This window comes from Netta rufina, assembly GCF_964035555.1.
Source record: "Netta rufina genome assembly, chromosome: 2".
NCBI lineage: Eukaryota > Metazoa > Chordata > Aves > Anseriformes > Anatidae > Netta > Netta rufina.
Window position 1 is genome coordinate 45,974,099 of NC_140124.1, and position 277,004 is coordinate 46,251,102.

Sequence of the window (277,004 nt, forward strand, 5' to 3'; positions counted from 1 at the left end):
CAAATCTTCTTGCCAAATTTCTGACGACTCTGCTCCCTGTTCACATCCTTGCTTACTGCCATCCACAGGTAATTAGCTCCAAACCAAACCTTGTGATTTCCCTCCAGCTCACATCGTTATGAAATTGGGCAAGCACCCCTGCTTTCCTCACAAACATATCACGCTCATGCTTGTCAGAAGAACTCGGAAGTGTTGATTTTTTTTTTCATTTGTTTAATGTACGTGGGAAAAATAAAAAACATTAGCATTTCTTATGTCTTCTTTCAAACCCCAGGGCATTTAATTTAAGGCGCAGCTTGGTAGAGATGTTTTAAACTCCTGATCCAGTCTGCATTCTAGTGGCAGAGATGCGCTCAGCCTGATGCACTGATCAGGTGCTGGAAAGATTTTGCAGAAATGGAACAAAGCTTGGGGTTACACCCTCTTCTGAGGCTGACCTCGAGGTTTCATTTTTCACAGAGAAAACTGTACTGCACTTACACTAAATCTGACTTAAAATGCAACCCCCTCTCCAGAAAAAAATACTGATTTTCCCCTCCCCAAGTAAGAGGGGAACATTTGCCTGCGAGCGAACAACCTTTTAGATTTAATAGAGCCTAATCTGATGACCTGCTTATGCAGGCTGTGCACTAAGGCATGGCCCTGCTCAAGGACTCTAATCCTAGGCTTTAGTTCTCTCACCCAAGTCCGTAATGAACTCAATGCATTAATTACGCCAAGAGAAAGCAAGAGGAAAAGAGATCTATGGGCATTGCATCATATCAAGAGCTTGTAGGCCTGGACTCTGTGCTCTTTGCTGTGTCTCTCACCTCCCATGCAATCTCTTTGCTTCTCCCTGCCTCAGTTTCCCCCGTCCCCACAGCACCGGCAGCGTGCCCCTGTTTGTGCCCCGCTCCTCACTCGTTGCAGCCACTCTCCAAATGCTGAGCTGGGGCTTGCTGCGGTTCCCCACGCTGAGCAAACAAGAGTGTTGTTATTGCCATTCAGAGCGGCTGTACGGAGTAATTAAAGTCATCAAAACCGTTTGCGAGTTCGGATGTAAATTTTGACATGTTTGTGACCTGCTTGGTTTGTTTTCTTTTGAGGCTACACCATGTTTTCACGACTTCCCTCTACTGACCCAGTTGCAGGTGGAAGCGCGGGCCGCATTGCTGTCAGCCTGGTCCCACACACGAGGCCCTGGGACCCCACAAAACAAGGTACATGCAGCCAGAAACCCCCTGCCCCATCCCTCGGGTGCACCCAGCTAGCAGCCTTGTCACGGGGAACCAAACAGGGCATCTCACTCACCTTCGGTCTGACCTCAGCCAGAGCCTTTATTTGACATAAAGCTGAGGACGGGACGTGGAAAGCCTTTCCCAAGAGCCACTTGCAGAAATACCCAAAAGAAAAGCTTTGATTGCTCTCTTTAATCGCTCTTCCCATCCTCAGACCAGCCGAGCTGTGTGGAAATAATGTCTGGGCTGTGGCTCTCAAGGACTGCTGTCATCACCAGCCTTCAATGCTGTCTCCAGAAAATGACCTTTACCATGTCCTGAAAGTCTCTGCCTTCTTTATATTTGCTTTTTAGTGTGAAAATGTGGGTCTCTGAGAACTGAGTTCAAAAATTTGCTTGATGAGTCACTTCAGTTGCCACCACTTTCGTAGCACTTACTCAGATCTGCACTCCTCTGCCTTGGCCTAAACTTTTGACCCCTGAGAAGTATTTCATAGTAGTTTGGGCCGCTGTTATGTCAACAAGGAACTAGACAACCTTCAAATATAAACATTTTGCACAATAACGCACGATTTGGTGCATTGCTAGGTTGCCAGAACTCTCTTCTTTGAGCAAAAATAAATAAATTTCTTTTTGGGTGAGGCCCCAAGAAAGGGTCTGGGGGTAAGTCAGGGGAGATCTGTTCCTCCATCATTCTGGCCTTTAAGTGGTTGTGCCCCCATGAAGAGAAAGTGCCCCAGGAGAGAAAGTCTTCAGCCTGTAAGTGAGAGCCTCCACCAGCAAAGCAGGGACCACGGCTGCCAACACACCTTGCCACACGACGCTGTAGGTCACAGCACGTCGGCGATCAGAACAACCAGACTCATGAGGTGGTTTCTTGTTCACACCCATGTCTGTTTAAAGTCTCACGTCAGGGAGGAAGGCACATCAAAATACTGATCTGGGCTTTTTTCTGCCCTCTTCCTTAGAGAACTACTTTCACTGGGAGAGAGCACAGGCCTCTGGCTTCCCTCCGTGCTACACCATATCATTTAGCCTTCAAGCAGGACTCTGGGAAGGTGTAGCAGTAGGGGTGTACTTGAAGGAAGGGGCCTTATCCTAAGTTTGATGGCCCTCTTACTCTACGAGGTACTCACTTGCTGAGGCACCTCGTGTGTCTTGGCACATCAATGCTCAGACTGCATGGTTCTGGAACAGCAGGAGCTCACCGAGTCCTCTGAGAAAATTTATCTCCTGGACTGGAAAATATGCTGAAACACAGCCACAAGCCTTTGAACCCCAAAGATCAAAAAAAAAAGGCAACCACCAGAAAATGCTATTAGTGTGTCTAATATTGTGAATGTGAGGAACAGCAGCATGTTGGGCTGGATGATCTTTAAACGTCCCCTCCGACCCAAACCATTCTGCTCGTCTATCTTTATGTCAGCTGAAACTAGGTGGAGATACCTGCTGGGGGCAGCCCACGCTTTTCCCACAGCCGGCTGCTTGTTCCCAACACCACACGATGGCTGTCCACTCATTCTTTTTCAGAGCCAGATGCTATAACCCAGACAACCAAAATAGTCCATTGTTTTCCTTTTTGCAATGTTACTTTTAAGAGAGATCATCACCTTCTCTCCTACCCACAGAAAGAAGCAGCTGAAGCACTTGGGAACTCCCAGATAAAAGGAGCGAGCCCTGCTGAGAGTAAAGTTACATCTGTGGCTGCACTGGCTGTAGGGCCAGCTCATTCTGCAATTCATCGTAGGTTCTCCTACATCCTCCACCCGCTCAGTAAGCCACACTGTGGTTATGAGACACAGAGCTTGTGAAACTCCCTGTGTTGGAGGAGGGCGAGCGTGGAGGAAGAGCCATGTTAACAGACGAAGTGCTGGTTGCTCTGTTCACACCACCCAGCAGATCCCCAGCATATAAAATGGGCATTTTGCTTCCCAACATAGAAAAATTCCCAAAATTTTCTCCCCCAGCAGCCCCTTGAAAGGTGTCACTAACAACTAGGTGTCACTAACAACTAGGTGTGGGCTAACAGAAGAGCCAGGTGAGACCGGACCAAGATGTGAGCTCTTCTTAGGGCGTACATGTAGACTCACTGCCACTCTTTGTCAACATATTTTATATATATATATGTATAGAGAGAGAGAGAGAGAATCTTACTGAATGTTTCCATCTGGGATTGGGACCAAATTTGGCATCCTGTGTCATCCCACCAAATTTACAGTCTGCCCTGTACATCACAGGTGGCTGTGAAGCAGTTCCCACTGGAAATTCTCAGAGGAAACAAGCAACATGCTCACCGTGCTAGAGAGAGGTTGTACCGCTTTCACTGCAACCTCTTAGCAAGCGAGACTTTCACAAAAGGCAATGATAGTTTGAGCTTTAAAGTGAAAAGCCTACCAAAGGAGCAGAGGTCTCAACAGGGCATCCTATGGATGAGATGGGAAGCACCACCCCACCCCAGGGACCAGTGAAGTCTGGACAGAGGATGACCCAGACTGCATAAAGCTCCACAGTGCCCAAGATTTCTCAGTGGCATTCAAGAGATAGCCAGAGAGCTCAGTAATTACCACCCACATTTACTGCTGGAAGCTGTTCTCACAGCACCTTGTCATTGTAGTCCCAAAGCTGGGACTTTATCATCTTGATATCTTTTTATAGCAATGAGATCAGTGGGACATTTTATATAGGAAAAGTTTTTATTTACCAGCTTTAGTTTTCCTTTCTCTGATTATATACAGTGTTCCCATAGTTCTAGAGTGTGCACATTTGACTAATATTCCTCTACCCTTTTCCACTTACATATTCCTCTAATATATTTTGTTTCTGACTCACTTACTTCTCTACTGAGTACTCTTTTTAAACCTCTCTTCATACGGAAGCAGCACCAAGGATATGATCATTTTTATTCCTGTGCCTATAATTCCAGCGTGCCTTACATGAGATGGGCTGACTTAATCTGCATTAGATAGCCTAAGGAAGGATGCATTAATGTTCTAGACAGCAGAATTGTAGTACTGTCCCTGATGCTATTCCTTTTACATAGCATATATGTGATTTTGTTTTGTCTTGTCTTTTGTTGCCTTTTTGGTTTTTGTTCGTCTGTTTTTATTTTTGCTTTGCATTTGCTCCACTTTGACAAGATGCTTCACTGATTTCAGAAGGTCCAGATCTTTTTCTGGAATCTGTAAAGTTGCTGTAGAAGTGTGCATTTTACACTTTCTCTTCTGCTCTTCATTCTCTTCGTTGTCTGTAATTGAAAACTCAAAACTTAAATACAGTAATTGAAAACTCAAAGACAGTAAAAAAAAATAAAAAATTAGTTTGTGGCCAGCATTAGAAGAAATATCCAGCAAATAAACACAGTGGGACAAGGTACTTAGATGAGAAAAAGAGACAGTGAGGTACCAATATCTTATAAATTTATTATTGGTTGCATATGGCAGGTTTTGTCCACCCTCAGAAGCAACATTACCAAAAATGTAAATTTCACATAAATTTCAGTGTAGCACCACACCTATCCATACATCCTAAAGGCGTGCTGGGAGATTCTCTGCCCTAATCTCAACCCATATATAACAGGCACAGGCTGTGACTATGCTACACAGCCCTATAGTTTGGCAATGTCCTGATTGTAGTGATTGCCACCTCCAAGGTTCAGGCTGCCTGGATAACTCTTTGCCTCCTGTTTCCAAGCTATAGGCACACATTGCAGCAGTTTGCTTTCTGCTCTCCCTCCGTTAGCTCCTCTTCATCTAACCAAGAGCCCAACACATCTGCCCAGACAGAGCCTGCAGGCTTGGTGCAGAATCATTAATAGTGGAAGCAAAAATGATAATAAGAAAATAATGCAGCTGCTACACGCATCTTTTCGTCACTGCAAACCAACTTTGAAGGAAAAAATAAAAACGAAGAAAACACACAGAAGTTGAGAAACAGAGTTTTAAATTGTGTTTATACGAAACTTCCCAAATACATTAATCAGCATAGCCATGCTTTGTGTCATGCTGAGATACTGGGATCAGACAGCTGCTTTTGATGCCCTCTCTGAGGACAGCATGGCTAAAATAAGCCTGCCATTTCAGCCCCAAAACGTTACAGGAATATAAACATTAGCACCACAGAAAGGAGGCAAACATCCTGATTACACTGAAATTGTAATGTACAAGTGCAGAAACCTCAATGGTAGCACTTACTACTGACAAATCGTAAGATGCTTTGCACATACAAGGTGCTTTTGATGCGGGAATCTCAAAGTATTTTTATAAATTCAGTATACTTCCAAACACCACCTCTGCAGGGTGCTGGAGCAGAGTCATTCCTGTTTTATGGAGAGAAAACTGGAGCACAGCAATTTGTTCTGGCTGACCCAGTAGACAACTGACAGATCCAAGCCTGTGAGTAATGATTCCCCACTGTCTTGGGGAGGTGCACAGAGAGCACAAGTGAACAGAACTTGTAAAGTAAACCCCAACTCCTTGGGGTTTACTTTATGTAGTCTTGGACATTCATTTAATCTGTAGGCATCTTCATTTCTTCATCATCAAATTAAAAAAGACTGAAAGTGCAACTGTGTCAGTGGAGTAATGTATTCATTATTTCAATGGGTTTTGAAGACAAAAACATTTTAAAAACTGTAAAGAACACAGACAAATCTGGTGCATTTCATATGAACTAAAAGGTGTTCGTAATAATTGTTACAAACAGACCGGACTACTTAATACCTAATTTCTACAAACTTTACAAAAACAAACAAACAAACAAACAAACAAACAAAACCAATAAAAATCATAGGACTTGCATTGTTTTTTTTAAAGCCGCTGTGCAAAGATACTGAGAAAAAAAAATGCTGTGTGTTAACAGACTATCACCCATAAATAAAGCCCACTAAAAGTGATTTTTAAAGCCTGCACATGAATAAGACTGATCCTTTCATGTCTTCTAAAATGTTTCAAAGTCTTTATATCTGAATCCACATACATATTATTGTTGCTGGGAAAAAAAAAAAAAAAAATTAATTTCATCATTGTATCTTTTATCTGGTTTTAAAGATAATTATCATTGTGATTTCTGTTTGCTGCTTTGGCTTTGTTTGTTTGCGTCGTGGAGCACAAGCAAAACTAAACTAAGGAGTGTCCAGGTTTCAGTTTTAGTGAGTGCTAACCATCACGTATACATCTGTCCAACACCACAACATTATAAACAAAGTTCCTTAACAGTTTCAGGTTCTTTCGTATAAGAGCTATTAATTTATATTTAAGATCTAATAATCTTGTTTGAGGCAAGAATTTACTGTGGCTCTGTAAGAAGAGACTTCAGCAGATGACTGGATCTCAGTCTGTGTCACATCGGAGTGGTATCAGTGTTACCTAGGTAGAGAATCAGATGAATTAATTTTCAGCAGGATTACTTCAGCAACATGAGCCAAATGAAACAAAATTTGCAACATGCCATGCAGTAACACTGAATGCAAAAATGACAGTGCAGAATGGGGCATTTAGAACTGTTTACCAGCTGGGATGCTTACAAATTCATGCCCACTTAACTTTTTTGTTATAACCTCCCATTCGGTTTGCTCATCTCCACCCAAATGCCAGGATTTCTGTCCCTCGCGTGCTCATACAAGCAGGTGATGTGGCAGTCAGCAAAGCAAGTTAGGAGACAGAGGATGAGCAGGACACACTGTGGTGCATGGCAAAATCAGTCTGCTGCAGCCAGGAGAGAAACCTGGCGACAGGTCAACCTTCTTTCTAGCTTCAGTCTCCTGTAGCCTGATGGCTTGGCTTTCCTTAGCCATATGATTTAACTGGACGTTTGTCCATCCCCTACCAAGGCAGCAGGACCGTGCAGCTGCTGGCTGAGCCAAATTTAGGGCGTGACCGACTATAACCAAGGGACAGAGAGGTGCCAGAGGCTTTGATGTAAAACGGTATTCCTGCTCACTGCTACTGGTCTCGGTATTTCAGACCCTAATTTCGGGCAGCATTTCTCACACCTTCAGGGCACCTGACACAGCAGAAGGCACGCATAACGCCATTTGCGTGCTTAACCTCTCCTGTGCTCATTAGCGAGCGGGCTGGGTGCTATTTTGAAACAGAGAGAAGCCAACAACTCCAAAGCCAGAACTTCTTTTATTTCCAGATGGCATTAAAGAACACAAAACAATAAAACAGAAACAGCACCACAGGGAACACGCGCCCCCCTCCGCCTGCGGAGCGCCCCCCTCAGGGCGCACCAAGATGGCGCCGGGCTGGCCGGGCGGTTGCCCGGGGAAACGGCCGCAGGCGGCTGCGCAGTGCAGGGGCAGGGAGGAGAAGCGGGCGCCGCGAGTGACGTCAACGAACCGCAGCCAATAGGAGCGCGGCGCGGGCGCCGTCCGGGCTCCGTTGCCATGGCAACGGGCAGGCAGCGCGGCCCGCCCAACGGCCGCCCCGCAGCGGCGAAGGCGTCGCCATGGTGAGTAGCGGGGCCCGGCCCGCAGGGTGTCGGGCACCGGGGGAGCGCCCGGGCGTGCGGGGGTCACACAGGGAAATGTAGTCAGTTTTTAACATAACCAATACGATAACGATACAATAATCCTTTGAAAGCGAGCGCAGGAACTATTTGGGAGGTAACTCTTGGCAAAACTTGTGTTCATTTTTACTTATTTAAGTGTCTGTTTATCGCTATGCTTGTATTGAAACTAGAATAAAACACAACATGCGCAACAAAATAAGCTGAAGGGGTTGCTGAAATTGTTAAATTGTATCGACCGTGCATGATAAGACTCAGCGCTAGCCACAAAATCAAGGCTCCAGTGTCCTTACCTGTGTGCTTATATCCCGTATCCTTTTCAATACCCTTCCTTACCTGTGTGCTTATGTCCCGTGTCCTTGTGTCTGCAGGCAGAGCTGGGCCTCAATGAGCACCACCAGAATGAAGCCATCAGCTATATACGCTTCGCGCGTTTCAAGCGTGGCCTGTGTCTCAAAACAGTGGACTCCTGCTTTCAGGACCTTAAGGACAGCAGGTACCGCAAAGGGGTTCTGGATTACGTTACAAGGTGGAGGGAGCAAGAACAGAGCAGGATATGTTGGAAACAACTGCAGGTTTAAATGCTTTATGGGTGACTTTGCACAGTTTACATTTGTGTATTCGTACGGAGGAAGAAAGACCCAATTTTTCCAAATGTCACAAGTCAGTTCTTTTTAATATTGAGTTGTTTGGATTCTGGGGAATTAACAGAGATAGACAGAATGACATTTCTTTATATCTTATTTCTGATGTGTAAATTTGATGCATGACTATAGTGGAAATAGTATGCGTGATTTTTACTGATAACAAGATAGAATTTAAATGCAACAACCATTTACTAATGTCATTGTTGTTTAATAACCACTGACAGGGGATGTTTTCAGGAGGACATTGCATTATATACGAGTGATACCTAGTGTAGTAGGGGTCTCACAACATCACAAAATTGTTATTTTGATCATATACAACCCACCTTGACTTCTGTGTTTAGACTTGTTGAGGAGACCTTCACAGTTGATGAGGTGACAGACATGCTGGATGGGCTGCAGACTGTTGTACACAGCGAAGTGGAGTCCGAGCTCATAAATACAACTTACACCAATGTTTTGCTTCTGCGCCAGCTCTTTGCACAGGCTGAGAAATGGTACCTTAAGTTACAGACAGACATCTCTGAACTGGAGAATCGGTAACTATATTAGGCTAAATAAAATGTCTTTCAGTAATAAGAAAACTCCCAAGTGTTGATTATTTGCATTCTTTTCCTAACCATAGAAACCTGCTCTTTCCCTATTTTATCAATGAGAGGTTAATTTAAAGACTTCTTATCTATAAATTAGTGAGATACACGATGCTTTCAAATTTGTCAGGAAGATGCTTTTATTGATAATGTTCCTACTTGATTAATTAATCGATTATGAGCAGCTAGTGGGATTTGACTAAAAAGCATATTGTCTAAGCAGGTTATATTTAAATCAAGGATGCCAAGTCTTGCAGTTCTAATGCATCTTCCCTACCGTTGCATGACATTATCTGTAGTATTTATTGCATTTGCTTGGGATTTCATCTTGTACTTCTAAGGGGAATCTGATAAGCAATAATGAGCATCAGCCTGGTAAAATGCGTTTCATAGCGTAGTTCATTTAGTAAATAAATGCCTCCTTTTTTTTTTGTTTTTGTTTCAAGAGAACTGTTGGAACAAGTTGCTGAATTTGAAAAGTCAGAGTTTACTTCTTCAAACAAAAAGGTAGAGTTTTATTTTAAACTATCATAATCAAATGCCATGTGGTGTCGTGACAGATGTTTGAAATATTTTAGTGCTGCATCTTGGGTGTGGCTCTGACTTACCTTGTGTGGTTAGCAATGCATCTTATTTGTTTTGTAGCATAAATGCATATTTAGTTAATACATATTTGAATACTTAAAGTAAGAATTAAAATTATTTTGACCTCTGTTTATATTTTTGACTCTTACAAACATCTAAGTATTTAGTGGTTTTTTTCTTAACTTTTTTGTCTTTTGGTTATTGCAGCATGGGTAGTCTTCTATAAACTCAAGTTCACAATCCTTTTCTGACTATATGTAGTATTTTTGTTTAGCTGGAAGTGGTGTTTGTAATTCAGGAGCCAAGGTATAAATAAAAAATTAACTAGACAGACATTTGTTTGTGTTGACTATTTGTTATTTTACAGACTAAATGAGTACTTTTGTTTCTCCTAGAATTCTGTGTAATGTAATTTTTTAACATTTATTATTTCTTTAGCCCAGTGCAGATCTCATTAAACCAAAACTGGCTCCAATAAATGAAGGTGGGTCAGAGCTGCTAAACAAGGTAAGGATTTGTCCCCTGACGCGGTTATAGTTGACTGTTCTGCTTATTCAATCGAACTGGAAATACTCTGGACATACTCTACAGTGGTGTGTCTGTAATGTCCCTGTCACTATTTTAATGTCAATGTAACATGCCACAGAATGTAAAGCAAAATGCTAGTAAATTAATTTTGTAAAGCATCATCTATTTATTGTGTAATTACAGCCTTTCATATGTATTGCAATATTGAACTTCCTTTTGCAAAGACATTTTGTAATTATATATTTTTCCATGAATGAGTTTAATTAGTAGAAACCAGCAAATAATTTGTTTTATGAGGCTGGCTTTCCAGCAAGGAAATAAATTAAAATTTTTATCTGGCTGTTAGGTTTTCGGACATGCTCTTTGTCACTGGAAGTCAGTCCTGTTACATGCAGTCTTTTTTGTTATTGTGTTTGTTGATAGCTTAAATTCCTCCTAAAATAATAGACACTTAAAGAATTTGGAATGTAATAATTCTGTAAATGTCTGATTTCCCACTTGTTAAATAATTTCAGAATACTAAGAAACTTTCTTATACTAATGTTTTCAATTGCTTTTATTATGTATTGAACTCATTTAGTACAATCAAGCTCTTTTTAAAATGCCCTACATTTCTTACAATACACTTTTAATATATGGGGAATACAGAAATTTTGTGAGGAGTTGTGTTTTCTGTCTTCTAACCTGCATTTCCAAATGATCTGTCAAGTACAATGTCTCAATCAAGTTGTTGTTTCCTTGTAAAATAGTTAAAACATTCATCTTAAATGTGTGTTATAACTCAGTGTAGTTATTCTTCAAAAATAAATTAAAAATCTGTCACACAACAGGTTTTTGTAGAGCACATACGTATGATGATTTTTTTTTTTTCCAAAAAGTGCAGTGAATTTATTCTGACTGACAAAATACACTTATTTTATATAACACCACGCTTAGGGACATGGTTTAGTGGGTGATGTTGGTTGTAGGGAGATGGTTGGACCAGATGATCTTGGAGGTCTTTTTCAACCGTAATGATTCTACAATTCTGTGATTTCATGTGACACAGAATATAATCTGAGGTAACCTGGCATTTGTCTCTCTGAAACAGGAACCATAAATAAATTCTTATCTGCCTGTTGATTGCAAATACAAGCAAGAAGCAGCAATGAGATTTTCATCTCTAAACATGCAATTTGGTTTATTGAGGATCTTGATACTCAAAAGATGCTGAACTGGCTAATCCCAATTCAGTAAAACACGTGCTAAATTTAAATGAGAGGTTCTGTAGATTACAGTAGATCTGGAGACTTTAATTTCTTGCTGACTGAGGCAGAAAACCCAATAATTTGCAAGATAGGCTTTAAGAGGTAATCAGGAGTCCTTATCAGCAAGGTCGTTTTTATGAGCATTTACAAGCCTGCTTGCTTTCAAGTAAGAAAATAGCCTAGGAAATATTTGGAAAATTCAAAATAGCACAAGCTTGTTCACAAACTTTCTTTTTTATTTGCTCAAAGGCGGTTGCTTGTCTCCAAGAAGAAAATGAAAAGCTGAAGACCAGACTGAGGACAATAGAAACACAGGTAAATTTTCTGTAAGTCTGGGTACTTAATGCTGTTCACGTATTAAAGAAATCAAAATAGGAGTTCCATGGCTATTATTTTTAATTTTTCAAAGTTTTCAATTAAAATATATTTATTTTTCAATGTATCACAGGCTACAGCTGCATTAGATGAGAAGTCCAAACTGGAGAAGTCACTGAAGGATTTACAGATGATCCAGGGAGATCAAAAGGTAAATATAACTAAGATTTGGGCCTCTCACTACAAGGATACTGAGGTGCTGAAGCATGTCCAAAGAAGGGCAGTAAAGCTGGTGAGGGGTCTAGAGAACACGTCCTAGGAGCAGTGGCTGAGTGAGCTGGGATTGTTTAGTCTGGAGAAGGGGAGGCTCAGGGAAACCTTATTGCTCTCTTACCTTAAAGGAGGCTATAGTGAGGTGGAGTTCAGGCGCTTCTCCCCAGCACCAAGTGATAAGACAAGAGGAAAAGGCATTAAGTTGTGGCAGGGGAGGTTTAGGTTGGTTATTAGGAAAAATGTCTTCACTGAAAAGGTTGTGAAGTACTGGAATAGGGGAAGTAGTTGAGTCACCATCCCAGCAGGTACCCAAAAAACATGTAGTAGACCTTCAGGACATGGTTCAATGGTGGATTTGGCAGTGTTGGGTTAAAGTTTGGGCTAGATTTTAGATGTTTTTTCCAACCTAAATGATTCTGTAATTTCCACCCCGCTCCCTGTGTTAAACAAACACAACTGTTGCCAGTACAGCTGAAAAGTAGGTCTGTATGCCATGTTTCTTTTATGGCAGATATAAAACTTCAGGTTAGTGTTGTCACATTTCTGCTGACATTGTCTTGTTCCTGCTGGTCTGTCAATTAGCAGATAATCCAGTATGTCAGATTATTTTATGATATATTTCATGTCACATAGACCATGATGAGTTATTATCAGAAGTATTATTCCAGATCCTGTCAGAGAATAGTATTCCAGAGTTCATATTCTTAAGAGCAGCATTTGCATTAACACTTTTTTTTTTTGTTGTTTTTCTTCCTATTTAATCTGGTTATTTGCTTGTTTGTTTGTGGGGCAAAAGAAAACACTAATTATTTCAAACATTGTCACACTTAACTGGATATAGACAAGCCAGACACTGTAATGTCATTGTTTTGAGAATTATTTTTTTTTAATTCCTGCCGTATTTACAGACTTGAAGCTAAGTTCAGTATCATAAAAATTTTCACTTTAATTTTCATATTTTAATCCTGTTTTCTTTTCATTTTGCTTTCTAATTGGTTTATGGTATGTACTTGGCTTTCTTAGTATGTTTTAGTTGTGTCTAGTAACTTCCAAAATCTGTATTCAATAATAGTATTTAATAGGGAACTTGATTTGTCATTCAGACAAATATTTTATCTGTTTTGTTAATCCTTAAATTATGAAAGGTTTAATATTAGAGGGTTTTATTAAATCCTGGATAATCGTGCTTGTAGTTTTAAAAGATTGGAAGCAAATCTCATCCTACTTTTCTGGTTAAATATGAATTGGCCTGAATGTCAGGGTGGTGACTGAGTTATCTACAGCTTTCATGTTCTAACTTGCTCTCTCTATAATCCGTCACCTTCTTCTCCAGCGCTTTGTCTCTCTCTGGGCATGTATATGTGGTTGAAACTAGCTAGTAGATACAGTGTAGATATATACAATGTAGATATATACAACTGTATTTAGTCAATGAATGTATTAGTTGTTTGGAGAACATGCTAAATTTTATCTGGTTTCTCTTCATATTTTTGTAAGATGGGTGTCAATAAAATCATATGAACCCAGTTGTACATTAAGCAGTAGTTCTCAAACTCTTCAGGCAAACATGTCTTGAGTGCCAAACAACATTTTTAAGGACTAGCTGTTAGCTCAGCAGACTTTGTTTAATTTATTTTCTATTTTTTTAATAGATTAATATAATTTCACAGACCAAGTGTGAACCACACTTGGGGAGCAACTACTCTGTTGTGTCAGTCTAGCATGAGGATTTAGAATTTTTGTGCAATTTTTTCAGTATTACAGTCAGAATAGATAGGGATCTATGCTATACATACTAATATACTCAGCATAGACAAAGGAGCAGAGCTGCCTTCGTTCTCAAGTTTTGTGCTTTTTAAGGTGCCAGTGGTTCAGCCTCATCCTGAGTCATTAGTCTTTTGAGAGTTTGAAGTTCAGTTTTTATTCCTGAGAGAGGGTTTTTTTTAATGGATATCCATAGAATAATTACATGAATATAATGTTTTGTGACCCAGGACCGATTGCTAGAAGAGTTTGGGTTGTTTCACCTCACAAGGAAAAAGTAAAGTTGCTTCACAAGCAACTGTGGAGGCTCTTCTTGTATTTCATCCGAGAACAGTGCAGTATTGGTACCTGGTTAATAATATGATCCTTAACATTTTCATCCATTCCTACAAAGCATTACCCTAATGGCTTTTAAAACAGCTGTGATATGTTACCCACTTTAAAAACACCTTAAAGATGCTGTTTTAATCTTACTATGTAACTTTCTGTATGCTGAAAACCTTCATGTGATGTGCTTCATCATGTGGTTTTGCTTAACGCCTATAGAAATAAAATGAGATCATGAAATCTCAGCAGGGCAGAGGAACTATCTTTAAAATGCATTTATTAACTTTTTTTTAAGTTAGAAATTCTCTAGTGCTTTAACTAACTTCATTAGTTAACTCACTTTGTTAAATAACTTTGTTAATTAAAGCACTTCTAGTTTAGGTTTTACAGAAAAAGAGTAAACATCATAAAAATTAAGATGTACCTATTTTATGTGGAATTTTGCTTTTGACATTTTTAATATTTCTTCTCTTGCATTTAACATATTTTAAATATTTCTTCTTTTGAAGACAAATGTAAACAAGGATATCACTGAACTCGAGAACAGAGTGGCAGCTTTGAAATGCCAGTTAGAGAAGACTTTGAATGATTCTACTGCAAACCAAAAATCCCTGGAAGAGAACTTGGTGACGACAAAGCATGACTTGCTTAAGCTTCAGGATCAGCTATCCACAGCTGAGAAGGTTGGCATTTCATTGTAATGTAAAGATGAGCTCCTTACTCACTTTTTACCTGATGAGTAAATTAAACACATGCTACAGGATACAGCATTTACTGGGTCACATTGGTGCTAGTGTATTTTTGTTAATTCTTTGGAAAACATGTTACGTGTAGAATAGCAAAGCCACAACTAACTGTGGTTGCAATGAAATGAATATTTTAAAATTGCCTCTTTGTCTGCATATTCATTTCTGAATGAAGATTGTGTTCCCCATCTTCAGAAAATTTTGGCCTGCTTTCCATAGAAAATGAAGCTTGTATTGCTCTGTCTGTCCCAGTAATATCATCTGAATCTATTAGCTGATTTCATCTAAATTTGAATAAGGAATAGAACTGCTATTCTGAAACTTGAGGGGGAAAAAAAGGTCGTATTTTAAGAAGTGTATTAGCATGGTTTTCATAATATTCAAATAATATGTTGGTGTTATTATCACGTAGGAGTTAGAGAAGAAATTTCAGCAAACAGCTGCTTACCGCAACATGAAAGAAATTCTTACTAAGAAGAATGAACAGATAAAGGATCTGCGTCGAAGGCTTTCCAAGTAAGTGGTGCTGTTCTATCTGTCCAAACAGGATCCATATTCTGCTCCTATTTTTTGTTGTTGTTCTGTCTCTAAAGCAGACTGCAAATTTTCTCTTAAAAAGAATTTCTAGTAGGCTATTCCCTGATTTTTGACAAGCCAGTCCTTTTAATGGATACGAGGTGAATGGGACTGAACTGTGGCTGCAACCTTAGCTATTGCCTAACAAGTAATGTAGTATGGAGGGGATACAAAACATTAGTGAGTGCAGTAGGAAAGCCCCCAGAACCTAGACGAAGAGATACAGAAGGGAGATGTAGCAGCTTTACCTTTTTTCTTCCACACTTCTTTATGGGAATGGGAAGTGAATAGTATGTAAGCATGGTTAGGCTCATATTGGATAAATAAGGATACACCTGTCCCTTATATTGGGTAGAAGACCCAAATAGGGTCATTCTGCAAGTGGCAAGTGAGCTTTGACAATGTTGATGCCTGGAGGAGGACAGAGGTGGAACTTTAAACTTCTGCCTGTATTTTGGGATTTGTGGGTGCATTCCAGTTCATTCTCTCATTCTACTATTTGGTAAACTGGCCAATATTAAAAGGAGAAGGTAGTCTGGAAAGTATACATGTTTGTCTGTGCCCTAAGTCATGTGGTGCACCTTGACAGGAATGCATCGCTAATGGGAGTAATTCATTGCTTGGGTTTTGTATGTTCTCTAGAGATAAAATGTCTCTTGACTATTTTCTATTCTGTTATTTATTTTTTCATCCTCAGATATGAGCCAGAAGACTGAGATATCAAAAACATCTGATCTATCAAAAGCTGCCATAGAAAGAAGATATAGACTGGCATTATTTTTTAACAATTTTTGTTTTGAATGGTTTATTCTATGTTTCTAGTGCTTAAAATAACTTCCTATTGATACTAAAAAGGATGCTGAAACCTCTACCTTACTTCCTTACAGATTTGCAATTTATAGCTATTAGCTTATGTAGTCATGTTTTTAATTAACCATTGACATTCCTTGAGAAATAGCAAACAGCAACTTATTGAAGAACTAAGACAATTCTTTGCAAAGAAAGGAGTTTATTTTTGTTAAGAAAAGAAAAATAAAAATAAGCACCAGGGTTTTTATATTGTTGTCCCTGAGGTGAAAACTTGAGATATGTTTGTATAGTTCACATAGCCATGCAGCGGCATTATATGTGAAAATTGCATCAGTAACAGTAAACAGTAGGAAAAAAAGAAAGAAACGTGCTGATTCCATAGCATTATTTCACACTGAATAGCTGAGCCCTTAACAAAATGTGACCAGTAACATTTGGCTAGACGGTACTCATTGGGTGAGGTAAATATGCTTTCAGGGGAAGCACTAGACCCTTTCAAATAAAACCTTTCCCTTTAAATTATTTGAAACAAATGTGAACATTGGAATGCCAGATCTGATTGTTCCAATGTTCTTAATGTTAAGATGAACATCTGAAAAAGCACGAGGAAGTTGCTAATGGAGCAGCTTTCTCAGCAAATACGTTACTTTAGGTATTTTCAGCTCCTTATTTGTAACCTCACCAGAAAACAGTTTACTTCTCACAAAGTCTTCTATTTGTAATCCTCTGCCTTGAATTTATCTGGCAGCCTCTTAATAGTGTGTTTTATTTGTCCGTCTTTCTCTGTTCATATGTATGTTGTATATTTCTCCAAATAAAACCAGTATGTTTTCAAACATCTCATATTTAAGGAGTTTTTCTGTTATTGTTGCTGTTGGTTTTGTGTTTGCTTTTTTCACATGAATGTCTTATATATCTTTTAAATATTTGTAGAAAGTACTGCCAGATCAGTAAAGGATCTTGCTGGAAATGCAGAGATGTAAATAACAGATTTGTGCCCAGAGCCACACCCATCAAACAGCTGTAAAAAAGTGTTTCAGTGGCAGGGCTGGGACCAGGTGCATGTCAGAGAAACTGACATATAACTGTACTTGTCTTGGGAGCTGCTTGAGCTGAAATGGATTATTTTTCCTCACTCTTTCTTGAACAGGCTGAGTTGTTAAAATGGCTATTGTAGTGATTCCACAGTCAAATCTGCTGCACATTTGTAGTCTGTTGGCTATTTCTCCCCACTGTTTTAGCAACTTCGGTTTGGAATGAAGTCCGGTGCTTGTAGTGTGATACTATTGATGTAATATGACAGCAGGGCTTTGTGGGATGATGTGCTCCACACGCAAGGTCAGTTAAATTCAAGAGAGATTATTTTGTTCTTTGTACAGTCACAAAAATGTTATGTTTTTAATAGGGATGTACCAAAGAGCTTCCTGGCTTGTGTTTCCTCACAGCTGTTGACACCAACACGAGGGCTTGTCTGGACGAATACTGTGTTTTGCTTTGTAATGAAAGTAATTCTAACAAGATCTGTTACTATTTCTAAAATGACAAGCAAAGGGTGGAGCAAGGTTGCTGCTCTTTTTTCTGGTGAATCCTTGACAGTTGACTTAGCTAGACTATTGAATCTCTGATATTCCTTCAGTATTTGGTTAAAAACCATTTCAACAAGCACGTATGCTCTCCATTTCAGTCTCAATAATTAACGAGATGGCCATATGCTAGCGCAGTTTCAGACCTTGTTATCTCTTCAAAGGAGTAAGGCAAATCTCATAGGGAGCTGTGCAGTGCAAAATCGAAACACTGACTTTGATTACCCTATCTTGCTGATTGCCAGTTTAGTGAGTATGAGATTAGTGTGATTGCTGTCATTTGTATCGCTAATGGTTAAGTGAAAGGTCTTGTTTGGAGCTCCAGATAAACATACATCATCTGTCGGGCTGTCAGAGACCTGGAGCATTATCCAACAGCGATTCTCCTTCTGTTGAGATAGGCATGGTGTTTTGAAGATGGAGATGACATCTGAACCTCTTCTGATTGTGTCTGACATGTCTAAAACTTCACTTATTTCCCCATAGTGTAAATTCTAATATTGCTTTTATTTGCTTTTGTTCTTGGAAGTTTATTATACAGCTCGAATAGGCATCCATTTTTTCCACTCCAGCTGTTAGTTACCAACTTATGCCTGAAGGGAATATTTAAAAAGAAATTTTCTCCATAAGCAGCTGATCTGCAGGAATGAACTCTTTTTCTTTGATTACTTTTGTTTGTTTGTTTTGTTTTCTGTGTTTTGTTTGCAAACTGAAGAGTATCTTCTACAGGAATTAAATGTAGGCAGCTCGGCTTTGCTGGTGTTGACCATGACAGACAACCAACAAACCTATGCTGCAGGCTGATGTCAGGGCAGCTGCAATTTGGATGCTTTGATTTTGGGAAAAGCACAATCCTCTACCATGCACATACTTTATTTTTATTTATTTATTTTTTTAATCCAGCCAAAAATTTCTTGAGATTCCTCAGTTTGATTTCCAACTTCTGGCATTCCCAAGGACAGCTCTTGTTTCCTGCATGGTAGCAAATGCTGTCAAAGCAGGCAAGTGGTTCCTTCTGCCCCAGGAAACGAACACGAATCATCTTGGGGTGTAAGGTGGCTGAATGGATCGAGATCAAAAAAAATGAAGCTGTGCAAGGAGTCCAAGCCTTTTAAAATGCACTAAAAGTGATTTAATGTCATTTCAGGTTAGGTTTGCATGTGAACAGGTAAGAAATTTTAAAAAGAAATTTAAAAAATAAAAAAAAGGCAATTTAGTTTTTCAGAGGATGGGTCTGAGGGCTGGGTGAACTAGATGCAATTCCCTGAAGCAGAACTGCATTGAGTACACTTTCTTGGAGGAAATATCCTAAAAATAAACTCAGTCAAGAGATGGATAGCTGTGGTGCTAGAAAAAAGCCATGAAAGTGAAAAGAAGGCCTCTTGTCAGGTGTATTTTCTTGGGTGTAAGGCCTCCATAAAGATGCTTTACATTATCGATCTCTGGAGACTGAGGTAGTGCAGAATGTTTTCAGGGTGATCAATGGGGTGGGTGTAAGTGTTCAGAGTACTGACCTCAAGGGCATCATCTACAGTTTGGAAGCAGGCAGCAAGAAGTAGTGATAAGCAGGAGGAACGATTGCAATCCAGCAATCCTAATCACTGCTTAGGGAAATAACCGTACTCTCCAGCTACACCTGGGGCAATCAGCCAGCCTACGGGCTGCCAGAGATCTGTAAATCCACCGGGATTCTTTTTCTCTCATGAAGTGAAGAAACAACAGCACGTGCTACCATAGATGGAGAGACAAAAGATGAGGATTTGCAGTTGGTGCCTTCAGCTAAGTAATTCCAGTTTTGCTTCAGTGAGAAATGGGATTCTCTGCTTCGTTTAGCACCTTCTGATTGGGTTTACATGGGGCAGTTCTCTTGCCATCCCTGACCTATTCTGGGGATGAACTCCTACTGTTTTTCAACCGTTCCCCCAGACCACACACTCTTTAATTTGTGATATACAGGGGGAAAAAAAGTTCTCACTAATCATCCTTTAACATGACCAATGAAATGATCAACGTTTCTTGCTTATCTATTAAAGACTTATCTCCGTTCCTCCAGATAAAGCAAAAGTCCTCACCCAACCTAAAGGAAGGAAACCTACAGACGATAAAATCTTGACTGGCATCAGAAATAGCATCTCGATTTCCTGAGGTATGTGTGGAAAATCCTACAGCAAGAACCCGAGCTGTTTGTGAGACTGGCATTTAAAAGAGGCAATGATTCATTTCATTGCATCTGAACTTCCTGATCTGGCCTGACCCGAGCTGAGGATGGCACACCTCTGTGCCTGCACAGCCTCCCACGTCCATTAGTAAACTAGCTTGAAATGTAATGGGAAGGAGGTACAGAGCCAAGGAAATCTTTAACTTGATTATGCTCATCAGTAGCCGTAATCTATTCACACAGAAGCATCTCAAGTGCTGGTGATGTGCTATTTTTAAGGCTCTCCTTCCTGTGTGCTATTGAAAGCTGTCAGTTATTTATAAGCATCGTCTGTAATAAATCCCACAGGTAGTGAGGGACATTTATTTTTTAATAAATTGCAACAGTTTTCTTGATGTGGGATAGTTAGCGATACCTGAAGCTTCTCAGTCTGTCCTTCAGTTTAGTAGCTTTTGGCCCTAAAATTGCCTCAGGATTTTCCTTCCAGCAGACTTCAGTGTTATCCATGTGATGTGTTTCCAGGGCTAGCTGGCACACTTTGTGACCTGGCTACCACCTGTGGCTGGTCAGCAAGTCACAGAGGCAGGCAACCATCTACACCGAGCCTGGTGGGCTGCGAGCTCTCATGGAGAACCTCTTGGGGAAGCTTCACCTGGACTTGGCCTGCTGTTTTCCGCATGTCCTGCAGTCTGGGCTTGTGTCCAGATGTCCTGTGGTTGGAGTCCTCCCCCATGTCCACAGCTGGGCACTCGTCTCAGCTCTGCCAGTGCCCGATGGGGTGCTGGAGCCACGTGAGCAAGTGGCTGGTGCTGGAGGAGGGATGCTGACACAGGCAAGTGGGTTTTATTTGTAAAAGGGACCTGGAAGGTGCCCAGTGCTGGCCTGGGAAAAAAAAAAAAAAAGAAAAAAAAAAGCCACATTTAGACAGGAGAAGGAAGCTGAGTCCTTGGACTTGTTCAGCCCCTTTTTATTGCTGGAGACGCTGCTGGTAGCCTCCTTTGCTGGCAGATCTGTCTGCGGTGCTTGAGCTCAAAGTGTACCTTGGCAGGAGCCCAAGCACACAGGGGTCACGTCCAGACCTGGCACCTCAGCGTGCCTGCAGACAGCCCAGGGGCCTCCTCGGTCCTTCTGCCTCCACAGTGGACCACGGGCTTTCTCCCAGTGGCCTGTGTATGTTTGAAGGCATTCTAAAACAGCAACCCCTCAGAAAACTTTGCAGGGTTTGAGCATGAAGGAAGTGAAGAGAGACTGGGCTATGGCTGAAGTGGTGATCTCAAAACTGCAGCGGGCTTACATGGGTGACAGGGACTGTTTCAAGGGCACTTCTGGAGCTGGGGAGCATGCTGGGCTGGCTGGGGTGAGCACCGGGGTGGGAGTGATGGAGGCCCAAGGATGGACCTGTTTAGGACAACAGACACTTCCAATAAAAGCCAGCTCCAACAACCACTAAAACCAGTCCCAAAGGTGCAGAAACATCTTCCCTGTGTTGTCAAATCCAGGCTGGTTTCCCACTCACTTCCCGGAGGAGGCAGCCTTGTGGGGAACAATTTTCCAGTATCACAAACCAAGCTACAGCCCCAGTGTTATTTCCTTCCAGTGACAAGCCGGCATGTGAGCCGATAAAAATCCCTGGGCTCACATCCTTCCCAGAAACACCAGTGAAAACCCAAGCAGCTATTCACCCAAAGCACCAATTTTATAGTGCCGTGTGTGTGTCTATAATCTATTTACCAGCATTCCTCCTTCAGTATGTGCCTGTTAATAAGATTAGTAATTAAAAAGCTTGATAGGAATTGGCAAGCGTGCCTCCACCTTTCCCTCCCCTCGGAGCCGGGTTGGCGTGGAGGCCGCGGGGCTGGCAGAGCACCTGCAGGAGGACGGCAGGACGGCGCTGCTGCAGTCTCTGCCCGCCAGCAGGAAATGGAGAAGTCCCGGCCACTATGGGACAACCCCGTGCAGTTTGTTTTCGCCTGCATTTCTTACGCCGTGGGGCTGGGAAACGTCTGGAGGTTTCCCTATTTATGCCAGATGTACGGAGGAGGTAAGGGCGGTTTATGGTTCTTGCTTTCTGCTTGTAGGAGAAGCTTGTAGGTAAGCTGAAACTCCAAGTGTGTGTTGTCCGTGTTGACCCCACCAGGATCCAGGGCAGAGCAGGAGGTCAGGTTGATCTGTCTGTGTGTTTCATGAGGAAAGTTCTTTGTACCATGCGGGCAGGAGACATAAAATACCTGGCTCTACCTATAAATCTGTGTTTTAGTTTGCATAAGACCTGCCAGCTGCTCCTAGACAGCGGCACTTGTTTCCTAGAAGTACAGTGAAGCAATGTGAAGGCTGTGTCTTTTAAAGGGGATGGAGGTAGAGATGTAGGTCCGTGTGATATTAATTTATTACTTTCTTGCCCCATTGAGCCGTGTGAAGGCATCAGAAGCTAGTTCAGTTCTTTGCAAGTTCACAGGTGGGTACTTGAATGTAGTGGAAAGGGGGAGCTGCTTTCACTGATTAGATTTATGGATCCGCTGTAGCATTTCAAGGTGCTGTCATTAATGTGTTGTCTTTCACACCAAGCCTTGCTTTAGGAGGTGATAACTTGGCTGCAAGTCTATCTTGAAACTGGCTAAAACTCCTTAATCAGCAGGAGTTCCTCTGCTAAAACCTCACAGGAAATTTTTAAAGTAGGAAATAAACTGGTATGGGCTAAGTAATAATAATAAAACACCTTTCAAAACTGGAGAAAGACAATGTCTATGTCATATGGCAGCCACAGATGTTCTTCCTTAGAAAACAAGAGTCAGTTAATTAGGTTAATTGAAAAACAACACTCTTCTAGTGTATAACTACCACTGGTTAACTACCATTTTCTGAAGAATCCTCTCTGTATGAACTTTATAGTCTTTTGCTGTCTTTATAAGACATCCCAGTTTTATACAACTTTTCTCATGCGGCATCCATTGTCATAGCATTGGACCCATCTCACTTGTGCATTAAGTGACTGCCTAATTTACTTCTGGTCTGTTTCTGACTTTTCTTCCTTTCAGGAAAGATATACACCAACACATTTAAGTGCTTTTTGCTTGTTTGGTGCAATGAACATTGGCTTGTAGCTTGCTTTTAAATGCGTAGGTGGTAGGATTTTGTTCATGCTGGTCGTTGAAAAGCCAGCTCAGTGCTGGGACCACAGAGCTGCCCCGCAGGATTGGGTCAGGAAAAAAAAAAAAAAAAAGATAATGCCATGGGCAAAATTACAGTAGAAGCTACATGCTGCTGTGTCTGAAGCTTTCTTAGACATTTCAGAGAGCAGAAGTGATGGAAGGGCTGCGATTCTGGGTATCCTTTTCTAAACAGAGAGCAATTAAACTGCATGTGATGAGTGCACCAACAGCCTCTCTTGGCAGACATCCTGAAGGACAGCAAAACTCAAAACTCTCTTCAGAATCAATAGCATAGTAGATGGTGAAAACTCTCTGAAATATAACCAAAACTGGAACAATTGATTAACCAAAGAAAAAGAAGAACTAAAACCAAATATTTTCTGAAAAACATGTTTTTGTAAGTGAAGTTTCTCCCGTAGTTTTGTCCCCCAGATACATATCCCAGTGGAGTGGCAGCTCTCCTTATTGTGAGTCTAAAACTCCTGACAGCAGGCTTTGCTTTTCCTAATTATTTGTCACTGCCCTCTTGGAAATTACTCAGAGGCTTTCCAGGGGTCTGCAAAACCCATGCAGACAAAACATTGTTCCAAGAACTTGAGAGCTGGCTATGCCAGGCACTGGGGGGATGCCAGCAACTGCTTATTTGGCATCTTCCTTGCGGGGAAGCAGGAGCCAGCCCCTGTATTGCCCAGCAGAGCAATAGAGCCCTTATCACCCATGATACTAAGACAAGATATCCGCAGGCTTTACGACCTCCAAAGGCTGATGCCGATCCCACACCAGGATGTCGCAAAACCCCCTTGGTCACCTCCCTTGCAGTTTGGGAAGTTATCTAACAGGCTAACAAAGGGCTTGTTAATAAAGACAGAGCTGGGAGGTAGGAAATTAATTCCCAGAATAAACCGGATTATTGCGCCGTGTTTATTTCCAGTTCTTTGCCTCGGCCACCGCCAGAGCCCATTCCTCTGTGTCACTGCGCCGAGCCCATTGCGAAGAATGTTAATGCCACAGATTAAATCCTAAATAAGAGATATTTACGTAAATATTTTTGGCTTGTTGTAAAAAGGGAACCAGGAAAGGCTTCATGAAAAAAAATCTGGGCTTTGACTCAGTCAGCAGCTCTTTTTTGAAGTCGAAGGGAAGGATTTTTTTTACTTCTCAGCAGAAATTCAAGCTGAGGTGCATCCTGCCTCTTCATCCTCTCTCCCTCACCTCCTGCCAGGCTTCAATAAGTTACTTAAAACTCCCCATTCCGCACGGATGTTCCTGTTGCTTTTCTGTCCGCTGCAGAGCACAGCACATGAAGTCCATCTCTCCCTTGCCCTCATTCTCTCATTACCTTTCAAAAGGCCGGGCTGGCGCTTCGTTACCCGTTAACAACTCCAACCTGTACATTGCTCCAGCTGCTGGTGACATGCAATTTAACAACAGAAGTCCCAGCCATGCCAAATGCCCATGGAAAATTCCCAGTCCCAAACAGGACACCGCTTGAAGACCCCTGAAATATCCCTCAGGGCTGTGCCAGTACGGGAGCCCTCCAGCCAGCCACCACCACCAAGGGCAATTTGGCCATTCAGTGGGCAATATGGTGTTTGCAGGCTGCTGGTTTGCTGCACACTGTCTGTTTTCCCTTGCAGGTGGCTTTTTGATCCCGTATTTCATCATGCTGATCGTGGAGGGGATGCCGCTGCTCTACCTGGAGCTGGCAGTGGGGCAGCGCATGCGCCAGGGGAGCATTGGTGCCTGGAAAATAATCAGCCCCTACCTCTGCGGGGTTGGTACGTTCTCTGTTTCTATCTCGTTTATTTTTTCTGTCAGTACGTGGGGAGCATGGGTGACTTTGTGTGGAGAGCTTTCTCTCTCAGAGAAGGAAGCAGGCAGGAGGTGGGGCTCCACCATGCTGTGCAAAGCGGCCGCCCAGGCACACAGTGCCAGAGAGGTGTTTTCCCTCTCCCTTGCCAGGCACTGGGACCAGACCCTGCTCGTGCATGGACGCCTGAGCCCCACTGGCTTGGGGCAGGCTGCCAAAATGGTGGCCTGAAGGGCAAGGCTGAACCCAGCCCCAGGCCACCCCTGCGGGGTGCTGGCCTCACTCACTGAGTAGCGGGACAGGGCCTTGGCTTCTCTGTCACGGCCTCCTCTTCAGCAGCACCTGGTCTTCATGGCTTTAATAGGTCATTAAAACATCCTGATGGCCCAAATTATCTTGCTTACACGCACCCTTTGTTGTACCAATAAAATTGAACGTTCACCCACCAGGGTGCCTAGAGGGTAAAGCTCAGTCCAGGCCAGCCCTGTCAGGAGGAGGATTTGCCATCGTGCCAGGGCTGGTTTCTGGGCTTTGCTGCTGACCCTGTGCTCCCTCCCACCCACAGGTGTTGCCAGCGTGGTCGTCTCCTTCTTCCTCTCCATGTACTACAACGTGATCAACGCCTGGGCCTTCTGGTACCTCTTCCACTCCTTCCAGGTGTGTGGGCGCCCAGCAGAGTGCCTCAGCCCCATGGAGGGACCCAGGGGGATTGTGTTGGTGCTAGACATTTTACAGAGCCATCATCAACCTGGGGGGGGCACAAGCTCCAGAAACCCTCCTGGGTCTTTTCTGAGGGAAAAAACGTGAGGCAGCTGAGTGCCCAGGGGCTTTGCAGCATCTTCTCCTCACCACAAAATGTGGGTTGAGGCCAGCCCCGCCATGCATTGCTTGCATGTGGCTCAGCAGCCGCTGTGGGCTGCTGCCTGGGGTGGGCTGGGTCTGTCCAAAGGCAGGGGAGAGGATCAGGCCTAGGGGAGAGGGTCGTCCCCTGGTGGAGAGGGTTGAGGCTAAACTCTAAGGGAGATGATTGTCCTGAAGGGATAGGGTTGGCTCCAGGACAGGGTGTCAGTCCTTGGGGAAAGGGTTGAACCTAGGAGATATGGTTGGCTCTAGTGGAGATGGACAGAGAGGGTTGTTCACAGGGAGAGGGTCGTCCCCAGAGGAAAGGGGCAGTCCTTGGAGAGTGAGATGTCCCCAGGAGGCACTACCAAGGGAGACAGTCAGCACAGGGCAATGTGGTGCAACATGGGGACAAGCCAGCCCCGGGGGAGAGCCTCCTTCACCTCCATTTCCCCCACCATCCTCCCTCCCTCCCTCACAGGACCCACTGCCATGGGCCACCTGCCCCCTGAACAGCAACCGCACGGGGTACGAGGAGGAGTGTGAGAAGACGTCGTCCACCCAGTACTTCTGGTACCGGCAGACCCTGAACATCTCCCCCTCGCTGGAGACCAGTGGGGCCGTGCAGTGGGAGCAGGCGCTGTGCCTGACGCTGGCCTGGCTGGTGGTCTACCTCTGCATCCTCCGCGGCACTGAGTCCACCGGCAAGGTGAGAAACAGGTGCAGATCCTGGTGACGCTGATCTTGTCAGGAGAAACCAATTCCTCGCGTTTTGCAAGAGGAAAAAAAGGACTACTGGGTAGTTTTGATTTCTTTTTATCCGCAACAGAAGTTATGAGGAGGGGGGGAAAGAAATGTCCCGGCTGAGCCTTCACTAAGAACAGAGCTGAGGGCTGTAATCCACAAATCGCATTAGGCAAACACAGAAACCCAAGAGACTGCAAACTAAGTCACCTTTTAAACCTGCTGCAGCTGGGTTTGTGGGCAAAGAAAAAATAAAATAGCCAAAGTGCACTGAAAGTGCATAGCAATAACAATTGTTATTCCACTTTGATTTGACATTTTATGAAATCTGCTGTCCTTCTTAGAGCAGATGTTGACCTTTGACTTGTCAAAGAACTGCAAACCAATGTCATTCCACTAAATGCAGCAGAACTGAGTTTGTAAAAGCTGCAAATATTTTATTTTTTTTTCCCAGTCAATTAGAAGACCCTCGGGACAGTAGCATGGGTCTTCATTAATAATAAATACCTATTTCCCTAAGACCTAATTCTTAAGTTAGATTTATCTGAAAATATTTGTTTAAAGGTTAGTACAAGATAACAAATACGATAATGATAATGCTTTATGTACATTAAGTGAGAAAGAGCTAATGTGTTACAGGCAGTCTTGTGTGCTCTTTAGACCAGTGTGTGTCCCCTCCTTCCTGCAGGTCGTCTATGTCACGGCCTCCTTGCCGTACTGCGTTCTCATCATATACCTCATCAGGGGATTAACACTTCACGGTGCTGTCAACGGGCTTATTTACATGTTTACACCAAAGGTATGGAAAAACTGCACTGAGTTTCCAACAAAATGTTATTAGTGACTGAGTGTGTAGGTTTTCTAGAGGTGGCAGTGCTTCTTCTCTTCCTGTTAAATTTTTGTGGCAGTAGCTTGGCTCAGACGGCTGAAAACCCCCAGCTGTGAGCTGCTGAAGTTCTGCCACATTCCCATGGGCTTCTTGCTTTCACCTGCAGTGCAGGACGTGCCCTCTAGCATATCTTGCAGTATGTTACTTCAAACTGAGCACTGACCCTGCCAAAAAAATGCCCCTGAGCTAAAATGGGTGTGCAAAGGGACCCAACCCATCTCCCTTCACCCCTGGGTGTGGGGGAACCTCATTGCCATCATTTTCCCTGTCCTTTTTCCTGCAGGCTAGGAGGGGCAGTACTGGGCACTGTGTGTACAGCTTCACAGCCCTGTCCTCCCTCTCTGGTTTTGCAGCTGGAGCAGCTGTCGAACCCCAAAGCCTGGATCAGTGCCGCCACGCAGATCTTCTTCTCGCTGGGCCTGGGCTTCGGCAGCCTCATCGCCTTTGCCAGCTACAACGAGCCGAGCAACAACTGCGAGCGCCACGCCATCATCGTCTCCCTCATCAACAGCGCCACGTCCATATTTGCCAGCATCGTGACCTTCTCCATCTACGGCTTCAAGGCGACGTTTAACTACGAAAGCTGCATAAACAGGTGAGGGCCGTGTATTTGGCTTGCTTGCTACTGCAAGCAATTCTTGGGGAAGTAAAAAGGGAGGTAAATAAATAACAGCATGCAGAGCTGGCCAGAGACCAGGCTTGATAGTGCTCTAATAAAGGTAATAGTGCTATTTAAAGCGATGAAGGAGGAGATGAAAGGTCAGAGCTGGATTGCCTTTTGACACCTGGGTGCTGGCTCAGGGCACAGGCTGGCTGAAGAGAGCGGGTTTCCCTGGGCAGGTCACAGCAGTGCTTTCCCGTGTGCCCTGCTCCGTGGGCTGCAGGATGCTGGAGGCGGTGGTTAGCAAAACGCAGCAATGCTCTGACAGCCCCTTCAAGGCCAATCCCTGCGCCAGGGGCTCAGCGTCCTCGCTGGGGACGTTCTGGAGGCGCTCAGCACCCTGCAGGGTCGTGCCCCCTGGCACAGGGCCTGCAGCAGTTACACTTTTACTCGTGTTTTTAGAGCTTTGCATCTATCTGCTGCTGGGAGAGGAAGCTGCTCGTCCCCGCTCTTTGCCAAAAGGCTTCTTAGGCTGGGGGTGCGTGTGGAAGTGGGACCGGAGCGCAAAGGGGAAGGGACACCAGCCAGCGCTGGCCCGTGCCCAGAATACCGGGTGCCCTGGCTGATGGCAATGGGGACAAGGGAATAAAACCAGCACAAGTGCTATGCCTCAGCCTCTGGGGTGGTCTGAACCCCTGGGTGAGGCTGGGCTTTCCCTGGGTAGTGCTTGCCCACCTGCTGCTTTCAGCACTGCCATCCTGCTCCCCTTTCCATCACTTGGCCCTGCTGGCTCCATCCAGCCGACAGAAACTAAATCCCCATCGTCCGCCCCAGGGTGATCCTGCTGCTGCTGAATGCGTTCGACCTGGAGGAAGGCTCCTTGACAGCAGACAACCTCAGCGAGATGAAAGACTACCTGATGGCCGCCCACCCGCAGGAATACGCCCAGTTACTGCCGCAGCTTAAAAACTGCAGCTTGGAAGCAGAGTTAGACACGGTAAGGGGCTGCTTTGCGCTGGTGCCTGGGCTCCCGTCCCCCTTAACGTGGCACATCCTGCACCCCTGGGTCCTGAAAAGGGACTGAAAGTGGCAGGAATTGAAACTGGAAGAGGAATTTTAATGCTCCCCATGTAAATGTTTCCTTCCTGTAAGCCCACAGGTGATGGGAGCTGACACCCCCAGCTCATTCAGTCTCGTTTTCTCACCATCAGGCTGTCCAGGGAACAGGCTTGGCGTTTATCGTCTACTCTGAAGCCATCAAAAACATGGAGGTGTCTCAGCTGTACTCCGTGCTCTACTTCGTCATGCTCCTGATGCTGGGCATCGGCAGCATGCTGGGAAACACCGCCGCCATCCTCACGCCCCTGACCGACAGCAAGCTCATCGCCAGCCGCTTCCCCAAGGAGGTCATCTCGGGTAGGTGCCCACCCCACAGCACCACAGGTCACGCAGGAGAGGGCGTGTGTGCAAAAGCTTTGGGGTCCTGCACCCTTTGAGGGTCCCGCTGTTCTTGAGGGGAGTAGGGAACAGCGAGTACGCTGCCAGAAGGAAATACTTGCACACCCCCAAGTACTGCATGTTTTCCCTCACAGTTTGATTCCCAGGTGTGCTCTGCTCTCTCCACGCAGGCGTCGTGTGTTTCATTAACTGCATCATCGGCCTGATATTCACCATGGAGGCTGGCAACTACTGGTTCGACATCTTCAACGACTACGCAGCCACCCTCTCGCTGCTGCTCATCGTGCTGGTAGAAACCATCGCTGTGTGTTACATCTACGGGCTGAGAAGGTAAAAAAAAAAAAAAGGTGGCCACAAACGGCCACCTGCACCGCTGTTACCTCTGATTGCTCTCCCGGTCAAGCATGCTCTCCCCTTCCTCTATGTGCACATCTAATTCTGTAGGTGTTTCTGAAGGAACCCAGATCAAGGTGCTTTTTTTTCTTTTTTTCTTTAAAACACAGGTTTGAGAAAGATCTTCACACGATGATTGGTCGCAAGCTCAACTGGTATTGGAAGGTGATGTGGGCCTTTGCTAGTCCTTTGCTAATTATAAGCCTATTTATATTTTACCTCACCGACTACATCCTCACGGGAACGCTTCAGTACCAAGCATGGGATGCCACGCAGGTAAAATAGTTGTTTTTTTGTTTTGTTTTTCTTAATTGCTTAAAGGATACAACTTTCCTTCCTAAAGCGTCCTCTGAAATGCCATTCCTTAGTCTTGCAGCTAGGTAGAACATGGAAAACTTGACCTAGTGTCAGCAATGCCATGGTTCTATAGAACAAATTTCCCTCTAAAGCTCCTATAAATTGACCCCTTCAACCAGTAACACTGTATTTGCGTTGACTGAAAACCAAAATACCATTCTAAGATACAGACATTAAACAGAAAAAAATACCTTCAAATTGTAGTATTTCAGTCAAAATTAATGGTTATTTTAACAAAACTGAGCTGCTGTTGGAATAAATGAATAGCTTTCACAAAGCAGTCCCCTGCTGAAAGTTACCACATCCATTTTTCTTCCTGGCCAAAACACATCTGTAGGAATGCTTAACTGTGTTTATCACAAAGGAATTACTCCTGGGTAAGTAATTGCTGGCTCCAACTGTTTTGTAGAAACAAATTAAGTAGCTTGTTCTCACGTCACCACTGATCTGGGAGCCCGCGGAGGGCCAGGCCTGGTGACCAGGTGTCAGCACGAGCCCAGGGGTTCCAGGAGCGGGATGAAAAGCCCTGGAAGGGGTCAGCGCGGAGCCATCTCATTAGGAGAAGCAAATTGAGCCAAAATTTGCTCTTTACCAAAGCTTGCAGAAGTTTTTCCCCTACTATTTTTCTCTTGTATAACACCTACAGCAGCTCCGTTCTTGTGATCAATTTTAAGCTGGTAAAATTGGGCAAAGAAAAGGGCCGAGGACACGGGTGAGCTCTGTAGCCCACGCAGCACGTGGTGCAGCTTTGTTTTGAGGGCAGGCTGACTTTGGGACACCAAAGCACAGCCCCAAGGCTGCTTCTCTCTCTTGCAGGGGCAGCTGGTGACAAAAGACTACCCCGGGTACGCCCTGGTGGTGATAGGGCTGCTGGTGGCATCGTCCACCATGTGCATTCCCCTGGGGGCACTCGTCACTTTCGTTCGGAAGAGGCTGAAGAGGGAAAGAGTCTCAACCGTCGCATGAACGCCAGCGGCTGGATTTGGGAAGACCTCACCTGCGCCGGGGCGCTTCTGGAAGACAGCAGCAACCCTTATCTGTAGCAGCTACTTAGAGATTTGAGAATTTTGGGTGCTATATTTACCGAAAAGCGCTCCCGGGAGGTCCCACAACGGTTCGGAAAAGCTCTTCTCTACCAGGATGAAGCTTTAACGCGGCCTCTGAAAGAGGGGGAAAAGCAGAACAGCAGCGCACAAGATGCGAGCCAGCAGGAACTAACCAGCAGCCCGACCCATTGCGTACCTTAGGCAATTCCTTTCCTCTCTGCTCTAGCACTGCCTATCTGGAAACAGGAGCAAGCAGCCGAGCACGTTCCTGGACCAATGTACTGGCAAATATCCTTACCAGTCCACACAGCAGGTGAAATTGTTTGTTGAAGTTTTCTAACGAGAATAATCCCTTTCCTGCAAGGGAGAAGACAGCGTAATGGTGTAACTGCAGCCAACGCGGCGTCTTTCGTATCTGTGGCCAGCAAAGCAGTTTATAAATAAGCTGCAGAAGTTCTCATCTCCAGAAGTAACCTTCCAGGATGCAATTCTGCCCTGTGCTGTACTTGGAATTTGCTAGGGATGCACAATAGGTACACTAAAAATCCCTTTACGAGCCCCACCCAAGCAGAAGTATGCCCTGTAATTAGCTCTGACAAAGTTCACATCCAAGTATACTTTAATTTTGATCGTGAGAAGCAGCAATGCAGCAGCTCCACAGAACTGTTCCATCTGCCTATGTGAACGTTTTATAAAGGAAGTACCATGTTTAAAATTTAAGCTTCATGTTGTAGAAAACAGTAAAAAGTTTATCTATGAACTTCTAAAGAGGTCACTGAAGAGCAACATAAGGAAAACACTCGCAGGAAACAGGTTGTCAATATAAAGTCTTAATTACATAACCATTAGGAGATGGCAAGAGCCTTATAAAAGAGGGATTCATTTCAAACATTTCCAAAGAACACCAACACAAGCATTTTTCTACGGGGCAAAGAGCAAGAGGTAATGTTACAGCCTTCAAGGGTGGATAAAATCTTGAAAATCATAACCAACACCACCAGGACACGCTTAACGTGCAACAGCCTCTACCAGTACACGCCTCCCCCCCCCAGGCTTAGCTAACACAGGGAAGACAACTTTTTCACTTTTCAGTTTATTAAAAACAGATACCATAAACAAGACCTGTACAAAAAAAAATCCAAAATTGCCCACAATTTGGTAACAGTTGTGTGGTGAGAAGTTATCGTCTCGGGCCCCCTCTTCCTCTTCCACGGCCCCGGCCTCTCCCACGTCCTCGGCCACGGCCTCTTCCAGCGACTTAGCAAATAAAACAGAAAGGATAAACCAAGTGAGACCTGGCAGTGCTTGAACGTAGATTAAAACATTCTGTAGATTTTCTTCTCCCTCAGCTCACATTGTGCTTTACTAAGTATGTTGCAAAAGGGAAATGCACGGTTTAACACACTGAGATCTCCAAGCTCTCTCTCAGGTGTTATGCGAAGTGGCAGCATTTTTTTAAGGATCCCACCACCAAACAGCTCCTACTGCTCTCAGTGGTGCCTGTGCCAATTTCAGACGTGATTCTCGGGCTGATTGCTTCCTCCTACTTTTAAATCCTACTATTTCATTGTACAGTAAGGGGAAGATACAATTACAGAGTAATTCAGGCTGAAGGAACTGCTGGAGGTCATATGGTCCACACGGTAACATCGCTTTACCCCCTTTCCCTGACTCCAAAATACTCTGAGGCATCAGCACACTCAAACCCACTGCACACCGACACCCACAGATCTCTCAGCAGCATCCAGCCTTCCACCACCGATGTAGTTTGCCAAGGAGAGGCCAGGTGGTAACAAGTTCTGCAGCCCAAGGGCATTTCCAGACCAAGGCAAAGCGCACTGCAGCACAGCCATGCTCTGAGACAGCTTCAGCACAGCGAGGGCACAGAGGGTACTGAATGCAGGCCCCGTCACAGCTCCTTCTGTTTCTTCAGGGTTAGAAAGAAACAGCCATGTTCTGGTTCACCTCACGTTGTGGGGTTCAGAAAAAAGGTAATCCGCCTGCACTGCACTTTCTCCATGTGGTCAGACTATTTTTAGTGGACATGAGAGGAACAGAACTGCTTCAGGAGCCTTGTCCTTATTCCCTAACAAAGCCGGCAGCCACAACACTGGCGCTTTGTGACACACACCCAAGGCTGCCTTATGCCATTTCAATAAGGTAAACAGATTAATTATGACCTAGTTTTAGAACGTACCATGGATCAAAGACTGCAGATCCAAATACTTAAACATGAATTACAGGGGAAATAGTAAGACATTATCTTAGAGCACAATTAACTTTCATTTTAACTTCTTTTAAAAACATACAGATTAACCATTGCGCAAATTTTTACTGCCTGAAGACTTACAGATTTTGTGGAGTTTACTGGATATTAATTTTTAAGTGCAGAATGAAATTGAAGTATTCCCTCTACTATTAGGCTTCCAAGGAACAGGGCTTTTTTTCTACAGAAAGCAGCTCATCAGAGTACAGCTTTGACTCCCTCCCAGTTCAGAAGTCTCTCCAATTCAGTTCTCCAGGAGTTTATTTTTATCCATTACCAAGCAGGATTTCAGTTCTGCCCTGTTCATGAGGCTGTTCTGCACTTTCTTATTAGGCTACATTTGAAGTATACAAACTGGGGAAGCAGAAAAGACAGTCTGAAAAGAGGAATTGTAAATCACTTTGCTGTCACCTCTGAGAATGTGACAGGTTAAGACTTACTCAAGCTTAAAAACATTTGCATTTTTAAAACAGAAGCTTAAGAAGTCATAAAAATAATTTCACATTAAAGAAAACTCTACAGAGGCCAAGAAGGTAGGCAAGGCAGAGCGAGGAAGGTCAGTATCAAACCCTTGAATGAATGTGAGAGAACAAGCTGCCCAATGCAGACACTAAACGTTTTCAGATCCCAAAGGCAGAACAAACAGACTGGGAAACCACAAACTAACCTGCTTCTCTCTTCTTGGACTTGACTTTTGGCTCAACATCCACTAGCAAAGTATCCAGCGGCAAACTGTCTGGCAGAATGAAGTAGCGGATGTTGTTCCCTCGAATGCTCAGCGTCTCCAGCTGTACGGGCTCTCTGTTCTTCAGCGTCATTTTGACTGCTTTGAGATGAGTATTCATGCTGACATCCACTCCTGGAACAACACAAGCCCCATTTTCACAGATGGAAGCACGTAAGAACACCCAAAAAGGGACCATGTGAAGCATGCACATGCTTCAAGTTTTATCCTGTTCATTAAAACACACTTCTGGCTCTATACCATTCATTAATTAAGCTTCTAACTGCAAGAAACTACATCTTTTTTCTCCCTTAAATCATGCTCAATAATGTATCAGCTGCTGCCCACAACACCTCAATGAAAATTTGTTGTTGGAAGAACCATTTGCTCCTAGCTGAACAGTATTGCCAGAGGTCTTCATCTAGATCCTAGACAGTCACAGCAATTCTGTGAACAATTTAAACAATTCCTTTGAGCGACAAATAAACTGCTGTTTTTACAGAAGTCTAGCATTAGCCTTTTTGCTCCTTCAAAAATGAAGCAAAACAAACCATTGAGCAGGGGGTAAGAACGATAATTTCCTCTTGCTATAAGCCTAAGAAAAAGCCCAACTACCAGGCATTTATTTTCTGATAAAATACATCTAATTCTAGTGTGATATCTTCTATAAAATAGAAAAATAAGAGCCAATCCAAATAAGAGTAATTTTTTAGATAAAAAATAGACAAAAGATGGAAATTCTAATTTACAAACATTAATTTTTGTTAACTCGGTGACCCATCTGAGCAAGATTTTAGTGTGCTCAAACTCCTGTACAGACAACCAACCCTTCATGGTCAAAACACTGTCTTGTTTCACAAATACGGACAAGCAAACTGTAAGACGTTTTACCGAGGCAAATAATGTGAGCAAGCAGCAGGCCAGAACCGGGAGAACTGCCGTCCTATTCTCATTTTCCTATCCTCTCCCCCATTTCTACATTTTGTGTGGTTCTGGCTCCCGTATTTCACCCGTCCTGTCCCCTCCTGTCAGCGTGAGCGTTACCCAAACCCGCTCCTTCAGCAGGGCTGCTCCGGCAGCGGAAGGAGGAAGAGGAAATGGCGCGAACCCGGGAGCTGTTACCGGGGTTTGTGCATCAACGTAAAGGGAAGCCCGTCCCTTTAGAAATACGAATTGCAGAGGTTTTTACAGATCCTTAGCAGAGCACGAGAGAGACTTTGCTCAATAATCAAGCCCAGAAGCAGCGAGGTCAGAAGGAGACATGCAGGCCGTGTGCCTCCTACCTAGCTGGGTTCATGGAGCACGCTGCACTCTGATACCGGGCGGTGCATTCAGGTGCTAATCAGCGCTGATGCATCTGGCTGCAAAATAATGCCAATTTTTTTTTAACTTTGCCAAATCTCAGCAGATTGCTACGGCCCAAAAAAGTGCCTAAACAATCCCCTGGCTTACAACTTTGCCAAGTTTGAACTGTTTTTTTGTTCTTCTTTTAGTCAGAGTAGAAAGAGCCTCCAAAAGCAAATTCAAGTGGGTGAAGGAAAGGAGATCAAGCATGGTCATTAGCTTAACCACAACGGGTTTGCTTTAAGAAATGCAACAGCCCCACCTACACACCTGAGTGTCTTTAAATAATTCTAATGTGATATTGTTCAGAGAACACAGTCTCTGATGCTACTCAAGCAAACAACAGTTCATACATTTTTCCACACACATGAAAATGAAATAATCACCTACACAGGCTCCCCCAGCAGCCTTCAGTTCAGTGATACAAAGGAGCACCTTCATTTTAGGGATCAGCACAGACACTAAGCGCTTCCCCAGATATTAACACTCACAAAATTATTGTGTGACAGACCTTGGGCAACAGCAGGATGCCACGTTCTTGGCACCGGGATTCCTTTTTGCCCTTAATCACTATGCTCGCATCTTCCCAAGCTACATGTCTTCAGAACAGTTTCACAAAACCAATGCAAGGCTATGCAAAGATGCAGATCCATGCAAGTTCACCACAAGCAGAGCAAAAACAGGCTTGAAGTAAGTAACTCACTTTTAGATTAATATTACTTACACATGAAGTTTAACCAATTTAAGGCTGCATCAACATTTAACTCTTGCTGCTGCTATGTACTACTATTTTAAGGAAAAAATCCCTCTGCTGGTGACTTGGGTGTAATGTTTTTATGTGACAAGCAAAGTCAGAAGTACTGAAGCATCTTATAAACGTTTAGGCTGTATCCACCATCAGTTTTATAAGGCAGCAAACCTACCTTACCGATATAACCATGCTGCTAGAGCTCTAAGCGAGTATTACAGCAGCTTTGCCCACAAAAGGACTGGGAATGTGGCGATCTTCCTTCACCCCCGATCCTACTCCTAAACAAAGCTCCGTTTACGAGCTCCGCGCCCTACCCGTGATGGTTCCGTGCACCTGCGTCCCGTTCTTCAGCTCGATGGTGACGGTCTCGTGGCTCAGCTTCATTAGGAACCTGCCAATTAGGAAGGCGCCGTTAATTCCCCAACCGTCACCGCCTGACGCGGGGCCGCTCCCGCCAAGCGCCACACGGGCGCCATGGCGGTTGGCGGCCGTTATGGCGGCCGTTGGTGATGGCGGGCGGGCGGGCGGCCATCCGCCGCCATCCGCTCACCTGACGAGCTTCATGGCGGCCGGAGCCCGGCGCCGCGGCCGGGGGGCTTCGTGCGGGCGGCGGGGAGCGGCGGGGCGGCTGCGGGGGGCTCCTGCCACAGGGCAGCAAGCGGCCGCCGCCCACAGCGCCAAGCGGCGGAAGCGGCGCGGCGGAAAGGGCCGGGCCCGGCCCCGCGACTGCGTCCTCGGCTGCCGGCAGGGGCGAAATTTAAGTCCTCAAGCAGCGAAATTCGCCTCAAAAAGACCCAAAATAGAGCCCCAGCTGCCGGCCTCCCACTAAGAAATAGTCCCCAAGGAACAAGGGGGAGGCGCGGCTGCCCCAAAGCACACACGGCACCAGACAGCAGCTAGAAAAGTTGGGCATTTATTGTCCTTCAGGAGCACACCGTTTGTGACTCTAGAATACAGACTGTGCAAAGCACTGAAATACAGATGCCTTCCGGCTTCAAAAACCTACATTAGGCTGTGTCTTACGATCCATTTTTAGTCTGTCTTACCATCCATTTAATCACATTTGGTCTTTGCCACAACAAGTTTTTCCACCACAGATGCCAAGGTTCAGTTCTAGCCTGCACGACAACCAAGTTCCAAATGGCACCTGCCCGTGAGCCATAAAAACCATTAAATAGTGAGATTATGATGTTTTGTACCTTGTGTCTGTTACAGAGTTCATGTTCAGAAACGTTAAGTTAGAGGATTTTCCAGTTAACCGCCAACTGGTACTTCCATTACAGCATCTAGAAGCTAACAGATACTTCGCAAGTACTAGTGTTTATGAGCAGGTTATGTTTACACAAAACCCAGAGAGGCCTCCAGAAACATTCAAGATTAAAATGAACAGTTAACAATTGCAAAAATCTGTACATATTTTCAGTCATAACACAGTGAAACACTGGATTATCAGTGTCTTATGTTCTAGCTTCAATGACAACTGTGCTAGTTCTAATATTCTACATATTTCTCCCTTCCCCCCATTTAAATTTTATAGTCGCAATCTGAATATACAGCTGTACTTACAGGAAATATTAAACAATGCACAGCGCCTTAAGCAAGTTTCATCTCTGGTTTCAAACAAACCATATAAAATAAGTGACAAAATAGTTTAAAATTGGTCCTTGATTAAGATTACTTTTTTTTTTTTACAGCTTGGAAGCACTAAATTTAAAGACACACATTTATTGTTAACCAACACAAATTACAGTGTAGCTTTTTTTAACTTTTTTTTTTTTTTTTTTAAAGTGTTATATCATCATGCACAAAAAGCAAGCTGCTGCTCCCAAGTGCAACCATGGTGTTAGGCCGACACTTTCTCCTCAGATTCTTACTCCTTTTTTTTTTTTTTTGTAAATTATTTCAACAAACAGAAAGTACAGAAGCAGCTGACTAGCAAAACAATATGAAGTTCACCTTTTACATTGTGACTGCTCTTAAAGTAACGGAATACTTTGGACCTTTAGCATAAAGAAGGTTCAATAAACACCGCAAATGATTTTTACATTCTTTGATTTCATTTACATATTTAGAAAAAAATCTTGACTTCAATGTGCTAACTAATGAATCATCATCTGGAGGCTGTAGTACTGAAACAGTGCAAGACATTTGCAACTTCAGGAGCATCCAATTACACCGTCCTTTCACCCAAACAATGATTAGTAGAATATTGCATCAGTCCCAGATAAAACACAGGACACAAAGCTCATTTTGGAAGAGCATTAGGATTCAATAGATCCTTTAAATTGGTGGGGAAAAGAAACACACACAAATGCACAAAAGACTTGTTAACATGGACTTTATCACAGCAAATGTAATCCAGCTATGAGTCTTGGAATGAGACTTTCTGTTCTTATGACGACTTATTTGTTCAAAGAAGCTCCGTTATTAGTGCTTCAACTCCTAGGTATTTTGAGATATGAACAGCATCAGAGCTCCCTCCTGTCAAGCCAGAACAGAGAACAAAATTCAGCTGAAATTGCGCATTTGGACTGTGAGCTAAAGCAGTCCACTTACACTCTACAACATGAAAGCCAGCTTTTTGGTGTCTGGAATCTTTGAATCATCTCAGTAAACTGAGTGGAGCCCCCTCCACAAATGCAATATTCCAAAAACCATTGCAACTAAGATTGCCAAGTCAGATCTCAGTTGAAAGCTACCACCAAAGGACACTATTTTCTCTCCCCACAAGGCTGCCAAGGAAGAATGTTCATTAGACCACAGTTTGGTGTGGAAAGCAGGTCAGTAGAGACTCCAGGCGTGGCTTGAGGAATCCTCAGTACCAAGCCGCTTTCCACACACACAAATTCAGTCCATCTTCTCTTTCTGGACCAACTTGGGTGCATCTACAAAATCCTTGCCGTTGTAAAGGATGATGGCAAAGGTTCCAAAGCTTGCACTTCCCCAGAAAAGCACATAGGCCAGCGTCTCAGTCCATGTATCACCTGTTAAGAGTCAGACACCGTAGTTTATTATTTCCAACTATCAGAAAGATTATCTAAATACAAAACCAAGATATTGCAAGCTCTCCACAGATATTAAATGAAGTTAAAAGTGCTTCAAAGGAACTAGGGTCTTCTCGTGTACCATTCTGCATTTCCTTACCTAGCAGTTGACTTGACAAAGTTGCTTGTTCATAAACTACTGTTCTGTTTGCCACATAGTTGTTAGAATGCTTTGACACTACTACAGAGGTCACAGAGTCAAGAACCCCACTGGCACTAACACTAGAAAGTCCAAGACAAAAGCAGAAAGCAAAGACTTCAATTCCCAGCACAAACGTAGGCTAGGGGAACATTGGTCAGGCTGAGTTTATGACTATATCTGGCTTGTCTGAATTGCCTTTGTGCCAAAAGTTAAGAGAGATTCTTCAGGAGATTCATCCAGGCTATAGTACAGCTATACATCTACTCAGGTAAGACTTAATTCAGGGATTCAGGGCCAATTAATTGCCCCCAAGTGACTTCTACAAAAGTTTTAGTACTGTTTTCTATATTACCACAGATTTTTCCACATTAATGGTATCGTGCTGACCCTCAGTCTCCAGAGCCTTGCTCAAAACACCTTTCAGTATGACTGAGAAGCACATTTAAACTGAATATTTTCTAAATAACCTTTTGAATGGAAAAAAAAAAAGTCCCCACAGAAGCAAGCTAATTTTGGGAAATTTAACACAGCAGCAACTTACCAGCCATTAGCAAACAAATAATGCACATGGAGAAAGCAACCACCATAATAATAGGCAACTAGGGAAAGAAAAAAAGAATAATTACATGATATAATAGCACATATATTTCTTAATTTCCTTTAAGCTAGAACGTATTGCAAAGCTATTTACTACCTTTACCATAAAATTGCTTCAACTGCTGATGTCAGGTACTACTGTAAAATTTCGGAGAGTTCCAAAATGTGGTGAAGTGTGCTCACTACTGAGGTTCAGAATTAAAACATATCTATTGGATAAGATTTAAAGTATTCAAAAAAAAAAAAAACCAAAACACTAGCTACCAATTAAACCCCTAATGTCCCCAAACACCATTTTGGTGCATAAAAGGTGAGGAGAACAAAAAAAGCTTTCTTCATGTTACAGTCTATGCTTCTGCATGAAATATAAGAGATCTTCACAAGCTTCTTCTGCAGAAGGAAACAGTCATTGATGGTGATTAGTAGAATTTCTCCCTTTCCAGGGGCTGAAGCACATCTAAAAAAAGCAAGCAGCATTTTTTTCAATACCTCAAGGACACTCCATTTTCTGTCAAGGAAATAGTCTGGGTTTAGTCCTATAAGCAGGTACTATAGGAACAGAACCATATTATAGAGACACTCCATTACTAAACAGATGATTGCCACTTTGTCTTACTGATGCAAGTGACTAAACAGGTTTCATGTGTTTCTCCAAACATGAGCAAAGTCCCCATACTCACAGCTAAGAACTTCCAATCTTTCTTGACGTGCAGAGGACTAGCAGGTTCTACTTCATCCACTGAGTAATTTCCAAGAAAGAGATCAATAGCGTCCTGGAAGAGAAACAGAGCAAGAGTTAAAACCCACAGCAAGTTTAATACAGATCAGCTACGTTTTCCCACAGTTAAAAGCCTAACTTACTTGTCTAAATCCATCAGAAAAGTTATTTTTGTAGTAACGTACTAAGGAGTTCCAGCCATCCATTATTAAGCCCCACTGAGTCCTCTTTCCAGTTCTGCAAGAAGTTTTGAAAAATATTTGTAATAAATGTATACATTCAGGAACAGAGTTGCAAATTTACAGTCCTTTCATTGTTCAAGTGTGTACTATGTTTAACAAATACCTACACATACATAAAATAGTCTAGTGCTACCTCTGCATTAACACCACACACACATTTGTAACAAAAATTTGAAAAACAGAATTTCCCTTCCACCCTTCTCTCCATCCCACGACACAAATGTACCTTGAAGAGGCTCATTTTCTTGTTTTTATTTCCAGCATTTCTTTATCTCCTTTCATACTAACACAGCAAAGAATAGTGTTCTTCTATAGATTCTAGTCTCACATTTTACCAATTGAACTAAATGATTGAAAAATTCAGTAATGTCTAAGCCCCAAATTAGCGATCTTTTCAGATATGAAAACCTAAAGAAAGCCCCAAATGTGCACAAAAACACCTTTACAAGAAAGGGTGACTTGCCTTGTGTAATCTGTCTTTAAGGCACCAGTTCCAGCATATTGTTTGGCACAAGCATTAGCATTATCAGCCCATGCTGTGAACAGGAAAACATTGAGAAAGATTAAGGAAGTTATTTACTTTGTTTGGAAAAGGGATTATTTTTTTGTTTTGGAACTCTATGAGCTGCATACCATTTTTGTAGATTTTCTCAAAGTCAGCCTGCTCCTCAATTCTCTGTCCAACATGCAAAACACCTAGCCTCTGAAACAAAAAGCATATTGAAGCTCACTAGCAGGTCATTAGAAACATTAGGATTTGCTTTTAGAAAAAACATAATTCATTAAACTAGAATCTGGCCAGAGCATTTCAAACAAATGCTACAGTAACTGAAGTATACAAGCTTTTATTGAAGTGTTAAATTACGTTACAGTTCCAAAACAAAGCCTTCCTGCTCTTAAGAGCTTGTTAAACAAAAATAAAACATTTACCTGAAGCTGGGCTTGAAGAGATCGGCGTGCTAACAAGCTCTGAATCACGTTTGTCCGATCAAGGCAGTCCATACAGTTACTGCGGAATATTCCTTCCTGCTGAGTCACGATTTTACCATCGGAATCAACTAGAAAATAACTAACACACACAATCCACCTAAGTATTTACAGATAAGTCTAGATAAAGTGCACATTTTCACAATATTCTAGCAGCCAAAACGGTTGTCTAGAGCATATGGAGAGTTGTTGGCCATGTCTTTGAACTGTGATACCTCCCTGAATGCTTCCCCTCCCACGATGAAAAGCAGCAATCAATACATGAACATTTGGTAATCTCTGAACAGTACTCACTAGTGTCTGCCACTGTGACGAACAATTTCTAGCACAACAGTGACTTCAGTTTTATGTTTGTGTGTGTTATTATAGTCCTAGTTCCACAGTTAGCAAAATCACTAGCAGAGCGTAAACGTCAAAGTAACCAGATTTGGACCTGGAGTTACCAGCTTCAGTCCAGTCACCACCACCATGGAGTAATATAAACTGTCAGGAACACTTCTTCCACAAAGGTATTCAAGTCTTTAAGGCCACTGCTGAAAGTCTCCTACCATCAGTTCTTCTCATCCTCTTCTCCATTATATGAAGATCTGAGGGACCCAGGTGTTCCCTCTTGTAACTACATATGCTAATCATGACCTCTTTTTTTTTTTTTTTTAAACCAACTAAACCAGTCACTTCTCCCTCAACTTCTCAGTAACTGGTATTAAACAGCTCATTTTAAACATTGAATTGCATGCAAATATTTTGATAACTGAGCTAGTGAAATAAATAGCAAATCAAATCATCCATTGGATACATGAATGGGACTTATCCTTCTGCTGCAGCATTAAGCTCCCAGTTGCTTAAAGATGTGCAGATCATACTCTGTAGATTAAGTTACTCCCTTAGGTAATTCTGAACTCCGAATTTGGACCAGTATACGATCCACTGCTACTGCACAGCATTTTAAGACTAAAAAAATGATACTAGAGTTATGTAGTACTAAAAATCAAGAACCCTACTTAGAAGCATATGCATTTACTTTGATCAGCCCTGTGTTAAGAAGATCTAGTTTTCTAATTCTTGAAGAACTAGTTTTATTAAACTGTTTTACATTGTTGAATGATTAAAGGAGTTTACACCCACGAAAACTTGGTTTTCCCCTCCTCCCTTAAGATTTGCCTAAAACTGGTATTAGGATAAGTAGCATAGCTGAAGAGTAGGCATTTCTGGTTCATGACAGATTAAGTAATGCATATCCTGTAACAGCTCTTTAAAAATCATTAAAACACAAGAGTAAACCTTCTACCGGATCTTTTGCAATCTGTAGAAGATGGAAGTGTTTGCCTCTCTCTGGGGTGCAGAATTATTTTTAAGAGCATCAGAATTCAGGTATTTCCTGTTACTATTTGAACAATGGTCACCCAAGATGAAATAAAACAAAGCAAGGTAGAAGCAACCTGATCTTGAGGAAGAGCTTTCATTTCTCTATCTTGTAACAGACACAACCTCCTTTTTCATTTCAAGACAGCTTGGTTCTTTTGTAAGCCTCCAGTGGCAGTTGACAGTAAACACGTGATATGATTCTCAGCATTCACTCTAATAAAGGATCCTTGCTGTGTAGAAAACCTACACTTATTTCTCCTTCTTTGAAGTGCTCTGAAACCAATTTATTCTGCTCTTCAGGAGGGTTAAGGGCCCATTTTTGGGGGTGGGGAAAACTGTATTCACTACCACACGATAAATTCATATTGTTCTGACAGTCTTCAATCGAAGCAATCTATCTCATCCATGCAACTCCTGTTCTATTCTGCACCTCACGCTTCTTTTTAGTTACTAGAACATTGTCATTTCTGTAGTGTGCCTAAAGCAGGAAGTAGATCAGCTAACACAGGACCTAACAGGAAGGAAGCAATCGGAGAAGCAGAACAAAGAATGCCATTGTCCTATCAAGCTACACATCTACAAGTAGGAAAGACAAAGAATTGCTTAATGCAATAAACTCAGAGCACAAGATACATACTTAAGTAAGGACGCTTAATCTGCTTTTATGTGACTTAAAAACAAAGTGAGGATTTAGTTTCTTGTGGATTTAGTTTCTACTTTTGTTACCACAGACCAACAATCAGCTAGTACCAAGGTCTGCTACAACAAACAGTGTGCATTAAAGATATAAAACACTTTCAAAAAACAACAAAAAGTGTGTACAGGGCTGGAGCCAAGGGAGCACTAACTTTTTAACATCACATAACAGAAAGTTTTGCTGTTAACACAAGGAATGACTCCTGGTTTAGAAACTACCAGGAAAGGAAATTTTTTTATTTTTTAAATATAACTTCAGTTGTATGCATGCTGGTTTCTTCATTAAATCATTTATCTAAAGGACAAAGGCAGTTCTTAAGGTACAACACAGGACTGCTGTGGTTCTCAAAGCCTTTTTATTAGGACATAAAAGAGGGCTCTGTATTTTACCTACTAACAGGTCTTTAACCTTGCACCAGGTATTAGCAAGAGATAAAAGATATGAAAGCATTGATGTATAGGAATACATCATCTTGACAGAAGATTACAGGTCTGTTTAGTATTCCTTAACTCAAGAAAACAGTCTTATTTTAACAGTACAGAAGTGAGAGAACCAGCCTTACCTAAACTCATCTTGCTGTTCTGCTAGCTGATCCACCAAAATCTGAAGTCGATCCCACCTCATCCGACTGCACTCTTTATGGAAGTCAAATGCTATGTATCTGTTCAGAGAAAGAAGCATCTTTCTAGATTAAATACATACTGCAGTGAAGGTATCAGAAAAATCCACAGGGAAGGGCTGATCTGTCAAACTGGCAGTGACAAAAGACTTGCTTTTCTTTTAAGAGAGCTTCCAGCATGCATCAGTCAGGATATTTGAGCACTGACAGGATTTCAGTGCCTGCCCAGAATTCCTCTGCCTTTTTGGATCCAAGCAAACACACTGAACTTGCTCACTTACAGAGATACAGGTGTTGAAACGTAACATTCTCCTCTGGCATGAGGCAAAATACCTCAATGGCTCTCTACAAACCTAGTTCTGTTTGAACAGCTTCTCTGCCATAACAAAAATTAAAATCTTGTTCCAAGTCAGATGTTTAACAGCCAATTCATTTCTGATAAAACAGTGCTTAAGGTTAATGGTGTTTGATTTAACATTTATACATATACATTTGCTGTGAACTGCAAGGCATTAAGATCTTCCCCTTAAGTTCTCGTAATCCAAAAGCTATTTGCCAATCTGTAAAGGCTATTGATGGGAAGAAAAATCACATACATGCACTGAAGACTCAAGTCATGTAAGTCTGGCAGGTAAATGCCAGTCAAAATTAAAAATAGAAAAAGGAATTTGGCAGTATTAAGAAAAAGTGAGAAATGTTTTTTTTTTTTTTAAAGACACATACAGAGCAGAAATCATCACTACAAACACCCTGACAAAGTTTTACGTATTGCTAGAGAGTCAGCTGGTGGAACTGAGAATAAAGATGCACAGAATTCCACAAACTTTGTACAGCAAAAATATCAATACCAGCCTAGTGCAAGTGTGAGAAGAGCACTCTTTCCAGCTTTATCTCCAATACTCTTTTGCTCACATTTAGCACTCCCCTACTAAGCTAGCAACATAACCAAGCCCTTCTACCAGAAGCTTGTTCTATAGGGTATGATTTTCCCCCCAAAAGCCAGAAGATCTCCAAACCACAGTTCTCATAGCATACCATTACTCCAATGCTGGCATTACCATGACCCTTGACCTCCCTTCTTTGCTTTGTCTCCCCTTTGTCCCATTTCCAGTCCCATGCCTGCTTAGCATGTAAGCTCTGAGGTAGGGGTACTGGTCACATGCAGGTGACTTCATAAAAATAAAACTAACAAACCAGCTATCTGGTGAAAGGATGAAGCATTAACCATTCAGCTCAGTTTTTAAACAGAGGAATGGATCATTTCACTTCTCACGTACTTGACCATTCCATTTGCCATGCTGTTCACCATTTTTGCAAACGTCTGCTCAAGAGGCTTCTCAGAACCCTTTTGGTTAACCTGGAAATAAAGGAAAAATGACAGCATTATTTGTAAGCCTGCCTGAAAGAACAGCCACTTTCTCAGGAAGAAGTGAAAACATACCAAGTTAACAATCATTTGCTTTCCATAGCTGATTATTTGTGAGTCAAAATGTCTTTGGAAGCCATCCATCTAGAAAAGAAAGGAAATGTGATGACAGATTTAAGATGTAGAGGAATTTCTTGTAAATCACAATCATCTTTTTGATGATACTGCATAGGCAATTCTATAACCAAAAAAATGTTGTTCTCTATTGTGTTAGTATATTCCTGCTTTCACCCCCCCCCCCCCCCAAGACCATGCAGCTCTCCTTAAAGCAGGCATGGATAATGAGCATTGTCCAACTACTAAAACTCTTGCAAACAAGAACCAAAGAGAAAACATTACCCTCACTATTGAACTTTTTTTTCAGGCTCTGAACTTCTCTCAGGTAATACAAGGGTTCTTACTGCTACTTGAAAACAATATTGCCTATTTTTATTCATCTGATTATAAGTCTGCCACCCTATCATATCTACGCAAGCCCAGAAATGCATTGAGACCCCAAGACACAACAAGCACTCACATACATGATTTACTGACTTGCTGATCTGTGGCTTTGGTTTATACTTGAGGTTTGGTCTTTGAGACCAGAAAAAAGGAATTGATCCACGGGTCTGAAAAAGAACACATAAATAACTTTAAACAACAAAACTTACAAACTTACTTGCCATTTTAAAATAAATCGGGCTGGTTTAGTTTGTGTGTGCGTGCACATATTTTTTAAATATTTAACCTACAGAAATACAGAAAGACTGACTTATCTATACATGCACATACCCCTTAAGCGAGTCAGCAGCTCATTACACTGACTTTACCTGAACAAATGATGCTTTGCTCCCCTTGTAATGCACAATTTGTTCTGTTTCAACAAAGTTAGCTGCATGTCCTTCTGAATCAATACCTAAGTAGGAGAAAGATCTTATTAACCACATCAGGCTAGCTGCAGAACAGCAACAACATAACAGCAAAAGGCTTCCTACCCTTCCCCTCTAAACACACAAAAAAGCATGAAAATACCAGGGCTGCCTGAATATGGTAAATTAAAAATGCCTTTAGCAGAAGTTTAACGTGATCTGTACCAAATTGAATTACTGAAGCACAGTTGTGCTTACTGCATTTTGATAATTCCAGTCCTAGAAATTGAATAGGTTAATAGAAAATAAAAACACAAGTGCTTTGACACTACAACATCCATAATTCAGTAGCAAAGGTACTGCATAAACTGACTTATTTCTTCGAAAGCATGGTTGTTGGGACTCACACAGAGCAAAGAAAATAATTTAAACCATTTCCTTGTTCACTTTTTAACCTGAAGCAATTAGAGAACATCACTATTCAGGGTTTCCCTGGCAGCACCAATGATGCTTTCAGTTTAGTTTACTGGTAGGCCAAAAGGGCTATCATGCATTTGCATTTAACCCCTATCAAGCCAGTAACCTCTGGGAGGCATAAAGAAGAGACAATTTAAAAAAATATATATCAGAACATGCCTCAGTTCCTCATACAGGTTCCTGTTTTTCTTTTGAAGCACTAAAGTCTTGATATCAACTATTTTTATTCAATCCATGGTACAGCAATTGGTCTTAGAGGAAGTAAGATGTTTAAAAAAGCAAATTCCATCTAAAGTAAGATAATTTATTTTACCTCTTACGTAGTAGCGTACACCAGCCCTGAAACAGCTTCTTCTGGATACAAGCAGCCAGTCAAAACACTTGCCATTAATAGAACAAGAGTGCATAGTGATAACTGACGAATATCAATAAGGAAAAAAAAATCCAAACTTTCCTTAGGGTATTTTTACATATCAAGAAATAGTCAACATCTAGGGACCAAGCAATCACATTCAAAGAAAACTGGAAACATTTCTCATATCAATAACAGGTAAACATTGAACTTGAGAGAATTTAACTTCTTAGTATCAGTAGGGGCTGCTCAAAATACAGCATAAAGGGCATATCACTGATGAACATACATTGAAACTGCTATAATTTTTAGGAAGTGGTACTTCCTAAAAGAAGATTAATCTGGTGTTATGGTCCTAAGTATATAATTAAATGGACTGACCTCTGAAGTTCTATTCCTTGCCAACTTATCCACTTTATTAAGCCATCTTAAGTTTGTTGTTCCTACTGCTTTTAACAAAAAAGACCACTTCAAAACTTTACATTAGAGAAGGAAATATCTTAAGACTATTAAACCTTGTACCTGTAAGGTACAATGTATATCACACTTAGAGATTTCAGAACCAGCAGTAAGGTAGACTGGCTTCCACACCAAGTCTTCAGTGTGAGCTTCTTAAGGAAGTATGCTTTCCTGCTCAGGCTACATACCCGAAGTGACAAATGCACCCTAAGACTAAGTTTAAGCAATGAACAAAGACAGGTCATTAACAACCAATTTCAGATTCTTGCTCTGTTCTGCTTACAATTGCCTTTATCAGATTTACAATAAGTTATTCAATAGAGACCAGCATTCCCCATGAAGTTTCTCCAGGTGAATACACAGGCTTTCATCCTTTGCCATTAATAAGTGAAATCTGTAGCTTTAAAATAAGCACAAGACTGAACCAGGCAATTTCTGCAGGCAGCAGTGTTAGTATACCATATCGGAAGCAATCAACAGAACCTCACACTAATATAAAATCTTTCTTGGAAGGAAAGAAAGGCTGCAAAGCCCAAACAACTTTAAGCAATCCAAAACATTTTTCTCTCCAGGAATGTAATGTAATATTCATCACTTTGTCTGTAGTCTGTCTCAACTTAAGTGTCAATTTGCTTATTAACTACATCCACTCTAAAAATGAAAAAAGACATAACAAGACATAACTTACTGTTTTTAGAGTTGCCTTTTTTTTGGGGGAGGGGGAGGGGGTGGGGAAGGGGAAGGGAGAGGGAGGAAGGAGAGAGAAGGGGGTAGCAACAAGGGAAATACTAGTGCCAGTTTAGGCTTCAGCTGATCAAAGTCTCAATTACTCAAGCACATTATTTCTCATCACTGCAAGACCAGAACCCTGGTCTGGATAGCTGAACAAAATATATATAGAAAGAGATCTTTGATTTGATTTTAATGAATTAGCTTGTAGTGGCACTATTACAGTTCCGCTTAAGGCTCTTCACAGCATTTCCAGCACTAAAAACAGTTTGAATTCTTGGGTTCTCTAACATGTTTGGTTAATACGAGCAGTACAGCCCCATGTATTACTCATGCTAATTATTTATATAGTGAAAGTAGGACAGAGGAAGGTGTTAATTGCAGTCTGCCAATTGCTAATTGCAATCCACCCAGACTCTTCCACCCAGGACCTGCAGAAGCAGGATACGGATTGGGTTGTTTTGACAGTTCCCTTTTGCTATCTTGCCTTGCCTCTCCAGCTACTCCCACAACATTTTTCATTAAATGAAGTCACAGGAAAGAAGGCCTGGAAGTTTGCCAGTTGCTAACAGCCCTACCAGAGCAACTGATGCAGCCTGGAAGCCATTCATTCCCTGCACACACCTGAGCTGCCTTTGCAGCAGAAGAGATAAGGAGAATGCTGCATAAATTATTGTCCTCTCCTTTTCACGCTGCCAAGTCAGAAGCAGGGACTTGCTGTTGATCATACGCTGCATGAAGAACGTTGCTTCCAAAGAACACTAGGCCTACTCGCAGGACTACACTCCCTCTCAGAAATAAACTCAAGACTGCTTCACTAAGAAGGCTGCTACCCGAAGTGTGGTGCAGGAAGAGCAGCCAGCTAGGAGAAGTGTTCCAGGAGCCTTCAGCACAACTACTCATCTTTTTATTCAACAGGAACATTCACAAGCATTCCTGAAGTCAACACTATTCTCCCTTATTTTAAATCCAGTGTAAATGCTAAGTGTAGGTATTCTTACAGCAAGATGAGAAACACTAAGGCTGATGTAGGAACACTTCTGATATTCATCTTAACCTTTACTTCCTTAAAAACAGTTATGCAAATTATGCCTGTAAAAATAAGTATATTAGATCTTAAAAGCAGAATATCCAGATGAGTTACCATGCAAATGAGCTCTCAAACTACATGTAGCGTTCATATCTGAACAGATTACAGCACAATTATGATATGATGTTGTTACATTGCCAACATCAAACTCCATAGCAAACAAAGCACCAAATTCAGCATTGAGCTTCACAGCATAAAAGGATACATCCATGCATCACTGGCGTAGCAAACCTGTGGATCTGAAACAAAGAAGAAAACCCCACACAATGTGTTTTAAAAACATTAAACAGCCAAAAAAGATTACTAACTAAGGTTTGTCTAAGAGTTTAAGATAAATCTACACGGCTGATACCCTTTACTTTCTATTTAGGAGGCAGTAATTCTTTCAGAGAAAAGTTTAAAGACAGAAATAAGCTGCTTTGTTCTATAGAAGGCATTTACTTGTCTACAAACATGCTAGATATAAACCAGTCCACACTGAAAACCTTTTATTTGCTGTATCTCAGCAGAAGGAAGTAAGCTGAGATAGCAGTTCGCAACACAAGACTTCAGTAAGGAATAGTTCTTTGTGATTAATACTTGAAATGCTTCTTCCAGTATATTTCCCATCCTGCCACACCTGAATAACTTGCTCTTTCAATGAAGTTTAAAATTAAAATTTTCCAATGCTAGAAGTCAGAATTTCTGTATCTCATTACCTGCAGCTGTTACTATGGCAAACCACTTGTAGGCAGCATTAGGTCACGCTTCCTCTCACACATCAGTTATCTCCCTCTTCAACTTCCATGTCTTGCCTCCTACTTCTGTTTTCACCAGCCAGCCAGTTAGCTTTCTTTGCTCTTCCCACCACAAGTTCTCTCTCACTTCCCCAGCTTTGTTTGTATAACACCATCTAAACCATCTCCCCATTCATACGCCTTTGGAAGATGCACAACAGCTCTTTACTCATTCGTATCTTCACATTCCAGAAGCAGTGCACAATTCAGCCTTTTCAAACAGCGCTTAACATAAAAGCACATCTCCACAGGTTACCAAGACAGAAATAGAAACTGCATCATGCACTTGCATAAATGGGAAGTACAGATGAAGAGAAAAGCTTGCTGTAGTGCAGACAATTCCGTAAGTTGAATACATTTCTAAAGCCTCTAGGAGGAAGGAACTTGGATCAGTCTGGCCACTGAGGTACTACAGGTGCAGTCATGGTCCTACACTTGTATTTGCTGGACTAAGCGAATTCAGAAGTTACGTTGTGTTAGTCTCTACTGGAAATATGAAGAATATAAAGTGTCCTAATCAAGTGTCAGCTTTATGACCTACTCAACAGGCAAGCAGAGTTTAAACTGCACTCAGAGAGGTGAGCTGAACCTTGCTTATACCTAAAGAAAAGTTAGTAGTTACACTTCCAAAAGATACTGTGCTGACACCATGCTCATGTAAACTGAAAGCAGACACCTCTGAAGAGCCAGCTTTACTGTGTGTGCTATTGAGGACACTGACATAAAGTTGGAAACTTAAAAGTAGAAGACTATCACTGTGTTCAACTAGAAGATATAACCAAGTTATGCTAGATTTCTATCTGAAATGAGAGAATTATAGGAAAATGTTGTATATTTTTACTAAAAGTATAGTCATCTTGTATCAACATAATCAATACAAAGGGTTTACCTCTGGTTGAGCAGCAAATTCTCTAAGAAGATGCCCATTCCACACGAACCGTGGATCTGCCTGCACCAAAAAAGAAAAACCACAATAAATTATGCTTTTAGAAACCCTCACTTGTTTAATTCAACATAAGGGTAATACCATTGTAACCATGCACTATGCAAGTTTAGATGTTTAGACAGATGAGCATGGAGGTGGAACACCCTTCTTTCACTAGTACCATTCATATATCTTCAAGTAGAAATCTGAATAAAATTAGAATTGTTAGAGAACAGTTCTCTCCCATCTTTGAGGGGGGTGTTACCAGACCCTTCAGATGTGCTAAGCCATTAGCAATTCAGCTATAGCATCAGGAAAACATTCAAATTTGTTCTACATAAACAAAGCTCAAAGAGATTACCCCAAATTAAGAACAATAGCAAGGTAACATCCCTAAGGCGAGCAGATAGGGAGAGCGTTTATTACTGCATGCAGAACTCCTTATAATCCTGAGAATCAGAAGTTGAACAATAGTTGTAGCTGAAGAAAATATATTTTTAGCTGCATAAATGATTCTCTTCAACTTCATGCGTTTCCTGTTCCCAGTTCACATCAAGGACGTCTTGAGCAAGTTGCTGAGCACATTCCAAAAAGCTAGCAGATTAGTCACCAGTGACATTTGCTGCAGAACACAGAGCAGGCTCTAAGGAGATGGCACAAATCTCAACTCTAAGATGAGGCGGGCAAGACAATGTATCAATGAGGATGAGGATAATTCAAGCTCAGTGTTGGAATATTCCTTGATCTAACAGAAAAAGATAAAGCTATCTGCCAGAAGATACCACAAGTAGGGTTTGAACTAGTCGAAGAACATGGCATGATGTGTTACTGCCCTCATATTGGGGTTGTTTCCTTCTACTAGGACTGTTAAGGACCCCCCCACACACACCCCAACCACAGGCCAGGCTTCTTTTGCAGAGGTGAGATGGAAATGCCTGAAATCACCAGTCTGTTGTTAAACCAAAATACTGCAACAAGGAGTACAACACTGCATTAAAATGGTTTTAGCCAACTAACATCTGAATTTACTTCAAAGTCTTTAAGAAAAGACATGATTCATCTTTCAAGCAACCTTCTAAGGTGCCACAATTTTACAATAAACCAATCTTTTCATGTCAGCAACTGCTCTTCCTTGCATGAGGACCACATGAAAAGCATTTGATAGTACAAAAGAGTCCCTAGTTATAAACCGGAATTTTGTTGCTTAAGCTTTAGAAAGAACAAAATGAACTGCTTCTCCAGAGTAGACAGTTTCAGCAACGAAGAGGCAACATTTTGGTGACTCTACTGCCAATAGAAGAAGAAAGTGTTTTTCACTTACAAGGTTTCAGCATTTTATTGCTTTGGCAGCTTAAACCTTGTTTATGCTGCACTATACAGTTATTTACCAGAATAAGAATTCTGGAACTCTGGAAGCACAATACAGTTTTAACTCTATTGTGTCTGGCTGCGTGGCTCTGCTGTCTTTAAGACAACAACATATTAAATCCATGCTTCAAACGTAAGGAATCAGCATAGTTTATATGCTGATATAGAATACCAGTGCCAAGAGCCATAAACTTGCAGTTTTGTTCCACATTATCCTGGAATAATAGAATACAAAGAAAAAAGATACCTTTCCCCACACATACACTTGTCCCTCCTCCCCATTGCAATTAGAAGTGTTTAATATTGAAGGCAGAGGCAAATTCCATCTCAAGTTTTTTTTTAATTCATTTAAATCAGACATCTCAGAAAGCACTTCTAACCTGCCTGATTTAAATGTCTGACACCACATTCAAACAAGTTTCTAAAACTTGATGTTGCTAACAAGCTATGAAACTTGAATGGATGAGTATGCTCAGCTGTAACGGTGTGGACACCACAGTAACAGACTTCCCTACTGAAGCAGTACACACCAGCAATTCCCAAGCTTATTCTAGGCACACCATGAAGCGGACTTGAACTATAATTTTATTTAATGTACTTTGCACACTCGCTTGGTTGCTTTTTGCTTCCTGCTCTCACAGCTTCTTAATCAAGAGAACTGCTTCAACACAGCTTGACTGACAAGATCAGAGATAGTATAGCTTACAGTTTAGCAATATAGAAGTGGGGGGGAAGGGAAAACACTATTATAAGATTTGTATTTAATCAAGACATGAATCCATTTCACAAATTCAATGATTAAAATAATAAAGTCATTTTTACTTTAAGTGAGGGTCATGCTAAACAATAGCAGATGGCATTAGTGCATATTAGGTTACTGTTAAAAAAAAAAAAAAAAAGAGCATAAAGTTTAGGCTCAAGTGTAATGGGGCAATCTCATCCTAAACTTTTTGTAAGCTTTTAGCTTGTGATTTAATGCCAACCACAACTTATGCCATGCAGAACTGATTGACAACATCTAAGAGAGATACGAAGATGAAATACTTACCCTCTCCAATAGGCTCATTTCCTGGAACTCCGGGCTGGTGTTGGCTAACCGTTGCAGAGTGTGTGTTAAATCATAAGTTGTTGAGAAGTAAAATCCATCCACACTCAAAACATGACTAAGCATTGACAAAAATACTTTGTTGTCCTGTAACTGTTGAGAGGAAAAATAGAAGTTGTTATTCATTACTGTCAAAATACCCTGCTCTTACAAGCTAGTTCCCCTGAAAAATATTTATTTAAAAAAAGACAAGATGGGAATGCAAAAGAAAGGCTACAAAACTTACTGCTAAAATTATCCCAATAACTAATGTGTTCTGATTCATACTGATTAATCTCGTTCCTTTCCCGAAAGGAGAATCACATTCCCTTTCAGCTCCGATGGTTAGACATTTATCTACTCTTTATCAATCCACAACATATCTATTTTTAAAAACCTTCACCCTTTTCCTCCCTCTCAAAATCAATTTGTCCCTGCTGGGTAATTATGTAATTGAACAATTCCATAAATTAAGCAATGCAGATAATTAGATGTTGGCAAGGCAGCTTATTTCAGAGACTGTAAGAAGAGTAAAGCTAAGAGAAAGATGCAACAGGAAGAGGGTTGTGGTTTTATGACTGGCTTGGGAAGACTGCTTTGTAACAGCCTGCACAAAATGCAGCACTAGAACACCTCTGCAGTACAGCAGGCAAGCAGAGCCTTCGTTAAGGCCCCGAGGGGAGGAAAAATGATAGAGGATTCAGGAACAAGAACAGATACAACACAACAGACTACCTCATCCTACCATATTCTACCATCCTAAAAGGGGGAAAAATGCCCAAGACACTGGTCAAACTCAATGGGATTGATACTCTAAATTGCACAATGTTAGTTGGTTATCTCAAATGACATCACTTTATATACATCCACACCCAAATATTCCAACAATTAAAGTGGTCTGAAGAAATCAGAATACAAGTATAGTTAAAAAGAAATTCTGAGAAAAAAAAAACAAAACCAGCTTTTGTAGTTTCATTGAATTAGGCCCTGTGGTAATAAGGATCAACATAAGCAATTCCTCCCCACCCCCCAGTCAATCCACTTCTACCTGAATATCAGTTAAGTGCAGCATGGTCTTCTTATAGGAGAGGATGTCAAAGTCTGTCGCTTTCCAAATTGCATGACTGAAAATCTCACCTACTTTTTTCTTTTTTGTTATTACAATAAGATACGTGCCTATAAATCAAAAAAATTAAAGTTAATAGTACTTTTTTTTAATTTTAAGAAAAGTAGCCTAGAACCATAGCAAAAAAAAAAAAAAAACAAAACAAAACAAACCAATAGGGAAGAGCAAGGTTTCTTCACATTCCACCTAGGACTTTGTTTCTGTTCCAGCCCCTCGGTGCTGTGAAGAACAAACACACTTGCTAAGCTACCAAGCTTCTCTGTATTCCCAGATCTTTAACTACTCAGTAAGTTTAAGGAGTTTACTAAATGGACAAGGAGAAACAAGTAGTCAGCTACAATTACTAGAAGTTTGATCCAAGCTTTTAGCATTTCAAATGTAGAAAGTGGCCAATGGATCTGTGCTTCCCAAATCAAGCTCAAGGCAAGTCACAGACATACCAGAAACATGCTTTAGGATTCCAGAAGCCTCCTCACCTTAGGCTAAAAAAATTGTCCTAAAAGGTTCAAAACAGAGCAGAGTAGGGGTTTTGTTTTTAATAATTTAAGAGGGCAAGTCTACTGGTTGCCTGGTTGCATAAGTAACAAAGCAAAAAAGAACCTACATGACACTACACTCCAAGCAACTGATTTACACTTGCTGAAAAATGCAACATAGCTTTATTTTGGTGCCACCTTGTTTCTGAAAAGATTTCTTGAGACAGTACACTGGCAGAGAAAAAAAATATCTTTCATACATCATATAACTATTAAATGTTTACTCCAAGCTTCATTTGAATAAACCAATACACAGGCCATGCAGAAGCACAAAACCACAAAATCTAGTACTTCAGTAAAACATTTAAAAGAAAACAATGGCTAAATGTACAGCTTGCAACATGAACTCTTTCTGCTTTGGCAATTAGATTTTTTTATTACTTTACCTAGAGATACAACAAGTTTTATGAGCAGGTTAATTATTATATCAAGTATCTAGCCTACTTAGTCAGTTGAAGAACAAGTCCCCACCCCACTTTTTTAAAAAACAAAAAACAAAACAAAACAAAAAAAACTCCCCAGCTCTAGTTTTATACTATTTGTTTTGATGGAATATTCAAGCACTTAAGAAGCCTCTAGTATGCTTGCATCAAGGTATAAGTATTGCTTTTGGTTGGTATGTCACAAGCATTCAGGTATCTTACAAAACAGGGCCTTTTGTTCACAACTTTGCCACAAAGATGCTGTACAAATAGAGGCATTTAATCCAACATGAATGTTCAATATTGTCCTTTCCTGTTTGAGTATGTGGCCTTTGCTTTGAGATTTCAAACATTTCAGATACTATTCCATCACTTTTTCCCCTTGTACTCTAATAGGGGAAGAATATTCATGCCTGTTAGAGATGCTGCACTGCTGGATATTGAACCAGCCTTGCAGTCACCAGATAACAGTGAAATGCCTAACCATGCTTAGCTAAACATTAACTGATCCAATCTGTAGCTGACAGCTGTATTTGACAGCGCCAGGCTTCGGGGAGTGTGGGGGAAAAACAGGCTACAGACAAAAGTTGCATGTTCTGGTGCAATATTCAGTCAGATGAATGAAAGTCATCACCAAACCTCAAGTTTGGGAAATTTCCCTTTGGGGCAGTGCAATTTTAACACAACCAGGGCTTGCCAAGCGTTACACTGCTCTTGCTCTGCAATTCTTGTTCAGAGTATGAGCATATCAAGTTGGATTGTTTAATCCTGTCAGAAGTCACCGTATTTAGCACAGTGAAACTTTGTTTCAGTTGAAAATACCACAAAGATCAAACTTAATTCTTTTCCGTATATGGAGGCCTTCAGTCAGTATTTTCCTTATTACATCATTTTTCAGACTATGTTAGTTTCAATCTCTTAAAAAAAAAAAGTCTACCCACAAAAAATCTTTTGGGTAACAGTGATTACTCTCCTGGAAGCTTGGACCTCATGTATCATATTCATTTGTAGCTGTGACTGTTTATATCCAAATACTGCTAATATGAAATCAGGAGAAGCTTGTTCTTACCTTATCCTGTAACTCCCTAGAATTTTCTAATTGAAAGAAAATGGATGAATTGCAACAATGCTGAATTTCCTTCAGATTTGTAGAAGTTTTAATACATTAACTAGCTAAAGAGCTGCATCCTAAAGACTCCATCACTCTGTCACTCAGTTATTTGTGCATTAACATTGACTTGAAGTCAAGCTTCACAACAAAATACGCGACTGCTGCATTAAATCCTCCAGCTAAGATGAAAACAGAACTTCATCTACAGTTATGACAGATATTTAAGAACGCATTTCAGTTGCATGCAAATATCAACAAGCTGTCAATTACCCCTATTTTTAGAGCAGCTATGGATTTAAGAGTGTCATGAACATTCACGTCAACTATATTTGGAGATCTCCATCCTCCAGCAACCACAAGAAGCCACCATGCTGAATAAAACATACCAGATACCCACAAAGACTATTTTTGTCCTTAAAGCTTCCTTAGCGATGTATTTTCCCCAAGTATTTTTGATGAGTGCAGCTTACCTGCCACCAATCTTATTGTTCCCAAGATACCATATATAGGCCTTGTAACAGCAGAAGGGGGGACATCTTTTTTAACTGGAAAAAAGAGTCAGAAACAAAACATATCAGAATTTCAGACTGTTTTGTGACTACATTGGAAAACTAAGTCTGTCAAAGCTTCTTGGCCAAATCAAGTTTTGCCTGCATTGGAAGCAATGCATCAGAATTTTAATGGCTGATAGGGAAAAAAATGATGTGGAAGCACTAACACAATTTGTTATTTTGTTTAATCAAAGTAGTCATTCAATTGAACGACTTTAGACTCAATTCACATGATAGTAGAGCAAGTAGACTCCTGATCAATGTATTGTCCTGCCAGCTTCCAGAAGCTTTTTGTTTTGAATCCATCAAGACACCAAGGACAAACAAGCTACAAGTGCTTGTGACTCCTACTTCTGATTACTTCTACTTAGCCTGTTCCCATTTCAGAAGTCTCAGTGTGCTCTTCCATCTCTCTCTGTAGCACTACCAACAAAAGCACTGATGTGGCAAGGAATACAGTATTCCAAAGAACATACCAAAACCCAAAAGGTATCCAACTATCAATTACAACTGCTAACATATTAATCTTTCCTCTATCCTCTTCTCTGGAATAGCAGAATCGATATTAGAGAAGTTAAACACAGAACAAAAAAAAAAAATCAAAGCAAAGTTAAGCGTTTTTCCTGACTCCAAAGTCCAGAGAACACAGACAGTGCTTGATTTTTTTTTGTGCTTTAAACACCTCACAGATTCATCTCATAAAACAGGAGTAACAGAAACAGACCTAGACTAACAGAAAACTTTGGAGAGCTGTCTTAACAGTTTTGAAGGGAAAATTTTGAAAGAGAAGCTGACATACTATACTAGAACACCAAAAACAGGGGGATGTGCACACTGCTTTTATACAAAGAGGTCTAATAAAAAGGAAAGGAATTACTGCTTTTATATCAGTATTACCAGTCGCTAAACAGACCGAAGTGCTACAATATTACTGAGGTAACAACTCCCAAAGTATCAAAAAGGGAAGTCACCCCTAGCCTTAACTTCAGTGTCATTAAATGCAAGTTCTTTGATTTTTTTTAATGTTAGTTTCATATTCTTAAAGATATATTAAACATTAACACGCTGAAGACATCTACATGCCTAAGACTACCTGCACGGACATTTGAATCCGTATTCACAATAGAACTAAGTTTACAGTGAGGTTGTTGCTGTTCATTATTGTTTATTTTACTGCTGTTGTTTCTAAAGGCTTTTTAAAATTCTGGTTTCGGTGCCGGATAAAAACCAGCACTGAGATCATTTGTCAGACGCTGCAGAAGCCCAGCATCCAACCCTTCCCATGCTTGATCTTGGGCTTGCAGCACCAATCCCAACTAGTCTGGATGAGTCAGTTCGCACCGGTGTGAGTGACGGTTTTACTGAGAACAGGCAGGAGAATTACCCTGGTTTCCCACAGCACAAATTCCCCAAGGAGAAGGCATCACAAACAAAGTTATTTGCAGGACAGAATACAAAGCACTATTTATAGAACACCCTGTTTTAAATCCCTAAAGATAAAAAAAACCTTTCAGTACCAACGTAAGTTTCTGAAGATCTTCTGGGAGCGCCTGGAGCAAAATAACAGACCAAAGGACAAAGAAGCTTTGTATTAAGAGGCACTGGCAAGGGAAGTACCTGTAAGAGTGACTTCTGTGGAGACTCTATCGATAGCCAGCACATCATCTGCTCCATCATCACAGGCTTCCACATAGAACTTCTCTGGTGTGATATGCCTTTAACAGAATGAAGAGGGAAAAATATTTTTTTAAACTTTGATTAGGCTCTTCACCACCTGAAGACAGAGCAAATATAAACAAACAAATCCAATTTTAAACCTTGTTTCAGCTGGAAAAAAAAAAAACAACAAAATTCTCACTTGATTACTTCCTAACAGTCGCTGCTGCTGGCGGTGTATAAAAAGCAAATCAAAATAATCAGTTATTGAAAGACCCTTGGCTTGTTTAGTAAACATAATCCTCCTCTGTGAGGCTGGAAGCTGAGGACATGGAACTGGGTTTGTGTACATACTGGTCCACTGTACGATTCACGTAAGCTTGAACTTTGTCACTTCAAAAGCCCCATAAAGCAGAACAAAGATTAAAAAAAAAAAAAAAAAAAAAAGGAAACTAAACAAAAACTAGCACACCACATCCCTGATGCAAGCCTAATAAACAAAAAGTCATGCTCAAGGCAACAGAAACACATTTCACAGTAGAGTCTTCTGAGTATTGTAAAAAAAAAAAAAAAAAAAAAAAAAAAAATCCACTAGAAATGGCACAGGAAACACGGGAGAAGTTAGTCAGCAGCTTACTGAAGGTGTTTCAACGTCACCAGCCCTGGCTTTGTCAGCCCAGCCCATGCTGCACACGCACCATCCAGGGCATCACACGAACACCACAGACATCCCACTCTGACTTCACACCCATCTTTTCTTCATGCAAACCACATGCAGGACAACCCCAGATGGAAAGCGTTTCAGAATGCTTCCAAGAATTGTTTAAAAGTGTCTGCTGAGACACTAAGGAGAAGCCAGACGATCCGTGCAAGAAGACAGCTCTGCAGAACGGACTTTCAGCTGTAGGAAATGCTAAACCAAACACGCACGCCCCTGAAACGATGGTCTTAACTCTTAAATTTCTTAGTTTGAGGCTCCCCCTTGCCCAACTTCTGTGCTGTGTCCACCTTCAGGGCTGCCCCCTTTTTCTTGGGGGAGCTTTGAATCCCCAAGGCCGGCCGTTCCACAGCCTCTAGGCACCTAGAGGAAGGTCAGGAGACACCAACTGCTTACCTGAATTTAGAAAATGTGAAAACAAACTCATTAATCATTAACTGCTCCTTGGATAATTAACTTCATTAATTAAAGTCTGCCTGCCTCTCCTAACGTGGAGGAGGCCTTGACAGCATTCCCCTTGTACGTCACCCTTCTGAATCTTCTGTGTACACACGAGATGCCTTGAAATCCTTCATCTTCAGAACTAAAACCACAGACACGCAACTTGCTGCTCACTGAAGTCTTAGAATTACTTTTCCTTCCACTGCTTCTGTTTTTCATGAAGTGCATGAGAGAGCCCCATGCCTTTAACAGGGTCTCAGCACAGATGGGAGCAGTTTTTGCAGTGAACACCAAACAAGCTTATGAAGATAGGACAGGCTTAAGGACATTTCTAGGTGCTTAATTTGTTAAGGAATGTGAGAAGAACTCAGGATATCCTATTTAAGGTGCAGTTTGAATCCTAATGCTAGCTGGCAGGAGGCAGTTGTCACCCTTTCCCTCCCCCAGGAGGAAGCTGCATAACTCCTGCTGATTTTGTTAACCAAAAAAAATAATAAGAAATGGGAAGAGACACTGAGAAGGTGAATACTGGAGCTTTGTGCCTTTAACGCGATGCTTCTGCACTCTTACTGAGCCAGCTTTATCTGAAGTGGAAAGATCTCTCTTAACCTAGGCTGCAAGTGGTGCCTCGATATAGAGCAGCTACAGAGCCCAACCGTGCTCTTCTTTCCGTGACCACTACTTTTAAGAGCTGGTCTCTGCATTTCGAAGTGTAATAACACCGGTACAACTGTGTTGTGTTCAGTGCTGAGACCCACCTGTGCGGTAGTTAAGTCTGATTTCCAACAGCTGGGAAAAAGCTTGCAGGTATGGAATGGTTATTATAAAACCAAATTGATTTAGTAATCCAGGAGAACTTCTCCCTGAAGACCATGAAGCCTTTCAGCCTCGTTATCCACAAGTTAAGGAAAATGAGAGAATGAAGGCTGCCAGCACAAATTCTGCCTGGCCTCTCAATTGATTGTTAGACCAGAACCCGCTATTTCTCTCTCAAATCCCAGTCTGCATTTTGTCCCCTGCTCTGCTGTTCCCCCTTCTAGTTTTTGATCACCTTCTCTTACACAACACCTGTGCATCTCTCTTGGCTTACACTATGCTTTGCTCTCCAGACACGTCAAGAAAATAAACTTTGCAATCAAAATCCTCCTTCCCATGGTTTCCAAGAGGAGCGCTGGTGACAAGGCTGTCATGGGGAACATCAGATGAGCGCTCCCTGTTTGCAGCTCAAGGGACCCAAGTGGCTGCAGGACTGAGCAGCCTGCAGCCCGCTGCAACAGGCTCGCTGATGACAGCTTCAGGTGTTTGTCTTCTGGAGTTCACAGAGGGAATCACACTCACAGCCTGAATTGAGAGAGCCCGGGCACTTCTCAGACACTTGGCCACTGCAAGCTGCCCAAAATACACCTGTACAGCACAAACTGAAAAGCCTCTGCCTTTTAACAGATACAAAGTGTTAAGCCCTTGCTTCAGAAAGAGTGGGAGAATTAGCGCTCTTCCAAGTTCTTAGCAGGAAGGTGCTTTGCTTTTAGTCCTTCTGTGTAAAGACTTGGAAGCTTCCTAAAATAAATGTAATTGAGGAAGAGGCCAAGAATCAAGGAGGTTTCTGCCCAAATGCCAATTTACAAAGTCACCAATTACCAAAAGTAGGCTAATAGCCTCATCCTAGTCGAGGTGACCTTTTTCAATTAAGATTGCTACAGCTGAGATGATTGCCTCCTATTTCTCTTCCACAGAGGAGGCTGATGAACATCCATGCCAGAACAGTGTTTTTTCCCCTCAGTACCGAGGCACCAAGTCTGTGTGCCTATCACCAGCTGATAGTGAGAACACGCATTTACTTTAGCGATCTGAGAAGATATTATGAATGATCCATTTCTCAGCCTTCTAATAAGGAATTTGCAGACAGAGCCAGTCTTATTTTAATGAAATAGATAAAGAAGATAGGAGTCCAAATGCTAGTGTTATATCAGAAATAATGAAAGAGAGGCTGCTGCAGCATTCTCTAGAAGCCCATAATCTCCACAGTTCCTTATGAAACTCATTTTCATATACCTACATGAAACTATACAGAGAGCTAACCTCTGTCTTTGTATGGCCTTCAGATTTGATCCTTCCTTGTCCTTGCGATGTTGTCACTGCAGTCTATAACCATGCAAACCAGCAAGAAATCTTACCAGCACTATCTTGCTTAAAAGCACATAAAACCTTCACAAAGTTTGAGTTCCTCCAACTCAGTTTCCTTTATACCAGGAATGACCACCATTATCACAGACTATTTCTCAGTGTTGCTAAGAGCAGCGATAAATGGAAGCATTCAACGCTGACAGAAGAGCTCACGACACTCAAGAAAAGGTACTGAAGCACTGCACCTAACAAATTCACGTTTCAAGTATTTCTAAAGTTGATTTGGATCTCATCTGAAAGGCTCCTTCCTATTCAGAAACCCATGTGCCAAGAGATAAGTCTGCTAGATTCCACTCTTACAACTCAAAGCCGAGGAAGCAGCATCTGCAAGCTGTTTAAAGACGACTCAGGGGGAAAACAAGGCACAGTCAGACATCAGGCTTTTAGCTGGAGATTAATGAAAAGACATCATTTTAGCTCATGTTGCTGAAGAAGCAATCAAAAGGAGAAAATATGCAAAAAGGGTGCACAGAGGCTACAATTAAAGAGTGCTTTCAGCAACCCTGCTTTTAGCGAGCAAAAAGAAAATTCAGATGAACTCCCAGTAAAATTTAACCTTTTGGTTTTCTAGTTCCTCCAGCTCAGGCACTGCTGCTACCTCTTCTGCAATCATGCTGGGCATTGGCATGAGTGCTTCTCCCAGTGCAGTAAGTGAAGACAAAACTAAGCGGCTCTAATGAAATTAGTCCCCATACTCCCCAAAGCTGGGCCAAGCATCACAAGGAAAGGGTTGATTTTTAACATAGGAGAAACAGAAGAAAAAACACTGCTTCCTTACACCAATCAGCAAGTTGGCTTCCTCTACAGTTCAGTGAGGCAGTCTTCAGTTTGTGCTGTGAAGTTTCACTTGCTCTGCTTTATTACGAAGCAGCGCTGTACAGCACGAACACGAAGCAGAGCTGCATCCCACTTTTTAATTTGGCTGATCCAACAGACCAGAATGCTCGTGCCGTAGCCGAGCACAGGGAGCAAACCCATCACGGTCTAATGGCCACTAAAGATAGCGCCTCACTCAATATCACTTAAGCCTTCTAGCCCTCAGCAGCCAAACCCTTCCTTCAGTAATTGATTATTTCACCATAAATACTTAACGTTCCCCTAATGCAGGAAGCTGGTAGATGTCAGCCTCTAAATACTGGAACGAAGCGAGCCAGGAGCACGTCCTGTACTGCGCAGCAATGCATTTGCTGTGCTCAAGGCACCGAGCGGTCTGCAGCGAGCCGTAGGAAAGGCGTTACTAGCGGCAGGCAGTCCCAGCAGCGAGTTAAGTAACAGCGCTAACACGCTGCTGCTCCCAACCCTCCCGAGATTCCAGCTTTTCTAGGTGAGCAGGTGCTCTCATTATACACCCACCATAAATGTTATTCCTTGGGCAGAACCAGCTCAAGGAACTGGCACGTTTCCATGGAATAATAATTGCAGGGAAGAGAAGGAGCATAATCCTAGGAGGTAAAGAAACCACCAATGGAAATAGCACCGAGAAAACAAACGCCATATTAAAGGCATCGCTTCCTAACAACTATTTGCAATTGTCTTTCGCTTAAGATGACAAAATAATTTACCGCACAACTTAATGTCCTCCTCAATCAACAGCCCCGAGCATCATGGCAGATGAGACTAGGAGGAAAAAAAGCGTAGCGGTTCTTTCTGGAAGCGTTACCCAAACTCTGAAAGCTCAGGTTGGAGAAAACAAAAGCCAGAAGACAAAAGGCACTTTTGGACTTCTCCCCAGATACAGACAGGTGGAAGGCGGTGCCCATACACAGCAGCTCCTGATAACTGACCAGGATTTACACAAAACATGTGAGCATAGCAATGTGCAGGAGGAGCAAAATTTGAAACACAGCTAGCGTTGAAAACCCTTATGATGCTTCAAAATCAGCAAAATAAAGGTTTCACTCCAAAAAAAAAGTTTTTAAGTGAGCTAAAACAACAGCCGGGATTCTCTCTGTTCTCCAGCCAGCTTTGCCAAACAATTTTTATCGATTAACTGAACTGGAGGCCCTACTACCATCCACCAGCTCGCTACTTGCAATGGCCGTTTGACTTTTTTCCAGTTTCTCCCTGTGGAAGAAAAGTCAGCACAGCAGTGGCATAGGCGGCAGATAAGCAGAGCACCATTTTGGGGTTAACATTCCTCCCCCAATGCCTGGTGGTAAAGGTCAACTAGCCCATAGGAGCTTGACAGCACCTGCAACACTTAAACAGTCTGAAGACGCCGGTCAGGATGAAGATTTTGTGTCACCACTTGCGATAACGTGACCCAGAAGAGGCTGGTGTGCACAGGGCTAGAGCCTGCAATGGCAGCAACAGAGGGGCCCTGCAGGGCACAACACAACCCCTGAAGCTCTGTGTAGGGCCACTCGGCTATGAAAAGTGAGTTAAAGAAAGCCTATTTCACTTAAAGCCCTGATTTGAGCCAAGCCTGGATTTCCTCAGAGCACGCTCTCCCTTGACCTTGCCAAGCTGGTAAGTTTGGCTCATCAGCGAAGTTACGGCCTCTCTCCCTTACAGCTGGTAGGCAGCCCGCAGGCATTACCGCAGCTTTTTGCGAAGACGGGAAGAAAACCTTGGTTTTCAAGAAACAAAACAGTTCTATTCTCGAGTACATAGAGAAAAAAATATCTATTAATTCGCTGAGCTGCATTTCGCACGGTCACCGACGGGCTGGTGCCGGGAGGGGCCCCTGGAGGTCATCCTGCCCCAGACACGGCACCTCCGCGCCCTCCCTTCGGCCCCTCACCGCCCCCCGAGCCCGTTCCCCGTGAGGAGCAGCCGGGGCCCGCAGCGCCAGGCACACCCACCCCCCCTCCACAAACCCCAAAACCCCAAAAACCCCAAAACCCCTCCCCCCTCACACCCCACACCCCCAGCAGCCCTCACAAGAGGAGCCCCGGGGCGCTTCACCGCCGCCCCTCAGCCCCCTAACGGCCCCAACGGTCACCCAACGGTCACCCCAACGGCCGCGCCACTCACAGCTCCAGGCTGCCGTAGGCCGCTGCCGCCGCCGCTCCCGCTGATCCCGCACCCGCCGCCGCCGCCATCCGGCCCCGCCGCCTGCCACAGCCCCGGCCCCAGCCCCGGTCCCGGCTCCGGCCTCAGCCTCGCCCCCTCCGGTCCCTGCCCGGCTGACGCGGCCCCGCGGACGGCGCCCGGCGCAGGACAAACCGCCCGGGGGGGGGGCACCGCCCGCGGAGGGGCGGGGATGGCGCGCACCGGCACCGCCCCCCCACCCCGGGGCTGTGTGAGGAGAAATGCGGCGGCGGCAGCCAGACCGCCAGAGCAGGGCCAGTGGCGCAATGGATAACGCGTCTGACTACGGATCAGAAGATTCTAGGTTCGACTCCTGGCTGGCTCGGCTGCTCATTTTTTACCTCATTTTTTTTTTTTAATTTTTAATTTTTTATTTTTACTTTTTTTCATTTTTATTTTTTATATTTTTCCCTCTCACTCTTCTCTCCTCACCCATGAAATAATTTCCTCCCCGACTCCAACCCGTGACTGCTGCCACCCATGGGCGCTGCCCTCAGCAGCCCCCCTGTGGCACCTCTGATCCCCCCTGCCCCCGCTCCCTGTGTATAACCCCCCGGCTTCTGGCAGCTTCTCACATGCTGGCCCCTCACCAAGGAAATACAGCAGCCCTTTCGAGCTCACCCCATGGAGCTGGAGCCCCCCAACCCATTAGGGTTGCCTCAGGAAAGCCACCGGGGCTCCCTGTGGGCCCTCCCACATCCACCATAAGAAAAATGCAGCCCAGCATCACGTCCACCACAGCTCCTCAACCATCATCAGCCTCTTCCATGGACAACAGCAAAAGCCAAGGCCTCCAAAGGAGCTGGAGACCCCAGCGAGGAGGTCTCCCCCTGCCAGGCCAGGGATGGGGGGGAGCCAGCATTTTATGGCACAGCTTCCCCCCATCTGCTCTGGGTAATGACCAGTGCAACCAGGATTTTAGGAAAGACTTCACGCCAATCGCTGCTGTTTGGTATTGTCTTTAATCACTGAAATCACACCAGGCCAGCAGCTCTGCTGCTACCAACCTTCATCCTTTACAAATATTCAATGGCACAGGAGACCAGAGGGCTGTACTCACACCTGGCTGCGGCAGGTTACACCAGCAGGCACCCTAATAAAACACTCTCTCCTGGAGTTGCCTTTTCAAGGAGACACAAAAAATAATAATGCTAAAAAATAATTAGTACCACTCAGTACCATTAGTGGGGCTCTGAGCTTGCTTTCCAGACACAGAGAGCCGCAGGCTGTGCACTGCAGACCTGCTGTGTGGGGATGTGGGTGGCTGCCAGCGGGGCTGGAAGCTGCAGGAGGGGTGTCCTTGTGTCCTGGTGGGTGTCCCCACATCCTGGTGGGTGTCCCCGTGTCCTGGTGGGGTGTCCCCATCAACCACTTTCACAGGGCTCCACTCCTCTGCTGTCCATGCAGGGACAGCTTTCTCCCAACCCTCAGCTTGCCAGAGCAGGCTGCTTGGTGCTTGTTGCTGCACGGGTGTCTGGCCACCCTGGAAGAAAACAGGGTGAGGATTTTTACTGTGAAAACCCTCCGTTTGCTGCTTTTTAGGAAAAGGAGCAGTGAGTTGGGCTCTGTCTTGCCACTCACCACAGGCAGGCAACAGCCTGATGGCCTTCCTTAGTCGCACCCCATGCCGCTGTGCAGCTATAGTGGAGGAGATGTAAAGAAACAGGAATGCACAAATGCTGTGTGATGAGGGGCAAATGTCCTCCTGACCTCTCCCCGTCCAGCCTCAGGAGATGGGGATGTTGGGCCATGCCCTCCCCAGCCCCGAGCTCCTCCTGTTGGTGTTTATGGATCACAAAAGCAGTCCATTTCAGTGGTCATTTCAAGGCATCCCCAGCTACGTCTCATCTGTGTTAAAATCACTCCAACCTTGATCCAACACACACCTATCACACCTAACACACACTACATATTTATCTCCTTACTGGTTTCACTGGGACTGCCCGTGCGCCTGAAGTTTAATACAGGCAAGGTCTGCCTAAAGGATGGCGGCCGTGTGTTACTCTCCTTTAAGCAAGGACCTGGTTTTGCTGTTGCTGAAAGAATAAAGTGGCAATATCGCTGGGGAAATTCAGAAGTGCAAAAGAGGGAGTGAATACTTTAGGAAGAAAGAGCCTGCAATTCCCCCCAGGGCCATGATTTTGTGGCAGGGAGATACAGAGGTCTCAGCAGACCCAATGCTGAAACCCAGGGATGCTAAATATTTGCCCAGTGCTAATAATCAGCACAAGGAGAAAGCACGGGGAGGTATTTACTCTCCTCTCCTGAGGGCCAAAGAGACCCCTGTTGTTGGAATGGCTCAGCAGCCCTGTACCAGCCCTGCTTCACCTCACCTCTGCCGTAACACACTCCACTGCTGGCAAGACTACACCATTCCCAGGCCCAGGAACTATTTGGTTTGTAGAAATAAGATATACCCTCCTCCCCACCCCCAGCTAAATCATTTAACCCCCCAAAAAAGGTTTTCCCAGTCTTAAAAGAGCCCAAGTGGGAGTTGGAAGCTGAAGAGCCACAGCCCTCTGGCTCATCAAATGCCTGTGCCAGGGGAAATGCTGCTCTCAATGTCAGGGCACGTTTGTGAAATCACCTTGGCCCCAAAACACTTCTTGCAATTGGAAATACACAAAAATATCTGCTGCTTCTACAGCTGGGGCTTTTCTTCTGGCTTTTTGCAAAAATCTATTTAAATGAACTTCTGCATTCTAAATAATAGAAACTTTACAGCACGATCTGAACGAGAATCTGTTAAATGCTGGCTCCTGAAAGCAAGCTTTAGGGGATTCATTTAAATACCTATTTGCATGTGAGCTACTCATTACCAGCACACAGGGACTTCCAAGCATCCCTTGCTCTGAAACAAGTCAGAAGAACAAGCTGGGGTAGGAATCAAGGACTAGACTGACTTTTCATAGCAGACAGCACGTCAGTATCTTGGTAAATAAAAAGGCAAGGTGTGTGTGAACAGCAAAATCCCATGTGAACAAGCCGGGTGACAGGCAGAATTTAACACGTGTTTTCTAAAATTCTTCTGCAGAAGCAGCTTTAAACTGGGACTGTTCTGAATTGCCCAATTATGCTTTAATCTTATTTTCTTGCCAAAATGACCATGGCAGCAGGCCCAGCGAAGTCTCTGAAGCTGCAGCTGAAAAGGGCCTGTCCTGGCTCAACACTTCACCAAGCTGGGAAGCGGGAGCTGGTGTTCAGCACCTTGCACGGTCACCTGAGAGCTACCTGCACGTATTTTAGCTGGGGGGAGCTGCCAGAAGCTGAGGATGGGCAGATGCAAAGATGAGGAGGAAAATCCTGGCTGTGTAGATGCCTCTCCTCCCTTCCTCCCCCGTGGAGCCGCTTCCAGGCAGGCTGCAGGGACAGGGACAAGTGGGGGACACGACATCAACTCTGATAGCCACAGCTTCGGAGAGGAGGCAGGAGTAACACAGGGCTTAAATTAATTGAAATCCCCAAGGATCGAGGCGGTACACATTAAAACACGTAGGTGAGCAAGGCAGTGCGGTATATGCTTTAGCTTCCAAACCATCAACTCAGACACTCGATTTTCAACAACTTCACATTGTCATTTCCAGCTCTTGGTAAATACACAAAAGGAGAGCATTCACACTTAATAATTTATACAGGACCTCAAAACTGAAAGTAGGACAGCTTTCGTTTCCCCGGTGCTGAGGAGTACAGGGTGGCTGACAGGAGTAACAAGACACTGTGCGAAAGCAGAGGCCGAACTTTCCACTGCTTCAGAGGAGGCTCCTGCAAGGTAGCTCGGAGCAAACTGGCTGGTTGAGGCTTTCCACAAAGGAAAATGTTCTTATCTCCCCCTCCCCTTCTTTCCCGCTAATTTTAGGGGTGTGGGGAAGGCTGCAAGAGTGAAACAGCAGTTTAAACCGCTGCTTACAGAGAAAAGAATCAGTCCCGCTAGTGTTTTCAGATCTTCTCAAAAGGAAGGCCAGAAAATGTGCATCAGCAGATGCTCCAAAACCGAAGAGCGCTAGCCACGCAGTCGCTGGTCTCTCGGAGACAGTGCAGCACATCGAGCTCAGTGAGGGGAACCGCCTGCCAAGGACTACCTGAATCATTCACCAGGAACGTTCAGCTGGCGTTACTTCCCATCCCAGCACCTTCAGGCAGTCCCAAGATCACCGTCACGTCCTTGGACCGCTCCTGGGCCGAGCCGTGATGCAGGCGACAAGCAATACGTACCCACGGACGTCGCCTGCTGGGATGGGGGCACTGGGAGCCTGCCCTCGTGTGTTTCATTGCACCCGACACAGCACTGGTTATAATGGTTTGTGCCAGCCCCCATCCCTTTGCTACCCAGCACCTGGAGCCCCAATTTAAGGCCGTAGGGAGCTGACGCATTTGGTCCTTCTGGCCTGAAGGTCTGCTTTCAGAATCAGAGGTACTGCTCTGAGAATTAGAGGTACTGCTCCCGCCGAGCGCGTGACACAGTCTGACGATGCAGTGTGTGAAGTTCAAGCATCCGTCTAGCTACATTTGTGCTACGGGAAAAGGTGTATGGTCGAACCACTGCGGGTTCTCAGGATGGGCTCATTTCTGGAGTCTCAGTGCCACTGCTCAGCTAATTTACTGAAGCTCACTAAAGAGACCTTCACCAATGCGATCCAGTCCTCTATCCATCAGAAATGAATTTACATTTCTAGCATGCACACAAGAGGATTTAACTAGTTTTCTACATAGTATGTGTTGGCAAGGGCAGCTGAGGCTCCCAACTGCATCTGAGACTCTAAATTAAAAGCTTTTTCTTAAACAAAAGCTCTGTACCTGGACGTGAGGGGCTGCTCAGCACTCGTACCTACAGAACATGCACTGCAGGTACACCAGTCACACAGGCAACACACATCGGGGGAGCAGACTGCTTTGACTATGAAGCGAGGGGATTCACAAAGAGAAACAATCTGCCTTCCTGCCTGCTCGACAGAAGAGAAAACAAGGGCCCAACTCTCCAGCCCCTTGCTCAGATAAGCTGGTATTATTCATGTGAGCAAATCTGTTTATACCAGTGGCTGGAAGAATCTGAGTACAGGTTGTGGAGCTGGGCTCTAAATCCCTGTATAACAAAGCCTGCATAACAATCTTGAGTTTGTTCCCAGAACTCTAAATAAGCACCATTATGAAATGGCTTTGTGCTGGGTAAACACCACAGAAGGGAGTGGCCAGGCTGGGGCTGAGCTGTGGGGACAAACTGTGAAAACCTCAGGCAAATGTTTGTATACGGAGAACTTTTTTCCACAGTGAGCTCTACAAGCAAGAACGAAGATGGATTTCCCTGGTGTCTACACTTCCAGCATCCCAACCTTTCCAAATATCATTTGCTGTTCAGGCTCTGACACTGCAGACTGCCCCCTGTGTACTGCAGCAACACGCAAGCAGTAGCCCAGGCCCAAAGTCTCTGGGGTATTTCGGTCCAGCTTGTTCCCAGCTTCTTGTTCTGTTCGAAATGGGATGTCGACCTCCAGCTGCTAGCCAGCACGCCTGGGTTGTGCTCGGAGAGTTGGTGCTTTTACAGCCAGACTTGATACCAGAGTTCAGGGAATTCACTGGAAGGTCTGAGCGTGCCATTTTGTGCAGACTCCGTTCTTTTCTTTTCCTAAAGAATTACTAAGAGAGAGAGAGAGTGTCTAAAAACTGGTATTAATAATTTGATGTCCTTCAGGGAATCTGATGAAATGTGCTTGTCAGGAAACACTTGCCAGGAACGTTCCCTGCAGGCAGGCAAGCCAGTTTCTGGCTTTTTAATTGTGCACGGCACGATTTGAGTTCATAGGCATGACAGCAAGTTGTGCTTCCTCTGAAGAGCCTTCCAAAAGGAATCTCCAGATAGCAGAAAAAGGCACGTAAAAGTAGACCAGTCAGCTTAGATAACATGCCACATTCTTGGTCAAGTAGACATAGTTTGATACAGCTGGAACTCACACGCATACAGGCTCTGAGAATCCAGCAAAAATCTCTCATATCCTTTTACAGGAAAACTGCCGATTGCAGAAAAACATGCACAGGAAATCAACTGAGGGTGGGGAGAGGGAGATCACGTAACAAGCCGTTCGTCCGGGCTTCCAGATATCAGCCACGCTGGCTAGTAGTGATGCTGGTACACAGCTGCTGGGGTTGTGCCATTCTCTATGTGTTTCAGGTGACAGGAGTGACAGAGCAAATGTTCATCTAGAGGGTAACAGCGATGCCCGTCTTCGTCGTTCAACTCCATCCCACAGTCCTGCAAAGAGAGGTCATGCACATTTAATTAGAGCGTGTGTTAATGTCCCAGTGTCAGCTGGGGTCTGGCTTGCAGGAGGATGATGTGACTCTGACAGAAGACACCTCGCCAGCAGCTCCTTCCTAATAAGTTCAATATTTCTCATGAGAGGAAAGCATCTGGGCAGCCTTTTACAAGTCTGTCTTAAGCAGTTTTACTGCAGAAGCTTTATCTCATGGTGAGTTGAGCCCCCACGAATTTTAAACGTGCTCCTGTTTCCTCTCAGGTAGGATTCACCACTTTGCATTAGATTAATTGCTGTCGGACTAATGCACAACTGACCTGCAGAGTCGGGGTTTCTTTCCACTGCCTTACAAGCACAACGACAGATGACATCTACGCACTTAATTCACATTACGTAAGGATGAAGGCTCTCTGGAAAGCCCTGCGTGAATGTTTAACAGCTCACATCTCTCGGGATTTTTTGGGCAGCCATATCCTGTCCTCACCCCTGACCACACATTCCTTTCTTTCGGAAGTGTAGGTAACATACACCAGACAGGATCAGTCATCACCTCAGCATTTTTGAACTATCTGACTTGGGGATCAGATGCACTAACGTGATCTGGCGCTCAAAGCTTCTGAAAAGCAGCAATAGAGCCTGACTGCTTCAACACATTCCCTCCATTAACAAATAAACAGCAAAGTTTAAAAGTGACAATTAGTTTTTTGCCCATAACTTTACGGATAGCGAATGAAATCGCCATTGGGACTTTGGTCCTCAAGCTGGAAATTTCTTAGCCATTGATATTAAGGATCACACAGAGCAAAGTTTGAATTGCTCATATACTGTCACTGGACGGGAGGAGATCTGCTTCCATTTAAAAAATAATAATTATGAACACTATTAAGCACCCATTCCCCTAGAAAGCTGCTGACCTACCTCACAGTGATAACATTCCACGTGGTAATCCTTGTCCATGGACACAACCCGAATGGTTTCATCAGACCCCTGTAAGCATTCAAGCAAATGAGAAATTAGAGGATTACAGGAGGATCAGACAAGTGCACTCTGTGGATTGGTTCCTGCAGCAATATGAATGTTGGACAAATGCACTTTGGCTGCTGGCTGGAAACCACAAATAAACCCTGCCACCTACAGTTATTTTTACACCAAAGCTTCATCATCGGTTCACTGCAGATATCCTCTAAAATGTAACGTCACAGATGTAGCATTCTCTCCGTTTACCAGTCAGAGCTACCCCATAACACGCACTGATGATTTGGTAGTTTCAGTATATCACATTCCTCAGAACTTTACCTTGTTTTTTGAAGAGACCCATCTCCTTAAATATTAACAGGAGTTAGTCCCAGAGGGGTCACATAAAAGTGAGCACACAAACACCACCAGTGTTTATGTGAAGGAGAGGTATCCCCACATGATACTAACGGCAAAATAATCTCGGCAGGAGATGAATAAAGCAGCCTGGCCCAGAGGGAATAAGCTGCGTTATCAAGCAAAGGAAGGGTCACGTTTCAAGGGCTGTGTATGAGCTTAGGTCAAAAGGCTGTGCTTTGGAGGAAGCAATTGTCTCTCCCCATCCACAGGAACACTCATTTTGACATGGGCTCAACTGTGAAAAAGAGCAAGACCCGAGACACAGCGCTCCCTCCCCAGAGGGGATAAGAAATAAAAAGCTCTCACCTCAGAGGGCAGAATGGGAAGTCCACACGCTGCACACTTTGGAGCTAAAACTCTGCAAAAGAAACAAGAAATTGAAGGCAAGTCATACATCAACATAAAAAGTGAGACCTGCTTGTTCTTGGTGATAAGACAAAAAGCTACAGCCGTAAGCAATTTATCCACAGGAATGTTTTATATCCCAAGATCATAAATTAATTTTAGGATTGATTATTCGTAATGCTTGGCACACATTGCTCAGTCAGGCCAAAAAAAAACCAAAACACTCTGTAAATTTCTTGACTGTTATTAAGAGATCTGAAAGGGAGAATGAGGAGAAACTGAGCAGGACTGGCCAGAGAAAAACAAATTAAGAGAACTGTCTGCCTTGCACTGGGGCAGGAAAGCTCAGAGAAAACACCAAGAGACAGTTCAACACAAGGGACAAGGTTCATCAAGGCCTTATAACACAACGGAGTACAATAAATAAATGAAACTGCAGGGAAATGTGTGTCATTTCAAAGCAACGGTGACACACGGAGGCGATTCTGATCTTAGCACAACGCAGAACAATTCCAGGGACTGCTCGAGCAACAATTACTGCCTGTCTGCTCAGAAAACAGGAGCATGGAGCAGAAGATAGCCAAACGGGCACTCAAAACGTATGCTGCTCTAATATTGTAACTACCAGCCAGGAGGGCAGCTCTTCTATTTTACAGTCCAAGTGACAAGTGATTTTTAAGTGGACTTACCAGTTGTTTAATTTAAAGCCAGATAAAAAGTTTTCCTTTGCACATTCAGTGGTGATGTCTAAAAGTGTTCTTTGAAAGCCAAACTCAGCCCTGCAGCTACACAAAAGCAGCTCACGTTGATTTCTCAGCCTTCCTTCGGAGCAGACTGATTCCTTTCATCACTGAACACTTCGTGAGCACTATTTCACACTTACCCCGTGAGACCACTAAACACTCTCTCTGCTTTGCAGAAAGGGCACCTGAAGCCCAGAGGTTAAGTGACTTCCTCAGAGTTACACGGGAATTCGGTGGCAGGGCAAGAAGAGAGACATCAAGAACTTTCTAGTGTCTACCCCCTCCCTCAAACTCCTGGCTTCTAATCCTGTATCTGTTTTACTAATCCTAATTAGCTGAAAAAAAATAAATTACAAGCTTGTTGATGGGATTATATCTGCTGTATATTTTGTCCTTACTTGTGGTAATCTCTGACACAGTAGATTTTGTTTTCAGTGTCTACGGTAAATGGCACACCATCCAGACACTCATTGCAGACCACACATCGGAAGCAACCTGGATGATATGATTTCCCTAGAGCCTGCAGGATCTGCAATAAACCAAGAGACAAGAAAAAAAGTGTGTGAACAGGCAATAAAGGTGAAAATAATACACTCACAGCTTTGCACCAGACAGTGCTGCGTGCTCATCAGCAGGGCTGTGTCGTTTTTCAGGCATCTCTTCTAAAAAATGAGTTAACAGGAACAGAAAGGGCAGCTGGAATCAATACAGATCGCCTGGTTCCAGGGAGCTGAATTATTAGCATGGGTAAGAAAATAATTTATGGAATCTCAGACAAGATATTTAGCATCACAAAGGATAAAAGTGACAGGACTTAAAGGGAAGAAAATAATTTCTGAAGTCAAACGGTGGAGAATACTTAGCATAATCACAAAGCAATACATACCAGGCCAACAAAAGGCAGTATTTCTTTACATTATCAGTGAGGGGCTGAAACAATGACTACTGCTAGGTTCTAATAACACTTTAGATTTCTAGGAGCTTTGTACTTACTAGTCTGGCCTTCTACTTAACATACATTATGGAAACTGTGTTGAACTCAACAGCTGAAATTCACCTTTATATAAAACAACTTTTCCAATTTTAATGCTTTTCAGTGTAAGTGGGCAAGCAAAGATAATTAACAACAAGCATTAGAAAACCCTGGGAGGAGTGCTGTGAACTAATCACCTAGAAAGCCCTCATTTCTTTCCCACAGCCGTAGTTTTACACTGCTGGCACTGTGATCATGAGCTTTTCCTCCCTCCAAATCACCCACAACCAAATAGTGCCTGGTGCTGGTTGAAAGCCAGATGACCCCTCAAGATGTCATCCCCTCTGTGCAAATCCTGAACGGATGGTAACATGTCAGAAGCTAAGGAGAAATTCCTGCTTCATCAGGGTGTCCACACATCTACTGAACGCTTTTCAAGGACCTGGATGGATCTGAACTGGTTCACACACTCTGGGTCAAACCGACTCCCCAATAATGTCAGCCCTGTGCCTTCCAGCACACACACGAAGCTGCGACAAGGCAGCAGCTTCATCCTCATGGTACATGGGAACCCACAGCTTGACTCTAGGAAAAACAGGCTCGGCGCCCCACAGCAAAGGAACACTGCAGAGCCACTGCCCTTCTGCCCAGGATTACACAAACACTGCCCAGGGAAGCCCAAAAAGGGATGAAAGAGCTGAAGGCTCCACTTTTCAACTTGCACTGAAAACAGGATGAGCAAAGTCTCTGTACCACACACAGCAGGGTGCAAGCTTCATATCCTTGCAAAAAAAAAACAACAACAAAAGGCTTAGTGGATTTTCTTTCTGCTACCAATCTCACGCTAGGCAGACCAGCAGATGATAACAACAGTACCAGATATGAAAATGTTTTGCTTTTGATGCATTCTTCTAAGACGCTGTGGGATTTTTTTTTCCTAAAGCAATTATCACTTACCATGTCCATTATCAAATGGCCACAAATGAAACACCTGTCAGCTGACTGCTGGAAACCAGAATACTGCAAGGACAAAAAAGAATTGGCTTAACATTTCACAAGGCTAGTAGAGCATAAGCAACAGCATGATTTGGCGCTATTAAGCTTTTGGCATTATTTGCTTGGCCACTTTTTGCACTCCTTACACAAACTAAACCCTCCACTGTTTGTTTTTTGTTTGTTTGCTTGCTTTTTGTTTTGTTTTTTTTAGTATTTGAAACTGTGGATGGGGTCATGGAGAATATTCTACAGACATGAGTGTTTACAAGAAGTATAAGTTCCTGTAACTTTCAAGTCCTAAATTTAAGGTTAATTTAGTATATAAGTAAATACCATAAATGCAAATAAGGTACTTATTCATAAAGCTTACTTCCTTATTTGACCACGTGAGTCTACAATCCAGGAACTTACCTGTATTTACCACATATTCATATCACAACAGCTGCCAAATTCTACCTTTGTTTACACTGTTCTACGCCTACTGAAGATTGTCTGAGGTCAGTGGTGTTGTCCCAGCCCTTGCTTACAATCATGTTTTGCCCTGAACATCTATTTTTTTTTTGCTGCCCTTGCTATGATCTAATGGCAAGGAACTGACTGTCATGCACTGAACACACACCTCAGGCACAACACGTCATCTACCTAAGGTTTCAGTCCTGTCTAAATGGTGGAAACATGGAACACTTCAGATGCATTTAACCATTTTTTCCATTTTCAGCCTATGTAAAATATCCTGGTGAGTGCAAAGAAGACTAATCTGTTTCTCTTTGATAGAAATCATTAATCTTCTCCAGTAAGTAGGCAAATATGACTTTTTCAAGTCGCAGTGAAGGCTTAATCTACGAGGGCTTGGGGGGCTTATAGCTTTTTGCATTTTCTGTAGCATCAGGGTCGTGGTGCTTATCTTTAGCAGTGATGGAGAGGACCGTGGAGTTGCTTCACGCTCAGATACACTCAGACAAAACTCACAGAGGGCAAAGATAACCATAAGATGCCCAAGAAAAACAGTTCACTGGAAAAGGAAATTCCCTCATTCGTTCATTCTTCTGTAGCCATTCATCTATCTCTTATCTCCAGGAATGGCAACAGAAGCACACCTTGAAGTAGACATCACTGTGGGCTCTGAACCCTGAAACTGTGGCCACTAGAGCTGTGTGAAATGCAGGCAAAGCTGCCAGGGAGAAAGGCTGCGCATCTCCCACGGAGGCTGAGATGCGACAGCTCTGTGGGAGCACAAGGGTCAGCTGTGCGCTTACCAGGAAATCTTCTTCGCAGAACACCTTCCCATTGACAAAATAAAAGGCTTTTCCTCTCAGCTTTCGACCTAAGGAAAAAAAAAATAACACAGGGAGAAAAGTCAGCAGAGAGCAGGTAAAAAACATGAGCAAAAACCATGTGCTGAACAGCGGTAACAGGGAAATGATCGGCAGCGAAGGTATCAGAGCAGGGCAGCCATGAGCTGGAGACAAGCATCTGCCTCCAGCACAGGTCCTGTTGGCCTCCAGCCCCACTGACCCCACTTTTCCCTTCACTGGCAGCCACTGGCAAGCCCTGATCACTGGATCCTGACAGCAGCCCCGAGCTCCAGGCAGGAGGAGGGAGGTTCACAAGATGAACACTCTTCTCTCCCCTCTCTACCAGTTCATTACTGCAGCTGCCAACTAAAGTCTGAACGTTCAAACATACATTAAAAAAAAAGCATTTTTTTAAAAAACGAATATCCTAATGGAGACATGATGATGTTTTCCAAGAAAGGACTCCACATATGGGCAGGATTTGTATTTACTACAGCTTTAGTGTTTATGCCTCGCGTTCAGTCTGCATTCGGTTCCACATAACTATGGCAACGCTGCTCACGCTGCTGCTCTCCTAAAGGGGGACCTGGAGAAAAAAGGCTAGGCTTTGCTTCTTTGTAAAACGCTGCTTCTGCCTCTTTGCAGCCCCCTTCCCCTGTTGGGGCAGGGGTTTGACATGCAGACCAACGCTGGAGCAGCTCCACTTGTTCTGATTGTCCAAGGGTCCCCAGGTGCATGCCCAGAGGCAGGACCTGGGGGCAGGGCTGGTGACAGGGACTTCCCAGGCACCTGCAGAAGGAGCCAAGCCACTGGGGCCCAGACAGGTCCCACTTGATACACTGCATGTGGCAAAAATCATTAAAAATACCATCATCGGATGCTTGGTCTACAAATGTGGGAGACAACAGGTCTGGAGCTCGCCTCTCGGTGCTTTCTGGCACACCCCTGTTTGGCAGCCTTTGACAAATAGTCACGCTGTCTGCAAGGGATTAAGAAGAGGAGGATGCCATGTGAAGCCACTTCAGCAAACTAAACTCTTTGCTGTTTGCTGGTTACGCCAGAGGGCACTCTCAGGCTGGGAAACAACTCGCGGTGCTACGAGGGACATGGGAGGCTCCAGCGCAGCCCAAAAGCTTTCCACTGAGCCCAAGGGGGTGCCCACTGGATGCCACAGGGGCCCTAAACATGCCTCTCCGGCACACTCATCGTTTCCTACTAATCTCTGCAGGAGACCACTGTGTTACCCAGAGGTGAGAGATGTCTGAAACGCAGCCCCGCTAAACCACAGCGCTCGGTTTAGAAAAGAGAAAGAGAAATGCTTCACTTTGGTTTTAAAGCACGTGGTAGCGTGGGCTCTGCTGATTTTCCCAGGTGCCTTTCTACCTGTATGCAACGTCTCCTTAAAGCCAAACTGGCAGTGGTGAGGAAAAAACATGCAGGGAGCCACACAACGTGGACATTGCTTTGGACAACAGCCCTGGCTGGTGCAGGAGCGGTGCCCGTCCCAGCAGAGGGGGTGAAGCTGGGATCGCTGCCACCTTGCCATTCCTCCACGGTGACAAAAAAGCCTTTACCGGGCTTTCTGCACCCGGTATATTTTTAACCCCGTGACATTAGCAGGTGCAGACTGATGGCAACAGACCTTCAGGGACACCACCACAGCCGGTGCGCCAGCTCCTGCTGTATGCTAATCCAGCAAAGAAATGAACCTCTTTAAAAAATCCTTTATATTTGGCTGTTGGTTTTATGTAGGCCCATGAAGAAGAGGTGCTAACACCAAGAGCACTTTGAGGAGAGAAGGGAAGGATGATATCATTAGTTTCTTTAGGGACCAGGTGAACATTTTGGCTTATTTTTAGCTCCTCTCCTCTCCACAACTGTCTTTTCTTTAAGCCCCTGGCAGAAAGCTGAAAGGAAATTTGCCAAAAAAAAAGGAAATTTGCCAAAAAAGCGAGCATTGCATAGCAATGTCCAATGTCCCCAGGCTCCTCTGGCAACATGAACGTGCATAGGACAGTGCCTGACATGAGAAACGTCCCTCTCACCAGGGACACTCCTGACCGTGGGCCTGCAGGGCTTGGCGCAGGCCGCGCTCCAGCACAGGCTGTGTCACTTCACTGAGAGGAAGTATCAGGAACTTAAGCGGCTTCTACAGAACCACAGATTGATGATTACTTTGTTTAAATATGCATCGCTTCAAATATGCATCACAGTGACTGCAGAGACAACGTCCTTCGGTAAACCCAGGAGTGTTAATGCATGGCCTGCCACTTCCAGGATCAGCTGCTCTAATACATGTCTTGAATTGCCAGCTCCTGACTGCATTTCGCTTTCACTTCACCCTCCATCTACCTCATCTGAAAAAAAATCAGATGGTTACGATTCTCTGGCATTTCAATCCTTTTGTCTTCACTCATCGCTACACGATTTCACGCCCCCTCCCCTGACAGGAAGTTTGGGCCGCGCGTTTTTACGTAGTGCTCATCGTCTGCCCGATCCTCCCCGCCGTGGGGTTGTCAGGATGGCCTCACGGTCATTTAAACACCAGTTTCAGAATATTTCAAGCTTAGTCACTGGTGCCTTCATGCTAAAATGAACTCTATTTGCTTAGCAGCTGATCACAAGCACAAGGGTACAAGGCCATGTCCAGATCCCAGGGCTCGGTGGGGAGGCACCAAGGACCTTGCTTCTCTTATCTGGGAGATCCCTGTGGTATCAGCACAGGGCCGGGCAGAAATCCCTCCAGACTGGCTCCTGGGGTCCTTTTCACACTGCCCTGAGCCTCCGTCATTACAAAAATCAGCCCCCCTCACGGTGCCACAGCTATGAGGTACATGTGGGCACATGTAGAGACCCAGCACAGAAGTCCCTGCTGCCCACCGAGCACAAGATCCACGGGTCCCCAGCTGGCACGTGCTTTTTTTGGGGCCTTCTGTGCGTAGTGACTTTGCTGACACACAGGCTGGCGTCCTGCCGTGTGTGGCAAACCAGGCAGAGCACCAGAGAGCTCTCATTAATTTCTGGACGTTTCTGTCGGCCACCATCAGAGTCAGATGCAGCAGCGAATCTGACACAAACATCAGTATTTCCTGTCCACTCTGAAACTGGGGCTGTGAGAAAGGGTTACTCAGGCCTGTACATACTCCAGATGAGGTCTGCTCAGCTGAGATCAACAGGCAGATAACCCAGTTCAGATCAAAGGCTTGGTGAAACTGCGGGCAGGACGTGATCTCTCTCAGAAGAAACTGCACTGAGACAGCAGCCCTGCTACCACCAGTCTCTCGGCTACATCAGCTGGATTGTAAAATTGCAGAACAGCCTCCATGCTATCAGAAAACACTTGAGATAGTAAAAACAAAACTCAGAGAAAAGAAATCTGAGGCCCGAAAGCCAAAAGCATGTGCTGGCACATGCAGCAGCAGGTTAGCCGCCACCAACGGCAAAGCAACCGCAGGTGAAGGCAGAAATGGCTCTTCAAAGGGAAACTCTGCAAAACCACAGCAAGCCGTGTAACTGAGCAACACCTCTTCACTGCTGGTGGCAAACCCAGCAGCTCCCGGGCCGGTACACTCACCCTGGGACAAGCAGTGTTATCATCTCAGACTCCATGCCCCAGTATTGGTCGCTGTCTGCCCTGGGAACAGCGGCTGTGCTCACCAAAATGTACAAACCAGGCGGTGCTCAGAGCTGTCCTCCTGCCCCATCATCACCAAAATGCTCCAACACGGCGAGGAAGAGGGAGCTGGGGCAGCCTCTGCCTCCTGAGCAGTGTCCCCTGTGAGATGCAGCCGGGACCTCTTAAAATCATAGAGCAGCTTGGGCTGGAAGGGACCTCGAAAGGTCATTAGGTCCAACCTTCCAGGGGAAAAGGGAGCCTGGATGAGGTATCCAGCACCTTGTTCAACTGCGTCTACATCTTCACAGCACAATTAATCTTATGCCCCTTCTTAACAAAAAAGCAATATTTTGAAAATCACTTTAAAAACAAAAGCACCAGAAAGATTAGAAATATTAAAGAAATATTAAAAATTAAAGGATTCAGCTCTTTTTCCTCATTTTGTCCTTACAGTTTCAGACCTACAGCCATCAAAACACCTGCACCTGAGACAAACCACCAGGCTTACTCATAAAGCCCTGACTGCTTCTGCCAGGTGTGAGCTGGACATGTACCTCTTCAGCAGGGATATCAACTGAGGACACCTGCACCACGCCAAAACCCTTCAGCTCAGACCTGAAAGGGGTACTGCCCTGTGACCAGGCCAGGAGAGGAACAGGAGAGAAGCATTGCCCTACCATGGAAGCTGCCCTGATGTTTCTCATCAGGGAAACAAGAAGAGAAGAGTATGTATGCACATGCTGAGGGGGAACCCCCTAGACAAGGCTGTCTGCCCATCTGCCTGGGGTTAGGCTGCACTTGCTTGTGGCATTATTTACTGGTCCCAATAAAAACCATGGCCTGGTTGTTCCAGGAATTATACACCGGTACAGGGCATGCTTACACAAGGTAATGAGCCCAAAGGCACCAAGAGCAGCATAGCTCTAAGTAGTTGTGTGTTATAATCGCTCCAGCATGACTAATTAGCTCAAGCAGAGGGCTACGCTCGCAGTTAAACTGCCCGATACCTTAGCTACCTCGTTTAGTAAATGACCCTTGATACCTTTACACACAACTACATTGTGAAATAGATTTTTAAAAAGATCCCCACAGGGTAGCAGCCAGCCAGAGAGCAGCCAGCTCGTGCTATGTCAGACTCTGCCACTGGGACAGCCGCCTGTTACCCTTACACAGACATCAGCATTAATCTGAGATTAAAAAAAAAAGTCATGGAGACATGTCAAAGGTCGCCTCCTGTAAGCTGGCCAACGTGCCAGATTTCCACCTCTTTGTACCCAGGGGTCACAATCCGGGCCTCGCGTGGGTCCTGCTGCTGCAGGTTGCTGTCACACCACCTTGCAATCAGTTCTTTCTTCCTGACTTCCGTCCTCGCCTACTGATTTCCTTCGTAGTCATCTCTGACACTTCCCTTGCACTTTTTTAGCTTTCAGGTTTCCCCTGAGGACCAAGTGGCATGAGCACAAGACCCATGTGCTCTCGAGCGTACTGGCAGCAGGGCTAGAGGTCTGTTTTCCAGGCAGGGATAAGCCTGCCCGAGTCCTAGAGGGAAATGCTAAAACAACAGGTTAAAGGATGCTATCTAATTAAATATGTATCATTTGTAAGGCCAGATACTGGCCCACACTGGTTAAATAACAGATGTCAACAGCTGGAAATACCTCTGGGTTTTGGCGTCCTAAGGAGGCGTAGGCTAGTGATTACACAGAGACGTGAGAGGTTAATGTGTAACCGACCATTTGATAAGAAAAAAAGGTTTGTCTAACAAGCAGAGAAAAAAACAAGCTGCGAGCAGACACCTGAAGCTCGCAGCAAACAGCTGGAGGACTTTCGAGGACTTTTTTTGAGCCTACTTTCATGGCCTTTGTGTAAGGCAGCAATTATTTATTACTGGAGCAGCAAAGAAAGCCCGCATTTTTTCCTCCCTCTCTCCCCTCTCCAGAAAGCTCCCCTGTTTGTGTGTCTGCCCTGTAACAAACAACAAGATAAACGAGACATTTATGCCAAAGCAATCACTCCAAATCTGTTGTTTTGACCTCTAAGCCAAATTTTCTGCATTACATGCCAGTGGCTCAGATAATACAGAACATTTTTTTCCCGACAACTGAACCCTGTAACGAATGCACAGCTCTGCTCCACCAATTGCTCTCCCCAACCATTTCTCTCTGAACACAGGCTGTCGGGACACAGGGGGTGCAGGGAATTCGGCACCATGAGGTACCAGCAACCCCAAAGCCCTTCAGACCCTCTCAGCTTTCTGTATCTGGGAACCCAGCGCACCATTTGGACACGAATCCAAGCACGAACAAAATTAGAAATCCTTACTAAAATGAAAACAGCAAGACAGCGGATATAAATATCTGGAGGACAATATGCTTTACCTTAATAGGTAATTTTGTGCTATTTATTGGGGGGGAGATATTCAGCGTTCTACCAGAGCACGGATTTTAGGGCTGAAATCACGAGCAACCTTGACTTCTCAAAGACAGTGTGCTCTGGATGCTGTCCAAGATGAACTTCGCTCGACCTTAAAAAAGCACAGCCTCCCCACTTACTTTTCAGATAGAAAGCAGAGTTTCCACACACGCTGCTCGAGACGTGCTTTGCAGCTAGACAGGCGATGCTGTCCAGACAAACATGTATTTTTCTGGCAGTTAAAACAAATCCCAACACATTTACCCCGGCGGTAGCGTGGTGCGGACCACAGGACGCCTGCAAAGGGGCGCGTGCTGGGGACAGACCCGCAGGCGCTTTGTCCACGGTGGAAATCACCTCAGCTTGATTAAAAAGGGTCACGTTATGCTCTAGGTGATGCTCACGGAGCCGTGTGCCCCCATTTTTGCAGAAATGCCCCTGGGGCAGCGTGTTAAGCCAGCCTCACCCACTGAGAGTCACCTGCTGAGAGGTTACTGGGAGGGGAAGCGGGCCGGTGCCACGGCTGAAACACATCAACAGCATTTACTGCGGGCAGCACAGAGCCTTTCTCTCCACTCAGATGTCGCTGGGAAGACTCGCAGGAGATGCTAGCCAGCGAGTGCAGCTGCCCAAGCAACAAGTGAACACGGGGACTGAGCACCGGCGGGCGGCAGCGAGCGCTGAGGCCGGAAAGAGGAGAACAGCGCTCGCAGAACCGTGCAGCATTTGAAGTACATTTCCTCTTCTCTTTTACCAGCAAATCGCCCGGGAGCAGGGAGGGAAGGGGAGAAGTCATTTCCTTGATCTGCATACTATGGGCCTTTCTGTTATTGTTTGCCTGCCGGGGGCTGGGCTGGGAAGGAAAGAAGCGAACACATCCCTGAAGGCACAGCGCGCGTCTGGGGAGCAACCTGGTGGATTTCTCAAGTCTGCTTCTCTCTGGGTTTCGGACATTAATGAAGATGGTTTTTTGTTCCACAACGTTCACATGAGAAAAATATTCCCGTCCAGCCCCCGCGGCGGACAACCACTGCTGCCTGAAAGGACGTGTAAAAGGGCTCCCCCTGACCACTGGTCACACGCAGGCTTTTTCTCTCGCGGGGCTGTACTGTGTTTTCTGCAGTGTATTTCCAAAGCACCAGTTGCACAGCTGTAATTTTAGAAATTTAAGACAGCTTGAACCTGCTGCTGGATTATTTTTAACTGCAGGGAAGGGCAGTTCAGAGGCTGCCTGGACAGGGAGGGAGAAAGGTCCCTGAAATAAAGCCCAGCTGCAGCCAGGGATCCTCTCCGCAGGAGAAGATTTCCAATTCGAAGAGAGGACAAAAGAGCAAGCTGCAGGCTTCTGAGCCTCTAGGAAGCTGCCATCCTGTGCAAACACCCCTCTTTCTTTTCAGTTTTCCTGCCTTCAGCCAGTGCTCCGCTGCAAACCCAGGTGAGGTGCCGGGCAGCTGGGGAACCAGCAGAGCTCAAGGTTCAGCTGCTATTAAAAAGCTCACGCATCGTGCTGTATTTATTCCCACTTTACAGCTCCAGATAAAACACTAGCCTTTACAGCCCTGATGAGTTTACAATTCTAAATGCACCACAAACAAAACAAAACAAAACAAAAACTGTAAAAGTCCCTCTTGGAAAACCAAAGCGACGCACGCAAAAGCACCAGCTGGATTAGTATTATTTTTGCTGCCGCCGCAGATGTAGCCGCATCCCTAAAAATACGCTACCAGCTCCGGGGCTAGGCATAACAAAACAGAAAAACCACGGCCTCACAAAACGACCTCTCCCCAGCAGAAAGCAGAAGGCAGGCCCAATCCCCAGGATCTTTCCTACGTGCCTTGCGAGAAGCTCTTCACAAACAAACAGGCAGCAGCACCACAAAGACACACAGCTGCGGCAGCCTCCAGCTGGCAGACAAGTGAACGACCGCATCCTCCTTTGTTTTTTGTTTTTTTTTTCCCCTTGAACCAGAAAAACGTCGAGGCAGAGGAATTTGTCAGAGGGCAGAGCTCGAGCGGGCGCGGGGTTACTTACTGCAGGCCCCGCAGGTGAAGCAGCCGTCGTGGTAGAGGTTGCCCATGGCCTGGCAAGCCTGGTTTGCTCCGTACACCCCTTTGCTGCACTTCACGCAGGTTCCTGCAAGAGACGGAGGGCAAGAGAGGTCAGAAGCAGGGTTTGGGCGCCCGTACCCCGGGGAATGCTGCTAATGGAGGCCACCGTGACCATCCAGGCTGCAGGGCCAGGGCGTTCTGCAAAAAGCAAACTGCAGAGCAGGCACAAAGCCCTCGCTCTGCTCCGCAGCGGCCCCGAGGGTGGGACTCCCCCTCCGGGACCTCATCCTGCTGGAGATCCTTAGTCACGCTGTGGTTAGCAGAGCCTCCCTGCTTTCGGGGTACCGCAAGCTCCGGAGTCATTGGAAAGGGCCGGTCAGAGCTGGGCAGGGAACCAAGGCAGGCAGGAAAGTGCTGGAAAGTGACTCCCCGTGCTGGCAGCACGGCGCTGGCAGCCCCGCTTTGGTTAGCCATCTCGGCCTGTAGCAGAGAGCTGCGGCCACCAGCTCGCATGTGCAGGGATCAAAACGCTCCAGAAGCCTCTGCAATCACTCACGTTTGCTGAAGAGGAGGCAGCTGCTGCTCCCAGATGGGCTTTGTGCACCGCAGCGCTGGCACTCGAGCTGCTCCCAGCCCTGCTGTGCCCACAGCCCGAGCACACAGCGACAAAACCCCCAGGGAGGCTGCAGGGAGTGAGGAGTTGCTCAGCTTTGTCCAAATGAGACCTGAGCTGAAAGCCCGGCTTGGCTGCAGGCCCCCAACACACACACGTGGGCACCACGTCTGTCAAACTGGCTGGTTCTTCTCGGGCCACGCAGATTTATCTCAGTGATTTATCGAAACCAGCATTTTGAGAAAACGAACGGGATGGGGAATGAAAGATGAGCTGAACCACACCGGAATTACAAAAAAATTAAAAAGAAAGAGACAAAATAAGAAAAATTTGGCTTTACACATGCCCGTGCTCTGTCCCAAACGTGCAGTAGCCCAGCACAAAAGCGAAGGGCTAGCTCCCCAAATCCCCCCCTGACAGGGGGAGATAAAGGCAAGGGATGGAAGGGGCTGTAAAACAAGGCGGTGATGCCGCCGGCGAAAAATACATCACGTTAAATTAATTGCCCCGCTGTGTAATAACCAGCCACACTCTAAATATTTATAGATGTCCCACGGCGAGGCTGACAGCTGAATCACGGCACCGTGGCAAGGCTGCGTGGAGTTTGTTACACGTCCACTTGTACCTGCTACTTCCTAAAAGCCGATTGCACCCCGGTAGCGACTGGAAGCACAGCAGCCAGCCTTGGCATCTTGCAAGTACAATGCTCTGCTGTAATTTTAGCAACATCCTTTGGGGGAAAAGAGGCGATTCTTAGTACTTTGCCCCCCTTGGTTTCTTTCTGCCGCCACGGCTCGCTCCCTGCTGCCGGGACGGCCCCGTTCCTCCAGCTCCAGCTTGGAGGAGCACGGCAGGTCATGGCACACCCCTGCCCTGCTCCGACTGACCGCAGCAGCTCCGCGTGGTTTTCTTGGCATAGGGCAATTTTTGCCTACAAACACCATCAGGCCTCGTTCGGCGTTATTAGGGCATCATGTTTGTTTTTTTTCTTTCCTGCAGCCAGAAGACGCCGAGCATGAGGAACGGCGGGCCCACAGCGCCGGTGAATTCACACTCGAGCGCCCCGGCAGAATGGCAGCCGGAGCCGGGAAGGGCGAGGGATGCGAGCTGCTGACTGCAGTCCAATTTCTGCTGCTCGGGCAGCTCGGCCCCGGGGCAACAAAGAAACCTCTGTTCCCCGCCGCGTCACGCGGCGTCAGGCGACGGGGGAGCCTTGGGGCGCAGCGGGGACCGCGCATGGGCCGGGGGGGGCTGTGTCCCCGCGTCCCCACGCTGGGTGGCATCGCCACCACCCACAATCAGCTGCCAACCCGGCAGGCCCAGCAGGCCAGGAGCGTTGTTATTGCATCCTGAACTTGCTAAAAACTCACAGCAAGGAATGGTGAATGGCAGCATTTCCCATTGCAGGTGGCCGTGATTTATTTCCTCGTGCCAAGTGTCAGTCTACACACCGGGAATGCCGCGGGGTTGGTTTTATCCCCCTCTTCTCAGCAGCGTCCAGGATAGCCAAGCTTTCCTACACGTGTTCCTGGTCAGGTTTCCTAGAAATGCTGGTGAAGTCCGGAAGGCCAAATGTGACGGTGTGCTGTGTCAGTGGGAGCGACAGGAGAATGAACGTCCTGGTGCATCAGCCCCGGGTTAGCTCATCACATCCAGGAATGGCTCAGAAGAGCAAGTCCATCCCACTCCTTTCGCTTACACCTTTCCCTCGCCAGTCTGATCCTTCTCCATCAGAGGCAGCTGTGTGTTTACTTTCGCAGTTAAATTCCCCCCGGTTTGGCAAGCTCTCCACCCCTGCTCCCAGGAGGCTGGATTCGTGCTGAAGGACGCCCGCTTGCATTTGGGAGAAGCCTCCAAGCCCGCATGTAAACACCTCCGGTGTCATCTTTCCTGTCTGCCCAGGCATGCACGCAGCTAATCCCGAAACGCGCCCGGCTGCCCTCGGGCTCCAAACCAGCTTCTCTCCCACCTTGCTCCCACCTCACGCTCCAACAGGGAGGAGGGCGCTCACGAAGCCTTTCAGTGTTTCCCACCCCCCTCCCAAAGATGAGAACCAACTCCTCAACGCATCCACACACTTTTCAAAGACCATCATGAGGAGTCCACCAGGCCACATCCATCACGATGCCCTCGGTTCTGCTGCTTTTACCCCCAATGCCAGCTCCCTGTGGCTCACCTCACCCGGTCAGTTCCACGCTCAGTGTGACGGGGACGTGGCCTCCCCACACACCTTGGTCTGTTGCTATCACCTGCCCCAGACGCTGGCTTCAAGGAGATCTGGAGTCCTGTGCACTCACCCCTCTGAAGAGGGGCGTCCCAGGCAGACACTCACCTGCTCGGTTCCTCGCTGCGAGGTGAGCTCGGTGACCTGCACACACAATAATCCATGCGCTGAGATCCTTCCAGCCTTCCTTGCTCCACCACGACTCACCTCCTCCTGCCTCCTCCTCCTCCTCTTCGCCGCAGCCATGGGTCGTGCTGTTCTCCCAGCAGCAGGCAGGGAGGAACGTGCCCGCCGGTGCCCAGTGGAAATGATGCTGCTGTAAATCAAACCTTGGGAAAAGGCTCGTTTTAACCTGAAACTCTCCTCTCCGCAGCCCTGGAGTTATCCTTGTGGCCTGTGACACACGCCGGGGCACTGCTGTCAGTAGCATTTGGTGAAGCCTGCAGGTGTGGACTGCCTCAGAGTTCAATGACTTGTGCTTCCTGCAGTGATAAAATGCAAATTTCACCATGCGTAAGACTTCGAAAGAGTGCCAGCGGCCTTCGGGCTGATTATACCCATCCATACTCGCTGGGGGTCCAGGTCTCCACAGGGTTTCAAAGACTGGGCAACAGCTTTGCTTCTGCGGAGGGGAAAAGAAACCTGCTGGCTTCATCAGGTCTTCTCTGCCGTTCTGCTGGGCAGCGTCCCGGTATTCTGCAGAATGAGATGCCTGGGCCCTCCGAAAATACCTGCAGCACATCAGCGCGGCGGAAGGAAGGAAGTTGGATCTTAACACCTCACAGATATTTCGAGTCAGAAAGCCATTTGTGAGCATTGCTTAGAAACGCTCTTGGTAACTGTAGATGGTCTGTCAGATCGAGATCTCCATCTAGCTTTAGGAGATAAGCCCTGGTAAAACCACGGGGCTGCACCTTGCACCTCCACAAGCATCCCTCCGTGCCTGCAGACCGTGGAACTGCTCTGAACCCCAGGGTTTGCTGAAACAAGAGAGGCTCCACAAAGCTCTACTTCTTCCTCTGCCAGGCTCTCATCTTCTCATTTCTCACCCTCCCGCTCCTGCCTTTCTCCTCTTTCACGCACCATGCGCCAGGAACACATCCAAACACCTTGCTGGGAAGCAGGCAGCTGCGCTCCTTCCCCTCCCCAGGCCTCAGCGGGGTCACCAGCAGGACCCGCCGTGTTGCCAGCGGTACTACTCCCTCCCTCACTACAAGTTTCCTGCGAGATAAAAGCCTTCCCCTGGCGCTACCACCTATTTCGCCACACAAATGTAAAAATAAATCCAGCCTCCAATTACACCCGCCTGCTTTCTCACCTCCTTTCCACGCAGGTTGTGCAGTAGGTGCGACCCAGCTGCTTTGCTGGCAACCAGCAAACCTCCCCATTTTTGCACCCCGTCTCCCACAGGGTTTCTCTCCCAGCCCAAGCTCTCGATCGGCTCCTCTCCAGCAGCGCTCGGCACTCCTGAGGTAGGGTCCCGAGCTCAGCCAAGCGGCACGCTCGATCTCGAATATTAAGACAAACAATCGCAGCAAAAGCCCTCTGCAGGCGAGGACCAGCACTCGATGCCAAGAAACACATTTTATTATGCAATTTGCAACTAAACACTTTGCGGTCCCTTCAGCTATGTCCACGAAGCTCGGCGCCAAGCCCACGTGTACCGCGGCTCCTGCACGCGCAGAGCTCTGCCGAGCCACCCTGCTCGCTGCCCGAGCCGCACTCGGTTCCTCTGCACCGGGCTGGAGCCTCTAATCTGTTCCTGCTTCTGCTTTTGTGTCCGTGGACCGAAAGTGGTGAGGGAAACACAAACTAGAGCTGCTCCTGTTACTCGTTACATGAGCAGCAGCGCTTTCGGTGGCTCCAGCACAAGCAACACCAGGTCTCCTGTTCCTAGAGACAAAGGGCTGGACTCGCTCCTCTGCTGTTAAATCACAAAGAGCAGCAGGGAGAAAGGAAACGCTGTTCTTCTCCTTTTTGCTGTCCTGTGGTACTACATCGGTTTGGTGGTACGTTTCTATGCTCGTGCTGATATCCCTGGGTGTAAGCGGTCTCTTCCCATTGCAAAGCACCTCTGGTGGTGGGCTGCACTACCTGTGGACCCGACATCTCGGTCTGCAAGTCGCCTGCTTTTCCAAAATACCTGTGATCCAATGAATTGATTGGAGAGCCGACAAAGGCTGACACCTGGGGGCATGGGAAATCCTGGCAACTTCGGGAAGCCACCGACCTTCCCAGCCCCAAGCACCTTCTCTCCATGAGATCCCACAGGCGCGCACAGCCAGCTCCTGCAAATCCCACTCCGGCTGCAGCTCCCTCGCAGGTCGCACAGCCCAGGGCCACCGCAGCCTCTCTGTGCAGCCACACCTGGGGATCTTTTGGGGCGAGCACCACTGAGCAAAAAGCCTCCTTTGGGCTCAGCTGCCTTCTCCAGTCCTGCAGATCATGTAGGTGTGATGCTGTCCCACTCTTCAGGAGGCTACCTTTCCATCCAAACATGATTTGAGCACATGGGGAATCGTGAATGTTGTGAAGAAAAGCACCTCCTGGGATGGACACACCACAATGCACTGCTCCAGTTCATGCTCAGCACTGTCCTCCCCAAAGCTGCGACCCTACCTGTGCTTAAAATTTAAGGGTTAAGAAGAAAGCAGCGTAGGAAGAAGAGCTTCCAGTACCTGTGATAAGTAACGATCACATAAAAAAAGAATGGCAACAACAGAAAAAGCACAACCCACAAGCAGTACCTGTGAAACACAACCCCGAAGGCGTGAACACCGCAAGGACACCCGCCGAGGAAGCGCGGCGACACCGACCCACGGGTGACATCCTTCCGCAGCGGCACTTACCGAAGTAGTCGGCCTTGGGCCGCGCGTCCATCTCCTGCTCCAGGCGCTGGGTGAGCGCCTCCAGCTTCAGCTCCGCCGCGGACGGCCCCGGCTCCTGCTGCGGAAGGAGGGTCTGGCAGGGCAGCTTGACCTTGGCCGCGCCGGAGCCCTCCTGGTGCCCGCCATCGGGATGGAGGCCACCCATGCTCTCCTTGAAAGGCGGCTTCGGTGCGTCAGAAGTCAATGGCCCATGCGCCGCTGCCGGGTGCGAGGAGCCCAGCTCGGGGCCGCCGTTGGCCCGGTGGTTGTGGCCGTGGGCTACGAAGTGGCCGGCGGGGCCGGGGTGGGCGCCAGCTTGCTGGTAGTCCACGCCGGGAGTGGAGCTGGCTGGAAAAGCCCGCTGGCCACCCTGGTACCACAGCTGGCCGCCGTCTGCAGCTGGCCCATCCGCACTGGCCCGTGGACCGCAGGGCTCGGCGAGGGCTGAAAACCCCGCAGCGGGCTGCGCCAGGGGAGCCGAAAACGAGGAGGAGCGGTGCTGGGACACGGCCGCCGGCACGCCATCCTCACGCCCGGCCGAGGGTGCCGGGGCGCTGCGCACGTGCGAGAAGGACGAGGACCTCTGCCCGGCCGGCTTCGGCTCCCGGCCCCAGCCGCCCCGCCGGCCCTCACCCCCGTTCTCCTGGGGGTCTCCGCGGGGCTCCGCTTCCCAGCCCCGCCGCCCCGCTGGGGCGCCGCTGTCCCCCGCAGAGGGTGCGGGGAAAGCCCTGCAGGAGCCCGGCCGGCTGCAGCCGGGACCCTCAGCCACCATTTGGGGCTGGGGGCCGGTGGCGGAGGCCAAGGGCGGCTTGGCACCGCCGCCGCCCCCCGGCTGGGCACCGCGGGGTGCCGGCATGCCGGGCCGTGGCTGCGGGGTGCCCGAGCCGGCCCCGCCGTTGAGCGAGGCGGCTGCCAGCAGCATCTCCTCCTGCTGCTGCTGCTGCTGCTGCTGCTGGAGGTGGATCTTGGCCATCTTGGTGGCGAAGACCCGGCGGGTCTCCTCGAACTCGGGGTTGTTGCCGGCCGCTCTGTCCACCCGAAAGAGCCCGTCCTTGGAGGCCTCGTACATGTTGAGGTCCTCGATGAACTTGCTGGCCTCCAGGCCCAGGTCGTCGTACTTGTCCATCTTGCCCGGCAGAAGAAGTTTGGTGGTTTATTTTTTTTTCTTCCCTTTCTTTTCTTTTTTTTTTTTTTCTTCTTTTTTTTTTGTCTTTTTTTCCCCCCTCTGCCCGCGGAGCTGCTGCCGGGGGTGGGGGGGGAGGCACCGCAGCGCGGCGGGGCCGGGGGAGCCGGGGGCTGGGGGCCGGGGGCTGCGTGTGGCGGCGGGGCCGGGGCTGTGCCCCCGCTGCCTCCCGGTCCCTGCCGGTCCCTGCCGGTCCCTCCCGCCGCTGCCGGCCCGTCCCAGGCGGCGGGGACGGAGGCGGGGGCCGGGGCGGAGCCGGGGGGCGGCCCCGAGGAGCTGCAGCCCGCAGCGGGACCGAGGGGGGCGCTGCCGGCGGCGGGAGGAGGAGGAGGAGGAGGAGAAGGGGGAGGAAGGTTGGGGGCTGTGAGGAGGGAGAGCCCCGTCCCTCACCTCCTGTGCCCGCTGCCTCTTGTCCTGGCACAGGGCACCGCGCACAAGAGCCTGGCTCCGTCCTCTGCGCCTCCCTTCAAGTGTTTGCAGGCTGCTGAGATCCCCCTGAGCCTCCTCGTCCCCATCTCCTGGTAGCGGAGCTGAGGGTTCACGTGGCTCACAAAGGCATCCGAGCAATTTTAACAGGGGAGCGGTGACAAACACACGCCGAGGGCGGTGCAGGGAGTGGGTGGCTACACCAGGCAGGCAGCAGTGGGTTTGTGCAAAGACCTCACGAAAGTCACAAGTACCGATACAACTTCAAGCACCAAATGCCTGCACACAGCCCAGTGCAGGTGGCGTGCCCACAGAGCCAAACCACGCCACTGTGAGACTCTCACACTACAAAAATGTGTCTTCTTAGAGAGGGACGAGCTGGCCCCGGAGGCCAACGTTGTGTGGATGAGGCGAGGAGGGCACCACACCGCATCCCCCGGAGCACTTGGCCGCCTCCAGCAGCGATAAAGCAGAGCCCTGGGCTGCCAGGGAAATAGTTTGCATTCCTGGGGCCGGGGCTGCAGGAATGCGCGCACCGGTTAAGCCGCCCTGGCTGCTACTCTGAAGTACAGGCCCATCCTGGCCCACCCCTGGCAGAAACCCTCACAAAAACAAAGCTAACCCTATCAAAACCTGCCCCCTGCCTGCTTTGGGGCTCTGGGGGCTGTGATGGGGTTTGCGGGGCTGCGGTGCCTCCCAGTGAGTGCTCTGATACGGTCGCTCCTGCAGGCCTGGGCACGTGTGCTCAGACTTTTAACGCTCCCCCAGGACTCAGATGTTAAAGAACGCACACACTCAATGCCTTTCATAATCGCGACTCCCAAACGTGTCAGAAACCAAAGGATCCCCTCCTTTTTTTTTTAACAGTTCCCTCACAAAAGCTCTGCTGATCGATCGGGGCGGCTTCCCGGGCCCGACACCACCCACTGCAGCGGGGTGCAGCCGGACACGTCCGCAACCTGCGTCACCCTAGGAGAGGCGCCTGCCTCCTGGCACTCGCTCCAAACGAGACCAAGGCTCACTCCCAGCCTCGTGCTCCGGCCCGGGCTGATAAGCTGATAAACTTCGGACTCGTGGGAGCGGGCCTGGGTGCCGTTAGCTCATCGTTTTTATGATTTCTGGGGAAGGCAGGCCCAGGGGTGAGGCGGGCGGCGGCCTCAGGCTGGGGATGTGCTACGCCAAGCTGTAAGAAGCAAAACAACACTTAGAAGGAGACCTTTGTCGCCTGTTGAGCTGTTAAGTGATGGATAGTATGGGAGTGCATAGGGAAAACAATCCTATCTGTCAAATGATCCCAACTACCCATCCTTTTTAAGCCTTGCTCTGCCACAGGGAGGCTGAGGAAAAGAGGATCCCAAGGCCGGGCTGAACAAACTGAAATTTGCTTTCGGACAGCCTGGCTGCCCCGAGGCTGGGCCCCCTTCTGCACGAGCCCCAGCAGGTCCGGAGGGTTTGGTCTGCAACCGGACATCTTCGTGAAAACCACAGCGTGTCCCCCTCCCTGTACCACCCTCCGGATGTGTGTAGGAGGTTATTACATAAAAGCCTGCAGGGTGACAGAGAAATGTCTCTCTCCTTTCCTGGTGAAAAATACACCTGGACACTGGACTCGATAAACCTGCCCGGTTTTATGTTCCCTTCCCAGAAAAAACAGCATCCAAAACACGAACCGCTAATAGTTGCCACCAGGAACAGGTAATGGCAGCTCTGCAGATTGGGGTTTGCGGGGATGCAGAGCATTAGGTGGGGCAGGGAACGGCCCCAGCAGATGTTGTGTGCCAGGTGGGTTTTGGCTTGAGCTACCGCTAACCAACTCTTTGACTCCATCAAAACCACGGAGCCTGGAGATTAAACCCAGTGGGGGCAGCCAAAGCCAAAGCCAAGTTTCAAAATCTCAGCAGCATCCTTGGAGAGGTGCGTGCGAGGCCAGCTTTGGCACGGGGATTGCCCCGGGAAGGAAACTGCTGAGTTTTGAGTGAGCGAGAGGCGCTGCGGGTGCTGCTCTGAGACCGCCGCAGCTGGCCTGGGACCGGGAACTTCCCTCGCCCTTCGCGGTACAGAAACCAAGAACAAAGAGCAGCAGCACGGGGTTTTGTTTCCCTTATTGGAGCTGGCCTGTGAAAACCCTCAGGCAAAACCCAGATGATGTCTGTGGGGCAGTGCTTGTGCTCTGAGGAAGGGGCCTGAAAGGCCGGGATGTGTGAGCTCAGGCTCCTCCATGGTGGTAAATCCACCTCGTCCCCTGGAGCAGGCAGGGAAAGGAGGCTTAAATAATCCAGTGACTGGCTCCCAGAGAGGATAACTTCACAGGTCTGAGCTGCTTCTCCCAAAACGGCATCCTGGGTTTTCCTTTTTGCTGCTTTGCTCAGAACAGGGATTTCTTTTGGTTGTGTCTGCGGTCAGGAGAAGAGGACAGAGGCAGCACTTGGGTGGGACACTACAAACACTGTGCCACGAGGCCCAGGAATTTCCAGGTACAAAGCTGTGAACTGCCAACTTCCAGAGCTGAGGAGCAGAACCACAGCAGACAGCTTGGGCGTTCGACACCCCCTCCTTCCCACTGGCTTCAGTGCACTTCTGGAAACCGAGCTAGCTGAGATGCTCAGGCTCAGTTTCAGGTATTACTGCTTTCGTTTTAAACGGGGAGAGTCACACGCTGAAACAAAAAGCAACTAAGTTGGTACTGAACAACAGCCTCATTGAATTCGCGTGACCTAAGAGAACTACGAAGAGAAAATGCAGCACCAGGTAGATAAGGAGTGGAGCATAAATCCCACTGCTTTATCCTGGGGGGAATCTGCGATGTTTGCAGGCAAAGAGCTATCGAGAAGGAAATCACACATCATCCCCATGCCTTCTTCCCTCCTCCTCAACGAAGGATGCAAAATTCAGCAGGTGAGGGTAAGCTCCTATCCAGCACAGTGGAGACCCAGCCAATGCCTACCGTGTTTGTTGTTTTTTTTTTTTTTTTTTTTTCCTGCGGGCTGAGATGAGGCTCTTCAGTCCTCTAGGAAACAAACCCTTTGGTGGAACAGAAGTATTTGGGCATGGAGGTATCTATTTTGGAACAGAAGTACCTATTTTCAGCTTTCAAAAAACAAAACAAGGAAGAATCTGTGACTTCGCTCAGATCACGGCCTTTTCCGACTTTCTTTTGTGAGGGTCGCGTGCGCATTTTCTGCTGTTACCTTTTATCTGCCAGCTAACATCTGTGAGTTGATTCACAGTCGGACCTGCAGGAGCTCTCCACCTCTGGGGGAAGCAGCCTGCCTGCAGAACGGCCGCGCTGACACCGCTGACCTTCACCAGCTATGTAAAGCACGTTTCCTTCCTATGCCAGAGGATAAAATCAGCTGTGGGAAGAACAATGCATGCACAGGCAACATGGAAAACGCCGCTGAAGACCTTCAGATGCTGAGCCGTGAAGCTGCACTTGGCCTCGCTCCAGGCTCCGCACGCACGAGCACATGCTTTGATTGCAAGCTCCCATGGACAGGAGCTGTAGCCAAGCCATTCAGAGGCAGCTCGGTGCCCGACGCGCGGTGGTTTCGGTGAACACTAGGCAGCAAAGTACCTTGGAAGTCTTGTGCTTGGATTTATCCTCCGTGAGATTTGGGCCAGGGGTATTCCCAAGCGAAGAGATGATTAACGTGAACTTTCTACCAGAATGGAGACGTAACACTACCCCGCCTTGCACACCCTTGTGCTGCAATTAGATGCCGGCCCAAATTTTTACAGTTCCTGGGAGCTTTACAGCCCGTGCTATTAAGGAATTAAGGGGTCTGCAACTGCTGTCATAGCACAAGGCCAAAATGTGCGTTCTTACTTGAATGAACTTAATATAAACACTGTCCCTGGGGGAAAAACCATCGCTGATTTAATCCATGTTAGTTCCTGTGGGCAGGGCTCACGTATTGCAGCGCACTTACTGCCTTCATGCTGTATTTACTCATGCAAAATAATGCCGATGACTTGCAGCAGAGCCACCCTCCACGTGGAAAACGCAGCTGCCTGCAGGATGGGCAGCCCCAGGGCACACAGGCACTGTCTGTCCCTAACACAGCAGCGTGCCCTTTTCTGGAGAGGGGGAGAAAACAGACGATTTTTCCCCCCCTTTTTTAAATTTTTTTTTTGTTTTTCTGCCTGTGGCAGGTGATCCTGGGCAGGACAGCAGGGCTGCTGGCGGGTGCTGGGCTGCTGGCGGGGACTTTGTCAGGGTGCAGAGCCCAAACCTCAGCCTCCACCTCCGGAAAACCCTGCGGGAACGCAGCAGTTTGGAGATGTTGTTCCTCCCCACCGCTGCCCCAGGGGCCTCTGCATTCCTCCGGGAGGCCTGCCCTCGCTGCCTCCTCCCGCTCTGCCTCCAAATGTAACTCCCATCAGCACAGGCAGGGAAGGGCAATGCCACCCCAGTCCTGGTGCAGGGTCCCTCATCCCGAGCTGCTACTCTGGGGTGAGCGTGGATGCAGGAGTGCCTCCCCTCTGTGCACATGGGGTTAAACCCCAGGGCAGGAGAAATTTGGGGTTGCTGAGGAGGTGCCTGGCCAGGACAAGGAGAGCTGCAGCGGTTTGATATCTATCCTATCCCGGAGGAAAGCCAAAGCCAGACGCCAGGAGATTGGGCCAGCTGCTGCTGCAGCTGCTCTGGGGCAGACCACGCTGCCTGCATTGCTCTTCCCTTTCTCCAGGTGCCACCAGCGGCGGTGGGTGTTATCCCTGGGCCCCCTTTGCCATCAGTCCACCAAGCCAAACGCCTGCTTTGGGTGGCTTCAGACTTACAGCGAAGCAACGCTTTGGTGGTTTTCCTCTTCACTACCCCTGCCTGAAAGAACAGGGAACAATTTGCTTTTTCAGTTTTCTGCTGCAAAGAGCCTTCAGGCGGGACAAAAAACTCCTCTGGAGGATTTGCCAGCTCCATTTCCTTGCCTCTTTATCAGCGCAGTAATGCAAACAGCACGGTGACCTATTTAACCACCACGCGTGGCCTTTAGTAATCCTGGGCTGGAAGAGCTCTCGGCAAGTGGGACGCCGTCCCACAGTAATCATCCTGCTGGGCTTTGAGTGGACTCGGCAGACGCAGTCAGTGCATCCACCCGCTCTTCCGTGCGTGTCCTGGAAGGATCTCTCTGACTAACAGATGGTTTTGAATGCTCTTTCACATGGGAAAATTGCAAAGAACATATTTTTATTGCACCCTTGCTATTTCGTCCAGCCACGTGGATCTCCAGGGATGGAGACGTACTTAAGAAAAATATTCTTTTCTCAAAGCTTCTGCAATTTTTTTCACAACGCTTTCTTGGCGTAGCCCGCCTAGCAAGCGCGCCTGTATTTCTGCTTCGCAGCAATTAGTGAGATTTGCTAATTATACTGCTGAGTACTTAAAAAACAATTGATTTTCCTTTGTAGCAGAAAACAGTTTCCTGTTACACCGACTCTCTTAATCTTCATCAGAAACAAATCCAGGCTGCCAACGCCGGCGACGTGTCGTGCTGCTTTATTAAACCGCTCTCTTTTCGGCCCTGGCTGTTTGTCCTGTGTTTATTATTCCTGACCGGTGCGCCTTGGATCATCTGCAGCTGCTATGACTGCGTGTATTCAGCTCCACACGTTGCTGGCACCACGCGGAGCTGTTGGAGAGCAACTCCCATTGCTCAGCAGTTTGCGCGTCTCTCCTGGCAGCAGAAGGTGGGTGTACTAGGGGAACCTTGGACCTTTTACGCTGGTTTTTGGCACATGCAAACAGCTCCTCACAGATAAGGAAGTTCGGGGCCTTAGGTCTGACTGCGGGCTCTTCCCTTGCGCCCAGCCCAGGGAGTGCAGCCACAGAGCCACCGTTAAGCTCTGGTGGGGCACAGGAGGCAAAAGTCTGAGCTTGGATCTGACTTACACCATCTGTGTGTGCAAAACTAAGACTTGGGCACTTGTATCCAAGAGAGAAAGCATAAAGGCACACGTTTATTTTCATGGAAGTGTATAAATTCTGCTGAGAATTATATTGAAGAAGGTCCGGCTCTTAAAAGAACTTCTTTTAGAGTTCTCAGAAGACCCCAAATGTCCCAGGCTCCATCACAAGCACATGCAGAAAGAATGTGGATATTCAACTGATTATACTCCAGCTTCTTCTGTTTACATGTGCCTTTGCTGAGGGAGCAATTAGGCTCCCTAAAATGGAGTGCAAATTGGCATGGCGCAGGCAGACGAGCATACAAGGAAATGTCCTCCCTGTTCAGTATCGCAGGATGTTTTTGATGAGATTACTGCGATCAAAATCTCTCTCAGGCTTGGACAACGTTCATGCACCAACAGACACAAGTATTCACTTGACTTTGAGTTTCCAGGCTCTCGTTGCCCACACGGAGGCTTACAGATAGAAGAAAAGCCATCAGGACTTGCCACGTGCAGGCAAAAATGCTCTGGTTCAGAGACACCACCAACTGACAAACCTAGCTAAAACATTTTCTTTCAACTGCTCAAACTCTCTGTCTACACACAGAAGTGGAGCTGATGATGCTGGAAGTGGAAGATGATGCTGGTTTGCAGCTCGCCAGGGCTAAAACCAGACCTGAGCTTGCCCAGAACAAATTTGCCCTGCCCAGCGCTTACTTGAGTGAAGAAAGTGCCACAAGACAAAGGTTGTGTGCGACTCCGGTCCTCCAGGGACAGATGGGCTCGGTGAATCGCAGAATGCTTTGTGGTACCGGAAAGTCAGCTCATTCAGGAAAGGGGAAAAAAAATCCCACCTTTCCTCTGCATGTCAAGCAAGATCTCTTTTATCATCTGCAGTGCAGCTGAGAGCTCTGATCCTGTTCCCTCCTGCAGAGATAACGCTCCGGTTCAGCTCGCCATGACTGGAACATGCTAAAAACTGCCTCTCATCTGCCGTGCCTGGCTGTCGGGCTGCTTCTTTGGGACCTAGACACTGCTTCTATTAAAAAAGGAATAAATAAAGAGTAACATGGCTGTAGTTCCAGCAAAATTTTTTAAAGTCAAAAGCTGACGTTACCTGGACTGATATAATTCACCATTTGGGTTCTGGTGACGTTCCTGCCTTCACATCCAATACTCCTCTTACAGTACAGTCCTTTGATACAAAATTAGCTCAGATCATAATAGGAAGGGACTGAAGGAAAAAATGGAGCAGAAAAAGCACCCAGCAAAAGCTGTATGTGCTGTTCCAAGTTGGTAAATATACATAAGTGAAGCCAATCCTCGCTCTGTAAACTGTAGTAAGTATTGCAAAACAGAAAAAAAAACAACCTGTGATTTCTCCCTCTGTCCTCATTTATAGCAAAGTTTTCAGAAAAGCCCTATATACTGCAAATTTCCTGAGGAACAAACAACAAGCAGAGTGCTAATTAACATTCTTTCTAGTTCATGTCAATTGTAAAAAGTTTAGAGCAGAGGCACGGCTTTCTGTGAGGCTTTACGCGAAAAGAAGGGAGACAAAGACGAGAGACTGCATGACCTGCATTATCTGCAGGATTGCTCCCTCCAGAAGAAACAAACAGGCTTTTACAAAGTCAGATTAAAAAAAAGCCATCATTAACCAGCCGCTAGGTCTGAGGATTTATTTAATCTGGTAAATCACAGAGAGAGATCACGGATTTCATTTTTTTTTTAACCAAATCTCGATTTGGGGATTCTGTTGAAGCGTATGGAAAAATAAATGCTTGTTCAGCAACCCCCCTGCACGGCTTTTTGTTTGGCACACAGGTAGGACACGCAGCTAGAAGGCTATTTTAGCTAGCACCCTAAGCTGCTACGCTGTTCCTTAATAGAAATTGTTCCTTAATAGAAATTGTTCCTTAATAAAATGCCCTGTTGCTGTGCATGCCCTCACAGTCACTGGAGATGACTATGAAACACTCCTGCCTAATAAAACATCCTCCTACGCAGCAGTGTCTTCCAACATGCTGTGCTGCCCCCGTCGCCCCAGGATCCCATGGGATCCTTCTCATGAAGTCAACGGTGTTGGAAAAAATACTTGGTGGCCTTTCTGGCATTTGCTAATTTTTCTAAGGTCGATGTTTGTGGGCAAATTTTCCAAAATTTTGGAAATTCAGTTATATGAATGATTTGGGTAGGTTGGTAGAAAGTGTGCCAATAATTCTATTTTTAAGTTTACATTACTTAAAAATAAAAATCTGGTATAGACTGGGTCTATATGACCTGTCTTCTATCACAGTGAGTAACAGGATGCAGAACACATACCTTCTGTGTTATGGATCTGTTTCTTATTTTCCTTGGAGTCACTTGCCCTGGATCTGTCCTACTGGCTTTAGCAAGTCTCTCACATCTTCTCTGGTTCATCACTTCGTGGAATAAGAACAGTGGCACCCTACCCATTTTATTGCATGGGACTGACCCTGTGCAGTTTGATTCGTCAACCACCAGCACCTCTCCTTCTCACTTCTCAGATGTCCAGATTTAAAGCTCTGGATTTAAACAGCCAGATTTAACCCCCCCATGCTATTTGACACTGAAGTCTTCAAGGGCAGACATCTGTGACAATGTTTTATACCACCTTCTGCGTGCAGATACATCTGTACCATAACACAAGTAACAACTGCTAAATAAATGACAGACATCTGTGCTATTTTAAAAAGACCTGGTAACAGCCTACAGCCTGTAAGTCAGTATCAGTCCAATCTAGGCACAGAACAAACCTGTAAGTCACACTTATTGTAAAACACATGGCAATCGTGTTTCGGATCAGGTCAACATAACGTAAAATTTCAGCAGCTGTCAGGACAACTGCAAAACTCCACAGCTGGCACCTCTGCCATCTTTCAAACATACACTTACTGGGGGATTAGGCTCTGTCAGACTTTCCACATCATCTCTCGCATTCCCTTTTTCAAAACCTCTTTGTGTCCTCTAGACCACACTGAATTTCAACGTCCTGTAAACATGCTGGCGTGACTTCTGACCACACACTTTTTGTGCAATCGCTGTTCGTTACCTTTCCTTTTTTAGTGCCTAGACGTCCATCCCTTATTTTTCCTTTTGCCTGCATCAGCGACATCTACAATTCACTTCTTCCTCCTGCAAGAGCAAATACACGCCAGTGCTAACAGCAGTAAACATTGTGGTCTGCTGCTCAGCCCTGCAGTGACTGCAGCTTTTGTTTAACGGCACCAGAGGGCTGTTGGGCTTACAACATCTTTCTTCACCCTTGTAAACGTTAAAAGTTGTTATTTACACCAAACATGTCACCTTTCCCCCAAAGAAAAACTCTGTTTGAATGGTTCCATCGGGTGTGTTAAACTTTTATATGAAAAAAAGCAGGAGCGTGCTGTGCTACAGATTTTACTTTAAAGGATCCCTTTCACAGTCTTTTAGGGGCTTCTGAACAGGAGTTTTATGAATTTATAACAACATATATGTCAGGCAGACACTGGAATTCAAATTATTTTAACTCCAACTAAAGGCCTGTGTCTAAATGTCTGAATGCATTCCTTTGTGGCTAAGATTTTGGGAGTCTTAAAACAGCAAAGACTGTATCTTCATTATAAATATTCTATTTCTTAGTCATTCTTGTGTCAAAGGACAGCTGAACAGAAAATCTGCACTAGCGTGGTCCAGAAGGAAGTAGAAATCAGAAGAGTTTTGTTGCAGATTTAGGAAAGTGTAGAGCCGAATCTGCTCACTGAGCCCAGAATCTCTATTATGTAATCTTTGCTGCCAAAAATGATAAAAATAAAATGATTTTTACTATTTCTCAGCTCATACTGACACTGCAAAGGATCCATCCTGATCCTAGCTGCTTAGGATCTATTGGACTTATTTACCGTGATTTTTGTTGGTTCTTTTCAATCTCATACACCGTCTGGATGGCTGCTGGGTTGGAGGGTTAACAGACCTCTGTATTTGCCTAGCTTCTTGTTATCATCAACTTCTTAGCTGTCAGAAGGGCTCATAAGTGGCTAGTTTTAATAGTTGTTACAGAAAAGGCATTCCTAAACAATGAACCTTGTAACTGTCTCTTTGGAAAACCTTTTTCAAGCACTTGCTAAATACAATAAGCATTTCCATGCAGATATAACAGCAATGCAGTGTACAAATAAAATGGCTGGAATGAGGCATGAGAGCAGCTTTGTCTTTTATGAAAGTCTGATTCTATCTGAGTCTTGATTTTTAAAAACAACTGCTATTTCTACTTAAAGAAACCTCAGCAAAAAAGAAAGGAAGAAAGAATGTTGATTGAAGTTTTATGATCTAGGCACTATAAAAAAACGAGGAGTGGAAGCAAAAAGCATGCTGTCTGCCTTCACTGCTGTGTTACTGAGAGCTGACTCGTCCCTTTCTTGACTCCCTCGGAAAGTCTCTGAGATGGCTCATGAATGGGAAGTAACTTCCATCTGGTCTGTGCAGAAACAACTGTCAGCACTTGCTGGAATTTGACTCTCTCATGTACGAACCAACAAAAATATTCCAGCAAATAAGGAGGATCCTGGCTAAGACACGGCTCAGTTAAATCATCGGCCTGTTTCCTTGGCTTGCCTCTGAGATATATGTGAAATGGATCAAACCACCCCAGTCTGGCTACCTGCTATGCCCAAGGCAATTAGCCAGCACTAATTAACACCAAGTTTTAAGAAAATATTACTACAGAAAGTGTTGATTAATGGTAGGGTACCCAACCATAAGATATAGGGAGCAAAGGCTGACAGACTGTAGAGCACCTAACATTTGGTGTAGCACATACTCACGGCAGTTGGTTAGTTCTGGAATCCTATTTATTCCTCTGCGTTTACCCAAGCCAAATTTCCAGTAGGATAGATTCCTGAGGCTGACCCAAAACCCGTGTGCTTTACAACATTTATGTTCTGCTACAATCATTTAGTTCTTTTGTACTTCCTGCTCATTCTCCCAGAGAATACAGACAACCAGCATCTTACCATGACTTGATAAGAAACTTTTAATTCTGTGCATTTCTCCATGTAGAAATGAAGATTTGGCAGCACCCAAGTTTTGTTCACATTTCTCTCCTGCCATTACATGAGATTTAAATAACCATAATTGGTATTTTTGAATTGGTTTCATTCTGAAAGATTCCTGTTCCCCTTTACAGCCCACCAAAGTCTTATTCTTGCACTAGGAAGTTGATAAGGGCAGTTCTTGGAGACAGAAAGGCCTTTTTAATGGTTCTTCCCTGGAGGTGCTTGATTCCAAGTTCACTTTGAAGAACTAGTTCGTGGACTTCTTCAAAATTGCGGGCTGCTTGGTGAGGCACAAAAACTTTGCCGCAAGCTTTGTTATTGATCTGAAAAACAGAGACACGAAACAAGGAAAGACTGATTTATACAACTTCATTTCCTGAATCCAATCCATTTCATTACATGTGGGGAAAAAGTGGATCAAGCTGTCTTTTTCCAACATGAAACTTTCTAAGTAGAGGATAAAATTCTCCATACCTCCCTGCCCGTTCCCATATTAAGAGAATAAACATGTGACTCGGGATACTCAAGCGATATTTAAGAAGTAGCCACAGGAAGTTTTAGCCTTCAAGAGAGAAAGTACCACATGACTATGCAATACAGGGATCTTTTAAGCTTGAAAACAAAACAGTTGCACAGGCTGAATAGAGAGACGGTGGTTAGGTGGGAACTTTGGGTTGTACATTCTTCCAGACTGCAACTGGGAATTTACAGCTAAATGATTCCTTAGATTCAAATACAAGATATAGTAAAATATTCATGGCTTAAAAGATATATCTAAAGGATTCAACACTAGCTCATTTTTTAAAAATGGGCTCTGGCTTATTATATGCTGCGCTCTCACTGAAAGCGTGACTCATTAAGCCAACAGCAACCACAAAGATGACAACTCCTCTTAAGGTAATGTCTTCCTGTGTTAGGCTGTTTTTCAGAGCAGTTTCCATGCTGATTTTGCATCAGCAGGGCAGAATCATGTAAGTAAAACTGAGTAAGTCCTTCCGTGGGAATCATTTTCATTTATAAAGTTATCCTATAAATCTATTCTGTCATTAAATGAGACTAAACAATGTACAGACACTACAGAGTCCTACCGAGTACCCTTCTGGAATCAAAATAAAATTGATTATTACTAAAGCTTTCAGATTTATATGAAGTACATTCTATGGATTAATGAAAATAACACTAATCCCACATTTTAGCAAATTAAACAATTTGAACTTTTTAATCCTGTTCAATCAAATTTCTTGCTTGCATAAGAATCTGCTGCAGGTGCTGCAAAGCTTTGCCCTCTAGACACCATTTTAACTATTTTTCAATCACCTAAAAAGTAACACAGCGCTTTGTACAGCCTGGACATAAAAACGCACACAGCTTGGCTCGCCCGCAGATTTTATCCAGGGTTCGTGTATGCAACATACCACAAATGAGAGAGACCTAATTCAGTTACTTGGTTTGGATTTTATTTACAATAAAATATTCTAAGCAATTCTCAGAGAGAGGAAGATGGGACAGACAAGATGAAGTCTCAGATGGAGCTGGGATGAGTCACTTCTGTTTTTTTGACTAGACCTGACATTAATTTGCAGTGATAATGTAGGTAGGCTTTTAACTATTCTTACATGCATCCATAACTTGGCAGCATAAAAGGCTGTCTGTGTGTTAAACTTTGCCTTTAGTACCTTATGCAAAGTAAATGCTTTGAAAATCACAGAACATTTCATTTTTAAAACTTTTGTGAAAAATATATACAAGTAGTTCTTTCTGACAGGGCACTTCAAAGAAGAAACATATTCCACAGGAAAAAGAAAATGGTAAAAATCCAACCTGATACAGCTTCGGTCAGAATATAAAGCAAGCTGGTGAGCTTGCTGCTAGGACACACAGCCTGTAGTTGGAAACTATGCCTGCTTAGTTAAAATGTCACTCACTGTCCTCCATAATGCAAATTAATATGTCCCAGTGGACAGATGTTGGCAGGGGGAAAATTGCCACAGCTCGGCTGTTTGGTGCTATTCTCAACAGAAAACACAACCGGACTAAATCAACATCGCAAATAAATGACTCCTGGCAGTTGTGTTTTCCTAGAAAGGTTGGGGAGCCTAGGCGACCTGCCACTGTGTACCTTCCCACAGTATCTGCCCTCCGCTTCCCACACACTGCACTGGGAGGAAAGTCTGCAAACTGTATCAAAAGGCAGGCTGGTTATGATTTCAGCACACATTTGGCAGAATGGTTTTCAGTGTAATGTAGGTATCACGGTGCAGAGTCAAACACACGAACGCCATTCCTAAAAAAATGAAATAAAATTGTCTGCAGGTTTAATCACATGCTGTATGTAACAAGCACCCCATTCACACGCTCTTTGAGTTGAGGCATTAGATTCTCAGCAGGACGTATGTCTTCTGCTGTGCTTCCTGCTATCTCTGTATCTCCCTAGACCAGCACATCCCTCATCAACTCTGGGTGAAAGTGCCAGCACAACAAACTTGGGTGGGAGCAGCTTTGTTTCTCTGAAAAACTCCCATGGCAAACTACTAGAGGAGGCACAACTGAAGCTCGGGTCCTTTCTTCCCCTGAGAAAGGAAGCTGTTGACTTCTCTTCTGCCCTTTTTTTTTTTTTTTTTTTTTTTTAGTTTGACATTTTAGACTGTTTTGGATCTAGAGGGATCAGAGAACTAGAGAAATTATGCAGGATGAAATGAAATCACAGGAGACTGAGAAATAAGCACCTGAAGGCTTTGGAAAGTAATTCTTAGTTGGACTTTTTTTTTTTTTCTTTTACAGCTCCCTTGATTCATAATTCTTTTGAGAAGTAAAAACAGAAAACAAGTATTCGTGCGGTTTTAGGCCTTCCTCATACTCAGAAGCAGCAAAAATGATGCAAACTTAGTCTACATTTTTAAAAACACGGTTGTAAGACTGCAGTTAACAGCTCTGCACCACCCACACGACGTGAGGAATGTTAGTCAGAAGTGTGTTCACACGATGAAATGCACACAACATTCAGGTCAGACTTTTCACAGCATTAACAATATATGTCAAGGCGTGATATAAGAGCAGGCAAATTAAAAACGTTCGGCTTTGAAATAACATTTGGAACAACAGGTACATACGCATCTCCAGTTAGTTTAAATGTCATGCTCATACAGGCTGTACTGTATCGGCCAAGGATGCAGCGAGTCGGTTTTACTGCTTTGGGTTAAATATGGAAAGACATAACTCCAGCACAGACAGGAAATAATGAAGTATCTTGTGTCAAGAGAAATAAAACCATAATGTCTCAGCAGGCAAATTGCTGGCAGCCTGAGGCAGTTTGATGGCTTGAGAAGAATAGGGCTGTGGCCCAAAGACTCAGTTTGACTGTGCAGCCTTGTGAAGAGACACTGTCTCTTTGCAACTAGCCAGTTCCTCCTTATTTCGAGTGTTTCTTGTTTTAATGAAGGCAATTTATTTTTACAGCCATACAAAAACACGCAGTGTCCAAAAGACTTTAAAATATTCACAATCATAATGGCTTCTCACTGCTTCTCCCTATCTCCCTTTTGCCTTACTCCTAAGGTAGAAAGTCAGGCACGCCCACAGCCACAATTTATAAGAAGCATTCTGTCTCTAAGAGGAATTTGTGTCTCTGTTCTTCCATTCATTTCTTTTCTCTGGCCTAGGGAAAGTGTTTACATACATCATATTCTTCCATGAATACACAACTGAGCACACGGTGGTTGCTCATTCTCTTATTAGAGGACTTCTACACAAAGCGATAGCTTTGACAAAGTCAATGAGGAAAAGAAACAAAAAAAATTTTCATAATGGTTGTTTAAAGCACAATTAATTGATATTTTTCTGTTTTCAAGAAGGGATTTTTAACATCAACAGAAAAATATCAGTAAAATGTTTAGGCCTTCTTATGGCCAGTTGTATAAGTATTGAAAACATTCAGGTCAGAGTTTTCCTTGTATTACCGAAGTTTTTATTTTAAAGATATATTTTAATGACTAGTTTGCCTGAAATGCAATTACAAAGAAGTTTCTATAATTACAGAGTTTTACAAGAACATAGCTTCCTCATAAATTGAATACTTGAAAGTTGTTTCTTAGCTGTACTTGAAGGTGAAGGTTTATTTTAAGCTTGAGCAAAGTAATCATACCTAAGCGAAGATTTTGTGGACGTGTGACCCTCTTATTGGTATTAAAAATATGTATCACTTAAAAAAGAAAGAAAAAAAAAAAAAGGCAAGAAAACCACAGTGAATATTAGCATGAAGTCTGTTGCTAACCCCAGCTGGCACGTGAGTCCTTCTCTCTGGTTTGGGCAAAGATGCCAGCAAACTGAAAATTTCCTCCAAAAGACATACAAGGTGGTCTCTGCTAAGCATATACGCTGAACTTCAGAAAAACTAGTGCTCTTGGGAGTTTTCCATTCTGTTCAAGTGGGCTGACAGCGCTCTGGCAAGACATGAAATTGTTTGCAAAGATACTTTTATTAAGGAAATCTAGAGCAACACAACTTCCCCTAAATCTAACCAATCTCTTCCCTTCTCAAAAAAAAACCAAAACCAACAGCTGGACAAAAATAACTGAACTGCCCTACTCCTTTTACCCAAAGAAGCTAGCAGAGTAAAACAGATAAAATAGAGATAAAGTGCATTGTTTCTGTTTCTCTTACACGTGTACAGCATACAATCTTACATGACTGAATGACATTTCTTCTGGAGGCATCTCATTCAAAGTACAGGATGTCCAGAAACACACACACAACCAGGTTTAATTTAAGTTAAAGCACTTAAGTTCAGCATGGCTGCATGGTTTATTAAAGGATTATCTGATGAGCAGTGGAAAAAAAGAGGAGCGCTGCAGGTCTATACTACACAACTACATACTTGCAGATAATCATACTGCCTGAGTACGGAGGACTTGAAATCAAGCTGACCAGGAATCAGCTGATGGAAGAGATGAGATGCTACTCACGGATCCCACCCTCCTCGCTCCAGGTCCCACAGTCCCTCAATGGCCTACATTGGCACTCACAGCTACTGTGCTCCATAAAGCTTTATGATGCCTGGGAGCATGCTGAATATAGATATTTAGAGATGTAGGAAAAAAGATGGTAAACCACATTGTGCATGTGCACATGCACATTTTGGAAAATTACAGGTTAGCTAAATGTAGTTATATGTCAGCTCTTCTACTGAACTGCCAGCTCTTTCCATAAACCACTGAGGTTTTAGAGCTCAAAGAGAATCTGGAATGTAATTCTAGCACTAGCGAAACTACCTGTTTTTCCTCAGCCTCATTCCTGGAAAAATGCTTTGCTGAAATTTGCCAGAAGTTCAGCCTGAGGCAGACAGGAAGCATAGTTTGGCAAAAATCAAAGCAACTAAAACCAGCTTATAATAGGTTGTATTAGGCAACCACAGGACTACAGGTAGCACGAGAAGTTTCACCTAATTATCCTTTTTAGCACAGGGTCAACATCATAAATGGACTCACAGGCAAAAATTTGGAGGGCCCTGTATTCTGGTCATGGTTTTGGCTGTACAGGCTCTGACCGCAGTTGTTCATCAGTCAGATCTCCACAGGTACTAATATCCAGCCACTCAAAAAGATTTATATTTAGACTGTCTCCCTTCCAGACATACTACACTTTTTTTCATTTAGGAAACCATTTTAGCACAACTGTAATTGCAGTTTCTATTCTATCTGACCTTTCACTAAGCCATGTAAGAAGGGAACTGACTTCCAAAAGAGCAGGGATTTTGTCGTACTCTGAGCTCGTAGTAACACATTAAATGACCACAACTGAAAATAAATGAAATATTCTTACCAGAACAGACATCTCCACAACATCTGCTGGTTTTAGGTATTCCGGGTCTACTTTGGGCCAGGACTGATGCAGCACGTCAGTCCCCCAGTTATGGTGCGTACAAAGTTTATTGTGCATATGTGCCAAACCTGGAAAATGAAACCAATTCAGCCATATTATCACCATAGCATTCAATCTTTAGAATTTGTTTGATAAACAGGATGAGAATAAAGTTTGCTTTGAAAGCAAGTCCCTTAAGGATGAAATACTATTGTTTAGATGAACATACAGCGCATTATAAACAGAAAGATACACATCTCTAAAAACATGTGCTTATACCATGTGTAGGGACTCTAACATGAACATTGGTGTCCATTTTAGATTACGATTAGCAATCCAAAATTTAGCACTGAAGACCACGGTTTGTTTTAAATTTTAATACTGCAACCCAAGCTGATCTCTACTTTTAGAAGTCAATCATAATAAAAAATAATTCTTTTCAATAACAATGCTAGTTTGCTTTTACTAACAATCCAAATGATACACAATTATGCATATTATTTTGTCATCTAACATGATGGCTAGTTTCCTGCAATGTGCTGGGGAGTTTCTAAATCTGTTGCAAGTCAAGCTACTCGCAAGATTTTCGCTGTGTTTTGTGAATTATCTATTCACTTGCAAATTAAAGGTGCTGTGTAAGTATACCCTGCACAGCTTGCTTTCTTTCTTATGACATGTACATTCTGAAATAGTTTATCCTTTGCTTTTATTTTAAAATACTGTTAAAATGGCTATAAATGATCTCCTTTTAGTAGACTTTGCTCTCTCCAAGGCAATTATTTCCTGTTTTACTTAAGTATTAGTAGAATTGGATGTAATTCATTCTGAAGCCACATTCTTTAGCTGAATTAAAGCTCCTGAGTAGAATTTATGTTTCTGTTTACTCCAACTGCAGAGCAAAAAAAAGAAAGAAGATTTCACTTAACAAGAGGTTGTCAAATATGATCAATATTTACGAGGGTAGCTGTAGTGATTGCTTCTCTCAAAGCCAGTGGATTTTTAAATTAAAAACATGAGTAAGAAGACAGACAAAACATTTTTTTTTTTTTTATAAGCATACACTTTCAGAACTAGAAAATGTACCAACCAAAGAGTATTTGAAAACGCATCTGTGGTTTACGGAAACTCAAGCAAGAGCATAAAGAAAACACAGCACAGTGGCAGACATTACCAGCAAAAACAATCCACCCATAAGACATACATGAATTTATCTAGCTGGATTGCTTAGACTGATACAGTGAACAACAGCAAACAGAGATATAAGGAGAAGGCAACTTCTCCAGAATGAAATCTACCAGATAATTGTCAGTGCTTTTTCAGACAAGGCACTTCTGCAAAATGACACACGATCTTGCTATTTTTTGAATCATGCAGAAAGGGGCAGAGCAGTGGACTGGGGTGAGCTATTTCTACTGGCAAGCAAGATGTGCACATTTCCTAGGAATAACAACTGAGCTACAATCTTTTTAGGTAAATAATTGATAAAACACTTCAATCTGGAATTTGTGTATTTTTTTTTCCTCTTGCAACAGTTACTCAAACCGAAAAAGCAAAAGATAAGAAATCAAGCAGAAAAAAAAACTCTTCATATTGGTGATTCATTATCACGTTGGCTTTAAAGACGACAGCTGCTAAATTCTTCCCCTTTTGGCTTTTGAACACACAGATGAGCTCATTTCTTTCCAACTGATCACATGCCTTGTGGCAGAAGCATGCATAGTGGCCACTCCTTATTTTCCTGTTCAAGTGGATTCTTCTAACTATTTAAAAAACACTTTCTGGTATAAGTCAAGAGCTTCTATCTACACAGGCAAAGCCAGGGGCAGTTTTAATCCCTGTGGAGGCTGTCAGTCCTGGTAAACTTACTAATAAAAAATAATTAATATGTATTCTGAAGCACATAAAGCACGATTAAGCACTATGTCAATCTTTTGGTTCATTTTCTTGCTACAAAATGAGCTATGAGCTCATCCATATTTTTTAAAAAGTGCAAAAGTCAACAGAATTAGTTTCAGAAAACAGAATTTGACAGGAAACCAAAATGAAGGTTTTACTTAGGTTGCTATTTGGCTTCCTGCCTTAATTCACATTTTGTGAGTTGTACAACACAGAAAACGCAATCGTGATTTGTTTGGCATTTTCAAAATGCCACCCAGGACCAGAAACTTCACCGTCATAATCCAGACTTGCTGGCACACTTACCAGGACCTAGACAGACCTCCTCCAGCCTTCCCACCTGATTCTGATAAATTACACAAAAGCACCATTTGAGAAGTTAAGGACCAACCAATTCACAGACTCTTATTGTGAAAAGATTAAAAACTTGTTTTACTGCCTCATTGTACTGGAAAACACCTAGTGAAACGCACATTATGAAGCAGTGTGTACTATGCTTTCTATTTTTTCCTCTCAATTTGCTTTTATGACTGCATATTCTTTTGCAAACACAGGGCAGAAACCAGTTGAGTGCATTTTCCACAGCCTGTAAGTCCAGCTGTTTTGGGGGACAGATCAAGGACTAGATTTGCACTCCATTTGAAGCACTGATCGTTCAACTGAATCTCTGTCAATACTGAACCAAGCTTTCCCTAATCACTAACTCACAGGACTGGAGCTTCAGCTAGAAGACAGCACCCTATTATGTGATTGTAAATGAGTGAGTTGATAGAAGGAGGAGAGAGGACAAGTCTAACAACACTGAAGCTCTAGGCAATGTTTTATTAGCATTACGTGAGTCATTAGTGTTTCATAAAAATAATACTTCCCCTGCAGCGCTATTTGGGTGCAAGAGCAGATTGTCATTTTAAGCAGAGATTTAAGAAGGAATATGTGGAAGCAATTATGTATCATCAAGGCAAGGTAGGACGGCAAGGTAATTCTAGTCTTACAAGAAAAAAAGCATTAGAAAAATGAATGTGTAGTTCCAGCAACGGTGCAGCTAGTTTGACATGAAATTGTGTAGGCAAGAGAAAAAGATGTGATTATGAACTAAACTGAGGAATGGCTGGCATGGGGAGGGACAGCAGCCAGCACAGAGAGGTTAACAAAGAAAAAAGCAAGGAGGACGGAAGTTTTAATGGGAGATAAAAGGCAATTAATTAAGGCAGCTGAAACTATGCTGATATTCAAGTTTAAGACTGGGGATTTTCTAACAGGAGATAAAAGAAGGCAGTATAAGGCGACTATGAGAATGCATTATCCAAATGATGATAACCTTTGGATTTAGTAAAAATCAAAACAAGAGTAATCCATGTTAAGTAAAAATCCAGCACCCTAGCAGCCAAGCAGACCAAGTTTTTAAGAAGCTCAGAGCAGGAATTTGTAGCAGTAAATGGAGATGCACTCTGGATCAGTGTTTTTACTTGCCACAGCAACTCCTTCCAAGGACAGGATTATTATCTTGTTACCTTGCTCTTCATACACTTTTATAGCATTTAATGAATCTTCCTATTTGACAGATTCAGCCAAGCTGAGTATCAGTAGTACCTTTCTGCAGCCCAGGAGGAATACGTCTGTCAGTCACATGTGAAATAGTCTCCAATCCCCAAGAAACTCTAGCAATACAGTAACAGCTACTTCCAGACAGCTAAGAGAAAAGCTGTATTATACTACCAGTAGCAAAAATTAGGAAAATTTACATTAATTCAATACAGTTCTAGGAAATTAATTTTGTATGTTTCTTAGTGACAGATGCGGAGCACCAAAGAGGGTTGTGAAAAGCTTGGGTTACTAAAAGCTAATTCTAGAATACATTTCCAATTCAACAAACTTCCCATGAATCTTTTTAACCTCCTGAAAATCACCTGCCTTTGTCCACCAGTATGGACTTATCCTACACTTTGGATTGTGGCTCTGGATGTGGATGTGGTCTACCTTGACTTCAGCAAGGCTTTTGACACCGTTTCCCACAGCATTCTCCTCAAGAAACCGGCTGCTCTTGGCTTGGACTGGCGCACACTTCATTGGGTTAGAAACTGGCTGATAGCCGGGCCCAAAGAGTCGTGGTGAATGGAGCCAAGTCCAGCTGGAGGCCAGTCACTAGTGGCGTCCCCCAGGGCTCGGTGCTGGGGCCGGTCCTCTTTAATATCTTCACTGATGATCTGGACGAGGGCATCGAGTGCACCCTCAGTGAGTTCGCAGATGACACCAAGTCAGGTGCGTGTGTCGATCTGCTTGAGGGTAGGAAAGCTCTGCAGGAGGATCTGGATAGGCTGCACCGATGGGCTGAGGTCAACTGCATGAAGTTCAACAAGGCCAAGTGCCGGGTCCTGCACCTGGGGCGCAATAACCCCAAGCAGAGCTACAGGCTGGGAGAGGAATGGTTGGAGAGCTGCCAGGCAGAGAAGGACCTGGGAGTGATGGTGGATAGTCAGCTGAATATGAGCCAGCAGTGTGCTCAGGTGGCCAAGAAGGCCAACGGCATCCTGGCTTGTATCAGGAACAGTGTGACCAGCAGGGCTAGGGAGGTGATCGTCCCCCTGTACTCAGCTCTGGTGAGGCCGCACCTCGAGTACTGTGTTCAGTTTTGGGCCCCTCGCTACAAGAAGGACATGGAGGTGCTTGAGCGGGTGCAGAGAAGGGCGACGAAGCTGGTGAGGGGCCTGGAGAACAAGTCCTACGAGGAGTGGCTGAGGGAGCTGGGCTTGTTCAGCCTGGAGAAGAGGAGGCTCAGGGGTGACCTTATCGCTCTTTTTAGGTACCTCAAGGGAGGCTGTAGCGAGGTGGGGGTTGGCCTGTTCTCCCACGTGCCTGGTGACAGGACGAGGGGGAATGGGCTTAAGTTGAGCCAGGGGAGTTTTAGGTTAGATGTTAGGAAGAACTTCTTCACTGAAAGGGTTGTGAGGCACTGGAACAGGCTGCCCAGGGAAGTGGTGGAGTCACCATCCCTGGAAGTCTTCTAAAGACGTTTAGATGTAGAGCTTAGGGATATGGTTTAGTGGGGACTGCTAGCGTTAGGTCAGAGGTTGGACTCAATGATCTTGAGGTCTCTTCCAACCTAGAAATTCTGTGATTCTGTGATTCTGTGATTACTCTTGGAGGTAAAAACAATTTCTAATTCCAAACTGGGCTTCTTCTTGGGTTTGTGCAGGCTGCTTTGGGGGACTTCTGCATTCAGTTTTTCTATGAAAATCTGCAACATCACTTAGCTTGCAATACATTCTTAAGAAAAGCCTTGTTGAGAAAGGACTGAATCAAGACACAGGAATACTTGCAGTAGAGCTACTGCAAGGACAGTTTTAATGTTGTTAAGACAATCCTAATGTTACAGATTCCAATAATTATGTTTCATTTCAACATATCTGAAGATGTGTTTATCATCAGTATATATCTTTCATGTGCCATCTCTAATAAAAGTTTAACAACTCACAATAGGCTGTTTCATATCCTTGCCTGGACAGCAAAACACTGTACTACTACAAACAAACAAAAAAAAATACATCTCAAATGGTGTCTGTATATTCCTCAGATACAAGGTTTCAGGAAGGAAACAGATTTCCTCATCCTGTTAGTGTTCATAAACTGCCAAGATATCAGCCGGATGAACTCTTCCCACACTGAGGGGCTACAGTAGCTTTTTATGTTAGTAAGCTATAAAACAGTGTACACGCTGCACAATTAAGACCATTAGGCTGACACACCAAAATACTGAACACTGTTCCTCCTCTAAGCAGCAAAAAGAACTACTTCATGGACAAAATATCAAAGCACTCAGTTACAATTGTTCAGCTGCTGAAAGGTGAGGCACTTATGAAACAGCATTCAAGCAGTTTTTCCCTTTGCTCACACTGGAAATATTTACTGCCAACCCTGAAGTACGCTCTTCAAACAGCTCACAAAAGAGACAAGACTTCACGCAACCTGATGCATGAAAACAAGGTGGCCACATATAAACTGAACCCCATGGGAGAAGAATTTTTCAGCTGCAGAAGAACAAAAATTGCTGTATCTTGAATCTACCTCATCTTACCTTAATTGTATTTAAAACCTGAACATTATATGAGAAGCACCCTTGGGATACCAAACTGAAGTTCTAAGTTTGCAAAGTTCATCAACAAGCTAACAAAGAAAACACAGTGGAATAAAAAGCTAAAATTTCAAATGAACTCTAATGCAACTCCTACAAAGTAGGATAACATTATTTCAATCAAAATGATGTAGATTGTTGATGCTGATGAGTCATTATTTAAAATGTCAAGCAAAGTATCTTTAATTATCACCTTAAAATTACCTTTTTAATTTTCCTAATATTTTCACTGGTTGGCAATAATTGTGGAGTGATGTGCAGTTACACCCAGCTGTATTTAAAGAACTTTTTTACTGTGTCAAGTAGATTTTATATTGAAATGGATATCAATAAAAATGAAAAATGCATGTTTTGCTATTTAATATAAATGCATTCAGGATACAAGTTTTTAAGAAAATCTGTTAGATACTTGAAATTATATGTTATATAATTATGGAATACAACCATCAGTATATACATATCAGGATATTTTTGGTCATCATATCTTTCAAGATTTTAATACTTATATGATAGCCTCTTGTGCCTAGTTTATAATTCCAATTCTAGAATGGAAAAAAAGTTGTTTTTTTTCAATTTCCAGCACACCTGTCATATGAACTGAAGCAAAACAAAACAAAACTATTTGCACCTGCAGAAGAGCTTGCCATTGCCAGAAGTGACTTTATTACCTTTATGAAGTCTCATTCTGTGTGCTTAGCCAGAAAGTTCTATAGTCATAGAATCAGAATATCCCGAGTTGGAAGGGACCCATAAGGATCATCGAGTCCAACTCCTGGCACCACACAGGTCTACCCAAAAATTCAGACCATGTGACTAAGTGCACACTCCAAACACTACTTAAACTCCAAAAGGCTTGGTGCAGTGACTGCTTCCCTGGGGAGCCTGTTCCAGTGACCCAGTAGTCACTACTGGGTCACTAGCCAAAATAATTGAACCCAGTAGTCCTTGGGTTTAATTATTTTTTCCAAATCTTTGGCAGAATATAATAGAATACACTAAGTCAGGGTTATCTTGTAGGTTGTCATAATTTCAAATTTAATTTTAAATTCTATTGTAATTTCTTCTTAAATGCTTCCTGTCCATAACCAGTGATCAGAAAAGCATGAAAGAAGAGAGTACAGTACAACAGCAGAAGTCCTATTTATCCTGTGAAGAACAATGCAAACATTCAAAATTACTGGGAACGCTCTTTTCTTCTAAGGCTGTAGCAAAATTAGCATTAGACATCTTGTTATATAATAAACACTTTCTAATGAAAAACAACAACACAAAAGCAAGATCCTTTCTCTTCAAAAAAGCTTAAATACACAAGGAAGTGTAATGTGGTTCAGAGCTAACATAACAAGTCACTATTCTGATCAGTGATCCTATTCAACTGCCAAATTATCTGTTTCGTATTAGCTGCAGGGCTTCCAAATTTCCCAATTTCATTTTTCCCTGTAGAAAGAAAAAATCTTCCTTGTTTTTCATCACTAAACAAAACACTATGTGAGGGCTGTGTATGAGTTACTTCAGAATGAAATGTCAGTATTTAATTATAAATACATTGCTTATGTGTTGTTTATTATTGGCATTACAAGAGCAGACAGAGACTTCAATCAAAGTATGTGGGTCCACTGTTCGAAGTGCTATTTATAGAGCTAATTATACACAAAGTCCTTTTTCCTGTATAGTTTACAAGAAAGGAAGCAGCACTATCCCTACCTTTTAGTGCAAAGACAAGGCACAAAAAGAATGACTTTCTCTGAGTGTGTATGGAGAACTGATGCACACAGAAAACTCAGTATTTAGAAAGCTTATTTTTTTATACTGGAGTTATTAAAATAACAGAACATCATCACTCGTGCACAATAAAGTTTAAGAAATTGGCTACATCGGATGAACAGTAAGACTTAGCAGAACCAGAGTGCAATTCAGAACATGAACATGTTGGACATTTTCTACCAGAAGTCCAAACCCCAGGACCAAAATGCTAGATACTGGTTATTTCTCCATAATATTGTCTTCTTACCACACAGCAGTAAATGTACATAAATTCTCCTGATAAAATCGTTTAATAATTTTGTTATAATGTAATGATCACGCTGCTAAAAGAGATTGTATTTTCCATGTTCAGTCATAAAATTCTTCAGGCAATAATCACCACAAAAATTGTTTGTTTGCCAGTTGTATTGAATTATAATGGGTCACACAAACAAAACTGCATTTTTAAATGCAGGCAGGAGTTAAGGATAATAACATCCCAATTTTATTGTGCTTCCTTTTCATTTTTACTTCAGAGATATCCAGAAAGTGTTTAGCATTCTCATTCCTCAATGATTTTAGTAAAAATTAAAGAGTTCCTACTGTAACAATCAAAATGTCACAAGACTACGCTTTACATTTGACAAATTACGTAAATTAAGACACCCTCATTACCTCTGTCATTTTATGAAACATTTTTGACTATTCTCTACTTCCTAACATGCGTTTGAATTTCACAGTTCACAAGGCACTGCATGTTTAAATAATAAAACCAGACCACTTCCGACTTCACCTAAACCAATGTGGAAAACAAAATTAGAGCTACTACTTCCATTTAAATATAATTTTAGTTAGATGGAACTTCATGTTGTAAGAGAATACTGACTAAAAGCAGCTTTCTCCAAATGGATCGTGTCTATTGCCACTGTTAATCAAAGCTTAATTGCTTAGAATAAAGACATCTTAAAAATATTGGGAATTAAAACAGAAAAAAAAAACAAACAACAAAACCTTCTGCAATATGTCTTGCTGTTTCCAGTCTGTGCCCCTATGTTACTGCTATGAACAAAAGTAGCCTTTCTTTGGCAGTTAATAATATCGCACTGTCACATACAGCTCTGAAACAGAAGCCATTTAGTAGCACTGCACTGTAAACACTCGAACGCATAAAGTTCTAGGATAACTGTTGAACATAAAGCTGTTAAAACAGCATCCAAAAGCTAACGTTAGGTCCAAAACCACATGCCAATTTGTGGCCAGCCTTAATGCAGAATATATTCCTATCTTCCCACATACACGTTGGGGCATCTTTTAGGAAACCTTAAAAGTAACTGTTGAACTCTGGCATGTATATCCCTATTTTCACAGGTTTTAACTCTAGTAACACCATGCAACTTAGCCCACTCGGGATTCAGATCTAAAGGTTTACAACTGTAATAACCTTAAAAAATAGATTTTCCATTCCCACTTCCCACAAGAGGTTAATTTAACATATAGCATTCCTCAGTCTCTGGAGAGTCTCTGCAATAACAAGAATATGATTTATATTTAACTCTCTTTTAGCCTTTTTAGTATGCAGTCCTCTGACATGGTACTCTTTGCTTGAATTCCTGAAAGAAGGTATTTCTAGTCCGAAGGCTCTTTTAAAAAGAGCTCTCTCTGTAATTATGTTCAGCTTTTAATATTGCCTTCCATATGCAGAGGCAGCTAGCAACTGACACATTAATTCCTTCCTCATGCAGGCTCTGTCTTGAATTTTTCCCCCTTCTCCCTTTCTCTGTTTAGTCTTGTATGCAAAGGAAAAGAAACAACAAGTTTTAGGTTTGTTTAGGAATTATGACAAAAGGTGACAGGATAGATGCAGAAAAGAGAGACAAGTAACACATGATTTAAAGATCTTTCTGCAAGCTTTTTGCTTTTTTTTTGCCCTGCTACATCAATAAAAAGTGTATTTCTATAAATACCTTTCCACATCTCTGATGCAATGTGTGGAGCCATAGGTGCAATCATAATGCAGAGTGTAGCCAGAGCATCTTCATATTCTGCACTGTGAAGAATAAGAGCTCGAGGAGCTTGCTAAGTGAAAAAACAAACAAACAAAAAAAAGAAAGAAAAGAAAATAAATTGTGAATATGAATATTTTGGGGTGGGAAGGAGAATAGTTTAATTGAAAAGTACATGCATGAATAATTCCTTACGACATCTTAAAAACAGTGGAAATGAAAACTTTGCCTCTGTGACATACGCTGTTGAAACTTTGGTTGTCTAGCCTGTAGAAAAGGAGGCCAAGAAGCGACCTCATGGCTCTCTACAGCTTCCTGAGGAGTGGAAGCACAGAGGCAGGTGCTGGTCTCTTCTCCCCGGTCACCGATGACAGGATACGCAGGAACAGCACAATGCTGCACCAGGGGAGGTTCAGACTAGACATGAGGAAAACGACTTTAACGTGAGTGGTCAAACACTGGAACAGTGTTTGTTACTTCCTAGTAAGGTGGTTGATGCCCCACACCTGTCTGTGTTCAAGAGACATTTGGATAATGCCCTCAGCAACACGCTTTAACTTCTGGTTAGCCCAGAAGAGGTCAGGCAGTTGGACTTTAATGTCTTTGAAGGTCCCTTCCAAATGAACTATTCTATATAACAAAACCTAAAATCAACTTCTATGCTCAGGACAGTATAATTTCATAATAAATTAGGAACTTACAAAAATTTCTGGTGAATTGAAATTGCATCTCGTGGTCACAAAGTGCTCTCTGACATTTATAGAAAAAAGGACAAGCTGGAAATCTACTCCTAAAGAGGCTGATGCAGATCCCTGGGGATCTACTCTGGTACAGGAGACTGAACACATACCTGTGTAGACACCTGTGGCCCTGAATAGTATTTTGAATGCTACCACTTCGGTAAGTACAAGCCTAGATAAAATCAGAGCTACCTAAAGAGGTAAACTTCTTGCACAAGAACGTCAATTTGTGATGAATGCAGCATGATTTTTCCTGGAATAAGGTTCAGTTGCACAGGATCCTAGAGTTGTTTAAGTAAAGCTGAATTTAGTGTCCAAGTGATGTTTTAGAGCTGAAGGGAGTTCTGGGGGTGATAAGTGCAACATAGCCTTCTATGGTTTGATGTTCAGATTGCTTTAGTAAACTGTTTAGCTTGCCCTAGTAATGATAATTTTCCATTTCTTGCAAATGTGCCAGACTGGCAGAAATTTAGCCTTAATTCCTCTGCTTGTTGTATCCTAAGAGAAAAGAAGAGCACTAAAAGCAGCTGGATAAACTTCTTCTTTCTTTGCCTCTGCTTTGCCTCAGTATGATTACATCCCATGCTAAGTTCAGATTCTGCATTTATTTTGTGATTCATCTCCCTAATGAAACAGCATGGAAGAATGTCAACACTTGTCAGCTTATGAGAATTATTTTGTGGGTGTGATAATCACCAGTTCCTGCCTACTGGAAAATTGTCCAAAACCAGTGATTTGTTTGACACAGACCACAGAAGAGCTTTCAGATGGCAAATTCTTATCACTGATACCAATGAGGTCAATGCAAACTAGATTTGATAAGTTTTAGTAACTACTACCTCTTTTCTATATTTAGTTCCACCCAACTCCCCACTTCCTCCTTTCAAATAAGACTCAAAAGAGGAAGTGTCAATAAGCTATAAGGAAATTTGTTCTTGAAAGGTGACTTCTTTAGTCACAAAATATATCAGTGTTCAAATATTTAGCTCTCTGGAGGATGTGGAGGAGAAGAAGGTGGTCAGGAGTAGTCAGCATGGGTTCACCAAGGAGAAATCATGCTTGACCAACTTGGTAACCTTATATGGTGGAATGACTAGCTGGGTGGATGAGGAGAGAGCAGTGGATGACTTCAGCAAGGCTTTTAGACACTGTCTCCCATAGCACTTTCATAGGCAAGCTAAGGAAGCGTGGGATGGATGAGTAGACAGTGAGGTGGATTAAGAACTGGCTGGACAGCACAGCTCAGAGCTACTATATGTAGCTACATATGCAACTTGTTTCAAAACAGAACAGAACAAAGAACAGAACAAAACAAAACGCATCCTTTTGAAATAGAGGACACAGAGGTAAACAACAGAACCTAGTGCCTCTAAGACTTTCACACTCTTCCTACAAAACATAGTATATTCAAGGAATACAGTGATATTAGAACATGCATCTTTTAATCTGAATAATTCAATCTACTGTACACAAGACTCTTGAGTCAGTAATGACAGTAAGTGACTTTTGGAACACTATTGATTAGGCAGCTCTTGCTTTGTATAAAGACTTACCGGAACCACGACTGACAGCAAATTGCCTTTGTTCATTCTGCATACTTACATGGAGTATGTTAGAGAGGCTCATCAGTCGAGAAATAGCTGCATTGAACAAATGATCCTTTGTGAAGTACTCTGTTACCTTGTATTAAAAGAAAAGTGCTGTCACTAATTAATTGAAGTTCTCAAACATGGAATATTACCTTTTACATGGAAATCACTTTGGCATGCAAACAAACCACATGTGTGTGTGAAAATAATAATCATATAAAAAATTCAGTTGACTAGCTTTCCATCTGTTTCAAGACTTTAAAAGCTTTAATCACCACCAATTAGGACTGTGTATTAGTGAGCACACCCTATTTCCTTTAATAAAATATCTTCCTTTTGTTCCTAAAGGAGGCCTTCATGTGTGTAAACTCAGTTATGCTGGTGAAAGAGTGTACATAGATTATAATTATTGTAAGATTATAAGATTATAACTCTAATGACTGTCAAAAGACCTGGAAGGTCCCTGGCCACAGGATTTAAATCAGGTAAAGTTTTAAGCATAGAAAAAAGTCTTAGGCTAATTTTACAAGTATTTAGATCTCCTTCCAAGTCTTGCATAATTGAATTGACACTAAACACAGCGTGAGACTTAACACATAAGAAAAACTGAACAATTATTTCAATATTTTTTAAGAATATGCTAATATATTTCTCCAACAACTTTTTTTTTTTCATCTCTATGAAACAGCAGGCATAATAATGAGGTGTGAAGCAAACAGATCAAAAACTCTTGTGAGGGGTAATCTGCATAACTAACTCACCTACAGCTGTGCTACTGGAAATGGAGGTATTCCAAACCCAGGTTCACAACATTTTAATGCCATAACACTTCAGCCTTTAAATAAGGCACACAGGAGATAAATTTTACCAATACAAATGTTACTACTTTATAGAAAAGTTTTGTCCTATGAAATCTGTAGATTAATAAAATTACTTATAGAGAGAATATTTTACTTAAAAATTACTTTATGATCTACTCATCTGTGGGACAACTTTTGGATCTCTAAGCAAGGCATAGTTTTTACAAAAGCAATAACTTATTTAGTCATTTACAAACTATGTAAGTGCTTTTTTTTTTACCTCAGAAATTACCAGATTCTTCTGTTCCCAGATCTTTCTGGCTTCAGCCTTCTCTTTTTTATTCAGAAGCTCAGGATTGGGCATGGTTCCTGAAGTCCTTGCTTCAATAAGTTTGGTTACAAGCGTCCAGACACGAGTCTGCCATCTCTGAACACCCAGTACAGCATCATCTGAGATTAATGAAAGGTTGCAGAAACAAACAGATCTCAGTTACAATGGATGAAGCCGAAACTTTAAAGAAAAGCAAAAAGGAACCTGCATGCTAGTGTTTAACATTCTGAAACAAAACACTATGTTTTACATGAAAAATGTCAATATAATTAAAAATGCACTTTAAAAATAATGCTGTGTTGCCTTAATGGAAAGAAATCAATAATAAAAAACAGATGTATTTTCTGTAATGATTTAAAACATATATATAGCAAAAATATTTGCTAAATCTATTAAATATAGTTATGTCAATGTTAGAGTGTTCACCTTGTGTTTTGAAGACTCAAGAAAACAATTCTGCATGCTCTCTTTTTTCAATCTCTTGGAAGAATACATATGTGTATATATATATATACATATACATACACAAACACATTTTCTTAGTAATTGAGATTTTTTCTAAAATCTGATCTTAAAAATTACATATACTTTTGTTGCTACGAGCTACCCCATGTGTTGTGGCACAGAGCCATTAATAACGGTATGGCTTGAGGTGTGGCACTCATATGGCTTTAGCTCTCTGTTCCAGATGCATCAGGTTTCTACTAGACTGCACATCACCACATCACACTGCACTGCACAGTAGCAATATAGCGTAAGATGTTCCAGCTGATAAGGGCTTCCAATTCTGATCCAGCAACTGCAATTGAAAAGACCACCAGGGCTACTACTAAAAGTGGAAGAAGTAAAACACATGTGAGTGACTAACACAGACCAATTATGTGTCCGATTGCACTAGATGAAAGACTTCCTGCACATCTGGAACAGCAAAATACAGCCTGATTGACTATGTCTGCACGATCCGCATGAACTCTCCTAGGTGGGACGCAGAACACAATGCTCTTCCCAAACTTTCCATCTCCTGTTCATACCGGAAGCTTGTAGATCATCTAAACACTCTGGCTTGGTATTATCTAACACTGTAGTAATGGTGTAATAAGCTACTGGGTAAATTTGGCCACATTTGGTCTTGCATACTCTAGACAATTACTTGCCCACACCGGGGAAAGAATGACATGGGATCTTGCCCTCATTTCCACAAGTGAAGACAAGGAATAAAGTTTGGAGGGCAATCCTCGAAAGACTATCAAAATAAATCCAGTAAGGAGGATCATGGCAAATGAGAAGTGGTGATTAATATTCTCCTAATAAGTCAATATCCACCTAATAGGACAATTTTCTGTTTACTTGATTGATTTCTTCAATTTAAACATTATTTTGTTAACACAATTGGCTTGCAAGGTTACTGTACTGCAAACAATCTTACATCAATTGTAAAAATTGTCAAGTTTTATCTTATAATGAAGAAAATAATCTTAAAATAATCAATTTCAATCAATCATTTGTAGATAATTTAAAAAAAAAAAAAGAGACAGAAAATAAGATCCAAGTTTGCACTCTTACTATTTCAGAGTAAAGTATCATTTGAGACATGCTTTTCAGACATATTTTTTTTTTAACTTTAAAGAGGTAAACTGCTTGCGGTAATCTTGCAAGTCTGCCTCTCTGTCATAGTTTTGTGACTTCTCTTTTAAAAGAAACATTAAAATTGTATCTTTTTTATTCAACTGTTCAAAACACTTGGGCAACAAGAACTGTTTTAATTTTGCGCTTAAAATGTACCACACCAGGAAAAAAACAACAGAATTTGACTTACTTTTAGCATCCCACAAAATGTCTTGATCTGGAGGAGCAGCAAACAGAATGTAAAGACGTATGGTGTCAATGCCATATTCTTTCACTAATTCTTCAGGATCTATTCCGTTGTGCTTAGATTTGCTCATTTTTTCCCAAGTGATTTGGAGTTTCTCACCAGTTTTTAGGTGAACTGGTTCGGTGCCTAAATATTAAGACATACACAAAATATTAAAACAAATTTTGCTCACCTGTAACAACCATTGATTTGGTTATCTAAGAATTAAGAATTAAGCATTAAGAAACAACTATTTCTATTTCTTTTGTTGTTTGTTTGGGGGTGAGGGGAAATAATTGTAAAAGTAATAACCCTTTTCCCTCTCCATTTTTTTCTACTTTCATATTTTAATGCAGGTAACATCCAAATACTTCCATTGCCTCATGACAGAAAGTGTCCTTCTACCATTTGGAAGCTGTATTTTGGCACTCATCCTACGTGCTTGACAGCCTCTGAGATTTAAGCACTGTTATAACCATACCATTTAAAACTTCCTAGATAGGTATACCAATTTGGTACAATTTTGAGCTGCTGTTAGCTTTTATGGACCCAGGTTTATAACTCCAATTGTTATCTTGGCAATAACCTGCCTTCTGTTGAATGAGTTTAAGGATGGAAAGGGGCATTTACACTGATAAAGGTGCACCCAAGCAAAACCACCTGTTGTTTTTTATGGAAGAAATAGGATACCAGATAATGGTAAGCGTAACAGGTTCTTTTGTCTGTTTTTAATGGTCTTATGGGATTTGTATTCAGGAGAAGAGCAGAGCAAACAAGGCTGCATGAGGGAAGTGCTTAAGGGAGGCAAATGTGACCAAGCCCCTCTTATTGCTCCTACAGCTCCCCAGACAAGGGCAGCTGATTCAGCTTATGCAGTGAAGGCACTGGGAAGAGGTGAGAAATAGCACTTTTTCCTATACCCATTACACATGTAAAATTTACCAAATATACCACCAGCTGTGTTAACTTTGCCAGTGTTTTTGTAGGTTATCTGTCTGAGGGGACTACTAACTCCATTCAGCAAGCTGCTGAGCACTGTCTTAACAAAACTGACTTCTGGTCTTTTGGACTACATTGGAGCTAAAATAATATCATAGCATTGTTTCTGTATTTGGTTGCAATTAAAGTTGCTAGATTAGTAGGGTCTCTCTACATTCAGCAGTGGATGTGAATCCCAAACTCACAGAAGACACTCTCTGCTTGTGATATTACAAGGATTCATTTTTCTCCACCAAACTTTCCCAGCACTGAGTCCTGTATGTCTTCTTTTAACTGAAGTAGTCCCTGACTTTCTGTATGCACTTGTGCTGGTTTTCCCATGCTTTTTCTCTTACCAGTGAAATCAATCTCCTCTCTCTTCAAATACTGGCCTGTTGATGTTAGTCTGAACGTCTGATTCTTGATAAGACCTTGAACCAAAAGCTTATGGAAAGGCTCCCTAAGGATGGAAGGATAAAGAAACGTTTATGTTGAAAACAGCTTTTAAAAGCATACTTTAGATTAAGCCTCAGATGTTGAGCCAATCAGGCAGTTATTTAATGAAACAAGAATTTCACGATGACTGTGCATTAATGGTTGCCACCTTAGAAAAAGCACTTTCTGCATTTATTCATGGTGCCGGGCTGACAAGTGTAAGTATTTATTTGTATTCTGTACACATTCTTGCATCCTGATTTAGTGCTGAGTTATTACAATGCCACTTCTCAAATTAGCATACAGATAATACACAGAAGTTCCTTGGCCAACTGTGGAAGTTCACCAAGTCTAAGCTAAATCCCCATTTGTAGAAGTGGGCAAGTACAAAACCCTTATCTTTTTTAGAAATATTTAGTTCTAACTTCTCTCTAAGAAATGCAGTATTTTGGAACAAATCAAATGCTCGCTGCACATTTCTTTCTATAAACTGAGAAGGTAGTTTCTCCAACATAAGCATTTGCATGCCTTGCCTCTTTGCAGAACTAACCATGAAGACCTAGCTGTAAGAAAAAGAGTACACGAGAAAATGGCAATGCTGGAAAGTTCACTTCAGTGGATCAATTTTTATTTTTAGCATCTTGAACATTAAAACTTTAATTTTCTAAAAAAAAATTTACATCCGGAAGCGTAAGTTCTCACTCAATGTGTGTATCGCAGAGATAAAATGAGCCTTAAAACAACCAAAGCTAAAGGCAGTAGGGCACTCAGCAAGAAAAAACTCTAAGTAAATACTTTTCTGGTTGACAGATACATTATTGCTTCTTTTGAGGATCTTACATTTCTAATTCACCGAGTCAGATGTCTATTATTGTTTTCACTGGAAAAAGGACAACAAAAGTAATCTCTAGAGGTTTTGGTCAGGAAAGTAAGGCAGTTGTAAAAGCAGCCCCAAGAACTTTAGTGGCCAGGAAAGAGGTATGGAGCCAGATCCAAAGGGTACAGATTTGGGGGAGTTTTCCCATGGGATCCTCAGATACAAAGACATTGGTGACCATCATTTTGGAGGATGTACTAATCTGTCCTGCTCAGTATTGGCCAGTAACTCCTAACGCTCATGTGCTCAGCATTAAGCTATCTCAATTCCCCACAATTCCATCTAACAAAGCCCCATGTGTCTACCAAAACACTTGTGTACAAAGGATGTATCACTTGTATTTACATATTTTTCAAAAAGCTAGAATAAATCTGTCCATCTAAAGAAGAAACAATAAAAACAGGCTTCTGTTTTACATTTACAAAAATCACAGTCCAAAACACTATTCACTTTTGTGGAGTCAATTCCATATTTCACAATCTTATGAAATATAAGCACGTTGATCATGAGGAAAATTTACTTAATGATTTAAAGCACAGTAATTTATTCAATAAAATATTTAAATCATTATTAAATTATACAATAAATGTGCATGTTTTTACTGTATTAAAGCAGATGCCTTCCAAATGCTACTCCTTAAAACTTTTGATGACTATCAGTCAAGGAGATATTTCAAAGAAAATCTTTAAATCAGGAGAGAGAAAGCAACAGGCTTCAAACTTTATCTTCAATATATTCATGTTTGAACAGGAGTTTCCTTCCTTGCATATTTTGCATACTTCCAAATACTGTGCAAGTACTGGCACATGGTGTACCATTCAGTCACCAAGCAGCACTGGTCTGTACCATGCTACCTGCTTTTATCAACGATATGAAGTAAGAGGATCTGTGTAAATATTTTCTGAAGTCAGGTTTGAACACAGGTTGCCTGAAAAATCATCATATTTATAAGTGAGTTAAAGTAACTTAGGGAGATGAAAAATGAAGTCAAATTTGGACAGTGGAAACAAACAAACAAACAAAAGTATTTTAAAAATAGGAGGCAATAATCAGCTCAAATCTCACAGAATCACAGAATCACAGAATTTCTAGGTTGGAAGAGACCTCAAGGTCATCGAGTCCAACCTCCGACCTAACGCTAACAGCCCTCCACTAAACCATATCCCTAAGCTCTACATCTAAACGTCTTTTGAAGACTTCCAGGGATGGTGACTCCACCACTTCCCTGGGCAGCCTGTTCCAATGTCTAACAACCCTTTCAGTGAAGAAGTTCTTCCTAACATCTAACCTAAAACTCCCCTGGCTCAACTTAAGCCCATTCCCCCTCGTCCTGTCACCAGGCACGTGGGAGAACAGGCCAACCCCCACCTCGCTACAGCCTCCCTTGAGGTACCTAAAAAGAGCCATAAGGTCACCCCTGAGCCTCCTCTTCTCCAGGCTGAACAAGCCCAGCTCCCTCAGCCGCTCCTCGTAGGACTTGTTCTCCAGGCCCCTCACCAGCTTCGTCGCCCTTCTCTGCACCCGCTCAAGCACCTCGATGTCCTTCTTGTAGCGAGGGGCCCAAAAATCTCAAATTATCTCAAATTATCAAAATTAATTAAAAGACAAATATTGGGAATAAAAGTCCTGCAATCCTATCAGCAACAAGCAAGTATAAAAATACTTTAGGAGATAACTTTCCAGGACAGTTTCTTCTACAAACTAAATAAACTACACCACCAAGGAAAAACAAAAACATTTTGTTCTCCTACCATTCAGTACTTCAGTCTGTTTAAGATCTCAATTATTAAAATAGCTACACTTGTTGCTAACTAAAATAAAGCTAATGAGGTAGCCAGAACATCAAAATCAGATAATATTCTCCACTGGAAGTGATTTTTCAGGGAACACTTATTTTTTAATGACAAAGCGTTAGTTCAGATCATATGCCAAGTTATTAAAAGCTGAATGCAGGAATGAGCATTTCCTATTTTTGTTTATGCTGACAGAGGCTACAAAAATGCAATACAAAATACATTACCAAGTATGGGGAATAAAAAACTCCACATGTTCCTAGTGGGAGACCGCAGGAGAATGGAGAAATGCCCAAAACGAGAAAAACAGAGCCTGTCTAATAAACACAGGGCTCAGAAACAAATTGAGCCCTGTAATGAATTTCTCCTGATGTGCAGAGTGGCTTTGCCAGTGTTGTAATGGCTCCATCGCATGGTCAGATGTAGAGTGACACTCTGATATGCACTAATAAGGCTGTACAACTATAACTTTCCCCTTCAAAGAAACTGGTGTGCTTCCTGGCTATGGAAGGGAACGGCAAAGATGCCACAGCACAGCACTTGGGGTAATTCTGATCTCAATACTGCAACACCAGCCTGTGGCCTGGCATCATAAAAACCTCGTGAGCAGTATGGCTGGGAAGCAATTGAAACTAAGCTGTGTGTAGACAGACAGACCAGACCTTTCCAGCACAATAAATGAAGAGGTGGCTTGAGTTTCTCTGGAGGCTCAGTCACCTTTTGAATTATAAGGATGCTGAAACTGGATATGCCTTTACCTGCCTGTCATGTCTGTTTGCATCAATGCTGAAGTATGGGCACTTTGGCCTTCTTTTTATGCAGCTTTTGATCATCTTGCACATCAAATGGGTGCCCACCTGTGCAGTCTGTTTTGCATCTCCAAGGATTACCCGTACTAGGCATGAAGCGTGTAACCCACCTTTTCCCCCTCAGAAATTTTCCTATACAGGTTCAGGTCTGTGACAGACCAATCTCTCTGTACAGGAGCACACAAGGGATGAAGGAGCAAGCACGAGTGACAGCTAAGTGCTCCTGCTCAGTGCCACGTCCTCAGGCTTCTGGCTGCCCTGGGTAAAGCAAGTAGTGGGACTTTCAATCCAATTACAAATGACCCAGCTGGGTCTGTGGAGTCTGCAAAAGTGATAAATACTGGACTGAGAAGAAGGGACAGCACTAGCAAGGGAGCTTACTGAATGTGTTTGCATCCCACATCTTTAGGAAAGCTGAGAAAGCCCAATACTGTGCCCCAGAGCTGAGACAAGACCTTGGTCAGTCAATGGCAGCTGAGTTCAGAAGCTCATGAAATGTGCAGTTAGATCCATCTGAAACAAGCTGGCAATCCTGCAGAAGGCCACAATATGAGTGTCTAGGGGGGTAGGAGCAGATCATTTTAGGCAGAAGAAAGATCAAACGATATTGAACAGCCAGACTGTACACAGTCAATAGCTGAGTGCTTTTAATGAAAATCAACACTTGTGATCAAGTCCCTAATGAACTTTGAGAAGCTCTAACACCCTTCCTTTATAGAATAAGCTTTTTCTGTCACAGATGCCTTATTTTATTCTGTAATGCAGCTGTGTAAAAATAGCACCTTCTTATTCAACACATTTGGTTTCTATCAGAGTCCTATCTGCTGACTTAATGGAAACAATAAAGTTTTTTTTTATTGCTTTATAATCCTTCAGGGAAGATGTGCTAGATTCCATTTACAATTATTCATCAGACAGAGCCGATTACTAACACCTAGAGAAAAGCCAAATTCTGTGCAACTTTTACCTGCAATACTGTGGTTGAGCAGGTGTAACTGAGTGTGTTAACACACACACACCATGGTGCATTAAGCTGGAATAGACGAGGTAGGTGCTGGTCCCAGCTGCCTACATGGGCCCTCTCCCAGTGGTGGTGACAACTGCGAGGGCTGACTGGTCTGTGAATTAAATCCAGAACTGCTGCAGCTTACAGATTGCTAAAACAAAACAACATCAATTTGAGCTTCATCTCTCGTCACATGTACCAGTACCCAGAGGGTGCTATTTATGCTGTCCTGTCATTATTAGAGAAAACGAGCAACTCTTCTCACCATTTCCAGTTCAATGCACTAAGAAAAAAATAAGATCATGCTCCGTCTCCAGGGGATATTTAAACTACATTTACACCTGGACAATTTTAGATGCCAACAAACATTGCGTTTGATATGAAAGTGTGACATCTGTAAATGAATGGCCTATAATATCTCTATTGTAATAATGTGCATTGTATGCAAGGAAATTGCTTTGCAAATCTGAACTATGGAATTTTTAACTTCTGATTGCAACCTCATTGTTAATTCTATATTAATTGTCATTAATCAATCAATATTAATTCTATATTAACTGTCATTAATATAGAATTAAAGACTATCAGGAAAAAAGCAATGAAAGTAAAGAGGGTAGAGGCCAAACAATGAAGATTTTCATGAAGAAAAGCTATCAAAGTGAAAAATATAGATTACTGGGGGAACCTCATAAAAATTTGTCAGGATACTAGGTAACACTATGTACCTACAGATACAGCAGAATTTTCCTACATGTAGTTTAATCAGTGAACAGAACTGAGCTACTACGGAAAGTTGAACATGCACAAGAGGGCAATGTTTTTTAATGCTTTAATACACTTAATAAGTTTATATATATTTTCCCTCAGAGCTGTGGGCTTCAATACCATGACTTTACGCTTGCTAACAGTAAGCTTATGGCTTCTGATCACCCTTTCACCCTTTTTGGATCTCTGAGATATGCCCTTGAGCAATCCTAACTACGCAAAAGTGGCTTCTGACAAATGCTAAAACGTTATTTTAAAAATGTTGGAATATTTATAGAGGAGATGCAATTTCCATATCAAAACAACCTAATTTGACTTCATGGCTTAAAAGCACCTAATGTTTTAACTTGTGTAGAGCTAAAGCAAGCAAGCGATTTTATGCATGGTGAGGAATTTGTTACAGTCATCTTGCATTCTGAACACATGTACAAGCAGTACAAACAACAGGTCCTAGGGGCATTGCTGTAACACATCTCCATGTGTGCAAGTTCTCGAGTTTCTATGTGACCTCAAAGGGATTCTCTACAGTCTTTCAAACTACTCCTACAGAAAGCAATTTTGATTTTCTCTGCTGCTGTCACTAGATAGAGTCAGTGCTTCTTGTGCATTTTTTTCATTGAAGTTAGAGTCTTCTCTGAAATTTCCCGTGTTTAGGCCAGTCTGCACTGCACAGTGCTGTTGTTCTGTCACAGCAGAATGTGAACAAAACACATTCCAAATTAATAGAGCTATTATTCACATAGGTTGGAATGGACCTTTGGAAGTCATTTGGTCCAACTCTCTGCTCACAGCAGACCTAACTTCAAAGTTAGAATAGGTTCCTCAGGGCCTATCCAGATGAGTTTTTAAAATATTCAACGATGGAGATCTTACAACCTCTCTAGTCAATCCGTTCCGGTGTCTGACCTCCTTCACTGTCACATTTTTTCTGTCTATGCTAACTGTTACCTCTTTTCATTTCTCTGGACATGTCTGGTTCTGTCTTCCTTTTAATCCTCCTTTAGTAGCAGCAGACTGCAACTAGATTCCCTCCTCAGCCTCCTCTTCTCCAGGGTGAACATGCCCAGCTCCCTCAGTCTCTCTTTGTATGCCACATGTATTAGTTCCCAATCACCTTTGTGCCTCACCACTGGATCCTCTTCTGTTTGATAATGTTCCTCACAGCTGGGGCCTCAAAGGAGGACACGATGTGACTTCCTGAGCACTGAGCAGGACATGCTTTTGCTAACCCAGTGCAGTATGTTCCCATGCCTACTGCTGACTCACATCCAACATGGTGTTCTCTAGGACCCCTAAAACATGTCTCTGTAGTGCACCTTCTTACCTAGTTGTCCCAGCCCCTGCTGTTTCCATATGTAGTCTGTTCTGTGTACAGGACTCTACATTTGTCTTTGCTGAACTTCATGAGATTCCTGTCACCACTACTCCCAGTGTGCTGTGATCAAAGAACCTGTGGAGGGCACATTTTGTTGTACTGTCTGCATTGTTGATGAAGATGTTAAATAGAATTAGCCTCAGCAATGACACCTGAGGAACACCACTTGTAAATAACTACCAGTCAGACTTTGAACCACTGACTCTTTGAGCCTGTCTTCCCAGCCAGACCACGAGGATGCCATGAAAGTATTAGAATGAGTCTGGAGGAGGGCCACAAAGATGAGCAGGGGGCTGGAGCAGACAGGCTGAGGGAGTTGGGGTTGTTCAGCCTGCAGAAGAGAAGGCTGCAGAGAGACCTTATAGCGGCCTTCCAGTACCTAAGGGGAAACTACGGGAAAGCTGGGGAGGGGCTCTTTGTCAGGGAGTGTAGTGAGTACAATAGGGAGCAGCCCGCAATGGTGAAGGCCAGTTCCTTCAGCACCCCCGGATGCATCCCATTTGGTCCCATGAACCTGTAGGTGTCTGATTTCCTTAACTGATCCCTAACACAATCCTACCCTACTTTGGGAAGTATCCCTCTCCCCCAGACTCTCCTACTAAGCACAGACATTGACAACAAAAGCTTTGGCAATAATTATCCTTCATTTCTAGGCTATTTGTCTGATTTTGTATCAGGCCGACATTTTCCTTGATGTTCCTGTCAATGTTTCTGCTGAAGTCCTTCTTACTGCCTTCACCTTCTTCAGGAGTTTCAATTCTAGATGAGCTTTGGCTTATCCTAATTGCACCCTGCCTACCCAGTCAATGCTTCTGCTTTCTTCCAGGGGTAGTCTGTTCCCACTTCCACTCTCTGTGTGCTTTTTTTTTAGTGCTTGAGGTCACTCAGAAGCACCTTATCAGCCAAGCTGTCCTCTTTCCAATCTTCTTAGTTTTTTTGCACACCAGAGTGGAGGACCACTTACTTCGCAAGCAAATCTCCCCTTCCTTGTGGTCTCAGTTTACAGTAACAGTACTTCAGCCACCACAGTTAATGTTGGTTAGGGAGGTAGAAGAATTTGACCAGCAGAACTCTTTTTGCTGCTGTGTTACAACTCCACTAGATGGCTGACAGATCAGCATTGTAAAGCATTTTGTAGCACTGTCAAGCCTGAAACTGCTTGCAAGAAAAAGCTCTGAATTTCTCTTCTAAAAGAAATAGTGCCTATGACAGAAAGGATCAGCTTTCAGGGGCCCATTTTGTCAAGGAAGGAGCAGTCTTCCTGCTGCAGCTAAGCAAGCTGGAGGCAACAGGATGAACCACAGGTACAGAAATTATCCACAATTTCAAATACATCTTCCACTGTAAATTATTTTGCATGCAAGAATGAGTAATGAAAACAGAATCGCCTCTTTTCATCAAATGATTATGAAATAACTCAGGGAAATATTCCACTGGCCCCATTACCTACTCCATCCTTTTCTGGCGTATGGCTACTTAAATTCAAGTATTGTAGCAAAACCACTACATTTAAGAGAGTTCAATGTCACGTATGTAGGTTTTACATCAAGTTTGGGGAATAAAGAATGAATGCAGAGGAGTTGCCAGCTGAGAAATTACTAAGCAGTTATTGTTACGGGATCACTCATTCTGACTTAATGTATTCAAACATCTCTGCTGATGGGAGAACAGGACAGAATACAGGTGAATGTTTCACTGTTCTGCCACTAGCATCCTCTCAGTAGAGGCATTGCTGGGATGGCATTTTAAGGTACAAAAGGGCAGAATTTCAGTGGAAATTGGGTCATCAAGTTGGGAACCTGACAGAACAAAGAATAGAACAACAAATGACTCACCTTCCTGCCTCAAGCTTTACTCCTAACCAAAACAAGGGATAATGAACTGGGCTACAACAGCATCAGTAACAAGAGTAGTTAAAAGTTATTAAATGAAAGTAATTGAATAAAAATAAATTAACAGCAGAAAAAAATATGTTGCTTTTGATTACCAAAAGACGCATTTTGTACTGTTCAGCTCCAAAACTGCAATGAATTACAGGAGTGCTTAGTTTTATACATCTACATGGTTCCGCTGGAATTAACGGTATTAGTATGCAGGAAGTAAAATAATTTGAAATAACAGCATTACTCAGAATGCCTGAAGTTACTTGTTTTTGTAACCTTTTGCAGGCTGAAAATCTACAGCAACATTTTATCACTTGCTCTGAGCCAGTTAATATCCATGTAGTAAATAAACATGCTATGTATGCATACATACAGCAAATGTAACAGACTGTAAGAAACCAAGTATTTAGCCAAGACTGATGAGCAGAAAAATTCAGACCTATACGTTCCATTATCATAACAATGTTCAATAACATTCCTGCTAGACAAATGAAATCTGAAAGGTTTTTATAGAAATATGTAAGGCTTACTTGTGTTTGGTCATCTTCAGGTCATGGCAAAAATGGCTGAAAAACCTAGCATAGAATAAGTGCATAACTGCGTGCTCCTTTCCTCCAATGTACAAATCCACAGGCATCCAGTAGTTAGCCAAGTCACTATTAAAGGGCCTGAAAAAAAAAAAAAAGGAAAAATACAATGTGAAGAAGAAAGATCAGCTCTTCTAATGTAGCTCATCATATTTGACTGGGCAAGACTATTTAATGAGAGCTACAAATGTACAATAAAACTTTAATTTTGCTATCAGATCTTTCAATTTTTTTAAGAAGTGGTAAGCTTTTTGAATCATATAGATAAAAAAATGAATCTCCACTTAAAAACAGCTCAACAAAAATGTTATTTTCATATATTTTAGATGTTCAACTGAGATTTCACGCATCACCTCAGAAAGTGATGAAAATATTTGTTTGCTCTATAGAACTTTTTTCATAAACACCCTGTGTCTAGCTTTTAGATTTTTTACTATTTACCAATACCAAGTTTTACATAAAAATATACTACCATGAAAGACTCAAAAGACATGCCCACTTAAAAACAGTTGTTTTTTTTTAATCGGAGGTTTGCATTGTTGCCATTAGAGGGCAATGTAACAGCTTATAGTGCTGCAAAACGTTCTGAAGAGTCAGATAGGTCATCGCCCTCAAACTGGAGGATGCTCTGTGAATTTACAGTAAATGTTGGTGGTACTTTATAGTCTATTTTCTACATTATTTGAGGCCACTCTGCATCATTTCTTAGCATTGCTTGCTGTTTCGTTAAATATTTGTACGTCTGCTGTAATGGGCTCCTACTTGCATGTATGTTCTTTGATGTATGCTTTACAGCACCATTCTAACAAATTTATTTGTTTGTCAGCTTATTAAATTATTCCATCTGTAACTTTTTTTATTAGTATTATTTTTTGGTGATAGCAACACTTTTTTTCTCACAGATCAGCCCAGAAGCAAATCATGGATGTGAAATTCATGTCTTTCGTAGAACAAGTCAAAACTTACCACTCTTCACAGTGTTCCAAGATCAACAGAGTAATTCTCCCAAATTCTGGGTTTATGAAATGACTTACAGAAATAAAGGTTTAAGTATATGTAGCTCAGAAATTAACAAATACATAAAATGGAAGTAGAGATCTAGTACAGAAATCCGTACAAATGCTTTTATTTCAATATAAAACATACTCAGCTACACTAAGCTGTTACTTTGACAGCTGGATGTTGCATATGACTCTTTCATCTTCATCAGGAAAAGTCCCTCTTAATATTTCACATTGTCACCGAGAAAGCAATCCATGTCACTTAAATAATATTATTAACAATGAATTCACACTGTCACTAGAAAATAACTAATGTGAAACAGAAGTGTTCACAGATTTCTTTAGTTTAACTGACGGATTACCTGGATGTGTGCTGCCAATATAAAAAAATAACTGGCCCAGCTATACTTAAATCACTTGGTACGTAGCATGCACCCAGACATTGTTCAGGGCAATAAGTAAATAAATAATCAACCCCCAAATATCCTTATATGTGGTATCAATATCAAAAATGCAACTCTTTTTATCTTAATTAGACTACATAGTAGTACTGTTCCACTAAATCCTCTTTGTAAAAGGGAGCAAGAAAAAATACTTGTGTATTTTACCCATATCTCACATAAAATCAAGCAGCCGAAACAGACACCTGAATGGCATTCTTGATGTGACCTTCTCAAAGCGTGCGTGCTCCATATACATGAAGACACTTTACACAGACATCGAGAATACTAAAATGGAAATGTCAATAAGAAAAACAAAATACATCCCACCAGACTCATTCACCAACATGACGCTCATTATCTCCCATAAGTTATCAGGATGACAGAAGCCATTTCCTGGACATTTTCCATTTATCTGTGCAATAACTGACTGACATGAAAAATATTCCTCAAATTTGCTGCCATCATACTGTCCTCCAGAATGGCTCTCAAAATATTCAAGAAATGGTAATGGCCAGCCATCCAGTGACTGTAGGTGGCAATCTAATTTGGCCAGTGCATGTGAAATGCTTTTGGACAGCTGAGTCAGTCTCTGCAGGCTGATTTAATGCTGGTGTGACAACACCTCCAGGCACTATCAGTAGTGCTAATACAAGCAGACTACGATGCAGATAAATGGCTAAGTAACTACATCTATCTTTCCATACTCCTCATGCTACATCCACTAACACACAAGCCATGAAAAATCTCTTTTTATTAATTACTAATTTAGTCAAAGTAATAATACACAGCAGAAGCTTGCTCTGATACCACTTCACTTTGTGTTTGTGCATGACGAAGTAGCCAGAGTTACTGGAACTCTGAAGAAAAGAAATTAAGGTGTAATTCTTCACAGCTGGATGTTACATCATACTATTCCTTCTCTTCCCAGTGGAAAAGTGCTATCTGTCTACACATCAAAATACTCAGTATATTACCAAGGAAGGTATGCTCAAAGCAAATTACCACAATCTCAGAGAGAGTCATGGTAGGCTGTCATTCCTGACAGCATCCTTCACTAACAACTATCTTTAGCTTCTCAGCTGAACATTTCCACTATGCCCCGGCCTTATAATGCCCTTTCATGCAAACTCTGCCCCTTGCCTCGTAGCTCCTGCTGTCTACATGTACTGCTCTTGTGCATTTCCTGGCATGGGAACAACCAAATGCCACAATTTTGGAGCAATTCCTAGTCAACCCTGTGCAGCTCTCAGGCATAGAGCAGACACAAAATCAGGTTAGCACATAGGTTTAAACTGGCTTCTGCAAAAGCAGTTAAGCTAGAAGCACCAGCAAATCTGGCCTCTGTCCTCCTCCTCTCTTCCCTTCTACTCTGTAAAGTAGGCTTGCCCACCAGATGGCCCTGCATCTGGACCTTACCTGTCAGTGTTGTGAGGGTCAGTGTATCTCAGGTAATACCAAGCAGAATCAACAAATGTATCCATGGTATCAATTTCTCGCCTTGCTGCTGACTTACACCTGAGCCAGAGAGACACATAAGAACTATTTTTAGGTAGGTGACAAGCTTGGCAAAAAGAATAAACATGTACAGAGCGGCCATGAAGAAATTTAGATTTAAAACTGAAAGAGTCTGAACAGCTTGAAGAGTGATATATTCAGAAAAAGTCCAGTGTGAGTAATAGCACCAACTCTCCTTTCTCTTCTATCCTAAATGAAACAAAATAAAAACCAAAAAAGACCCAGAACAGCCATAATATAAAGCAATAGCAGAAGACTGCACAGTACAAGACAGCCTTCTCAATCACATGTTCCTGGATTTTTTTAGATATGTCATTAAAAAAAAGGACTAAGCAAGCTTTAGAGCATAGACAAGCATCCTTTGCCTTAAAGTTAGTGGGTACTGAATATATATCACACTTGCCAGGTACCAGCAAACAAATCATTTTATAAACACTCAACAGAAGGAGCAGGTGTTTGCCTCTCACTGATTGTTTTTACAAAAATGTCTTTTCAGATTCCATTTATAATCTCTACGGAAAAAATGAACTTAGTTCAGTAGTTTCGACTTTCACTGAGATGTATCAAATCTCTTCTAAAACTTGCAGCACAATTTTAATTTGTAATTACTGAGAATCGATTTTTTGCTAGGAGTTACACTGGCAGCACTGAGAAATAGTTTTAAATGACATTTTAGAAGCTCGGGTTATTTTCCTCTAATTTCTCCCAAACAAATTATTTATTTGTAGGAGTCAATAATTACATTTAATAAATTTCCATTTGTTGCAATAGATCTCTCTTTAAAACCTTTACTGCAAAAACAATGCAATTTCTCTAAAGTAAGCCTTTGCAACCTGTCACAAGCTTGTGTATAATATATGTAGTGAGTATCACCAGCTGTATGTAACAAATGGACACAACTTATAAATGCATGCAAAGTTACATGCAGTAAATACATGTATGTATACATGTAATGAATTTACTTAATAAACGGGCCTTTGCTATTTAATTTTTTCCAGCTGCATTTGTAGTCTGTGCTCAAGCTTGATGGTTGAGCTGCAACATGTACCTGCCTGTCTGCCTGATGCTTCAGCTTGGCTTGCCAAGGCAAGTTGATGAGAATATCACAGGTTTAGCATTCGCCTTCACTCTGTCCCTGCCCCATATCCATCTCCATCAGCAAGCTTTTCTTTCAACGGGAATAATGTAGCAAAGGAATTTTACTTCTTTGTATTTGTTTTGTTTTGAATACAGAATAACCGTACGAATTTCACATATAAGCAGACTTGGCCAAAATTAAACTGCATTATACAGAAACAGTGAAAAGCAAGAATACTTTATGGTCATTGAACCATAATTATATCTGCTTCGTGCCTCTGCTGTTGCTTGTACTCTAAATGGACATGGCTCACTAACACAGAGACAGCATGGACATCTTTCAGAATTTATATAACAGGCACAATACTGTAATTTGATTAGACGATATTCAGACAACTAACACAATTACCTGAACTTGTATAACAATGAATAACTTAGGCATCTCTTTCCATTTATGATTGCTAACATTATTGTAGCTCAAATCTGAGTACTCACAGACCTTCATATCTTTCCATCTTGCTTTCCTTATTAATTCTAGATATTAAATGCAACTAATGAAGAAAAAAAAACTCATTATGGGAGAGAAGGACTAAAGGAAGGGATGACAGAACTTCTCAGAGCAAGGAAAAATGGGGATAGGAAGACTATGCACACAAAGGCAATAGCTCAAAGGATTTGAAATTGTAGCAGACATATGGATGATCAATACTGAAGACAACTATCAACTAAGAGAAAATAAAAAAGCCAAATAAATGTGATTATAATAATAAAAAAATTATTTTCAGCAAACTCTCATGTTCTAAGCTAAGAACTGATCCTGTATCCATTATTTCTGATTAAACAAATGCCCTTGGTTAACTTTAAAGTATGGCAGCCACAATAACTATATAGAAACAGTAAGGATTTGCTACATATCAAAAGCACTTTGTTGCACAGTAAGCAATAAAATTATTTCTGAATTAATTTTAGAAAGAAGCCAGGATTGTAGACAGTAGCTTTCAATAAAATCAGAAAAAAAAAATCAGTTAAAATTAGCAATTTTAGACCAGAGCATTCCCGGGGCTTTTACTAAACCTGAAGATCTTAGCAAGAATCACACTTTAAAATATGTAACTACATGTAATTTAAATAGGCATATCTGAGAAGAAATTTTCTAGGCAGATACATGAAAGTAAATGTGCATTTTATTTAAAATACATGTTACCAACAAAGATCAAAATACGTGTTTCCAGAGAACCACAGAACTGCTTTGCCTGAACTACCTAATTAGAAATGAAAACCACAGCAATGTTCTATCCTGGAAATGTTAAAATAAAGTGGCTTGTTACAAAACTGCTGCATTGTCAATGAGAGCCCTATGTCCATTTATATGTCTGGTTCTCTTGCCTGGCAGCCTGACAACGTACCTCCCATTTAGTCAGTCTGTTAGCAGCAGTATTGCATTACACTGCTGATGAAAAACTTCTCTGGGATAACTCACGTTCTACCAGTTCCTTCTGCAGAACTTGTATGCACACTCCGGAGTGCACAGTATCTAAGCAGTCCCCAAGATCAGACACCTGATTTTCATGACTTATCTCTTGCTACTTAATTTGAGCTGTTTCATTTCTTTAACAGCTGGGCTACTAACAATAAAGATTGTAACATTGACAAGATGCATATACTTACTATCTCATTCTATCTGAACTATAATGCTGCCATCTGTAATGTACAGTGAATGTGATTCTTCAGGATAAAGAATAAGATAGCTGAGGCAACACTTTATTGTTGGACTATTGTTAAGAAAATGAACACGATATTAGTTTCCTTACCAAAAGGAAATATTTCAATAAACATCATAAGCTTTGTATGAACACTGCTGGTGAAAAGTAATGAAAATTCTTGCAGTAAATAAAGTGAAAAACACAGTTAAGAAAGGGAGGGCAGTGAGGAGATAATTCTGTTTTCCTGTTTTCATTCCTCCAACTTCAGATCAACAAGGTTTGCTTCAGCTTGTTTATGAAGCAGCAGCAGTGGGGTGGCTGTATTGCAAATAAGGAGTTTTACAGAGTACAGAATGAAAAAAAAAAAAAAAAACACCCCTTACACTGGGTCAGACTAAATATCCTGCTGGATTAGTGTCCTGTCTCAGAGTGGTCAGCTGTCAGTGCTTAAGGAAAGAGCACACAAAACATGCAAGTACAAAAGGGATCTCTCTCAGCCTGCAGTAAATGCTTCATTTTCTTACCTTGGACAGGCACAGTTCACCCATTCTGGAACAGTTTCTAAAGGTGAAGCTCCCTTCCCTGTGAAAGTGGTTACACTGGGCAGCACCACAGGTAAATCTTCATAAGGCACAGGGACAGTGCCACACGTCTGACAGTGAATGACAGGAATAGGTGTTCCCCAGTACCGCTGTCGAGATATTAACCAGTCTCTTAATTTGTCACTCGTTAGGTCTCCACCTATTCCTTTATTTTTGGCTTGCTGGGTAAGAGCTTTTAAAGCCTCCTGCCGAGTCATGCCTGTGAACTGATTAGAAAAAAGAGAAGCAGAAGAAAGAAAAATTCATACTTTCTATCAGGGAAAATGCAAGAACACACAAAAAATCACAAATACAATTTCAGAGAGACAATATTTAGGAGCCTCATATAATCTTCCCCTTCCTGTTTCTTAACATCTTCCTACCCAAGAGACTATTCACATTCCAGTTACTTGATTCATTTAAACCCTCTTGTTCAAACAACAATGTTCTTGATGGCCCAAAAAGAAATACACTGAGAAAGAGCTCTGTAGACCCCTTCAGCCTTTGTTGCCAGCTATGTGCATTTTCTGCTGATATCTTAATCAACAGCTCTATGCTGAAACTTCCAGAATTTCACCAACACAAGGTGGAGACTGAGAAAATGTGAATGGTAAACCATCTTTTTTCTCTTGTATTCATTTTGGGTTATTCTGTTTTTTTGCTTTCATATACATCTTAACCATTTAGACCCTACATTTCATGTAAGAGTAGACACAAAGGTCATATTCTACCAAATGCATCTTTTCAAGAGCTGTAACAACATATACGCTTGATTTAAAAATAATATTCCCATGTCACTTCATGCAGAAGTGCTACCAGAAAGCTTACATCACATTTCAATTAATACACAGAAAAATGTTTAGCTTAAAAATGTATTCTGATGATGAAAAATAAGAACCAGCTTTTCACATGTGATCAATTATTCAGTTTCTAGTATAAAACTGAGACCAGTTTCTAGTATAAAACTGAGGTAATTCTTCTGCTCTACTCTGGTCTTGTGAGAGCCCACCTGGAGCACTGCGTTCAGCTCTGGGGATTCCTCCAGTAAGAAGGACATGGACCTGTTGGCCCAGAGGAGGGCTATGTGGGTGATCAGAGGGCACCCCTCCTAGGAAAAGAGGCTGGGAGAGTTGGGGTTGTTCAAGCTGGAGAAGAGAAGGCTGCAGGGAGACCTTATAGCAGCCTTCTGGTACCTAAAGGGGGACTACAGGAAAGCTGAAGAAAGATTCTTTACCAGAGTGTAGTGATAGGACAAGCGGTAATGGCTTTAAGCTAAAAAAGGGGTAGATTTATTTCAGATATTCAGAAGAAATTCTACACTGTGAGGGTGGTGAGGCACTGGCACAGGCTGCCCAGAGAAGCTGTGGGTGCCCCATCCCTGGAGGTCTTCAAGGCCAGGCTGGATGGGGCTTTGGTCCTGTGGGAGGGTCATTGGAACTAGGTGATAATTATGGTGCATGGCAGGGTCGTTGGAACTAGGTGATATTTATGGAGTTTTCAAACCCAAGCCATTCTGTGATTCTGTGCTTTTATGATTAAATTCCTCTCAAAAATTTGGTTGCATACATTCAGTTTAAGTCTTAAAAATATAAAAAAATAAAAAAAATAAAATCCCTTTAATCAGGCAAAGTATTTGGGACGCTCAAGAAAACAGCTTACATTGTTACTATAAGTTAGAAAGAACTCCATACTTGCATACCCACCTCTCCAGAATTAATGACTCTCTCCAGACCATTTGGCAATTTTTCAATGACTTCAGTGAAAGAAATGCCCAGATTCTTAGCTATTGCAGCATCTTCTGCACTAGTACTTGGAATTCCTAGGGAAAAAAAAATCTGGTATTGACTAACATGGATATCAATCACCATTTTGGGGATAAAAGTTTTTATTTCTATGAAACGCTCTTTTTAACAATTTATGTTTGTCCAAAAGGGTTTAAAAATGTAAGAAAAATAAAAAATGTTTTCCTGTTCTTTAAGCAGTGAAATTCAAGCAGCAATAATTATTGACATATTTTCTCAGTAAACCAAATGTTAATCAACATTCTACCTCAGAGCAAGCTGAAAATGAGATGGTTTAGAAAAAGCCTAAAAATTAAGCTATACAATTTAGACAAATAATCAATTTTAAATACAATTATATTAACTATATATAACATAAATACATATTTAAGTAATAAAAAATTAAATTCAATTTGCTAACATGACAAAAATATGAAACAGGTTATACAGTCTTCTTGTTTCAACAGTACATTTAATCTTTCTGCTTTCATAGCTTATTAAAATGTACCATAACTCAATAGTCCCCAACATTACTATCCTTTAACTTATTACGAAAGACATGATTTGTTTATCTCAGGGAAACAATTTGAGTAACATCAGTTTTCTATTCAGAATATATCTAGTGAGAGCTCTTATGACCACTGTTAAAGTAATTCCTAGAAGTCCCAGTATTTAAGGCCCATGGTGCAATCTTTCCTTTCCATCTTCTTATTCAGGGGATATTCTTACAATTTGAACACAAGTTTCTCTAACTCATATAAAACATCTTATTATAGCAATTTACCAGCACCACAAAATGACATGTTATCTTTAAATATTTCTCATTCATATTGATAGATAGTGATGTTTTCCCTCTGATTTTGCTGTATGTATTTTAAAAGACAAGTTTTTGCTGATTTGGAGGGCTACCTTTCATGGCGTGTTAAGAAATTTCTTAACTTTATTTTCTCTGTGTTATTTCTGAATAAATCTGTTAGTATCAGATGTATTATTTCCACACTGAGATACATCCTACTGCATACTTTTTCCTCTTGGTGATAATTTCTTTAATATTTAATATGAACAATCTTGCACAATTACTGTCATCTTTAAAAGGTAAAGCAGCTTATTCCAAAAAATTCGATGCAAACATCAGGTTGGTGAAAACTGTAATAACTCTCAAAATATTGCTAAGCACATTCAAATTATTAATACACAAACTACTTTATTCAAAACCAGCCTAACAAGCATCTTTGATCAAGCGGTGAATTGCCTGCTATGGTAAATACATAAACTCTGTCAATACATGGAAATTCAGAAGCAGAAAACTAAAGAAAACCAAGCAAAACTCCCCTGTGACAAGTAACTTCCTAAAAACAAAACACAAAATCACTGTTTAATCTTTTCAGCAGATGTAAGCTCTTACAATTTAAGGGCTCAATTATAGCGTGAAGTCTGAATCTTAATTTGTCAAAGAGCCCTGCAGTCTACAACAGGTGTCTTCACAATATGTTCTACAAATGGAAAAAAGAGTACCCCACTTTTTGGTCTTCCTTCTGTTGAAAAGATGATTCTATAAAGCACTTTCCCAAAGCTCAACAGCTGGCATCCAGAACTTCCTGGGAAGATCTGGGATACTTCCAACAGACATAAGGCCAAGGTACATGCCAGTTAACAAGCTGGAAGCTTTTAATGAAAAATAAGATTAGGTATCTCAATTATTTGGCTTCTCTTACGCAAGGGGAGGTTCTGGTTTTCAAAAACAGATTCACTTCTAAAGTGTAAGATGTGGGCATGTAATAAGGAAGGTATACAGCCTAAGTGGATAATTTCAATCAGCCTTATGAGGGTCATCCAAGATACTTTTGCACAATGTTCTCAGTAAAAGCAGCATTTAGTAGCATGGCACAGCCACCTAAGTAGTTCTCCACAGTCAGCTAGTTTTATTCAGTTCGGTTGCTGTGCAGGAAAAGCCACCACATAGGCAGTGGTGTAGAGGATGTCTTAGCAGCTGCAGAGAAGGAAAGAAGTAACAGCAAAAGGGAGAAAACAAATGGAAGTTAAGGAATAAGGAAGGTAGTGCAATGGCAGTGTGTGTCTGTGTGTGTGAGTGAAGAGGTATAAAAGAACCATATCCCATTAGTACTGGCACAGAATGTTGCCTGTTTATTTCAGCTAAGATGAAACCACAGCAAAAACTAACAGTAAACAAGATGCTTGGTGTGTACTATTGATGAAGATAAACCTTGCAGAAAAAAGATGGACATAACTATTAAAAGTTAGTGCAATTTCAAGTTTTTATTTAGAAGGATTGCCACATCATGTACGTACCTACCTGCCCAGGTTGAAGCGCTAGGCTCCCTGTGCAGGAAAGGAGCAAGACAGGCTGCTTCATGGGACAGCTTTGAGAACAGAAACCCATATCAGATGATTCAGATTATCCACTAGCAATGTCCTTCCCTCTCTGTTTATAGAACCTCCTCAATCCTAAATTAGGGGCCTAAACTTATTACTTAAACTTAATACTTCCTTTAGAGCTAAAGGGTGTAAGACAACTGTCCAAGACTACCTGAACAGTTACTGCCCACTCTGAATTAGTTTCCTGATCTCAACACAAATATTATCAATATTTATGATAAAAGTCAAACTTGGAAATTTTGGATCTTTACTGGGGGAAACCTAAACCTGTCTGAAACATTTCTCTATAACTATGCATATCATCTATTTAAGCATATAAAAAAAAAAAGTCAGTTATTTGCAAAATGTTTTTGTCAAACAATGGTACAGGTCTGTTTTGATTAAGGATGGTAAGAGCCAAATACGCATGCATTGTAGGTAATCAATCCTCTTGAGATATGCAGATCCTCAAATTTAGCTCATTAAATGAACTAATTTTATAATATTTCCATTAAAATGCATCATCCTGTAAATCTCTCCCCCAGACAGATTCTACATTGCTACTTTTCCTTTCCTTCTTCATTAATGAAGAACAGTAATGAAGAACAGAGTTCCAAAGTCCAGAAGAGAACTGCGATGATCAAAGATTTATCACAAAAGTATCTGGTGCTCCAACACAGCAGCTGAAAACTATACTACTCTACTTACACGATAACTGTCACATACCTATTTTAGTGTCAAGAAAATTCTCAAAACTTGTTGCTGAGATTACTACAGGAATCTCTTGATTGGTAAGCAAATTCACAGCTGTCACTGAAGTGAGTGAGTCTGAAAACAAATGATCACAATAAGTAAAATATGACATGATATGATAAGAACATTACTGCTAAAACTCAGTTCATCTTATACATTAAATTTATATTAAAATTTTGTTTAAATAAGAAAGATAATAAAACACGTAATCACATTTCTAAAAAGTTCACAGATACTAAAATCCTCTGTAAGTCGAACGTGACTAATAAATTTTCATGATTAGAAAACATTTTTATAACAAACACTTGACTAAAAACTCAGTAAGATGCGGACTACAATAAAAAAAAAATCCTTGATCAAAATGCAGGCTTGCTGCAAAGTTGTATGAATTGACTCTAATACATACTCACAGACATTATTCCAAAATTAAGCAGAACATTCAGTTATTTAGATGAATCTGAAGGGAAGCATATACACTATGCTTATGACTTGCTTTCTTACAGAAGGACTATGCATCACTGACCAACGTAAAAAGAAAATTTAAGTAACCAACTGATTTCCAAACAGAATATTCATTTTGATATTAGGGATTAGCCTACAGAAAATATCTTGGAACCAAATGTTCACAGGAAAGTGGCGTCAGAGGAAGAAAATCAAGGATGAGGACTGTGATCAACTGAAATTGACTTACACTGTGTTACTTCGGTGTCCTGGTAAGAAGAAAATCTAACTTGTACATCCCAAGTTTTGAAGATTCAAAATCCAGATCTCAATTTGGACCTGTTTCTTGATATTATTTTTAGTGCTTTTAAAGCTAAAAGCAGCTTCCAAACTACTGCGTAAAGAGCTGATGCTTTTGAAACTCAGTCATGTGCATTAACACTGCACATCATGCCATGCAGCAGTAAGGAAAGCAAACTTATTTAGTCAAAGGTTCTGCAGTACAATGCCTACCCTTGACAAATAGGATCTTGGGACCTTTAGTGGTCAGTGAAAGTTTAAAAGGCCTCCATTTTTAAGACCTATTTTTAGAGACTCACATACAGTTGATGAAATTTATTCTTATTTTGCACAGATGAGGTACCAAATCAGTGTTTAAGGAATATGACTCTCCATACGATAATTATAATACAGACCACTGAGAGCTCCCTTTCGCCCACCTTTGTGGAAAGCTGTGGAGAGTCTGAGGCTTACATAAAGTCTGCCTTAAATAAAATAACATCATTCTACAGTACAGGGCTACTTTATCTCATCAGCCTTTTTAAAACTAACTATATACTTATTTACCTTACTACTTTTTCAAATTTCAGGTCTCTGAGATATACATATTCTAGAGAAAATTTCTCCTGTTCAAACCACTGCACTTAGCTTTCCTCCTCTGTTTAAAAAAAGGTACAAAATGAATAATCTCACTTTTTAAAAGCAACTAAGAAAAACGTCTTGTGAACAGGAAGCAGAGTGGGTAGGGCAGACAGTTTTTAAAAATAACTCCTCTCTCCCACCCAGCAATAATTCTGATTTTATGCTGGAACTCAAAATAGTAATTCTCCAGCTTATGGAGATACTCTTTCTTTTGCTCACATCATTATTATAATAGCTGTAAAGAAACGATACTACAGTTACAAATGTAAAACAATGCATGTCTGGTATTATAATGAGCTAATGAACAATGTAAGGGTCAAATCTCAGACATATCATACTTAGAAGGTGACTTAGAGGAAGACTTACCAGATTCTAGATTAACATAATTTTTTCTACGCAAAAAAAATGAATGCCTGAAAACTGGTTGCTCACTTCTATTTAAATGATAATGACTCTGATATAATATAGAAATACAGCTCTGATAAAATACAGAGCTTTACTCTAGGAATACAGCTATAAGAACTTTAAGTTACTTTGCCATACTACATCCTTTTTTCTCCCTTGAATAGATACATACCATCTTAATTATCTAAATGAGAACACAATGAAGAAAGGGAGTTACAAAACTACACTGGCTGCAAAGTAAAAATAAAAATATATATTTTTTTATAATGTCATTGATGATTCATACTTTTTAATCTAGTTAATGATGGAAATATGGCCTATTCAAGGCCATCTTATGTTTCTTTTGACTTCAATGCCATTGTTGACCCTTACTAAATAACATAACTGAAATGCAAACCTGAATGTCCATGTAAGAATTCTTCTCTTTCATGTTTTCTTCTTTGGAAAACACCAATCTTTGTCTTTGAAATGCTCAGGGAACAGTACAAAGTATCAGCCAAGTTCAACTGAAGAATGTATGTAAGTACATTTACAAGTAGCAATAGTAGATTTATGATTCTGGAACTGTTTCCACTTTAAAGCCTCTTTTTGAATGTCTTATTGCTGTCATTAATCTGAAAGTTTCTTAATGTAGCTCAACCAAAAGGTGAAGTTTACTGTTAACAGAAACCCAAAAAAAAGCCTTTCAAATATTTCCATGTAAAATTAATATAAAAAAAAAATACTGCTCCACACGAAAAACAAGTTTTGCAGTTGTGTGGTTTGGCTTAAAGCACAAGGGTTCAACAAAGATACAGGCACATACATGAATGTGCATTTCTGGGGTCAGTGCTTTGTTTTTAGAATTGAACGAATTGAAAATTTGTTCCTTTATTCCTTAATAAAAATTCTCCAAGCTTTGCTTGGCTCTGAGACAAGGACTCTACATACTCCACACATTCAAGCTCCATTTTTCCTGCTACCAAGAAAATGTTATTAAGGTTATAGAAATGAAACACCTCAAAATAAAGCAGGTTCTTTGCAACCACAACTATTTCCCATAAGATTCCTGCTTCATTTGCTGTTGACATTGGATGTTATATATCCAATGTTGACATTGGATGTTATATACAATGAAGCCAGATTTTTTTGCCACATTTTAGAAAATAATAAATATTGAACACAAACCTGAGGTGGAAACAAAATATATTCAATATACTTTGTATTTACTCTTGTGATTTTTACATTTTCCAAACAATAAAAAATGTCAGGCCAAGGATGTGGAGTACAGACAGAGTGCATGGTAGGAACCTTTAAGAAACCAATTAACACTAATTAAATAAAAAAAAATTACCACTTATTTGTATTCCCTGTACAGGCCAGGACCTACCATAAGGCTACTCTGAATTTACTCCATTAGAATCTTGTATTAAATGAGGATCTCCATGGCAGAGTATTATTTTGCTATATATTGATGATCCACTTTGCTATGTATTAATTATCTGTTGTCCTCTTTATGTTCCCTACGAGAGGAAAATGACTGTTAGTGCAAGAGCTGGTTCCATACCCTGTGCTAATGACAAATTACCACATAGTGGTAATGGCTATGTGGCCAATGGGCTCACATAAGTCAGAGTTGGAGTATTCATTTTGCTTATATGAGGAAACAAGAACCTGTTCCAATACTTTGATATATGTGAAGTTTTACAGCCATTATAAAAGGCAAAAATTCTAACGTAACTGCTGGAGCTGTATCTGAAGCCAGGACAGGCTGGTATGATACTTTTTGACATATACAAAGGATCAAAAGGAAATGTTCCTTCTTAACAGGAACAGTTCATGCCCAGCTGGACACACATTTTCTGAAGATCATTCTCTAAAATTGATACTCTTTTATAACAACGTGCAGAATGAGAAAAATATCACCTTTCCCTGGGATGAACTCCCTCTGAAAGACTTCCTTCAGACTGCTATTCCCATGCAGCAGTCTGTGAGTTGGTAAAATACATAAATGGGAAGCTCCATAAATGGCTTCAGGCGTATAGGTGTAAGCTGCTAGCTTCTCCTCTGTTACTTCACCATTAACCTGAAAAAAAGCAGAAAATATCCCTGATTATTTTTTTTCCTCCATTAGAAGTGCAGTGGTGTTACATTTATTTTCCTGCTTATACAATTAACAGATCTACACCACCCTATCGACATATATAATTCTAAATATCAAAGCTGGACACATTCTCACTACAGGGAGTTTCCAGTATCAAAATTTGACAAAATTTACTTTTAAGACTTTGAGAAAGTTGCTTTATAATCTATCCAAACATAAATAAATAAAGTAAAATCATATGTAATATTTCATTGTACTACTGAGCCACATTCAATCCCTGGTTAAGTAACTCAGAATCCCTCTGTTCACTTTTAATATACAGTGCTCTGATTTCAAGGAATGGCAATAGCCAAGCCCACCTAAATCAGATGCTACCTTTAAACTCTAAAGTGAATTTTCGATTTTCTCAGCTACTGGGCTTTCTATCACACTTCTCTAATGAAATAAATGCTGCAACTTATTTACAAGAGTAAATTTGTAGAAGCTGGAAAGGGTGTCACAAGATTAAAACAACTGGACATAAAACATGAGTAATAAACACGGAGGGCTGCTTATGAAATTACTACCTGAAACTATCAATAGGCTCTATATTCTATGTCAATTAACTGTGGATTGTGTGAGGTTCTTAGAAGGAGATTCTTCTACAGCAAAACTGATACACATTTTCAGAAACAATTGATTAAAGCAACTTAACCTCAAAAATACATCTTTTTAGCAATGTGCAATTCAGAGGTACGAGGAAAGTTCAAACTGTCTCCATTGGAGGTTCCCAGAAATCTAGCATTTTAAAATAAGTCATTTTTAAAGTGTTAGACCAGAGTAAATGAAAACAATAAAACATAGAAGCAAAAGGGCTGAAATTCCATTAGGGCCTCTGAAAATCTGAAGGACTTCAGATTTTCCCACTGTTTTCTGGATAACTGCAATTTTCTAAAGGTTCCTTTTTTATTCCACTGCTTTCTTTCTATCCAGGCTTCTCTGTAGATCTATCACCACCTAATTTTCTGTTTTTTATCATTTTATTGTATTTAGTAAATGAGACCTAACTAAAGTGGCATGACTGATGTCAGCCTGGGTCCGATGGAGAAGGTGCTGTGCGGAGAGGAGATAAAGCACAGCCAGAACCCAGCTGACTTGTACAGTACCACTTGATACTGCTCGTGGTACTGCTTAAATATCCTGGCTTCCAGGAATGCTTATTAGCTGGCATGTATTTTTGCACAAATACACATAGCCAATTGGCATCCAGTTTTGCACCTGGACACACAAATGCTTTCCTAAGAAGGACAGCAGGGAGTATCACCCCAACACACAAATGTTCTTCAGAAAGCAATGCAGGTCCAGGCATGAACACATAACTCTAACTTTTAGGAGGTTTCATGCTTTTTTGATCTGAAAATCTGTCCCATTATGCATTTCAGGAATTGCATTTAGCCCAGCAAAGACAGCAGTGTTGAAATTTCTGACTCACCTTTAGCAAGAAGTCAAAGGAACATCCAACGCAGTCACCTATCCAATTTGCTTGCATTTCTTTTATACCGTACCATTCAGGGAGATCAGACAAAGCATCAAACATAGCCTGATGCAATAGAAGAAATAGTTAGGATGTTCAGCTTTTGTACAAATGCTTTTATACAACACACATAAATTAAGACTATGGGTTTAATTGTAACTAACAGCAAAACAACAAGGTGTTGGTCAAAGATAGGAAGAGGTATTTTTATACTGCTGCTGCTTCAAATTCATCTTTGAAAATAAAATCATCTTTGAGAATAAAATTAACATGGCACAGGAGAGAGGTACAATGTCTTCAACTGATATCCTGGTGTTATTAAAAGAGGCTGCACTTTTGAACAGACTAAACTTTAAACACAGAACAAAACCCCTGGATGAAAATAACCATAACAAATATTCCTAATGGATATGAATTGTACGAAGTATAAGTTACTTAATGAGCTGAACAAGACTACTGATAAATAAGAGATGTGCTTGCAGTTATGAAGTCTACAATTGGATTAGCTGTTCTAAACAATAGCCTGGAGATGGCAGTCAGACAAAAGACATTTACATATCCTAAAATTTTCCAGCTCTGACTTAAAATGGCAAGATAGTTTCCAGCTGCTTATCCTCTTTTTGTGTTTCTTACTGATATTTTACCAAGCACAACCATGTCTCTAAAACTAAGTGGGATTTTCAGCTGATATAATCGTATAAAAAAATGAAACCAAGTCGTAACAATAAGGATTCACGTTAAATTCAAAATGTGAGTGTATTACAACAGCTTTGAAATACACAGTGCAGAAGAAATTGTTTGCTCCTTCATTATCCAGAACATCTAACAGCCATACCTATACCTTTCTATGTTTATTTACACTCAGTAAGAGATATATCCATATATTAATGTGCTTTCTATCGTATGGCACAGAAGCCATGATGGACTATTCCAACTAACATTTGCCTAAAGCCAATATGCTTTTAGTAAAAGAAATCTATAAAAAATTAAAGGAGAAGAAGTACAATGTGCTGGATAGCTCAGAGCTCATCTCAATTTTCACTTCGTAACATTTCACATTTCTGTTATGAATACTCCATGACTGTCCAAAATCTTTACTTTGGCAGAAGTACAGCCAGAGGCATGAGTCACTCGGACAGATGGTGAACAATTACAGTTAAAAACCAAGAATAAGGCAACATGTTGAATAATTTTTCCATTAGCTGTGACTCCAACATCAAACATCCAAGCTCTTTATTATCTCATTAACTGCTAACAACCTGCAAAGATGGACAGGAACTATTACATTCTGCTCAAATTAAATAGTTGGAAGTTCGATAATTACCGAATATATAATTCATTTGTTTTCAACTGTTATATTTTAAGTACATTTGGAAATATTTTCAAAGTGAGTTGTGTAAAATGTATTAAAAGGATTACTTTCTAGTTACTGTTCTGTTGTATATCTATTTCTCAAAGTAAAATAATTGACATATGCTTCATAAATCATAATATTACACCAGCACTTGGGATTAATATTGCTTTCTACATCCTTAATAATCAAATTCCTTCTCTGATGATTTATAAATAAAAGAATGGTAAGGTTTTGGAAGTTTTCAATCATACTGTAATCTTAATGAGTTTTAGTTTACAACTGTGAGTGTACTGTGTCATGGAGAATCCCCAAATCTCATTATTCTCACCAATTTAAGTGATCCAGAGAATACTGAGCTTTATCTGCTGTGAATAATCCACAGACAAATATATCTACCAAAGAATAAAAAATAACTGGATATATATATATACAATACTTGGATACATTCTTTGGAAGCATTTTATGCAATTTATCAAGTATGAAATTGGGCCAGTACGCAGAGAACTGGCTGGACACATCAGCAGATTTTTCTAAAATCTCTGCTTGGATATCCATCCTAATCTACATCGTATTTTTGCTGGCAGACGCATTTAAGCATGCGTGTGCTCTGCTGAAACAGACTGTAATTGCTTGCCAGAAAAACTGCCTAGATGTTTTTTCACTGCAGGATTAATACATCAAGATCCTTAATACCAGTGTGATAATGATTTTAACTCTAGTTAGCTGGCCTGATTAGGAGTTACAGGCTGTAGTTTGTCTGAGTCCAATTCTTCTCTTAACAATGCAATTGCTTCACACAGCTAAATATGGTGTGTAAGAGCCAACTTTGCTTCACCTGAATGAAAATAACAGAACTTATTCCATATGATGACACAGCCTAGCAGAGTATAGAAACACAAACCCTTCACATCTTAATGTGTACGTGAACGGTCGTACAGTGTGATTAAATTTTTTAAAATAAATTTGATGTGGAAGTACGATTCTCTGCTCTTTGTACACAGCACACTGCTTTGGTTTCTTGTCCAGGCTACAAATGACAAATGAAGCAGAAAACCAGCAACTTGCAAAACATGAACACCGTCTGTAGTGCAATAGAAGAAAAAACCTATATAGGATGTACACATATGTCATTGTAACTGTTGCTGTAAACTAACCTAGGATACTCACTAACACAGAAGGAGAAAGGAGCGTTAATTCTTACACACAGTAATGTACTTCTATATTCAAGTGTAAAAATTTGCATTCTGTGCAAATAAGGAGTTTTTTAAAAACTGCTTGAGGGAAAGTGAACACTTTTCATCTTTAAATCCAACAGCATTACACTCTGCAAAACCATAACTCTACAAATTTACATTAAAACCATCAGTAATTTTAAAAAGGCATATGGAGCCTGTTTGGGTATGTGACACTTTTTGAATTGAAGCTGACCTAAGCCAGCACAAAAGTTTCTGAATAGTATAAACTACATTTTGAAAAGTTAAATACCAACTCCATGAATTTTGCTTCCATGTTTTGTGTTTTTTTTTTTGTTGTTGTTGTTGTTTGTTTGTTTGTTTGTTTTTAAATCACTGACATGTTTGGTAAGATATCTTCTGAATTGTTAAGTTAGTTTGATTAATTTTCTGCCAATTATCCTTTTGCAATCACTGATATGATTCCTTAAACAAAAATTCTGACTCTCAAAGGCATGCACAGAGGTCCCAGTCACCTATGCCACAAGGTTTGTTTACGAGGCAGCATAGAAAAAACAATCAACAGGAGACACAAGTGAACTCCCAGCACACAGGGAAATAAACAAAAAACTCCCAGCACACAGGGAAATAAACAAAAATAAAACCAGGTTGGATTCTGCCATATACGAAGAACAAATACAGTGTTATAATTCAGAAAGTAGAGAGGGATAAACCTATCAAATGAATTCCATTTTTGAATTTCTGTTAATGACTCAGTGGTGAGAAACTTGCAAATATTAGGTTGCAGAGCCTGTTTCTACATGGAATACTTTCATTTTTTATGGCTTGGGAAGACAGAAAAGAACTTCAGATGCATACATCTAATCAAAAAAGAAATCACTCCTGTCTTAATGAACCACAAGGCTGAAACATTCAAGGTAAAGCATGGTACTGGGTCTGGCTGGGATGGAGTTAACCTTCCCCCTACCATGGGGATATTCCACACCAAATGGTGTCATGCTCAGTGATAAAAGCTGGGGAAGGGGAAGGAGGGTTGGGGCTCTCATTATGAAGACATCCTTCCTCTCAAACAACCACTGCACGTGTTGAGGCCCTGCTTCCTAGGACATGGCCAAACACTGCTCAAGTAGAGAAAAATTGCTTTCTCTCTCTTTGCTTCTGTGAGGTCTTTACTTTTTTGATGCTTTTTCCCCCTTTGTTTTTCCTTTAATTATATTATCCTCATCTCAACCAGTGAGCCTTTTTTTTTCTTGTCATATTTTCTCACCCCGTCTTCCTTTGAGGAGAGGGAGTGAGAGCGGTGTGATGGAGTTTAAGTTGGCCGTCTGTGCGAAACCACCGCAAGCGTAAATACATTTTGACAGTCTTCCAGATCTGAAGATCGACAGACACAGGAGAAAAAGCTAGAGAATTCAAAGCTACATCCAGGGCTGAAAATGTCTTCGAGGCTCCTACACCTTTAGGGAAGTTTGACTTAAGTGCTGGAGAAGTTGAAGATTCAGGATAAACTGATGTTCCACAGGACTGTTTTACTCTTTCAAAACAACTAGAAAATTCTGGCATAGATAGAAGATGAAAGTCAGCCAGTGAAGACGATCAGAGATGCACAAAATCAAGATGAATTTGCCATAAATTCATCACAGATAATGATGACCAGGTCTGAAACTAGAAATAATGTAACCCGAAAGTGGATGACCAATTTCACATATCCAACTGTATAGTCTGTTGAAGATTTACAGAGAAACAACTTTTGCATAGCAATCTTCAGACAAAAGAAAGTACATAAAACCAAAGAGCAGTGGTGCTTTATTATTTCCCAACACGATCTCACATCCAAAAGTTCCCCTGCTTGTAGTTCAAACATGAACACCTAAAAAAATCAGTCTCAACTTTGGAAATGAAATTTTTAATGAGTAATTCCTGCCACTAATTTCTTACTGAATAAGAGTATTTCAACTTCTCTATGGTAGTACAAGCAATAAAATGAAACATCTAAAGGTATAAAGCCAAACATTTATTCTACTTCCAATGAATTTACTTGAATGAAGTTGGAGAAATTTGCACTGTAACAAGAATAAAATAAAAAGGTCAGCAAAAGGTTTCATTTCAAAACCATTCAATTAAGAACAAAAAAATTAAAAGCATAAGCATTGCTTTTAAGGAAGAGTCAAAGAAATATTCAAGATCTGTTTGGATTAAAATTAAATGCTTCAGTTTATTTGATCAAGCTTCCAGAAGAGCAAGCAAATGTAAACTAAAGATTACACAAAATCATTTAATAAAACTTAATATACTAACTGAAGTACAGGAAATTAAAGTTAGGCTGCCCACTATTTTATTTTGCATTATATTGCACAGTTCCAGCTGTGATTATGTGGTACAGCTCCTGCTAGGAGTTTTTAATCTCTTCTTGTTCTGGTGTTTTTTTGGTTTTGTTTTTTACCTTTAGTAGTTGTCGTCTGTACTGTCATAGGTCACTCTTGACTCTTATTTCCCATGTGTGAAGTATACTGAAAACATATATAAAGAAGGAGCAATAACACAGATATTGCCTATGCTTCAAATTCTTCCCTGTAAATGTCTGAGCTGTCAGCAGTCTTTCCCTTTCTCAATAATTTATGGTCAACAAATGTCTCTGGTTTGACTACGTGTAACTGAGGCAAATAAATGACATCTCAAAAGCAAAAAGTAAACACGGTGTTCTTTTCTGGAGTTCTCCACAGTTGTTCTCATAGCAGCAATTACCAAAGAGAAAATATTCCCTTCCCAGTATGGCAAAGCATACCTTTGGGAAAAAAAAATATTAATTGATTCTGTAAATATAAAAGCTCTCAAAAATATTTGTTATCACTTTTAGTAGTACTCAGCTTTCACTATTTTGATTAATATTATGCCAAAAAGAAATTAAATTTATATTACTGTAGCACCAAATGATATGCTGCATTGATACCAGGATGAAAATATCACCCTGGTCTGGAAATGCACAAACATTTCCCTGTCTTGCCAAGCTGACAAAACAGGCATGATTTCTTTATTATAATGAAATGCTAAGAAAGCAGTGGGGACAGAGCTCTTGGTCCCCATCCAGAAGAGAGCTTTCAGTATGATTTAGGAGGAAGCGTTCCAAAGAGAGTTTTATCTGACCCATTTTGTTGGAAGAAGACAACTACGAGCTAGACCCCAAGTGTGGGAAGTGAAAAATCACACATAAAGCATGAAGACCTAGGGAGCCAGCATTTCTATTCTCCTCATAATGATGAGGCATTACCTCACGCTATGAAATCCAAAGTACTGTCAAGATTCTTAACATACTAAAATGCAGTACTTCAGTTTCATTACGGGGTAAAAAAGTAACCTGTCTCCTTAATAGCTCACAAATAAAATAAAAAACTAAAACCAAGTAAAAGATGATTATGTAAAAATCTCAACTATGTTCAGCCCAAAGGACCTGTCAGAAGCAGCGCAAACCCAGAAAAAAGCTGGAGAAGAACTGGAAGAATTGTTTGTTGTTTTGCCTTTACAGAGTCAGCACGATGCTAAAAGTTTCCACACTCACAGAACGTGAGGATTTGTTTCTAAATGCCTGTACAAAATAAATAATTAACAAAGACTACTGCTATTTAGCTATATGAAACCTTAACTTAAGAGTTTTGGCAGAACTTTGTAGGCCTTGTCCATTTCCCCCGTATTTAAATTAGATGTACGCGTACTATCTGAATGCTGTGCAAAAAAAGGGGAGATGATTTAAGATAAAACTTGTAGTTGCCTCAATTTTGTTTTGTTAAAAAAAATCTGCTAACGTGGATGATTTTTGAATTATTCAAAAAATATTTGGGGTTTTTAAAAATAATTAAAAAAATCAATAAAACGTGAAAATATATACTATATTGAATCAATTTAGGAAGAACAAGTGCTGTGCAAAGACTAACCTTATAGATTTGGATTTGAGGACTCAGTTGACTGTGCCTTAAAAAAGAACGCAGTAATAGCAATTTGCAGGTACACACAGAACATACTAACATTTACAGATAGATTTTTCCAATGAATCTGCCTACAGATTCAGCTGGGTAACCATAGAAACTAAATGTTTTAGCTTAAAACATCTTAAATGCACAGACAACAATTTGAATAATAATAATGCCATCAGTTTTTAATAATGCCATGCATTATACTTTTATCAAAGAAATCTGTCTGAAGAAAAATGACAGTTAAAATGTTGCTAGAATATCCATAAAATGTGCCATATATATTTCACATATACTTTTATATTTTTATATTTACTTGACAGTTTAAAAAATGGGTCATGATTATTTAGATCCCCAAAATACTTTCCGTTAATTACTTAATACATGGTCAATATTTCTACCCCTTGAAAAAAATACATTGCCAATGGTAAACTGTCATATGAGCAAACACTGCTTTGTTTGCATTTTTTATTTAAAAAAGAACTGTGAGCAGGTGTAGTAACAATAAAGGATTCAGAGTAAATCCACAAAAGATGATTCCTCTGGAAACCTAAAGAATAAAGTGTGCATATGAATTAAACACAGACTCCTGTAAGCACACAAGATGACTTCATAGCCCATTACTGATCATGTAGCTCCTTGTTGCTATCTGACTAGCACATTAAGCAAGCAGACGAGGATTATGCTTGCTAGTATTTATTTTTTATTGAGGTTGTGAGATACAGAAGATAACAGAAACAGATAAAAGGGTGAACGAGAAAGAGATGACTAGAAAGATCATCAATATGCAGTATAAAGAGATTGTATAGTTAAGGTAATTTGTGGATGCTTCAAGTAGAAAACAAATTGTATGCATACATATAATGCAACTATTATTGCTAGCTGGTATTTTGCATGAAGAATTAAGGGATAACAGATTCATTAAATATATTTTAAATGGATCCCAATCTATAAAAACGCTTATAAAAAAGGGACTTGCATTTTCCTCTGAGCCACGCAGGTAAGGTGTTACTTACTAGAAATAAAGCATTTTTCAACATACCGTCCCACTGCGTTAACTTAGAGAAAACTCAGGAAGGAATATGGGATTTGCAGAGAGCCTTGCTGCAGAAAAAGAACAGGGAAGGTGAAGCTTTCTGGCATTTTGTCTTGTATTTCTGTATACTTTTCAGAAGAAATAACAGTTGCCATTGAATGTGCAAGCAAAAGGTGACCAGAGTCAAATGGCTTTCCCATGAGATACCAAAAAACAGATTAGGGCCCCACTGTGCAAAGAGGAAGGGGAAGTAGAGCATATTTTAAAATTATTAATCCTTTAAAAGTAACCAAAGAGGGAAAAAGTATAAATCTTCCAGCAAAGGTGCAAGGATGAAATTACTACCAGATAATCTCTTTGTGCCTCCCATTTTTTTTCAGAATAAAACGCAGTGAAACTTAGTGAATAACAGAAATCTAGCCATACAACACAGAGAAAGTCTGATCCACTTGCACTTCACCACTAGCTTTTCCCAAAGCTTGTAAGAACAAGCCTTACACAAGGAATAAATGAATCTGCTCTGTGCTAATAAACTTGTCCAAGCTGTGAGATACAGGAAAGAGAGGGCAGGTGGGTTCTGATACAAATTCTGGCAATATGGCTCAAAGACCTAAGGGTTACTTTACTGGTAGAAAATGTAGGTCTTTGGATCATTGTTGGTCTTTGGAATCATTTTGACCTCACAAATCTGGTGCTATCTGACTTTCGCTCTCTGAACACCTGCAAAAGAAGCAAAACTGGACAGATGACACCAAGCAACTGGAACAGGAATGAGGAATGAAAATCTCAGGTCCAGACAAGTCTTGGAAGGCTGAGCCCCTTTCTTCATCTTTAAGTCAAAAAAGGTTGATCATAGGGGATGCCCAGTCCCATCAAGGACAATCTTTATAATGTCCTCTCAGATCTCCCATTTACAGGGGCCTGACATACGAAGTACCATAAGTAAAAGCGCTTTCTGCTACTCTAGTATGCTGGACTACGAAGGCTCACTTTAGGTGCCTGAAAATAACTGCAGAGAAGGCACTATGCACTTATTAATTGTAAGCCCCAAACAGCTGAAGGAAAAAAGGGAAGTGATATGATCTTGGAGGTCTTTTCCTACCTTAATGATTCTATGATTCTGTAATAACTATAAAGAAGCAGGTATTCTTTTAGAGAGGTATGTTCATTGATTAACTGCCAGGTAAGGATAAAAAATTATTTGTTGTACTTATTTATCATTAGGAGTACAAATACCCAGAGTCTCTGAACAGCAAAGACTTCCAAGAAATGGGAGTTGTATTGGTAATGCTTATGGTCCATGATATAAGGCAGGCAAATCTTTTTACAGAAATAAGTGTGTTCAGGACCAAGCAGTATGAAATAATGCCCCCTGCTGAAGTGAAGGTATTATCACCACTAATGTTGTCATCCTAAAATCATATTGGTGGTTAAAGATGTTTAGCTTAGAAGTCAAAGAGGTCTACAACTTCCTCGTAAGGGGGTGTCGAGAGGCAGGAGACCTTTTCTCCATTAACACCAGTGACAGGACCCGCGGGAACGGGGTTAAGCTGAGGCAGGGGAAATTTAGGCTGGACGTCAGGAGGGGGCTCTTCACAGAGAGGGTGGTTGCACACTGGAACAGGCTCCCCAGGGAAGTGGTCACTGCACCGAGCCTGGCTGAATTTAAGAAGAGATTGGACTGTGCACTTAGTCACATGGTCTGAACTTTTGGGTAGACCTGTGCGGTGTCAAGAGTTGGACTTGATGATCCTTAAGGGTCCCTTCCAACTCAGGATATTCTATGATTCTATGATTCTATGAGGTATCTTTATCTAACACACCTATTAGAACCAGCCCTATAAAATCCAGGCCCTCCACTCCAAGATGAAAGGCTCTGTGAATGCGAAAGCTGAATGAACTTCTTGCTCTTGATAAAGCCAAGTCTCCTGGAAAGGGCTTTTGAAAAGAGCTGGGGAAGAAGGGCTGAGGAACAGGAAGGATGATTGCTGTAACCATGCTGTTCAACACTGTGCTATTTAGGATGATGCAGATTCAAATCAACTGTCAACAGCCTGAATCCAAACAAGAAACAGGTTTGGAAGAAAGGACGTATATCTCTTACCACCTGTTGAAAAGCACCTCGAATAACTACTGTAAGGAATAAAGAAATGCATGAAAATTTGTGTTTTGGAGATAATTAGTCAAGATATTCAGACAGAGGAACTGAACTCGTAGCATTTAAGACCAGTAATGTGGCTTCTCTCAAGATGCTATTGTGAAGCTTCCCGATTATGTCAGTGTGGGCACACAGCCTCTAAGAGACTGAAATATTTTGCTATTGTTAGTTCAGAGACAGTCTCCCTCAGATCGGCAATCTTCAGTTGCAGCTTGCAGTTCATGAGCCATTTGGAGCTGTATGGCCAAAACAGTTCTTCAGAAGGTAAGACACAACAAGCATATTACCTAGTCACTTGTGACTTGAAAGAAAAAAATAAATACCAAAAAAATGGAATTTATCTTACTCTTCCAAACTGATAAATCCATGTAATATCAGATATTGGATTTATAATAGCAGAGCCTGACAGTCTCCTATTCTTATTTGAAGGTTTGAAAAAAAAAAAAAGTCTTTTTCCCCTTCTACAACCAAATGTTTAAAACTCTTGCCAAAAGAAGCAGAGTGAGACTGTTTAAAATGTGCCAGAACCACATCAAAAAATGGGAGTCAGTGGAGGCTGACTGAAAAGGAAAATCCAAACCACCTGCTGATAACTGGTAGCATCTGTCATTGTACCAAGAAGTGGGAGCACATGAAGGCAGTGCTTGCCAAAGCACTTGAGCTGGGAGCAATATGGCATCATTCATCAACTTGGTTGTATGAGCTAACATAGACCTACAGAATATCAATCAAGTGCAGAACAAACTTTTGGGAAAGCTTTATAGAAATCTGTAGAGTACCCACTGTCCCCTGTGGTAACACTTAAAGGTTTGGCAGAGATTGATATAAACACTCGTCCCCAAATAGAAAGTAGAAGAAGCTCTCACACATGATGCCACTGAAATGTTAAGGAGCAATATCTATGCTTTTACATCATATCCCCCTACCTTTTTCTAGGTAGGGCATACAGTAGTTACCTGAGGTGACATCTTTCTGGATGGAGGTAAGGGGTTGTGGATAGACAAGGTCCTTCCTGGCTTCAGTTAAGCCTGCTTATTGGAGAATGAGATCTGGGAGACCCGATCATCCCCAGAGCTTATGCTTTCCTGTAATGTCATTTCTTGGGTCAGAGACTAAAGACAAAAGATAAATCCTTCTCCCTAGAGGAGGGTGGATATTGAGCAAGAGGTAATAATGCTGTAAGCCAAGGGTGTTCCAAGGTTACTGAAAGGTTTCAGTTTGAAGGTTAATGAAAAGCTCCTCTACCTTTTTTTTTTTTCTTTTTTTTTTTTTTTTTATGAGTAGCTGTTTTAAAGCTGATCCACTTCACCGCTCTCACAGGGAAATAAGCAAACAGTAATTTGGTGCAAGCGATAGATACAACCCAGAAATGCTAGTCATTATTTTCTACAATCTATAAGGACAGTAGACAAAAGATGTACCAGTAAGCAGAGAAACTCTAGAGTTCCCCCCCAGCCTCAAACTGAGGTAAATGGTGAGCCGGGGGCAGACCCTGAAACATGATAAAGTGATCATGAACTCTGATGACAAGGGCACTTATAAAGAGCTCAGGACCTCGGGATCATTATGTGATTGTGCAGACATGCTCAGTTTTTCCTTCAGCTATAGCAAATGTTTCCTCCTTACTGCCAGAACAGGCAGTACAATCAGAAAATGTGCATCTTGACTATCATCTACACATACAGAAGACAAGGATCAGGCAGAAGATCAAAGTTTTGTCTCTTCATTATGAATGGACCCAAAGTGAGATCTAGATGCCTTCTACCTGCATGATGGTGGAAATTTGGTCTCTTGAATCTGAGGCTCAGAATAAGGGTCAAGGATGACTTTTTAACATTTTCTTGGGAATAACTTTCTCAATCTGTACTTGAAGTCCCAATACATAGAGTATTTGGATGGAATAAGGCCTTCAGCCACCCCAAACAGGAAGCTGACATTTTCATTTCAGAGAGCATAAAGCCAGCAAAATTTTGTAGAAGAATTCCTAGGTGTGGAAGCTATATTGTCTGATCGCAATCAAAATTTGAATTCATAAGATCAACAAAAAAAGATGCTTAAAGAACTTGAAAATATTTTTTAAATTACAGATAATCAAATAGAGTGGAATAGGAAGGAAAGTAAAACAGAAGGTCCAGATGAATCTTCAAGAAAGAGCTGTTAATTATAATTAACAACTGGTTCAGACCAGCTTATTTCAACACATGTTGAAATAAACTCTAAGTGACAGGCTGCACTCCACTGCTCATTCCATGAGCATAGGTCCAATGGGTTAATAACTACACTAGCTAGTTTCTAGTTCAAAACACTGCACAGCTGTACACTCTAAATATGAGGCAGATAAACACCTGATGTTAAATATAGGATAACAATGCACGAATGCAAGATACATTAATTTACCTCTAATTTATACTTTTCAATTTCTTCATAACTTAATCCCACATCAATTACTCAGAATTTTTTAAAGAAATGAACAGAAAGACTTCAAGGATAATCATTTTTTATATACATACACAGAACAGGGACAGATCACGTAGATCATTATATAATTATATATTACATAAACATGTGCATATAGAAGACCACATTCAGCTTGATGACTATTTCTAGAAGAGTTGCTTCCTTTATATGATACCACAATTTCTGAAACGTATCCTCATACCTTTGCATAAGCAGTAGTTTTGATAAACCACTGTTTGAGGTACTTCTGTTCCACTTTTGCTCCTGAACGCCATGAACAACCATTGTCATCCACCTGCTCATTTGCTAGAACAGTTTGATCCACTGGATCCCAATTGACCAAGGCCTAAAAAAAAAAATCAGGGAAAAAAAAAAAAAAGTATTTTAAGCAGCTATTTCAAAACCAGGATCTTACATTTTAGATACCAGAAGAATTATCCAGAAACATTTCTTGGGCCTATCTTCTACATTTGGATAATATCCATTTGAATCAACAATATGGACTCAACTGAAGATGTTTTGAATGTTCTTCTCAGAACTCAAAAAAAAACAACAACAAAAAAAGCTGTTGGCAGCATTTGTCATGATTGACGGGTAAGTGTTCCAATTTGCAATGCTGCAAACTACATAGTCTGATGCCTAAAAGTTGTCCAGCAATAATCCAAAAGTGTTGAGAGTAAGACTGAAAGGGATGGATGATTGAGGATGTACAACCTGAGAAGACAGAGTCTCATAAAAGTGTTATATTAAAGTGAAAGACTTGTCATTTTCTGCATATATCTTGTCAACTGCGCGAATTACTTTTGGAGTCATCTTTCCTACCAGTTATCAATACAAATACATTAAAGAAAATTTAAAGCGAAATAAATGTTGGCATTTAACTCTACAAACATGGTATTTTTGAGTGCTAACTGAAATACCAGACACACATGGCGGGGAGGGAAAAAAGCACAACCTGCCCCCACACAGTATTGAAAAATTTAGTTGACAATTTATCAGAAAGGATGTAAGACCACAAAAGATTCCTAAAAGCAGTGCAACAGTCATTCCAGAAGTGGCATCCAAGATAGACACTAACTTGAAAAAATGAACTGAAACAAGCAATGAAGAAGAGCAATGCATCTCATTTATTTGAGTGTTATTTAGTATTTGAGCTAAATCAAAGTTAAATCAGCTTGAATAACAAACATCAGCTCCAGCTCCACAGCACTAAAATACATTAAATGTTATTGAAAAATTTGAAATACATTCTTTGGGTATTGGGAGAACTTACTATCTCATTTTAAGAATAATCGCTGTCCTCATATTACTCACTTTTCATCTATCATTGATAACCTTCTGAAATGTCCGTTTCCAAACAACTGATACTGCTTAATTTTAAGTATGCTATGAATTCTTGGAAACAGTAAATATCACAGTCATTTTACAAACCTTGTAGTGAGGACAGAAAAAAAGACAGATGCACGGATCTCCTTCCTTTGAAATACTGTTGTTTTTGTTATCAGTGTATGTTATTTGTGTGTGTGCATGCACAGTCTGATTACCTACACAAAATTTATTATGATGAAATGGATCGAAGTCATTTCCTGATTAAAAACAAAATTATTTTCAAATGAAGCTTTTGTGAATTCAGTACATCATTGGCATTTGAATTTTATACAGTTTGGCTACCTACCATCTGTTTCCTACCAATAACACCACACTGGTTTCTATAACAGCCTTCTGAACACTCATTAGAAAATAAAAAGTGATCAGTATATTCCACTATTACAGGCCTGATTTCTGTACTTCAGAACACACACCTTTTTCAGTAATGATGAAAGACATTATGAAGTTGGCTTTAAAGTAATGATCTTTTCATTTATAAAGTTTTGAAAAAAACAATCACACTATGACAAAGTAACATCTAAAGAACTAAAAATCATGTAATATCAAGAAGTAATAAAATGTCAGTTTCATGAGGCATTATTAACATATGCTTGCATTAAATTGGCTATGAATCAAATTTGAGAAAAAATACTGTTTCTATTTTGATGATATTGGGGCAAATTTATGATGAAAATTTTGGAAAGTAATTGAACTGATTTATACAAGTGTAATTATTTAGCATAACATTCTTATGATTCATAGCAGGAAAATTTATCTAGACAGATGATGCAAAGAATAAAGCAAATACACATGTAAGGAATACATTGATGAAAGGTCTTGTCTGTGAATTTTTAGAGTTGTATTTTGTTCCTTCCGTCTCTTCCAGCCTTCTAACTAATATCCAGAACCCGGATATTAAGCTAAATCCTTAGATCCTACTTGTACTTTACAGAGGCAACTTCTTGAAAATGACAGCCTCTGAAACTATAGCCTCAGAAAGCAACTAAATTTCACCTATACAGAGAGCACGGTGTAAACGTGTACATCCTACAGGAGTTATTTAGATCTGCTCCCTACACCAATGATGGCCATATGCTTTTAAGGGAGGATGAATCTCATCTAACCTCAGACGTCTGTAGCATAAATATCTATCTCCAGGTTTGGTTTCCACAGTCTGCAGATATCTAATCAAAATAATCATTAGAGTCTAGACAGCAATTCATCTCAAATGAAATGAGACACCCACATCTGGCCAGATCAATAATCTCTAGAGTCTATTGACAGATCTCGATTGCAGGAAGAACAGAGAGAATTTTCCAGTGGTGAATTAAGACACGCCGTCTGCCGAAGCTGCAGCATCCAGACAGACATGGTTAACTCCCACTAAGTCCCACTCCCAGACATACTGAACCTGTGTCTCCCTACCAGGGTGATTTCTCATCAAAAACACATACTCCCAGAACAGCGTTAACTACACTAATGGTCTATATGAATCATTTTATCTCCACAGTAAGGCTATGAATTATCTCCTTGTACCCAAAATGAAATTGTAATAGAGGAGACTTCAAGCAGTGTAAAAGTACCACTTAATGTACATTGCAGGTATGCGGAAGACATGGGATAAACGTATGCTTTAAGTATATGTGACAGCTTGAAGAGACCCAGGGTTATGGGGTATATCACTGCCATCTGTTTCCTGTCAAAAAGCAACTGGTTTACATTCACTAGAGATTACATTCCCTACAGGTTTACAGATGCTGATTTCAGCTCTCAAACTGATTGTTGACTTTTAAGAGATACCACATCCAATCACTGGTACCCAAACACCTACAAGATTCCACAAAAATGAGGAGTCTGCACGCAGAATTTGTTTTCTATACCTACTAAAGAAGCTGCAAGCCTTGTGCTTTTCAAACTCACCTCAAATTATTCAAAGAAAAAAGCTACAGATAAAAATAAGTTTGCTGTGGAAAAGTTAGCGGTTAAATATTTGATCACAAAAAAGGAAAATAATTACAGAACAACAACAACAAAACAAAACAGAGAAACAAAGAAAAAAAAAAAACAACACACAGAACCAAAAAGAGCATGTTAGGAAATATTCAGTCTTTTTGCTGGCTGTCACTTAGGATCTCTGAATATATCTTGCCTATGGAAACAGGAAAAGTAGCTCAATAGCACCCTGCCTTTCCAAATGCTACCTTTCACCATCAACCTCTTTTCTCTGGGTTCAGAGAATAATTAGGTTACATCCATAATTACATCCTATGGGGTTTTCTGGTTTTCTACAGAATACAATTGAAACTTCAAAGCACATTTAGGAAATCTTTGTTTCCCTTTTCAGTTAGGAACATTTACTGAATTGCAGCTTTGTTTAGGTGCAGCTGTTCAGGTACTTAGGAACTGAGTTGCCATGGGTATGTAGAGAGTTTTTTTGGAATGCTAATTTAACACCTTTGCTTCACCTCCTGCTTAAGAAGTTAACCAAACCCTTCCCTTTTCATATAGCCTCATATGTTTTTTACAAAATACTATAAAGTCAAGAGTTTCTTAATATACTGCTAACTGAAAAAGAGCTGTGATAGTCTTACAGCATCTAAGATTTCTGTAATATTTTACAGATCACAAACAGGGTGCAGGAACTGGATAGTTAGGCACATAATCTCCACTTATCCTATCCAATTCTATCAGTTCTGAGACAGCATCACAGTAATATAATACAGTCAAATAATCTTGCTGCTGAAGAGACTCTTCATGATCACATTATCTTTTACATCTTCACAAGAGGGAAGTTAAGTCCTACAAAATTCTACGCCAAAGCCATGAAATAAACTAATAGTAGCTAGGTTCTGATCCTGCACTTCAATGTAAGTCACCGACAACAAACATTTCTAGTTTGCCATGCTGTAATACCCATCCATATCAGTTATATATAAAATTCAGTTATATATAGAATTAATTATATTTTGCAGTAATTTAAAACCAAGCAGAGCATCATTAATATCTAGGCACAGCATCATTAATATCTGGGCACTGAATGAATGTAAATGGTTATCCAGAAATGGGCTACCTATGCCATAAGTGACTTGAGTTAGTGAAGTGCAAGGTATTATAGATCAAAGCTTGTACCTACCTCTTTTTGATACACTATCCCAGCTTCAAAAAGCTTAAGAAAGAGATACTGTGTCCATTTGTAGTACTCTGGTAGACAAGTGGTTATTTCCTGTAGAAATGAAATAAAATAAAAATACCTGAAGCTATTCTTAGTATCTTCTTACAGCATTTTAACATATGCAATTAACTCAGAAGTGTGTAATGTATGCCACAGAGGAAAACAAAAGACAGCTAGCAAGTGTGGGACACACGGGGGGGGGAGCAGGGGGTGGGACTCTGGACTTCAAGGTGAAAGAGTGGCGAGGGTATCTCACAAGGAGGGGCAAATAAATGACCAAATAAATGCCCGTTTTAAAAGGCAAGCCAGCTCAAGGTAGGAAAGTGCTCCAGGCTGAAGTTAGGACGAAAGGGCCAGAAAGTAAAGAAAGAAGTTACAAGTGTGGGAGATTGTTAAGAGGGAAATAAAGACAGATAAAAATAAAAGACAAAGAAAAAAGAGGAATGGGAGTTGAGGCAACAGCATGTGAAAGTATCATAGATGGCTTTTTTTTTTAAACTTGACAACATTTAAAAAGTTTTTAGTGAACTCTAAAAACTAAAAAAAAACAACACCGTAACTTATCAGCTGCTTATAAGGTTTCATGTTTTAAAATATTTATTCTCAAACAAACAAACTACATTTCAAACAAACGTGGCTGTATACAGATGACTAAAGTACGATGTGATTCCTGACTCTCAATTTTCTCCACACAACCGCTGTGTTTTACAGGCGCAATGGATACACATACGCTTTCGCCCACATACTTGAAAGTTTGGCCAAAGTGAAAACAACTGTTTAATTCAGTACTTAAGTTCTAATTACCTCATAAATATGTAACAATAAACAAATCACATTTTCCCTGTCAACAGCTTTCCTTTTTAACTTGTACTTGTTTAACAAAGAAATATTTCTACAAACTGACTCACTTGTGCTTACTGAAGTCGAAGCTGACTCCCACACTGAACCTGAAACCACCAAGCATACATCTTGCTTTCTGAGTTACAGGGTTGTCAGTAAGCCTTTGATAACTATTCATAAACTGAATACATTTATCAAGTACCTCAAATAGCTCCAAATTTTGCAATGTCTTTCACCCTGGCTCTCCTGTCATCTAAGCTTCCCACTGCAGCTCCTGCAGCACACATCACTTGAGCCGCAGAGGATGTTGCTGATGTCACCTGAAGCATCCTACTATAAAAATTTTACGCTTTTTCTACAGCTTTATATTCCAGAGCTGAAACATTGCTTTGAACAATTAATATGACCTTTGAATAGCTATGCCTCAAAAGTGAGTACAAGAAGCTTTCAAGACCAGAGACATTTAATGGCAAGTTTGCAGCACAGCATGTGAAGACTTAGCCATGAAAAGCAGTTGCTTGATTAAAGCCTGTTCTCTGTTCTGAGAAAAAAAAAAAAAAAAGAAAGAAAAAAGAAAAAGAAAAAGAAAAAGAAATACACTAAGAAATCTGCTTTCTTATATATATATACACACACAAACACACATATACATGCATAAACATGCATATATATATATTGCCTCCACAACAGTGACATCAGTTCTGCCAGCGTGATGCCACTACAGGCACTGGAGTTGCATCAGTGTAGTATCAGAGACACAAAAGCACAGAGACTGTCCCTTTTAGTACAGCATAAGGTTATGTCAGCAACAGATAAACAGAGAACTAAAGTGAGAAGTCAAATAAAAACAAGGAAATGGAGTGAGATTTGCCCTTTTGGTCCTGACTGGCAGATGTATGTTAACCGAAACAAAAAGAGAGGGCATTTCTCCATCTAAACAGGCACGCTCAGGCTGTGGTACCAAGTCCTGGGAACACAACCTCATGTAGACACTCTCACGAGTTGTAAATCGATGTGCTTTTTAGAAAGAGATGCAGCAGAAATAGATCACCGAAGAAAATCTGCAGTCTGGTCACTGAACTACAAAAAGATCTTTCAAGCTCATCATTTATTTAACTTTATAACCATGAAGGTCTGATGGAATGTACGATGGTTAAGAAAGAGCAATCACATCACTACCAAGCAAAATGAGCAAGAATTTATGTGACTGCTGATGACGACAAGCTAGCAACCTGTTGACAATCTACAAACGTGTTTTTTTCTCCCCCCCTGTAGTTATCACATTAAGACGTACAGTGAAAAATATTTTTCCACGTATTCCAGTTACTGATTGTGATTAAACAAATTATGCCTGGTAAAAAGCTTCCAGTTGGTTGCCATCACGTTTAAATTAAGGTGACTGTTAAAGTTTCTATTTATGCTTCATGAGCATGACAAACATTTGCAATGCATTAACAGAGCTGACAATTCAGAAATGCATAAAAAGGGTTTCATAAAAAAGGGTTTGCAAAATAGCATGACAGGATCCTTTCAGCCTTCTAAAAACTTAACTTTCTGTTTCTCATTTGTGATCTGAGCACTACCATAGCAGCACACATATATAGTCCCATACCATAAAGCAGTTCAGTGAATATATATATAAACAGGATATTAGCACGTCCTCAAAATATGTACTAAAACACAGAACCCTTCTTACAAATAAGAAATATGTTACAAGCTGGTACCAGGCACATACAAAAGCTTTTTTTTTTTTTTTTCCCAATTAAACTCTCATTTACAGATTAAATACCTGTATTACAATTTAATTTAGACTTGATAGTAGTGAAACTTGGCAAGCAACTGGTTTGTGTTAAGGCTAAAAGAGCAACCATGAAAAATCTGATACAAACCTTTGCCTGCCAAAAAAATGGGAAAACCAACAGCAAACAATCCTTGATAAACAAAAATAGTTCTGAAGGGGAGATTTTGATCATTAGTAAAACTTTTCTAATGCCTTATTTTATAATTCATTATTTGTTCTAAATGTGCTGTTCTTACAACTTAGCTAAAACTGTTTTTTTTTCCTAAAGAAAAGGGTTGCATCTTCAAACAACTTCCACTGGTATTTTTTTTTTTAATATAAGTAATATTTACAGGTGGTATAAAAGTGTTTATTTGCTGTAAGATCCACCAGGTGCCATGAGTAACACCTAACTAGACAGAATTAATTTCCTAGTTTATTACTAATCATTTTCTTTCTAGCTGTCTTATGCTATAGTGAAAGCAACCATGTTATACTTCATACTTATTAAAAAGACAGTAAGGAGGAAAAGTCTGAACAGATTTTTTCAAGATCTTTCTTGGAAGATTAAACAGACTTTAAAGTATTATTCGTCTATTTTGGTATTAAAGGGCATATATCACCTAACATGGAAGCATAATTACTTGATTTTTGGAGGTTTAGAGCTAGGCTGAACTGAATTTCTAAATTCATTTGAATATTTGTATTTTGAAGGGCTTTAGTTTCATGCATTGTTAGCTACAAACTTCAAGCTGTGCTTACATTTTAGAGCACAAATATCTTTCCTGCCAAAAAGTAGCCTTGTATCAATGGTTTCCTTTTTTATTCAATTACCAGTAGGGTGACTGATTATCAGTGACAGGTGCATAAGAAGAAAATTTAATATATAATGCTCTACCTGTTATACAGTTTTATGCATGCCCAGGCAGTGCACAAGAATGACAACTTCAAAACAAAACAGAAAAATGTCTGAACAAAGAGCATCTACCAAAGATTTCATCTTTTTAATGTTCAGTGCAGAAGGGGAACATTAATCTTATTCCAAAATGTCATTTTGAGTGCATGAATTGAAAAGACTGAAAATTGTTGGCGGTACGAGCTACCTTTTAGAAGGAAGTTAGTTCGGTAATACAGTGGTAAACTGGTGAATTAGTGGGAAGATGCATTCAGTCTGATGGCACTCCTGAGCAAAAGGAAGGGGAATTTTTGCATCCCTTCTTGCTGACAATGAGAATCTTCTAAAATTATACATGATAATTCTCCTAAAAAAGAAGTTTAGATGAAGTGACAGGCAGTTTGCTGTGCTGCCTGGGATGCTATTCTGGAGAAACCTGACCACCAGGGAATCCCAAATTACTGCTAATTTAAAAACAAACAAAAATATTTTCTTTATTGTACAGGTGTTTTTAATGTGTCTCAAAGACTTTTTTTCCATCCTCAGACTGAACCTTTTTAACCCTACATCTGCAGTTTCAGCATAGAAATCCTCTCTCTCTTATTTAGCATTTTTTTAAAATATCTCCTCAGAATCACAATGTTTTCAAACATTTACTATTTGACACACTGAAAATATCTGCATGTTTCAGGAAAAAAAAAGATCATTATTAGTATTCAAGCCTACTCGAAACAAAGTACTTACAGAGCTTTTTTATGCATTTAATTACATTTTCAGTTTGCTTACATTTTCTGTTTAGCAGAATAATTTTCAAGTGTCTTTGTAACCTGGCTTTCTGAAATAATCTCATTAGCTTTTAATAATGCCGTGTTTGTTGTGCTTTACTGGTTAAGTAATTTCACCTACTGCTACGGCATACAAATCAAAATGAAAACGTATTTTTAAGACAGAGAACAATGAAAAATGGATTCATAAAAAGAAACTTCTATTAGCCAGGTGCACTGGGACTTGTTCATAATAATTTACCAAACAATAAAATTAAAACTAGTCTTCACATTCCTGAACAGGACCTCTGTGAACACCAACACAACTTCATAAGCAGTCAGCTTCCTCAGTACAGCTCCATGCACTAAGTATGCAAAAAATGCACTTTTCATTATTCTCCCCCCTTTTTTTTTCCTCTATTAATGTTCACAAAATGGCAAAACTTACTTAGGTTTTCTTCACATTTTCTAGGGTGGACATAGAGGATTCTTTGGCAGTTAATATAAAAGGCTAGCACCTTGCAAAGGCAATTCACCCCACACTACAACAGAGACCTAAAGGTAGGAGAATGGGTTCCCTCCAGCACGTATTTGCTAGGTACAATGCTCTACCATGCTGAAACAACACCAATGTGATTAAATTAAAAACAGACTCCTGTTTTCTACAACTCTCTGTTAATTAGACTAACCCATACAAAAGGTGTTTTCCTATCATTTTTCATAGGAGTCACTAACACTAGTTGGTTTGTTTGCAACGTCACCGTATTTTGTAAGCCACTGATCTAGTGCCATACAAGTGTAGAATAATGATAAAAAAAAAATCCTTACCTCAAAGAGTTTGCTTTTAAGATAAGCACCTGCACAGCACAGGGCACTGCTGTGCAAAGATGCTTGAGTTAGCCCAGAAGCAATACAGCTGAGACAGTAAGATGCTCTGCTCAGCCCAATTAGCCTTGCAGAGAAGCAGGCTTTAGCAGCCTGGCAGATGCGCTGCTGTAACTTAGCCGTTCAGTTTCCAAAGGTACTTCTTTCATCTAGCTCAAATATCTGTGTATTTAATGTAATAACGTTTTACAGATATATTTCAGGTAACGTACATTTTTTGCATTGATTAAACATATCTCTATTTTTAATGGTTACTGTTTGGGTCTGTTTACTCTTCACTACTGCAGTTAATAAGGTAAGCTTTCTAGGTAAAATAGAACTTAAGTAATAAGTTAAGGATTGAAAACTCCAAAATTCATTGTGTTTCAAGGAACTCATTTCATCTGTTTTAAAAACTCACCTTTCAAAAGCATAGACTGTGTGCCTCTGGAGCTTTCTAAAATTATTTTAATTACACAACTGTTCAAATGAACTTACTCATACAGTATCAAAGCCCTTTCCAAATATATTTAGAGACTTCTGAAAATTCTTTAACTAAAATACAGTTTACTAGAAAAGTGAAGGTAAGCCTTAAAGAACAGGCACAAGGATGACCAATTTCTTTTCCCTGCATATTTATACCTTCTGTCATGCTTTTCAGTACTGCCAGTTCTCCGTCTCTCTTCTTCAGAATATACAGGTTAACCAAAAGTCCATATTCACAGATAAATTTTGTCAGTTTTCTTAGGAGGCACTCTAGAACATTCAATTCTTGTGTGTTCCATAGTACTGACTGCACATACAATTTCCCTGTTTTGTGCTACTGCTGTACTACACATACAGAAAACCTGTGAAATACAAACATTTTAAATATAAAATAGTTGTCAAGAATGTGTGCAGTGAATCTTCCACAGTGAACTTTTTATTTTCATAGCAACTTTTCAGCTATCAAGAAAACTAAAATCTAAAGAAATGTGTTACTGAAAATCTTGCCACATATAAGAAATGACATAGTATATTTTTTAGATGCAAGGCACACAAATATACAACTTCACCTTCAAGATTAACAAAAACAGATGGCAGACCTCAGACTGAAAATTAATCCTTTTCCTTTTCAGACCTACAATACTGCTATAAAATTCCAAGATTAGCATCTCCATCAGTCTATTCAGAATCATATTAAAGTGATAAGTAACGATTATTACCAAGAATATGAAGTTAGTGACTGAGGTTGATTTACCAGTTAATGCAATAACTCCACAACTGTTTCAGAAATTAATTTATTTCATTTTTATCTTGAAGATGAGATTAGGTTATGTCTGACTGTGTTGGTAAGGTTTTTAAGGTGAACATCTGATTCTCAAGCATTAGTATGTCAAACTAAATTTCTCATTTCCAAAGTGGTCAGAAGAATAACTATGAAAATGCAGACTTGTCCTTCAAATTTAGAGTAACATAACTAAACCAACATCTGTAGTTTTAAATCCTTGACTATATTATAAAAATATATACACTGAAAAAAAGCACTCCTCAATATATATATATATATACCTTAACAGAAAAGTATGCTTATGCTGTTTCATAAATACCTGTTTAGACTATCACCTAAATTCTAACATAGAAAATTGCTACTTTGAAAGCACTGAAAAAACAGAGAAAAATCCAAGTGCAAAACTGAAATTACTTTAAAGAAAATAAAAAGATTCTCACAAACTTTGAGATTATCAGTAAATCAGAAGTGAAAGAAGTTCAGTAAGAAGCTTCAGAGAAGCTCTATTTACCACTTTTTAAAAGTGTAATTTTACAGTTTAACAACCTAAACTGGTGACTTTGAAAGACGTCTATGATGTCAGTTATAAAATGGGAAAATTCTGTGTTTTTCAACATTCCATCAGACAATAAAACAAGACAGCATCCTTTAAAAAAGAAAATCTTACCCTTTCCCATGTAAAAGACAGACCTAGTGCATCAAACTGTTTCCTCATGTGTTGAATATTACTGGAAAAAAAAAAAAAAAGAATATTCAATTAAAAATTTGTATCATGCAACTGCATTTAATATCAGGCGCCTATACAACTCTGACAAATCAACAGCATTAGTTAACCTCTAAACACTATTATATCACCCAGAGTCAAACACGATGAACTGTAAGAATACTCAAATAGTAATTTTAAAAATCCCTAGTGTATTCTGTTTCAATTTCAATGGCTGTGTATACAAGTAGACTGCACATGTTTGGATGCAGCTTTCAGATGTACCCAGTGACTCCTCTCTGTACAACATGCATTCTTTCTGGTATTTCTAAGAGTGCAGATCTCCAGTTAAAGCAGGAAAGGCTTGCCAGCATAATACCAGTACAGGTTAACAAGGAAATCCTCTTACAGAACCACAGCTTCCACTAGGAGAAACCACGCCTTCAGTACTACTGCTTACATTAAATTCCCATTCAAAATGGTACCACTTAAATAAGATAAAAATTCTATGGTATTTTCACAACGCTTCTGCCACTGCGTTGATTTTTGCTAACAAAGGGTTCTGTATGTTTCATTTAAGCAGCTCCACCTTTGTTGTTTTACCTAACTTTGAGAATACAGGGAGTAATAGTCAATTGGAGCTCATTTTCAAATCACCTCTTCAGAACTTTATGATGATCTGAAACTTGATCGTTCAGTCTTGAACCACGTAAGCTGAAATGCTTATGGTGTGCCCGTTTTTATAAGGGTGGCTGGCTCTGCTGCATGGATGACTAAAAGATGTCACTCGATCGCAGCTCCACATACGCTTCAGTCATCCCTGCTTCACAAACATTCAAGACAGGGACAGTGGAGAAAACTGCAGACAGTAATTACTTCAGTGGTCAGAATTTAATCTACCAGTACAATGAATCAACTAACTTCCTTTGCATCATCAAAAAAAAAAAGTTGGATATATAAATAATTTTCTTGTTTGGATGTTATTATAATCAGTCTGAATGATGATGTGCTTACTTGTCTCTGTTGTTATAATATTGTTTTTTAACTCTTGTAACTAGACAATCACTCTTTTCAGTACTAAGGGAATTTTAAAGGCAAAACGTTCTTCTGGTACAAAATATCTACATGTAACTACAAACTGAACTTCTCTAAATGTAAGGAACAATACACAGCCATTTACAAGAAAACAGAAACATTTAACAGTACGAAAAGTAGCAGAAGAACATCGGCACAGGCTGTGCTCTGCCACTGACTTTTTGACAAGACCCTGACAAACAGCCTGGATGAGGCAGGCTGAGCTGATACGGCACTTTACCATTGCACAGTCAATCTGCCCCTCATGCTCACTACTTTTCTGTTCAGCCAGTTCAACTCACTCAGCTGGCAGAATGGCTTTCTTCTGAGTTAGCACACTGAGCACGTTCAACACAACGTCATGAGTGTCAAAGCTAGTACAATAGGTGAGGAGGGACGACATTGCAGTGAGAAGTGGAAAACGCTGACCCGTCTGTAGTCAGCAAGTACATACAGCAGCTTATTTGACTCAAAACCACAAACTTTACTTGTTTATGTCTCATTTGTCATGTAAATATGGATCATGGTAATGGATCATGGTACTTTGGTGAAGGTTCTGTCAAGACAATAGTTAAAAATGAGGCATTTGGATATAACAGATATGTAGATTTTACACCTTGACTGCAGAATATTTATTGAAGGAAGACAAATCATCAGTTTACTGACCATACTCTTTAAACAGAAAATAATCTCCTGTAATAAAAGCAGCATATTTATCCAAAGAAAGAAACTGCTAGGACATTTTTTCACTGAGAATGCAGGCAATGTTATCACACACCCTGAAGTTTTTAAATTCCTCTTAACTGCCCTCACATAGGTAATAACTGACGGCCCACAAGATGTTGTGCAGCCTTGGCTCTCACAAAATAAAACGTGTTTGGAGAGTTTTATTGTTTTTTTTGTTTGTTTGTTTGTTTGTTTGTTTTCTTTAATGGTAACTGGATCTCATGAATCTACTCAACCAAAATCAAGTAAGAAGGAAATGAAAAAAAAAAACAACAAACAAAACAACAATCCAACCATAAATAACACAGACTATGCATGCAGTGCATTCTCGCTAAGTGAAGTAAGTTGCCATCATATTGTAGCAGGAAAAGTACCAAGTGATCTTAACATGGGACCAGAAACATGCAAGAACTCATAAGAAATAGATTTGGCACAAAAGGAAATTGGTAACAATCAGTCCTAGTTATAGCTGGGATAATTTTCTTCCCAGTAGCTAGTATGGAGCTGGGGTCTGGTTTTCGGATGACGGTGATGCTGACAACACACCGACCTTTTAGTTGTCGCAGCGCCAAAGCCGTTCCAGCTGCCCACACCGCCCTGCCAGCCAGGAGGCTGCGGGTGCACCAGGAGCTGGGAGGGGACGCAGCCAGGACAGCTGGCCCAAACTGGCCAGAGCCATGTCCCATACCCTACGGGGTCGTGCTGAAGACTGGGACTGAGCAGGTTGGTCAGAGTGTGGCTGCCACCGCGCGGGGTCTGTCTGGGCATCATCACTCAGTGGGCAGCGAGCAATTGCATTGTGCGTCACCGTGCATTCATCCTGGAGGAGAGAAGGCTCGGCGGGATCGTAGCAGTGTCTAGACATCCCCAAAGGGAGAATGCAAAGAAGACGGAGCCAGGCTCTTGTCAGCAGTGCCCAGCGGCCGTACAGCTCTAGGTGGCCCTGCTTCAGCAGGGGGTTGGAGCAGATGACCTCCAAAGGTCCCTTCCATCCCCAGCCCTTCTGGGAGCCTCCTTCTGGGTAAAAAACAGGGCCCTTTTATAGCACTGACACAGAAGATGGCGTAGGATGCCACCACGTAACAAGGGAGGTACTGCTCAATTCTATCTTCCACCTGAGACAGCCAAGAGGTTGCGGTGCTCCTGATTTTCTCTAAACAATCCTAGGTTTCTCGTGCATATTCCCACTGTCCCTGGCCAATTGCCACCTTCCCAGGTGGAAAGTTGTTCCTCAGTTTCTTGATGTGTCCTCATCAATGGTGGAACGCAAAAAGCGGTGTCACTTTCCAAGACTCCTTCCTTTGGGAGAATTAGGAAGTAGGTATTCTTTATGAACAACACTGGGTATGTGGGGGATAATTCCACCCAACACGTACAGCTAAGCAAGACAAGGAGTACTTATTTATGGTACGGGGATATCCATATTTATGCAGTTCACAAGAAAAGGCAGGATTTATGCTAATGGTTTCTCAGAACTAATTATCATGTCATCCCTCCTGCTCTTGCAGGTCAGGTAACCTCTGGTGGTTGCACTTCGGGGCTTTCTGATGAAGGCTCATCGTCTTCTTCATCTCGTACTTCTCTTCTTTCTGTTTTGCGCATGCTCAGTCATTGTTTAACTGCTTCAGCACTTTCAGTCTTTGAAAAACTCAGCTAACTTAATTAAGTTCTACTTTGGGCACCATGTTCCTTCTTCAGCCTGGATTTTGTGCATAGAGCTCAATCTTCTTATCACGTGAGGCCGATACAACAACCGAGCAATTTCAACTTTTGGGCTGCTCCTGTCCCCTACACCTTCGCACTCCCATGTTGACTTCCCATCCCCCAAATGACTTCTCACCCCACATCTCACTCACGGACCCGCCACCCACAGCCATTCCCCATCAGGAGCAGACATCCCCAAACCAATTCATGGCGGGGACAGCAGGGGAGGGCTGTGTCCAGCCCCCTTCCCCCCCCACAACCCCCCTCTTGCTGAGCGATGCAGAAAGAAGTGCAGGCAGAGGCTGTGCAGGGTGGAAGAGTGGTAATTTATTCTTCCTGGGGGAATCGTGGCTGCCACCCCCAGCCCATCCCCAGGTGAGGCCCGGCCGCCTGCTCAGGCGGGGGGCCCGGCCTGCCGGCCCGCGTGGTCCCCGTGTCCCGGCTCCTCCTGCCGCACCCTGTGCAGCCAGGATGTGTCCCCGACGTCGGCGTCCTGCGGGGAGCGTGGCAGTCTGCGCCCGACCTGCCCCGCGTGCCAGGAGAAGCTTCTCTCAAGTCTGCGCTCCGTGGAGGGGCTGCGCGCCCTGCGCCGGGGCGAGACGCTGCGGGAGCGGTAGATGGAGGGGCTCCTCTGCCCCTGCCCCCGCTGCTGCTGCTGCCGCCGCCCCAGCCGCGCGTTCCGCTGGAATCTTCCGCGGGGTCTTCGGGCCAGGCGCACGACTGCTACGATGGGCCCGCGGCACATCGGGCAGGTGTTTCTTGCCTCCGCCCAGAGGTGGATGCACTCCAGGCAAAAGGAGTGCCTGCAGGGGTCCACGCGAGCTGCGCTGGACAGCGGGCCCAGGCAGATGGGGCACATCTCGTCCCCGGGGGCCTCCTCGGGCTGCTCCTGCCGCCGGCTCATGGTTCCTGCAGCTTCTGCGACGTGGAACCGGTCGTCCTGTGGGGGAGGCTGCCCTGGTGTTGGGCGCTCAGCAGCTGCCCGGGGTCTTCAGCACCTCGATGTCTCGTGGGTCGCCGGCAGGAACTTGACACCTCACGTGCCACCAGGAGGACAACTACAGAGAAAAGCAGGAAGAAAATGTTGTATCAGCAAGCAGACATTAGCTTTCTAGGTTCTACCAAGTTGTCTAGAGTACTGTAGCTGTCAGCAGTCTGTGTATGGATTGCAAACATTGCTACTAGAATGGCAAATATGCTTATGATCGGTTATACTTAGCAAGACAACGCTGACTAGGCCAGTTGAGGTACTTGGATGTCTATAGGTGTGAGAGCATTACCGAAGGCCCTTGATGGCTTGCGCGCAACAATGGCTTCGCGTATGCCTATAGCACTAGCTCCGCCTCTCTCTCTCCTTCCAGCCGTGAAGACTCGAGCTCTCGCCTACCAACAGCCGGACTGGCCGCAGGCGCCCCGCGCAGGGCATTTATAGGCAGCCCCCTTCTGTGAGGCCACAGGTGACATCACAAAGGTTTCGGGGTACCCCTGATGGCAGCACTGACTTGATGGGAGTCTCAGATATTTCAAGTGACACGTTATTCTTGATACCTCAGTGCCCACTCCTTGGCCCAGTCCTGGATTCTACCTCTTCCAAGATGGCTTTTCTTCATTAGCCTGATACCGCTCTCTGCTTGGCTCCTGTCAGCAAGGAGCAGCCATCTCAAGTCTCACAATGCTCAGGTGACCTCTGTCAGTGCTGCCCTCAGGGACACCCCAGACCCTGCTGATGTCACCTCTGGCCTCACAGAAGGGGGCTGCCTATAAAAGCCCTGCGCAGGGCACCTGCGGCCAGTCCGGCTGGTGGTAGGCGAGAGCTCGAGTCTCCACGGCTGGAAGGAGAGAGAGAGGCGGAGCTATTGCTATAGGCATACGCGAAGCCATTGTTGTTGCACGCAAGACATCAAGGGCCTTCGGTAATGCTCTCACACCTATAGACATCCAAGTACCTCATCTGGCCTAGTCAGCATAGTCTTGCTAAGTATAACCGATCATAAGCATATTTGCCATTCTAGTAGCAATGTTTGCAATCCATACACAGACTGCTGACAGCTACAGTACTCTAGACAACTTGGTAGAACCTAGAAAGCTAATGTCTGCTTGCTGATACAATATTTTCTTCCTGCTTCTCTCTGTAGTTGTCCTCCTGGTGGCACGTGAGGCGTTGAGGTCCTGCCAGCGACCTGCAAGGCGAGGGAGGTGCTGAAGACCCTGGGCTGCTGCTGAACGCCCAACACCAGGGCAGCCTCCCCCACAGGACGACCATCTGCACGTCGCGGAAGCTGCAGGAACCATGAGCCGGCGGCAGGAGCAGCCCGAGGAGGCCCCCGGGGACGAGATGTGCCCCATCTGCCTGGGCCCGCTGTCCAGCGCAGCTCGCGTGGACCCCTGCAGGCACTCCTTTTGCCTGGAGTGCATCCACCTCTGGGCGGAGGCAAGAAACACCTGCCCGATGTGCCGCGGGCCCATCGTAGCAGTCGTGCGCCTGGCCCGAAGACCCCGCGGAAGATTCCAGCGGAACGCGCGGCTGGGGCGGCGGCAGCAGCAGCAGCGGGGGCAGGGGCAGAGGAGCCCCTCCATCTACCGCTCCCGCAGCGTCTCGCCCCGGCGCAGGGCGCGCAGCCCCTCCACGGAGCGCAGACTTGAGAGAAGCTTCTCCTGGCACGCGGGGCAGGTCGGGCGCAGACTGCCACGCTCCCCGCAGGACGCCGACGTCGGGGACACATCCTGGCTGCACAGGGTGCGGCAGGAGGAGCCGGGACACGGGGACCACGCGGGCCGGCAGGCCGGGCCCCCCGCCTGAGCAGGCGGCCGGGCCTCACCTGGGGACGGGCTGGGGGTGGCAGCCACGATTCCCCCAGGAAGAATAAATTACCACTCTTCCACCCTGCACAGCCTCTGCCTGCACTTCTTCCCGCATCGCTCAGCAAGAGGGGGGTTGGGGGGGGGGGAAGGGGGCTTGACACAGCCCTCCCCTGCTGTCCCCGCCATGAATTGGTTTGGGGATGTCTGCTCCTGATGGGGAATGGCTGTGGGTGGCGGGTCCGTGAGTGAGATGTGGGGTGAGAAGTCATTTGGGGGATGGGAAGTCAACATGGGAGTGCGAAGGTGTAGGGGACAGGAGCAGCCCAAAAGTTGAAATTGCTCGGTTGTTGTATCGGCCTCATGTGATAAGAAGATTGAGCTCTATGCACAAAACCCAGGCTGAAGAAGGAACATGGTGCCCAAAGTAGAACTTAATTAAGTTAGCTGAGTTTTTCAAAGACTGAAAGTGCTGAAGCAGTTAAACAATGACTGAGCATGCGCAAAACAGAAAGAAGAGAAGTACGAGATGAAGAAGACGATGAGCCTTCATCAGAAAGCCCCGAAGTGCAACCACCAGAGGTTACCTGACCTGCAACAGCAGGAGGGACAAAATTAGGAAGGCCAAAGCTCATCTGGAGCTCAATCTGGCTACTGCCGTTAAAGATAACAAAAAACGTTTCTATAAATACATCAACACAAAAAGGAGGACTAAGGAGAATCTCCATCCTTTACTGGATGCGGGGGGAAACTTAGTTACAAGAGATGAGGAAAAGGCGGAGGTGCTCAATGCCTTCTTTGCCTCAGTCTTTAGCGGCAATACCGGATGTTCTCTGGATACTCAGTACCCTGAGCTGGTGGAAGGGGATGGGGAGCAGGATGTGGCCCTCATTATCCATGAAGAACTGGTTGGTGACCTGCTACGGCACTTAGATGTGCACAAGTCGATGGGGCCGGATGGGATCCACCCAAGGGTACTGAGGGAACTGGCAGAGGAGCTGGCCAAGCCACTGTCCATCATTTATCAACAGTCCTGGCTATGGGGGGAGGTCGCAATCGACTGGCGGCTAGCAAATGTGACGCCCATCTACAAGAAGGGCCGGAGGGCAGACCCGGGAAACTACAGGCCTGTCAGTTTGACCTCAGTGCCAGGAAAGCTCATGGAGCAGATCCTCCTGAGAGTCATCATGCAGCACTTGCAGGGGAAGCAGGCGATCAGGCCCAGTCAGCATGGCTTTATGAAAGGCAGGTCATGCCTGACGAACCTGATCTCCTTCTATGACAGAGTGACGCGCTGGGTGGATGAGGGAAAGGCTGTGGATGTGGTCTACCTTGACTTCAGCAAGGCTTTTGACACCGTCTCCCACAGCATTCTCCTCAAGAAACTGGCTGCTCTTGGCTTGGACTGGTGCACGCTTCGTTGGGTTAGAAACTGGCTGGATAGCCGGGCCCAAAGAGTCGTGGTGAATGGAGCCAAGTCCAGTTGGAGGCCAGTCACTAGTGGCGTCCCCCAGGGCTCGGTGCTGGGGCCGGTCCTCTTTAATATCTTCATCGATGATCTGGACGAGGGCATCGAGTGCACCCTCAGTGAGTTCGCAGATGACACCAAGTTAGGTGCGTGTGTCGATCTGCTTGAGGGTAGGAAAGCTCTGCAGGAGGATCTGGATAGGCTGCACCGATGGGCTGAGGTCAACTGCATGAAGTTCAACAAGGCCAAGTGCCGGGTCCTGCACCTGGGGCGCAATAACCCCAAGCAGAGCTACAGGCTGGGAGATGAGTGGTTGGAGAGCTGCCAGGCAGAGAAGGACCTGGGAGTGATGGTGGATAGTCGGCTGAATATGAGCCAGCAGTGTGCTCAGGTGGCCAAGAAGGCCAACGGCATCCTGGCTTGTATCAGGAACAGCGTGACCAGCAGGGCTAGGGAGGTGATCGTCCCCCTGTACTCAGCTCTGGTGAGGCCGCACCTCGAGTACTGTGTTCAGTTTTGGGTCCCTCGCTACAAGAAGGACATTGAGGTGCTTGAGTGGGTCCAGAGAAGGGCGACGAAGCTGGTGAGGGGCCTGGAGAACAAGTCCTACGAGGAGCGGCTGAGGGAGCTGGGCTTGTTCAGCCTGGAGAAGAGGAGGCTCAGGGGTGACCTTATCGCTCTCTATAGGTACCTCAAGGGAGGCTGTAGCGAGGTGGGGGTTGGCCTGTTCTCCCACGTGCCTGGTGACAGGACGAGGGGGAATGGGCTTAAGTTGAGCCAGGGGAGTTTTAGATTAGATGTTAGGAAGAACTTCTTCACTGAAAGGGTTGTTAGACATTGGAACAGGCTGCCCAGGGAAGTGGTGGAGTCACCATCCCTGGAAGTCTTCAAAAGACGTTTAGATGTAGAGCTTAGGGATATGGTTTAGTGGAGGGCTGTTAGCGTTAGGTCGGAGGTTGGACTCGATGACCTTGAGGTCTCTTCCAACCTAGAAAATTCTGTGATTCTGTGAAAATTCTGTGATAATTAGTTCTGAGAAACCATTAGCATAATCCTGCCTTTTCTTGTGAATTGCATAAATATGGATATCCCCGTACCATAAATAAGTACTCCTTGTCTTGCTTAGCTGTACGTGTTGGGTGGAATTATCCCCCACATACCCAGTGTTGTTCATAAAGAATACCTACTTCCTAATTCTCCCAAAGGAAGGAGTCTTGGAAAGTGACACCGCTTTTTGCGTTCCACCATTGATGAGGACACATCAAGAAACTGAGGAACAACTTTCCACCTGGGAAGGTGGCAATTGGCCAGGGACAGTGGGAATATGCACGAGAAACCTAGGATTGTTTAGAGAAAATCAGGAGCACCGCAACCTCTTGGCTGTCTCAGGTGGAAGATAGAATTGAGCAGTACCTCCCTTGTTACGTGGTGGCATCCTACGCCATCTTCTGTGTCAGTGCTATAAAAGGGCCCTGTTTTTTACCCAGAAGGAGGCTCCCAGAAGGGCTGGGGATGGAAGGGACCTTTGGAGGTCATCTGCTCCAACCCCCTGCTGAAGCAGGGCCACCTAGAGCTGTACGGCCACTGGGCACCGCTGACAAGAGCCTGGCTCCGTCTTCTTTGCATCCTCCCTTTGGGGATGTCTAGGCACTGCTACGATCCCGCCGAGCCTTCTCTCCTCCAGGATGAATGCACAGTGACGCACAATGCAATTGCTCGCTGCCCACTGAGTGATGATGCCCAGACAGACCCCGCGCGGTGGCAGCCACACTCTGACCAACCTGCTCAGTCCCAGTCTTCAGCACGACCCCATAGGGTATGGGACATGGCTCTGGCCAGTTTGGGCCAGCTGTCTGTACTGGGTCTGGCTGGAATGTTAACTTTCCCGGCAGCAGCCCATACAGTGCCGTACTCTGTACTTGTAGCTGGAACAGCAGTGTTATCACACCAGTGTTGCGTCTACTGCTGAGCAGCAGTGGCACAGCATTGGGCCTTTCTCTAACCCTCCTAGGGGGTGGGCAAAAAGTGAGGAGAGAAACATCACTAGGGCAGCTGACCTAAACCAATCAAAGGAATATTCCATACCATGTGGTGTCACACTCAGCAATAAAAGGTGGAAACAGGAAGAAGAGGGGAGGGGTGGGCTCTCGTTGAGAAGACGTCGGTCCTCCTCTTGAATACCGGCTGCGTGCGTTGAGGCCTTGCTTCAAGGACGTGGTCAATCATCGCTCATTTGTGGGAAGTAGAGAGTAATTTCTTTCCTCTGCACTTCCATATAGCTTTCATTTATTTTGTTTGTTTGTTTTCCTCCCTTTTTCCCCTTTCCCTTTTATTTCCCCTTAGTTAAATTGTTTAGTTCATGGTAGTCTTTATTTAATTATTATAATTATTTCCCTTTAATTAAATTATCCTTATCTCAACCCGTGAGCTGTTCTTTGCTTTACTTCTCCCCCTCCTCATCTAAAGGAGGGGGAGTGAGAGAGCGGTTGTGGGGTTTAGCTGCCCAGCACGGTAAAACCACCACACTGTCCTGGCTGCGTCCCCTCCCAGCTCCTGGTGCACCCGCAGCCTCCTGGCTGGCAGGGCGGTGTGGGCAGCTGGAACGGCCTTGGCTCTGTGTGTTGAGGGATTTCTTGAAACAGCAAAAATCCCATGGCTTGCTGTAGCTGAGCAAACCAAGCTACCAGGGCAACTATGAGAAGTTCCCATGACAGTGTTCCCACATCGCCCAATTGAGGAATTCAGAAAAATATTCTTACCAGTAGCTGGCTTCAAGGACAAGGTCTATGTGACTGCTAATCACAAGGGGGTTGTTTTCTTGCAGGTGGGGTTGTTTTCTTGTAGTTGTTTGTCTGAGTGCTTTTGACCAAGAATCTTGTGTGAAACACTGTCCGCCCCTGTTAAGTTCACTATAAAAGTTAGGCTATTCGGGCAATAAAATGGAGCACGATCTGACTCTACTGGTGTCTGTCGTGCTTTCGGCCGTGCTTCCTGCAACATCTGTGTAAGCAGTGCTCTGCGACAACTAAAAGATCGGTGTGTTGTCAGCATCACTGTCATCCGAAATCCAGAACCCAGCTCCATACCAGCTACTGGGAAGACAACAAACTCTGTCCCAGCTGAAACCAGGACAGCCTCGTGCACCTCCCAGTGTTCTTCTACCATCTCCTCAAAAGCATCCCGGAGTGCACGTTTTACAGAATCCCGCTTCTGACAACAACAAAGTTCATGCCGTGACCTTCCAAAGGGTTGAGCCTTTCAGGGATGCCCCCCTGCCTGAGGGTGTGGAGAGACGGCAAGTGGGAGTTGGTAGGGTGCTGCAATACACGGAGGCTTTCTTTGCTGAAAAGTTCTCGTTATTACACATGGCCACAAACCACCACTGGGCAATATTCTGTGATTCAAGGCAAGCATGGAGAGAGGTGTCGGGCTAATTAAGAAAAGCCATCTTGGAAGAGACCGAACCCAGGAGTGGGCCCGAGGGTGGGCCCCAAGGAATCAAGAACAAAGCGTCACTGCAAAGACGTGAGGCTCCCATCAGAGTTCAGAGTCAGCCAGGAATCCCCAGCACAGGTTCACTGGATTTAGGATGTCATGTAGGCAAGAACAATTTGTGCAGCACAGGAAGTTCTGAGGGGGAGAGGCGCTCCATTTAGGGTCGAGAAGGAGTCCTTTTTCCATCAAGAGAGACAGAAGAGAGCAGAGAACACCACCTCCTCAGAGCAGCCAAAAGCTGCTGCTAATTTCTGTGTTTCACCTGAGACGAGCGATAGACACCGATGCTTCCTAGTCTCTGGGAATGGCGCCTTTCCCAGAGCCGTTCCTCCTTCCCAGACAGCCCATTGCTCTTGTAGTTCCCTGCTTTTGCCCTTGCTGGTGGCACCTGGAGACAGCCTCTGGTTCCTAGGTACCCTTAGGCTGCACTTGCAGGAGGCCAGCAGCACCTTCCAGGGATGCTGCAGGTTGCCAGGCCCGGTTCCGCAGCTGGCAGGCATTCTCTGCTGCCAGGCTTTTAGGAGACTTTTGCTGTCAGCCTTTTTTCCACTCGGGCTACGTCACCATGTGTCTGCTCCCGTTCCCAACACCTTCCCACTCCCATGTTGACTTCCCATCCCCCAAATGACTTCTCACCCCACATCTCACTCACAGACCCGCCACCCACAGCCATTCCCCATCAGGAGCAGACATCCCCAAACCAATTCATGGCGGGGACAGCAGGGGAGGGCTGTGTCCAGCCCCCCCCTAACCCCCCCAGTAAAACCGATGCAGGAAGAAGTGCAGGCAGAGGCTTTGCAGGGTGGAAGAGTGGTAATTTATTCTTCCTGGGGGAATCGTGGCTGCCACCCCCAGCCCGTCCCCAGGTGAGGCCCGGCCGCCTGCTCAGGCGGGGGGCCCGGCCTGCCGGCCCGCGTGGTCCCCGTGTCCCGGCTCCTCCTGCCGCACCCTGTGCAGCCAGGATGTGTCCCCGACGTCGGCGTCCTGCGGGGAGCGTGGCAGTCTGCGCCCGACCTGCCCCGCGTGCCAGGAGAAGCTTCTCTCAAGGCTGCGCTCCGTGGAGGGGCTGCGCGCCCTGCGCCGGGGCGAGACGCTGCGGGAGCGGTAGATGGAGGGGCTCCTCTGCCCCTGCCCCCGCTGCTGCTGCTGCCGCCGCCCCAGCCGCGCGTTCCGCTGGAATCTTCCGCGGGGTCTTCGGGCCAGGCGCACGACTGCTACGATGGGCCCGCGGCACATCGGGCAGGTGTTTCTTGCCTCCGCCCAGACGTGGATGCACTCCAGGCAAAAGGAGTGCCTGCAGGGGTCCACGCGAGCTGCGCTGGACAGCGGGCCCAGGCAGATGGGGCACATCTCGTCCCCGGGGGCCTCCTCGGGCTGCTCCTGCCGCCGGCTCATGGTTCCTGCAGCTTCCGCGACGTGGAACCGGTCGTCCTGTGGGGGAGGCTGCCCTGGTGCTGGGCGCTCAGCAGCTGCCCGGGGTCTTCAGCACCTCGATGTCTCGCGGGTCGCCGGCAGGACCTCAACACCTCGCGTGCCACCAGGAGGACTACTGCAGAGAGAAGCAGGAAGAAAATATTGTATCAGCAAGCAGACATTCGCTTTCTAGGTTCTACCAAGTTGTCTAGAGTGCTGTAGCTGTCAGCAGTGTGTATATGGATTGCAAACACAGACTAGGCTTAGGCCAGATGAGGCACGGGGATGTCTATAGGTGTGAGAGCATTACCGAAGGCCCTTGATGTCTTGCGTGCAACAACAATGGCTTCGCGTATGCCTATAGCAATAGCTCCGCCTCTCTCTCTCCTTCCAGCCGTGGAGACTCGAGCTCTCGCCTACCACCAGCCGGACTGGCCGCAGGTGCCCTGCGCAGGGCTTTTATAGGCAGCCCCCTTCTGTGAGGCCAGAGGTGACATCAGCAGGGTCTGGGGTGTCCCTGAGGGCAGCACTGACAGAGGTCACCTGAGCATTGTGAGACTTGAGATGGCTGCTCCTTGCTGACAGGAGCCAAGCAGAGAGCGGTATCAGGCTAATGAAGAAAAGCCATCTTGGAAGAGGTAGAATCCAGGACTGGGCCAAGGAGTGGGCACTGAGGTATCAAGAATAACGTGTCACTTGAAATATCTGAGACTCCCATCAAGTCAGTGCTGCCATCAGGGGTACCCCGAAACCTTTGTGATGTCACCTGTGGCCTCACAGAAGGGGGCTGCCTATAAATGCCCTGCGCGGGGCGCCTGCGGCCAGTCCGGCTGTTGGTAGGCGAGAGCTCGAGTCTTCACGGCTGGAAGGAGAGAGAGAGGCGGAGCTAGTGCTATAGGCATACGCGAAGCCATTGTTGCGCGCAAGCCATCAAGGGCCTTCGGTAATGCTCTCACACCTATAGACATCCAAGTACCTCAACTGGCCTAGTCAGCGTTGTCTTGCTAAGTATAACCGATCATAAGCATATTTGCCATTCTAGTAGCAATGTTTGCAATCCATACACAGACTGCTGACAGCTACAGTACTCTAGACAACTTGGTAGAACCTAGAAAGCTAATGTCTGCTTGCTGATACAACATTTTCTTCCTGCTTCTCTCTGTAGTTGTCCTCCTGGTGACACGTGAGGCGTTGAGGACCTGCCTGCAACCCGCGAGGCGATCGAGGTGCTGAAGACCCCGGGCAGCTGCTGAGCGCCCAGCACCAGGGCAGCCTCCCCCACAGGACGACCGGTTCCACGTCGCGGAAGCTGCAGGAACCATGAGCCGGCGGCAGGAGCAGCCCGAGGAGGCCCCCGGGGACGAGATGTGCCCCATCTGCCTGGGCGCGCTGTCCAGCGCAGCTCGTGTGGACCCCTGCAGGCACTCCTTTTGCCTGGAGTGCATCCACCTCTGGGCGGAGGCAAGAAACACCTGCCCGATGTGCCGCGGGCCCATCGTAGCAGTCGTGCGCCTGGCCCGAAGACCCCGCGGAAGATTCCAGCGGAACGCGCGGCTGGGGCGGCGGCAGCAGCAGCAGCGGGGGCAGGGGCAGAGGAGCCCCTCCATCTACCGCTCCCGCAGCGTCTCGCCCCGGCGCAGGGCGCGCAGCCCCTCCACGGAGCGCAGCCTTGAGAGAAGCTTCTCCTGGCACGCGGGGCAGGTCGGGCGCAGACTGCCACGCTCCCCGCAGGACGCCGACGTCGGGGACACATCCTGGCTGCACAGGGTGCGGCAGGAGGAGCCGGGACACGGGGACCACGCGGGCCGGCAGGCCGGGCCCCCCGCCTGAGCAGGCGGCCGGGCCTCACCTGGGGACGGGCTGGGGGTGGCAGCCACGATTCCCCCAGGAAGAATAAATTACCACTCTTCCACCCTGCACAGCCTCTGCCTGCACTTCTTCCCGCATCGGTTAACTGGGGGGGGGAAGGGGGCTGGACACAGCCCTCCCCTGCTGTCCCCGCCATGAATTGATTTGGGGATGTCTGCTCCTGATGGGGAATGGCTGTGGGTGGCGGGTCTGTGAGTGAGATGTGGGGTGAGAAGTCATTTGGGGGATGGGAAGTTTACACGGGAGTGGGAAGGTGTTGGGAACGAGATCAGACACATGGTGACGTAGCCCGAGTGGAAAAAAGGCTGACAGCAAAAGTCTCCTAAAAGCCTGGCAGCAGAGAATGCCTGCCAGCTGCGGAACCGGGCCTGGCAACCTGCAGCATCCCTGGAAGGTGCTACTGGCCTCCTGCAAGTGCAGCCTAAGGGTACCTTAGGGTACTTGGGCACACTGCGCGGCGTATAGCTGGGCATCAGTCACCAGCTGGTGAGCAGTGGCATTGTGCATCACTTGCTGTGTGCATTCTTTTTTTATTTATTTTTCTTTCCTTTTTATTTTTTTCTTACTAAACTGTCAGTATCTCAAGCCACAAGTTCTTAAACTTCTCCTTTCACTTTTCCCACCATCCCTCTGTGGTGGAAGAGTGAGCAAACAGCTGTGTAGCGTTTAGATGCCTGTTGGGTTAAACCACAACAAGGTCCAAAAAGATACCACAGCTAGATTATTGCTCCCAGAACAGAAGATTACTTAGAAGACTGGTTTCTGAGTCATGTGTAGAAATTAATGTTTACTTATGTAACTTTCTACTCATTATAAGCCATGTTAGAAGAACACAAAACCCAATTCTGAGGCCTAAAGCCCTAACTTTTCACCAAAACCCTCAGCAAGAATGGCTGTTTATCGCTTTCAAACACCCAGCCTTAAATGAAAAATGCTCTTCCTCCTTTTCCTCATGGTACTGAAAATTGCCAGTAATCATAGCCACATTGTTCATTCTCAAGTGCATATTCTAGGCTAAGATCTATCTCATGTTAAGAGAACTCTGATTTATTTCTTACTCACCCAACGGGGTGTTTGGGGAACATCACTTTTAGGGAAGCCCTGAAAATCATCTTGAGAGATTAAGTTTATGAAACTGAACCACCTGCACAGTTCCGCAAAACATCAGCAAATAACCCTCGTTCTTTCCATATTGTCTTTCTTCTACACTGATTTTGTGCTGTTTTCTTTGTTTATGGGGTCCACAGGAGAGGTATTCATACCACTTTTATTCATTACAAATTACCTTTCTGTCCAGCTTGCAGGGTGAAGACCATGCTCAACTGCAGCATTTTCTGCTGGTAAACCAAATGCATCCCATCCCATTGGATTTATCACCTGTCAGCAAAAGTGGAAAACACAGTCTTACGTAACTTGCTGGAATGACATCAGCAATACACAAACGTCAAAATAACAAACACTGGTTTGCATTTCAGCATTTGCTTTGTCTGAATCGAACCTTTTCAAAGCATGTCCACAAGGGCTAGGTCTGTTTCAAAAATTAATGACACATACTTGCTATCTACAACTTGATGTTAGAGGGAGCTTAAAGTATCATGTAATAAATTCTCCTGACTATTTAAACGCTGGGTTAGCAATGACAAAAATCAATCCTTTGTGGTGGTTAAAATTGGCCACTGATACTACTGCTAAGCAGAATCAAAATTCATCATACAGAGGAAGAAGAAGAAAGCAAGCAAAATTATTTGAACCAGGGGTTTTATAACTGTACCTGATGTGTAACTAGTTTTTCCTTTTTTTCTGAAGAGAAAAAAAGAAATATACCCTGTGATAATCTTTGACTGGACAGATAAAAACAAGAGAAAAAGATGTTTCAGTCAAATTTTACTTTAAAAGTAATTTGTAAATACAACTTGCAGACTGAGACAATGTATTTGAGGACCTCAAATAAAGGTGAAAAAATGTTTACTACGAAGTATAACACAATTTTTGTTGAAATATGTATCTTTCATATAAACATGGAAATTATTTAGAAAAATAACCTATCTACACTGCAAAAATACAAAAAAAAAAAGTTGAATAACCAAAGTAAGAATGGCAAATACTTAATATGCTGTCATTAAGCATGCTTACATATTAGGTACCTAATAAAACCAATCCCATTTATTACACCTACAAATGTGCTATAAATCCAACCTATTATGATTAAAGTTACACAAGCTTAACAATACCCCTTAAAATATGTATGTATATAAAGAACTCGTTCTTTAGCAGCATGTAAACAAAAAAGCAGTAAGAAAGCAAGCCTAGCAATAACTACTACTAATCTCATAAGCTAACTCCATGAAAAAATATGTGCTTATCTCTGAAGCATAAGTTCTTCTTCTGTCTCTGGTTTGAATTATTTTTATTATTCTTTGCCACAACCTTCCAATTTTCTGACTTCAGTGGATTCTTTCATAAGAAGTATTTTATAGACATGTTTATAAAGGTGCCTTCGGCATCAACTCAGTGTAAAAGCAAGAGGATTTAACAGATGTGACTCCTAAGCGTTCTCATTTTTAATACTGAACTGAACTTGCTGTATATGATTATGCTGATGATGCAGCAACAAAACCAAATGTATTAACCAGTGATCAACTGTCTCTCAAGCTAGTATATCAAGTGTCCACACACACCACATTTTTGATGTATAAATCTAATAGAAATTGGAATGCTATATGTTAGAAATTTTCCCCATTATCAGACAGATTATTCCCCATACCACAGTGTCAGAAAACGTAAGACTTGGATATAAACTCCCCACTTCCTCACATTACAAACATTCAATGGAAAAAAACTCATTTTGAGGCTAAACTACTTGGCATGTCCTGCTGATGCATGCCTCTTCCCAGTCCTTCTCCCTTCCCTACTCCCACCATAATCAAAACCATTGGTATAACAGAGGGGGAAAAAAAACAACAACAACAACAAAACGTTACAGAAACTACAAATCTCTACAGAATTTTGTAAGGACAAAGTGAAACATTAGTTTCTGCAGCTCAGCTCTTTTTGACCATTATTAGTGCTCACCACCTGGCTAAGAACAGAAATAATTACATAAACTAGGTGGTTTTTTTTCCTATGTAGACCACATTTTCACTTATTTAAACCCTGTTTCTTTAGGCAAACGGTTGCATCCCTAGAAATGTCTTTTTACTACAAGCTGATGCACATTAAGTGAGATTAAAAAGATTACTCTTGGCAAATTTTTGTAAAATTTGACTTCTGAAGATCTCTGGAGTATGGATGCGTAGCCAGAAGCAAGGCACAATCTCATTTCTCATGCTCATGAGCATAAGGATGTGGGAAGACTAGCTTCACTTTTGGCTACAGACTCCCCAAAAGGGCTGACTGATGCTCCAGACAGCTAATGTGCAGACATTTCAACACTGTACCATCAGTGCTAGCAGGAGTTATCTGCTCACACAGATCTTCCCAATTCTAGCATATATATTAAAAATATCGCACAGTGTATTCACTTATCACATTCAAACGACAGTTCAATTTAACAACCAATAGCACTCCTCAAGTTGAAGGGCTGAAGAAATACACTCCTTCAAGTTGCAGCAAGAAACCTGAATTTAAAGAGACATTAAAAATATCCTCAAATTAATCTCCAGGCTAGATCTATTTATGTAGTTGCTATAGAGATGAATGTAACATGCACAGTGGTTTAGAAAATGATTTCAAGTTCATTGTCTCTTTTACTTCTCTACCGTGAATGGATCTGAAAGGTCTGTGAAATGCAATTGTCTAAACAATAGGTCAGCTTCTTCTGGCTGGAAAGCGTGTTATGTATCTACGGTTAAAATGCCACGGTCTCCATGCAGCACTTGGCATTACGTCTTAAACCTACTTAGCCAACATAAAACACAAGGCTGAGATTAACAATATAGTTCTGACAAACATCAAAAATCCCAAGAGACGTGGAAGAGAAGGAAAAAATACACTACTAACGTGTCAGAAGTTGGCACGAAGAATAAAGGAGCAGTTCAACTGCCCTGCTTAAAAGAAAGTAAAAATAGGAAGAAATCAATTTTGAAGACCAAAGGGTATTTCTTGTAGCTCTCTGATGGCTTGGGTATAGACTCTAACTAGCAGAAAACATGGCTGCTCCCTCCAGCATTACAGAAGAGCAGAAGAAAAGGGGAAAAAAGTCATCAACTTTCTTGAATGCTGACCTGATTGCTTCTGACGGCAGCATTTGAACCTTTTACAACTGAGGGATCAATTCTGCTCACTAGAGTGACCGCTCTTCCCTGCATCACTTCTCTGTACAGACAAGATTTTCTACAAGCCACAAGGAAAAAGAAAAACAAATAATGAACATGTCTTGTAAGAGATGAGGCCTCCATACGAATGAGGATGTCTGTACTGGGTAAAAGAAAGCAGCTTATGGCTTCACAGCATTTTAAGGCAGCAGAAGCCAGTACTATCACCACAGGCAGCTGTGTGCTCCTGCAATCACTCCTTCCCTGTATGAAATTCTCCCCTTGGCTAGGCACAGGCACCAGGGGGTCTTCACAGTGAAGCTGTTAGGTACACTCCTCCTGGTTAAAAATACCACACGGCCTTTAGCACAATTTGCAGGGCTTAAAATCCTCAGAAATTCACATGATCAGGCAGAATCGTGTATTTTCTGTCACTCAACATACTATACTCTGCACAGGACCATGAAGTAGCAAGGAAGTGATTTACTGGTGTGTGGGGAACAGAGCGCCCAGTAACTACCACACCGAGTAAGATTATTAAAAGGGATAACAGTTGCAACTGCAGGCTCTGAATTTGTATCAGCTTGGTCAAATACCTGTCCTTAATGATGGCTAGAGCTCTTAATGCGACAGTGGGACTTAGCAGAGGAAGGCATAGCAACTCCATTAATTCCTTTCTGAGATCTCAGCTCTTCCTCTTCGGAGATTTTCATCTATTCAGCGCCGTGACAATCAGCCCATCACGCTGACATCAGTGGGCGAGATCGGTAAGTACTATGCAACACAAAGTTGACAATGATCTTGTAACACTCAATTCTACATCTCCATCAACATAACTTGGAAAAAACAATTCAGTGTTGTTTTTTTTTTCTTTTTTTCATAGTGTTTGTAAAGAAGCAAAGAACTTGTTTGCTTTCCTGAAGTGCTCAGTAAGTCTCAAAGCTATGACCAGGGAGCTGACACATCTGTCTTACATCCAGATTGCCCCATTCTGAATTCTAAGAAAGCAAGGAGAATTAGCATTAAATATGCCTGTAAATACATTTATTTCAGAGAGCATGCGATAAGAGAAGACGAACAAAAATGAAAACAAAAAGGCTAGCTACAGATCAACATTTGAATCAATGCAGCAAAGTCTATGCTCCTGCCTCTGGTTATCGTGCCCTGCCACACTTGACATGACCTAACCACCAATGCTGATAAAATGGATGATCCGTGGTTGAAAGTTTCAGCTTCCAGAAGACACCCCTGGCTCCACAGGCAATTCCTCGTCATCATCACTGCACTTATCTCACAACTGTCAGACACAAGCACACAAAAGTGAGCAGGGAAGGATGCGTGGCTGCAGAGGGGAAAGGACAGTAGGGCTGCTCCTTCCACTGCCACTTAAAATTAGCCCGCACTGAATATGTTGAAAATCTGACATGTAAAAACAAGAACCCCACCTGAATGCAGCCAAGATTGACTTTTAACTGTACTAGGTATTAAACACTGCTACACAACAGCTGAAAACCACCACTGCAAACAACAGGGGAAAAAAAAATCAGACAAGGCACCCCTGGAGATAGATTAAAATCATGAATTTGAGCAGTATGCAGAGTTCCAGCAAGAACTATTGCAGTGATTCTCTGCAACAAGAATGCTGCGTCCTAGCACTCTGATAAGGCATTTTCAAATTAAAACATAATCAACCCACACAGATTTTAATCAAGACATAATAACTCTGCTCTCATTCATTTCTCGTTCTTGCAAGATTTAAAAGACGACAAAAATTCTGTCCACAAACATTTAGAAAACAAAGGTGTCTCTGGCCTGCTTCATCTCACTTTCTTGTCTAACTTAATTGCATTTAAACTAGTATCTCATTTTCTCCCTCTTTCTTTCAAAATGTAATAGAGTGAACTAATTAACACCTTCAGAACTTGCTACTGAAAAACTAGACTGAAGTAAGATTCAATTCACATAGGATACCTGTAACACTTTCCACTTGATTTGTACCACTGAAAATAATTTGGCCAATGGACACAACATCCTCATCAAAGAAAGGCACAGAATCCCAGCTAATGATGACTGGAAAATGGGAATGCATTGAAATAACATATCCTACTAATGAATTCATGATGAAGTTTTAATTACACCTGCCTCCCTTCGATACCATTCACTTCTGCAGTTTCAAGAATATTAGGATTCACTGCTGAAAAGGAAAGCAATTAATGAAAATGAATCCAATTTTAAAAAGACGTTCTGGATAAAAAGAAAATGCTCTTTAAGTCATTTCAGGATATTGTGGAAATTTCACTGAAAACATTCAAATTCCATCTATCATGAGAATTTTAAGTATAAATGAAGAAATCTTGTCGTAGTGTACTGCACAAGAATTTTGCCAGAATCGTCTGATGATCATTCTCATTTCTGTATAACTCACATGACAGTCTCACTGTGGTATCTATTTCAATTCAGAATTTTATTAAAAAGATATCATAGGAACTATTGAACTGAATCACTCTGTTTACTGATTGCTAAGAGAATTATTCTCAGTCCTCTGCAAGGCACAAATTATCCACTTTGGAATTTATCAAAGACATGATAATGATAGCATAATAAAGTAATGGTAAATACTCTTTCCTGGCTCAGTGGCAGACTGAAAATATCTGCCATGGTGAAAATCACCATGATTATCTCTGTAATTTGTACTTGGCACTCTTAAATATTGAATAGGAAACCTATTAAGTTCTTACAGAACTCTTGCATTTGTATTCACAATATGTACGTAAACTCCAAGTAAACAAAACCATGTTTTAGCTCCAGATTGGTTTATTAATAGGTATGAAATTGTAAATTAAAATATATAAACTACTGGCTCACCGCATTCATGCTAAGTAACCTATCCTGTTCAGAGTTCCTACACCAAGTCTTCAGAGTTCATCTTCAGTAAATTAGAATGTGAGCAAGTCACCTTGTAACAGGTGTACTCCACAAATTAGTTACTGAATCCAAGTGCACGAAGGAGTTTGCTTTCCACGCCCTGCCTACTAGTATTTCAGGAGTGCTGGACCCCCAGAAGCACACTGAAGTGCTTCAATGCTCAGATCCTCGGGTAAAACAGACTTCATCGCTCACTGGCACAATGCGATGTGCTGGCCCCGTATCAATACAGCTTCCACAATTACCTCTGTGCTGCACCACCACACAGATCCCTGCATCTCCTACTGAAAACACTGCAAAGCTCATCAGTCATTCACTCATCACTACTTTGAAAGACGGATTGCCTATTGCGACCTTGCTAAAAAGATTGTTTAAGATTATGTGTAAATGCACAAAGGGAAATGTATCAGAATTCTACTTGGAATCAAGGTCTATGTCACACTTGCATTAAATCCCATCCCGGCACACCACTTAATAAGTAACCAGCTCTTTGTGCATTGCATGGGAAGGCTGCTGCTCATTAGGTAGTCTGTTTGATCACCCATTTTCAGTGTCATTTGTCACTACCATCATCTATGACTTTATGTTGAAGCAATATTTATATCAAAAATCGAGGGGGAAAAGAGCAAAAATAAATACATTGTTTTCCCACATAAAATGCTGTCAAAGTACAGGTTTTCTGGCAAATCCCAGCAGACTGGAGTACTAGCTCTCTGGAATATTTTAATTGAAAGAAAAGCAAATTTTATCCTGCTAGGAAAATGAAACACTTATGTTTTCATTTTTGAAAAACAAAAAACAACATCCAAATGATTTATCCCCTTCCCAGCTAAGACATCAAACCACCTCCAACACGAACAGATTACATGAATGCATTCCAAAGAATGGTTCCAATTTACTAAAGGAGTTCTCATCTCTTTGCAAAGGCATTCAAGTCTACCCTTCCTTAACTATTACATCAAGTAAGCCAATTCCTTGCCTGTTTGGATTGAATCAATATGAAGCTAATTTACAATTTTCTCATGAAGGCATTCTATATGAAAAAAAACATTTCCACCTTATTCAACATGCATTATTCTCTTACTCAACCATATACACTAATGCACAAATGACCTTCCTTCCTTCATATTTTCCCTTTCTATTTGCTAGACAACAGATAATACATTTTAGTCATAATCATTCTCTGGGAACTGTGAGTCTGAATGATTCTGCCTGTATTTTTTTTACAGTAGCCGCTCATCATTCCTCATTGCTTAAAAAACTTCCAGCTTTCTTATATTCCTGGACTGCATCTAGTACAGTTACACAACTTCCTAGGAGATATAGTTTATAAGATTGTTTTCAATGAGTCTGCCTTTTTTTCATTTGAAAATGATGGAAACGAAGTTTAAGCAACATTAGTACTCAAAAATCTAATCCTAAACTTGTCTCAAATATCTGAAATAAATTCACTCCCACTTTGATTTTTTTATTTTGGAAACAAACAAACAAACAAACAAACAAACAAACAAACAAACACTCCATGAACTTTTAAACATGCAATATTAACACTGAATTTCCAGCTATAAAAATCAATGAAATTACTTTAGGAAAAAGATATTAGTATGCATCATTTTGAAGTTTTCTTTCTTCTTATGTGCAGAACAATTCCAGTAATTCCCTGAGTAGAGGGAAAACCATTTGCATTGGGTGTATAAATGTTGTGTATGGTAAGACATAATCATGTCATAGCCTGTAATTATCGCAATAAAGATATCTTTAACAGACTGGACAACTGTGACAACATCTAGAGAAAACACCTAGAAGCTGATAAAATTAGTCTTTATAACTTATTTTTTTCCTTGATATTGATTTAACTGGTAGAGAAATTTGCATGACTAATAAATTGAAGTTTTTCCTGCTGTTATAGTGGCTCTGCTATTTTCTTGCCATTGTATTTTCTCCACATTTCTACTTACAGTGCTTACATCTCTTATAACCGAAAGGTAGCACCTACAGCATCCTACTGCATGTACACAATTATTTTCACTTTATTTCAGCTAGTACAAGAGGAAGCATCTTTTCATCTTTCTGAACAAAAACTTAGTGGATATCTGCACCATTGCTGAAGAAAGGCTACCCATATCCTGAAATGACACGGCCAGTGGTCTTGACATCAAGCAAGACTCTAAGGTCTCAAGATCTTATTTGGCTCTTTTTTTATATGAGATCTAAATCCTAGTCAGTCAGAGGAGTTAGGTCAGATTGCTATTAAAACAGAAATTGGTTTTCTTTTACTCTTTAATAGTGTATGTTAATTATTTTTCTTTCCTGTAACTTTAAAAGAATGAGAAATTTCTGTAAAACAGCAGGACACATTCAGTGCATGGCATGTTCATCACTGGCATAAAATACATAGTATTTGGAAAGGCAACACACTGAATAATTCAGTGACAACACCTTTAGAGTCTCATGTACGGTGACAAGCATAGGAACCACTACATCTCTGCATTTGTAGCAAGGAGAGTGCACTTAGTACCACAACCAGCCACTAACGTTTGTTTCTCTGTTTCATTTTCATTTGTATTCTTTTGAGGCTGCAATTCCTTTATTATCAAGCTTCTCCTTCTTGTACGTTAGAGACAATTTCCAAGTCTCATCTGAGGTCATTGCCTACAGATATTTCTTCCCTTTTGTTCCCTATTCCAAAATAGGGTATCCTGTTTCCATGTTCCTCCTTCCCACTGCTTCACAGATTCTTAACAAAATATTCCCCCTTTCAAATGATTTCTCTCCCCTTAATGCATTTGTCACTCAGGCCATGATCCTCCCACACCTTTGTTGCATCCTTCAGATTTTACCCGCCAGTCTTTACTGTAAAGCACCAATTAGGATCCCATCTGTAGACTGTGGGGACCAGGCTCTCATCCGCGTATGGCACAGAGAGAAGGGAGTGAGGGAGGAATGCAGGGAGGTATGGGGCAAACCAGGAAAGAAAGGAACACAGAAGTGACAAGCAGTTAGTCTTAGCCTACCTCATACCCTCGTAGATTTGTACCCTCAGAAGTCAGAGTTTTGTATGTGTAAGTGAGGCTGAAATAGGCAAGCCAAGGGGGTAGGCCACTAAGACACAGAAACTCCTACAGTTACATACACGACATGATGTGGCCTTGTACATCTGCCTTGCAGCAATCCCAATAAAGGGTTCCCTTCCCAGCTGGCACAGAGGAGCTACATGTCCCTCTGGGTCTGACAAAGGGCATCAACCTGTTCTCAGGAGCAGGTGAGATGAAAGGTGTTGACTTCTGAGGCTTCTCAGTTGTATCTTGCCGGCTACAGCATTTCAGCTTTTTCTCCCCCAGCTTTCCACACAGATAGCATTTGGGTCCTCAGTCTTCTTTTGTAGAAATGGCATGGCCCACACCTCTCCCCAGTACTGTGCCACACACTACTAATAGACTCAGGTAGCTGATACGGCATCCTCCATACCTTTTGAGATTGTTTCTAAAGGTCAGAGAGCAACAGTGAGTGCTGAAGACCACATCTTTTTAAAATGTCTCAAATTGCAACATTCAAAGATCCAGCTATGGATCTGTAGCATGTATTCCAACCACGCCTTCACCTTCATTGATTTCGGAAAACACTAATTTCCTGACCAACTACATTAAAACACCAAACAAACAAACAAAACCAACTAAAACAGGAAAACAAAACCAACAGCAACATTCTACTGCAGATCTTTTCTTACCTGCATCCCTCTCATTTTCTGGAACCGAGCTACTGTGTCACTGATGGTGTAGACACGAATGTGGCCCATGTGAAGCTTTCCAGAAGGATATGGGAACATAGAAAGCACATAAAATTTTGGTCTTGATTTCTAGAAAGGAATGTTTAGAAAACGTTAGCCACGAGTTAGCATTTCACTTGAACAAAAACACGTGCACATTACAAACTACACAATACCATGAAGAGAACCGAGGTTCTGCTGGAACTGACTGAACCTTAATAAAATTTCTAGAATCTAATTCTTTGGGTCTGTAAACAGAGATCCTTTACCAGACTTATTGCCACCTCATCAATTTTTGCTGATATTTACATGACACTCGAAAATTACATTCTTAATCAACTTTTACTCAATTAAAGATACATTAACTGCAGCTTAAATCAACATTTCCTACCACAGAAGCTGTAACTGATTACCTATGCACTCCTAAGCTGTCCAATGAACTAAATCAAACAACAGATAAAACAATCCTCTCAAGAGTTTAAATAAGCATTTTGCATTGTATTTACAATTAACATGGAGCTCACACATGGCCATTTTTTTTTTAATTTTTATTTTTGTCAGCTGAACTGCAGTAACGTCCTGAGAAATTAGCTCACTTGCTAGTGAGCTATGTTAGTGAGCTTGTTAGTGAATCAGCACAAACATCCACTGAAGTACAAATATCCAGTATGTACACTTGGATATGAAGTCATCTTACAAGCAGTATCTTACACAAAAAAGAAAGTAAAAATTTCATTTGGTTAGGTCTGAATAAATTGATGAAAATTACAAAGAGGAAATCAAACATTGTATCTCCCAAAAATTATTCCTAACGTATCTTGATTAACATTGAATTCATCTTTGATATAACTTTGATAAGCTGCTACATTATTTTTCTTACAGTAATAGTGGGGAAAAAATAGACTTTCTACTTTGAACCATACTCCGTATTCCTATTTATCAAATACTATTTTTCATGTTTGTCATGCTTGCCTAATACAAACATTAATCTGAAGACTTCACCGAAGCACTCTAAGCAATTTGCCTCTTAATAAAAGATTGTATTAAATTTGCTTCAGTAGTAAGGATAAAACAAAATATACTTTAACATGCCATTTAGAATTTAGCATGCGTATGATATATGTATCTACATATACATGTATTGTCACCTACAAAAAAGACAAAGGCTGAAGTTAATGCTCTCCCTTCTAGACATGCATACGTACTATTCTCATCTCAGCTTTCTTTGTCAGAACGAGCAAGCCCCTTTTCTCTCTTTGACAGCTTGATAGTAGTGACTTTTTTGTTGCAAAGGGGGAACATTTTAGGAACAAGGCAAACAGGCAAACATAAGAAGGAGCCAAAAAAATGTTTTTATAGCTATGTGAGCATAATCGTGAAAGCAAAAATTTGAGTCAGAGACAAAGATCACAGTTGTTTTTAAGATCTTTTATTGCATTGGATTTTTTTTTTCCTGTAATTCACCCATTATTCCTAACACGTTGTAAAACAGAAAATACTTTTAAAAATCATCTTCCCTTAACATAGATTTTAATGATCACACTGTCTAGCCTAATAGATTTTGTCATAATCACTGAGAACAGGCTGTTTAGAAAATTACTTATAAAAGCTATGAATGTAAAAAAAAAATTAATACTTCAAATAATTAATTCCTGAATGTGATATAAAAATTGGAAGAGATAACTGATTACTTGAAGACTCAATAAATCTGCAAGTTCATACTTTGCTGATCACCGTATTTTTCCTTGAGGTTTTTTCCACCTATTGCAGTATTTGATATTAATAATCTACTATTACATAAAAAAAATCCCCCTCAAATGCAATATACATCTCATCAATATATGTTAATGGTACTAAGTATGTTTGAACTAAGTTCATTTTGAGGAAACAAAAATATCAGACATTTTTTCCAAATTTCTCAAAATGCTTACGTCGGTTTCGGAAATTCTGCAGAACTGGTCCTTTATCCTTGGGAACCACCAATTTTCCACTCTTTTTCTTGTCTCCAACCCATAGCTTCTCTCCCATTTCCCCGTCTCACTGTAAATAGTTCTGACACAAGCAGGAACCAGTCTTCTCCGCCATTTAATTAATCCCAGGAAGCCATTTAGTTGTCTATTCAAACACATGGAGCAGGTGCCAACTCTCTGACAAACCGATTGCATTTTTACTGCTGTAATGTCTCTTCTGAAAAAGATAAAAATATATAGTTCAGTCCACAACATATAACAATATTTCAGAGATTATTATGATCATACAGAAACCTGGTAACTATGAAAAATATTTTAGTTTGATTTAGATTACTTTGCTGTTCCGTACCATTTGCATTTTATTCCCATGTGTTTGAATTACACAAGCATTTATTTTTTAGCTGTGCGAACTGTGGCTCTTTCATACAACAAAAATGTTATGATAGATTTCTTTTCTAATAATATAAAATTCTTGCATTTAATCTCCCATGAAGCAGGATCAGTCAACTGAAGATTCAGGAAACTCAGTTGACTGAAAAGAAGGGGGCTAACAGGGTGTTAGTAACAATGCAGAAGAGGAAGTTGGATGAAATTATTCTGTAAAACTACTGAATTTGTCATCACTGAAAAGAGATGGGGGAGGATGTCTATAATTAGTAGATTGCAACTATGTATTCTAAACTGAATTTTTTGCTAAGGGCTTCCTTGTCAGTATGGTTTCCTGCAAGAGCTACACGAGAAACTTATACTGCATGATTTAACAAGACACGGAAGACTGGTTCTAAAGAGATCCAGTTCTCTTTCAATTAAAAATCCAGTTAAAAGAACCCCTGATAATGCTTCAGAATGGATATTCTAAAATAAAAATACTCAGATGGGAGAAAGATCAAATAGTCTGCTAGTCCGTGATTGGTCTCAATAAGATATTTACTGATTTTACCAGATTTTATTTACTTCAGTAGGAAATATATTATTAAAAAAAAAAAAACAGCAACCATACTTATTCTGAGATTCTCCCACCATCCTCATCCCAATTTCCTTTTAAAATCTTGCTTGTTTACTTGCATCAATATTTCCTATCCTCTGTGGATTTTTTTTCTGACTTTTGGCCCATATACTTCACTATTTTACTGAACCAGCTATTTCAGTCTGATTCATAATTTTTCTTACGAGTTACATCAGTAAAATCTCTGTATAGAGAAGTTTTGTGTAAGAACAGTTTTATTTATATATTCCTCATTTGATAACATCACCAGTAAAAATTATTTTCCACCTAAATTATGTCCCCTCTTTAGTTAAACGGAAGTTTTCTCCACCTCCATGATGTGATAGTTATTCACATAGCTCAAAATTAGCAAGAACATTTTAGTACTTGCCTATTCTACTTATTTTTAATATTTCCTTATTTCTTCTTCCTCTTACTTCAATTTTGTAACCAAAAGGAGCTTTTTCCTTCCTTGCAGTAGGCCAATTTCAGCACTGCTGAATCACAGTATGTGTATTTTAAAACATACGCACGTGAATCGCTTATTCAAGAGACAAAGAAAGGACCCAGACCAGCCCCCCTGCCTGCATACAACTCAAGAGGAGCCCGCTTGCCAACACCAAGACCACCTGGGCAGGTCCAGGTGACCTCCTGTTGTACAAGTGGGGTCACAGCAGGAAATGCAAGCGGGAAAGGAGCTGCAGCCTGGGACACGCAGCCTTAGAGCAAAGCTCATTTAAGCACCAGGATGAGACAGATCTGTAGTCCCTTTCCTGCTCCCAGACCCCCTCAAACAGATGATGCAGATGAAACACAAGTCACACGTTATGCCCTGTAGGGCTGAGGATGATGAAACCAAATGATATGGTATCACATGGCTTTGCCTCTCCATGCGTGTGTGCAGGAGTAGGACAAAAACGGTGTCCTCGTCCCCATTACGGACATCCCTGCCCCAAAGAAAAGGAGGAGCAGGTTACAAGCTACGAATGCCAAGCTCCAGAAGTTTGAAAGGAGCACGAGGCTGGACAGCTGAAGGCAGGGACCAAGAACAAGGCTTTCCTTTAAAAAGACGCAAACAACGCAAAAGCAAAGGCGGCTTTATGAAATTAGGGCACTGAGAACTGCTTGGTGCCGGCCACTACGCACCCCTCACCCTGCAAGCAAGGCACAGCGTCAATTTTCTGTCGTTGGCTGGGACTCAGCCTTGAGCTATCAGATCAACGCACACCCTCCTGCTTTTATCTCCTGCAGCTGCCCAGCAAGACCCCGGGCGGCGTGAACCGCTGCGGGAGCAGCAGGGGCTGGGGCGGGCAGGGCAGCGGGGAGCAGGAGCCCAGGGGGACCCTGCTCGCAGCCGGGAGGGACCCGGGGCAGCAGCGGGAGAAGGCGAGGGGCAGCCGGGGGCGGCGGGCGGCCGTTAGAGCCGTTGGGCGGCCGTTAGGGCCGTGAGGCGGCGGGAGGCGGAGGACGGTTACCTGCGCGCGCCCTCAGCCTCCAACGCCTCCCGCCCTGGGCGCCGCCATCTTAGCGCGAGGTGGGAGCGGGCGGGCGGCACCGGGCCTGCGCCGCCCTCTGCGCAGCCGCGGCGGGGCCGAGCGCGGTAACCGCTGGTGCTGCGATTAGAATGCGCCCTCTGAGGGGAAAATAATAATAAATAAATGAATTTCAGCAGTGACAGGCAGTTATTAAAAGCTCTAAGTTCAGTTTTGCATTTTATAACAACAGCAGCCCGCCTCCTTCACAGTGCGGGCATGAGAGCTGCCCAAGAGCACGGTCCCTGTCACAGAGGTGGCCGGGCTGTGGTGATGCCCGAGCCCCTCAGCCTTCCTCCGAGGTGTTTGGTGGCGAGGATTAAAAGAATAAATTATCGCGGATTTAATCTGTGTATAAATTGCATAGGGCTTCATTCATTTTGCTCACATCTGCAGCATATGTAGATAAACCGTAAAGTAACCATACAGTTCGGTGCTAGATTTCAGTACCATATTGCTTTAAATTATTTTGTTTCCCTTCTGCAGTTTTGTTTAGAGGCAGATGCAGCAATAAAGCCAATAGGTTGTTTTGTTAGTTCTTTTTGACTAATGAGGAAAAAATAGCAGAAGTCAATAAAGACAATCTAGAGCAGCGTAATTAATTCTACCTCTGGCTGGAAAACAACATCTTACCCAGTTGCCAACACTGTACAGTTCAGAGTTGTTTTTAATTACCACAAGTTGCTTGTCATAGCCTCCAAGGAATAAGAAATATTTTTATTTTTTTTTTTCTGTGGATTCTTCCCTTTTGCTTCTGGCAACCATTGCTTCTTTTCATTTTTAAACTGTTCTTTACCATTGTGTTTCTAGAGGAGTTTAAATCAACACATTCTGTTTATGCAATGTAATGCCTACGGTAAGGTGGAGCTTTTTGTGCTCCAGAGACAGAGGCCTCTTATATGACTAAAAATAAACTGAGTTTAAGCTTTCCGCTTGGTTTTGTATACCTGTCAAGTATGCTTAAACTATAACCTTTTAGACACAAGAGTGAACCAAGAGCAGCTCTGATACTTGTGTTGCTTATAAATCACCACAGTTTCACTAGAACTGTATGCATTAGTTTGGGATGTAGGGGGATGGATGCAGTGTGGTCCTTGACTGAGCCCCTGCACCAGGATAACGAGATCTTGCGAGTAGCTGGGACACGTTTTCATATTGCAGGATGATTTTCCTTACACCTATCTAGATAGGATCCGAGTGGCTTGTATCAGTTTGGCTCCTGAAGCTGGCTCAGATCATTCAGAAATTGGCTCCTTGCTTACACAGCACGTGTGACTTGAGAAGTCCATCCCTGATCCCTGAGCATTTCTGATTCAGGAGGGGCAGTTCAAGAGCTCATGTCCCTAGCTGCCTGTCCTGCCCTCCACCAGGGGTTACTGCCTGTTAAACAGAGAGATGAGTGAACACACCCCCTGCCTGGCCCATTAGGATGACCCATTGTTGATTTTAATTTCCATCCATATGCTGGGCTGTGAACTTTGTGATCCCTGCTGGTTTCATCTCAGGTACCTGAGAGGTTCCCACCTCCAAAGGAAAAGGGCTTGCCATGAAAGAATTAGCTGTCCTTGCATACAGATGAAAACCTTTTTACTCAGTGCATATAGTTCGACGGGGAAAGAACACGATAGAGATCAGGCTGAACAAAGGTAGTAAAATATGAGGAAATTATCTTGTCTTAAAAACATTTTGAAAGTCCAATCACTGCCTCAAATTTAGAATTATTATTTTTAAAAATACATTTAAATCTCTGGACTGTTAAAGTATATAACATTAAGCATATTGACCTGTATTTCCCGAGGCCCATCATCAAGATTATAGCTGATTGAGTAGTCAGGCCGTTGTCTTACTTTTTTAATCCTTTCATTTCACTAAAAAATTGCTTTCTCATCCTGACAATCTACTTATAGATTTCATTCGCTTGAAGCTGAGGATAATCTGTTTAGATGAATACTAAATTAATCACAATCTTAAATGCCCTCAAGGAAGTTGTCTGGATGCTGTACACAAATGCAGACCTACCACAACTAGGGAGGACTTAAGGGCTGGGCCAACGTGGAGCCTCCGGCTCTTCTCTGTTCACCAAATTATGCGGTGGCCCAAAGTGGGCTTGGGTCAAGGTCAGACATACCTTGTGATACTGTTGAAATGCGTACTGCTAAAAAGGTGCTGCTGGAGGGGCTTATAAAAAGGTGGAGGTTCTCTTACAACCACAGTATTGGGCCATGTCTTGGCCATAGACGCCACTTGGCGCCCACTATTTCCAAACAGTAAACTGGAGAAAAACAACAAAATATTATCATTTTCTGTTACTTATTTCCTTCTGGGAGGACTTGGTGTTAGGACTCTGATCAGCTGCTAATAAAAGGCATTCAGCACAGGTTTCAGTTGTGTATTACTTCAGGACATATAGAAGATGACTTCTGTCAACAGTAGATACTACCAGGACCTCACTCCAAGAATATATTGACCTTTAATTTGTGTCACTTTCTCATTGATTTGACAGAAGCTTATTCTGCTGTGTGAGGATTCTGATAGAGAGGATGGTAGCCAAGGACTAAACGAAGGTACACAGGATGCATGAATCTGTAAACAAATTAAAACAAAGTGAGGAAAACTGAGACGAGCCAGAAGCAGGCACAGAAAGAAAGAACAAAGCTATTTTGAGTAGCTTTCTCTGTCTGCCGTGCCCTGTCTTCATGTTCTGGTGGATGGAAGGTTGGACAAGTTGTGAAAGGAAGAGAATTCATTTGCTGCATGTGTAACTAACACAAAAAGGGGTAGAGAAAAAGACCAGGGGGCACTTATGCTCTTTTTAAATGAGAGAGGGTTTGAGATATCACTGAAAATTACGGTAGTCTTTGAGACTACTATGCCTCTGCTTTGTTCTTTAATTTTTATGTAAATGAGTCAAATAAATGAAGTAGCAGAGTTTATACCAAGTACTTTTCTATATTCAAGAGTATCCAAATGTGCCAAAATATCAAACTATGAAGCCTTCAAATAGTAGGGTGTATTGTAATGGATTGAGTACGGGAGATTCTCAGACTTTTCTTAAGAGGGAACCTACCCCTCTCTCCTGTTATCCCACCCTACCCCAGAATGATTTTACTTGTTGATCTGAACTGTTTGCACAGTCTCCTTTCATTATGGGAAATTAGTGATATAATGAAATTTGTGCTGGCCTTTATGCTAAATTTGATACTAAACTATTTTCCATAAGGCTGATATTCTGTTTTCTTTTTCATTCTGGAATTGCATAGCCTTTGCAACTTATTTGTTGGGATTTTTGTTAATCAACACAATGCCTGCAAATAATTTAGTGGTTAGGTAATTCATTAGTTCCTGTATGAGGAATCTGCAGAAGTGCCCCAGTTGTCTGTCACTTAAATAGACACGCTTCCCAGATTTCTGTACAAGTATCATTTTGCCTGTGCTGAGAGTTACCAGAATTGATGTTTGTATTTCCTGGCATTGCTCTTTTGCTCCATATCAAAAATATTACTAGCATTTTTTCAGCCTCCTACAGAAAGAGGATTAAAAAGCAGCATTTGGACTACAAAATTATTTTTATTGCCTGCATACTTCAAATCCCATCCTCATTTCATGTAATTAGTTTGCTTGTGTTTGTTTTTTTATTTTATTTTATTTTATTTTTTTCCATTAGACTCCTTCAGAGTAGCTTTTGCTTCTGAGTTTCATTTCCCCTTTGTTAATATATACGTGCGTTTAGTGTTTTTGCTTTAAAGCATAAGGTCAGATAACAATTGCAGGTGACTGGATTGCAGGGATGTAAAGAGTTGCACTTGAGAATATAAAAAAAACAATAAATTAATAGATTAAATTAAAACAAAACAAAACAAGACAAAACAAACAAAACAAAACAAACAAAAACCCACAACCTCTCAAACCTCTATCCCCCATCTGAGCCCAGATCTCAACGGGAAAAATTCTGAAATAAATAGGATCCTCACTTTTTCCGATAGATTTTATTTAAAGAGCACTCAAATATTGTGGTAATGGAAGAATAAACTCTTGAAACAGATAGAAGAGGTAGAGCTACACTTTTGGTACAGAAGGGAATGGATTTAGACAAGGGCAGTCATATTACTAGGGGTGTAGCTTAATATGTTCATAAGCTTATTAAGTGATACTGTTGACATCTGCTCTAGCAGGAGACTGGCCTTGATGATGGAGGAGGTTCTTGTAATCCGAAGCATTTAAGTCAACACAGGCTCATCATCTATCAATTTTGCAAGATGAAGAACTTACAGAATGTGTCAATGGAAAAATGGATGTGTTGAATAGTAAGTAAATGCCCTCCTCCCATCCCGGGGGCTGTGCTTGGGAACCTGGACCTGTCTGAGAGCCACTCATTCAGCCACTGAGTGACACAGGAGGATTTTGAAAATGTGCAAGATCAAGGCTCGGTGGAATCATATTTGCCAGCGTTGTTTTAACAGGGTGATGTTGGACCCTGAGCAGGGAGCTGGGACGTGGATCTGGGCCCAATAAATCCTAGGTGAGCCTCATTCCCAGGGGATTTTGTGCAGCACCTAGATTGCGGTGGGTGTCTACATTTAACCCCAAATGCACATCCCCAACGTTCAGAGCAGTCTGTGACAGATTCTTACGGATTCGGACTAAAGTTTGCAAGTAGGTGTGTGCACGTAGGTGGAGAGAAGTTTGCAAAATCAATACACTTGCTGTTTTGCCCTTCATCAACAATCCAGTTTTCAAGCAAAGTAATCCATGCTGCTTTTTCATCTTGGCCATCTCTTAATGCACTAGCACAATTTTGTTGTTTTTCAGAGCTCATTATACACAGTGGTGAGTAAAATTACACATTTGCAGCATTCAGAGCTCAATCTTTTATCTGGAAAAAAAAAAAAAAAGATGATTTAAGACCATTAAAGTTTTGAAATTACAGTCATGGGGCTGAGAGCCCTGTCTTGGTGAATTGGTGGACTCTGCCTGTGGTGATCCATTGTCACTAAGTTATCCACGACTCAAATGCACCTGGGAATGTTCCCTCTCTTTATTATATACGAGTGTGAATTTTGGAAACTGGGTGAAGAGTAGAGTAGCAAAGGAAGGAGCTGGTTTCCTGTCCCAGCAGGAAGGTGAGCTGGTTCAGCAAAGGGTTCAATGGGTGCCACAGCCAGCGCAAAACCAGGGATTGTCCAGCAAGCGGGGCAGGAGAGAGGATGCACTTGGGGAAGATGATGAATCCTGTCCCTTTTGGTGGCAGGGAAACTGTTAGGTTGTCCCAGCCCCCATCACCCTCTTTCACAGTGAATTTGTGTATTATAAAAGTTTGTACTTGAAAAGTACAAATAAATAAATAAAGTACAAATGGAAAAGAACGAATAAAGATGCATTAAGGAAGCTTGTCATGCAGTGATGTTTCTTTCATTAAGGGCCAGACCCTCATGTTTAAAATAGGTGGTGAATGGACATTTTCCATGTGACTGTTGAAACTGCTTTTTACAGCGACGGCCAAACTTCATCATAGCAATTACCCAACAGCTAGAATGCACTTAAACTTTCTAATGATATTTGACAGCAGGAAACAATCTGAGTGCTGGGTAAAATCATCCTGCACACCGGGTTTGTCTTTTCAGCTTTTAGCTGGCTCCAGGAAGAATGACTGGAGTAGAACAAGACAAAAATATCTGAAAATCTTAAAATTAATGAGCAAAAAAAATATTTATTGTAGGGAAAAGTTAAAATACTAATATTTTACTATTAAGCTCATTGCAGCTTGGAAATTTTATATACATACATGTAAATGTCTATGTTGTCTGCATATATAAACATATAACGAATATATGCACACACACATATATATGGACTTTATATGTAATGCATATTGATGTAAATATGCTCCACATGGAAGTAAATGTGATTCACCTCTTTTCTTTTTATTCTATATTTCTACATACAATATAATTACCAAAGGAGAAAGAATGATTGAATTATCCTTTCTAGTTAAACAGAAAACAAGATGAAAGGAGCCTGGGTTTACCAGAGGAACATGGTGTCAGAATAACCTGATAGCTTTCCTTAAATGAGATAATGGATTTTCCAAAATAGAATATGTGGTAAATTTCCTTTGGATCTTAGTAAAGCACTCGATACACTCCTAAATGGGAAAATATTAATGAAGCAAAAGATTGAGATTAACGGAGAACATGCATGAAAGGTGGGGAAGAACTGATTGATGGAAAAGGGCAGAGAAAAAGGAAGAAAAGAAAAGAGCTGAGAAGCAAGTTACTGCAAGAGTTCCCCAAGGGTCAATTTTAGGACCAGCGCTGGTAATGTTTCCATTAACTACATTGGCATATGAAGTAGGTGTGCTATTGAAATGAGAAGATGAAGGGACACTGCTAATACAGAAGACAACCATCATATATTAAAACCTTTTTAACTTTGACAGGTTCATAAATGGGAAGAAATGTTTGATTAGAACAGTGTGTAAGGGTGTGCACTTCAGGGTTAATGAGGAATTTCTTCTCTAAGTGAGAAGAGAGATGGCTCAGGCAGAGAGAATTCTGAGTGTCGCAGGTGATCACTGGATGACTATGCATTGACCATGGGATGAAGCTGTCAAATAGGTGTGCGTGCTCATAGCATACTTCAGACAAGGTATTTCCAGCAGAAAGTAAAAGTTTCATTGTGGAGAGCACGGATGAATGCATTTCTGCAGCACAGCATACAAGCCCTGTCACCTGTAAGAAATAGGAGTTCGTCTGCAACAAGTGCAGAGAGGTACCACGAAGCGTGTCATATGAGAGGTGACATAAAGCGCTGCTTAGGGTAGGATACTGATTTCTTTCTAAAACTATGTTGGTTGGGTTCATACCAGGAACAGAGAAGAGCTATTTAAGGAAAAGAATAATAATAAGGGAAAAAAAAAAAAAAAGATGTATTAGACTGGAAAGCAACACGAGGTTCTCACTATTGCAGCAGAGAGGTCATGTAACAGCTTTCCCCTGGAGAGGAAACCTCCCTCTTCCAATAACTCTGGGAACTTTTAGGACAAAATTCAACCCATTAACAGGAAAGATGATGTGACGTGATCTCTGTGGAAAGCCAGGATCTGGCCCCCTGAAGTACTGTAATTAGTCACTCAAGTCCTTATTTCCTGAAGAAAATCTGAATTACCTTCGGAAGTAACATTTAAGATGGGAGCATTGCTCTTTAGACATTAACTTTGAGTCACAAAGCAAGGCAGGTACAGCTGTGTTGTAAATCCTACAGTACAGTGGGGAAGCTGAAGGTTTGACAGGTATAAATCAAAGCTAACATTGCTTTAAATCATTTACTTCTATCCCACTCCCCAAAAATCATTATACTTCAATAGAAAAGAAAACGTAACTTCTGGCGGGGGGGGGAGGTTCTTTTGCATGTTTTTCAGCAAAACTGCCTTGTGTGGCTTGCAGGTATACCAGATATATGGGATAACCTCATTCAGCATTCTTCCCTCATAGTGAAATGACCTGCTAGAGATGGGAAGGAGAGGATATTCCATGCCTTCCTGTCCCAAAAAGCAGATTCAGACAAAGGATATGCAGTTTCAGCAAGGTATACACTTTGATTCATTCCTCATAGACTTAAGAAAATAATTAATTCATGCAAAAATGTCCTAAGCACAGGAAAAATGGTCATGGACAGGGAGTTAGCACTGGTTGTGGCAGCACACTTTGCCCATTTTATAGCTCAGGTAGCCAAATTGGGTGGGTCACTTTCTCCCTGGGCCCGTGAGGAGCTGTGCTTGGGAGAAACCACACCCAGGGGCCTGTGGAGCACACCCTGGGCATGGGATTAGGGGCAGTGTTCGCTAGGGCCTGTTTTAGCTGAGGAAAGGTTTTTGCTAAGAGGAAAGGCTCGTCCAGTGGCAACGCAGAGTACATAAGTCAGACCCCTGTTCTCTTCACTGACTCCAGAAGAAGCCAAAGAACAGAGCAAGTCTCTCATGAGGATAGCTTTTGTGAACACTTGTTTCAGCTGTGTCCTCTGGGCATGTGGGCTGTTGTAAAGATGGCTGCAGGACATCTCTGCATTTTAAAATTATTGTTGTGTGATCCTTTACCAGTCTGCTGCTTCCCGTCATGCCTGTGTGGGGAGGAGAGTCTGCAGAAAAGCCAGCAGTGCATAAAAACAGCCTCGTATTTCATGACAAATGGTGTGATGCTTTGTGCAAGTCTGTGTGCCACACTTTACTCACACAATAAGGACTCCATCATCAACAAACACAAGAGATGAAAAACGAGAAAGTGCTAGGAGGAGTGAAGTTGCTAATAGCCAGCTGCCAGAAGTCAGACTCAGCCCAATCGCAAAGCAGAAAGGGGAAACAAATGCTGGTCTGGGAGCCCCAAGTCCCAGAAGGGGTTTGGATCAGCAGTGTAGTCTGCAACTGCTCCAACGCCTGAAGCTTGAAAGCCACAGGGATCCCAGGTCTGGGGATTGTGAAGATGATTTAGCTGTGAGAGCCCAAGCAGGACGAGCACAAGAACACTTAGATACTGAACCCAGCAAACCATTTTGTCAGGGATGGTGTACGTAAGGGAGAGAGGATGACAGCTCCCAATCTCACAGTCCAGCAAAGAGAATATTGTGCCACTTCAGAATATTTCAGATATTACAGCTGGAAAAGTTATGATGCTATTATGATCCTCTTCGGTCTCATGATACCTTATTTTTCATTAGCACTGTTTGGAGCTCTGAGTCGTGTTAAAGGAATTTTTAATTTAATTTATTTTGCAAAGGAAACAAAAAAGGGTTGGTATAAGTATTGTGGATGCTGTTTGAAGTCTGACGGTCTTTCCTAATGATCATCTATGATTTAACTTTAGTCCTTTTTATTTATTTATTTTGCTACTTTTATTACCTTATTGATGTTATTGTCAAACAGATATATTTTAATGCTGTGTAGACTATTGAGATATTAAGTCCACTCCATAGAATGATCATGGTTGTTAGCAATCTTACATATAAAATTCAAATCCATTGGTATTAGATAGAAATTTTTGTGCTTCCCAATGATAAGAAAACTAATGAAAGGATTAACTGCTCTGGATTGCAATTCCTAAATACCAATTAACTGAGCATTTTCAGGATTTGATGCTATAAAACCTGCCACTCATTTTCTCCTTGTAGCTGAAAATAAAGAACATCAGAAAAAATATAGACGTCACAAAAACTATATAGGAAAATGGAGTATATTGCTGTTTAATACATGGTCAAGATTTTTATGCTATATATATATATATAACAGAAAATATATTTTAAATGTTAAGTAGTTGTATTTCCCCAATGAAAGGCTATTTACCTGACTGCAATTTTTTAACAGTTGAGGGTGTCTCTTTGGAGAGTAAGGCTCATTTTAGACTCTGTTGCCATAAATAAACTCAACAATGCCAAATTATATTCTGGAATTCAAGGCAAGTTTTGCTTCTAGCTATGCAGACCCACAGTGATGCTGAGGTGACCTGTCAAGGTTTCTTGTCTTTGTGTCCCATGTGGGGAGTTCAGGGTTGCTTCAGTAGTCAAATCAAGCTTCTTTTGTTTCAGCCTGAACTTGTAAAAAAAAATGTTTGCATGAAGTGAACAAAATGCCAAGATATCATTTGGGTACTCTGTATATATAGCCCATACAAGCAGATTCCTACTTTTGAGTCTTCTTACTTCTAAAGGTGTTCTTTTATTTATTTTGGCCATAGCATTTCCTAACATTCCTAAGTCTAAGGAGTGTGCATAATGTTTAGTTTTGATGTTTTTTGCAAGTCCAGTACTTATATTGTTACCTTATCTAATACTTAAAATTTGTTTAATTTGAATGTTGTTTTCTACTCTTTAATGTATAGATGTAGAAGCACCCTGAATGAGTTAAAAGTAGGAGGTAGCTTGACACCTAGAATCCCCAGTGCACATTAGCACTGCTTTTACACGAATGGGATACTCAGAAGATTTCTTAAGGACTGTCCAGGATTTTTAGTGCCTGTTTTTCTTTAAATATGAAGGGAGTGATGGAGAAACAGGTGGGTAAAAAGGTGTGTAGGATGTCTCCAACATGCCTTTAGACATGCCATTAGAGAGAAGAAAATTAATTCAATTTTTGATAAAAGTTTAGAAGCTCTAAAATGGCCTGCAATGCATATGCAAAAGATTATTCTGGGGCAGTGCTATGGCTCAGTATCTTCTGAAATACCAGATGCACACTGAATGCTTTATATCCCTTAGGAAAGTAGACAGTCTTGGCTTTCTAATGATATAAAGCAATCCATTCCTGCTTTAGTGCCTCCAAGGATTCCCTATCTCAAGCCAGACTCCGCTTCACTTCTGTAAACTTGCTGTTTGAGGGCTGCAGGCAAGTGTAGTATTTGGAGATAAAATTCATGTTTTAGGAAGGAAAGAGAAACCTTTGTATGTCTGGCAGGTTGTTTCGTATTTTAAGATTGCAGCTACTCTTTGTAAAATGTTGCTGTGAGAAGCCACCCTGTGGCATGCACCTGTTGGTACTCGTTTTCTTAGAAGTAAGGAAGCCAAAGGTACACGATAAATGGAGGTTTTTGGACATTTAGCTGGTTGACTAGTGACCTACCTACTGAACTGAGAGTAATGGTGCTTCTTGTTCCAGTCTCCTGAATATCATGTAGTTAAAACTGATCATCAAGCTTTGTGAACAATTAGTCCTGAAATTTCTATTGTGAAGGATGTTGGCTTCCTCATCATTACAGATTTCCTTTCTATTTCCCTTCTTTCTCCCTAAAATGTGGGAGCAGCAGCAGGCTTTCCTGACCTGAAATCAAGCAGTTTAGCAATGAGTTTAGCAGTTAATCCAGGGTTTTCTGTTTTTCTTGTTCACAAAGATCAAGAAATAGTGTTTGTTGTTTGTTTGTTTGTTTTTTACATACAGCCTTTTATTTAGATGCTGAGGAAGTGTAGCACAGGACACAGTGCCTCAGGAAATCTAGATGCTTTCCCCCACCATGGCAGTAGACTACTGGATGATCTCGCATTAGTTCCTCCACTTTTGGGTTTCAAATACTTGCTTCCCTTTTACCTCATTTTTAAGAGGTTCCCCATATCCCATGACTTAGAACTGAGACTTAATATTCCATGTGACATGACAAGAAGAGAGCAAACTACTCTCTATTTCAAGGCTTTCCATGAGTCCACAGCAACACACCAATACCTTTTCCAGCCAGGAATTTGCAAGAGCAGTCTAGACTTTGTAAAAACAGTTATTACCAGTATTAGGACTCATCTGCAGTGATTTATTGGAAAATTCTGTATACACAGCAAAAGAAAAAGATTCTCAGCCATGACAGCATTTCCCTTATGCTTTGATCTTTGGTTTTATAATCTTCAGGAACTAGTGTACAAATGAAAATGCCAGCCAGTCTCTTCTGGAAATCTCAGTTCCACAAAGATGAACATGGAATGATAATTTTGCTTTTGCCCAAATTGGCAGCTTTTCCTCCCCATTGTTTCCTGTAGTCCCTCACCACCTCACTAAGCTGCTGCACTGAAAACTTTTATTCTCTGAAACCTTTCTGCCGACTCTCTCTTTTTGATCTTCATGATTAAAACATGTCATAGGAAGATGCTACCATGCAGCATAAGAGGCTCCCCCATGAATAATCTATAGCTATAAACAAGCAGTGATGGTTTCTTCCCTAGAGATTATAGCTAGACAAGGAAGACCAAAAGAAGCAGCGGTAGTGGTTTTCTCAAAAACAAATTTGGAACTACAAGACAGAGGATTTGCATAAAAGAGATGCATAGCAGACCTCCAAACTGAACACAATTTCCCTCAAGTCCATCCCATGGTAGAGCACCTCCACTGACCACTGCTTCTTTCTAACTGCTGACATAGGGATCTTAATCCAAGTGATGCTGAGCACTTTCACCTCCCACTGAAGTAAAAAGGACTCGGGGTGCTCATCCCCTCACAGGACCGTGCCAGCAGCCCCGTGCCAGCAGCCCCGTGCTGCCCAGCGTCGGTTCAACCTCCACCACCCCCAGGCTCCGTTACCTGTCTGCATCAGCCTTCTTCTCTGATTTCTCATGTCTCTAATCTACCAAAAACACATGTGGGAGTATCTAAATTAAAAATAGAAACCCAGGAAAAAAAAAAAAAAAAAGAAAAAATAAAAAAAAAGAAAAAGCTGTGCAGTTGGAGAGCTGATTTGCAGCTGAATTATTCATCCCCATGCATCCCTCTCATCCCAGGATGATAGTACCAGTGCTGCGCAGGTGCGGCCAGGCTCAGGGACTGGTGATGCTGAGGAGAGACAAAAATCTTGCAGCTTTCTGTCCCCTTGGTCCTGTTAGCAAGTCAAATTCCCCTCTGGTCAGCTCACCTGTTCTTTTATACCAACCATTTCATGAAAACACCTTAAAACATTGCCCTGCCCCCCTCTGTGCTGCCTCCCTTGGCTTATTACCCAACAACTGGACTAACACAGCTTGGCTCTCGCAAACCCAAACAACTGAATTAGTCTAACCTTTTAAAAGGTTATTGGAATGTCCTGTTCCATTAACACAAAGCCTGAGCAGAGAAATACATGGAAAACTGTTCCGGTGCTTTTATTGGCCGGGTATGAGCTGGGCACTTGGTATTTTGCCAGCTCACTAAATTGCAATTTGTGAGAGGCCAGGAATGATTTTCTCCACGTATCTACAGGAGTAGTTCTTGGTTTTAATCAGTGCTGTGATCGTAGTGTGCATTACAAAAATTGCTGGCACTTAATTGGCACTTTTTTGCAGGGAATTTTTGTAAATAAAATTTTCATTCCCACTGAGAATCATTTAATTACAAGAGCAACCTTAAAAAAAACCACCTTAGGATTGAGATCATCCTGAGACATGAAAGAAGGACAAAAAAAACAGGACTTAACTTCAAAGTAGTCTTCAGTAGGTTCCTGGCTGGCATGCGGGTTCCCTTGCAGGGCACGATGTACGCGGTGGTGCAGTGTGTCCTCCCTCACCGCTGTGGTCCTTGCTAGAGCTTTATGGGATCCCTGCTCAGGCGTCCCCCTGAAGATCCAGACCTGTCATGAAACTCACAGGTACATGAAAGCTGCAATAATTAGGAAAAACAGGCATTTGCCAGTGCCACTTTGCTCCCGGTGTAAACAGTAAGATAAGCAGGATGTTAAAAGCTTGTATCACACCACCTCAGTGCTAGCCTCCTCTAGGCAATAATGGATGGTTTCCATCTCTGTATACTTCCCTCCTGATGCTTTTCCATCGACTCTCCCATCTTTGAGATCCTAAAACACCATTTTTTTTTTTTTTCTGCAGTTCACGTAGGATACCTCCATGGGTGTCACATTCCTTGTCTCACTCTCACAACCCGGTGTCACCCACCACCAACTCATTGACAACCCAGCTGCAGCTGCCTTGGAGGTGTGCTGGTGTCTTAGCACGCTGACCTTCCCCCACAAAACTTCAGCAGCTTCATTCTGAATTACAGTAAATTGCAGCCCTCAGAAATGTGTAATGAAGAAGGAGGGAGGCACGGCCCCACCTCACTTTGCTGTTGCAGGCATCTGAAGACGAAAACAGCAATGGCTGCGATAGCACCTTCCCTCCTTCCTCAGTCCACATTTTTCCAGCTTCAGCACATGGCGTTGCACAGGTGGAGCAGGAGACCCAGGCTGAATTTGGGTGTTAGCCACAGCACTGAGGGACCACAGTGACCAAGAGCAATGGGAAAACATTTGTGCCCAGCAGCCGTAAATCAGGGAGTGCCCAAGGAAGTGCGTGCTACCTGTGTAGAAGTGCTACGGTCTCTTACATAAATTTCTGACCTACTTCTGTAGCTCAGGGATACAGAAGGCTGTGCCAGATATCAATCTGAGGATTTAGGGCTTCAGCTCTGGTTTCTTTCTCTAGCTGGCACTCAGCAGTGTCATCCTTCCCCAGCAGGGGATGCTGCTGGGAGCACAGACCTGCGCATCCTCGTCCAGGACATAAATGCCCAGTCGCTTGCAGGACGCGGCCAGAAAGAGCCCTCCAGTTTTCACAGCTCTCTCCGTTGCTACATTTGTGTCGCCTTGTCTTTAGCTGATAAATCTCAGCTGGGAGGCAGCTGTTCGCCCACTGAAAATGGGGCCAATTTCTCCCAGAAAAGGACCATTCAGTGACAGTCCTGCTACTTTCTGTATTCATGCATCTCCTCCATACACTTCATTTTTTGCAGCTAAACATTCAGCTTCATGTGAAGATTTGCTGAGCAGTGAAAGATAAAACAGTCTGTGAGAGAGAAGACAGAAAATGCTATTTGTGTGATGTCAAAAGAGCACCAGATTTTAGTGTTATCTCTGATGAAATGCTGAAGGGCAAGGTGAGAAAATGTACATTTGTTAGCATTGATCATAATTCCTCATGGGCTGGGCCCACAAAACAGCAAGGACTGGGGAAAAGAGAGGATTCTGAGTGGCATTCTGCTGTATATTTAAGCATGAATCATTCTCCATCTATTGCAAATCCTTTTTTTTTTTTTTTTTTTTGTAATGTAGTTGAATTTTCATGAAGGAATATATGAACTTTGGCTAGAACAGATGTCATCTTGCAGGGTGGTTTTTTTTTTTTTTAATATATATATATATCTGTAGCCCCAGTATAATAGGCAATACTGGGCTTTCATCTTGTACCACTACTAGACATAAAATGCAGAACAGATGATCATTAGCATGCATTACTTAAGAGAGGTACAGCACTCAGTGAGTCAGGGTACAGACCAGGAATTATTTGTTGAAGAAATTCAAAAATAATCCATTGAAGAAAGCCACAGTTGAGAACATTGCAGTCTGTTCAGACTCTGAAGAGCCAGTGCACAGTGCAGATAACTATGATAATGTGTTCACCTGGGCTTAACTGGAGCCACGTGGGGAGGATTTGCTGGAAAGGCTGGAATAAAGGAAAATTCTAGCAAATCACTGTGACAGGATTATTTAGTGTGAGGGTAAAGTTGGATGGTGGCAACTTCCAGCTCCGACTTCCAATTTCTGACTGAATTTCCGTAGGAAACGGAGGCGCTCACCCAGCTGCAAAAGGCTGAGATGGCTGCTGGAGAGGGGAGCGAGAGCTGGGCAGAGGGCAGGCTGCTGGAGGCACCCTTCAAGAGGCTGTGTAGGAGCAGGCTGTGGTTTTCACAGCCTACCAGTATGGACTGAGCCACCTGCAGCAGGGCTGTGGACTACGGGACCTGCATAAAGCATGCTTGGAAAAATAGTTTACACGGAAAGTGGTGGAAAGGTGCTCGGCTCAGTGGCAGCCTCCTCAGCCAGCACCCCGGACCAGGGGGTTGTGGCTGAAACAGAGCCTTTTAGTAGCTCCCTGCATGACAGTCCTGCTGCACTTTCCTTCAAAACATCTAAATCTCTCCTGAACAACTGCCTTCATGGCAGAGCCTGACCTCTGCGGCGCTTTCTGGATGCTGGGAGTTCTTTGTTGCTATTATTATTCACCCTGCCCTTTATGCAATGCCAACACTGCTGCTGATTTATCTGCTATATTACAAGGGCCTGTTTCAAGACCCCAGTTTTCCATGAGAATAATTCCCACTGATTTATATGGGCTGTGGTGGATAAGGCTGTTAGAGACAGAAATGGCCACACAACTGGCTTCAGATCGCAGGCTTGCATAGCGAGCTGTAATGTAAAATATTTATGAAAGAGCTGCCCCAGAACAGGGAGGTTTGGGGGTAGAAGAACAGGTCCAGCCAACGCAGTCAGCTTCTCTCTTCACCCAGAGCACCTGGAGTAAGCAGTGTCTTACCACTTTCTTTGATTAGATCATCACTTTGTAAATAAATTCTTTTTGACATCTGGTCATAGTTTTCTTCTGCTAAATTTCCACAAATTAATCCCACTGTCTCCTGTATCATCTGATTGCTCTCCAGATGTGCAGGCCTAGGTTTCTGCTGTTATTATATTTTTTGCATCTTGGGCAAGCCACAAGAACCAAACCAGATTACAGCGGTCTGAAACTACCCTAATTTAAAAGCGTGTGCGGCTCAGAGCCTGCCATCTGCCACCTGAAGCCCGTTCACAGCCCTGGTTCAGCAGAGTCACCCAGGGAACGCTGTGCAGAGAGCTGCTGCAGCACTGTGTGCTCTGAAGCAAAGCACGGGCAGTGTGCCTCGGCTGGCTGCGAGGCTGCCTCCCCTCTGCTTTGTGCAGAATCCAGTGTGAAAACTTGTCCCTCTTTTGTTTCTGAGTTTGGAGCTAGGAGATGTGTACAGGTAAAAAGGATGACTTTTGGAAAATGGAAATTGCTTCGGCCAATATGTTTCCTGCTCCCAGAAAGCAGGGGAACACATTGTGCTCACACAGTCGGCTGTAAGAAGGCTATAAGAGGGCTCTTGGGAGGCACAGGACTCCAGACATGCCCTGCTGACCCCTGGCCATGGGTGGACAACAGGCTGTCCTTGAGCTCTCACCGGTGGGACAGGGAGACAGAAAGCACAGAAAGATGCTTTCTGTATTTTCAGTGCAGGCAGTGACTCTTTCTCTGATCTGGAAGTCCAAGATGCCAGATGTTTTGGGTGCCCCTCTTGGAAAGCTTTAATTTTTACAAAGTTAGCTTGCCTTAAAACTGAACAGAAGACTTTAAAAAAATCTCAGGTTACTACCCTGTGACAAACAAGAAACCTTGCACTTCAGCAAAGGAGGGATTTCATTTGTCACACTGAGACTTAGTGACTAAGTGCGACAGGAGAAGTAGGGTGTTAAATGGTGGACTACTTACTGATTATCTTTTTTTCACAAATTATAAATAGTTTGCCTTTTAATAATCTTTGTAAGCAGTTCCTGCCCCATTTCTGCTCTCTACCTTCTGGCCACAGGTCCCTGCTCTCTCAGTTGTGCAAAAGATTGAATTAGCGATCTAACAGAGGGGTCTAAAATTGCTGCTGCCTGTGGGTTTGTGGGAAAGGATGATAGCCAGCAGTTGCCTAATGTAGTACTGCCCAAGCAGCATTTACAAGGGTAACAGCCCTGTCTGAAGCTAAAACCACCTGGTAGCAGAGAGCGGGGGTTCAGCCATTGCCAAACTGCACTGGAAATTGTCTCTTGAATTGTTGATGGCTGATCTGCCTCTGGGAGCTTTCTCTTCACTCCCATCAGTTTCTGTGCTGTGAGCTAGGGATGGCTTATTTTAGATGAAAATGTAGACTGAGTGCAGATCAGAGGCTGAACTGATGGTTTTCCTCTGTGTCCTTTAACACGTGTGAGTTGAGCAGTCTGGACAATAGTGACAAAACCCCTGTCATCAAAGCAAGCATATTAAGATGTCGGTGTCAATTTAATTGTCTCTTGGCAACACTGAAGACCTATTGCTAAGAGAAAGACAGGAAGAGCTGTCAGATGTTACTTTACTGGCTATAAGCTCTGATTTACTCCCTTGATTAGCAGTTTACAAAAGAAAGTCTGCTATGCCCTTCAGAGGAAGTACAGAGGCTTCGGTACCTGCATGGATTGGTCCTACAGGATAAAGAGAGGGTCTAATCCTGCCCCTCGATCTGACCCCTGCTACCTTTCCCTTACCACCTCAGCAGCTTGTGTGCCTGTGCCACTCTTCTGCCCCTTGCTCCTGCAGCTCCTCTCCACCCCGTGAGGAGAGGAGGGGGCTGAGGGCCTCCCACTCACGGCCCGGTGCCATGTGGGACAGAGGGACAAAGGCTGCATTTGGGCTGGTAGGGGATTAGCACCCCACCCTGTACCCATGGTGCTTGCCATACAACACAGCCACAGATGTGGGTTATTTTCTGCTGCTAACTAGAAGAATTGTTTTAAAGCTACTTGTCAGTCTCCCGTTTCACTTTTAAGAAACAGTGCTTATTTTTAGAAGCAATTACTCACAAACAGTAGGTTTTCCTGGTCATATCCGCTGATAGAAATGTCTGTATTGCAGATGGCAGCACTTCTAATCCTCATGAGACAAATTTCCTGGAACTGAACAGAAGACAAAGTGTGAATATCACAGTATCATTTAAGTAACCATGCCTGTTTAGTAGAAAATCAGTCAGCAATACAAAGCAATTATTTAAAAAAGCAATGCCTCGGACATCCATTTTAAGTTACACATAAACAGATCAATCTTTCTGAAGCTCATTCTGGCTGCAAAAGCAAACCAGGGTAATGAAAACATTGTTTTGAACTGGGAATTAATGAACAGGTTCCTCAGTGATCATGGACGTGTTTCTTCACTGACACAGCTCAACCCCTTCTGATTTCTTTCCCTTCTTGAACCATTATAGTAATGAGACAAAATAAGAAGTATTGCTTCGTTGGGAATTACAAGTTCAGAACAAGCTTGCAAGCCAGGGAACAGAAGAAGGACAAGGTCTTCAAGGTCCTTCTGTCAACTTTCTCCTTGTTTAAGCTGAAACAACTGGCTACAAGCTTTTGTAGATCAGCAATCAAGCAACTGAAGAGAACACTACAGCTCCAATAGGACATGCTTATCAAAGAAAGGCAATGCCCGATGAACCAAGTTTTTTCAGATTAGCCTTTGCTATGTAAGGATATTGTAGGAAAAAAGAGCATTGTACAAACAAGGAAAAATAAAAAAAGGACAGAGAAATAAAACTGAGAATTTGTATTTTAATCATTAATCCCTTTTCTCAGTGTTTTCTGTCACTAGGCTATTACACACATTACCATGCTATATTCTTCATTGGGTGAAAGCTGGACAAGGGAGCACAAGAGAATTATCTCTGTGCCCAAGGAAACCACAACCCGCAGCCACTGACATGAAGGATGTCTGTTTGTCTTTCCGCACACTGGGTTTCCTTCAAGAGGAATATTAAGTCAGCAAACTGGTGGCTCTGAAGGCTCACTGTCAGCTGGCACCTTTACTATTCCTCCAGAAAATATTCCATCCAGCCCTTCTATATTTCGTATTTGGAAAAGGATCCCTTCTGACCGTCTTCCCAATGCAATCCATCAATGTCAGAAAGAATACGCACAGACTGTGTATTCCTTTGTAAAACTTATCTTCATGACAAAACGAGGAAATAACCTTTTTCCAGTCTCTCGTATCGTGCTAGCTCTATATTTTCCACCCGTCTCTTTCCCAGGCATTCATTCATCCTCCATAGAAATTGGCTTAACTCAGTATTGCCTCCGCTGGCCCACACAGAACTATGTGGCAGGCAAGTGTTAGGAAGGAATTAATAACTTTGGGTGAAAGTTCGTGGAAAGAAGGGGAAACATCTTTTCGTACTTACCTACCCATCCCAGGGAAGACTGAAATAATTCTTTTTCACCTGAATTTAGCTCTTCCCCTCTCTACACGATAGAGCAGTTTCCATGTTCTTACAGCCTCTTTAAATGAAGCTCCCCTCTTTACCTTCCAAAAGGCAGAAACAGGCCAACAGGCCGATGTCTATGGAGAATATTTTCTTTGCTGGACCAGATCTATGCATAGGCAAAGCAGACCGCCTGCCTGCAGCCTCACCTCTGTGGGTCTGCACAGTCTCGTCCATGGTGGGTTGTTCTGTATTTTGCCTCCAGTGCCCACCCCACTTCCTGCATTTTTAAGGAAAATATTGAACTCAAACCATGGCACTTCCCAGGCCAGAATGTCTCACTGCTCTTATATAAATGAGCTATTACAAGGCACTCTTTCCACAGGAACAGCAGCTCTGCTAGTCCAAGGGTTACCTTACTATGCATTAATCATCTGTGCTTAAATTCCCCTGGCAGTTTGTATCACCGTGTGACAGTCTCTGGAAATAAAACCTTTGGTGTCAAAGCAGCTCCGAACAACCCTCCGCACGCCTCCAGTGAGTGAATCGAAATGTTTAGCAAGAGAAGTGACTACAGCATTTCTGACTCCCAAGCCCCAACTGCTACTGTGAAAATTAGATCAGCAGCAAAAAAGACCCACAGCTAATGCCACACATAGCTGCCATAGGATAATAGCTGGCATCTGAGTCTCGTTGGCCAGTTAAGGATAGCACCCACAGCTCCTGAGAAGTTGCCATACCAGGCCCGGGATTTAAAAGTGAGATTAAAAGCAGCTGTTCCTTCATCGGTGTAAAGATGGACACAGATGAAGCTGAGCGTATAAAAATAAAATGCAGCCCATCACCAACTTCCTTGCAGGCTGTCACACACTTCAGCAGCAATTCTTGCTTGAAGAAGTAGCTGTGGCAACCTAACCTACCTATGCTACATTTGTTGAGGGGGTTTGGGCAAGCGTCCCTCAGCCCTGAGAGGTGGCTGCTGGTGTCCTTAGTGGTGCCCCTGGTTGCCATTGCTTTGCAGCACTCCTGGGGAATTTGCGCTGGATATTCGGAGGCTCTGGGGTTGGGATAGCTGCCCCTACATAAAAGCTTTGTTTGGAAGAGCTCTTCTGTTGAATAAACAGCTGTGAACAATGTTTGGATCTGGGAGGAAGGGCACTTGGTTTTGTTTTAATTCCAGTGTTATTTCTCTGTAGTAAAAAAACATCCGAGTAACTTGCAGTTTGGGGAAAAATAACCTTCATCTTGCTGCCAGCCTCCTCTTTGGAGGTGGATGGAGTGGAGCTGGACCACTCTGCACCCAAGTTGATCCCACCACCACGATGGGACTCACTAGAGTCCACTGTGCCAGAGAAGGACCTCATCCACAACACTGAAAATCCTGCCATTTGGGCCAGAGAAGTTGTAGGGTTTTTTTGTTTTGACAAAAACAAAATACTTCTATCACAATGGAAACACAAATTAAACTATTAAAAACCAGCTGATCCTGATATATGCCTTCCTGCAGGTAAGCTGTTTTCTTTAAAGGATAAAAAATGATTAGTGTTTCTACAAGCTGTTTCTGTATAAAGAAATGAGATCAGAATGGAAAACTTGGCAGACAATTTTCAAAACCTTAATCCCAAGAAAAGGTACTATTAAACACTGCTTATAATTTCTGCAGTACATTATTAAACATTTATTAACATGTCATTTGTTTGGAAAAAGCAGATTATGTGAACCAATATAAAAAAAATTTATCTTCAATTAAAAATGTTTTCTGTCTGAATACATCTGAACACTGTGATCAAGTTGCACAGTGAAGCCTTTATTGTTAGCCCTCAACATTTGAAATTCTGAGTTGTACCCTCTTAATTCTGTGTGTTAGCCTTTACTACTGGACTTTTTTCATCAGCAGATACCACTGCTAATCACAGAAGACAGTATGCTGATATATCTATTCTTCAAATTTAGATATTAAGCTAGAATGATTAGGAATATCTAAAAGGAATTATTTTCAGGAAGGGCAATGAAAAACCAGGCGATGAAAAACTCCATTCCCCAAAATGGGAAAGTATCAAAGTCACAAGCCCCTCAATACTGAGCTTTAATGGAAACTTCCTGAACTGCAGATGCCCGATTTGTTTTATGTACGATCTGATCATTTGCCTTGAAAAACGTATCACCACTTGTCATAAGTCATAAATATTTAACTGTGTAACTGGTGAGGGCTGTTTTTTACAGAACTCAATTAATTATTACCAGATTTCTAGGTAATTGACTGTCTTTTAGCTGGCACTTAAGTAATTTATTAAAACAAAACTGGCAGGATTATGTCAGGTAATTAAGAGAATGATATTTAAATTCTCATTTTCGTTCAGTTCTTATGCTGGCCTTCATTTACTTCACTTCTTCTGAAAAGTCATCAAATCTCTAGTTCCCAATTTTAAAGATATGTGAACTGACATGGCTAAAGTTATATATCTGATCATTCTATAAAACTCTGGAGCCCTCAGTCACACAAAAAAACATGTACTTTCTATAAAATAGTGGAAAGCTTTGTATAGTGTGTGTTAATCTTTGGTCTGAACCATCAAAACAAGCAGAGAATCAGGTGGAAAACAAAATGAAAACATCAAACGTGAGGAATCTCAGTCACTTAATTCTTCATAGACTCTTTCTTGCCTGTAAATTAGATTTACCGGAGTGTCTTGGTATATGAAATATACATGAAAGCAAAGACTCCTAACTCGATCAGCAGCTGAAATCTTTCTTATTCTCTTACTGCTCTCAACTAGGTAAAAGAAAAATTGCAGCTAGAAGAAAAGGACCATAACCAGAGGACCAGCAGATCTGTTGCACTCTTTCTGGCCTTTACAGTAACAATATTACATCCCTGGAGAGGTATTTTACCGAGAAACGGGATGAGAATTTGCCTTCCGTTACTTCGGTCCCTGTTCAATTCAGTGACCTTGTGCAGTTTAAATAGAATGAAAATCTATTCATTTTGTATGCATAGCATGTACAAAAATTGTATCATAAACCAGCTGAACTACCCAGGTTTGATTACCACTTGCATATTTATGCAAATCACCCTGATGATTTCTGTGGAAGTGGCACAAAGCAGAAAGGTTTCTTACAGTTCATCTTAGAAGGAGGGGGGTCCTTGTCTAATCAAACAGAATAGGTGAAGATATCAAGGCACTTGCTGACAGTGGGGCATCTCATTTTTCCCACTGGTCTCTGCCTGTCCTAATGAATGCTCTTTCCCTGCAGAAAATGGACTTACCTGTCCTTAACAGCACATTTAACACCAGCATTTGTTCGCTATCTAGGGAACGTCAGCTGTATTCTCTGCCTCGATTCCTTTCCTGCCAGGTAGACCTTTATGTGTGATCAAGACTGTGCATCTTAAAATAGCATGCTGGAGAGACTGCCGCTCAGCACACTCCAAACGTTAGCTAATTGCCACAGCAGCCCAGCACAGCACACACCTGGGACCTGTGCTCTGCACTGATTAGAAATTCTCACACGTGGGGGAGAAGGACAGCGAGAGGCAGCGATGAAGTAAAAGAAGATCAAATCAGGCAAACAGAAAGAGAACAACCAGTAGATACAGTTACGAGTGGCAGGGATGAAGGCAATAGCTCCCAGAGGATGCACGAGTGTTACAGGCTGGAGGACGGGAGACTGAGGGCTCGATTTCTCTATTCTGAACACTGCTTGCACCAGCTACTGCTGCAGCGTGGTGCTCCTGCCAGTGCCAATGCTTTGAGTGGCCACTGACGAAAAAGACCAAGAGACAAGATCAGCCTGTTCAGAGAAGACAGAGTACTGTTGGACTCATGAGAGGACCTCTGAGCAAAATGGTGGCTTTCCAGGACCTTGGTGAAAAACAGGTAACACAGGCTGGGAGAAGAAACCAAGAAAAATGACAAATGCATTTGCAGAATCCCAGTGGGAGTCAAACCCGGGCACAGCTGTGATAAGTCACCTGCCTGCATGCCTTGCCTTCTCATATAGGCAGAGAGGCACCTGGAAAGCCTTCAAACACACCATGTTTTGAATGCGCATCCCCTCCAGCCTTAGGAGTTAAGCTGCACATAGCTTGCAGGGTTTGTTTGACCCAGGTTTAGGGCTAAATTCCCTCAAGTACAGGGTTGCAAGATCTCTCACGACTCCGTGATTTCTTGCCCATCTATCCCGTACTCACCACAGCATGTTCAAAGCATCTTGTTTGAGAATCTTTTCTCATCTGCCTTGTAAAAGATGTATTACACTCATTATGTTGCACATTGACCTACCTAGACTCTCACAAATAAATATTAAAATTAGGCACATAGTATTAAAAGGAGCATACGTCCCAGCTTCAACCTATTTCTGGCACTTAACATTTTGATTTTTGTGTTCTCAAAAATCATGATCACAAAACTCCTGTTATCTTTTTATTGAGGAAGCCTTCACTTTGTTCAGATACACACAGCAGAGTAGTTGATGGAGATGTCTGTGTTTCCAAGGAGTTAGCCCTTGAATCAGTGTCTAGAAGAGGTAAGAGGCCTGCACAGATAGAACTACTCCCCTAAAATCACACTTGGAGGAGCCCTGGCCAATTTTATGTTATTACAGTGTTTTGCAAGGGTGAAATTAAGCTGCACAAGCATGATGGAGCAGGGAAGTTCAAACTCATTGAAGAACTCCCCCATGCACTTGTTCCTGTAGAAATTAAGAGAAAACTCTTTTAGCAGATGAAATACAAACCTGAAGCATGACATCATCAGAATTATCTCGCTGGCTCACATAAGCAAGCTATGAGAAGGTTACAGTTACCTAGCAACTCCTGCACGCAGCTCACTTCAGTGGCAAAGCGTTAGGGTTTCAGTGGTAGATGTGTACCTGGCTCTAAAGCCCTGCTCTATCCGTCAGCAGAATCCAGTGTTCAGAAGTCAGAAAGAAGCCAGAAATATTAAAAACTTTCATTACAGCTTCCTAGGGTAACCTTGTTGGGGGTCCATCCTGTACTGGTACTGCATGGTAAATGAGAGGCTTTTTTCCAGCTCTGAAAGACAAGCTAGGACATGCTGGTGAGACAAACAAGCAAGCAAGAGAGTACAGTCTCTCATAGACCTGCTTTTAAATTACACTGGATGTTGATGTCCATAAACTTCCCTCTGCAACTCTGTATTGATCCTAACTGTGTGTGTCCAGCTAAAGCACACATTCTTTTGAAGGTAGCTGGTTTTCATTTGGAGGCACCAAGACCATGGGAATCAGCTATTTGCCCATGATCTCCAGCAGGGCATCTCTGGGCTTCCCCAGGAGCAACTGTGCAGTCACCACAAAAACTGGTGCAGAAAAGCCTCAACAAACTGACTACCTGCAGAACCACTCCACAGATTTCAAACCTATGGCCACCAACTCGATCGAGTGAATTATATATTTATTTGTTTTCATGCTCGCAAAGAAGAACTGCCTCTAGTTGCCTCCTCCAGCCCACTCTGGCATATCATGAACCATGCACGCAGGCAGGCTTTCACCCAGATTTGTCACAGACATTGGCATCCGCAAAGTACTGAGAAACACCTCATTTTTACATGTCAGTGTCCAAACTATCTCATTTATGAGGGAACTAAGAGATAGCCAAAGTCTGCAGCAGATAAGTGGCGAACTGACAGCAATCTGTACTGAACAGCAGAGGAAACATGAATTGCGGGAGCGTGGTGTAATGCAATATATAATTTTATTTATAATCTCATCAGGCTTTTTGTGCCTTCAACTGCTTCCTCTTGAGATTGTCATAGATTTCCGCATGACATTCACAGCTTCTATTTAATATTAAGGTGCTTTTGTTTTTTCTCGTTGAAACACTGCAATTCTGGGAAATTCATCTATCGCTTAGGTGTCTAGACCTTTTGATAGACGGTTCTCAGTCAGGCCTTTCATTAAAAAAGAGGTGAGCCATGATGTCCCTTCTGTGCACTATTTTCATCACACCCTCCTCTCCAGCAAGCCTGTCCTCTGTTACAGGATATTGCAGTGTTGATTAAGGCAGGGCCTGTGCTGGGCTGATAAATACAGATGGAAATAAACTCCCCAGAGCAGGGCAGGGCAGCACGGAAGAGCACTCCTGTGCATGGGGGTCTTGGCCCGCCTGGATCACCCACTGACACCACTCCTGCTTGCCCACAGGTCTCTGGGGACCACCCAGGGCTGATATGCAGGCGTGTACCCCCATGTTAAGAGGAGGGCTTTTTTGTTTTGGAGCAGTACCGGTATAAGGATATGCTATATCATTAAAGGGCTTTGGTAGGTAAAGCCCTTTGGGTACCTTATATACATTTATATAAACAGTTTGAGGCCCAGGACAGAGGTGACCTATTCATGAACATACTAGTTAATATTTACCACTATTCTTCTCATCTGTAGCTTCATATATGACAATGCAGAAACTACTGTCAAGGAGCAGGTGACCAGTCCACCTCTTGCCATGTCACTGACTGCTTGCATTCACCAACGTTGTAAAGGAAGATCATGGAGAACCTATTAGGAAATAAATAGGGGATTTTTCTGCTAGAAATGAAGGGAGACTTCTTACCCAGACACTAGTAACTTGTCTTCTCTAGAGACACAGAAGCTTACAAGCTCACATAAGATGGGACAAAGAAAATACTAAACAAATACTTTAATCGTTTATACAAACATCCAGTCCTTTTCAGAAGCTTGCTGAGTTCTCGGCTCCAGTAGTTGTTGTAGGAGGTTAATTGTACTCTTTATACAATTGATTTCCTTTTATCTGATTTCAATTTGTTGCCTTTGAGTTAACATCTTGTTCTTGTGGTATACGAAAGACTAAAGTGGATCACCCAATTTACCTTCTCCGTGACGTGCGCTGGTGGAACTACGATTCTGTCATGTCCTTCTTATTCATCCTGTCTCCAGATTCAGTGCTGCTAATTGTACCTGTGGTGTTTTCCTGCAAACACTGTTCTTGTGCACCAAGGCAGTCTTTTGTGATATAAGCTTCAAGATTTAAGTCTGCCATGTTTCTTTGCGGTGTGGTGATCAGAGCTGCAGGGCACTGAGGGAGGATATGCAGAGAGAGGCCATGTGCTGTTTGAGTGTTGCAGTTTAATGCCATTGGGGAATCTAGTTCTGATCAACATTCTCAGGGAGGACTGACTTCACCTGGCGAGGCTGGCAGAAAATTTGCTTCATTGAGGATCCCGTAGTTGGGTTCCCCTAACAAAGAATAAAGTCAAAATGAATGCTGAAATCCTGTCTAAAGGCTTCATCAATCCTAGAGAGGAAAGGGACTGATTGTTCTTTAGCCTTCCCTTTTCTTCTCAACAAACTGTTAGGAAAGAGTAGGAGCTGCTAGAGAGATAACAAGAATAACAAAAATCCCTGCAGTGCAAGATGTGTGGAGGCTCGGAGAGTCGTGGTACCATCTGTGCCTGTCTATTTACAGCCAGAACAACTAACGCCCAACTAATGGTGAAGAGAAGCAAAGCATCATGTCATGGAGACAGCTCTCTAATCTTACATAAAAGCAACTTTCTGAAAAGCTTGAAGTGTTCAGATGGAGAGAGGGATGGTCACAATTTACACTTAGGAGGGTTTATTTATGGAATGGTGTATACCTCTTTGTTTCAGCCACATCCTTTGAACAATCTCCATCTGAGACTGTTGCAGGCAAATTTGTTCAGCAGTTTTTCAACAACACAACTTTAATACACACAAAACTCAGGTAGATCCATGGTTACAGCAAAAGATCAGTAATAAGAGGAAAAGCAAGTAAACTGTGATAGCAGTCTGCTCGCTTTGATTAAAAAATTTTGTATTTGGTACAGCTGCTGTGTGAAAAGAATAGGTGTTAGTCAAATGGAATGAACAAGCTCTTCTGTTCATGCTTTTCAATTAAAATGCATTTTGAAAACAAGTATGGTCAAGCTGAGATTTTTAAAAATAAACGTTGATATATAAGGAAAATACAGAGTTAAATCCACTGTATTTACCTCAGCAGAGTTGTCCTCAGGGATAATTTTAGACCTTATAACTCAATTTGGCTCCAGCAGCGATAAGAGATTGGACTGGAAGAAAGTAACATTTTCAGGTGAAATAGTTGCAGGCAATTACCCAGCTAATGAATGGAGCTGGGAGCTCAGGGAATGGGCAGAGACATAGTATATTCTGAAGCAGGAGGCACACCCAGGGAAAAGGACAACCTGGTGACAGAAAAAGTCCCAGATGAAGGAAATAAAAAGCAGAAAGAATGAAAAAAAACATTATAACTGGAGAAGTATCTGCACAAGGGAAGAAAAGTTCTATGCCTCTAGTTTAAAAATAAATAAATAAAATAGATAGGAAAACAAATTTGGTTTTACTCAAACCTCAGTTTAAGAGAAACTGATACATGTAAAGTCTCTGAATATCAAAGACTTTTTTTTTTTTTTTTTTTTTTTTGCATTCATATAAGGTATGGATTTAAGTGCTCAACTTTTGCCATTGGAAATTGTAGATGCTAGTAATAAATAAAACTCAATCTAAATAATACCTGAAATGACAAACAATATCAGAAGGTGCACTAAATTTGCTGCTGTTCTGTCTCCATTGACTTCTGTGAAGCAGGGGATTACTCCCTCTGTCTCTTTATATATTACTTATTTATTTACTTATTTCAGAACAGCTATCTAGACCTCTAAACACTCGTAAAAGGAAAATAGAAAAAGGAGTAAAAAACACAACACGAGAGAAGAACAAATGTTCACAGCTAAGACTAGGTACACTGATAGTCACACCCCAGTGAATAGAGGTATGCTATTATCATCATCTTATCAAAAGTCCTGCAAGAAAAGATGAGCTTTTCAGTGTTCTGTTTGCTCAAAGAAACAGGCTTCTGAAAGAAGTTGGTCTTTTTTCTTTTTGACTGTCAAGTTTAAAGCGATGAAGGAAAAATAACTCATTTTGCTGATAAACTGCAAGACTATAGAAATGTTCTGTGGCCATCCAAATTGCTGCCTAGAGCAAAACCTCTGGAGACTTCCACCAGACTCTGAGTATTCTAATATGTACAGCCCAAGCCTGCCAATTAACAAAAGTGCCTCTGAAGATTATACCACCAAATAGATGCAAATTACTCTTCTAATTTCTTTCTTCATTACATTCCTTGGTTCCTTTGATGCTGTGACACCTTTTTCTACCCATGACAACACACTAGTAATGGCTGAAAACATCCTGAAAGTAATTGCTAACATTTGAAATTTTATTTTTCATCTTCTGTCTTGTAGGGACTTCTCTTTGACTGTATTGGGGGTTCTTCCTACTCCTTCTTCTGCAGCTTTTTCCAGTCCTCCAAGAACTGACTCTTCTTTTCTCTGGCATTTAAGCACTCTGCTCTTGTTCTCTGCTCCCCCTTTCCCTTGCTCTTTTTCTTTCTTTCCTTCTTTCTTTCCTTCCTTCCTTCCTTCTTTTTTCTCTTTTCTTTTCTTTTCTTTTCTTTTCTTTTCTTTTCTTTTCTTTTCTTTTCTTTTCTTTTCTTTTCTTTTCTTTTCTTTTCTTTTCTTTTCTTTTCTTTTCTTTTCTTTTCTTTTCTTTTCTTTTCTTTTCTTTTCTTTTCTTTTCTTTTCTTTTCTTTTTTCTTCCCTTCTTCCCTTCTTTCTTTCCTCCTTCCTTCCTCTCTCTCTCTCTCTCTCTCTCCGCGCCTGCCCCCCCCCCCAGCTGTGGCAAATAGTTATCAGACAAAAAATTACACTGTTTGAAAATGATGGAATGCCAGCAAATTCAGTGGAGGTGAAGCATGGCTGCATGGCTTCACCCTGTATATTTTGTGAGCAGTTTATGTCTAGATCCTCTATCATATTTTAGGTAACAAATTCCCATTGATGTCAAAGTTGCCTAAGTACCTTTGAGAAACTGGACCCCTGACAAAGATGTCAATGCAGCTTAACTGCACTGCATAAGAAAACCTCTGAAAAGAAATGGAAATGGAATGAAATTCGCCAGCTGCTAGTTAAAAACTAGATTCTTTTGATAAATAATAAGCATACATATACCAATATGTAGGTATGGATATTAAACATTTTTATCAAAAGAATAAGACCTTTTTTTATTTTCATATATGTCCTAAAGTTGTTGAGTAGTGACGACATTCTTCTCTCACATTATTTTACAAACCGAAGCTCCTAATAATACAAAAATTAAGGCATTTGGAATATTTGTTGTTGTTGTTGTTGTTTTATATTAAAAGATGTCCTTGACTATTCAATTGTCTGCCTTTTACATATTTGGGTTCTTGGCAGTCATACATCTGGCATCCAGCAAATGTCCTTGCTTTTGGCATTTCTTGGTTGTTTCTCCTTTTGCAACCCAACAATAAGGATAGTAAGTGCAGGAAAAAAAATTGTACCTTTCGTTTGTTAGTTCAAATTTAAGCTTGTTCCACAAAGCAATCACAAGATGAACCACTGCAGCACAGCTATCCAGATTCTACATGGGAGTGTGAACCTAGATGGGAATGTCCTACGTGGGCTAGAGCTAAAGAGCATTCCAAATACAGACACTCAAATAGTGCTATAATTTGTCTGTGGAAGAGGATGCAAAGACATTCCTTTGTTTAATGGACCAGAATATATTAAGGATATGTTATAAATTAAGTAACACCGACTTAGGTTTCAGCACACTGCCAAAAATAAGTATACCAAATATTCTTTGAACGGAGAATGAAAATAACAGCGGAACTTAATCTGATGGCAAAATGAGATATTATCATATCTATCCAACTTAACAATTTAATCACCAAGTAGAAACAAAGTAATTTGTAAGATGTACACTAAATAAGTGCTTATGCATATAACAGAAGAGCTCTAGGCAGAAAAAGAGATGTCTTATTGTAAGAATAGTCATAAAAAGCGATAGCTGGACTGAAAAAAAATAATCAGAAAGTTGTAAAAGGGATCTGTTTAATGTTTGGCAAGTCCCCTTAAATATTGGCAAACATTTCTGAGTCATGCAAGTTTTCCTGTGTATAGTCATAAGCATGTAATACAGTATGACTGCAAATCCCTCTCTTTTGGAGAACTCTAGAGCTAAACTAGTTACCCTACCTATGCTGAAATCATGAAGGAAGGCTTTCAACTCATAACACAGCTAGAGGAAATAGGCAGGCTAAAAATAACCCTATCCTCCTTTAATTCTTCAGACATCCCGTAAGAAAGACATTGGAAGGAGAGACATTTGTCCAGGGAAAATGTTTGTCTTGGGTTAGAAAAACAGAATCAACTCCTTAGCCCTTCTGCACAGTCACAGTGAACTCACTTCAAAGAGGTCTTTTTAGAAAAAGGGTCATTGTGTTACTTCGACAGTGGCAGAAACTGCAACTTTACTAGGAACTAAGGTGGGTCTGCTCACTGTGGACTATGACTCATTTCTGTTTTAAAGGAGAAATGCTCAGGCTGTAAAACATACATACATATATGCATATATATACACACAGATGTTCCCTTCGAAAACAGCTTTACAGTCTGGAGACAGTACCATGCCCTGCTGCCTGTCACCACATCTATGTTAGAAGTTACCATTGCCACTGATCCAGCTCTGCCAGTGGAGGTGGCTTTGACCCCCTCACCTGCTTCAGGAGAAGATGTTGGTGGGGTCATCTTGTTACAGAAACTGAATACAAAGCAATATTCACACAACAGGCCAGAGAGAGCTGAGAGCAGAGCTGTGGGCAGATGAACAGATAGGTAGTAGGCGACAGCGAGCCCAAGCAGAGCCATGAGCAGAAGCAATACCATCCTCAGGTGGCATTGCTGGAGACAGGAGAGAACATTTGTCTGAAGCTACAGGCAAATATTGGCCTCCTTTACACAGATGATGACTGGGAGCTCCCAGTGCAGCTTGGTAGCAGTTTGACAACCCAACAGCAACGACCTTTTCTGGAAAACTTCTCCAAGTCAAACTTGAATTACTTGTAGTGGTCTACTAAACCAACTGCTGATCTGTCTGCAAACAGAGACTGAGAACTTGAACTCACCTCACCACTGGCTCGTAATAAAGAGGGGCAATATCTAAATGATAATCCACTCAGAAAAAAAGCATGTTATGTAATTATTGACTTTTTTTTTTCAAAACTAAGGTCTACCTACAGTGAACACACATAGCGTCATCGATTTCCCTATCCTTTCCTATTTTCCCTTCAAACAAAATCAATGTAATTTTAGATTAGCTTTTATATTGGTTTCCTCTGTTTTGTTGTTTGCATTTTTTTTTAAAATCCACTGTTGAATTACAACATGTTACCACGTAAGTTTCCGATTTAATATACTATAAATAGATTTCCTTGCTGTGTCCTGTGCAGTTATTGTAACTGCTCAAGGATGAACATTTGGTGGTATTAATGGGAACCCCACAGGGTGGTATAAATACACAACAGGAGAATAACAATGTAGGAAAAAATCTAGATGTGCCCATCAAAAAAATGCACAAATATAGGCATGTTTTGAATTAGATTATTCCTTTGCTTCTGGTTCTGATGGGATACAAGCAGGTGTGTTCAATGGCAGATCTGAATTTGTGCTTATTATACATACTGTTTCCTGATCTGAAGAAAGGGACTTAAGTTTGGGAGGGAGTCTGTCATGGTTTAACACCAGCAGGCAGCTCAGCACCACACAGTTGCTTACTCCCTCTCCCCTCAGTTGGATGGGGAGAGAAACAGAAAGGTAAAAGTACAAAAACTTGTCGGTTGAGATGAAGACAGTCTCTGGGATGAGGTCACCATCTCCACCCTACAAGGGATTATTTCCATCTCCTTTTGCTCCTGACTTTTGGCACAGATATCGCCACAGCTACAAAGCCTTTCTACACCATTGTGATAACCCTTACTGCATGCCCACTGGATCTCTGCAGAGCAGCTTCTCCGAAATCCAGGATGGAGAGAAGTGCTGTAGCACTGCTCCATACGTACTGGCTGCTTCCTGCAGGGCTTCATGTGCCTAGAAGCCTTGCTAAAACGTACACGTCCTAGTTGCAGTGCTGTGACTCTTTTGTCATTCGATGGACACCAAGACATGCCTCCTATGACTTGATGCCTCTGTGTGTGCCTGTAAAGCAATCCAGTACTGCAGTGCCCTCCCCAGTGACTCAGTACATTTGTTTCTCCAAGAGGAAGAAAGGGAACAAGGAACACCAAGGGAACAAAAGCCATTGTGGTTAAATCAGCACAACAGCTGAAGTGGGTAGGTAACTTTTAAGCATTTGACCTGCAAGTCATGCTGTAAATGTGTTCATCTACCTTACTAAACTAGGGGCTATAGATCCTTGAATTTCATGTGAAAAACAAACAACCAGCAACAACAAGAAAAAAAACAACAGCAGCCACATGAAAAAGTGTCAGAATGGTCAGCCACTGAAGTATGAAATTTTAAGAAGATCCTAAACCAGAATGTAGGGTTGACTCTCTGTTTTCTGCTAAGGTCATGTGACACTAGGGCAGTGTCATTTTTTAACCCTCTTTCCACCATGAACCCCCCCTGACTTTAGCAGAAGTTCTGAGTCATCAACATAAAAATAACTCTGCTCTCCAGGAGCACCCCTCCTGCCCATGGGGACAAGTGAAGCTCTTCCAACCATGAGCCTTGTTCTCTGTCAGAGCCCATTTCTTGCCTTGATTTTCTCTTGGGAAGCCACTCCCAGCCCCCTGCCCAAAGCCCACAAGTGCCTTCAGTGCTGCGGACCTCCTGATGCTCCGTGCCACCCCATGGCAGGGCAGGGCAGATCTAAGCTGTGACCATTGGCTCAGCAAAAGGAAAGCTGAGCTGCAGAATATCAGGCACGCAGCAGGAGGCCACGAGTACTTAAACAATTATTGGAAATATGCTACATGGTCTTTTATTTTCAGCAGGGAAAAAATTATACACTGTTAATCTTCTTCCTCCTCTCATGCTGACAGTGTGACACAAGGGTGTCTACCAGTGCTGTGCCTGATTCTTGCCAGGTGAAAAGTGGAGAAGATCTGGTCCAAGCACATGCAGTAACTGGCAATGGTATGAGCTGGTTTACTTACCTCGTCATCCCGCTCAGCTTTCCTGCCCCTTTTATTACTTCCTTTTCCTAGAAGAGGGAACAGCCCTAGCCACAGCCTAGTTCCTGCTAAAAGTCTGTAAGTCACAGGCCCCAAATAACTCTCTCTTGACAGATAAAGATATAGAAGGTTTTTCAGTTCCTCTGCTCTTTCCCCAGATTTTTTCATCTGACCCCTCTGCAGCAGCAAAGCAATCAAAGAAAATGAGGCAACGGGAGCTAATTGTGAGAGTTGATTAGGAAGTTTAGGAGTGAGAAATAATTTGACAGGGGGAACAATTTGATTGGATTTAAAATTCTGTACCGTAATGGGCTGTGTGGGGGTGATAATTACTTCTGAATTGGGAAGTAGCCAAGCAAGGAGAGAAAATCCAGCACAGACACAGGTATTTCTGCTTTCCATGTCTCCTGTGAGGTGCCTGAAAGGGAAGCCTCTTCAGCTGCTCAAGAGAGCGTACGCATACTGAGACTCATGGCTACTTTGACAAGGAGGTCCTCTTGCAGGAATTGAGTGCACATCTCATTGACTCTGCATGCCACTACAGTATGTTTGCATTTTCCACCCAGTTTTTGAAATGTTCAATAAATATTGACTAAATGTCACAATGCTCCTGATGTCTTTCCTTCTGCTTAAGAACTAAATAGTTGCAGAAAACATGCTTGCCTTTCTAGTCAGCTCAAAATATTCTGTTGTTGCTGGGAGAAATCCCCAGTCTGTACTAACCCCCAGGCTCCAAAATTTAACAAAGTAAAATCACTTGCACTGACCACTTTTTTTTGAGGACTGATGAAAGAAAGATCCAGATATTTTCTGGATTCTTCCTCAGGACAAGTTATGATTTTAATTAAAAATGCTGTTTAGGAAGACGACTGAAGTGCAAAGGCCCTGCTGGTGCCCAAAAAAGAAGAGCTTTCTCCTTGAAGGAGAGCTGTGTACATGTAGTCTACATATTACTTTCTCAGTCTCTATTTGGAACTGTAATCTGAAAAATCAGTTATTTATTTGTTTCAAGGAAAAATTCGGGGCTGTGCTTCCCATTCAGAAAAAAACAAAAACAAAAACAAAAACACTGCTGGGAAAAAAAAAAAAAAGTTCTTTTACTGTCTGTCAGCCATGGTGGGTATCTGAGGCACTGGGAGGAAGCTGTGCTATTCCACAAACAGCCCCTACATCACCAAGTGGCTCTACCGATGCAGCCCTCTCCTGCGCCACAGCACTATTTGTGGATGGAGCAAAGGCTTTGTGTCCATGTGCAGACTCAAATGTCCTTTCGAGACACCTTGGCTCCTGCAAAGAAGGCAACACCAGGCTCTGGGATAAATTAGCCATTTGGGCAGATTGCACCTGTGCTGCAAGGAGCACCTAGAAATTTAATTTCAGTGCATCTCCCCATTCAATCCATGTGCAATATATATTTTGTGTTTGGTTGACTTTCTTTCTTTCTTTCTTTCTTTCTTTCTTTCTTTCTTTCTTTCTTTCTTTCTTTCTTTCTTTCTTTCTTTCTTTCTTTCTTTCTTTCTTTCTTTCTTTCTTTCTCTCTCTCTCTCTCTCTCTCTCTCTCTCTCTCTCTCTCTCTCTCTCTCTGTCTCTCTCTCTCTCTCTCTCTCTGTCTCTCTCTCTCTCTCTCTTTCTCTCTCTCTCTCTCTCTCTCTCTTTCATAGGGAGGTCATTTTCTTCACCCATAAACATGGTATTTCTGGGTAGTGCAAGCATCTGTCTGGGAATGGAGAATGGGGATCACAGTCCTGCTCACTCTGAGTGCTGGTTTAATAGAATCAAGCATTTCTGTCATCCAAAAGACCTCTGAAGAGACTAAGTAAAGTGTATGAGGCAACTACTGCTATGTTTTTTCTTTCAAGAATGTCAAATACGTTTCAGATTTCTTAATCTTTCAAAAAGTTTTCAGTGATTTCTGTCCTAAATCTGCTTCGGTGCTATCAAGTTTCTCTGTAGCTAGTTGCAACTCCTCCCTGCTGGTACACAATTGCTGGTAACCTTTCAGGTCATTCAGGATGTGACACTGATTCCTAGATTGATTCCCTCTGCTTATCTATGTAATGAAGTTTGATCCCTGTGGGCAGTAGTGATTATGTTAGCGACAAGAATGCTTCCTTCATTTGTTCTTCTTTTGCCTAGGAATGTATATATTAGTGACGTAGATGTGCAGGACATGCCTGCAAATCCCCTCATGAGCTTCATAAGGAGACGGTTGCATTCACAAGCCCTCCCACCCCTTGAGGCTCACTGCAGAACACCCAGCAGAACATTGCTGTCAATGAAGGTCCCAACCTGCATGGGCCAGTCTAATGGAGACTTTAAAAATAGGACTTAGGTAAAATGTTGAGCTAACATCTCTTCTCATGAGGTGTCACAAGTGAGTGCAGCACTGGTTTGTATTCAGTTGCTTGGTCTGACAGGTAAGCTACAGACTGCTGGATCTTCACAAGCTCAGGAGTTTTATTCACAAAGAGTTTACTCTAGTAAACATGCCATGAGGACACAAATATATGACTTACGACAAAATCCAGGAGACACGGGTACTGTCACAGATGTTTGTGTATCACTAGTGATGAGGGCTCCAGAACAGGCTTTCTTCTGAAGGCCATATCAGCAGGCAGATGACAGATACCTCTAGAGAAAAAAAAACACGATGATGTTAGGACTGGTAAATTCCTAACATAAGCATTAATGTTATATACTATATCCAAATCATCAACAGATCTGCTATATTGGGATGTTTTACAAAAACTGACCTGGCCTTCTTATAGATACTGGCACAGACTACTAATTTGGTCATTGCTAGCAGCTTAGTGAGGAGTCACTCAGGTGGTGGTATATTATCTAGCACTGAGTGTTTAAATAATTACAAAATCATAAGTTCTTTATAAAACACAGTAGGCTCCACAAATTAAAAAGAGTAGAACTGGGGAAAATATCAATTCAGTAAAATGTGACCTTCCTGGAACAACATTTATCTTGCAACATACTCAGTACAGTATTTCTACTTCATTTTCTGGCTTTCCACACTACTTAAGACAAAGAAATGACATGTACTCATCTTTGAGGTATCAGGTTAACCACAAGGAAATTTAAGCTAACAGAGGCTTTTATACACCATCAGGCACAACTATTCCAGTGAAATATTGCTCTTTCCTGTTCTATAAGTCAAGAGCAAACAAATACAACATATTCTCTGCTCTCTTTTAAAAACACTGACATAATTCATGCTATTTCCTTGTGATAACAAAGAATAAAAATAAGAAGATATCAAAATTCTTGAATTAGGCAAATTAGCTCTGGCTGCAAAAGTTTTAAAGCCTTTCTGTGCTTAGGTTTACTGAGTTAATAAATACTGTACTGGGCCAAATTAGACACAGGGAACTAATATAAACTGAGTGAAGTCTGGGTTCAGATTCTCCAAGAGACCTCATTCAGCCCCCAGAGTTCAGTTCCATTAAGCTCAGCCAGGAAAGGGGCTAACTGGAGTGTTACGGAGTAACATGTAAAGCTCTGTTCATGACAAGCCCTCTGTATGTTATAGACAGCTTTAATTTGGTGAGGGGCATAGATGATGCTGCAAAATGGTAGGAATAGAATTTGGAAAAATTCAAGATTGAAGGGTCAAGTATTTTCTTAGGATATAACTTCAATTTATGTCATAAACCTGTTGAAGTGGTAGAGCTAAAGGCTAACGATAATAGACCATATAGCTTGGATTGTAATTTGGGGAGGAAAGTCAAGGAGCAGAGAGAATAGTTGTTATTTCACAGGAACAAATTCCTCCATAACTGCTACCCGTAAAGAGGCCCTTCCCCTTTCTGGTCAGAGACCTGCTACTTCACTGAGATACAGGTATCGAAGGCCCCTGCACACCTTCCCACTGGGCCCCAGCCTTTGAACAAAGCTTCATGTCACAACACACATTAGAAGTGGAATAAATATCAAATGATAAAGTGTTCAAATGACACATCTGAGTGACTGTAATAGCAGTGTCATCTTCTTTAACCTATTAAACCAAATAGGTTTCAAAACGCATGCCAAAAAAAAAACTATGTCTAGCTCTGCCATACTGCTTGAATGCTTGCCTTTCATGCTCTGCATTGTTGAAGTAACAGCAAGTAAGGTAAATATTTTTTGGTTTGTCCATAGGATAATTGCATGAGCCTTACATGAAGCATGCAGCAAATACCATTTTTATTTAACGATTTGTTAAATATTTAGATCCAGAAGAAATGGGACAACTTTGATCATGTTTCTGAATGACCTGGGTACCATTTTGCAGCCTCAACTGGGATGGCAGCTCACTTGCTGGTTGAAAAATTCATTTTTATCCTGCCCAGATGTACGCAAAGGTTAAAAAAGATATAATTAGTCCGCTCTGTTCCCACCTCTGGCCCACACAAACCCTGTCTCTTATTCAACCTGTCATTGTTAGCAGTATTATCCAGGTCTCCTGAAAAGAGACAGCAATGAAAAAAATTATGGTAATTTAATTCAGAATGATCTTTCCTTTGTAGTTTGCACATTACTTTTGCAGATACATCTATTAATAACCTGTAGGAATCAGCTTCTATTTACGTAGCGCTTTCTTCCCAAAGGGTCTCTAAGCACTTTGCTAACCTTAGGGATCATTTCATTCTTTCCTGACAAGTAAGGCTCAGTTTCACCTTTATGGCAAACTTCAGGAAAAAAATGGGGAGAGAATAATGAGCCAACCTGCTCCCACAGAGCCCCACACCTCCCAAAGTGGGCTGCTGGACTCCAGCAGAAGGTGTCCTGCCCCACATAGGTACTGCTACTCCAGTGCCTGAGGCTCACTTTGCCCTTCTCTCCCTGCTTTCCCTCCTCTGACTGTACAAAAGGAGCTCTGGGAACCAAAGAGCTATTCCTGTGTGGTGATGTTCCCAGTTCACACTCCACCAATCATTGAGCATATTTTGACCAATATATAGGGTGTTAAATTAATAATTTGTTCGGTTTAATAAAGTACTGGAAGTCTTTGTGAATGCTGGGGAGAGAAATCCTGCATGACTATTACTATTATTCCTCTGGATTTTTTTGGACTACAGGGGCACCTACAGGGACCACCAGGACTAGTTCCCATCGTACTAGGTGCTGTAGTGGTATCCACTGTAGTGGTGTCTCAGTGGTACCCAGTGAAAGAACAAGAGGCACAAACTGAAATACAGGAAATTTAATTTAAATATGAGAAAAAAATGTTTTACTCAGAAGATGGTCAAGCACTGGCACAGGTTGTCCAGACAGGCTGAGGTGTCTACATCCTTGGAGATGTTCAAAACCTGCCTAGACATGACCCTGAGCAACCTGTTCTAGCTGACCCAGCTTTGAGCAGGATGGTGACTAGGTGATCTCCTGTGGTCCCTTCTAATTTAAGCTACTCTATCATTCTGCATGCTTATACAGAACAAAATGCAGGACTTATTCCCAGGTCTTTGCAGTCAGAGGTCAAAGTTGGAGAAAGCAGTGTGGCAGAGTGAAGCACCCTGTTTTGTCCACAGTTGTAAGACAGATTAGCCAAAGAATTAGGATTCACTTCAGGGCCTACTGTGATGGCCCATCCACCAGACCATGCTGGGGACAGCATATGGGGGACCAGCAACTGCCTCGTGCTCAGAGTTCTGTCCATATATATATATATATATATATATATATATATATATATATATATACATGTGACCCACATATATATGGGGTCATCCTACCTCAGGTATAGCCTTTCAACTCCCAGAAGAGTTTAGTGGACTACCTATACATGAAGAGCACAGCCAGAGGTATCACCCATAAGATTTTCTACTGCCTTCTTTGCAGTGAGCTGAATGGATCCAGATACAGTAACGCTACAGGTGTACCATTTATACAAACAATGATCTTCTTCACTGCTGGGCTCCTGGAGCTGTTCATTCAATGCTGACAGTCCCTGTGGGACTCAGCAGCAAACACTTCCTGTGAAGCAAACACTTTTTTCAATGTATTTGACTTCAAGAATGGTTTCCAGTAGCTGAAAAACCTGACCTCAAAATTACTAGTGAAATCATGAAGAACACATTATGTCAGCAGGTACCTGGCCATATTGCAATCAAATTTATGGTTTCAAGACTCACCACTCTCATGTGTCTTAATCAAGGCAGCTCTGTCAAAATCCTTAAGAAGATCTGGCCTTTTGAACTAATTCTTTAGCATTCACATCCCTATTTCTTTGTAGCCATGGCACACTGGAAACAGCATCTTAAAAGGGCTAGAAGAACCTGGCCATCTGAGAGTGCCCAAAAATAAAATCTCTATAAATGATTTTTCAAACAGTGCTAATAATCAGTGCAGTGCTAGGTGTTTTAAAGGTCTGTAAAGTTGGCAGAAAACATAGCCTGGCTGAGATCAAACCATTCTGTGAAAACTTTCTGTTTTCAACAACATAACCCTCTCATCTCCCTCTCACTTTTTTTTTTTTTTTCCCCCGATCTTGTAGAAATGCTTAGTTTAATAACATACAACCATTTTCGATGTTATTGCTTGATATTGGCTTTTGTATGCATTATCTTTTGTAATTTGTATTAAAGAATACCAGATAATATACAACAGAATATTGCAGATATGTGACATCTGAGACATTAATTTGATGAAAAGTCTAAGCAAAATTAATCAAGATAATACAGCTGGCACAACATAGTTTTTGTTATTGACGTAATAGTAGTAAGTCAACTCTTTAAAATACGTACAATAATAGCTTGGAAAAAATGTCTTTAAAATTTTAATTTCCTGAGGAATTTTGCTTTTCAGTTCTACTTCAGAATGATTTTGTATTAATTTATTTAATGTTAGAATTGCCTGTGGTAGAGGCTTTACTTCAAACCAGTTCTGATTATAGTAAATAAAAATTTTCTCAGAAGAAGCTCCACTGCCTCAAAACTATTTTTGGACATTGTCTTTGAAGATGCCATTTGCAAGCAAACCTCAAGCTCCTCTTTGTTAACAGTGACACAAGAAATCCCAGTTCTGCTCTCATGATACATTTCTTTAAAGTACAAAGGACTGTCACAAGGACTTGTGTTAGTTAAGCCTCAAATTTCAGTTACATGAGTAGTTTTGCTTAAATTATATCATTTCCTTTTACCACTAGAAAAACCTTTATAACATATCATGTAAATGTTTAGTACTAAAGACACTATTTTGAATAATAAAATAATGCTAAATTATTAACCACGTTTATCTTTGCTGATCAACAGAGCCTCAGTGGGTCCTGTTTATTAAACTCATTTTTGTTCCTTATGTGCGTGCTTAAGAGTACAAAATTATGGAACAAAAATAGCAATGGCACTTGTGAAATCTCCAGAGAAAACTGATAGAGTATTTCACAACAGGGAGAACAGCTGGAGAGTCTAATACCCACCTCCTCCAATCACATAAAAAACAAAATTCTGGCAAACTAATTAAGACTGATGATTCTATGATAAGATGCTTATCATAGAATCATGGAATGGTTTGGGTTGGAAGGGAACTTAAAGATCATCTAACTCCAACCCCCCCCCTGCCATGGGCAGGGTTACCTCCCACGAGACCAGGTTGTCCAAAGCCCCATCCAGCCTGGCCTTGAACGGGGCACCCACAGCTTCCCTGGGCAGCCAGTTTCAGGGCCTCACCACCCCCTGAGTGAAGAATTTCTTCCTAATATTTAATCTTAATCTACCCTCTTTTAGTTAAAAACCCTTTCCCCCTGTCCTATCACTATCTGTCCATGTAAAAAGTTGCTCTCCATCTTTCTTATAAGCCCCCTTTAAGCACTGAAGAACTGCAATGAGAGCTCCCTGGAGCCTTTTCTTCTCCAGGTTGAACATCCCCAGCTCTCTCAGCTTTTCTTCATAGGAGAAGTTGCTCCAGCCCCCTGAGCAACTTTGTAGCCCTCCTCTGGACCTGCTCTAACAGCCCCACATCCTTCTTGTGCTGAGGGCCCCAAAGCTGGATGCAGTGCTCCAGGTGGGGCCTCACGAGGGCAGAGCAGAGGGGCACAATCCCCTCCCTCCCCTGCTGGCCACCCCTGTGTTGATGCAGCCCAGGATGCAGTTGGCCTTCTGGGCTGCAAGCGAGCACTGCTGGCTCATGTTGAGCTTTTGATCCACCAGAACCCTCAAGTCCTTCTCTGCAGGGCTGCTCTCAGTGAGTTCTCCCAGTCTGTCCTCACGTCTGGGATTGCCCCAATGTAGGTACAGCACCTTGTACTTGGAATTGCTGAGCCTTATGCTTATGCACAAAAATCTTATACTTATTATACTAAAGCATACTTATGCTCCAAACTTCTTTCTAAATTTATTGCAATAAAGTGACTTTCTCGGTAAAATGCCTTGATTAAATATTTGTTAATGTGACACTAAGCTCTGTATTTTTTCTTATGCAATTACTAGTTTAACAAGTTACTACCTTCATTTGACATTCCTGAAGCTTCCTTCTTATCATTGTCAACATCCCAAATCTCTCTTCCTATTTTTATGGTAGAAGCAGGGAGAACAGAAGTGAGATAAAAATGTTCCTGAGCTGAAACTGTGTTCCTTGTCTCCTGGGACCATCCATCCAGTATGTTCATTTAAGTAGAGTTGCTAGCAGAAAGTAAATATAAATTATACTGGTCATTTACACGGTAAGATATATCTAAGCTGAAGCCCTAGTTACACTCTTTTGGAACTTGTAGGTGAAAATGGTAGAAGAGGAGGACGGGCAGTACTAGTTCAGATAATGCAGGTGAAAAACCCACGCTGCCTGAAGAAAGTTCTGTAACCTCTGAACATGCGAATCAAGATCTATCCTTCTGAGCAAAGATTTGACATCTGCACAGTAAAAAGAAAAACTGCACAGAGATGATGACAAACAGAAGTAGAAAGCAGAAATGAAAGTCCAAGATTAATGATGTTTTCTTGAAAAGTTATTTTATTAGATTTTATATATTACATGGCATTGTACACTAAGCAAGGGTCTGACATCCATTCTGAGGAACCTCTCAACAAGCCATGATCAATGGATTAGCATCTATCACTCTGTAGCACAGAGAAGACATCTGCTTGATTAACTGTAGGCAGGAATATGTGTGTCAGCAGGCATCGGTGTCAAGAGATACAAACCAAGCTCAAATAGCAAATGCATGAACAAAAGATAAAGCAAAGGAAACGGAAGAACTTCTAATTCAGGATATACAGGTAATCCTGCAGATTTCTGAGCCAGTGACCTCTGTGCACTTAGAGAAGAAGATGTTCCTTTCTCCTCTAGCATCATACTTATATTCAGCAAAGCTGGGAAAACAGATTCTGATCTAACCTGCTGTTTGCAGATGGTATTGATCTGGCACGAGGGGGAAAATGTAGCCAGGGAGTATTTTATGGCAGGGATGAAAGCTAATTCAATATTCAGATATGAAGACAATAGAATAGAAATAATTTTCTTGCATGACATTAGGCTAATTAAAATATTATAATCTCTTTATCAGATTACCCTTTTTATTCCAGTGGTCCACTGGTGTCAGCTTCCCTGTCATTGCACATGAAAATCCCGCAGAGACTAATTAAATTTTCCTGTCTTGCCTTAAGAATACAGGGGATTATTTTTAAGTCCTATTTTAACCTGCATGGTTCTATCTAACTACAATGGATAGGATGTGACCAAAAGCACAAACATGCCTATGTCACCTTTTCACAGCTGAGTCTTTCTCTGAGGTTTGGGAACTGTAGGCCAGGGCCTGGAAACCAGGGGACCATGGCCTTTCTACCAGAAGTTTGTCAACTGCAGTGGGGATTAATCTAGGTAATTCATAGCATTTTGGTATAGATGAGAAGAGAAACAATAACTTCATAGCTAGAACTCAAGAAGAGAAATCTGAATGTGGTTTTGACAGACTATCACCTACCAGTCTTCTGAGAAGGTAAAAAGGCAACTGCCAGCTCTGTGTGCTCTACAGTGACATAGTGAAAGTGGCCAAGGACAAATGCAATGATGTGGTTGATGGATTCGCACATATGAGAAACAGCACCATTTGACATGGTAGCCAGAGCAAGACATCCCACAGACTAACGTACGAGATACATCTTAGGGCTGATATGTACAGAATCAAGCCAAGGTGTAGTTAAAAAAAAAAACAACAGGCACACCTTTTAAACTTGGTAATTTCAGTGAAGAATCAGGCACATAACATCAGAGGCTTTACTCCCTATTTGCTTTGTGATTATTAGTTCACGGAACGAGTAGGTAATGCTGAGTGAAAATCGATCTGCTAGAGAGCAAGCTGTTCGTACAGCATGTATTTTCTAAGCATCTCCTTCTGCTTCAGAATATTGAGAACATTTGCATGAAAATAGAAAATCTTTGTTTCTAAGGAGCCTGTGTTCCTCTGCTGGTTGTTCCGCATGTCAGGTTTAAGGCTTGAAATCTGCATTTGTTCCTACTTGTATAACCCTGCATGGACTCAGTCCCTGGTATCATACAGTTAGCGTTTATGAGTGCAAAAGTCCTGCTGAAAGCAATCAGTGGCCTTGTTCTTATACTGTCTTTGCTGGATTAGGACAAGAATGCATTGGAAGTTAAAAGAAATTGAACCTCTGACTCCCTTGACTTCGATGAAGTTACTCCAGCTTAGCAGAAGTATAACAGAGATGTCCAAGTGCTGGTCTAGGGTTTTGAGCTCCTAATTAAAGCTCAGACAATTGCTGCAATGTCATACTGACTGTGGCCATTGCTGGGAAAATGAACAGTGTGAACTAGTGAATTTCCTAGAAACGAAGAACATTTTGTTTCCTTTTAATTCTGGATCCTAACCCAGAAATGGCTGACAGTTTTTGAATCTGCCAGCTGAACCTCACACCGTCTGTTGTTTTGCAAATCATGATGATGCTGGACTGATCAGTGGAATGGGAAACATAGCCACCTTCCCTTTGACATCTCAAGACAGTTCCCAGTTTGAGGGATGGACGGGCATCAGGCGTGCTGTGTCTGCTTGGATGACTCAGCCCCCCTCACTGGCATTGACACTACCAGAAAGAGTTAATGTGGTTCTGCTGACTCACAGAGACAGATGAATCTCTTTTCCCAGTTTGATATACAGCAAAATCCTCTCACTGGAGAAGGGACAGCAGGCAAGGATTCCCAGTCAGGAGCACGCATATGGCTAGGACGCTGATCACTACAAGTGGTACCCGAGAGCTGCCTCAGAACCAAAGGGTCTCTGCTTGAGAACACCAACAGCTCATGCAGCTCTGGGAGCCCAAATCTGAGGTGTGGATGCAAAGTCTGGAGACAGGGAGGAGTTTAGTTTTTGCTGCTAATTTTACTGATGTTGTTGATACTGCTGTGCTTTAAATGTCACTGATCTGTTTCATGCAGCATCTCCAAAGCATTACAATTCCTCTCAGCTTGCTCTGCCAAGGCTCCCAGCCAAGGCCCGTGCATCTTCCTTATTGTAATCTCCTCTCTGGCTAGAGCACCTGGAACTGTCTCAAGTTCATTTATTTGGGCACATCACTCCGAGTTTGCCACACTTCCTTGTCACAGTTCTCTTCCTCTACTCTAAATGCAAACTCCTTCTTCTCACTTTCAAAGCCCTTCACAGTTCAACCCTGCCTCATACCAGTCCCAGGATTCGTTAGCCTTCAGCCTCCGTTTTTGCTTCTCTAGCTTTATTCTACTCTTTCCTTTATGACCGGGGACAAACAGTCACAACTGTAGGCTCCTTTAAAATGTCTTTGCTGTGTATCACATAGCACTGAAGCACAAGTTCCCTAACAGGAAAGCAGATGATACTCAGGGCTGCAGGTTGACTCAGGAGCTGCACACAGGATCTGTATCACAGCCCATCCTTTGGTCTCTGCTTCTCATTAATTTGTTTTCTGGCAAAGTTCTTTGGTATACAGAGTGTCATTAACATTTTGCGTTTGTGTGTCTCCTGTGCAATATGGCAAAACAACTGTTAATTGACCTCTGAACTAGCTTGTCTTCCTTGCTCGTGGAACAGGATTGCTGTCCAAGTGTCTCATAACTTCCTAGGGAAGCATGATTTTACATTTTATAGCTGTGTTTTAAAGCCACGGAGAAATTGAGGCTGCACTGGAAGCTCATGGGAGTGCCAAACCTGTACCTCCTTAGTACAGACTAACACCAGACTTCTGTGCCCGTCTCCCTTTCCCGCACAGAGATAAATAACAGTAAAGGCAAGCCCTAGGGCCATGTTCAGAAAAGGCTGGGAAACACTCAAAGTATTTGCAGAACTAAATGCTTTCCAGGGAGCTATTTTTCAGTGTGTTGTTACAGTAAATGTTTAGATTTTCCAAAGACAACCTCATAAAATGGTCATTAAGCAATGCTATTTTATGTACAAATATTTTGCAGAACAATTTAATATGTAATCACACAAAATGTTCTCGCATGCTTGGTGCCTTCACAGCATCAACATTAAACAACCACTGCTTCAGCTAACATCTCTTGTCCTTCAAGAATGGCTGTGACATGCCAGGGTTTGCACAGAACCACAGGGGGTCAGTCAGATGCCCAGGGCATCTGAATTATCTCCCCTAACAGGGAGGCACAGATTTGTGCTTTGTGAACACACAAAACTTGACACAGGGTCAAAACTACCCTACAGTGGCCTTTAGCAACCTGGCAGAAAGTAGTCCCAGGTCCTGCAACATGTGTACTCTCCCTGTACAGACCATATAATTCAGATTCACTATCAACATAGTATATATTATAAAATTGCCAGTTTCAATGCAAACTCCATCTTTGGATAGGTTTACCAGTGAAATAAATACGAGGCAAAATAGGTTATATTTATAGTCAGGCTGCAGCCATAAAATTTAAAATAGTAGTTGGTAGTTATGGTAGTTACAAGACAGAATAAATATAGTCCAGGGATGAATATTGCCTAAACATGCGAAGTTCAGATGTGAGGAATTCTCTGCACGTGAGCAAGGGTTTTATCCAACCTGCAAGTGGGAACCTAGGCAAGAACGTGAGTCCAGTCTTCTTAGTAGAACACTACTTCAAATCAAAACCCATCTTAAAAACTCCATTGTTCAATTGGAATAAGTGAAAGTACAGCATTTGTAATGCTGTAGGCAGGCTAGATATAACCAACTTACATTCTAATTTTTCTGTTTCGTGATTACCTGTAATCACTCTGGTCTTGTCCTAAGATCATCTTCAGCTGTGGAGGTGCAAAGTTTGTTCTCCAGATCACTTCTTCTCTTATACCCATTTTCACTGATTCTTCTTTTCCTGACATTTCTTTCTGGTCTAACTTCATCTAAAAGCCTCAACCTATATACAGCATGCTGCCAAAAAAAAAAAAAAGAAAAAGCTATGAAAGTCTATTAATACATTCCCTTTAGCATTCTCTGCATGTATTTCACACTTAGATTTGAAGCAGTCTTTTTAGTCTGTGCTAGTACAACACACAGTCTATCAAAGTTCTGGATATGAGCTCCTAAGTGCTCCTCACAGCTTAGAGAGGCCTTACACTGCAACCCTTATATCTTACCACCTGATATCACCTGATCTTCCTCATTTCTAGTAATTGGATTTGCAGCTGGATTAGACTTTGTAGTAATTGTCATGGATAATTCTCCATCAATACCACTGATTTTAGATTTCTGATGGCAGTCGCTTTCTTTTGGTGCACACTCCATCGGCCGTGTGATTTGCAGGCCGTGGGAGCCCTGCTAGAGCCCATTTCCACGTGTGCTGGTTGAACAACCTAGGCAGGCCCTCCCTGCTCGACCCCCCTTAGCTTCCCGGCCACCCTGCCCTACAGCCTCAGCTCTGCTGTACAGCCTCTGGCAGGAGCGTGCGGTTATGTGGATAAGAGGTTAAAGACCAGGGGGTTAAGACTGGGCTGAAGATGTTTCCCATACTGTAATGAAAAATGGCACGTATATCAAAAGTATTCTAAAACAGCACCTGTCCTGGCTTTTTGATGTAGGTCATTTTATGGCTTCAGGGACATCTGTGTTTGTGTAACTGAGAGGGTGCTGTGGAGGTTATAGCTGCTGCTCATACAAATGCATTTCAGATGATGAGCTTAGTGTCTTTGCTGAGATTGGGTGCGTTGGCTTCTCTGGAGAGATTATGACCTTGTTCTCAGCCTGCTTGCCAACTGGCTGTTCCCTTTGTCTGGGCTTCTGATATTCATATAAAGAGTGGTACAAAGTGCTGGCTTGTTCCGTGCAGCGCATGATCTCTGTTTTCTGCAGATAAATCTTTCTGACATGATGTAACAATAACAAGCCGCTTAGTCCAACCAGCTTCTATTATCAGTTTCTGGAGTTTCAGAGGCCTTTATGTGCTTCATTGCAAATACTTTGATAAATCCATGAGAACACCGATCAAGGAGGTGAAAAGGATGCACTGTGCTCACAATCAAAGTAGCACATCGATGGGCATTAAGGAAACATTCCTTAGCTCCTTGCTCAGCCAGCAACCCACTGATTCTCAACCACTGTTCAAAGGGGATATTCTGCCATAAGATTAGCTCGCTTACTTTGCTACTCTGATATTCTCCCCCTACATCAGCTATGAAACCATTAGCCGACCAGGACTTCGAAATCTTATCACAGAAACATTTTTCCTCTGCTGGGTGTAAGTATCTCTCTCAGAACAATCCCCAGGATGATTGGATCCAACTCCTTTCACAGAACTGAAACTGCTCTTTTCTGAGAGGAGTCAAGTACCAACTTCTTTTCCTGACCCTGCCTCCCTCTTCAGATGTTGACTGGGAAATTCTTATTTACCTGGCATTTTCAGAAGTTGGTAATGCGTTGCTATACTTAGCTGCTCCTAACATCTTTTTCCCTGCAACTGACAGTTGGCGTCTTTCCACTGAAAAACACCTCTGTTATGGCTGCGTATCCAATCCCTTACTGCACTGCTTTCCCTTCTCTCCCACATGCAACTTTCAGAAATTACAACCCCAAAATGGCATCCTTTATAAAGAAAAGTTCCACAGCTGTTCCTTTTCCTCAGTGTAGATCAGCATAAGTTGGCTGAATTGAGGAACACTGCCTGAGGATCACAAGCTTTTGAGCTGAATGCAATTACGGATTTGCTTCTGGAATCTATACCCGTTTACGGTCAGTTTCCACTAGCTGCAATGAGACTTTAGGCTCTAAAACAGTAGCCTCGTGAGTTGCAGTTGTAATGGCACTTGGGCAGAAATACTTATTCTTGATTTAATTTTACTTAAAGCATTTCACAAGCAATACTTTAATAAAAATGCTTCATATAAGTGCCATTAAAATGACTCTCAAAGACTCTGATTGTCCTTTACCATTAGTCTTCATCCTCGCAGCAGCTCCTCACTGTGTCACATGAAACTCCTACTCTCTTGTTACTTTATTATTCCCTTCTAGGATTTTAACATTATAGCCCACTTCACACCTCCTCTACCATGCTGACAAATGCTACTGTGACCTATGGTGCAAATCGCAGTTCTAGTTATATCCATAGCATCAAACCTGCAAAATCTACAACATGATCTGTCTCTGACTTGGTCATCCCCTGATTTCTTTATGCTTCAGCATCCCCAGCCATAAAAGAACGTTGTTCTTTGAGATTTATGGCTGCAAACCACAGAACAGAGCTATCTATTAGTGCTACTTATAAGGAGTTTTCAAGTGTGCTGCAGCCTCTTTGGACGACTGAAACCATGCCAGGATTAATTATATCTGATAGACCTAACAATAAAATACTGGTGAAGGGTTCTGCTGGACAGGAGCTATCAACCAATGATCTAACTAACATACTTTCTTCTTGTTGTATCTGCTTGCTTAATTATTCCTTGATGAAGAGGAATAAATATGAGACACCATCTCCAGCAAGCTGCCCTCTTTCAGTTCTTTGCTAAGGTAGTCTAAACAATGCTAAACTGTTGATTTAGCATTCCTGTGGCAGGTTATCTTTCTTTTCAGGAAAAGGAACAGCTCAACTCTCCGTTCCCAAACCTCTTTGCAACTACCCCTTACTGCGTTCAGCTGGGTGCTGGGAGTTCGGACCAAAAGAGCTGAAACTGCCTGAGAACATTTGCCACTCACATGCTGCAAGTGTTCAGAAGCTAATCCTGTTTATGCAGTTTAGCTTCATTTCCAGTCCTTTGCACCAAAATCCCAATGCAATGCAATTTGTACACAGGAGTACACATGGTTTTGGCATTATTTGCTAAATGCTCACCCTCTCTTCATCTGTTTTTGGGTCCGAAGACACGCTACAACAGAATAGCCACACAAATGCATAGGACTGTGTATATGACGAAGGGCATCAGAAGATGCTTGTACAAGTACATTCAGGTGACAAAAGTATCAGAGAACTCTTGAATAAAAGACATTGAAATAGAGCTGGAAATTGTATTAATTGTATTGCAACATCTGAGCAAAAGCTCACTGGAATCGGACAGCTTGCTTTGAACGCTTCATCAGGCATGTTTCTTGGTAATAATCCAAACTAAAAACCTAGCCAAACAATAAACATCTGGTAGACAATACCCTTTGGACTAATTTGGGACCAAATACAAATTCATTCGGTGCTCAGGTCTCTTTTGAATAGAAAGCAATCAACTTTGGGTTTTGTCATGATATATTAGGCAAGGCTTTGGAGAGAAAACTGATTCACTACATTCATTCATGTGGAATTATAGCAAATCTAAAATTTACTCCCTACCCTCATTCACTACCCTCACTCAGCTGAAATAGTTGAGGCTAATATTACAGTAACTCATTTTTCAAGTGAGAATGTGTCCATGTGTCACTTCGTTGTGACTCTGACACGGGATCACTGCCAACCTCGAAGGAGTGCCTTGTGGAGTTTACGTAAATCGTCCCATATATACTTGGGAAAGCCTAGTTTTTGTGTTTATGTCTCCATTTGCTGACTGTCTAAGCCAAAGCTGCAAAAGCGAAGACTCACAGTCCTGGATACTTGCCAGGAAAATGTAACTCTAGCCCACCCTCTGCCCAAGGTACAGGCTAAGAAACCTTCATCATTTGTGTCATATCAGTCGTGTCCCTTCCCAAGGCTCCGAGTGCCGAGCTGCAGCACAGCCAGCCTCAGTGTCAAGAGTAATACAGCCAGCACCGCCGCGAAATAAGCGGGGGTACCCAGCTTGATTACAAACTCTCCAGATTATAAAGCAGCCTGTTGAAAAATTCATAGGAGTCTCGCAGCTAACGCGCTTGGTAGCTCCGCGCTGCTTGCAACAAGCTCCCGTCTTGAAGCCTTTGCTACGGGGGTGCCAGACGGGGGGAGGCGACTCCGGGAGCGCTCAGCCCAGCGCCGGGGGTGAGCCCGAACCTGCAGGGCGCCCCGGGAGGGGCGAGACACTGCGCTGTGCCTGAAAGGAACAAAAAAAAGAAAACAAGAAAACACCTTTCTCCGCGTTTCTCCCCCACCCACCTCCCCTATAGGGTCGGGAAGTGTGTAAAGTCGATTCCTAGGTGCGACCCCTTCCCACAGCCTCTTTCCCTCGGGGCCGGGCAGGCAGCGGGTCGGGGCCGCCCTCCGCTCGCTCCCAGCGGGGACGGGGCTCCCACTGCCACCCCCACCCCGAGCCGCGGGGGCGGCGGCGGAGCGGGGGGGGGGGCTCGGGCGGGGGCCGCCCCCGGGGGACAGGAGGAGCCGCTTGCCCCCGGCGGGGCCGTCCGGGGGCAGGGCTCCGGGAGCTGCCGGGCCGGGCTGTGCCGGGCCGGGGGCGGAGGAGGCGGGGAGGGGGAGCCGCTGCCGTCACCGAGGCTCCCGGCTCGCTCGCCCCGCCGCCGCGGCAGCCCCAGCCCCGCTCCCACCCCCTCGCCTGCCCCCACCCTCCTTCCCTCTCCGTCTCGCTCGCTCTGCCGGCGAGAGCGGTGTTGCCGCTCTTCCCAGATGGCAGCCGGCAGCGCCATGCAGCCTCCCGCTCCTCCTCCTCCTCGCCCTCCTCTCCGGCTCTAAGTCAATGCCATGCTGCCGCTGCTCCTCCCGGCACTGCTGGCCGCCTGCCTGCCACCCTGCCAGGGCTGGAGCCCCTCGGCGGCCGCCGGCGGGCAGGAGGAGCAGGAGCAAGAGCTCTTCTTGCCCCCCGCCAACTCCTCCTCCCGCTCCTTGGCCGGCCTCGAGATGGACCTCGACGGGGCAGCGAGCAAGGAGGAAGGCAGCACCGCCAGCCCGGGCACGCCGGCTGCCGCTAGCCAAGAGCCTTTCCCTTCTGCTCCCACCTCCTCCGGGCAGCAGCAGCAGCAGCAGCAGCAGCAGCAGCGGCCCCAGCCGCAGGGGCAGCCGCAGCCCGCCGAGGACCCGCACTGCAATATCAGCGTGCAGCGGCAGATGCTGAGCTCGCTGCTGGTGCGCTGGAGCCGCCCGCTGGGCATCCAGTGCGACCTCCTGCTCTTCTCCACCAACAGCCACGGGCGGGCCTTCTTCTCCGCCGCCTTCCACCGCGTGGGGCCGCCGCTGCTCATCGAGCACCTGGGGCTGGCGGCCGGCGGCGCCCAGCAGGACTTGCGCCTCTGCGTGGGCTGCAGCTGGGTGCGGGGCAGGAGGGTCGGCAGGCTGCGGGGAGCCGCGCCTCAGCCCCCCGCCGCCTCCTCCTCATCCTCCTCATCCTCATCCTCCTCATCTTCCTCATCCTCCTCCTCTTCTTCATCGTCGTCGCTCTCCTACCCGCCGGCGGCGGAGCCCGGCCAGTACTGGCTGCAGGGCGAGCCGCTGAATTTCTGCTGCCTGGATTTCAGCCTGGAGGAGCTGAAGGGGGAGCCGGGCTGGCGGATGAACCGCAAGCCCATCGAGTCCACGCTGGTGGCGTGTTTCATGACTCTGGTCATCATCGTGTGGAGCGTGGCCGCCCTCATCTGGCCGGTGCCCATCATCGCCGGCTTCCTGCCCAACGGCATGGAGCAGCGCCGCAGCACCAGCACCACAGCCGCCACCACCGCCACAGCCGCCACTGCCGCCGCCGCCGCCAAGTAGCCTCGCCCGGCGTCCCCTTCCCTCCCTCCCTCCTCGTGTGCTGCCGAGGGGCTCGGGCCGGGCCGTGTGGCGCTGCCCCTGCCGTGGTTTTTATGTTTTAAAGCGTCTTAAACGTGTGCTGAGGGGCGCGAGCGGCCGTTGGGGGCGAGCGGCCGTTAGGGGCGAGCGGCCGTTGGGCGCGAACGGCCGTTGGGCGCCAACCGGCGCCGCCTGAGGGGAGCCGCTCCCCCGCGCCGCCGGAGACGACCAGATCCTGTGTGCTCGTTTTCTACCTTTAATACCCGTTTTAAACGAACCTTTTAGTAAAAAAAAGAAAAAAAAAAAAAGCCTCCCCCCCACCAAAAAAAAAAAAAATTAAACGTGGAAAATAAAAGACCCTCCCGTTCAACCGCATTCGTTGTAGTCAGCAGCTTTTTTTTTTTTTTCTATATGAATTCAGTCCGAGCGATTTTTATTTTTTTTTTCTTTATTTACCAAAATAAGTCTCTTTTTTTGGCGGGATCTCGAACTGAAGCGGTCTGTATATTGTAATTGCCGAAGTTGAACTTTAACGAACCTTTTGCACTGTATTTGCACTGTTGAGGTAGTGTGTAATTATTATTGTAGCTCCACGTTACTCGGCTTTTAATACAGAGGTTTTCTTCCTGGAGCCTCCGTAGCCTTCTGTGGGTCTGTTTCTGCCGGGCTGGACAGGAGGGCTCAGCCGCCTTCCCCATCTCCAAGCTGGCCACGAAGCTCGTCCTTCCCTGCGAGAGGATGTCACCGGGGTTGTTGGTGGAAAAAGGGAATGCCAAACCCTTCCCTAATGGTGTTTGTCCCATCCTTGCAGTAGATTTAAGTCTGTATGCCTACCTGGGGTGGGGTGAGGGGGGATGGAGAACATCTGCATCCCCAAAAGGTGTTTGCTTAGCACAGTTCCAGGACTGTGGCTTTCTTGTCGCTTTGAGGTCGGGTGGCTCCGAATCTGGGAAGCTCAGGCCTTATCTTTGAGATATATTACAAGGAGCACAGTGGCAATTTTCCGACCTCCACAAGAACATTCCTCAAAAACAGCTCAGCCCCGGCATATTTGTTGAAGATGTGGTAATACTGTACCGCTTTTTCACCTACAAGTCCATAGGGCTGTTCACAGGTTGCCTGTGGGGTGGACAGAGGGGAGGAACTGCAGGTCCACACTTAGATTACAGCCGCCACTGTGCCAGTGTGCAAGAAAGAAAGGTTTGCAAGGTTTCTTCTCTCCTGTCCAAGCAGCCAGTTGCATAGCCTGAAATACCATTCAGTGTATACCTGCAACTCTTTAGCCTTATGAGAAGTTGTTTCTTTTGCCTTAGACACTCTTAGTCCAGCTGAAGTTTCTGAAACCAAAATGTAAGCTAAAGTGAGAAAGGTTTGCAATAGGAATTCTCATTCCTTTGACAACATCAATGTATTTAATTTGTTAGGAACACGTGAACTCACTTGGAGGCTAATTTGATGTATTTGTAATGTTGTTTTCTTCCCCATGTTTTGGTGGAAATGACTGGATGAAAGGTCTGGAAACATTAAATTTTTAGGATTCTGTAGCTCAAGGACTTTTTTCTTATTCTTTTTTTATTTGAGAACCAAATAAAAAAATGCATGCTCTATGTGTATACTGTCTGGAAGAAAACACAGACAGAAACAGATTGGTAAACAGTATAAATAAATTAAATCAAGATTTTAAAATCTTCCATGTTACTGGGCTACCTCTACATCCACTTTTTCTCTTGTTGATTGTAACGGGTGTTCACTTGCGTAAATGTTGCATTGGGTTGTTTTCGGGAAGGAGAGTCCAGTCACCACGAGAAACATGCATTTGACCTGTTGATCTGAAGGGCACGTTCCCCCGTGTGCTTCGTTTGCAGAGCCCAGCTTTTCTTTCCACGACGTGAGAAGCTGATTGTTATTTCCGCCGTGTGAGAATTGTTCTGCACAGAAACACAACGTGCTAGAGAGCGATTATTTGCCTACAATGCCCCGTGTGAGGGGGAAGCCCTTTCATACTGAAAGGCAAGGCTACCGAGGAGCATAAATGCGATGTTAACACCCTCCCAAAAGAAAGATGCTCTGCATATGAGATAACCCTCGGAAGGGTTGCTGCACCAGGAGAATATTTCTGGTTAACAAGATGCGTTTAGGCAGAGAGTTAACAACTCCTGCTGAAGTTTTGCTGCTTCTCTAATGTGTGGTGCATAGTATTCGCTGGGGTGCAGGGTGTCTGTGCCTGTGCTGAGTGTTGTGATCTCGTTCTTGCTTATCCTAGTTTCACCAGTGACGTGCTGTTGTTGTTTTTTTGTTTGTTTGTTTTTTGTTTTTGTTTTAATTGCACCACCGTAAGCAAGGGAATGATGTTGCGGTCAGAAGCAGGCAGCTTCAGTTATTAAAGGCTTTTTATTTGCCATTCTCAGACACCCACCAAGAGCCCTAAAACTGGGACAACATGGTTTGGGGTGTGTCTTTAAACTTCTACCAGCATCAGCTTGAATCCAAACAGTGTAAATAGGCAGTGCCATATTCGGGATATTTTGCTGCTAAAGGAAAGAAAAACCCCAAAGGCAAATCTTGTCCAGAATACAAAACCTGCACTGTGTTCAGGGAGTGCTGATCTCGGAGGCAAAGTGCAAAGAGCACTTTAAAGGAAGGTGTTTCCGTAGATCATCACAGGAGAGCTGAGCACATCCCCTTCACAGAGAGAGGGCAGCCAGCGCTTCTGCCCCACAGACAGGACTTCACGGCACAGTGGAGGGTGCAGAAGCTGCCTCCTCTACAGGGTTTAGCCTGGCGTCTCCCAGCCCTCGGGTTTCACTGGGGCAGCAGCAGGGTTGCTCCTGTGAAGAAGAGAGGTGTGCGTTTGGCACCCGCAGCTCTTCTGGATTCTCGGTGGCCCAGGTGGACAGGGAAGTGCCTCTCAGCTGCCATGGGCTGGAGCGGTCACTGTGGAAGGGCACCGTACAAACCATCCGCCTTCTTCGGGCACTGGCACGTCTGCTCCAGCATCAGTAACCCTGCTTCCCAAGCCGTGGCTGCTACTGCGGCTCTATGTAACTGATAATTTTGGGTGGCAAAAGGCTGTGTCCTTTCTCGTGCCAGTTTCCCCCACATCCATGGGGATTTGGGCTAAATTAAACCCAGAAGATTCAAGCTCAGCGTGAAGTGAAATGATGCAACTCCATGCGAGCCGGTTTTAGATTCTGACTCCAGACACCAAAGTGTCTGTATTTATTTTCTCTTTCACTGGCAGTGGAGCTCTATTGTCTTTTTACAGTGTGTGTGTGAATCTTAGCCATTTTTATTCCTTTGGATTTATTTTTAAAACCAGTTGGTAGCAGGGGCAGCATCAGAGCAGGATTAGTCATCCATATCTACTCCTTCATATACTCAGGGAGGGTTTGTATGTACATATGTACACAGATGTATATATACAGGAGGACTTATCGTGTACAAAAGAAGGTCAAAACAAAAAGGGGGAAGAGGTGCTGAGAAACAAATTACACCAAACAAGTAATACTGGCTTTTCCTTGCTAACTATGTGTTTGATCATGTTCCCCGGTAAGTTATCCTGGCTTTATTTATGTACACGTGCTTGTTGGAAAGTAAGGGATACCTAAAAACAGGTAATTTCTCAATTTCCTTTCTATGTAATTCAACTGTGTTCGATTTTTTATTTTACTTTTTCACCCCAAGAACCAGAAACTCCCTCTGAGAGAGCTTCAGCATGAGAAGGTGCTGGGCTTGTATACCGCTGTTAGACTGGTGCAATTTTTTGTTCCATGTTCAAACCTCAGAACTGGCTTTTTTTTCCTCATGTATTTGCTTAGTTTTAGTTCTGTTTTATAGATACATCAGAAGCAGAAGCAAACAGATGAATATGCAGTTTTAGCACAGATGCAGTTTTGCTGTTACTTGGTTCCACATGCGTTCCTGTAATAAAAATATAAAAATGTAGTGCAAGAGTGATTACATATTATGTGAGTATATTACAGTTCAGTAGGTTATTAGTAATCAAGAGCAGTTTCTATATGTCAACATGTGGCTATTTGGGGCAAAATCACCATACTTGGGTAAACATGAGAATAGTCATTTATTCAGGGCTCAGTTCATGAGTTCTTTCGATGATTAATACACGCTGCAACAACAGTACTATTTGTGCAGTAAATATTACTCACTATGAGTAAGGGCTACTGAACCAGGCCCTCAAAAATTTAATTAAATGCCTTACTTGGCTGAGTAAGTATTATTCATTGTGACCTCAGCTTGTTGAATAGAAGTGTCTCCAGGGCTGACATTACGTGATCCCAGGGGCTGCACAGCAGCCCAGTGAAATCAAATAGTTAATTGAAGCTTTCTATGACTAAAGATCAGAGAATCTATTTTGAAGATGTGTATCTAGATATAAGAATAGGTAGTGCCTTGCTGTTCCTCTTGGTTTTTATACACATAGCTTGCAAGTCCGCACTCAGGATTTCTTGGTACAGCGTAGAGCTTTGCTAGTTTGGAAATTAGCTTTTTTCTGAAGCTTGTTTGAAAATACCTATTATTTTTCACAGAATTTTACTAAGCAAATATCACTTTTCTTCAACACATGTCAGGGAAAGGCCTTGATTTAAAACCAAACCAAAACAACAAACAACAAAACCCATTTCAATGATTATGGGGAGATGCATAAACATCAAATCCCAAATGTATTCAGATTTCAAAATAGAAAAAAATCTTTTAAGTCAATAACTGATGTTTAAAAGCATACATTAAATAAAAGACATTGTTTTCCATTTTTACCTCAAAACTAGAACACTTCAAGGAAGATCAGAAATGCAGATGAGTATTTTACCTTGCAAAAGTGATTTTGTGGGGGAAAAGGATATTTCTTTACTCCTGTTTTTGTAGTCATATTCTAATTCTGGCATTCTCTTCCATGATTAGGAATCAATCACAGCTTGTGATGGACGAAGGACTGTACTTCTTGTCCCTTTTTCATAATAATTCTGGTTAAATAAGATGTTCAAAACAAGAGCAAATTTTAAAAAATGTAGCTTCGCTTGTTTGTTTTGTTTCTATTCTATTATGCTAAGGGAGAATGCAGCCTGGAATAAAATTTGGGATATTAAAGATGTTTACAAGAAATGTCTGGATCATGTTTAATTAAATTTGTGGCCAGACTAAATCTCACAATCCAAATACCCTCCAGTAGCTTGATCATCAATATAACAACCAGAGGAGTCTGTGGATCTGCGTGGTGGGAAAGCCAGGCTCTAAAACCTTACCTCTTATTTTAGCTTTGCTATTGTCTCACCAAATTACCAATGCCAGAGCAAAACTGGAAGATCCAAATATCCCGTGAAACTCTTGGTGTTTCTCTGTGTGTGAGTGGTTCTTAGCTTCCAAAGAAAAACACCCAATTAATGAAACTAATTCTAGATCAGTGCGGTTCTGAACAAGTGCATTCATGGGGAGTGTGAAGTTAAATTATGTTTTTGTTCCTTGTAAGGTGACACTTGCTAGAAGCAGTGGGACCTTACCTTGCTGGTGTCATTCTGGGTGTTGCTAAGCAACATGAAGTGGTTAAAATGGAGATACAGAAGAACATTGAAGAATAAAGGAAACAAAGAAATAGAAGAAGCATAAAAAAAAGTGAGTAAATGTGCCAGCACATTTTTGCAAAGAAGTAGAGAAATACCAACTGGGTAAAAGACAGTGATTGAGAGCAAAAAGCTGACATAAGATGAATTAAAAACTTGATTCCATTGTTCATACTCTATCAAAAATCTCAGTGCTGTGCCTGAATAATTGACTGCCATTTTGGCCTGAAATGAGGGCAAAAGAAAATAGGAGCCTGGGAAGAAATGGGAGGCTAAAGAAAAATTAGGGGTGGAACCACCATGTCATAAGTAAAAGGAAGAAAGAAATCGCTCTACATATTGCTGGAAACCATACAACAAAATGGAAGGCACTCTCCTGCGTGTACTCTCCAGTCTAATTTTCTTCAGATGTTCCTTGGTGCCGTAAGGAAAACATACTAAACACCTTTTTTATTGAATATATATGTTTCTTCCATCGTATCTTGCTTTGAGCCATGTCAGACATATGTTTCTCATTGTCCAGCACAGGAATGTTCAACAGAGTTGTATTAAAGCTTTTCACTTGGGCTGAAGTAGTGCTGGTGTTTCCCACCGTATTTCCCAGGCTGGACCGCTGCTGTTGACAAGATGACATGCTGGGATGCTGTTTATAGCATGCTGATGATCTGTATTGCCAGTATCTTCCCACTCAAACATTCCAAAGACTGCCTAGTCTTCATTTCTTTTCCCTATAGTAATTGTCTCCTAAGCTTCACTCTGCTTTTTCTTCTGTCATTGAAAATTAATCATTCTTAAGATTTGCTCCTTATTTACTACTTCCCTCTTCCCGTCTCACTTTCCCTACCATGTTTATATCTTTCTTGACATTTTCTGGCTTCAGATTTCTCACCTGTCTTTCCCACAAGTGTGTCTTATATTATCAAGCTATAAAAACATTCCAGGAAACTGCACTGTCAATTTCTTCTGCTTTTCCACTCTCCTACTCACCCATTCCAACCATATAGCTCATGCCTTTGGTCTGTAACACCTACAATCCACGTGTCTCCTTCCGTCCTCTGCTTGAGCCAAGGGTGGATGTCTCCCACCTCGGGGAAGCTCTGCACAGCCAGAGAAGCAGTGATCTCGCTTAGAAATGGACCAGCTGGAAAAGTTGCACGCAGCTCGGGTATGCAAGTGCAGGGTCACGAGCATCACTTCACTGTTTCAGCTTGAACCCTGCAGAATGGAAGGCCCGTGCCTGGATCATGGGGCAATGGAAGAGCAGAGGGCCCTGGCAGATTTTTTTTTTCAAGTGCTGGTCTAGCAGCGTTCTGGCTTTACTGGTAAATGACTCAGTGGCCAGGACAACTCGCTGCAGCCTGCCTTTTACGAGATGATAAATACATACATTTCATGCTGGAGTCTGTGAGTGCTCAAGCCTTCTGCAATCAGCAAGCCTGTCTGTGGCTCTGTTTCTCTATCTGTAGAGGAAACAATATTTACCCTTCTCATACTGGTAGTGAAAGGATTAGTGAACTAAATCCCATATGGCATTTTGAGCATGCGAAGCACAATAAAAATGCAAAATGTGTACATGATTTTATTCCTCCTCCGTTCTTTATTTCACTGAAGGGCACAGTTTGAGCCTCCAGTTGTTAAATTAAGGTATTCCACACAATTTTGTCCACAATTTAGCCAGGCAATAGCTGTACCCTGGAAATGCTTTTCCCATCGAAGGGTGCTGCTGTGAGCCGATATATTAAAAACAAATCATTACTAAGTGATGAATGTTACTGAAAGAGATTCTCATTAATCCAAAAGCATATGAAAGAATCCCCCAAGGTGTAAGAAATACTTTCTAGGAGGTGAATATATGAAAAAATTGGTGTGGAGGTAGCTGGTGGAGATTTAATCATGGGGCTATTTCATTTCTTTTCTTGCACTACTTGTTTCATCACATTTTCTCTGGGGAATGTGAGCTGTGCCTAATTATGCCAGCAATGTAGTTGCTTCTAAATGGAAACTGGAAACTACTTTCTTCAGGCAACACATACTACGAATTCTTGAGATTTTTACATTTCCTCCAGGACATGTAAAACGCTTAACAATGTCAGGTCACATCATTTTCTTAACCCACAGAAACCCACTTTTGGGGCATGATACCTCACAGTGTGTCCGACGTAGCCTTGCAGTAGCCTGTCTTTTCCCTGAGGATTTCTCACAGTGCCCCAATTCCCACTCTGGAGCTGTAGGATCATTCAGGGGGTAGGAACATGAAGACAAAGGCCTTATTCCTCTGAGCTCATCTCCAGCCATGCATGACATTTCCCTCTCTCCTCGAAGAACAATTGTAGTGGATATTTCAATGAATATATTTACAGCAGGTCCATGCAAGCAGCAGTTTCTCACAAGATCTAATACACCTGTACAGGTCACACTTTCTGGAGAGGACCATGGCCAGCAGACCGCTCATTCCTTTTGCCCTCGGCTGGCTGCAGTCTGTCCACAGCTATAGGACCTCATAGGTCCAAGGTGCTGCAAAGGGAAGCACATTTACAGTCTGGGAAATGAAGGAGGCATTATCCTGAAGGTCATTTTGAGATAAAAAGATCTATAACTGAGCTATTCAGGAGTGTCTGTGCGCTACCTGGATCTTTGTACCTGCTTTTACACAATTTCCCACAGCATTTTCCTGCAGAAACTGGCTGCTCCTGGCTTGGACAGGTGTACGGTTCATGGGGTGAAAGACTGGCTGGATGACAGGGGCCAAATGTTGTTGTGAGTGGAATTAAACCCAGTGGCGGATGGTCACCAGGGACATCACCCAGGGCTCAATCTTGCGGCCAGTTTTGTTAGACACTGACATATCAATGATCTGGATGAGGAGGTTGAGTGCACCCTCGGTCCCTCTGTACTTGGCCCTGGTGAGACCGCGCCTCAAGTACTGTGTTCAGTTTGTGCCCTTCACTACAAGTGACTTGCTCAAGTGTTTACAGGGAAGAACAACAAAGCTGGTGAAGAGACTAGAAAAAAGACATATGAGGATTGACTGAGGGAACTGGGGCTTTTTAGACTGGAGAAGAGGAAGCTGAGGGAAGACCTTGTTGCTCTCTACAGCTACCTTGCAGTGAGGAAGGTGTCTGTCTCTTTTCTTAGGTGAGACAAGTGATAGAACACAAGACAATGTTCTCAGGTTGTGCCAGGATGGGTTTAGATTGGGCATTTTGAAGAATTTATTCTTGGAGAGGGTGGTCAGGCATTGGAACAGGCTGCCCAGGGAAGTGGTGGAGCCCCCATCCCTGCAGGTATTTAAGAGACGTGTGGATGCGGCACTTAGTGGCATGGTTTAGTGGTGGGACTCAGCAGGCCAGGTTGGTGGCTGGACTTGGTGATCTTGAAAGTTGTTTCCAATCTAGACGATTCTATGATTCTATGTAGTGATGTTTTTAATGCATACAGAGTGTTTTCCATGCCTTTTTGTTTTGCTTTATTATATTTTTCAGAGTTTGACTATGAATATATACTACTTTGGGAAAGCTTCTTTGTCATGCATATAAAATGTAACTCCATAGGCTTTGCTCTAGCTACCCCGGAGTGAGAGTGGATTGCCCATGACAAAAGTCATTCTCCAAAATGTCACTTATTTATCTTCAGTTCTGAAATGGAGACTCACATCCTCTCCCCTTGAGATTGCCATCATAACACTCACAGGCACCAGCCCATGCTGAGTTGAGACAGAAGAAGGAAACTCTCATTTTCCTCCTACGTCTGGCATATTTCATGCCTGTGACAATTTAGAGTTCCCTGAATTCAGACAGTGAGATTGATAATGGTGCTGCCCAATGCTAACTGAAGTACCGTGGGTGGAATGGGTCACAGAGATTTACTCTCCTCCCACAGACGAAGTACAGAAAGAAAACAACGTTGGCTAATCTGTTTCCTTACATGTGCAGAGCACAGCAAAGCAGGCATCAGTGGCTTTGCCAGTGTAAGAAAAACAAAAACCCGAAGCATAAACTCTGCATGAACTAGTTCTTTAAAAATAAAAAAAAAGAACCACTGCTACACATGCAACTCCTGCTGATTGCCATGAGAACAACCCCAGTGTAACTGTAGCTGGAAAGTCTTTTACCATGGTGACATGAATATGACCACTTTTCAAAAATTCCCAAATTAATTTCATCAGGTCGTCTGTGATTCAGCTGATAACTGCACTATTTTTAGTATCTTCATGTCTGCCAAGTTGTCTCTATTGCTGTGTTTCTTCTGGTATATAAAAAAGGTAGTAAACAACCTACACTGATGAATAACATGGAAGTTAATGACATTTCTGACAAAAATAAATAAATAAATAAAAACTGCTTGAAATCCCAGTTAAATCATTTTGACTATGATATTCAGAGAGCTGGTAAACTGGAAAACATGAAAGAGTTAATGCATATCTGTGATATATTTAAAATACCCAAATCCTCGGTGTGGAGGACTACAGGTTGGCTGTAGCAACAGAAAGCATTCATAGCAAGTTCCCAAGCATATGTTGTCTGCTATTACTTGGCAAATAATAGTTACGCTTAGCTACTTCCTAATTTCTTCCAATCCCACATTCATGATGAAACCAAATATTCATGAGAATACACATAAAATATGTTCAGATTCTGAGTTCCTCAATGATAGAAGCTAATCAGTTTATCTATAACTCTATCTTGAGTAGTAGGGTTAAAAAAAAGCCCCAAATGTTTTCTTTCTTGGTTTATCTTCATTTTCTTGCCTTTCTTTCCTGTAGCTGCCGTGCTGCCTGTTTTTGCTCAGCCTGCTTTTAGTTGTGGTTATCTAGGCAGCTGTGTAACGTGAGCATTGCTATAGGTGATGTTAATCCTTCTAGGCTTGGAGCTAGCACATGAACAGAGGGTGCTGAAGGTTTCCTTACATTGCCTGTTGTAAAGTGTGGAACAAAAAATGAAGTCCACGTGTGCTGCAATGATTTTAAGAAATGGATCTTTATTCATCAGATACAAAACACTGAGCAGTCGCAGTCTGGACACAGCATAAGCAAAGGAGGATGTTATCAGCTCCTCTGTTTTTAATTTAAGCTTTCATCGTTGTTGGCATTTGATGAATTTAACAAATAAATGTGTTGAGGGGTGTGAGTTTCTACACTGCTGTAGGATTTTGCATTACTTAGGGAACCTGAAAGAACAGATCGTGTGAGGAGCACCTCTGATGGAAAATACAGCACAGCAGCTCTGCTTTCCATAAATACTGTGTGTTGACTTACCCCACCACCACAGCACATTCAGGATGACCAGACTGAGCTGAAATAGACAAGCCATCTCCCTGGCACCTCTGGAGGGGCAGGAGTCACCGTGGTGGTGATGAGGTAACCTCTGTGCCACTTGGGAGGCAGAGCCCTGCAGCCATGGCCTCACCACGTCCATGGAGCAAACAGCCGGGTGAGTCTGAGGGGTGAATCTGTTTTCCTCTTGTGATTGCTCACTGGTAGGAGATCTCACATCACTATTCTGCTAGCTTGGCTCTTGGTGGGAGCAAAGGTAAAAATCACCGTGTGCTTGGACTGGTCTGAAGAGGCACTGAGAGCTAATCTGGCTGCTGTCACTTTTCATGTGCTCAGTAATGCTTTCTTGGCTTTTGCTCTTCTCTGCTCTTGAAGGTAGACATCCAGCAAGCTCCATAGACGTTTAACAAATATCCATCACTAAAACAACGTCATTTAGCAAAGTCTTCATTATGGTAGCTGCTAGTGGCAGCCAGAATTTTTAGAAGGCATTTCTATCAAGTAAGATTTTCTGCAGTTGTTTGCACCTTTAGGTCAAGCAACTTGGTTAAGTTTGCACCTTAATGGAATCCAGAAGTAATGGCTGAAGGGCAATTGTTGACATTGCTGGTTTAAATACTGCATGTTTCTTGCATTTTCAAGGTTTCACAATTCCCTCCCCCCCCTTCATTTATTTTTCCCCATTGGCTATTTGGCTTCTAGCCATCACCACAACACTACAGTTCCCTCTTTTCACTGACCCATGTATCAGAATAGGCTGTGCCGAATAGTTTTGGATAAGGCTATGCTCCTGTTGTGTATCTCATTGTGTGTTCTGAATTTTCTTCTCCCCAAGCTCCTGTTGGAAGATGACAAAATAAGTAGCTACTGCTGTTTTGCTCACAGAAGAATCCATTCCTGGCCAGTACTGCAACTTCCCTCTAACGCTGTTATGTGAGAGCTGCTCATGCTCAAAGGTCTGAGTGATTAGCACTAACACAACTGGTATTTTAATCCAGCAGTGCTTTTGGTTATGGCCTCTGTGCATGGATATTTATGCTTCATTAATAAGCAGACATAGTGTCTAATAAGGTTATGCTTATATGTGTGATACACAGAGAATGGCATTTAAAAAGCAAGCTGTGCCTTGTCCTAAAGGCCAACGTTGTAATCAGATTACCATCTGCATACTAAAAAATAAATAAAATAAAATAAAATAAAATAAAATAAAATAAAATAAAATAAAATAAAATAAAATAATAAAATAAAATAAAATAAAATAAAATAAAATAAAATAAAATAAAATAAAATAAAATAAAATAAAATAAAATAAAATAAAATAAAATAAAGCAAGTCACCATGCAAGGCCACGGCCACAGCAGCATGCCTGTCACTTTGCAACATGTGCTCACAGTCAGGGAACAACTCCAGAGGTTTCAGCTCTGCTGCACCCCTCCAGCTTGCACCTTTCCACAGACGATGCTGTGCCCAGCGCTCTCCATCTGTGTCCCTGCTCCTCTCACTCCAAATAACTTTGACTAACCAAAAAATGGGGTCCCCTTGAGCACATGCTGTGGGTTCCGGGCAGCAGGGCTGCAGTCGGTCCCCAAGCCCCAGGCTGTTCTCGGGGGCTGCTGGGCTGCCTCTCAGTCCCGGTGAGCTTTTGCTTGGCCCCATAGCACAGCTCTGGGCTGCGGATGTGGTCCTGGCTCCTGGCTCCTGGTCCTTGGCTTGTTTCCTGCTGTTTGGTGCTGCGTGCCTCTCCTACCTTGAGCCCGTTGGCTCCCACCTGCATGATTTCATTCCCAACTGCTTTGTCTGACCTTGCTTGGTCTCCAGCTGCATCCTTTACCACCTCTTATAAAGACTTGCCTCTCATCACACCATGTCCCTGACCTGGCTCCTGAGGCTAAAATAAGCTTTTCGGATGGGAAACCTGAAGATGGAAGGATTTGTTCCTTTAGTCCAAATAGTTGTTCTCTACCCAACCTCATCAAGACTCCACGGTGATTAATTTTTGGTGTAAATAATTCACAAAGTTGAAAGGAGCAAACACACAGTTTAGGCATGCCAGTACAACTAAAGTGCACGATTTCTCTTAAAGTACATTGGAGAAGAACAGGACCAAGTACAGCCTGTACTCTCAGGGGACACAGACTCACAGAAATACGGGTATTTGTGGGGCACATCCATGTTTGTTCTTCAGAGCTGGGGATTTGCTTTAGCAGCAATGCAATTTATGATATAATCACACCGCCTAATGATGCCATCAAATACTGGCCCATATAATGAGCAAGAATGACTCTCTGGCAAGTAAGATAGCAGAAGTGGTTTGCAAATGCACATTTGCCAGCCATCCTGTTAATGCACAGTGCCATAAAGCACCATTAACATCTAAATAAGCACAGGCTAAGTAGGCTTACCAAATCAGCTTTATTACCCCAGCGTGTGTGTGCTTTTGCCTGCCAACCGAGTCACGGTGCCGGCAATTCCCCCACTGGAAGCAGAGCCATGTCCTGCCAGAACAGCACGGGTGGCTATGCCAATAAGCCGGCGTCCAGAAAGTATTGCCTATTTGTCTTTAAAGACCCACTTTTTAATGGTTTATAGTGATTTAGGAAATGATCGATGTTGTAAGTCTGTCACAGAGCTATTAGCCTACCAGAAAATCTGTTAAACATGGCCATAAATCATCTGTTAGGCTGTCTCAGCCTCCCGAACAGTCCGCGCCAAGCATTTATTTCTTTAATGAAATGTCCTTTCTTCTCTGGTTGACTCGGTAGCACGGCAAGAATGGGATCCTCTGAGTGATCAATAAATAATAAGGAATTGATTCCCGTGTAACCTCTCGGGCCCTGATGCAGTCACCCCAGTGGTTTCGGCATCGTTCTCCTGATTCACACCAGGGAAGATGAGATCGGGACCTTTTTTTATTCTCGGACAAAGACAAGAAGGCTCTTCCAAAAGAAGGGCTGGCCACAGATTCCCCACCCTCAGGCTGGAGAAGGCCTAGGGGCAGCACGAGGTGACTCCTAGGTGCAGACGAACCCAGCAGCTCCCTGTGGCTGAGCTACAAATTCGTCTCTGCAGCCCACCCGTGCAGCCTGCCTGCTGATCGCTCATAAATAAGTCTGCTGTGGAGCAGGGTTAATATTTACCTACGTGTCTCAGACAGCTGCATCCTGAAGATGGAAGCATTACAGCAGCACTGGAGTAAGTTATCATTAGGCCTCTATTCTGGCATATTTACTCACCCCTAATAGGTTACAGAGGTGCAGAAATACAATTAAACTACAAGTTTTCTATAGCTGCTTGCCTCCTGGTAATGCCTCATCTTCTCATGTATTGATTTAATGCTTCTGCTGGTGCTGTAACATATCTTAGCTGTGTTTTACAACCAGCAGCATGCTGACCTGATTCCTGTGTACCGACCCTGCCTGCTTCTTTGCTCCTTGCTTGGTTTTTATTTATTGTATCCTATAAAATATACAGAAGCTTTCCTGAGTTGCAGGGTGGTTTATCCATGGCTCAATGTTCAGCGTGCTTCTGTAAGAAAAGTGTGCTACGGGGTTGGACTTCTTGGGCTGTAAATGTACCCTTCATTACATTTCATCAAGAGATCATTAAAACCAACCTTTAGCCCTTCAGAGCTCTGTGGCTTTGAGCAGGGGTGCGCACAGGGCAGCGCTTTCCATTTGCTGTGGCTGGAGAGATATTTCCTTTCCTCGTGATGCAGCTGTTGCAATTTATTTTTTTCTCTAAAGACAACAATAATGTAGGAATGTGTGCCCTTATTACTGCCTGCCATTAGCCCTTACAAGTATCCCCGTGTTTTTGTTACTGACATTATCAAAGGAATAGGGAAAAGGAGCGGATAAGTGCGTGTCTGTGAGCTCACTGCGGGACCAACATTTTGCTGCTGGCCTTTCACATGGGCAATAACAGAATAGAGAATTACATGAAAAAGAAAAGGCGTGTTTGTGGCTCAGAACTCAATACGATGAAGGGAAGGTATTGTTCTGAGCAATGTGCAAGTGCAGGGGGCTGTTTTGCATCGTTTTGGGTGAGAAGCATGAGGGGCCGCGGAAGCAATCTCCTAGATGTCTTTTTTAGGATGAGATGATCTGTGCTCTGTTGAGAGACTGCATATTTCTACTGATATGTAGGAAGCCTAGGTGGTGTATTTACACAGTCAGAATCTACAGTTGCTTAGATGAATCTCACCCCTAAAGCCAAGTGTTGCCATGTGCAATTTAAAACCATTGCTCCTCACCCTTCTCGCAAACCCCTCCCAACCAAACTTGCTTTCCTCAGCAAGCTGCCCATCCCCGGGCATCACACACCTACACCTTGCATGCAGCACCTCTGCCCCCGAAGGCTTCCTGCAGGGCTGTGCTCGCTGTGGTGCTGTAGGGGGCTGAGCTGCTGCCACCTTGTAGCCACTGCTGGGGTTGGAGTACCCGAGGAAACGTCTCAATCTTGACTGCCAAACGCCTCCTTTCTCTCTCTCTCTCTCTCTTAATGATATTTGATTTAATATAATTCTAGGAAGAAAAGAATGGGGGTAGAATAGGAGAGGAATTATCTTCTGTGAAGAATAAATTGCCTGCTGTAAACTCTGGATGGAATTCAGCAGCGCGCTCCACGGGAACACGTCTTTTTACCTTGAGAGCAGGTTCATAGTCAAACTGCTGAAAGACGGAATGTCCTGTTTGCTCAGTACCCAGCAGAAGTGACGAATTACATCTTGAACGTCCACATCATATCTTTTCTGTTCTAAAATAGCCTGCAGCAAAGCAATAGGAAATAATTGATTTCGGAGGTTCGGTTTCGTGCTGCATTCAGTTCCAGGGTTTCCTGGAGAGTCTTCAGCTAACTGTGCCTTAAATTTATACATATTGCTTAAAACAGAAGGAGCTGGCAACAGTGGATGTCCTATCGGAGTGACGTCAGGCAAACATCTAATTACTGGGCTGTGGAGCTTCAGATAGCTGCCTGACCCGTGAGGCCATTGCAAAGCCATCCCTTCCTCTAATAAACTTTGCTGGCAGAGGCGGGAGCCTTGCCTGACCCTTGGAAATGGCAGATATCACACCTTTGTTAAGCTAGTTTCTATGGTAACGATTTCACGCTCGCTGAACATCATTAAGGGCTGTAAGAAACCCGAACTTTTCGGTTATCTTGTCCTTATGTCCGCGTTGACCTCCCTTTCTGAGCAAGTGTCCTCCGGGGGGACGGGACGTGGGGCGAGGCGAGGGGACAGGAGGAGGGCTGCTTTGCCGTCCCCGAGCTCGCAGCCCCGTCCTTTGATTTCTCATCTCAGCATCTCAGAGCAAACTCTGCACATGTGAGTAGGCATGGAAACGTGGCACGGATATTTCTGTCTCTCGCACAAAAACAAGGAAACCAAAGATGACTGCTGTTAAGTAGCTTGTCCAGAGGGGGGGAAAAAAAAAGGGAAGCGTAAGGAAGCTGAGTGAGAAATTACATGCTGTGATGACTTGACCCCCCCCCTTTTAGCATCGTTGGCAGAACACTACTGGCCCACATGGCGTTAAAGCTGGATGAAACCCCTGTCAGCCTCCTTTGCCCGCTGGCCCCTCGGGCACATCAGAAAAGATGAAAACCCTGGCAAATTGCAACATCCGTAAGTCTTCTTACAGGAGGCTCTGGCAGCAGGAAGGAGTGAGATGTAGCAGCAGGGCAGGGACACCCAGCAGCAGCCTGTGACAGCTCTGCGCACTGGGGCTTGGTTAGCTTACACAATTAACATTTGGTTTGCTATCCAGCGACTTCGTGTGTACCAGCTTCCTCTCACAGGCAACGTTTGTCACTAGGGCAGGGCAGGGCTGCAGCCCCAGGAAGAGGAGCAAACACTAGGGTCTAGCTTGAAAATCCCACTGGCTCCTCCACAAGGCAGCCCGCAGGTCTTCAGTGGCACATCACCTGTAGGGGCGTGTAAGCACCCAAAAAAGACCCTTGAAAAAAAGGCCCCTGTTGAGAAATCCAGGCAGTAAGAAGCACCCTGCTGTGGTTTGCAGGTGCTGGGCCTGGCTGAAGGAATTCATCAGTGCCTTCTCCTCCACACCACACGGCCACAGGCAGCTGGGGAGGGTCCTGCAGGATGGGAGGAAGACTGGGGAGAAATTTTCAGAGCTTTTTGGGGCACCAGAACCAAACCCACAGCTCCATGTTGGAAAATGCACCTGTGAGCGCAGGCAGCCACTGTTACTGCCATGGGTTAGTTAGGCTGGGGTGTCAGCTATGTCCAGAGGGTGCAGATTTCAAAGGGCAGGTGGTTCACAAGCTGAGATGTGCATTCAGGAAGCTTCCATCCTGGCGAATAGCCTGCTATCACCAGCGAGATCGCTGCACTGGAATTGAAGGGTGCCATTTTCCCCTGGTGAAAAGCTGCTTGTGAGGGCACCTAATATAATAATGTATGATAAATGGTTATAATACAATAAGGGGATAGCCATCATTTTAGAATGGCCCCAAATCAAACATTGTTTTTCACACTGAAAAAAAAAAAAGGATCTGAAACTGTGTCTCTGGTTAAATGAAAAAAAAAGAAAAAATTAGAGCATTGCCTAAAGAGCTTCAGCAGCTTCCACGGCAGCTTTAGCAGGAGTGGGTGGAACGCAGCTGGGAGGGAGCATGAGGAAAGGTGACGTTCCTGTTTCCTTTAAAACTTCCAGAATGATGGATGCCCAGGCAGAGCATCACACTTCTTGTTCTGGATCCTGCAGAATGATGTGGTCGTGATATCTCTTCCCGTCTCCCACAAAAATCAAGCATCTCACTGAAAAAAGCTAACCAAGCAACCAATTTGCTGCAATAATTAATGTTGATGTCCACTAGCAATGAACGAGACATGAAAAATCTGTTACAGTAACATTCTGGAATTGGAATTTCTCAAAACAAAACAAAACAAAATTAAAATTTAGATTTGCTCCTGCCTGGGCTGCAATGCTGCTTGCCTGTAAGCTGCTTGGCTGAGCTGATAGGGAACCGGATGAAGTAGCATGCACAAAACTTGTGTTTTCAATTAGCAAACCATTTTCATCTCATCTTTTTTTCTCCAATTACCTGTTTTAATGAGTGCAGCCTTCTTGCCACATTCATTATCAGTGAGAAAGTGTCCTTACCTTCAAGCCCACCATGACCTTTTCCTTCCCTTTCTTTTCTTCTCTACCCCTTTCAGACCTTAGCAGCTCTCTTACCTCTCTCCTCTTGCAGTAAATCCCAAATTTGAACAAATCTGAACAAAAAGGGACATTTACGGGGACACAAACTACTGACATTCAACACTGACACTCATTTCAGGTGAAAAAGCGATGCAGGTGGGGTCAGACCCTTCTGCACTGCTATTTCAAGTCTTGCGTGTTAAGTTGGATGAGTTTTCTTTTGCTTTAAAGACTCAGTGTCCCTGCTTAGCCCTAAAAATTACTGTCCAAACCTCCTCTCTTCTCTGAGGAAATTGAAAGCTGTGACTAAGGCCGGTCTCCACCAGCGTCTCAAATCATTCTCTAATGAAGAGAACAGGGATCTTGTCCCTTTGTTTTCACACAGGCTTCAGTTCAAAGCTGCTTGCTTGAGGGTAGCATTTAATTGACCTCCGTGATGGAGAGTTTCCAGGACAGCTCCTGCCTAGCAACAACTGCCAGGTAGGAAAGCTTTAATAGCTGCTGGGACTTTGGAGCAGGAGCAAGCTATTGTGCAGCCGTGGTGCTGCTTCCAAGCAGCCCCAAAGAGA

At 42.7% G+C, this 277,004-nt stretch overlaps 7 protein-coding genes across 7 annotated transcripts; 3 read left to right on the plus strand and 4 right to left on the minus strand.

Annotated features, from left to right (window-relative positions):
* Positions 1–7,449: 7,449 nt before the first annotated feature.
* Positions 7,450–16,897, plus strand: LZTFL1 (leucine zipper transcription factor like 1; the record flags this gene model as incomplete). The annotated part of the gene is made up of 10 exons (XM_084281614.1): positions 7,450–7,539; positions 8,095–8,219; positions 8,715–8,909; positions 9,407–9,467; positions 9,984–10,052; positions 11,570–11,635; positions 11,769–11,846; positions 14,509–14,682; positions 15,158–15,261; positions 16,019–16,897. The coding sequence occupies 10 exons, from the start codon at positions 7,450–7,452 to the stop codon at positions 16,035–16,037; spliced, it is 981 nt and encodes a 326-aa protein (XP_084137740.1). The 3' UTR covers positions 16,038–16,897.
* A 4,895-nt stretch (positions 16,898–21,792) lies between these two features.
* On the plus strand, positions 21,793–31,079 carry SLC6A20 (solute carrier family 6 member 20; the record flags this gene model as incomplete). The annotated part of the gene is made up of 11 exons (XM_084306777.1): positions 21,793–21,913; positions 24,659–24,799; positions 25,397–25,488; positions 26,153–26,380; positions 27,104–27,214; positions 27,658–27,899; positions 28,740–28,902; positions 29,117–29,321; positions 29,534–29,693; positions 29,867–30,032; positions 30,930–31,079. 11 exons carry the CDS (start codon positions 21,793–21,795, stop codon positions 31,077–31,079), a joined length of 1,779 nt encoding a protein of 592 aa, XP_084162903.1.
* Positions 31,080–31,969: 890 nt separating this feature from the next.
* On the minus strand, positions 31,970–36,935 carry SNRPD1 (small nuclear ribonucleoprotein D1 polypeptide). Its single transcript, XM_084282830.1, has 4 exons — positions 36,795–36,935; positions 36,559–36,635; positions 34,093–34,284; positions 31,970–32,416 (listed from the first exon to the last, which is right to left on the minus strand). Exons 1-4 carry the CDS (start codon positions 36,806–36,808, stop codon positions 32,340–32,342), a joined length of 360 nt encoding a protein of 119 aa, XP_084138956.1. The 5' UTR covers positions 36,809–36,935; the 3' UTR covers positions 31,970–32,339.
* A 223-nt stretch (positions 36,936–37,158) lies between these two features.
* Positions 37,159–66,050, minus strand: SACM1L (SAC1 like phosphatidylinositide phosphatase). Its single transcript, XM_084282250.1, has 20 exons — positions 65,911–66,050; positions 59,553–59,650; positions 57,855–57,929; positions 55,238–55,365; positions 54,154–54,303; positions 51,702–51,761; positions 50,242–50,275; positions 47,720–47,821; positions 46,891–46,976; positions 46,603–46,689; positions 46,097–46,165; positions 45,933–46,012; positions 44,599–44,697; positions 41,918–42,056; positions 41,621–41,690; positions 41,451–41,523; positions 40,889–40,982; positions 40,708–40,800; positions 39,972–40,029; positions 37,159–39,228 (listed from the first exon to the last, which is right to left on the minus strand). The coding sequence occupies exons 1-20, from the start codon at positions 65,976–65,978 to the stop codon at positions 39,092–39,094; spliced, it is 1,800 nt and encodes a 599-aa protein (XP_084138376.1). The 5' UTR covers positions 65,979–66,050; the 3' UTR covers positions 37,159–39,091.
* A 3,129-nt stretch (positions 66,051–69,179) lies between these two features.
* On the minus strand, positions 69,180–93,113 carry LIMD1 (LIM domain containing 1). The gene is made up of 8 exons (XM_084282476.1): positions 91,704–93,113; positions 86,001–86,102; positions 77,903–77,970; positions 76,608–76,670; positions 75,076–75,206; positions 73,896–73,947; positions 73,134–73,202; positions 69,180–72,211 (listed from the first exon to the last, which is right to left on the minus strand). The coding sequence occupies exons 1-8, from the start codon at positions 92,845–92,847 to the stop codon at positions 72,074–72,076; spliced, it is 1,767 nt and encodes a 588-aa protein (XP_084138602.1). The 5' UTR covers positions 92,848–93,113; the 3' UTR covers positions 69,180–72,073.
* An 11,098-nt stretch (positions 93,114–104,211) lies between these two features.
* Positions 104,212–206,127, minus strand: LARS2 (leucyl-tRNA synthetase 2, mitochondrial). Its single transcript, XM_084282791.1, has 21 exons — positions 206,055–206,127; positions 203,556–203,811; positions 201,586–201,714; positions 191,966–192,057; positions 176,097–176,157; positions 168,978–169,067; positions 164,679–164,822; positions 152,272–152,379; positions 150,623–150,782; positions 146,924–147,025; positions 143,744–143,859; positions 141,984–142,267; positions 138,581–138,679; positions 135,664–135,801; positions 126,547–126,650; positions 125,177–125,359; positions 123,310–123,479; positions 122,243–122,320; positions 119,862–119,973; positions 110,091–110,218; positions 104,212–104,596 (listed from the first exon to the last, which is right to left on the minus strand). The coding sequence occupies exons 2-21, from the start codon at positions 203,787–203,789 to the stop codon at positions 104,417–104,419; spliced, it is 2,712 nt and encodes a 903-aa protein (XP_084138917.1). The 5' UTR covers positions 203,790–203,811; positions 206,055–206,127; the 3' UTR covers positions 104,212–104,416.
* A 51,197-nt stretch (positions 206,128–257,324) lies between these two features.
* TMEM158 (transmembrane protein 158) lies at positions 257,325–260,036 on the plus strand. Its single transcript, XM_084281541.1, has one exon. The coding sequence runs from the start codon at positions 257,399–257,401 to the stop codon at positions 258,401–258,403; it is 1,005 nt and encodes a 334-aa protein (XP_084137667.1). The 5' UTR covers positions 257,325–257,398; the 3' UTR covers positions 258,404–260,036.
* The last annotated feature ends 16,968 nt before the right edge of the window (positions 260,037–277,004 follow it).

What these genes read in the sequence shown, in the direction of transcription:
- SNRPD1 (XM_084282830.1), bottom strand. An exon ending in GGTGCACGGAACCATCACGG is followed by an intron (nt 34,285 to 36,558) that starts GTAGGGCGCGGA and finishes GTGTTGTTCCAG; the next exon opens with GAGTGGATGTCAGCATGAAT. An exon ending in GTCCAAGAAGAGAGAAGCAG is followed by an intron (nt 32,417 to 34,092) that starts GTTAGTTTGTGG and finishes TTATTTGCTAAG; the next exon opens with TCGCTGGAAGAGGCCGTGGC.
- SACM1L (XM_084282250.1), bottom strand. Translation starts at nt 65,978, where the DNA reads ATGGCGGCGGCGGCGGGTGCGGGATCAGCGGGAGCGGCGGCGGCAGCG. An exon ending in TGCACTTAACTGATATTCAG is followed by an intron (nt 54,304 to 55,237) that starts GTAGAAGTGGAT and finishes TCCTCTCAACAG; the next exon opens with TTACAGGACAACAAAGTATT. An exon ending in CTCTTCAAGCCCAGCTTCAG is followed by an intron (nt 41,691 to 41,917) that starts GTAAATGTTTTA and finishes TTTTTGTTTCAG; the next exon opens with AGGCTAGGTGTTTTGCATGT.
- LIMD1 (XM_084282476.1), bottom strand. Translation starts at nt 92,847, where the DNA reads ATGGACAAGTACGACGACCTGGGCCTGGAGGCCAGCAAGTTCATCGAG. An exon ending in GCCCAAGGCCGACTACTTCG is followed by an intron (nt 86,103 to 91,703) that starts GTAAGTGCCGCT and finishes CGTCTCTTGCAG; the next exon opens with GAACCTGCGTGAAGTGCAGC. An exon ending in TGTGTCAGAGATTACCACAA is followed by an intron (nt 73,948 to 75,075) that starts GTAAGGACAAAA and finishes TTTCTTTTGCAG; the next exon opens with AGTTTTAGCTCCAAAGTGTG.
- LARS2 (XM_084282791.1), bottom strand. Translation starts at nt 203,789, where the DNA reads ATGCAATCGGTTTGTCAGAGAGTTGGCACCTGCTCCATGTGTTTGAAT. An exon ending in GGATAGTGTATCAAAAAGAG is followed by an intron (nt 164,823 to 168,977) that starts GTAGGTACAAGC and finishes TTTTTTTTTTAG; the next exon opens with GCCTTGGTCAATTGGGATCC. An exon ending in GCCTCTCTAACATACTCCAT is followed by an intron (nt 119,974 to 122,242) that starts GTAAGTATGCAG and finishes TTTTTCACTTAG; the next exon opens with CAAGCTCCTCGAGCTCTTAT.
- TMEM158 (XM_084281541.1), top strand. Translation starts at nt 257,399, where the DNA reads ATGCTGCCGCTGCTCCTCCCGGCACTGCTGGCCGCCTGCCTGCCACCC.